The 283,275-nt window shown below is 48.5% G+C and overlaps 7 protein-coding genes across 27 annotated transcripts; 6 read left to right on the top strand and 1 right to left on the bottom strand.

Annotated features, from left to right (window-relative positions):
* Positions 1–62,208: 62,208 nt before the first annotated feature.
* Positions 62,209–66,239, top strand: PSMG3 (proteasome assembly chaperone 3). Of its 3 annotated transcripts, none has more exons than XM_030578471.1 (3): positions 62,209–62,316; positions 64,013–64,245; positions 65,698–66,239. In XM_030578471.1, the coding sequence occupies exons 2-3, from the start codon at positions 64,030–64,032 to the stop codon at positions 65,848–65,850; spliced, it is 369 nt and encodes a 122-aa protein (XP_030434331.1). In that variant the 5' UTR covers positions 62,209–62,316; positions 64,013–64,029; the 3' UTR covers positions 65,851–66,239. The 3 variants fall into 3 exon arrangements, with proteins under 3 accessions (XP_030434331.1, XP_030434332.1, XP_030434334.1); XM_030578472.1 differs by lacking the exon at positions 62,209–62,316 and adding an exon at positions 62,356–62,466; XM_030578474.1 differs by lacking the exon at positions 62,209–62,316 and adding an exon at positions 62,604–62,803.
* Positions 66,240–67,730: 1,491 nt separating this feature from the next.
* Positions 67,731–87,325, top strand: TMEM184A (transmembrane protein 184A). 4 transcript variants are annotated; one of them, XM_030578463.1, is made up of 10 exons: positions 67,731–67,749; positions 74,662–74,850; positions 77,171–77,428; positions 78,923–79,088; positions 80,836–80,926; positions 81,020–81,095; positions 82,129–82,220; positions 83,187–83,356; positions 83,522–83,719; positions 85,325–87,325. In XM_030578463.1, the coding sequence occupies exons 3-10, from the start codon at positions 77,171–77,173 to the stop codon at positions 85,573–85,575; spliced, it is 1,302 nt and encodes a 433-aa protein (XP_030434323.1). In that variant the 5' UTR covers positions 67,731–67,749; positions 74,662–74,850; the 3' UTR covers positions 85,576–87,325. The 4 variants fall into 4 exon arrangements, with proteins under 4 accessions (XP_030434323.1, XP_030434321.1, XP_030434319.1 ...); XM_030578461.1 differs by lacking the exon at positions 67,731–67,749 and adding an exon at positions 67,885–67,958; XM_030578459.1 differs by lacking the exon at positions 67,731–67,749 and adding an exon at positions 67,986–68,436.
* A 3,860-nt stretch (positions 87,326–91,185) lies between these two features.
* MAFK (MAF bZIP transcription factor K) lies at positions 91,186–108,392 on the bottom strand. Of its 7 annotated transcripts, XM_030579072.1 has the most exons (6): positions 108,238–108,392; positions 103,030–103,350; positions 102,581–102,893; positions 100,904–100,987; positions 97,067–97,146; positions 91,186–95,900 (listed from the first exon to the last, which is right to left on the bottom strand). In XM_030579072.1, exons 4-6 carry the CDS (start codon positions 100,929–100,931, stop codon positions 95,466–95,468), a joined length of 543 nt encoding a protein of 180 aa, XP_030434932.1. In that variant the 5' UTR covers positions 100,932–100,987; positions 102,581–102,893; positions 103,030–103,350; positions 108,238–108,392; the 3' UTR covers positions 91,186–95,465. The 7 variants fall into 7 exon arrangements, with proteins under 7 accessions (XP_030434932.1, XP_030434935.1, XP_030434933.1 ...); XM_030579075.1 differs by lacking the exon at positions 100,904–100,987; XM_030579073.1 differs by lacking the exons at positions 100,904–100,987; positions 102,581–102,893; positions 103,030–103,350 and having other exon boundaries at positions 108,238–108,391.
* On the top strand, positions 104,619–130,880 carry LOC115659186 (lysosomal alpha-glucosidase-like). Of its 5 annotated transcripts, none has more exons than XM_030579066.1 (20): positions 104,619–104,977; positions 115,245–115,785; positions 116,113–116,258; positions 117,586–117,751; positions 119,174–119,270; positions 120,592–120,711; positions 121,014–121,132; positions 121,221–121,352; positions 122,386–122,496; positions 123,562–123,675; positions 124,213–124,297; positions 124,866–124,983; positions 125,333–125,466; positions 125,960–126,111; positions 126,379–126,527; positions 126,974–127,115; positions 127,913–128,011; positions 128,421–128,585; positions 129,023–129,169; positions 129,894–130,880. In XM_030579066.1, exons 2-20 carry the CDS (start codon positions 115,255–115,257, stop codon positions 129,954–129,956), a joined length of 2,790 nt encoding a protein of 929 aa, XP_030434926.1. In that variant the 5' UTR covers positions 104,619–104,977; positions 115,245–115,254; the 3' UTR covers positions 129,957–130,880. The 5 variants fall into 5 exon arrangements, with proteins under 5 accessions (XP_030434926.1, XP_030434925.1, XP_030434927.1 ...); XM_030579065.1 differs by lacking the exon at positions 104,619–104,977 and adding an exon at positions 108,565–108,988; XM_030579067.1 differs by lacking the exon at positions 104,619–104,977 and adding an exon at positions 108,565–108,992.
* A 1,018-nt stretch (positions 130,881–131,898) lies between these two features.
* On the top strand, positions 131,899–167,879 carry INTS1 (integrator complex subunit 1). Of its 2 annotated transcripts, none has more exons than XM_030577227.1 (48): positions 131,899–132,035; positions 132,647–132,734; positions 133,163–133,453; positions 134,170–134,366; positions 135,881–136,018; positions 136,890–137,049; positions 137,567–137,672; positions 138,001–138,187; positions 138,335–138,480; positions 138,801–138,942; positions 139,349–139,525; positions 139,999–140,107; positions 140,771–140,891; positions 141,731–141,808; positions 142,368–142,522; positions 143,783–143,879; positions 144,651–144,742; positions 145,274–145,334; positions 145,745–145,942; positions 146,258–146,387; positions 146,705–146,884; positions 146,973–147,122; positions 148,066–148,245; positions 148,455–148,559; positions 149,664–149,831; positions 149,961–150,072; positions 151,686–151,844; positions 153,396–153,542; positions 153,944–154,042; positions 154,466–154,590; positions 155,005–155,259; positions 155,703–155,862; positions 156,612–156,752; positions 157,203–157,383; positions 157,463–157,586; positions 158,319–158,449; positions 158,572–158,659; positions 159,376–159,602; positions 160,669–160,792; positions 161,344–161,477; positions 161,906–162,098; positions 162,338–162,465; positions 163,216–163,328; positions 163,932–164,045; positions 165,172–165,242; positions 165,831–165,922; positions 166,043–166,152; positions 166,683–167,879. In XM_030577227.1, the coding sequence occupies exons 2-48, from the start codon at positions 132,677–132,679 to the stop codon at positions 166,796–166,798; spliced, it is 6,570 nt and encodes a 2,189-aa protein (XP_030433087.1). In that variant the 5' UTR covers positions 131,899–132,035; positions 132,647–132,676; the 3' UTR covers positions 166,799–167,879. The 2 variants fall into 2 exon arrangements, with proteins under 2 accessions (XP_030433087.1, XP_030433088.1); XM_030577228.1 differs by having other exon boundaries at positions 132,014–132,039.
* A 6,440-nt stretch (positions 167,880–174,319) lies between these two features.
* LOC115659064 (paired mesoderm homeobox protein 2-like) lies at positions 174,320–188,774 on the top strand. 4 transcript variants are annotated; one of them, XM_030578821.1, is made up of 5 exons: positions 174,320–177,017; positions 178,446–178,704; positions 180,004–180,161; positions 181,215–181,353; positions 188,366–188,774. In XM_030578821.1, exons 2-5 carry the CDS (start codon positions 178,479–178,481, stop codon positions 188,464–188,466), a joined length of 624 nt encoding a protein of 207 aa, XP_030434681.1. In that variant the 5' UTR covers positions 174,320–177,017; positions 178,446–178,478; the 3' UTR covers positions 188,467–188,774. The 4 variants fall into 4 exon arrangements, with proteins under 4 accessions (XP_030434681.1, XP_030434678.1, XP_030434680.1 ...); XM_030578818.1 differs by lacking the exon at positions 188,366–188,774 and having other exon boundaries at positions 181,215–182,512; XM_030578820.1 differs by lacking the exons at positions 174,320–177,017; positions 188,366–188,774 and adding an exon at positions 177,357–177,558 and having other exon boundaries at positions 181,215–182,512.
* Positions 188,775–197,620: 8,846 nt separating this feature from the next.
* On the top strand, positions 197,621–241,652 carry MICALL2 (MICAL like 2). 2 transcript variants are annotated; one of them, XM_030578537.1, is made up of 17 exons: positions 197,621–198,209; positions 215,614–215,662; positions 222,775–222,916; positions 225,284–225,471; positions 226,588–226,709; positions 227,374–228,027; positions 228,265–228,467; positions 229,517–229,592; positions 229,947–230,074; positions 232,157–232,294; positions 235,659–235,723; positions 236,140–236,263; positions 236,890–236,980; positions 237,424–237,497; positions 237,792–237,906; positions 239,610–239,656; positions 239,744–241,652. In XM_030578537.1, exons 1-17 carry the CDS (start codon positions 198,067–198,069, stop codon positions 239,839–239,841), a joined length of 2,457 nt encoding a protein of 818 aa, XP_030434397.1. In that variant the 5' UTR covers positions 197,621–198,066; the 3' UTR covers positions 239,842–241,652. The 2 variants fall into 2 exon arrangements, with proteins under 2 accessions (XP_030434397.1, XP_030434396.1); XM_030578536.1 differs by having other exon boundaries at positions 228,241–228,467.
* The last annotated feature ends 41,623 nt before the right edge of the window (positions 241,653–283,275 follow it).

Below are 283,275 nucleotides of genomic sequence, written 5' to 3'. Positions count from 1 at the left end.
CATCGGCTCCCTCTGCTGCTCTTCCTGCCCATCAGGTACCAGGTCTTCAGCAGCCTTCCCTGGGCTTAAATCCTGTCTGCAGTGACCAGTCCATGGTACTGTTGCTCTTTCTTCCAGTTGCCCAGTCTTTATTTTTCTGCTGCTTGTCTTATATAAGGCCCTTCTGGCCCCGGATTGGCTGCTCCAGCAGCCCCTCTGATTGGCTGCTCCTCTACAGCCACTCTAGGCTGTCTGGAGGACTCCTCCCTGCTCTATTCTGGGACAGGGTATTGCAGGGCCATGAGGCCTCCAGGAGAGGGCCTCTGGACCTAGCCCACCCTGCCACAGGTAACTATTCCAAAGATACTGAGTTACTAGAACTGCTACATTCTTAACTCAGGACTCCTGGGTTCTATGCTTGGTTCCCCTCATTGTATGACCATAGGCTCACTTTAGTCATATATAGTATGCTAGGGATCCTTGGAAGAAAGGGGCTATATAAACACAATGTATAATAAGAACAGAATTACTTTGCACCTATATAGTATTTTTCACCTTTCTAAACACTAACTGATGAATCCTCAGCAATCTGTAAATCAGTACTCCTGTATGCATTATTAGCCCCATTCACAGAAGGGAAAAATGGAGGCATGGAATGGTTAAATGACTTGCACAAAGCCACAGAGGGAATTGTGTAAGAGCTGGGTTTAGAATTAAGGAGCTGCTTCCCAACTCTGGGTTCAAAGCAACACCTCCCCAAGAATTATGATTATACTCAGCTCAATAAATACATGAACTGCTTGTCAACAGCTGCGGGGCGAGTGAAAGGACAAAGAAAAGCCCCTCAGCTAAAATGGTATTTCTTTGAGATAGGGGAAAAAAACAAGCCAGCTGATGCACATTGGCAATAGGAACAGTTATTCCACTAGATATGCAAACTCTTCAGACCTAGCAATCCCCTTGGGTGCACTGAGCATTTATAGATTGCTGATTATAAAAGCAGTAAATGAAAGGACACCTTTGAGTGAGTGTTTGTGAATTAAACTGTCTCTGGGTTTGTCTCCATACAAAATAAAGTAGCACAATACCAACTAAGGCCATGTAACTATACAGCTAATAAAACACGCCAGAGATGCCAACTCCCAGAAGATAAGCCCCAGTGGGATCTTTAGATTTGATTTTCAAAGCATCTGAAAGCTAAGAGCCACATGGAAAAATGCACATGCAATGACACACTCAATTTTCATGACTGATTAGCACAATTGTGCATGCAACTTGGATATTTGTGTTTGCAAATGGCTAACTGGACATCGAATGTCCATTTGTGCAAACACTGCTGGAAATCTGCACACAAATTGGGCGTTCAATTTCAAGCAGACTTTTGCCCACAGCCTTGGATTTATGATGCTCTGATGTTTGGAAAAAATCAGGCCTTTTGAGTCTGCAAAGCAGGAGACTGCAACAGCAGTAAACAACATGAGTAGAGTACAGATCATAACTGGAGATGGGCCCACGCCAGAAATTCAGACAGGAATCCAGACTTCCAGCACCCCAAACTTCACATTCGGGGATTTGGTTTAGGCCCAGCTCTTATTTTAACATTGACTAGAGAAACAGTCTAATCATTAGTACATCCAGAAGGGTTAGTAGGAAATCTGGATTGACTTTTATCCACAAGACAGGCCATTTTTTCCCCCAAGCACCTTGGAGTGGAAACCTCCAGAACATTAATCTTTTCAATTGTACTTAAACCAATCTGACTGCAGCTTTTAAATAAGGCTCCCGGGAGTAACACCGACACAAAAACAAAGCACTAGGCCTCTGAGTGCATCGCTTTGGTCATTTTCTTTTCGTTGACACCGTGGCGTTCAAAACTTTGCAGAACAATGCAGTGCAACGTGCCCCTGTCGAGAGCAAACGCATCCAGCTAATTCCAATAAAAAAAAGAGTTGCCACAGACTAATTCAGTGTTGTAGAGAAAATTGACTACATCTGCTGAGTTCATATTATATAACCAAAGCAAACCAGCAATAGCAACAAAGCAAACAAACAAAAACAGCAGTTTCTCTGCTTAGACCCGTAAATCAGTCATTAGAAGTGGAGTCACTATTAGCATTGGAGAAGCCTTCATCTACCACTGCAATCAGACCCTTGCAGAATATTGCTCAGATCATGGGGGAATTGGAGGAATTCTGTATCCTCAAGTCCAAAACTTGATTTACCTGCCCAAATGAGGACAGGCATGCAGGGAAAGCTATGGGAAGAGAAGAAAGGGAAGAGAGAAGTCACTCAGAAACCATTACTCTTGGTAACTAAGACTCAGGATTGTTGATGAAGATGGCTAAACCCATTTTACCTATGGTCTTCCACTTCCAGGGGGATAATGGGGAAAGAATCATCGGCAGGGCAATAGACCTATCATGCTATAAAATGGTTGTTTTCTATCCCAGATCTGCATGAGATATTCCTATTGACATAATTGGGAGTTCCATCAGCAGGCCAAGTGCAATATAGGCAGAAGTGACAATACCATGGGACCTTGAGAAGCACTGATTTGTATTGCCTAATCTATCTGTCCAAGGTATTTATAGGACTGTGAGCATTTGGTAAACGTTGTGAGATGTGGGTTAAGGAAGGATCCCCACACAGCCAAATTTATCTTTTAAACCTCAGTGGCCATAAACAGCTGGAGCCAGAATGATAATTGGTGGATGAGGATCCTCCAGCCAAACCAGTAAAATTGATCTTCAAGCCAAAAACAGACTCTTGTTAATTCACAGTCTGTGCTCTCTCAGTAGATCTAACCTAGACAAAGCTGGGTCTGCTGTCATAGTTTTTAGCCTCCTGGGAATACACACCCATTTCTCTGTGCCACAACTTATTTACTTCATCAAATCACCAGGAGCAACCACCTTGAAGGCACACCAGTGTCCTAACTAGGGAGCAAGACACCAGAGAAATACCTGGAACGCTTGCAGTCTGGAAGAAAAGGACAAGTGGTTCATGCCAGAGACTGCCTATGGTGGGCAGATAGGTCCCACACTGGTAACAAGATGGTTAATGAGAGGACACGGACCCAGTTGGTCCTGCCCCACTAATCTGCAACGAAGATCAGGCATGGAGAGGGGAGTTAAAAGGAGGAGAACTAGCCCACGCCTGACCAGGTAGGAGAGGAGAGCTCAGCTTCTCTTGGTGGGAGGGAAGCTTGATTGCAGCCCAGAGGCTGAGCTAGCTTGCCGGCAGGATGAACCCTTGCTAGAAGGAATGACCAGATCCTGAGGAATGCATGGACTGTTTGGAGACAAGCCCTAGCTAGAAAGGCAGGATCCCACCGAGGCTTCATCTGATGATTCTGTTACCTAGAAGGGGTAGGACCGAACTGTGCCTTGGATGGAAGGCAAAAGCACTACTGCCTCAGATCTCACAGAGACAGCGAGCTACTGGCAGAGACCCATAGCTGGGTGAGTCATGTCCTGAGGGGCCACAAAGGGGAGCCAGAAAGGCAACCAGGTCACACTGCCAGAAGGGCCTGTTCCATCTCATTATCTCACTCAGACCCAATGCCTTTAAGGGGGTATCCCCTCTGCCTGAAGGAGGAAGTGGTACACATTTCAAACACATCCAGCATACAGCATACTTCCATCTGGGGCATGGCGGTGTCAGATCTCACCAAAGAAATCCTATCAGGTTATGGATCCCAGTTTTATTATCTAGTAGAGAAGCCAATGACCGAATGCCCCATAGAGGCAGTTACTCTCACCTTTAGAGGAGGTAGTCCCTCTGGGTAAGGTTTGAGACAAGTTAGCAGGGCATTATGGGGAACGCTTGTATACCTGCTGTGGTGATAAATTGAAAACTTCAGTTTCCAGGGATGCTAGTTGAACAACCTTCAGTAGCATGGCAATTCTCCTGCAGAACTATGGGCCTGATTCTCCACTCTCAGCAATGTCAAGTCAGGAGTGATTCCACGGAAGGCAATTGAGGTACATTAATATACATAATCAGGCCCCACGAGTCACTACTGCCAAATGGAGAGTATGTAATTGGCTCATGGTGAGGAAAAGAGGAAGGGGAAAGGCAATAGAATCAATTTTAATCCATAGGCTGAGAGACCTCCAATTCTGGCGTAGCTGCCGATAAAGGATCTACTTTGCTGATCACGTAGGGAAATCTCTTTGGAATCAAATTAAATGTTCTTAATTTAATTCTCTCAGAGGAAGAAACAAAAGGTTTATGATCAGCTGTCAAATGGTCTGCAGCTACAACACCAACAAAGTATGACAGAAGCAAGATATAAAAAGCCTCTGAGGTTTCCTTTTATTGACTGGAAATTCTGTATTTCATGTCCTATTTATCTTTCAAACTAGCCAGCTACAAGCCATACAATAAGGGAATTGAATATGATCACTGGCAGAAAGTATCTACCCACTAAGTGCATGCCAGTCACAGATACCTGAAAAGACCCATTGCTCACATTAAATGGGATTTAACAAAACAAAACTCCTGATGTCAGACCTCCTAACCCACTCGACTAGAGGTGAGCGAGATTCAGATTTCCTGCATTGCTAAATGAATTATCTTTCTATAATCCAGCATTTAGTCACATGGAGTCAGACCTCTGATTTATAATCACATACTTGAGGATCACAGGCTATGAAAATTATTGCTGTGTTGGCAAGAATAAATTATGGAAAGCAATGAGTTATCTGGAAGCCCACAACACGCACACACCTCGGTGATCTATCGTTCTCAGTGCAGATGTTCTGCTGCAAAGACATTTTAATTAATACATCGAAAATACATTTCCTGGCTTGTGTGAGATGGAGATGAGCAGGGAAATGATGCTGAGGGAGAAAAAAGTGTCCCTCCAACAAAAATCAAAGGGAAATGTAATGACTCATAAGTGGTTTGAACCAAGTGGGAGACCATCATGCCCTGCTGTTGCACTTGCACTGAACTACATGCAGTAACTGGAATGTTGGGAGGTGGTGAATGAAAATGGTTCAGCTCTACCACAAACGTGGCAAAGTACTTACATTTTATTTGTTCCACGCTAGGAGGGAGTGCTCTCAAATCCTCTGTCTGGCTTCTCCACACTCTCCTGGTCTCAGCATCGGAAGTGTGCATGCATGTGCGATAGAAATGGACTCAAAGGTTAGCTCATAATCCACACGGCCTCAGAGTCAGAGACATTTGGACCCAGGGTTTGGTCCTGTTTTTGGAAAAACAAGGGGGAAGATCCCTAGCTGGCACAAACTGTCACGGTTCCATTGAAATCCAATTTGTCCCAATAAGTCCCGATGGCCTATCATTCCCCTCAAGGGATAGCTTCCTGCCCAACCAACTGTCATTTAAAGCAGAAACTAAAACATCAATCCTGAAGATTTATTTGGGCAGGTCTTCCGGAAGTTGCAATTAAATGGAAAGATGGAGTAGAAAGGCTGTCTACTTGGACGACAGCTGGATAAAACATTTTTTTCCACTTTTTCTTCTGAAAAGTTAATTTAAAGAAAACAATCTTTAGGCCTCAAAGCAGACTAGAAGGAACAGGACATTCATCTTAATTAAGAGAAGGATTTCTCCCCCACTGAATATCTGAAACTGCTGCTTGGATGAGGAGAGCCTCCCATACGGACCAAATCAAAGACTGTAGTGGCAGTAATTAATAAAAATGGGTAATGATCGACCATCTGTCCACAGTGTTTGTTCTCTAGCACAGGACCAGCTTCTAGTCTTCATTAGGTATTCATCCATGGAGCTGCTGCAGATGTTAGAGGTGGCCATTGGATCACAAAGCGAAGGAGGAAAATACCCCGTCAGAAGGTAGTTTAATGACCTACAGAGGATGGGGGATCACAGTGAGAGGGGGTCATATACCAAAATACTGATGTTAATTGAGGTTTACAGTATGAATGTTCAGGTCAATTTAATCAGTTATGTGGAAAGGGGAGGATGGAGGGAGGAGGAAGAGGAGGAAGACAGGAGACACAAAGGGAAGGCATGAGAGAAAAAAGATACAAGTCAGACAAACGAGAGACACCCACCAAGTTACAAGGAGCACCTCCAGATGATGGACTCAGGGCCAGATTTCGCAATCTATTTACATGGGAGTAACTCCTTTGAAGTCACTGCTGTGGCTTTGGTGTCAGTGTACAGAGAATGAGGCCCACAGAGCTGGAAGTTTCCCTCTCCTCACTGAGTCACTCCAGGATGGACAGGTAGGAGGCATCTGCCTCTCTTTGCCTCTTCAGAGGAGCAGAAGCAGGGTCACATTTTCCAATGTAAACATAGATCCCTTTCATTTTTCAAATCCGAAGGAAATGAACTGTGGGAAGGAAAGATTCTGGGCTCTGCATGGGCCTTTTAAACCAATGCACCTTCTTTACCTCAGAGCTAAGGGCAGAAGACTGGGCTAATGCTCTGGCACCTCAGCTACCGAGAACAGCCTTGGATATAGGTACAGCCTGTCTGTTGTAGGCATTTCTAGTGCTCCATCTCTGGACTAGGCACCAAGACACTACAGAAATGAGGCTTGTGCTACGTGTGTCCCTAAAGGCTCTAGTCTCTCATCTCTGCTAACTGCCACCATTCGTATTCAGAATGTTGCTTATCCCCTTCCTTCCATCCCCACACACAAGTGAGATGAGTTTGGCTTCATTCTTAGCAGATAATTGTTACAGCAGAAAAACCACGAAGGTAATTTGGCCCAGTTTTGCATGACTGGGGATTTCTGTTATATGCGCGCGCACGCACGCACGCACACACACACAGAGTACCGAAATAGCAAAGGCAGCTGTAAACAGGATTACAGTACCTTGATAAAGCCATGGAGGGGGCGGGGCCAGCAGCGGACTAGCACAGGGTGTTGCAGGCCAGGACTGAGATACCCTGGCAGAACTGCTTGGACTAGGGCAGGGGTAGGCAACCTATGGCACACATGCCAAAGGCGGCACGCAAGCTGATTTTCAGTGGCACTCACACTGCCCAGGTCCTGGCCACCAGTCCAGGGGGGCTCTGCATTTTAATTTAATTTTAAATAAGCTTCTTAAACATTTAAAAAACCTTATTTACTTTAATACAACAATAGTTTAGTTATATATTATAGACTTCTAGAAAGAGACCTTCTAAAAACGTTAAAATGTATTACCGGCACGAGAAACCTTAAATCAGAGTGAATAAATGAAGACTTGGCACACTACTTCTGAAAGGTTGCCGACCCCTGGACTAGAGCAACAGGTGCTGCTTCAGGTCAGGATTGAGTTACACTGTGTCATTAGAGGTAATCAGTAAAGAGTAAAAAAAGAGAGGAGTTTAATGCATTTGAGGCCCTTGTGTGCATTACAGGCACTAGCCTCTAGCACACTGACACTGGTGAGCACTGGCACTCTGCCTCTGGCCAGGAGCCCTGTCAAAGCCTCATAGGCACCTTTCCAATGTAGGTAGTAAGAAAGCAGGCTCCGTCTACTGTCACTTTCTGGAGAACATTAGGCAGGTGGAGCTAATGATAGTGGGATTTCAAAGAGAAAAGCACTTCTCTCCATTGAACTCCGACTCTCAGGACTCCTTGCTAACTGGTCCAGAGGTAGAGCTGTGCTAAGTGGGAGCCTTGATTCAAACCATGCCTCATTCTTTCAGGGGCTGAACCAGTTTCATTCATTTCTAGTTTCCAGCCCTCCAGCTGGAAGCCTTTCTCATCACCTTTCCAGCAAGGAACCTGCTCAGTCTTTCCAGCAAGGAACTTCAAAAACCCAGTTATCTGAAACCTCCTGAGATTTCCCACTCATGAGATTCCCAGCCCAATTTTGTAGAGTCATGAGGTGCCCATGAAACCCAAAGACGGAACCTTTGAAAGCTCACCCTTTAGTGACACTCCAAACCAAGTCTTCCATCGCAACCAGAACTCCCATCTCCTACCCAGTCGGGAGACCTGCTCGTCCGGCGTGGGCTTAGCGAGGCAGACATTGCCACATGAGCAGAATGATTTCATGCTGTCACCCATGACAACATCAATGCCAAAACCAGAATCCTGCCTGGAGGGCGCTGGCAAGTGCCTGGACAGTGTCCAGTTAACACAGGAACGAGACAGTAGGAAAATGTCAGCTGGTGATCCTGACCGTGGGACTGCTGTTTAAGAAACAGCACAGTCACTGGGAGAGCTGGACTGTTTCCATTCTGATTAAGGCGCTGGTGACTCAGACAACTTCTTCCACAAAGTATTTACTATCAAATGTTTGAATTATATTGTCCAGCAGAAATTACCATGACGAGTACTTCCTGCTTGGAGGTGGTAGGTGGGCTGGTCCCTGAAGTGTCCTTCAGAGCCACTTGGTATGTGGAGGAGGTAGGAGGAAGTTGTGATATGTGATTCACTGCTAGTTGATATCTGCAGGGCTGTGGTGAGTGTCAACCTCCTTTTGGCTGTAGCTGGCATTTGCTTATTAGGGAGGATGTTATGAAAACAGAGTCTGTTTGGGAGGCATTGCATAAAATACAAGATGCCACACCTGGACTCTGACCCAGGAGCTAAACTGAGCTGGTGCAGGTAGGCACCCAGGACTCAGCCGGGCGAGAAGCAATTCTGTAAGCTAATTGTTACCTACAAGATCCCTAGAATGAGAGAACGGAGCACTGAGCTACAGGTGTAGCCAGCAGTCTTGACAAGTGCTCAAAAGTTACCATGATGCAGGCTCCCTCATTATCGGAAGCAGAATCTCTGATCTAGCAGAAACAGGACAGAGGCTGAGCTATCACAAAGAAAGGCACCTTAGCAATACCTCTGGTCTGACAGATGATATCCAGGATCGCTTCATTCCACTACAGGCCTTTCATTGCTGATCTCTGGGCATGGCAGCAGCTCACCATGTCCATCCAGTAGTGTGACATTTGGCTGGGGCATGACATTCCCAGTATTTATTATGGGCCTGAATTAGGAATTGTAAATCCAGACCTCTGCCTATTTCACCCTGGGAATGATGTCATGCCCGCAGAGGAAAGTCACGCTACAAGAAGAGTGTGATAAGATGAAATGAGACAAGCTGCCACCACACCCACAAGTCTGCAGGGAAAAGTCCTTGACAAGGTGATATGTACCCAGGTATCCCTGGAGAATGCATTAAAACTCAATCCCTTTAATACAAAGAAAAACACAAAATGCTTTACAGAGGACTTAAACACAGCCCAGATGACCCTAACCAGCCACAGTGCCACCCTTAAACAGGAAACAGGGCCTGTGTTAGTACCTGGATATATCCATGATGGAAGGGGGGGTGAAATATATCTGGGATTAACCTAAATCGCCAAGGTACCACTTTTAAATTGTAACAGAAGAGCTGGAGAGATAGCTCTGCTTGCCACAGGAAATTCTCCAGTCCTTGGGAAGAGCAGGTGAGCCTTTCTGTTACCTTTAATAAGGGAGTCTAGTGATGTTATCTGTTTATACAGCATCTTTCAAACCAAAGGATTCCAAAAATGACTTACGACCACTTCCAGACAGAACCACGGAAATGCAGCCTTCTTGAGGGCAGCTGGATAGGGGTTGAGGTGGGGGGTAAGAAACCAGCAAACACCACACTTTGTTAACCGGGGGAAGGGGAAGTTTGATGAGAGAAACAGGTTTCTGCAGGAAGTACCCTAGGATCTGACATGGCCCCACAAAGTATGACATTGGGAATATTTTTATGGTTGTACCTAAAAGACTCACACACTGTAAACTGAGCTCAGTGTATCTACCTTGGAAGGAGGACAAGATACATTGACCCTGGTAGGATTTGAACTTGTAGCTCCAGGAAATGCATTACTCTGGCACCACAACTGGAGTCTTGCTCACGGAACAAAGCTCTGAGGTATTTCCATAATCTCCATTCAAAAGCCCTTCTTCCCTGCCAGTGTCCCAGTGTGTGGGGAAAGCTAAGTCAGAGATAACAGGGAGGAGACAGATGGGAAGGAAGGGAAGAGAGGGGGTAGGGGGAAAAAGGTACTTGGTGAATAAAGGGCAGGAAGGTTGCTGAGAGGTCAGAAACTCATTTCACCTTGCCTATACTCTGCCACAAGAGGAGAGTCAGTGTATTGGATAGGCCAGGGCTGGAGCTGGGCTATTGAAGAATGAATGTGATGTGTATCTCCCAGGGGATCTTTTCCCCTGCCAAAACTGTAGTGTAGATAGCAGCTGTAGCAGCATAAGATGAAACGAAAGGTCCCCTCAGCCAGCTGCAGAAATTTCTGTGATTCTTGCTGAAATTGAGTCTGTGAGGCTCAGGTGTTTGTAGCCATTCTCCTGCTCCTGGCTCAAAAAGAGAAGATTAATCAGAGTAAAGGTCTCTTTGTTTCCTGTGATGAAAAGCAGGGTCTCATTAGCGCGTTTAGACCCGAGATTGATCAGCCTTCTCATGAAGTAATTGATGGCGCAGTGGCCAGGGGATTTGGAGACTGGCGGGGAAACAGAGTGAGTGGAGGAGGGAGTTATATTCACTAGAACAGAGGTGGGCAAACTTTTTGGCCTGAGGGCCCCATCAGGGTTGCAAAACTGTATGGAGGGCCAGTTGGGGAAGGCTGTACCCTGTCCCCTATCCACCTCCTCCCACTTCCTGCCCCCCAACTGCCCCCCTTAGAATTCCTGACCCATCCAACCCCACCTGCTCTTTGTCCCCTGACCGCCCCCTCCTGGGACCCCCCACCCCGAGACACGTCTCCCTATCTAACCTCCCCTGTTCCCTGACTGAACCAACTCCTATCCATACCCCCACCCCCGACAGGCCCCCCGGGACTCCCATGCCTATCCAACCCCCCTGTTACCCGTCCCCTGACTGCCCCCCCAGAATCTCTCGCCTATCCAACCTCCCCCTGCTTCCTGACTGACCCCCAGAACCCCCTGCCCCTTATCCAACCCCCCCACTCCCTTACCATGCTGCTCAGAGCAGCATGTCTGGCAGCAGTGCCGCCCAACCGGAGCCAGCCACGCCACCACGCTCCTCAGCAGAAGCTTGCAGCCCTGCTGCCCAGAGTTCTGGTGTCGTGGCGAGCTGAGGTTGCTGGGGAGGGGGGACAGCAGGGCAGGGGCCAGGGCTAGCCTCCCTGGCCAGGAGCTCAAGAGCTGGGCAGGATGGTCCCTGGGCTGGATGTGGCCCATGGGCCGTAGTTTGCCCACCTCAGCACTAGAGAAAGGAATGAAGCCCTATGAGAAAGCACAGGGCGGCTGAAGATTGGAAGGCTTGCTTGTGTTACAATGATCCCCACACCCTACAGCACCCAGATTACACGCACCCAGGGGGACATGATAGAAATCAGCTGGAAAGAAGGATGTCTCCATTTCAATCGAGAGCCTACCCAAGGGACATGGATCCCTGTCCTGCAAACAGTTTAGGCTATGTCTTCACTGCAGAGTTAACTTGGGCTCTGACCTGGGTCTTATTCCCGTTACCCTTAGCCCCCTCCAACCGACAGACAAAACCTTCTCACCTGAGTTTACTGGTGGAATAAACCATAGGTGCCAAGTTTATCTTTACCTTGGGGGGGCAGTGCTTGACCCCCACTCTGCCCCAGGCCCCGCCCCCACTCCACCCCTTCCCTCAGACCCCACCCTGCTCCGCCTCTTACCCACCCCGTTCCAACCCCTTCCCCAAGCGCACTCTGTCCCCGCTCCTCCCCCTCCCCACAGCATCTCCTACATGCCGCAGAACAGCTGATTGCAGTGGGCAGGAGGGCTGGGAGGGAGGAAGGGCATTTTCGCTGCTGGTCGGTGCTAAGCACCCGCTATTTTTTTCAGCACCTATGGAATAAACCCAGGCTAGCTGGCCTGGCTGGGGGCAGAGGCTACAGCTCGGGTGCTCCTTTCATTCAGAATGGGAACCTGCCCGCTTTGTGCAAGGACTATGGTTAAACAACCTGAGGCTTGTAGTCCTCCATTGCCTTCCCACAATTCCCTCTGTGTGCCTAGAAGGACATATTCTCCCACAATTCACTAGGAAAAAATCATAGAGTTGCTCATCTGACAGCAGCACAAAGAATCCTAGTGACACACTCTGGGGGGAGGACAGCACCAGGGAGGACACATCAACTCAACTACTGCATTGCTAGGCTAACCTGGGTGCTCAGACTTGGGCGCCAAATACCCGAGCTAAAACTCGGCAGTGAAGCCATCCCCTTAGGCATGTGTATGACTTTCCTCACACACAGAATCTTATTGAAGTCAATGGTGACTATCTGCATGAGTAAAGTGATGCACCTTCTTATGTGCTGCGGGATGGGGGCCATGAGGGGTGGGTGTTACATGGGGAGGGGGACATGGGACACAATGGAGATTGAAGACACTGGAGAGTGAGTTTACAAAACTGATATACTGAAAAGTTTGTACAGAGCGAGTTACAGCAGCAGATCTCACCCTGCAACTGACTCAAAACAGGGTAGGCAAAGGCAGTCTGATAAACCCACCAGCGACGCATTGAAATCAGCTTGCAGGGGTAGAGTGCTTAGATAGAAGATTGTATGCAAATATGGAAACAGATTTGATGGGGAGGTCAGGGTGAGAAAACAAAAGACTGCATGAATTCCAGCTTGAACGCACCGGATGGTCAGGGCAGGGAAGATCAAGGATGTATTTCTGTGCCTGACACTGGGCAGCCATGTACTGAAATCTGATGATGTATTATGACTTGCATGGATGTGATATACGTGGATTTGGCCACGAGGAGTGATTAATTCCTCTTTCCCTGCCTCTTAACTCACCCTTTCAAATTAATTTTGACAAAGCCTAGTCCTGCATATACAGAGGGGATGAGAGAGAGCTATTATTTGAATGTTGAGAAAGAAAAGAAAAGAAAAACTTGTCGGAACTTTATAGAGCTATTTCCATCCTTAAAATAAACTTGCAATTCTTCTCTCTGTGGCTACTTTGTGATCCAATCAACTGCGAACTCACACGGACCTTAAGAAATGTTGCACAGAGGCGGGATCTTGGAGCTCCACGCTAGGAATTTCATTGGGTAGCCAAGCGATTTTATTTGCAGCTACCTCACCCCTTGATTGACACACTGTGATAAAGAGACTTGCCACATAATTACTATGCATTTGGGATGCAGTGCCACTATTTTCTAAACCCTGTGACAGCTTTAAACAGCAGTGGAGATAGGTGTTTATATTAATGCCATTAGTTATTTTTATGCATTTTGCTGAAAAGGCTTTTCCATAAAATGATGATACTACACACAGCAGCTAGGGCATCTATTAGACGTTTCTGTCTGGACTTTAAATATGAATGACGTAAGCGCATGGGCCAAGGCTGAGTGGCTGATTCTGCATCAGACAAGTAGCCCTACTGGCTTCACTGTGGCTGCTTTTGGGAGTAAGAGATGCAGGGTCAGGTATCACTATCTTAGATGTTATATACCTCTTCAAATGGCAGAGGGATGGAGCCATCAGATGAGTGGAATCTAGAAGGTGTAAGGTCCCTAAGTGGGTACCGAGTTGCTCATCTGTAGCTTTTCTGATCACCTCAGAATGTGTGTTCATGCTTGTAAAGGTGAGGGACTAACGGAGCCAGGTCAAATGTGGGCAGGTGCACTGCAAACTTCTGCCATGCAGCTCTGCCAATGCACCCCAGCCTGCATCAGCCCTGCTGTTCCTGTCCTGGGGTCCTCATGCAGCTCTGATAATGCACCCCAGACTGCATCAGCCCTGCTGTTCCTGTCCTGGGGTCCTCATGCAGCTCTGCCAATGCACCCCAGCCTGCATCAGCCCCGCTGTTCCCGTCCTGGGGTCCTCATGCAGCTCTGCCAATGCACCCCAGCCTGCATCAGCTCTGCTGTTCCCGTCCTGGGGTCCTCATGCAGCTCTGCCAATGCACCCCAGCCTGCATCAGCCCCGCTGTTCCCGTCCTGGGGTCCTCATGCAGCTCTGCCAATGCACCCCAGCCTGCATCAGCCCTGCTGTTCCTGTCCTGGAGTCCTCATGCAGCTCTGACAATGCACCCCAGCCTGCATCAGCCCTGCTGCTCCTGTCCTGGAGTCCTCATGCAGCTCTGACAATGCACCCCAGCCTGCATCAGCCCTGCTGCTCCTGTCCTGGAGTCCTCATGCAGCTCTGCCAATGCACCCCAGCCTGCATCAGCCCTGCTGTTCCTATCCTGGAGTCCTCATGCAGCTCTGCCAATGCACCCCAGCCTGCATCAGCCCTGCTGCTCCTGTCCTGGAGTCCTCATGCAGCTCTGACAATGCACCCCAGCTTGCATCAGCCCTGCTGTTCCTATCCTGGAGTCCTCATGCAGCTCTGCCAATGCACCCGAGCCTGCATCAGTACTGCTATTCCTGTCCTGGGGTCCTCATGCAACTCTGCCAAAGCATCTCAATCCTGACCTACAAGACCCTCCGCTATTGTATAATAGGAAATCCCAGAGCACAGGAAGACATCACCCGTTGGCTCACTCAGTGTCACTATCACAAAGGCGATTGCTGAGGATGGGAGAGAGGGGTGACTGGTCCAGATGTTTCGAAGCTGTCATAACTTTAGTCCCAGATTTGGACCTTAGCGTCCAAAATATGGGGGTTAGCATGAAAACCTCCAAGCTTAGTTACCAGCTTGGACCTGGTACTTGCTGCCACCACCCAAAAAATTAGAGTGTTTTGGGGCACTCTGGTCCCCCTGAAAAACCTTCCCTGGGGACCCCAAGACCCAAATCCCTTGAGTCTCACAACAAAGGGAAATAATCCTTTTTCCCTTCTCCCCTCCAGGTGCTCCTGGAGAGATACACAGGCACAAGCTCTGTGAATCCAAACAGAGTGACTCCCCCTCTCCGTTTCCAGTCCTGGAAACAAAAGCACTTTCCTCTTCACCCAGAGGGAATGCAAAATCAGGCTAGCAAATCCAACACACACAGATCTCCCCCTGATTTCTTCCTCCCACCAATTCCCTGGTGAGTACAGACTCAATTTCCCTGAAATTTCCCAGAAAAGAAAACTCCAACAGGTCTCAAAAAGAAAGCTTTATATAAAAAGAAAGAAAAAAAATACATACAAATGGTCTCTCTGTATTAAGGTGACACAACACAGGGTCAATTGCTTAAAAGAAATATGAATAAACAGCCTTATTCAAAAAGAATACAAATCAAAGCACTCCAGCACTTATATTCATGCAAATACCAAAGAAAAGAAACCATATAACTTACTATCTGATCTCTTTGTCCTTACACTTAGAAACAGAAGACTAGAAAGCAGAAACTACTTCTCCAAAGCTCAGAGAAAGCAGGCAGACAGACGAAAGACTCAGACACAAAATTCCCTCCACCCAAAGTTGAAAAAATCCGGTTTCCTGATTGGTCCTCTGGTCAGGTGCTTCAGGTGAAAGAGACATTAACCCTTAGCTATCTGTTTATGACAGAAGCCCTGGAAGCCTTATGCGTGTACAACGTAAGTGGTCACAGAGGGGCCCATTTGTGCAACAACCGTATAGCACAGGGGTAGGCAACCTATGGCATGCGTGCCAAAGATGGCATGCGAGCTGATTTTCAGTGGCACTCACACTGCCCGGGTCCTGACCACCAGTCTGGGGGGCCCCGGCCACCAGTCTGGGGGGCTCTGCATTTTAATTTAATTTTAAATGAAGCTTCTTAAACATTTTCGAAACCTTATTTACTTTACATACAACAATAGTTTAGTTATATATTATAGACATAGAAAAAGACCATCTAAAGATATTAAAATATATTACTAGCACGCGAAACCTTAAATTAGAGTGAATAAATGAAGACTCAGCACACCACTCCTGCAAGATTGCTGACCCTTGCTATAGCATGTGTGCACATGAACACACACAGAGTCCACCACTATCCGAAGCTCTATCTGTCCATCCTCAGCCCTGGTTGGCAGCAGGAGGAGATTGGATTGACTCTCTGTCTCTGCTTGGACCTCTGCACTTTGACTCCACCTCCTGGCTCCCCAGTCTACTGGGAGGAAAGAGATGTCAGAGCTTCACCAACAGGTGTCTGAGGTTAGGAGCTGGCACTGTTGCCTGAGAGGAGGGTAACAGACAAGGTAACGGCTGAGGGCGTGTGGGTGCTCTGGGTAGACACAGGAAGGAGGGATCCCCAAAGGTGCAAGGTAGCCTGAAAAGGTCTCTCAAGACCAATGGCCAGGATGGGTTAGTGAGACATAGCTGTAGAATCGAGCTATCAAGAGCATAAGTATATACAGAGTCAGGGACAATCCACTTCTGGCCAGATGCACTAGCTTTCTCAAGATATATTTTCCATCTCTAGTCTGATATTCTGTGAGCGTGATGGGAGCAAGGAGTTGGGACCTTACACACACACCCACCCACCCTTGACTTTGCGACAGTCCCCATGGCAGGGTGTCTGTAAGTCCGGGCCTCACCTCAGAAAGCACAAACGCAATTTCAGCTGGAGTTGGCACAGTCCGTCTCATATTCCACTCCCAGCTCAGAGAAGGCACTAAACTAGGTTAATAATAAATCAGACAAGGAGGATGACATTTAATAGCAAAGAAAAATAATCATAAATGATGTTTTTTATTAAAAAACATTACCAGGAAAGTTTACACTTATTTTAAAAGCTGCCCCCCTGCCCTCCCCCTCCCAAAAGAGGTAGAAATGCAATAAGGGGAAAAAGGAGACAGGGATATGGAAATTAAAATAAAGAAAATGATCAAATAACTATATATAAATATGTGCCTCACGTCAATAACATCCAGGCTTCATGCTTGGTTTTGTTTTTTTGAATATCATATCATAAACTGATACATATTATCCTGGAATCAAAATGAAAATGGGAGATGGTGAAGATGAGGTGAAAAATGATCAGTCAAGTATGGCAAAATGGGCCATTCCATCATTGTCACTGAGAACTGCCTGAGCCCTGAGACTGAGAAGAATTTGTCTCCTCAGACGTGAGGGAGCCAGCTCTTTTAGCAGGCGCAAGGAGAAACGGGCAGGACTCACTAGGCTTTGTGCCATTTTTGAGAGGCAAAGAAGTGAAGTGTGACCACTGTGATCACAAAAGGGAATTGAACGGTGGGATGAAATCTTGCCTTCAGATGCACAGCACAATGCCCCAGACTCCCTATGTGGCTGAGGGCAGAATGTGCTCCAGGGTTTGGCTGGCCAGCATAGTCTGAAAACTTTACAAACAAGAAGTTCAGACCTAGGTTAGTTGCTAGACTTGAAGGTGGTCGTAGAAACAGGGCTTCCTCCCCTGGCCACCAAAACCATGTCTGGAAGGGTTTTCACTGGACCGAGTTTCATCAGAGTGTGAAGTTCCGTGCAACACCGAAGAATGGTGCAGAGTCCAATGTACACAGAGCCAAAGGCTGAGAGGAACATGGCTGAAGAGTGACAGAGGCAAGGCTCTCCACTGGCTGTCTGCCCTAGCCACATCTAAGTTCAATGGAAAGCCTCACTGCACAGGGAGTGGAAACTGTTGTCTTCCTACGCACACTAGTCTCCCGCCCCCTCCACGAAATCCACCCTCCCTGATCTGCTGTGAGTCAGGCAAGACAAGCAGACTCACTTAGGCGAGAGAGGGAGCTCAGTCAGAGTCCTAGCAAGCTCTTTGCTGCAAGGCCAGCCTTTGATGTAGGCCTGCTTCCATTATCCCTTCCCCGTGCTCTGAATCCCCAGTGGCACTGATCCCTCCCGCACCATCTCCCTGGCTGCTCTGCAGTGTGAGCGACGTCCGTCTCCCTTGGCGGGCTAAGGAGGGAGTCAATCCGCTGGCTCTCCAAGGGGACTGACAGCTGTTAATTATAGACATTCCTGCAGAAGTTTGACGATCAGGTTTATGCAAAGAGAGAGCAATTAGAGCCAAGGAAGAGATTGTCTTCTAGGGGAACCGGGAGTTCGTTTTGTCGGACTGTCTCAGGGTGACATGCCCAGAAAGGGAAACAGCGAGCAGACGGCAGGGCTGTTTCCTTGTGCAGAGAGAGCAAAAAGAGAATTCAAATAAATAAAAAAGGGTTAAAGAGTAGGAGAAACAAAGGAATAGATGTAGCTGGATTCTGCAGGCTCAGCTCCAGGCAGGGGAAGTAGGGAAGGGGATTACTGCACACAAGTTCACAGCTTCATTCCGTCTGACAAGTATTACAAAATGCTGGAAAATGCAGAGAAGCAAATTGAGCTGTGGTTTCCTTGATGTTAGGCAGCGGCAGCCTACTTGCTGAGAGAATGGGCATGCCCAGGGTTTGAATGGCAGCCTCCCCCCAGCCCAGAACTCCCTCTGCTTCTCAGTTCCCCAGGGTCAGTTCTAAGGGCTTGGGAAATAAGGCTGCAGAAATAATCACACATGCTCCCTGCCCACAGACCAACTCCAAGCCTTTCTTTCAGGCCTGTTAGAACGTGTGCCCCTCTGGAGGCGATGGCGGGAGGCGGGGGCACAGCAGCAGCTGAGCCTCAAAAGCCCATCCTGAACTGTGACTGGATTGCAGCCTCTGGGTAGTTCTCCAGCTGTGACCCATGAGGAGATCAGTGAGAACTCTTGCAGCTACGTAGGACAAGTCAGTTCATTTCCTGCCCCAGACCACGCGCCACACAGTAGAGTGTGGGTGAGAGGGAGAGCGTGGTCACCTGATATCTATTGATGCAAAAACATGGAGATTGGTGTCAACCAATATCTCTGTTCAACTACCTTCCAGGTCTGCGCTCTTAAAAGGTGCAAGACAGCCAGACTTTCCCTTTGGAGACATTACCAGCCTCGCTATTTATTGCCCAGAGCCCCACTGTGCTCAGCCTTGCACAGACCCCTGTCCTGAATTACTTACACGGGGGCAGGAGATGAGGAGAAGGAAGATCAATCTATTGTGTTTTATGGCAACTGAGGCAAAAAGAGACCAGACCATGCATTTCATTTGGGCTCATTTATTTCCAATGAGACTGCATTTTCTCTGCCACTGCACTGCATAAAAAACACTGCAGCACAGAGAACTTAATCTTGTCTCTCTTTACACATAGCTCATCATTTGCATGGCTCCTTCATCAACAACCCCCCCGCCCCTCCACACACACAACCTCTGTGCTTCCTATTTATACCTGCCAGCTTCCCAATAAGCACTCCATTAAGCAGCTCATCTGCAGGGGCTTCATTCTCAGACAACTGCATTCACGGTTGTTTTTAACTCTTTGATGCACCAACACACTAGCACGTTGCAATATGATCAACTGCAGCTAAGCAAGGGTAAGCGGCAGCTGTCTCATGGCTCGGACAAGGCGGTCGTGCAATACATTCTATTTCTTCGACATGAAGAATTTTAAAGATGTATTGGGGAGTTATTTATTGTGCTACCTTGGAAATGCAGCCACTGGCTTTCTCTAAGGGCTTCTGCGCATCCCCAGAAACACTTACCATTCCCAACAAGCTGTTAGAAGTGAGAAATGGGCTTTCCTTTCTTCAAAAGCCGTGCTCACATCTCAGGCCCTTGTCTATATACAAAAGTTGTACTGGACTACAACCTCCCTAATATGGATGTTATGCAGTTATAGCTGTACAAAGAGGCTTATACCATGATAGTTATTTTCATAGAGGAAGAGGAATAAACTATACCAGGTCTAAAGCATCTCTATACTGGTATAATTGCAGGCACATTACTGGTCTAATTGTTTCTGTAAAATATCACCCCTCCAACTGGCATAGTTATACCTGTACAAAAACTGTGTAAACCAGGGACAAATGTTGCCTCTAAAAACGGAATCACTAAGACTCCCACCAGATACCCCAATGGTGCAGGTGTTATTGCAAGCAGAGGATGGAGCCAGCAAACATTAACTGGAGTCATCCATCCACAGGTCTTTACTCTGCTTCCCAGGTATTTAATTTACTGTTCTCTCTGCACTATCTAGCCTGACCTGCTTCAGAATTTTGAAGGAATCCTTTCTAAACAACCCACTTCAGGCATAAACTCTCAGCCAAGCTGCCCGAGAAAGCCCAAGACAGGAGGCATGTAAAACTGGGGCCAAACAAGAGCATTATTCTGTAAAATACCCACCAGTGCTATATTTCACTGAAGGACTTAAAAGACTGTAACTACCTGTAGGAAGCATGTAATTAAGCGGGTGAGGACAGGAGCCTAGATCCCCTTTTAAATACTTTGTGAGCCCTCTAGTGGTGTTTTAGAAGGTGTGAGAAACCAGTCAGAGCAGCAATACGTGTGTAGCTAGGTCTTGCATGTTTGTGTATATTTAGCAAACGCAGTTATTTGGGATACAGCTGTGCCCTTCACATTGTTTTTGCTGAATAAAAAGCAAAACAGACAACACTATCTTGTTCTTTGTAATGCAATGTTATGACAGCAGGGAAGAAGTTCAAATGCAGTGTTTCCACAGCAACCCAAACATGGCCATACCGCAAATCGAAACTAAAGCTCATCTCATCCTATGGGCTGTATGTCACGCAGCATGGGCAAGGTTGCTAGGCAGGGAGAGTGAACATGTGCAAAGTCCTTTGTGTAACACACAGGAAACCAGGAGCACTTTTGTCTCCCTCTAGTGGCTGGATCACAAAAGAAGGTTTATCAGCTCAACGGCTTGTGGAGTCAGCTGAAAACAAGCAATGTTGGGCATTGCATTTTGTTTAAGCATGTTAAGGTTTGGGGGCAGTTGTGGACCATGGGTTTTTCTGCCTATTTAAATGGGCTGCTTTGGGTTTGTCTGCACTAGATAGTGAAAAATGCCCTGCACGTGGCAGCGGAGTGCTAGGTGATACCTGCAGAACTACCAGAAGAGCTCAACAATGGATGTGGTAGAGTCTTCCTCAACGGAGGTCTTTCCGTGTGAAGTGGATGTCTTTCTAAGAGATATGCTCGAGCGCCAACAAAGCTCTTGGGCTGAATGTAGGAAGTTCTCTGGCTTGTGTTGGGCAGGGGAGGTCAAACTAGATGATGACAGTGGTCCCCTTCTGTCTTAAAAATCTATGAATCTAGTATAGCCGCATGTATGCATGGCCGATGTTAGTGACATGTCTCCATTCCTTTGGTGCTGTGTCCAACACGTCTGAGCTACTTGGTCAAGCAGAGGTTTCTTCCCATGGAATTACAGGATGGATTTTTCTGAACCCGATCCCTCAAATCTCACTCTAAGCAGCCATTTTCATCGAGGGAAGACCTGCATACAGAAGAGCGTTGTGCATCATGCACTGAATGGGCAAGTGTGGCCTCCCACCCTCCCGTGACATGAATGCCCACATCTGGTCATGTCCTACTGCTGGCACCTGGGGGATATGCCCTCAGTTCCAAGAGCTTCACCATCCCTGCTGATTGCCCCGCCCTCAAGAGGTGGGACAGAGGCAGCCCTAGATGGATCAGGACTCTCAAGATAAGGATCAGAGGCTGACCAGCCTTAAGAAATGCTGCAAAACCTTCCCCTTTCAAAAAGCCTGTCTGTCATCAGAATGGCAAACACCGTCACCCCCTTCTATCCACCAAGCCTACCAAAACCCCAAAGCCTGCCCCATGCAGAGTTTTACCCTGGAAAGGGAGAAATGTCAGAGGGCCATAAGTCATTATTACTCTTGATTTTACATGGAAGGTGCTCAGATATTAGTGAGGGGTGGCAGTAAGAAAAGAAAAGAAAGATCCAGACCACAAAGCAGATGCAGGACTGAATGGAGCAGTAATAACCAGCCCCATTGTCCATGAGTTGCTGTTGAGAGGCAAAGCAGTAAGATGGTCAATGCACTTGCCTAAGTGGCCCATAATCGAACTCTTCCCCAAGTAAAGTGACATTCAAGCCATGTGAGATGTTACTTCTGTCATTGCTTCTTCTTTTGCATTTCTTTGTGTGACTACGTGACCCCCCATCTAAAACTTTCAGCATCAGATAAACAACTCCCAAGGGTCAATTAAGATGTCTTGAGATGATTAGAGCCTGACACTGATGAAATCCAGCCGTAATTCGCAAATTAAAAAAAAACTTTTGATTAGTACTCAGCATAATTCCCTCCAATTATTCAAAGTTCATGACTACAGGGGGTGGAATATCTCCAGGAATATTTATTTATATCCCTATTTTTTCCCAATCAACTTTGTGAATCTCGTTAATCATCAGCGCTTGAACTTGTTAACATGGAGAGTTTTGCAGAGCTGTCACTCTGCCTGATTGCTAGTGGCAGCTCAGAGTATGGGGAGCAAGGAGAACCCAAATTTGAGTCTCAAACACCCCGCCCCCTGCCAAAATATCCCAGAAAGGAAAAAAAAACCTGTTGTTTTCTCCATCTTAGTTCAGCACTAAATCACAGTTTGGCTGCCTGCATGTTCTACATTAATCTGTTAGGCAGGGCTTTGCAAAGTTTGCTTTCCTGACCATCTACTGTAAAGAGGATGAAATCATTTGTTCCAGAAAAGAAACTTGTGTCTGCAAGTTCCAATGATCTGAAACGATCAGAAACAGCCCAGGCAACACAGATCAATCTGAAAACATGCCCCAAAATGATGCAAGCAATGAGTGGCCTCGAGCAAACAAGCACTCTTGCTGGCTGCTGGATTTAGTAACCCAGTCCCCCTGCCTGCCTTCATAATCTGTCCTGTTCCTGTTGTGTCTGGAATGATCCTGCCTGAGCAATTTATGGCCTCTATGGACTACAAGCAGAGGCAAGTCATAAAGCCTTGAGTAGCTCTGCAAGCCACTGTTACATGTACGTAAGCTCTGCTAAAATACTTTGTCCAAATGCACAGATAGTATGAGAACAACTCTTCTTCCCTAAATCCATGTGGGGTCATTACCCTGAAGAATAGAACCGAGAGTCACTTTCACTATCATATTATTCACTGAATCACCTAACGTACCTACCTTCAGCTGCTTAAAAAGAGAGCATGACCTGCTTCAAAAGCTGCCGAAATCAGAAACAATCTGGGCATCTGACACCAACCCCTGTAATAACCTGTCCAAATTGTTTCCCATTAGCCACTCCTGTCTAACATCCACGTCATGAGTGCAGGAAGGTTGCCTGTCTTGGACCATCTACATTTGCCTTATAGGACACAGCCACAACCGTGTCACTTCTTGCTTCCACCCTGCTGCACCTTGATTTTGAAAGGGCCTAGTCACTGATCGATGAAGGGAACGGTTCTGTAGTAGAGATCAGTGAGAGCTGAGGGTATTCAGTCCCTCAAAAGATCAAGCCCTAACTGTGGGCCTAATCCTGCAATCCTTACTCTAGCAAAATTCTTACTGAAGCCAATGCAATTTTTTCCCGAATTAAGACAAGGGTAAAAGTGGAGAAACATCTCAGGATCTGGCCCTGTGTTATTAATTACTAGCCACAAGTGATTTTAGGGAGGCACACACTGTGTTGCTCAGAGGCCTGCGCTGTTGTGTCCTCACACACTCTAAGAGCCTGCACTGGTGTCCTTTTGTCCCACATAAGCTGCATTGCTGGAGGGCCCTTCAGTTTTGGTGAAGGTGGTGGAATGGTCATCACCTCCCTGCTGATTAAGGAGGAATGCTGAGGGGTTCCCAACTTGAGAGAGCGGGTTCGCTAGGTTAGGAGCCGCAGCTCAGCAATGGACCCGCCTCCTTTTACTTCATTAAAATGTTCTTACCCACAGGGGAGCGTTCTTAGGGATGGAAGGAGTCAGTTCCAGCTCAAAAGCTGCATGCTTAAACCTTTCAAAGCCATTTTTCATTGGACTTTTCTAAATTCATCACCGCAGACTAACAAAGAATTTCCCTCTAGTTTTCTTGTGTTTTTTTTAATGTAATCCTACCCAGCTAGAGCCCTCTAGGAAGCTCCTAACCCTGCTTTAATAACATGCTCATTAGCAAGGTTATTCAGGGAGTGGTTTCTATTTGACACTCCAACTTCTTTCCAATTAATGTTGCCTTAAAACAAGCAAACTTTAAAAAAAGAGAATATCAAACAGCTCAGAGTCAGCACTGCGGAAAGCCAGCAATTTCCCCTGGATTTTCATCTGCTTTCACTCTGAAATTTGGTTCTTATTTCTCACTGAGACAGCCAAATTAGAAAACTCTGGGACTCTCAGGATGCTGGGACCTCAAAACAACATTTAATGGCTAAGGGGACACTTCAGTGATACTATTTTGTACTATTATTACAAGGACCACGGGAACAGGGCACCCTCTCTCCAGCTCCACCATTAAATCAGCTCTGCTTCTTGGCCTCTTGTCTATGCTGCAGCAGGAAGCAAGCCTTCCAACCCGGGTAGACAGACTCACGCTAGCTCTGCTCAAGCTAGCACGCTAAAAATAGCAGCATGCACATTGGCCCTCTAGTGGAAACTCAGGCTAGCCACCCAAGCTCAGACCCTAGGGGTCAGATGGGCTTGAAAGCCTGAGTGGCTGCCCAAGCCACAACGTCCACACTGCTATTTTTAGTGTGCTAGCTCAAGCCAAACTAATGTGGACCTGTCTACTCTGGCTAGGAGGAGACAAGGAGACTGGAGAGAACCACCCACAGTCACAGAGGGTGTAGGGAGACCAGACCCCTCTGTTCCTTAGAAAGTGGATCCACCTCTCCTACTTTCCATGGGACCTCCCTATGGATTTCTGGGGAAAGGAGTACTTTCCATCTGGCTGCAGAAAGGGAGGGGAAAAGACCTACAGGCTGAAGGGATGCTGGAAAGGCACAATAGAAGGCTTCACTCCTGTCATTCCATTAGGATATACTGCCTCCTGATTGGTTAAAAGCTGGGGGAATATCCTGGTTCCTCTCCATGGGCTGAATCTACTGTTTAATGTCATTTTTTTCCCCTGAAATGCATGGAACAAAGACTCTGCATCTCCCTTAGCAACAGCCTATTGCCTCAAAAGGAGGCAGGAGGCAGTTTTACCCCTTGTGCCACTTTTGGAACAAGATCTTACAGTAAAGAATTGTGTGTACACTTAATGGGCCACATTCATGACTGGTGTAACTCCACTGTCTTCCTTCAATGGACGGGCTCTGAAAAGGGATTGGTCCTAGTATTTTTAATTCAAACAGCTCATTTAACCTTTCTATCCATGGTCCCCCATCCCCTCCTCATTGTTCAGATGGAATTTTGTAATTAACGTCATTTAGGATTTATATATACCAATGTAAATGTAACCCTGCTCTCAGGTGTTGTCAGCACTGGGTTCAAACAGCTAAAGGTCCTTTTGTTGCTCTCCTTGGGACTCTCTCCAGTTTGATCACATATTTTATCAGTGTGGTGTTCAAAACTGAACACAGTACTGCAGCTAAGGCCTCACCAAGGCTGAGTAGAGCAGGACAATTACCTCCCATGTCTTACATGTGACTCTCCAGTTATTACACCCCCAAAATATTAGCCTTTTTTGAAACTGCATTACACTGTTGGCTCATCTTCACTTTGTGATCCACAATAACCCCTCCCTCCAAAGATCTTTTTCAGCAGTAGTACTACCTAGCCAGTTACTAGCCATTTTGTAGTTGCGCATTTGATTTTTCCTTCCAAGAGAAGTACTTTGCACTTGTCTTTATTGAATTTCATCTTCTTGATTTCAGGCCAATTCTCCAATTATCAAGGTCATTGTGAATTTTAATCCTATCCTCCAAAGTGCCTGCAATCAGGGCTGGTGCAAGGATATTTTGCGCTCTAGGTGAAACTTCCACCTTGTTGCACCCACACATACCCCCGCCCCCTTGCACATCGGTTCATTGCGGGGCAAATCCCAACAAGCCTTTATAGACCCCAGTGGCCAGCCGTGCCCAGGGCTGCTCCTCAGACCACGTTCTCCCCTCCTAGCCCCCTGAACTCCCCTGGAGGGTGCACAGCCCCACTGTGAGCCCTCCTCACCCCAGTCCTGTGGCCCTCGGCCCGAGTTCACTCACTGACTTTGCCTGGCTAGGGCTGCTGCAGCAGCTCAGCAGCGAGGAGCTGCCTTCCAGAGGCACCAGAGAGCCAGAGCATCGGCTTGCAGGGGCAGCAAGCCCCAGCCATGGCGGAGCCAGTGCGGCGCAGGGGGGCAGCAGCCCTGCATAGATGGTGGTGCCGCTAGCTGGGAGCAGCCGCGCCCCCTGCCCCTCCGGCCCCGTGCACCCCCCAGTTCCTCCCTCACTGGGCTCGGCCTCTGCAGCTCTTGGGAGAGTGAGCCGTCACTGCTCCTCCCGGAGCAGGCTCAGGACCCTGCACCCAGGCGGTGGCTCACATGCCCAGGAGCTGCAGAGCCTGAGTGCGGCGAAGGGGGAGTTGGGGGGCACACGGGGGCCACCACCCACATGCATCTGCTGCAGCCTGCAGGAGCCCCTCCCGGGGGGGCACCAGGCTGCAGCTTGGGCAGGAGGGGCAGGGGACACAGTTGCTCCCCGCTAGCGGTGCTGCTGCCTTTGCAGGGCTGCTGCCCTCCCTGTGCCACGCTGGCTCCTCCATGGCTGAGGCTCGCCGCTGCCGCAAGCAGGATGCTCTGGCTCTCTGGTGCCTCCAAAAAGTGGCTCCTCCCTGCCGAGCCAGGGCACCACTTTTTGGCACCCCCAACCACTTGGCGCCCTAGGTGACTGCCTAGTTCACCTAGTGGTTGCACCAGCCCTTCCTGCAATCCCTCCCAGCATGGTGTCATCTGCAAATTTTATAAGCTTATTCTCCACTTCATTATCCAAGTCATTAATGAAAATATTGACTAGTACTAGAACTAGGACAGGCCTCTGTGGGAACCCACTAGATATGTCTTCCCAGTTTGAAAGCATTGACATCTACTCTTGGAGCACTGTTTTTCAACTAGCTGTGTACTCACTTTACAGTAATTTCACTTAAACTGCTTTTCCCTAGTTTGCTTATGAGAATGTCATATGGGACTATGTCAAAAGTGTTACTAAGATAAAGATAGATCAAACCTACTGCTTCCCTCCAACCACTAGGCCAGTAATTCTCTCAAAGAAGGAATTTCGGTTGGTTTGCCATGATTTGTTCTTGATAAATCCATGTTGGCTATTATTTATCGCCCTATCTTCTTCTAGGTGATTACAAATTGATTGTTTTATCATTTGTTCTGGTATCTTTCCAGATGTCAAAGTTAGGCTGACTTGTCTATAATTCCCCCCTTTTTAAAGATAGGTATATGCTTGCCCTTCTCCAGTCCTGTAGGACTTCCCCCATCCTCTATGAGTTCTTGGAGCTAATCACTAATGTTTTCGTGCAAGCACTATGTCTGTATGAAACCAGGAAAAGGGGACACACCATTGACATGGGAAAACACAGCAACAATAGGTCTATATGAATGATAAATAAAACACATACACCCAAGTAACTTTGGCAGTAGTCCATTAACTTGATCCTCAATCTACTAGTTAGAACATCCAACAGCTGAATACCCTTTAACATGTCCCTTCCTTCTTCACTAAATTTCATTCATAACAGCACAGGCATAGGTGCCAACTTCTCCTGGTGCTAGTGAGGGCTCGCGTCCCTGGGCCCCGCCCCAACACCACTCCTGCCCTGCCCCCATTCCAACCCCTTCCCCAAAGTCCCCACTCCAACTCCACCCCCTCCCTGCCCCTATTGGACTCCTTCCCCAAATCCTTGCACTGGCCCCACCTCCTCCCCTGAGCACACCGCATTCCCGCTCCTCTCCCCTCCCTCCCACAGCTTGTTATGCCGCAAAAGTTGTTTTGCAGCAGCAAACACTGGGAGGAGAAGCGGGATGGCATGCTCAGGGGAGGAGGCAGAGGTGCGTTGGGGCAAGGAGCTGCCAGTGTGTGTAGAGCACCCACCAATTTTTCCCCATGGAGCACCCACGGAGTCCACACCTATGAGCATAGGATCCTAGGGGGACAGTCAGTGGTATGTAGCACTTTGAGCAGATTCCTTGGCACTCGAGATACATTCTTTTCATAAGATAGGAGCCCTTTTCCTCTGTTTTAGTTTAGTCCCGCTATCCAACCACTTCTGAGTTTGTGTTCAGTTACAGTGGTTCCCATAGTGATGGAGGAATTCTGGGTAGAAATCTTATGCAAATGAAGCTGTCTCTGTAACCACTCTTCTTCCTGTTCACCAATAGATGGGAGCAGAGCATTTCTTACCTTCTAGCACTTCAGGCCATAGAGCTTACATAGATCTACATACTTACTATTCCCTTCCCTTCTACACTACAGTTTATTGCTTTATGGGATGGTCTGGAGATTAGGGTTCCACTCCCATCTCCATCCAGTGCTTAATTTCTGCCAGGATTTGCCAGGACTGAGCCCTGGAACCTCTAAGCTTGGCAGTTCATAGCCCCAGCACCGCTGGGCTTGCTGCATCAGTCATCAATGTAAAAAAATTGCTTGAGCCAAAGCGCCTTTTTCATTACAAATTAAGCACTGCCTCTATCACAGTCATTTCCCTCCATGTGCCTCAGTTTCCTCATCTGTAAAACTGGGATAATGATATTGACCTCACACGGAAGTTTCAAGGTTTCATTCATTTGTGTTTGTGAAGTGCTTCAAGATGCTCAGTTTGACGGTATTTGTATAATTACACTGGGGAACTAGTTACAGAAAAGCAGTTTAGAAACACAGTCAATTTCCCAACATGGCTAGGACCAAGATGCTTCACTGCCTCCCACTTCTCCTGCTGCAGTAATGAGCCTGTTAATTTCATTTTAGCTGTAGAAAAAATCCAAGTCGGAAGCAGGAGGCACTTAAGATACTTGCTCCAAATGAAAAGAAATATTATCATTGGCAAGTGGTTAGCTGCAGAAGGAGGCCTGGTGGGCCAAATTCTGCCTTGCTGTAGGCAGGCACCAGTTAATTGGAATAAACAGAGCTGCAGCCACTTAGACCAAGTCTGAATTTGGCCCTACACATATAATAGAAAATGTTGCATTTCTACTTGGGCCATAAATAAATTGAAGCTAATAAAATTGCAGGAGAAAAAGTTAAAAAGGCAGAGAATTTCTCATGCAGGCAATAATATTGAGAGGCAAACGGTATAGGTGTTTCCTCCATGTTCCCCTAAAGTTAGTCCCCATCATTTGGGCAGAATCGGAGGAGAATTGTGTTGCCTATCCCTGCTTTCCTCGAACCTGATAGCGCTTGTGCCAGTGAGCTCCGTGTCTGCCTGGCCATTTGTGTGAATAGCGAAAGCCTGAATAACAACTTAGTTGTAGTCACCTTTTTATTATCACAGTCTCCCTTAGGCTCTTCTCTTTTATCATGCAGAAATTTTGGCTGCTTCCTCGTTAATTAAATGACAACTTTCTGCAGCCACAGAGTGAATTATCCAATATCACCTGCCTAAAGTGATTGCCGTTGAGTGGAACACGTGTATCACATGAGTGCAAAGATTGCTAGCCAGGTTGAAATGAGCAGAAGGGAAAGGCGTGTGCAAAATGTTATTACTAGCACTGGGAAATTTTGCTCTCTGACATTTACCCCATTCCTCCCCCACCCCACAGCTTCAGGCTGGAAGGGCTGGAGAACAAGGCTGGCGCTGAACAAGCTTTTCCAAAGCAGTTATGTTTTAGTGTTGCAAAATGACATGGGTTTGGAATGTGTGCAGAGGGAGACCCCTGGCCTCTAGGTGGGAGCCACAGCTCGCTCAAATCCAGGCCTGCCAGATGGTGATTATTTCTTTTTTACATTAAGAGTTCAGTCCCAGCCCTTTCCTCCCTTGCTTTCCTGCTGTGCTGGAATAATGGAAAATAATGACAGGAATAGAACAAAAATAGCGTAATTTACACCCAAGCACATAAGATGAAAGAGATGAAAGCAGTGCAGGTTTATTCATGGTCTTCTCAGCAAGGTGCCTGCTGGAATTTCCTCTGGCCTGTTCCGTTCTGTCCTATGCTACACTGTTAATGAGTTTCTGCCAATCTACCCCTTTCTCCATCTCACACAACTCAATCAGCCCTGTCCTTTCTGTTTATCGTGGAAGATCTTCCCAGATGAAGTCCCAGGCCATCATGAAAAGCATAACCTATGGAGCTAAACATGAATTCCCCCAGTGTTGAGGAGGTATTTGGCAGCCTCCTTTCTAAGAAAGCTGAACCTTCATAACCACCTGGGAAAGTCTTGGGACAGGGCCTGCAAAGTAGGATAGTGAGAAAGGGGTCTACACTGAGGAATCATCAAAGTGCAAAGAAATCTCCCCAACATTCCTTTCATTGTAGTGGACAGCAGACCAATAAGAATCTTCCCTTCCCACCTTTAGTGGCTCTTTACTCTTTCAGCAGCACTGTGTGTGTTAGAAAGGCTCCCTCTTTCTGGTGGGTCCTGTGACAATTCTATGTGTACAGTAACAGCACCCCTTTTTGTGGCCACAGAAACAGCTGAGATGCCATCCAGATAGGACTAGGATTCAGCTGCAGGTGCTGGGGTCGGGGAAGAGCAGGCAGCTCGTAAAGAGGCAAAAACGTCATTCCAAAAAACAAACTCCCTCTGCCCCCATAAGATAAATTGCAAAAAAGAAGGTGAACGGCCTGAGGGAAGACGAACCCACTGATGGCCCTGTGAGATACAGTGAAAGCTTTCCCCCACCGAACATTGAAAAGTTACATTTTTTTGGATGCTGGAAATAGACTCTCAGCTGTATTTGTTTGTAGCAACAATGTCATCCAGTTAGCTCATTCCTCCGGTGAATGCTTTATGAATATCCCAGGGGGATCTACAGCAGGGTCCTGTTTCCCGGTGCTAAAGTGGGTGAGACTAATTGCTGGTGTACAGGCATTTGTAGGGAAAGTCCTGGCCTTGTTTCATATTTAGGAAGTAATCCATCTAGGGTGACCATATGTCCTGGTTTTATAGGGACAGTCCTGATTTTGGGAGCTTTTTTTTATATAGGCACCTATTACTCCCCACCCCCGTCCTGATTTTTTAAATTTACTATCTGGTCACCTTAAATCTATCAGCTGGTTAGGGTTAGCCCAGATCATGTGCCAATAGCCAAGGACTCTCCCAGTATCTTGAATCCTTGAGGTAATCTCTTTTTAAGGCCCGCTCAGGCTCCTAGTGAAATAAACAGCCAAACTCCCATTGACTTCAATGGGAGCAGGATCAGCCCCTGAGGCTCTGCCCCCCTGAGGGCATGCACTGTTACACGCCTGCACAAGCAGGAGTCACACTCTTCACACTCACTGAAGTTAAGTTGGTGGCATAAAGTGACAGAAACCAGCAGCCTCACGGGCCAGGTAGCTGCTCCAGCCTTCGAAGGCTCACCGTTGTGCCCAGAACCTTCGGCACGCGTGGAAGCCATGTTTATCACCACAGGAGGGAACTCTCGGATACTGAGACAGAGCAGGGCAAGCTAGGCCGAGACCTGGAGGGTATCTGAACTTCCAGCCACATCCAACCTCTCAATAGAGAGCCAACAACATACCAGCAAACACATCCCACCTGCCGGGGATTTGCTGTTTGCAGGCCCGGGGAGGATGCTTTGGAGACATCAGGGCTGATTCTCCTCTCACACTGGGGTAAACAGGGGGTAACACCGCCAAAGGCAGTGAAGTACCACTGGGTAAAGCTGACGCAATAGGGACCCACCAAGGCTCAAGATGATTTTAGTTGCTCCCCTGCTCTGAGGAGCTTTTTCCTTGCCTCACAACCAGGCAATGAGGAAGGAGAAAGAACTAACCCAACCCACAGCAGAGAGGGTTAGTGGGCTGGCTCTGGAAAAATTAAGGCAGTTTTACCCCAGCAGTGTCTTCAGCTCCGCCTTTCAGATTCCCCACCAGGTTCTGCTTCTCCTCTGCCTTGAGTGCTCCCTTGCCAGCAACTACCACTGAAGGAAAGACAGTCAGGAGGAAGAGAAAGGCCACATGAAACGCTGAACATTACAGACCCTCGAGCCCGCTGTACTCCTTTTACATTAGTCAGTAAATGGAAGTCAGACACTTTCCTGCCCCTGTTCTTTAATCTCATCCTGCCATGGAGATGCTTCACCAGGTCCCTGTTCAGCCTACAGCAAACGCAACAGCTAAAGGGAAAGGAGAGAAGTCTCTCTGACGCCCTCCAGTGGGCTGCCCATTCCTATGGTCGGTAACGCCTGAAGGGACTTCCGGAGAACTCCCTATCCCCACAAGAGCCAAATGCTGCTCTTAGTGGAGTTACACCAGGGGTAAAGGAGGGCAAAATTTGGCCTACTGATTCTACCAGCTCTGATGGTATAAACAGATTCCTGAGAGTTGGCATGATTTATCCTGTAGTCACTTTGCTGGTATAAATGCTTTGTAAAGAGTTGGGGATAGGATGGACACACCTTTTCCTTTGGTGGACGGGCTGCAGAACTGTGTGTCACAGCTCTCATGCTACTAAATGCTAGTGGAGATTCTCCTTCAGTGGAGGTGGTAGGGATCTGTGCTGATAGGCTGGAGGATCTGGGATCCATCCCTGCTGCTGGGAAGTTCTAGGTGGCCCCAGCCTACAGCACCAGGACAGAGAGAAGGGTCCTGGGCAGATGGGTTTGTTCCAGTGGCTGAGAAACAGGCTGTCCCTGCTGGAATAGTGGCAGCGTATCTGTGAAACAAATTGCCTTTGTTTCTGAAGCTGGTGAGAAGCAAGCCTCGGGGGCCCGTTCCTGAGGCCACTTTGAATGCTGTGGGAGCTCTGAGCATGCATTGGGTAGAGGGCTGGGTGCACAGGGCTGAGTTCAGCATTGCACAGTGGTCACTTTACCCTGGGCTGCTGCTGTGAAGTAGATAGAGACTCCAGTGGAATTTCATTCCTTTCTGGGACGCCCATGGCAACAGCCCCCACTGGATGATAGTGTGGGATACGACCAAGGTGTTCCTACGCCACAGCCTGTAAGGCTGCAAGTCTGGGCAGGCCTCACTGGGGCTGATCTAGCCCTGGCAGCTTCAGCACAGAGGAGATGCAAAGCCACCTGCATGGATACACTGCCTGAGACTTCACACAGAACTCTGCTCCAGTGCAGAAATGATTTGGCCCTTTAACATCTCAACAGCCTACCTACCCCAGCCACAGGCTCCAGCCAGATTGTGCGGCCTTTGCGGAGCCAGGCTGCTCCCTTCTTCCATGGCATCGGGTGCATTAAAGCAGAGAAAGTTGACCCACCCCACACCCTAGCAGCGCTCCAGGGACACTTGGAATGAGTGTGGGCTGGATACTGATCTCATTTACACCACTCGGATCTGCTACACAGCTGCTGCACACATCTGTGTAAATCGCAGTGAAACTGAGACAAGGATCTGCCCTTTGCTTTGAAAACACTACCGGAATCAGGAATCAGTTATTTCCAACAGATGGCATGGCACATCTTATTACCCTGCTGCACAGTCAGTATCAGATGAAATTGAAGACATGTTATTTAGTATCTGACAAATCCAAAAAATCAGTGGATACATTATGTCCTAAGTAGAAGTGACAGTAAAAACAATTAACATAAAATGATGAATCAGCAGTTGGTCGGTTCCCTTTAAGGTATATGATCCCCCCCCCCGCCGCCACACATACACACACATACACGATGGATATTAGAGACACTCATGAGCGGATGCTCCTGCTCTCCCCTGCCACTAATTGCTGGGTCAGGCAGAGCTTTCTTTGTGGAACTGAAGGATTTACATGCTTGGATGTCCCTGCTCTCCCTCAGGGCCCCTGTTGCAAATGAGGCTCGGTTCACGTAGACTTGCTGGCAACAGGAAAAGCTGAGACCCCTAAACAAGTCACGGACATGTGACAAATGCAATGATGCAACTGGAGCAGGGGGTATTCGTGCTTGTCTCGGGAGCTTGGGACAGAAGCTGGCCCCAACCAGGGGTGAAGACTGCTTGGTTAGGAGGAAGCTTTCCAGGCGGACTATACTTCTTCACTACACTGGAAGGAGGAAAAGCAAGAGAGGTCTTTAGAAAAGCTACTCCAGTATCCTCTGTTACTATAGTATTCTACCGCAATGCTCCCAAATCCTGCCCTGACACTCTTGTAAGCTGGAGCACTTAAGACCAATCCTGTAGTTTATGGAAGAGGGGACAGGAAATCAAGTTGATTCTTGCCTTCCTTGTGCATCTCAGGCTCCCAGTGAAGGCCAAGGGAGTTCTGGCTTTGCAAGATTGACAGAAAGACCAGCGAGAGCCGAGAACACAAGGACTGAGAGGCTCCTGTTTCAATGCAAATTGTGGAATGTAGCTTTAAAAGGGAGTTTTCTATTGCTCTCCCCTTTGTGAGTTACCACCATCATCAAAGGCCCTCAAGGTCAGGTGCTAAAGAATAAAGTTAATTTGGTATCAGCTTCTTGACTGCTCAGCTATCCCCTACGGGACAGCATCTGACCAGCAGCTCTCTCTCCTCTCCGCTGGACCAGCGACTGGACTCATGCAGTTGGTACGTGAGGCTGAGACGATAATGAAATTGAGCCAGTGGTCTGAATTGTACAGGATCAAAATGCCCCTCCCCTGCCCCGGGAAGGGTGTAAAGGACTTAAACTGGGTGGGTGGCCTTGTCAGAACAGTCAATTTAGGGAACTGGCTGTTAAATCAACAACTGCCCTGTAAACACTGTCACACACTTAGTCCAAAAATAAGGTCAACTGCCATATCAGTCGATCTGTGTACTTGCTGTCAGCCTACATTCCCCATGGGGCTGATTGTAAAGGTTTCTATTTTAGTTCACAAGGCTTTGAGCAGTCACACACCTTCATATTTCACTGAGCCAATTACCCCCTGATGCCCTTGTTCACACTCATTCTTCAGAGACAGGATTGCTTCAGGTGCCAGGGATCCAATTATGATTGCGTGGAGAAAGTACATTCTGCCATTACACAGGCGGATGAAGTCCACGGGTTAGCAATTGTATCAGCTCTAGAATCTGCTTTAGTTTCTTCAGCTCACCTGGGGAAATCAGAGTTTGTCGATATGGTGACTTTTACACCATACGTTTCATGGTGTTTCTGCTGATTGATTAATAGGTTTGTTGTTGAATTTTTTTTGTTACATTAATATGAAGTGCTCAGAGATGTGTCTCCACAAAAGAAGCCCTGCAGAGTTAAATGATACTTGTTCTCGCTGTGTTTTAGCAGGTCTTCAATATTTTAGCACCTTGGAGCCTTCAAAGGCCATAGTACTTTGAAGGGAGAAGTGTGGGAAAACCCAAGCTGAAGTGAGGCAGAACATTAGAGTAACGTTCTCTACCCTCTCTCTCCAGGATTCCAGTCTATCCAAGTGCTGGAAGTCTTCCGGGATGACCTCCACCCTAGCCTATTAACTGGCCTATGAAAGGGAGAACCCTCTCCTTTCCAGTCCCTTGCCCAGACACTGAACCGGGGACTTCTTGTACCTGGCATTCTATGCATCCGATGAAGTGGGGCTTATGCTCAAATACATTTGTTAGTCTCTAAGGTGCCACAAGGACTCCTGTTCTTTTTGCGGATACAGACTAACACGGCTGCTACTCTGAAACCGTCCATTTGGACTGGCACTGGTGAGTGGAAGGTTGGAGACTCTGCCAACGTGGTGCCACGGTGCCAGATCACTTCTTTGGCAAGGAGCAGAAGACAGACTGCCGCACTGCAAAGTTTTTTGGGAAATATTCTCTACGAGGCTTGGTGGCCTATGGAGTTTTTGTGTTGGGGGTGGATGGGTGGAGGGGGTATTCCAAAACAGTGTGTTCTACTGGGCAGAGCACTGAATTAGGATTTAGGATCTTTGGTTCTAGCCCCAACTCAACCATGTAGGGCATGTCTATACTGCAGCTGGGAGGTTGCCTCCCAGCATAAGCAGACAGACATCCACTAGCTATGCTCTAGCTAGCATGCTCAGAATACCATGCCTGGCCACAGCAGCATGGGCAGTGGCTCAGGTTAGCCCCCCACACAGGAACCAAGGCAGGTTTGGGTAGCTAGCCCAAGCTCCTGCCATGGCCATGCTGTTATTTTAAATGTGCTAGCTGGAGCAGAGCTAGCACATGTCAGCCTTGCCCTGCTAGGAAGCACGGTCCCAACTGCAGTGTAGACAAAACTTAACTGGCTGTGTGACTTTAGGCAAGTCCTGCCTATGCCTCCATTTCCCACTTTTTGCAGTCTGATTTTGTGCAGAAGCCTTTCCAAGCCTCTAATCATTTTTGTTGTTCTGATCTCTAGCTCTGACAAGCAATTACAAAAACAGAAGGACCCCTTAAGAGCATGAAGTGTGCTCCAAGTTATTCTGTATATTAGTGCTCCATATTACAACTCTTCAGTGGAAGAGTATTTCCCTCCAGGATACAGTGGTGTCTTGGAGCATATTTAAGTCACTCTACCAGACATGTTATTGCATTATTGAAGATTCAGGGAGTAACAATGTCCTGCCCTTAATCGTCAATTGTCACTGTGCTGTTGGCCATGCTAGCTTTTGGGTAAGACATAAGACTAAGGTCTTGACCATTTGTGATCACTGCAGATCCTAGGGTAATTTTTTCCAAAGAATTAGGGATGTGAAGCCCAGCTTCCTAGCCAAATTCCAAATATTCTGCTTTCTGACATTCTTTTATTAAGAATGTAGCAGACAAAAAGGGCGTCATCATTGTTCTCCATGGTGATTACAGTAATGAGGCCAACCAACAACTCTGACACCACCTATTATAAAGAACTCAGAGAAGACCCCACACCACAGTTAACCCAAGAATATCATTAAATCCTACCTCAAACAACTCCAAGAAAAACTCTAACCTTATCCTCACAAACCCCAGAGACCTCTGATAGGCTTCTAGAGATACACAAACAAGGGAACCCAAGCAGACTCATCATCTGTGGCCATGGCACTCTTACTGAAAGAATATTAGGACTCCTAGAAACCATCCTCAAACTGCACACCGCACAAAGGGGCAGCTTCCTCCAGGACACAACCAACTTCTCCAGAAACTCCACAATATTAACAACCTCTCTCAGAACACAATCCTTGCCACCTCGCTGCATATGAATATCCCTCATGATGATGGCATCCCTGCCTGCCTCAGATATCTTTGAGACAATGGACAACGCTCAGAGATCCACCCCAAACCCATGGCCACACATTCACTTCATCCGCATCCACAAGAATTTTATATTCAACACTTTGTCAAAACCATGGGAGGAGCCATGGGTATTAGGATGGTGCCACAACAGGCTGATCGCTTCATGACCATCTTAAGGAAGACTTTCTAGACAAATGAGCCAAACAAGGACACTACACCACTAAAGTAGATCACATAATGGAACAGGCCACCCAAATACCCCGAGAGAACCTGCTTCAATACAGGACACCCCTAGCTGTCACCTATCACCCCACACAGGAACCCATATGGTGTATCATTAAACAATAGCAACCCATACTCAATGGGGACCACATTCTGAAAAAAATCTTTCCCAACTCCCCTCTTCTGGCTTTCAAATAACCTCCACAACCTTGCCAAGCTCATCATCAAAAGCTAGCTCCCCACAGATCAGGATCCACCTACTTAAAATGGTATCAGATTCTGCCATAACAACAAATACAAAACCTGCAGACATATCTCCACTGCTACGATGATCAATACACTCTCTCCCCTGCAACATACCTCTCAAAATCAATGGGTCCTACAATGCTTATTACGACATATGGTGTACCACATCCAGTACACTAAACACTTCAACAACAACTGTTGGACACTCAACCAGACAATCACTATGCTCTTGAATGAGCACACATACACACACACACACACACACAAAATGATAAAAGATAAAGACACCATCTCACCTGCAAGTGAACACTTTTCACTCTTGACCACTTTATATCTGATCTCTCAGGGCATGTCTATGCTGCAATAAAACACCGGCAGCTGGCACCAGTCAGCTGATTGGGGCCTGCGGGGCTTGGGCTGCGAGGCTATAATATTTCAGTGTAGACTTTCATATGGGGGTCTGGAGCCCGGGCTCTGAGACTTCTTGGGGTGTGGGGTGGGAATCCCAAAGCCCAAGCTCCAACCAAAGTGTCTACACTGCAATTTTATAGCCCCACAGCTCGAGCCCCGTGAGCCCAAGTCCACTGACCCAGGCCAGACAGGTGTTTTATCGCAGCAGAAACATACCCTCAGTCCTCTACCTCAAAGGAATCCTTCCAAAGACAAGCCCGGAAGCTTAAATTTATACCTTTACTAGACACTAAAAATCAGAGTCCTAATAAAAAGGCGCTGGATTTATGGTTTATTACAACAGTCTGTAACCCACTGACTCCCCCTTTTTCTCCTGTGACTGCAGAGGTGTTAATTGGCCATTTCACCTTGAATGGTCCTGTACAATATGTTAACTACTTATGCTAAACAATCTGTTCTACCTTGCATTTACCTGTGCTGCTCTGCATACCTGCGCAGCTCTCCCATCAGTTTAATAACTCCACCTCCGAGAGAGGCGGCAGCTATGTTGGTGGGAGAAGCTGTCCTGCTGACATAAGAGTGGTCTACATGGCGGGGGGGTGAGGGGAGGTAAGATTGGTATAACTACACCGCTCCTGCGAGTGGATTTTTCACATCCCTTAGTGAAGCAGTTCTACTGAAGTATTCAGTGTCGACCAAGCCTACGGCTGGAAAGCTTGTCTCTTTTATCAGCAGAAGTTGGTCCAATAAAAGATATCACCTCTCCTACCAAGGTTTTTTAATAATTCACTTTGATGAGATATTCACCTTCATTTTACTTCCTAAAGGCTGTATAGCACTGGGGCCACTGCTAAACAGCTGCCACTTCCACCAGAGAGAGAACTGTAGAGCAGTGCTGAAGAAGTTAAACCCTCTGCATCGCTTGTAAAGTGCTTTGGCAGCATTGTAGGAAAATGCAGAAGCACCGTCAGTCACTGATCAGTATCATCTTTTGACCATCTCCACTACATGCTGAACAAGCTGGAAGTGACGCATTTCCAGTGATTTTGATTCCACTGCTTATTTCTAAAGCTGGCTCCAAGCCCTGGTTGATCTTACCATTAAAAAAAGGGCTTTTCTGTTACTTAAATTGAATTTTTCCCTCTTCCAGTTTAGGTCCTTATCTCTAGCCTTATCAGTTACTAATTAAGGAGAACAATTTCTCCATCTCCTCTCTGTAGCATTCCTTTATATATATATATATATATATCCATATTCCCAGGCTGCATATATTTAAATTCTCTTGAATCTCTCTTCTAGTAGCTCTTTATTGTCTCCGTTTTTGCACTATTCTGTCTGTCGTACAGGGCCCCAAACTGTATGCAGTTCAGCAATGATCTATCCAATGCTGTGTAAAGGGGAAAGTTATCTCCTGGGTCTTACATGCAATATCGCTAGTAGTATATCCCATGACTGCATTTGCCATTTTACCCACATCATTGCATTGAATACTCTAAGCAATTACATCCACAGCTTTTTCAGCATTGCTATCAGCTGTGACTGGTTGTCCATTTTGTACTTGCATTCTTTCTTTCAGATCAGCTTACATAGATGAGAGGATGGATCTCTCTCTGTTTAAGGCACCATTCTCAGGAGCTATGGGTTTAATTCTTGGCACACCACATTGACAGTTTGTACATTGAGGTGCTAAGATATCATAACTGTGAATGCCAGAGAAAAGCCTTCCGGGGCTTATTTATAGAACTGTCAGATAGCATGGAGCATCTGAGGTCAGGAGCACATGACGTTTAATGTCTCCAGGTGCAGACATGATAAATCTTGTATTCTCTTAGACAGGGCCGGCTCAAGCTTTTTTGCTGCCCCAAGCGAAAAAAAAACCAAAAAAACAAACCTGCGCGGTTGGGGAACAGCAAACCGGGGAGGGACTAACCTACCTGCCGGCTGGAGCAGCAAAGGGGCCGGGGGGGGCAGGAATTCCAGGAAACCTGCCAGCCGGTCGGAGCAACGAAGGGATGGGTGTGTGAAATAAACCGCCCAGCCAGCTGGAGCGGCAAAGGAAAGAAAAAACAAAAAACCAAAAAGAAAAGAAAATACCTGCGGGGCGACGGGAGCGTGGGTGCAGGGGGACTCCCAGCCCTGCAGACCCCGGGCAGCAGAGTGCACACCCCAGCTAGCGGGGGAGAGCGGGAGAGAGAGAAGGGGGCGGCCAGGGCTTCCTTAAGCGAAGTGCTCGCCATGCGGCCCCTCCTGCGCGCCTGCTGGGAGGGCTCCACGCCGCTCCGGGGGGCAGGCAGGGAGGGACATGAGCTGCCGTGCCGGGCTTGCTGCAGACCTGGCACCACTCCCAGCAGCTCCCCTCCTCTGGGGATGGCAGGAGCAGCAAACCAAAAGAAAAAATCCTTGCAGGGGCGGTGGAAGCAGCGAAGCGCAAAAAAAAAAAAAAAGAGAGGATTGGGCGGAATACTGCCCCTTGGAATCTGTCGCCCCAAGCACCAGCGTGCTCGGCTGGTGCCTGGAGCCGGCCCTGCTCTTATATCCTGGGGCTCTGTTCTCCTGGTAGAGAACATATTCCTGCATATTCCTCAGCCCTAGCATTACCAAGTGCCGTAAATACTCAGACAATTATTACCTACCATAAATATTCATGCTAATATTATCAAATGCGTGCTACAGGATTTTTTTTTTGAAATAATGGATTTTAAGTTTCCTTAACTCTTGTGTTTATTTGATCCAAATCACCGGAGAAGGCTAACAGAGAGTCTGTCATTTTAATATGTCAGCTGGGTGATGTGGTAGTTCATATGCCAATCAGCTTAAACATGGATACAGATGAAGAAATTGGCTAGGAGGAGGAATATTTACAAGAGCCCGATCTCCAGCTTTGGCATTAGAGAAACTAATCCTGCTACATTAAACAGCAGTGGTGATAGCAGAACAGTCACAGCTGCTGTTACACAAAGGAACTTTCTCTTGCCAAAAATATAGAACATGTTTTTAAAGTGTAGAATACCTGGGTTAATACGACCAGCAGGAGGTGTGATTCCAGAACAGGATGTGGGATTCTAAGAAGAGAAATCATTCTGGAAGGGAGCAGGCTAGATAAGTAACACCATACTTAGCATGCAACTTGCACTAAATCCAGACTATCTGCAGGGCATTAGAACATCAATACCATTATCGCCATGCACCATGGACAGCTTATTGCTATTAATTATGTTAGCAAAATAAAGGCTCGTTTCTGGCTGGACAATGCTAAGCCATGCCGGAAAAGCTGGATAAACCTCTTTAGAGAGAATTTGGCAGGGGGACAGATAAGAGTTTAGCAATTGCAGAAGTCAGACAATTTTAGGAGTTAAACAAAATGGTCCACAGCATTGACTTTTCAGGCATAAGACCATGACTTTGTATCCTCCTTGTACTATGAGCCAAGTGATATTGTAGGATGAGGTGCATTGCACTAGCTTAAGGAGGAAAGGGCTCTGGAAACCCTCTTTTGCCTTTGTTAGCTATGCGCTATATTAGTCACTGTATTGCAGCTTTGATGATTCTTTAAATCAACCAATGGTTTGTATGTTTTGTTGGGTTATGATGTTTGGTCTCTGTTCTGAATAGCAAAAAGCAGTGTTTTGGGGCTTGTCTACATGTACAGTGCTGCACTGGTGCAGTTGCACTGCTGTAGTGCTTAGTGAAGATGCTACCTATGCCAATGGGAGAGCTTCTCCCACTGGCATAGGTACTCCATCTCTTCTAGAGGCAGGAGCTACGGCAATGGGAGAAGGCCTCCCATGGATGTAGTGCTGTCTACACTAGGGATTAGGTCAGTACAACTACATCACACAGAGGCGTGGAAAATCCACACCCCGAGCAACATAGCTATACTGACATAAGTTGGTAGTGTACACCAAGCCTTAGCTTCCACCACATGGTGGGCCTCACATTGCACTCATTGAAGTAGGTGGCAGATCTCTCAGTGGGAACAGGACCAGGCCTGGTTGGAGGATCCTCCTTTCTTGGCAAGACTGAGGACTGCTTACAACCTTTGTCACCTTGCTATGTGGTATCTTCAGCACTGAGGCCATCAAGCTATTCCAGGAAAGGCAGTCAAGGAAAGGTATACAGGAGAGACTGGATGTTTATCCTAGTAGAGATGGGGGCCGGTAGAGGGGCTCGGCCGAGGCTCATCCCTTTGCGGGGCTGTGGGGGATCCCACCGCCAAGCAATAGTTCGCTATGGGCCCCAGCCCTGGGTCTGGGCAGGGCAGCAAACAGACAGTCTGGGGCTCAGGCTTCTGAGCATCTGGTGCGAGGGGGAGACTGGCACTTGTGAGTGGGGTGGCAGAGGGGATGCAGGCCTGCCCACCCACTCCACTGCGTCCCAGCCTGGGGCCCTAGCAGCGGCAGGAGACTCGCTGCTGTCGGTAGGGATCCTGGCCGCAACACACGGACATGGATTCTGGCTGAGCTGCGGCCAGACCAGGGTTGACTGCCCCCAGGCTACATTCAGACTCCACCTCATAGGGTACCTGGGTTAGGGCGGTGTCCTCGGAAGTTTCCAGCACCATTGGTTCCTCTGGGTAATGGGTGAGAGGTAGGCTGGACTGCTCCTCGGGGTAGCTGGCCAGGGGTAGGCTGGGCTGGCCAGTCCTCGTGCTGGCTGCAGCCTGCCGGCATGTCCCACCCAGAGCTAGGCCAGAGGCATCTGGCCTCTCTGGCGGCTGGCCTTCAAGTGAGCTCTGCAGTTGGGCTTTTCTGCTTTCTGTACTGCGCCCTGCCCTCTGGGGGGCGGGCGCAGGACCCGCTGGCTCCGCCAATGTTGGTGCTAGGGGAGGCTCATCCCTCCGCGGGGCTGTGGGGTATCCCACCGCCTTGCTACAGGGCCAAACACACATTCTGGACCTGAACATTTCCAAACTCTGGGAAGGTCAGATCCAGATCTTCAGGCGAAGTTTGCAGTTCATACTCATTTTAGTTTTCCAGAATATTAGGTAGATCATTGCAGCATCAAATCATTGACACCCTGGCTACTGTGAAATTGGGTACAGATCTGATAGAAATGGTCCTCTCATGCAAATGGGCTGCTACCCGTATCGGCGGGTAGCAATCGATTTCTCGGAGATCGATATATCGCGTCTCATCTAGATGCGATATATTGATCCCCGAACGAGCTCCTATCGATCCCAGAACTCCACTAACCCGAACGGCGGTAGCGGAGTCGACATGGGGAGCCACGGATATCAATCCCGCGCCGTGAGGACGGTAGGTAATTCAATCTAAGATACTTCGACTTCAGCTACGTTATTCACGTAGCTGAAGTTGCATATCTTAGATCAATTTCCCCCCATAGTGTAGACCAGCCCTCAGTCATAAGGCTCTCCAAAAGGAGTAACTCTTCGCCTAATGTCTGTGTGGGCAGTGCTGGCTCCTGTTTCCAGTGTAACCAGAGCTGCTCTGAACATTGGGAAGATGTAATTGAGGTTATTTTTGAATAAAGTATTGAACAGAAAGAGAGGCAAAGTTCCAGTTTCAAAAATAACCTTTTCCAGTAGAGCAGGGGGAGGCATTCAAAGAGTCTTTTGAAAAACCCATTAAGGCCCCCATCAAAACAAGGAGCTTTTCATGATGACAGGGACCTAGCAGCCTCTTTAAGCTCATTCACAGTAGTAGGAGAGTCGAGTATTTCCCTCCTCATTTCCTTCATTCAGATTCAACCCTTCCAGAAAATCATTAAATATTCCACAGCCTCATGGGTTCAGAAGAATGCAGCGATCTTTGAAGTTTAACAGATTCCCCACTGATGAGCCTCCAATCCGCTGTACATTCTATTCAGCCATTTCCAGCTCAGAAACTACACTGCATCTCCTCCCCTGAATGCTGAGAGCAGCTCAGCCCTGTGGCCCTCATTCACACATTCCAGATCTTTAATGTCTAGAACTCCATCGAGCCTTCTCAGTTGTTAAAAGGTCTGTGCTTTTGCCTTTCTGCCTGGAGTCTATAAACACCTCTGGGCCTTTTGCAACAGCAGCTTCTGCTCCAGATCTTTAATTGCAATTTCTGCATGAGTTACAGCTTCCCTGGTATATTTCCTCTCACCATTCTGCCTTGGAGGGAAGATTTCATAGTAGCCCACAGCACAGGTTGAGAAACCTCAGGCAGCAGAGTCACATCCAGAAAATATTGAATCTTATCTGACAAAGGGGAAAAAAGAAAATGAGCTGGGCCCTGTAATAACAGAGTTATTAAGAGACCAGACTCCAGTGACTAGAGGAAGCCAGATTAAAATCCCACCGTTTTCCCTGAAGTAAACTTTCCTGATTTTAAATCTGGCCACCACTTCAAACCTGTGTATGTGAGTGAGAATCCAGAGTTAAACAACATACATATTGCACGTCAAAGTACTTTACAAACATTAGTTAAGTAATTCCCACAATGCCTTCTGCAAGGTAGATTTTTTTAAATCCTAATTTTACTGATAAACTTTGTGAATGTCAGCTTGCCTAAGAGCGGAGTTTTCAAAGGGGTGCATCTCTCAGGCGCCAAAATACATGTTTCAGCTTTCAGAACAGCTCAGCATGGAGGGTGATGCACTCTTTTGAATATCAGGCTGTCTCTGTCACAATGGAAGCAGTTGGATTCTGAGCATTTCGGAAAGTCAGCCCCTTATTTAAGCATCTGAATGAAAGCTCAGCCCTTTTCAGAACATGGCCTCAGCAGTGGGTAGCAAGAACTTGAGGTGGGGAGGGTAAACATAGCCTTAAGTGTCTTACTCAAGATCACACAGCACAGGTTGCTATCAGAGTGTCCTGCCTGGACATACTACAGCTCTGTACCCAGTGCAATTTGTGCACAGATGTTCGGGAGAAATCAGATTGATATACAATGTATTCTATACTTGCTGCAGCAATGCAATCACATCTGCCCAGGGGAAAAGGAGCTAGGTGGTTGTTGTCAGATCCTGGAGAAAGGCTGGGCCGACTCAATTAGAAGAGGTGCACAAGTATTGATTAATGTCAAATAGAAGTGGTCTGTCTCTCAATTATGGTGCAGTGTATATTTTCACCTCCTCTGGGTTATTCTTGATTTCAAAACAAGCATGATCCTTGTTGTTTCAAATGTACAATACAACCTGGTAATATAGCATAGCTTGTATTTCCTGGCAGATCCACAGCTCCTATTTGATAAGTTAGTAATTTGTACATTCAGCTTGCTCATTTTATTTTCTTAGCACTTGCAGTTTCCCTCCTTCTTGCCCCAAATATCTTTTCTTGTTCATGTTTCAAGAAAACCTCTCCCTCTGCAGCTGGCTGCCATACGGATTTTGATTGCCTTTAAGCTACACTGTTAAGATGACCGGTTCTGCTCCAAAGATCCTCTCCTCCATGCACAGCCCTCAGGTATGTGGCATTCCTTTATGTGATTTGCTAGCTGCTCTGTACTATTTAGGCATTGGCCTGTGTTGAGGGCAGTAGAGATCCACCACACCAGGAGTGCGCTGGGAAGGATAGTCCCTCAGATGACACCATTGCTCCCTGGTAGAAACAGGAACGTGTACCATATGGATGGAGCTGCCCGCTCCATCCAACATGCTCAGCTCTGCAAGCCATTGCAAAAGAGAAGGTGAGGATGTGGTCCAGCCTATGCCTTGGGCCACCATGCTCCTTTAGGGAGAGCTAGTAGTAGGAAGTACTTGGGCAGGGACTTCAGTTATGCCTTTGCCGTGCATGAGGGCTGTGTCTTACAACTTCCTGCCTCCATGTATCTTCCTGTACAAGAGCTGAGCTCAAATTGGCCTAAGTAAGCAGGAGGTGGCTTCAGAGAATCATAGGACTGGAAGGGCAGGCGGCTCTGGTTGACCTCCCGCAGGCATCCCTGCGGAGGGTCCGCTGGTCCCGTGGCTCCGGTGGAGGACAGAGGAGTGCAGACATGGATCCAAGAGTTAAACCCTCAAGCTTTTTTTGTCCTATGCAGTTCTTGTTCACTGAACTTGGTGGTCAATGATGCAGCATCAGTTTCTAGTGAGGCTGCTGAATTTTTTTAATGTAATTAAAAGCATCTATGTATTTTTCTCTGCATCAACTCATCGATGACAAATTTTGAAGCAACATCTGGGAACATCCTCTCTGACACTGAAACCACTGAGTGCCACATGATGGGAAAGTCGAGCGGAGGTGATAACGCCTATCAAACACCAAATTGGGAAGACAGATGATGCCATAGTTGCCATTATGGAGGATAATGCTATGACAGGAACCGTTCGTGGGAGAACAGTGGCAGGGGGAAATGGAATCACCAGAAACATACATAACTTCAAATTTCTGTGCAGCTTAGTGTTGTGGCATGAGTTACTGTTTGAAATAAATGTTGTAAGCAAGAGACTCGAAGGTGTTGACCTTGATATATCTGGAACAATGGGACAACTGGACAAATCGAAGTCATACCTACAGTCTTATCGGTCAGATGACGGATTTCAAAACATTCTGAAGAGTGCAGACAGAAGTTGGTAGAGGAGCTTCACACTGAAGCTATTTTCCCACCCATTCAAGAATACAAGAGTCACTGAAGAAGAAGACATTTTGATTACGAGGCACAGGATAATCCCATAAGAGACTCCAAACAACAATTCAAAGTTGAATTATTTAACCAGGTGCTAGATTGTGCAATACAGTCAGTTGAAGAACGTTTCATGAAGCTCAAGGAACACAGCAGTATATTTGGGATGTTTTATGATATTCCCAAACTCCTCACTACACCTGAAGAAAACCTACACCAACAATGCAGGGCACCAGAGACAGTGTTGACATATGATGACATGTACGATATTGATGTGAGTGATTTAGGTGATGAACTGAAAGCCCTTTCAAGATACAATTCAGCAGGATCAACACCAAAGGCTGTTCTGGAATATGTGTGCACAAATAAGAGGACCACTCTCTTTCCAAATGCTTTTGTTGCTCTGCGCATACTTCTAACACTTCCTGTAACAGTTGCTAGTGGAGAACACAGCTTCTCCAAGTTGAAGTTAATAAAAACATATCTACGCTCCACAATGACACAGAAGAGGCTGGTCAGCCTTGCAACCATCTCAACAGAGCATGAGCTGGCCCAGACTATGGACCTTCAGCAGGAAGCAGTTCAAATCTTTGCAACCAAGAAGGCACAGAAAGCACCTCTTTGATTATTCAAACAGATAAAAATGCCAGTGTTTACTATGCAGACAAGAAAAGTTACATTTGCTGTTCAGGCGTTTGAAAGTTAAGTGTTACTTAAAATTTTTGAACAAGGCATATTAATTTGTTAGTTCTCCTTTACTGGGGTAGGTAGCAGAGCAGAACCATGAGAGTAGAACAGGAAGAAGGCAGAATTGAGACTTTCAAAGTTTTGGCCCAAGCAAGGGGGCATTTGAGCTCCCCGCCTCAGCTGTCAAGCCCTGCCTCCGTCTTCTCTTCTCCAGACTAAACAAATCCAATTGTTTCAATCTTCCCTCATAGGTCATGTTTTCTAGACCTTTAATCATTTTTGTTGCTCTCCACTGGACTTTCGCCAATTTGCCCACATCTTTTCTGAAATGTGGTACCCAGAGCTGGACACAAAACTCCAGTTGAGACCATAGCAGCACAGAGTAGAGCAGAAGAATTACCTCTTGTGTCTTGCTTGCAATACTCCTGCTAATACATCCCGGAATGATGTTGGCTATTTTTGCCAAGCATAACACAGCTGACTTAATTTTAGCTTGTGATCCACTATGATCCCCAGATCCCTTTCCACAGTGCTCCGTCCTATGCAGTCATTTCCCATTTTGTACATGGGCAACTGATTGTTCCTTCCCTAGAGTGGAGTACTTTGCATTTGTCCTTATTGAATTTCATCCAATTTACTTCAGATCATTTCTCCAGTTTGTCCAGATCATTCTGAATTTTAATCCTATCCTCCAAAGCACTTGCAACCTCTCCCATCTTGGCAGTGTCTGCAAACTTCATCCTAGTGTCCCCCAGAAGAAATTCAGAGCATCCAGGGAAAGGAATCAGCTGTTGACTGAGCAGATAAGCTTTGCAAAGGAACAGATGCCTTATTGGACTTCTGGGTGCCCACCTCTCCCAGAAGGCAGCCCATGTATTTGGGTACCTAATTAGAGGCTCAGTCACTCAAGGGTGGAAGTGCTGACCTATCAGTCTAGAGATCCTACTGCTGAGCATAGAGAACCAGAACTCATCAACTCCTTAAGGACTACATTGACACACTGGCAGCTTTCCCCTCAGAGCACACCCCCTGCCCATTTCCACAATCAGGGCAGGCTGGGATTCTCCCCTACCCCATATCTGCAATCTCCCCTATGAATCTGCAAATGCTTGCCTGCTCACTGGCTGTGCAGGACAAGATTTAGGACATGGACGCCCCATTATATCACCGAAAGGATATTAAAAACCTCCATCTTCCTCTTGTCTGGTGGAAACCAGTCAAACTGATTTCATGCAACAGCTGGAAATTAAACCATTTCAAATCTAGAGTGTCTGTTGAGCTCTTGAGGTGAAACCTGGTATGAAGCAAGGTCCAAATTTTCTTCTGATACATGGTGTGTGACTCTAGTGGGATTGTACAGGAGAATTTGGTCTTATATTTATGGTGTCAAAATATCTTTTATTGGAAAGATATTTTGAGTTTAGTGGGGGGGGGGTTGTTTGTTTGTTTTTTGGGAGTGCAAGATTTTCTTTACCCAGGAGATACAAGATTCCATTTTAATGTACTTAATTCTTTATTTAATTGAATAACAGAGAAGACTGTGGCAAGACTGATGAAAAAGTGGAGGGGGGTCAGAAAGGAAAAGAGGGAAATTGACTCAGCCTGAAATATACAAATGTAGGAAAAAAAGAAATCTTCCAAGTACTTTAAGGACTGGAATCCATTTGTAAAAGTTCCTGTGAATTCTGCATTGGCTGAGCATGCTCTGTGGGACATCATCATCTCAACTGTGTCCGAATGCTAGAGCAGATTTGATTGCCTGGTACCCTGTGATGTGCCAACAGTCAGTGGAATGACAGTGGTTTAATCTTTCCTGCTCTAAATGGCTGCTCTATTTCCTAGTCAGTGTCTGCATCACCAGTTTTCAGAGCTCTGAGCTTGGTGATTGATGAGCATTTTCGTACTTTACAGATATTCCTCAGACCAGCTTAGCCCTCTATCATTAACAAGCAGGATTTAAAACTCAAAGCTCTGAGCAGAAACTCATTGTTTCTGCCTATGCATACAGGGCTACCTGCCAATGTTACCTGCTTCCATTCCTCCAAGAGCCACCTGCCTCCTTTACCTTGAAGGCTTCTTGCCAAAGGGGTTTGCTTCCATTCCTCTGAGAGTTACATGCCAGTTGTTCCTGCTTCCCTTCTTTGAAGGGCTACTATCCAGATGTGATGTCTTCCCTTCCTCTCAGGAAGGTCTTCAGAGGCCTTTCCCTTCCCAACAGCTGCCTGCTATGAGTGAACTAACAGTGAATGGAGACTGGCTCCCTAGTTAGACTAGGGAGAGCCCGAAGAGCAGAGAACAGGGCATGTAACAATCTACTCTGGTCTGCTAAAGCCACATAGGTACCCCGTACCTGGGAAGTCCCATGGAAGCCAATACCCTGGGAATGGGAATCAAGCAGTTGTGGTTATTCTGCCCTACTAATGAATCTTGCTTCCCTTCTCTAAAGGCAAATTGCACAGAGCTTGCCTTCCATAAAGGCTAACTACCAAAAATGCTCTCCCTGGAAGCTACCCACCAAACAGGGCTTCTTTGCCCCTTTAAGCTACTTGTCAAGTCCATCAGCCAGCCTTCCCTAAGGACTGATTGTACAGGGTGACAGCTTCCCCCAAGGCTAAACACCAAGATCTTCTGCTTCTTACATAGTCCCTGCCAAGGATTCCTGACTTTTTGAGGGTACAAAGGTGGCAGCATGCTTTTGCCAAGGATTCATGGGTGTGCTGGCTAGACAGCTGTGAACACACTGCAGTACAGGACACCTATATCTGTTTCTATGCAAAAGGAACAGCTTCTGAACCAGCCCCTTGGACATGGTGCTACCACTTTGCATTGCACTGCCAAGGCCATTTAACCAGCCCAGGAAAATCAGCAACAGTGTTCTTTCAGCAACACAGAGCCAACATAGGAGTATCTCTCTCAAGCACAGCCCCTGCAAATATTGGGGCATCCCACCCTTGCCCCTATGCCGTACCAATCCTGGACTACATAAATTTCATAGCAGCCTGAAGACTGCTCTAACACTGCACCAGGGGAAGGCCATGTACCCCGCAGCACATGGATCAGAGCTGTTCCAAGAAAGGTTTTAAACCAGCTTTGGCCCACCACACACTGATATGCTCTCTCAGTTTTGGCTGTAACCAAGGCTCTGGCTCTCCATGTATAAGATGGTTTACATGGGCATAGGGGGTATTTATGAGTATTGGTTTATACCTGTAGATATTGGTTTGTATTTGTCTGGCTTTGTATGTGAGATGATATTGTATGTATCTATGCATAGTGCATATGATCTTGTGTTTGATGATACTGGACATAGCAGGAAGGTGTGTGTGAAAAGATATATGCCTAAATTCAGTATGGCTGTATGATATACATATGCAAACATGGATTATGCATGAGGTGGACATTGTGTAAGCACATACCATGTGTGTAAAATAATGCTAAGTGTGCACATCACGTGCTTAATTCTGCTCCTAATTACACGGCCTAGCTTCCATCAACTCATCATGGACATAACTGACTGCAAATTTCCGCCTGCTCTGTCTCTGTGGGCACAGCACGAGGTCATATTTGTCCATAGTGTATTTCTAGTGGAGTTACACTAGGAATGAATTTGGCCCATTGTGCCTGATGCAGATTATGTCTGTGTAGTAATAGGTCTGATCCTCTACACGAGTCCATCTGTTTCTCCACAGATAAATGCAATCAGTGATCATTTCCGTGTTTGCTGCTTTTTGAAAATCCAGAATGATAATAGAGCTCCACAACAGAAGAGAAAAGGTGAAAGTGGTTTTTTTTTAAGTTTAACCAGTCAGAGGGAAGTTAGAGGAAGCTTTGAGAATTCCAGGTGCAGCTTACCCTACAAATGAAAAATTATGAAGACAGAGAAGAGGAATATTAAATGAAGTGAATTCTTAGAGGAATCAAAATTTAGCTCATACACAAGCCAGAGATGCTGCAGAAGAGGAGCGGAAGACTGGGCTGGAGGAAAAGGAGAGGATCAGTAGCTCCCACAGTCAAAGAAGAAGAATCTAGGAAGTCTTTGGCTCCAAATAGGATGGGTAATAACTTCATTTATTAGACAGCCTGGTCCAAATACATCTCTAGGGCAACTGTAATGAAATCCATGGGTTTAAAACCAGGGTGGATTTTGCCTTCTGCTTTAGAGATGAGCAGCAAATAAACTTCATCAAGGAGCTCCTTGGCGTAGCTTCATAAATAGGGGAGGGGTTTGTAGGTTCTTCGTAAGCATTCCCTCTTGCACAAACGCACCAATGCCCTCCTAGTTATCCGAGTCTCTATCTTGTTCTCCTGCTCCTTTCTCACTGCCAGGGAGTCCCTAGTCCCTAAGAGAAGAACAGAGTTCAGGGATGCAGTGGGGCTCCTACATTGGCCTTTCACCTCTGGAAACCTGGCTTCAGATCAGGCGCAGGTTTGGTGGTCTCACCCTAGACTCTAGTCATCATCTCACAGCCCAAATCACATCACATGCTGATGTGATTAGTAGGAGTGGTTCACTGCTTGGAGCCTCTTCCCATTCAAGTCAATGGCAAAACCAGACTCTTCTACAGCTAGTAGGAAGATTTAGGTCAGGATTGTGTAAGGGCCTAACAGTCAAACAGCAAAGAGATCAGAGCTGAGATACATTCACAGAGCAACATGGGAAGGCTTATCAGGGGTTTCTTCACCAAGGGGAGCGGATGACTCAGGACTGATATTGAAAATGGGGCTTTGCACCTTTAGCTCATCAAATCCAGTCCAGCCCAGAAAGTTGTTTCTATCAGGTGGTGTCATAACCTTAGTCCCAGATTTGGACCTTAGCGTCCAAAATATGGGGGTTAGCATGAAAACCTCCAAGCTTACTTACCAGCTTGGACCTGGTACTTGCTGCCACCACCCAAAAAATTAGAGTGTTTTGGGGCACTCTGGTCCCCCTGAAAAACCTTCCCTGGGGACCCCAAGACCCAAATCCCTTGAGTCTCACAACAAAGGGAAATAATCCTTTTTCCCTTCCCCCCTCCAGGTGCTCCTGGAGAGATACACAGACACAAGCTTTGTGAATCCAAACAGAGTGACTCCCCCTCTCTGTTCCCAGTCCTGGAAACAAAAAGTACTTTCCTATTCACCCAGAGGGAATGCAAAATTAGGCTAGCAAATCCAACGCACACAGATTTCCCCTGATTTCTTCCTCCCACCAATTCCCTGGTGAGTACAGACTCAATTTCCCTGAAGTAAAGAAAAACTCCAACAGGTCTTAAAAGAAAGCTTTATATAAAAAGAAAGAAAAAAATACATACAAATGGTCTCTCTGTATTAAGGTGACACAACACAGGGTCGATTGCTTAAAAGAATATTGAATAAACAGCCTTATTCAAAAAGAATACAAATCAAAGCACTCCAGCACTTATATTCATGCAAATACCAAAGAAAAGAAACCATATAACTTACTATCTGATCTCTTGGTCCTTACACTTAGAAACAAAAGATTAGAAAACAGAACTACTTCTCCAAAGCTCAGAGAAAGCAGGCAGCCAAAAAACAAAGACCCAGACACAAAATTCCCTCCACCCAAAGTTGAAAAAATCCGGTTTCCTGATTGGTCCTCTGGTCAGGTGCTTCAGGTGAAAGAGACATTAACCCTTAGCTATCTGTTTATGACAGGTGGTCTCTGTGAAATGGATTGGTGGTCTCAGTCCAGTAGTTCATAAGAGCCTCCCTAACAAAAATCCATCACCACAGTTAGCAGCTGAGTTGCAAACTCACCACAGCACTTACAGTGGTGATTGTAGCAGGAACCTACCTGGTCTGGCTGCTGCATCAGCTTCCCTCCATTCAGACTCTCAGTCCTTCTCGAGATGAGCAGATCTAGGGCTTCTATTTCAGAACTTTAAAGAGTCTTCACCTGCCCTTTTCCCAGGGGGCACTCTCTCTGAATGCCAGCCTTCCTAGTCAACTCCTGCAGGTAGCACTCCTCTGTTATTTTAACTCTAGAGCTAAGGAAAAACACCCTCTCTGGCCCTAGGCTGTCCTTTATAACTCCCAGCAGGCCTGACACTGAGTCACCTGCTCCCATCACGTGATCCCTGGATTCATTCCATTCACCTGGAAAGATGCACTAGGTCTGGCATAGGTGCAGCTGAGTCCCAACCCTTCCCCCTCACCTTCCAAAGGGCCAGCTTCTTACACTGTGACAACGATGGACACTGCACTACCCTCTTTCCTCCTGCTCAGGGAAGCTTGTATTGCAGATGCCAAAAGATATACTTGTCCTGGAAACAAAACAGAAATCTCCTTTCACAAGCACTAACTTGGCTTCCAAACCAATAACAAATAAACTTTCTAAAAAGCAGGCTGAGTTGTATTGTGGGGCCCAGCGGCTTTCTGGAGCATTGTTCTGTTTGAAACCATATTTCACGGTGTGTAGCCACGACAGTGTTTTCTGAAGGAGGCCAAACGTGAGGGAACATTTCTCACACCTTGAAAGCTAATGACGGATCCTCAGCACAGGTTTACAATTTAATTGAAAAATGGAGAGAAAAAGAAGATATGATGTTGAATAATGTCATTAATCATCAGGACTGCTCACAGCAGTACCTAGGGCCTGAGCTAACGCTTGAATGGTGTCATCCTGACCAGCCAGTAACATAGATACTGAGGACGGATAGGAAAAAGACATTGGGAAAAAAATAGACAGGAGGCCAAATTGTGTTCTCGTTTACATTGGGGTAAATCTGGAATTCATGCATTGACATCAACACAATTACTCCACCCTAGTGTAAGTGAGAGCAGAAGCTGACCCAGGGCCTTCTCTATAATGCACACTTGTCCCACCAGTCAATTCCGAAGCCCCTCTCCCAAAAGCTATATAAAAGTGAATCTGTTGGCCTTTACTTGCAGTATTTGCATTGTATGATTGGGAGACATAATCACAATATTTTCTGTAGCACTATGAGCTAATCAGGTGGCACTCTTTCCTCTAAAGATCTGATCCTGGTCCATTGAAGACAACAGCAAAATTCCCTGTCTCATCTCTGAATCAATGTCCCATCATGATAATGAGAGGGTTGTGTTGCTAGGGGAGCTTGCTTTTGGAATAAAACCTACATCCAAGGTTACCCAAACACTTGTAATTGAGTGACACATTTTGCAAGAGTTAATCTGGGTGTCCTGACCACATTCCAATGTGAGCAACGACATTCTGCCAACCTGAATTCCTCCAGCAGTTTCAGCTAGCTGCAGTACTGGCCTTCAGTTTTGTCCTAAATGTGTGCGTAGTATTGCTGTGCACTGTTAAACAGCTACTATGTTCCACCTCAGAAGTGATTACATTTCACTGGTGGATAAAGCGATCCCTAAATCACCATGGGAGACTTTGAGACAAAAGGCACTATACAAGCCTACGTTATTAATAAACTGCTTGTATAAGATATTTGCTTTTACTTTTTTCAGCTATGCTCTCAGTTTCAAATGTAGAGCTAGAAAATTACTGAGGTTTCTCAGACTATTGGTGAGACCTTCCTAGCCAATCAACGTACAGGAGTGCGTTTTTGCTATAATCAATGCACAACAGCCAACGGTGTCCATCTATGATACAAATGAAAGCAGAAAGCTGTAAGGATTCCTCCCACTGGAGAGAGCTCTGACAGACAGTCACTGGACCGAAAGGGAGAAGTGATCCAGATGGAATCTCTGTCACACTAATGAAGCTGTCTCATAACTGTAATGGAGACTTCATGTATCTAATGTGACACTTAGCAAATCCGGGCATGAATAAATAACTGAAGTCCAATTGAATTAACCTCCAGCTGATCAGCACAACTAAACAAATTATCCTAAACTCGGAAGAAGATTAGAAGGACTGGAGCAGGCCACAATCATTTGGTGGGAGGATTAATTCAATTTAACAAGTTTAAATCTAATGCCCCAGTGTTCTTCTCTGATCTCAGGGTTTAGATCAAACCTCTTCTAAAGTGCTCTTGTGGAAACTGGAAAGGAGGGTCACATCATATTAGTAACAACAGCAGCAATGCACCCCAGAGTTGCCTGGAGAAACAAAGCAAGACACGTACGCATAGAGTAGGTATGAAGGCACACTTTTTACAGACACAGAAGAGAAAATAAAAACATGCTATTGATTTTCTGGTGGGAAATTCAAATCTAATTTCCAAGAAAATGTTTAAATAGATGGCATCACATTGATCTTCCTTTCTCTAGTGAGCACAAACAGAGACATCCTCCAATTCACATGTGCGTAAAAGGTCACGGTTACACGAAGACCTGGATACCTCAATATTGCTAACCTGGAATCCTGGCCCCATGGAGATCAATAGCAGTTTTGCCATTGACTTTCCTGGAGCCAGGATTTTACCACTAGAATGTATCCTCCAGGTGGGTTCCCTGCACCCCAGCTGGATTCTGTACATGCTACCAAGTCAAATCAACGCCAGGGCCCATCATCCCACGTTAGAAGCCTGTAGAATTTCCTGTGCCATTTGGCTACTATCGTTGAGAAACGAAACACTGGGGCAGCCTTGTACCTATGCAACCTTTGTGACCACATGAGGTGCCGCATCACACACACAGAGCTCACCGGCCAGTGACAGCTTAATTCATCTTCCACAGTTCCATTTGACCCTGACCTCAGTGGGCCCTGACAGAGCTTGAATTCTACCAGCTTTCTTCTCCTGATCCTTGTAGGGGCCTAGGTCACCAGAGGCCTCAGTGACACAAAGGGCCTATTCCTCCGCACATGGACCTCCCACTGGCTCTAGGCAATTGCCATCCTCTGTGCATGGCATGTGTAGAGTGCTCCATTGCCCCAGGGAAATATGACCAGGTGGGCTGGGGGTATGGCAGGGCCCCACTCTCCACATGTCTGCTAGTCTCTGGCAGTAGATGCCATGAAGCATGCCCTCCACTACTTTCCTCAGCAGGTGAAGGGAGTGCTATGAAGTATACTCACTATGTCTGGCCCACACCAATAGCCTCCGGCCAGCTTCACTTGGTTATCACAGCTCTGCTGCCCAGCCCTCCAGCATTGCTCACAATAGAAAGGGCATTGTTGGGCCCAAAATTAGAAAAATAAAGGGATTCCCATTTGCTCAGCAATAGTGATGATCACAAGCTGTTATTTAAAAGGAAGAAGGCAGCCCTTAGGCTTTGTTTGCACTCCCAGATCAGAAAAATACCACCCCCACAACTAATTGTTGGAGAATGAATCCTCTTGGAAAAATCATTGGGCCCGCTCCTTGGCTCCTCCTCTGGCTGCTTTGCAGTGCTCAGGCTGCATGGGGTAGCCAGAAAGCTTCCTAACCGGGAAGCAGGGGATTCCCCCAGCCTAAGGGAATCTCTCAGTGATATCAAGCTGATGAACAGAGCACTGGGGCACTCCTTGGCCAGCAGATGGTATCACAGGAGTGTTCCACCCATTAATTTATATATGCCAGGGGCCCAAACCACCTCCAACAGCCTCAAGATCATGGGAGCAGAGTAATTCCTCTCCCCACTCTTCTGTTTTGCAGAGTTTTGCTGAGGTTCTGGCCCATAGTCTGCAGCATAGAAATACAAGACAGAAATTTAAACCACAGAAGTAATAACCTGTAAACTAATAAACCATAAACTAATAAACCAACCAGATTCTTTGATAGCGAGGCTCCCTCAAGAGCGGAGATTATTAATGGTTGTCCTGAAACATCAGGTGCGTAGTTTTCTAGTGAAGGGGAATAAATGTTAAGGCGCTCTGGAGCCTGGGTGTCTGCTCCAGGAAGTTGCATACCACTTCATATAAATAGAGAGACGATCATCATGGGCTCCGAGGCATTACAGTAATGCAAGCAATAAATAATAATCAAAAGCAGCCCTCTTCCAATCTAAAAGCACACAGACGCTTAATTGTTTCAAAAAGAATTCTCCTGAGAAGGAATGATTCAGATAAATAATAACAAATATGTAAAACTGCAATATAGTGGGCAGTTTTCCCTGGGGGAGTATGGGACAGCAGTCTCACCAATTCTCTACAGTCTCTGAGACAGTGGTTCATATTTCTTGAGTAATTAGAGCAGGAAACTGGGAGGAGGGAAGGACTCCTGGATTCTATCTTAGCTTCTGTAAATGACTTATGTGAATTGCTGAATGTCGCTGTGCTTTGGTTTCCCTCTCTGTACAATGGGGGTACTAATTTCCTACCTCAGAGGGGTGCTTCTGAAGGCTAATTCACTAATGTTCATGAAGTGGTTGGAAATTTTTGGATGAAAAGTGATATACAAGTGCAAAATATTATCTGTGGAGACAAGTATCCCTGTCAGCACCAAAGCTATCCAAGTACAGGAAGAATGAGAGGCAACGAGCCAGAGAAAGCTCACAATTGTCTCCCAACACTGGCTTGGTGTATGTTATGTCTCCCTGTAGTGGCTGGCTCACATCAAGTATAAGAGCCTGCTACTTACTGACAGGTACTTCTTTAGGATACATGACAAAGGATTATGGTTTTGGTGCTGAAGATGCAAGGTTCAAAGATGTTAGTGTCTGCCGGTACATCGTCACAGGTTGTTATAGTCAGACACTTTCCACAGGCCCTTGACAGGATGGCAAGAGTATTTGATTCAGGGAGTAAAAGTTTCCCTTCTTCCCAAAGTCATGCTTGTCCCTCAGGTGCAGGTAGGAGTGCTGTTTCCCTATGACCTGAGATCAAATGGATCCGCCCGTCCTCCAGTCATATACAAAGGAGACCGGAGAGGTTAGCAGGGACATAGCTAAAAAAAAAAAAAGATGCCAGGAAGGATCTGGCCCTTTATTTTCATAAGATGAAATTCTCCTCCAAGGAAGGTATAGTGGAAATAAACTTCATTCTTGAGGTGGCAGGAGAACTTATTGACAGCATCTGCCATTATCTCAGTCAGACAGGCAACCCCTTGAATGCTTGTAGAAAACAGGAGAGAAATGTTGGTTCTTCACAGGGCTGGAAAATGGGATTTGCCAGATGATAAGGTATCAAGACTCCCTCTTCTGTGTATCAAGCAAAGGCAGCAACTTTAGTCTGTTCGGAGTCTTTCCATGGAACTCTGTTGCCCTCTGGAGTTCTATTAAGGCACTCTCAACGCTATGACTGACAGTTAACTTCATTTAAAGTTTCATTTAAACTTTTCATGCAAAAAAAACACTTCAGAACACTGGGGCTTTAAAAAGATGATTGGACAGGTGATCTGAAATTCAGAATTCTTGTTGCCAAGATAGGTGTATGTGGTGGGAGGGCAGGATGTTGAGGGGGGAAATGGAAATAAAAGTTTGGGGGACATTTATAGCTTTATATAATTAATAGTATTACATGAAGTAGTGCCAGTACTGCACTGGGTGTTCTTTACGAAATCCTAATTTTTAGGGATGTGTATCTAGGCCAAAAATGTTATTCTGGGCTTAGCAAAGGTCAAGAATTTGGGGAAAACAAAAAGAAACTGAAGTTTTTAAGATATTTATTATATATATATTACATTTTTAGTATTTCTTTTTTTGAACTATCAAACATCTATTTTTTATCGTGAAATCTGTGTATGGTAGCTGTCAGTCAATAATATCCCACTCTTATATAGTGCTTTTCATCAGTAGATCTCAAAGTCCTTTACAAAGAAGGTTAAATCATATATCCCCATTTTATAGATGAGGAAACTGAGGCACAAAGTTCTGATGTAAGTTGCCCTAGGTCACCTGCTGGGCCTGGGAATAGAACCAGTCCAGGACTCTACCCATTAGACAACACTGCCACTTTAGACAAGCTACTTTAAATTAAGTTTTTGATTAAAAAATGAATTAGGGCACATGAAGAACGTGGAACTGCTGAAAAGGATGTACAGTAACTGTTTGCATTACAGGATCATACACTGAGACCCCTAGGCACTAGAATAATGCAAATAATACATAACTATAACATCAGCCATGCTACCTACCATGACAAGCCAAAAGGCAGGATTTACCCAATTTGTGGCCTGATCCCCCACTCTGCCCATCATCTTACATCTGAAAACATTCCCAAAGAGTTCAATTGCCAAAAGAGAGACCCTGCCATCTGCAATGATCTCAATGACTCATTCAAATCTACAGGAAACAGTCATTACAATGTTCAAGTCCAAGGATGCAAACACTACCGAGCATTGGACTTACAACCAAGAAGAGTCCCTTCCACTCAAATATGATAGGCCTGGTTTTGAGTTCCTTCTTGTTTGCCAATTTCAGACACACGTTTAACATTTTGGGTACCAACATGCTGAGAGAAGGGCTGGGGATGCTCAGAACCACATATGGAAACAGGGAACCAAGCCAATTCTGAACTGCTAATCTCTGCTTTGGGGCTAAGATTCACCTTATCCCAACCTCCATCTCTCCACACAGACCTTCACATTCTGGTCACAGATGGAAGCTGGGCTTCTTTGAAGAGAGCAGGTGACTTTTCTGCAGCATGAGTTTTGCTCTAGCTGGTGAATAGAAGGAAACATCCCAAGAGAGCAATTAAAGAATTTAAAACATGCAGAAGATAGTTCAAAAGGAAGTCAAGGCCATTTCAGAATGTCCTTGGAGTTTGTACAGTAGATGCCTTAGAGATGTTTAAATGACTAGGAACATCAGCATTTCAACAGTTAGGTCAAGGCGGCTACCAAAGCTGGCTTGCCAGACTGGAAAGCAGGCTCTGAGGGCCCCCAATGCACTGCCAGAGGGAACGCTTTCAATTTAAAATTTTTATTAAGACAATGCTTTAGAAAACAAAGTGAATGGGACAGAGTTTAAGCACAGAAGTTTCTGGTTATCAGGGAATAATGTACAGATTATTGAGGGGTGCAAAGTTCAGTTTAAGATCGGGTGTTGTAAGGAATACATAAGCTGCAATATCCCCGATTGGGGATAAAAGATTGATTGGTCAAAGTACAGACATTGAGATATGAGGGTATGATGTTCATATAATGGCTATGTTCGGGTATGGAGTATAATGAGTGAACATGATGATGAGGATGGATTGATCCTCATTTGGTGAGATTTAATGTTCAGGGAGTTTATGGTTCCAGTTCATATCATCCAACAGAGAAAGTCTCTTGGTCCCTTTCTTGTAGTTGAAGAACGATGTTACTAAACCTGGAGAAAGTGCTGTGCCCATATTCAGAGGGATTGAATCTGTCATATGAAAGGAGACTCAAAGAGCTTGGCTTGTTTAGCCTAACCAAAAGAAGGCTATGGGGAAATATGAGTGTTCTCTATAAATATATCAGAGGAATAAATACCAGGGAAGGAGAAGAATTATTTAAGCTCCGTATCAATGTGGACACCAGAACAAATGGATATAAATTGGCTATCAGGAAGTTTAGACTTGAAATTAGACAAAGGTTTCTAACTATCAGACGAGTGAAGTTCTGGAACAGCCTTCCAAGGGGAATAGTGGGGGCAAAAGACATATCTGGCTTCAAGACTAAGCTTGATAAATTTATGGAGCGGATGGTATAATGGGATAACCTAATTTTGGCAATTAATTGATCTTTGACTACTACCAGTAAATATGCCCAGTGGTCTGTGATGGGATGTTAGATGGGATGCGATCTGAGTTACTACAGAGAATTTTTTCCTGGGTGTCTGGCTGGTGAGTCTTGCCCACATGCTCAGGGTTTAGCTGATTGCCATATTTGGGGTCGGGAAGGAATTTTCCTCTAGGGCAGATTGGCAGAAGTCCTGTGAGCAAGGGTCACTTGCTGGAAGATTCTCTGCACCTTGAAGTCTTTAAACTATGATTCAAGGACTTCAATGGCTCAGACACAAGTTTGATACAGGAGTGGGTGGGTAAGATTCTGTGGCCTGCATTGTGCAGGAGGTCAGACTAGATGATCATAATGATCCCTTCTGACTTTAAAGTCTATCATTCTATGTTGGCTCAGAGACCTCTTCCTTCTCACCGCCCTCCCTCATAGGTACTGAGCAAGGCGAGTCAGAGATGGGGCTGTGGCTGTCACGTTAGCTGGGGTTCCTCCCCATTTGCCTTGGGGTATGATGAGTGTCTATAATGGTCTGTAGGACTGCAAGAAGTAAGGAGTGAGCTGGTTGAAAGGGGGCCTACCTAGTTCTGTAGGGCATGGGTGTGGAAGGGTCTCCCCCGCTCAGTGAGGCCATGGAGAATGGGGTGAGCGGGATTCTGGAGGGCCTTCCCTGTGTATGGGGCTGGTGGGACCCTCCCATTCTGTGGGGACAGTGGGTCTGTGGGGAACAAGGTGCGGAGGGGACTTCCCTGCTCTGCGAGGGATAAGTGAGGGAGCTAGAGTGAGCTGGGTGCATGGACATCTTCCTCACTCTTTGTAGCTGGGGAGAAATGGGATTGGGAGGTGCAGGGGCAGGATCCCCACTTGGCAGGGCCAGGAGGGGAGTGAGGGGATCTCTCTGCTCATAGGGGCCAAGATGCAGGGGAGACCGGAGGGAATGGGGGTGCTCCCTGAACGGATGGAGCCTGGATGCAGGAGGGGCTCCCTACTTGGTGGGGCTGGAGAGATGCAGGGGGTCTCCCATCTTGGTGGGGCTGGAGAGATCCCAGGGGGGCTGGAAGGGGTATGGGGAAGGCTGCCTGCTCGGAGGGGCCTGGATGGAGGGGGGCTCCCCGCTCCGTGGGGCCGCATGGGGTGCGGGGGAGGCTCCCCGCTCCGTGGGGCCCGGATGGAGGGGGCTCCCGGCTCCGTGGGGCCGCATGAGGTGCGGGGGAGGCTCCCTGCTCGGAGGGGGCCGGGTGCGGAGGGGCTCCCCGCTCCGTGGGGCTGCATGGGGTGCGGGGGAGGCTCCCCGCTCTGTGGGGCCTGGATGGAGAGGGCTCCCTGCTCCGTGGGGCCGCATGGGGTGCGGGGGAGGCTCCCCGCTCCGTGGGGCCTGGATGCAGGGGGCTCCCCGCTCCGTGGGGCCGCATGGGGTGCGGGGGAGGCTCCCCGCTCCGTGGGGCCCGGATGCAGGGGGCTCCCCGCTCCGTGGGGCCGCATGGGGTGCGGGGGAGGCTCCCCGCTCCGTGGGGCCTGGATGCAGGGGGCTCCCCGCTCCGTGGGGCCGCATGGGGTGCGGGGGAGGCTCCCCGCTCCGTGGGGCCCGGATGGAGGGGGCTCCCCGCTCCGTGGGGCCCGGATGGGGTGCGGAGGAGGCTCCCCGCTCCGTGGGGCCGCATGGGGTGCGGGGGAGGCTTCCCGCTCCGTGGGGCCTGGATGGAGGGGGCTCCCCGCTCCGTGGGGCCGCATGGGGTGCGGGGGAAGCTCCCCGCTCGGATGGGCCCGGATGCAGGGGGCTCCCCGCTCCGTGGGCCCGGGGTGACGCCCAGGCCGGGGCGGGCTCAGAGTGACTCAGCGGCGGCGCGCAGAGCGGCCTTGGCGGGAGCAGCGGCGGCCGATGACCGAGGGAGCCGCCGGGCAGAAGAGGGGAGGACGCGGCGGAACCGCCAGGGTGAGGCCGGTGCGGGCAGGCCCTGGTCTCGGTCGCCGCCTTCTTCCGGGCGGGCCCCGGGCTGGTCTCGCCTCCCAGCCGGGCCCGGCCCAGGCCCCTACTATGGCGCCTGGTTTCCTGGGCCTGGAGGCGGGGCGGCTGCAGCTGCCGGTGAGCTCCGGCCTGGGCGAGAGCTGGAGCTGGTTGGGCCCACGGCTCCCTACCGGGCTGCACGGCCCATGGCGGGCGCGACCCTTCCGCAGGCCCCACGGCCTAGCCCGGGGGTGGGATCTTGGCGGGCGCGACCCTGCCCAGGGCCCCACGGCCCAGTCTCGGGGTAGGATCGTGGTGTGGCTCAGACCCTGCCCGGAGGTGGGATCACGGTGTGAGCCAGCGCCTGGCTGCAGGGTCTAGTCGGGGGTTGGGATCCTGGTGTGATCCCGACCCAGCCTCGGTCCGTCCGTAGGGGAGCGATGGGGGTTAGGAGAAGAGCGGAGACGCTGTGGCTGTGAGTGATCAGCCCAAGTCTTCCCCCGGGATTTCGGTCAAAGTAAAACGGGTGGGAAATGGGAATCGGTGGCCTGGGAACGCCAGGCTCCAAAGAAGGGCTGCCCTTAAGCACAAGACGGGTGGTTCTGCTGGCCCCTTTTTATCTCAATCCTCAATATTTGGGAAGTTTGGCAAAATGGTTCTGGATCTGATTCATCTTGAGAGCAGGGGTGTAGACACTTAGCCCACTCACTTAGCATTCAGCCCCCCCCCCAGCTCTGCTCTGGCCCCAGTGCTTGCTCCACTCTGACCACCTGTCCTGCACTCCTGTCAGGGTTAAGGTGCTGGTCTTGCTCCACTCTGCCTGCCCGGCACACCTGCCGAGGCTGGGTAGAACGGGGAAAGCCCTGGTGTTCCCACCCATCCCTGGCAGGAGTGTCAGATGGGCAGAGTGGGTAGGGGCACAGGAGTGCCCATTTTTCTGGGGGTCTGGGTTGGCCCGGTGGCTGATCCACCAGTGGGAGGAGAGCAAGCAAGCGGGTGTCTGGCAGCGGTAGAGAAGATCTTCAAAAAAGGTAGAGTCACTGCCTGGGGGAGCAAGGCCTGGCAGTGGGACTCGGAAGGGAGCCGGGGAGCAGAGCTGGGTGTGTGTTCAGCGAACCCGTGGCCAGAGGGTCCATCCATCACCATCCATCAGCTGCAGGAAGTGAGGGAAGGTGGGCCCCCATCCCTTGTGCCCTCCCAGTCTCTCCCCCCACCCCTGTAATTGCCCTTTCCTACGCGAAATCGGGGCCCACCCAAATATCCCATGTTGGCTATGCCACTGCTTGAGAGAAACCATGCTCTAGTAGGAACCAGGAGACCTCACTTTGGGAGTCAAGACCCAAGCCTAATAGGACTATATGATCTGCTGTATGTGACACAAAAACAGTTGTAATCAGTGTCAAACTATGAATGGCATAAAAACCTATAAATAGCAACTTGTATGCGTAGCCTAGTGTAGCTCTCTAATGGTGGGCAGTTAAAATTCTTTTCTGAGTCAGATACACCCAGGTATCAGATGTTCCTGATTATTTATATACAGCTGCACCTGTTTCTTACATCACTGGGCATATTTATATCATTAAAACAACTTAACTGGTATTTTAAATTTAATGAAAATATTAATCCTTTTTATGGCCCTTAGTTACTGTTTTTATATCTGATACTAATATATTATTTTACTCAGCAATTAAGACCTCTGCCATGGCAGCAAAACCCATTGTGACTTCGAAGCAGAGAGAGGAGGTGGTGAGGGGTGTCCCAACAGAAGTGGTGTGCACGGCCTTCTCCAACTCCATTCTTGTGGTGGTGACGCAGTATGGGAAGATGGGAACTCTCGTCTCTGTGGACCCCAGCACAATAACCAGTGACATCAGCAAACCTTCACTCACCACAAAAGTGCTGCTGGGCACAGATGAGGTACAAAGCAGAGCACGTGGTCCTGAAGATTGAAGGGGAATCTCTCACTAGCTCAAAATTTGACCTGCTTAGGCTGCTAAGCAGCTGATGTGTAGTTGTGCAGTGGTAAGATTAAAGAATTCTGTGCTAGGGGAGGAGTGGTTCATCCATAAAGCTTGGGCATTCAACTGGCATTTAACATAACAAATGTCTAATTAAATCTACACTGAAGGCATATATGGGATCTGTCACTTCATACTCGGTTATTCTTATGGTGCTTTTCAGCTCCCATTGTCTTCAGTGGTGCAGGAGCAAGGGTAATGGCCTTCACTAGCCTTTCTCAGGTGTATGTCCCAGTCAGTTTTCCCATCCCACCACTTCTTTTTCTCCAAATCTTTGCCTCTCTCATAATCGACTTCAGCTTCCCACCCATCCCCCAAGTGTGCTTGCCACCAGTTGCCCTAGATAAGTCAGTTATCCAATTCATTTTGGCTTAAAATGAGTTCTCATCGACTATTCTGCAGAAACAAGAGAAGAAAATAATATATTTTGGAAGACATCAATTAGACAGGCACTAAATATAAAGTTACAGAATGCTGCAAGATTACCTGGTTTTATAGTGCAATCAGAACTATCTTGTGTTGCTTGCTAACCCCAAACCAGGAGGCGACAATAACTCAGAGATCTGACAGGTTCCTGTTCCTTTTAGCTCATCTTTATGTAGTTCTCACCCTTCTTTCCTTCATGTGGGATGTGTCTTGTCTGCCTGTAGACAGGATGGTTACAGCCTTGGTGTGATGTGCACTGGTCAAAATGGAACAGAAGAGCATATTCAGTTTCTGATATTACCTTATATTAATTAGTGACTCTTCCTGTTACTATGGGAGAATTCATTTCCCGGAGTCTTGCATATATGTCCATTATCTGCTCCTTTGTATTGTATGTTAATTAATTAATCTAAACAACCTCGAGGAAGGCTTTGATTAACATGAGAATGAAGTACTTCCTGCCTAGCCTTTTGCGGTGATGCATGCTGCCAAAACCCACAAACCAGTGTTGAAACAAAACCAAACAAAAATAAACTTCAGATAAATATATGTAGCAAGATGGATGTAAGTAAATTCTGGACAAATTGGGCATACTTGTTAGAGAAACCTCAATTAAAGGAAATTATATCCCTTTTCTCCTGCTAATGCCCGTAGCCTCACTTTTTTTTTTAAGTCTACATTAGTCTATCAAAATTACTGTATGGCTTTAACCAGGGACTATGATACCATTTCAAAGTCTGTGGTGAATGTAAAGACCTGGCTGTCTTTACATTTACATGTCAGCAAATCCAGTTTCAGTCCAGTATTGAGAAGTCCTTAATATGCTTAGTTAAAAGATATTCCAGGAGCATTCCATTAGTAGCGAATGAATAGGGTGGGAAGATTCTCTCAATTGAAGGACTGTGGGTTTTTTTTTGCTTTTCAGCCTCTCATCCATGTTTGTGCTAAAAACCTGGTGACATTTGTGTCTCAGGAAGCTGGGAACAAACCTGTTCTCCTGGCTATAGCATTGAAGGACAAGAGCATGGAAGGAATAAAAGCGCTGCAGGAGTTGATCCGAAGTTGCCAAGTGTGGTGAAGCTGTGCTGTCTGAATGCAAGGAAGGGATCCTGGGTCAGTGACCTACCACTGTTTATTTAAAAGGACAAAACATGCCTTTATGCTGGTTTTGGATCCTGTTGAGGATTTCATTAATTTTCTCTACCGTGTAGAACTTTGGGCGATTTTGCTGTTGTTGCTGGGTTTGGAGCCCATGCAGTTAAGCAGTGAAGTTAGAACTTTTTTCTCAGTGCAAAATGAAATTTCATTTCCATCATATTGGGTGGAGGTTGTATATTTGGAAAACTGCACGTGGCTTTGCAGCAGCGTCCAGAGAAGTAAATGGCTTCAAGCAATGTAATAATGAAATGCTGTGCTTCCAAGTGTAAAATGTGATGTAGAATGAATAAAAATACACATTGGCAAATGCTTAATGTTACCTGTTTATTCCCCGTGATGATCAGTTTAAATTAAATATTTGGAGTCAGAATAAAGTCCGTGGTAATTGTATGCAGTTTAAAATAGGGATAAATTTTGACACTTGACTAGGGTCCATGGGAAAGAGTTGTTAAGTACTGACAGAGTAAGATAGTTAATACCATGGTGGGGTACCCTGTCTTCTGCCGCTAAAGAGAAACCATCAACTTGAAAATTATATTTGTTTGAAATATAGTACCACTGTAGTGACGGGTAACACTTAGCATCACTGTCACTGAAATAAATTATCAAATGAAAATATTAGTCTTTTTTTTTTTAGTTTCTTTATTTTGTGATGATGAGCTTCACTGAATAGGTCAAGCCCTGATCCTGCAGGTGGATCCTCACTGGTGAATGTTTGGGTCTGTTTGAAGCCCCATTGACTTCAGTAGGGCTCCACACAGGCACAAGGGCTTACCTACCTAGATCCAGTTGCAAGAGAGGGGCTCTAATCAGTTTCTCCCTGGCTGAAAGGACCCTTATTAAATATAAACATCAGTAGTGGAGTAGAAAAACCTTACACATTTTTAATATTTTTCTCAAATATCAGGACATACTATTGAAAGGATTGTGTATCAGAAAGTGTCATTTTAAAAGTTAGGTTTAAAAACTTCAGGCTTGTAGTGTCCCCTTAAGGGAAGTGCAATTAATTGCATTTTTCAGAATTTTATTTCCCAGAGCGAAGGGGTTTGCATCTGTGTCATAATCCTAAAATCCCCCACCCCACAATTTTACATTCCCCACTCTCAATCCTTTCCTATTGTTCTGACCAAGGAGGAGTGGAAGACCTGCTAAAGTCTGTCAATATTAGTTCGGCATTGATTTAGGGATTTCCACTGAAAAATACAAATCAATTCCCAGTACTGAACATTTGAACATTGTGCCCCTACTGTACATGCAGCCCCTGCCAGCTCAGGGAATAAAGGCATCATGCAAATTGAACCTGAATTGCACCACCAACCATGACAATACACAATAGTACCACTAGCCTCTGAAGAGAATCAGTTCTAATTGCCTAGAAGCTACAAGGGCCAACCACCATAGGTATTAAGAGATGCTGTTTGTCACCACATCTGCAGGCAGACAGGGAAGCTGGAAGCCAACAGGCTGGTCCTTAAAGTGGCAGTCGGCTAGGCTGGTATTTTACTGTCTCCCTACATGTTTTAAGTTAGAGACATGTGACCGGTGTGAACAAATCCATCGGGGCTTTATGCACAGCTGTGGCTCAAAGGCAGGTATGTATCCCAATAAACAGAGCAATGGCCCTGGCGGCAAGGCAAGCTCCCTGCTGGTAATTCCATTCCCTGCGAGGGCCAAGAATCGTGCTTCTCCAAACGAAGTCCAATTTTTCCAAGCCATGTTGCCAGCCTACGGCGTGAAGATTGTGTTTATTCGCTGGCCCCTATGCAAGTGGCACTTCCGTTTGGTTTCCTAGGCAGTAGCCAGAGCCAGGCGCGATTCGGTAGGTATCATGCACTGGTCTACTACGGATCCCAACTGTTGCAAAATACGGTGGGCGAGCATGGGAACAAGGAAGGCGCAGTTTTAGGCTGGGGTTGCTGGGTGTAACCGTGCAGCTGGGCAGGGATTATGATTGCCTAGGTGGTTCAGGGGGAGGAGCTCTGAGCCAGGAGTGAAATGAAACAGCAGGAAAGCGTGGCAGAGTGAATCGTAAGTTTTGCAACTCTGTAAATAGGACTCTGGAAATCAAACCGGCCTCGTCTGCTATTGAGGGATCCGGGGGCGGCAGGAGGGGGGAACGAGTAGCGATAACAGGGGGCCCCTGTCTCAGCATGAGGCAAGGCAGGCGGGAGCCCGGCCAGGATCCGTGCACGGCTGGAGTTTCTGGGAGGCTGTAGGCACCGGGGGAGCGGGGCTGGGGGAGACACGGCCGCAAGTGCAGCGAAGGGGAGAGGCTGAGCCGGAGGGCAGAGGGCTTTCCCGGAGAGGGGGCGGTGACCGGACCATGGGGGAGGAGTCTCCGGGGGAAGGCAGGTGGAGGTGCCGAAGAGGGAGGTGCCAAGGGACCCCGCAGGGCGAGTCCGAAGAGCATCGGTTCCCGGAGCAAGGCGCTGGGCGGGCGCGGTGGAGGCGGCCAGGCTCAGGTGTAGCCCTGGGCCGGCGGGGGCCGGGAGCAGCAGCTGGACCGGTGAGTCCCCTTCCCCGTCCCGGATCTAGCGCGCACGGGGGAGGGAAACGCTGCCCCGAGATAGCGCAGGCTGGCAGGGGCTGCGAGCGCCATTGAAAGGGGGAGACAGAGATTCCGCCCACACACCCCCCGACCCTCCTCTTCCTCCTTCAGGGCCCTCCCCCAGCAGCCTGGCCCGTGAGCCCCAAAGCCCAATGAGTGGCGTTGTGAGCTGGGGCACAGCACCCTTCAGGTGTGGAGCAGCCAAAAAGTAGTTGGGCCATGGCATTGCTGGACCCCCTTGCTCTGTGGCCTAGAGGTGGGGACAGTCCGTGCCCAGTCTGGCCTGAGCTGGGTGCCTCTGGGGCCTGGAAACTAACCACCTGGGGGATGCAGGGAGCGGGTACCCTGACAGCAGAGACCTTCCATTCTGCTTTGCCGTGCTCCTCAGCTAGGGCCGCATGCAGCTCTGCCAGTGCCCTTGGGTCCAGACCTATGTCCAGTGCTGGCCCCTCCCACAGCTCCACCAATGCCCCTTGCTTCTAATCTGCAGCAACCTTCTCCACAATTCTCAAACTCATAGACTTTAAGGTCAGAAGGGACCATTATGATCATCTAGTCCAGGGGTAGGAAACCCATAGCACACGTGCTGAAGATGGCACACAAGCTGATTTTCAGTGGCACTCACACTGCCCAGGTCCTGGCCACCGGTCCAGGGGGCTCTGCATTTTAATTTAATTTTAAATGAAGCTTCTTAAACATTTTAAGAACCTTATTTGCTTTACATACAACAATAGTTTAGTTATATATTATAGACTTTTAGAAAGAGACCTTCTAAAACCATTAAAATGTATTACTGGCACTCAAAACCTTAAATTAGAGTGAATAAATGAAGACTCAGCACACCACTTCTGAAAGGTTTCCGATCCCTGATCTAGTCTGACCTCCTGCACAATGTAGGCCACAGAAACTCACCCCCCCCCCCCACTCCTGTAACAAAGCCCTAACCCATGTCTGAGTTATTGAAGTCCTCAAACTGTGGTTTGAAGACCTCAAGCTGCAGAGAATCCTCCATTGCAGGACCCCTCATACAGATCTGTCAGGGGTGCCTATGCCTGGTCTACAGTCCCCACCCAGCTCTATAATGCACTCAGTCCTGAGAGCTGGCTTCCTTTTGGATGACCACGATCTCTGAGGCTGAGTGACTTTGTCTCCGCAATCAGCACTTTGGGGAAGACAATCCCTTAAAATCTTATGCCATTCACCAGTCAGGCATGGGATCTGTTTAGGGATGAAGACGTGGCAGGTTGCCCTGAAAATGACGGCAGAGACTCTAGCATGGAAACCCAGCTGATTCGACCTGTCTGCTAAGAGGAAAGATCTGTGCTTCTGCTGGTGACTGGCTTGATAGGAGCTTTCCAATCCTATCCTATAGCAAACATAGGCTTGGGGTGAGGCATATCTAGTGCCTCACTTATAGTGGCGTTTGTCTAGTAGTGGGTTAAAGGGCACTTCCTTCTAGGTCGTGTGACTGCAGTGTAGCAAGACTGATGCAAGTGAATGGCATGTTCTTTTTCATCCGTGGAAAGTAGGACTGGTTTTTCTCCATTCAGTGGTAGGATATGTTGTAAAAGGTGCCTGCCTGAGTGAGGAACAGCTCAGTTGTTCGATACTTATTGATGGGAGTTCTGTTATCCTTCCCAACTCTGAAGGGTGCAATTAAGGTGCAAGCTGCAGGCATGAATAATATCCTGCCTTGAGATGCTGTGTTCCATGTAGACTTCAATTTAATGTACAGTATAAAAGAGATTGAAACTCAGCTGCACTGACTCATCAGAACCCGAATGTATCTATGGGGTGACTTTGTATAACATGTCATGCTTCCTTTTGGAGTTTCTCAAACTCTAACTTTGCCTCACAGCAGCCTGATGAGGTAGGTGAAACCTGTATTATAATCATTTTATAGATACATGTGAGTTAGAAGCAGAGCTGGGAACGGAACCCACAATCCCATGTTCAGGATACTAGATCACACTTCAAGGAGCCCTTCCTAGTTAGGATTAAGAGTAAGTTCTGCCCCAGTAATTGAAGTTATCTGTATTTTGGATTTGTTTATTCTGGAATGAGTTAGCTGCGATTGTGTGATCATTAGTTGTGATTGAACATTGGGGTGTGCAGTATTATCATCTCCTGCTTTCCATAAAGTGGTGGTCTTACACTGAAGGAATTTTTGATTCAGTGTGACACAGCTTGGCATGTTTAAGCTCTGGCCTCCATTAGATGTGGGCTTTAATATGGTCTGTCAAGGGTATGAGTTGCTGTATCAATTCTCCTCTTCCCAAACTCTCCTGCTGTACTGTGTTCTGTTTTGGAAGCAAATGGGTCTTTAGCTGCTTGGAAATGACCAGTTACCCAGCACAGCTGGTATCTAATTACATTCCTGAGCTGGGAATTCTAACTCAGCACTATGTGGAGGTTTTTGTTTTTAATGAGTGTTGTTATAAACTGTTAATTTAAGTCCTACAACAGCAGTAATCTCAGCAGGATTGATGGCTATGTAATCATAGCTATTCCTGATTGTTGCTCCTACTCCTTTTCAGCCTGGGCTAGGAAAGCTAATAAAACCTATTGATAACAACATTTTCCATCAGCTGGCTAAGATCAAAGCCAGAGACCTGCTGATGTGCCAGGGTGCAGCTGCTAAGAATAGGCAATTTGGCCCAACCATTTCCCATCCCCACCCCCCAAAACCATTTAATTGGGCCTCTGGTTGTGTGGTGCAAGCTGTGGGGTAGGGAGGAGTCATATTCTAACTGTTTAACCAGGGCATCCAGAGGAGTTCAGTTCCACACAGTTTAGAGAGGAGGGACCGGGAGAGAACAGGGAAAGGGCTAAGAAGTGATGTATGTTTTGTGGGGTGGTAGAGAAATGTTTCCTGTTAAAGTGGGGGAGCAGGAATCTACAATAGGCTCCAGTGAGGCAGAGTTGGCCTGATGCCTCAGAGACATGTGCTACTATCTCTACAAAGCTCAGCGCATGCTCCACAGTCTGTGGCACTGGGGCATCAGCACTAAATATCATGTTGCCATTTCAGCCTGTTGCTGGATGAAACTTCTGATGCAGGGGGCCTCCTGTGGCTTCCGTTTGGCTCCATGGCGTGGTCCAGCCTTCAGTTTGGGAAAGAAAAGTTGGAAGTGAGTGAATGGAGTTGACGCAGTAGATAGGGGCTGGCCTGTGGTGATGGAGTTGGGACTAGAGGCCTGTCTGCTTTGGAGCTTTGCCCTGATTCAAGCAGGGGAGAGCGAGGCACCAAGGAGGTTGCTTCAGGCAGGCCTCCAGGGCAGATGGAAAGCTGCCACTCACACTGGGTGTTTCAGTCCTGAGGCACAGTCTGCTAATTGTGTCAAATCAGTTGTGAGGTGTGTGTAGATGGTTAGTAGGATGAGACCAAACACATTTTACTTATAACCTAACCATCCTTGAGGGGCTGAAAAGGCCACTGCATTTATGTAGGCGTTAATTATTTTGCTGAGGCTGGAGCAAGTGCTATATCCTCTGAAAGTGTGATTCTGCTCTAAGTATCTGTTAAAATGGAATGAGGTGTGTGTGTGTCCCATTATTGTCACATGTCAATGATTCCAAATCTTTTCTTCTCATCTTACAAGTGAAAAGTGCCTCCTTCCCTTCCCTTCTCCCAATCCCTTCACTGCCAGCCCAATGAACCCAGGATCTGACAGTCTGTCCCAGATCACTTTGACATATGGCAGGCTAGGTTCTTTCCTTCTCACCCATCCTTGCCTATGATGCTGATGATACAGATCCAATTCTGCTCCGTTACTCCTCTGCAGCCATGCTTCACTTATGCACCTGTAATGAAGACTAATTGGGGCAGCAGAGGTTGCAAAGGTGTGAACGCAGGATGTGATCTGCATAATGTTTGTTAAAGGAGGTGATTCATGAGCAGGAAATAACCCAGCTGGACTGCCTAGGCCTTGGATGAGTTTGTGGTACTGGCTGTTAGAAAAATATCTCCTTCCTCTTGTAAAGTGATCAGATTTGATTGATATACAAGAAGTGTGGAGCCTCTCCATGCCATTTTGAGAGTTGTTTTTCAGAGTAGAAACGCACCTGGAGTTTAGCTCTGATTGAAGTGTGCCAATCTCCTTTTTTTTTTTGTCCACGTGTTAATTGCTCTCATACCTATAGCTTTGCCTCCCAAATGTTGTTGGGTATCTGGAGGATTGGGAGGGCATGTTGTGTTGTCTAGAGGCCTGGCAGCATCATTTTCCTCTACTATTTCTTAAGAGTCTCTTGTTGTGTTTTGTCTCTTCTTCAGGCTGCTCATGGTGCTATTCCTTCTGTGCTTGCTGGGGAGATGCATCTCTCTTGATTAATTGTGTCATCAAAGTGAGTCGTCTTGGCTTTTAATAAGACGCTTCAGAAGTTTTCCTCGCTTTCTGTAGGAGTCTGAACTGTAATGGAAGGTGCACCCATGTGCTCCGTGTTATGGCGCTCTCCAGATTGAGCGGTAGAACTCTCTTCATTTGTATGGCCCTACGTGGGTGCTCAGTCATCTATTAGAAAGGATTCTATTATCCTGAAAGGTCTCTGGGCCTGAGCCAAAAACAATGGGATGATGCCCACTGACTTCAGTTGGCTCTGGATCAATAAAGAGCAGAATCAAAGAAGCTGAGTGTTTGGAGAGCAGGCAGGAAGATGGAGGCCCAGAATCTTAAGAGTATTTAGGCTCCTACCTTCCATTGATCTCAGTGGAAGGTAGGAGCCTAAATACCTTAATGATCTGGGCCAAAGTGCCTAGGATCAGTTGGCATTAAAAGTTTAGTTTTGGAGAAAGGAGGTTTTTCCCCCTCCTCTGAGCGTGCGACTCAGTGACCAAAGTAAAAACGCAACAGAGCAGCCCTGAGACTCTCTAACGTATGCAGTTTTCAAATAAATAGTTAGAAACCCACCAGCATAATTGGGGGAGCAGGCGCTCTCTGTGCCTCAAGACTGCTTTCAGCATCCATATGTGTCTGGCAAAGCTCTCAGCACCGTGCTTGGTGGAGCTGAGGCTGTCCATACAGATTCCCAGTAGGCATTGGGTTATGAAATGGCTCTCCATCTCGGATGGCCTTCCTGCTTCAGACATGTGTTCACGTAAAGGGGTGGGGGCTGTTCCTGAGCTGCTTAGGGGAGAGAATCTGTGCAGACTGCCATTCCTGCTCTGTTTGTACAGCACTTAGCACGCTGGGGTCCTGGCCCTTGAATGGGGCTCCTGGGTACTGCAATACAGTCCATAAATCATTACGCAGAGCCGGCGCTTCCATTTAGGCAGCCTAGGCAATCACCTAGGGCGCCAGGATTATTGGTGGGCGGCATTTTGTCAGAGGGGGCGGCAGGCGCCTCCGGTGGAGCTGCCGCAGTTGTGCCTGCGGACGGTCGGCTGCTCGCGCAGCTCCGGTGGACCACCCGCAGGCACGACTGCGGCAGCTCCACCGGAGCCGCGGGACCAGCGCGCGGGGTGGCGAAATTGCCGTGTGCCTAGGGCGCTAAACCCCTAGTGCCGGTCCTGTCATTACGACTTTGTCCTTTCCCTGATACAGCCTTAATGGGCAAGTCGTCTGGGTCTACAGTGCATCTCCTCCTTTGACTCACTGCAGATAAAAGAAACAGGACTAGATAGGAACATGGCTCTCTTGCTTCCCTGTGTCATTACAACCTGCCAGATATACCAGTGCCTCATAGATTAGGCATTAAGGCTTTCCCTCCCTGTGGTGGAATATTGTCTGCATTTGGATCACGTCATAAAACTGCTTCTCCCCTTGCCAGAGGAAGCAGGAGGGGTTGGACCCGGCCTGGCCGCCACCAGCTGTCCAAGCACTAACACACAGCTACTGTACCAGGCTGTTCCAGGGCCGATCGCAAAGCAAATAAGGAAGGGTATAGCTGTTAAAAACCAAACACAATCTTTACTCTGTCCTCCCTGTTTCCATGAACCCCGTGCTATCTGTGCCGTCCTGTTAATGTTTAAATGGCAGGGTCTCTGGTGTATCAGTTTGTCCAAAGGACAGCTCCCTGCTCTCCCGTTAATCCTACTTCCTGGACCCTGGGGGCTGTGAAATGAGCTGTGAATCCAACAATGTATTTGTTACACAGAGAAAGCTGGCAGTCAGGTGACTGCGTGGTAACTTGATCTTCTCCTTCACTCCACCTGTGTCTTTCTCTTCTTTCCCTTTCCTGGTACAGATGTTCTGGGCGTGAACTCTGAGCTCTTGCCAACGTGAGTGGCAACACCGCCTGCAGTTGGGACCTCTCGATTTATGTGTGAATTCTTCTCACGCAGCCCTTCCTCTATCAATGGGGAGAAGAGATATTTTTAGTCACTGGTGCATGTGGCTGCTGGCTTGACACCATCTGAATTTCCTCTCCTGCAAGGTAGGAATTGTTCAGGGAGTGGAAAAGGAGGCTGCGTGGAGAATTCTTGCTTTTATCATTATTTAAATAGTTATTAATAGCGGAGATCAACCTCTAACACGGAATCTTCCTCCCACTAGCCTGTGGAACTTTGGGCAAACAAAACTTCTGGGTTAGCCTCAGGGAGATGCAGTTAGTTAATGGGGAAAATGGAGAAATCTATTAATTTACCCATTTACAGGAGAAACTTATTAAATACTTTTTAAAAAGCTATGTATTGTTAAACTATTTGGATTCCTGGAATACAGGATGCTACACAAGCAGTTTAGCTGAAGAAATGAAAGACCAAAGATGGCAGCTGGGGTGTCTGGAGACCTTTATGTCTGAGGCCCCATTATAAATAGAAGTGTATTGTGAGATTGGTTCTCTCTGTGTCCAGACATGAGATGTGGTGCCAAGAACATGCTGACCATTGTTTGCTCTGGAAATACGTTGTTCTTTGCCTTTGAGATCTGGCTTGAGAGGGGGAACCCTACCAGACACTGCACTGACTCTCTGATGGTGACTGGTGGTGGTGGTGGTTTCCTGAAGGGCTGATAGACCCCCCCCAACTGGACTGCAGGACTTTAGTCTTGAGAGAGTTCTGCTATGCTTCAGGGTTGGCAAAATAGAATTTTTAAATGCATCCCAAAGTGCTTGGCAAGCTGCGAGATGCAGCACCACTGAAATGCAGCTGCCTTTGGATTGGAGGACATTGGCTGGTGCATGGTACGCTGACCATGCAGCTAGGTAGAACAGCTATTTTAAGTGTTAAAAATGAGACATGGATTCCAGTTTGATCTTGGATACATAGACACTGTGGAAATTGCAGCCAAGGGCAGAATCAAGGTGCCCTTTGTGTCTTAGAACTGTAGTGGAATGAGGCCACTTAGCTTTCCATGAGGTTTTTCTATGCATCACCTGGCCCTAAGGCTGCTGTCTCAAAACCATCTGAGATGGGCAGAGATTGAGTAGAGACCTCATGTCAGCTCCCTGATCTTTGGTGCCCTCTGAATTTTGCGGGAAATGGTTGGTAGTTTGCCAGAGATTCCTGTTCTCATATCCTACCATGAAATGATTGCAGCTTTTATTCTTGCTTGGCTTGTGGCTCTGGGAGCTGTGGGCAGTGCTAGTCCTCTGGCTTCTAGGGTAGCACCAGTGTTCGATGCTGGCGCTAGACCACCAAGGAGAATGGAAGCCAAAATTTTAGGCAGCCACAAGTCTATGCATTCCCAAGGCAATGGTGATATGTGCACAGCATGTCAGCGGGAATTTCTGCCTGGGCAATCGGTGCCTTTATGATTTATTGGCAAAGTTCTACCTCTGTCTCTGAGTGGGAAAGGGTTTGAGGTTCTATTGATTGAGACGAGTCATTACTCCTGCCCTTAAATCACTGATCCTGACTGGCAAGGGAAATGGATCATAGGGGACCCTGAGCAGCAGGTCAGAGACTAATTCCCACGGGCGCAGGTGCAAGGAGATCTTTTTCCTTCCCTAACGTGTGACACACCCCTGCCAGGGAAGAGTAGGAGGAAAGGCCAGGAAGTGTGTTCATGAAGCAGGGATGGACAAACAGGGAACCAAGCTGACTCTTGTGTACAGGAGACTCCATTCTTGAAGGTGGTTCTGCTGAGCTCACGGGGTTTTGTGGGCATCCTTCCAGTAGGAGTGAAGAAGCAAATGATGTAGTGATTGGTTGGTTTTTAAGAGACTCTCAAGTGACCCTCCATGTTGGATAAGAACCCAAAAGCCGCTGCTTCTCTGGGCCACATGGGCCTGTACAATGGGCCTGGCAGTCTGATGGGAACCAGTTTTCTTGTAAGAGCCCCAGAATGCCCATGAGAGTCTGGCTGGAAGTACCCAGGGAACTGCCTTGTGGGCAATATTTACCCCTTCCTGTGGGCAGAGCCTAGGAAAGAGGCTCCTAGAGCTTCCTGTGCATTTCAGTAAATCTCTGCTTCGAGAGGAAGGGTACTGGGAAAAGGTTCTCATGTTAGCTGAACCTGTCTGCCCATCGCAGCTTCTAGGGCTAACGCCTGAGACCTTGTCGGGGACCAAAACATCTATTCACCTGCTGAGCATTTCCCTTCATGCTTCCCCTGCTGTTTTCCTCTCTCCTCTCCTTGTGCTTCCCTGCCTCTTGCTCCCCCAGCCCCTCAGTGCTCCCTTCATGCTGACTCCTGGTATTCCTCCTCCTCCTGCTCACTGCTCTATCTCTGCTCATTGCCTCCTCTCTGTATGCTGCTTTGTTCTCTAACCGCGTTCCTGGCTGTATTTACCTTTGCTCTCTTCTCTCTGCCAGATGAGCAATATCACACACACCAACGTGTCCTCTTCCACTGAAGGTGGTGTTGGTGTGACCAGCATGGTTGGCAGCACGTTGCAGACCAAGATCTTCCCTCTGGCAGATTCCAGCCATCTCTCCCCTGAAGATGACTCCCCGCTGAGGGCCCTCCAGAACTACTCCCAAGATGGCCAGCAAATTTTCCTGACCACTTCGGCAGCACAGGTGATCTCTGGAATATTTGTGTGGTCGGCATTGATTCTCACCATCCACCAGGTAAGGGTAGGGCTCTGCAGGGAGAGGGGTGTTCCCCTGGATCTGTGTGCATGCTGTCACCTGGGTGCATGCACACATGGAGGGGGAGCTAGGGAAGGGGAGCTGCTGTGTATTGCTCAGGGCCTCAACTGGATCTCAGGATTCTTGAATGCTTCCATGCCTAAGCTAGTTACAGACTATTTCCTTGTCTCTAACTGCTTCCCTTACTTGTAGCCAAGCATCTCCATCTCCTGGCTGTGGCCTCCCACCTATTATAGTGTCTACTGCAGGTGCCTCTCCTAATTTCAGACCAGCACGTTACAGGGAGGGATGAGTCTAGCCTTTTCAAACCTGATGCTAACAGCTTGATAGAGCAGACTTTGTCCTTCAGCTCCCCGGAGTGGCTGCCTGCACGCCCTTCCTCGCTGTGTTTATCTGAAGTGCTTACACCAGAGGGGAGCTGTAACTGTTCCTAGAGCATCAGCAGTTCTGAGGTTAAGGGAGTGTCCTCCATTCTCCTTTCCGGGGAGTCCAAATTTCCTAATGTTCTCATTCCCTGCTTAACAACGCGTGAAACCTGCTAGCTGAGGCCGGGTCTCCTCTGTGGGTTTAACTGAAATATTTGTCCGCAGAGCCCAGTTCTCGGTATGCAGGTGTAAATCTGGAATAACTCCACTGAAACCAGTAGAATTATGCCAGATTTACACTGGTGTGGCTGAAAGCAGAATGTATTAGCCTAGCATTAGTATTCGAATGGCAGTTAATTCCTGGGCCAGGTGGTGCTGTGAGGTAGACACACAGACTCTTCACCCTGCAGATCCAAGTTTAAAATTGGTTGGGGTCACAAATGAAAGGAGTTATTTGATCTCAGCCCACTTGTTTTGTGGTGTGGAATTCCCTGCCCCCTCCCATGTAACAGCAAAGTTCTTTGTACTCTTGGTAATTGTTGCTTAGGAGTCCCAAGGTGAACGAGTAGGAGATGGGCTCCAACCCTAATCTTCTATATTGTGTGTGATAGGTTGGGCCTAACATGCATTGGCTGTAGGGGACCTGGGATGAGAATAGCAGGGTGCTTGGTGGTAGGATTGAAGTGTGGGCAGTACTTTGTGTGGAGATTTTATACCTCTAGCCAATGGGATTAATCCTCCCACACTTGCACTTGCTCCCTGCAGGAATGCTAGTCTCTGATTTCCTCAGCAGGATGTCTTGGCAGCATGTGTTTATGTGCTTCCTGCAGGCTGCAAGGACCATGTGGTGGTGGGTGGAGTCTGGCAGGGTATCTGGATGGATTCTGATTCAGGTGTCAAGAGATCTTGCTCCCTGAAACAGATCTACAGTCAGAAGTGGGCAGGAGGGAGATGAAGACTGGAAAACTGCCTAGGGATACTCCTTTCTGCCCCTGCAAAGCAGATGACTGCTGGCCTATTGCCAGATCTGCTTCTAGGCTTCTCTTCGGGAGGTATCTCTTATGGTCTTAATGTCACTACATTGCCTGGAGACTCTCCCTTTCCCCAGATCTACATGCACTTGAGGAACTACACCATTCCTAACGAGCAGCGCTACATCATCCGCATCCTCTTCATCGTGCCTATCTATGCCTTCGACTCCTGGCTCAGCCTCCTCCTCATTGGAAGTCACCAATATTATGTGTACTTCAACTCTGTGCGTGACTGCTATGAAGGTGAGCATGGCAGGGAGGCGTCTATGGTAGAGGTGGGGAGGAGAATGGTGCAGGAGGAACGTGTGGTGGAGGGCGCAAGGATTTTCTGTGTCTCGCTTCCAGTGAAAGCTAGGCAAGATGCCACATCAGCATCAGATCACAGCGTTTCAGGGTCCAAGAGGGAACCCAGGGAGAGTTTTCAGGCTGCAGATTGCCTGATAGTAACTCTTGGGTTTGTTGTTGTTTCCATTGGTCTCTGCAATCAACATCCACTCCTCTCCCTGTCTCCAAAACTGACGCTGAATGGAGATAGGCCCCTAAGCTGCAGTGTACTGGAGAAGGCTCTTGAGAGTGGGGGTGGGAAAATGAATGTTCCTGATAACCCCTGGTAAAATTCCATCACCAAACTGAAGGGGAAGGTTGAGATGACTACTTGCCTCTGGAGTCCCACCTGGGGCAGCCAGCAGTACCTTACCAGAGATGGCTAAGAGCAAAATGGAATAAAACGGCCATAGCCCTTATTATCTCTGTGGCTCAAATACTTCCGAAGAACAGAATTTTTGTCTCTGGATTGCGCCAAGTTTCATCAAACAGCAAATATTTCCAATCCTTTCCAAGGGTGGATATCGCCAGCTGCCCCTCTTCATGTCAAATCCCAGAGGTCAGACTCCCTGCAGTGCAATCAATACGCTTAGAATATGTCAAGAGCAAAGTCTGTATTTCTAGCAGTTTAATAGATGTTTGCCTAGGGGTGGGGGGACGCTGCCTCCCTCTTCAGTGATCAGTTTCAACAGGACTATACTGTACAGTCCCTCCCAGGCTAGCTGACTGACCTGATTAGATGAGCTACTAGAGTCTTTCTCATCTGCAACGTCTGAGATACCCAGTCATGCTGCATGTGCTTGTTGGCTGCCTGGCTCTGCCAGGGAAGGGGGTTTGAGGTTTTTAAGTTGCCTGTCTTAACATATTTAACATAACCCACTGGGAGTGGGTTATGTTAAATGGTACTGCTGCACTTACAGGCACTGGAGATTTTGTGTATGATCATTTAAACACAACGTCACCTGGTGTGTATGAACAGGCACTGTCTTTTAGCATTTGCATGAATCTAAATAAAATAAAATCCCAGGCAGAGAGAGCCCAATGGAAGTCCAGCCAAGGAGAAAAAAGGGCCTACAAACAGGGACCGATCACAGCTTGCAGAGGCTTAGTTTGTCTGCAGGCTCAGGAACACAGTGCTGTCTATCCACATTGTATTGGGAAGGAATTTTTTTTTTAATCCAACCATTTGTGGCAGAAATGCAATATTTTGAAAATGAAGGTTTGAGTCAATCAGAAACGGATGGAGTCGCCCAAGAAGTAGGTGACACTGGGTTGTTTTGAGCCCTAAGCCCACTGGAGTTCAAGTTGGTGGTTGGTTGACACCATTGCATTTTATACTGTTTGGAGTAAGAGTCTGAAGGTGAATGGGGAAAAATAACGAATTAGGTTTGTTAATGAAACTTACTTCAACTAGATGATCAAGCTGCCAAGGAAATGAGCTGATTACAGGTCAGACCAGTTCAGGAAGCTCCACCCACAGAGCTCTCCCACTGCGATTATTACATCACCAGAACAAACTCTCCCTGACTGCTCCCCAGAAGGCAGGACATGGTTAACTATCAGAAAGCAACTAATAATACTTATGTGTAGCGTGTACATAGCCCTTCCATGGGTACCTCCCTGCCTCATCAATCCACTGTTCACGTGCCCATCTTTGTCTTGTCAGCATTTGTAATCTACAGCTTCCTGAGCCTCTGCTTTGAGTACCTTGGAGGGGAGAGCACCATCATGTCTGAGATCCGGGGGAAGCCCATTGCGTAAGTCAGAATCTCTATCACGTTCTTTGGCCCCCTTCACTGGCTTTCTCTCTAGAACCGACATCACCAATTCTCATTGTGTTCTGATTCTAGGTCCAGTTGCCTTTATGGGACCTGCTGCCTGCAAGGCATGTCCTATTCCATTGGGTTCCTCAGATTCTGCAAGCAGGTTGGTCTCTGGCTTCGACTGTTTAGCTCATAGATTAAGGCTAAATGAGAGCCCTGCTCCACCAACTTGGAGGGGTCTTTCTGGGCAGGCTGTTCTTCCCTGCTGCCTTTGGAGGCATTCATGCTTCCCTCCTGCTCTGGAGTTCTTGATATTTTCCTCCAAAGTGAGGCAGCGTGTCCAGTCCACTAGGCACCTAGGCAGCCGCAATCAGCTCTGCCTCTTGTGTCATGTGCTCTGCCTCTTGACTCATTGCTGAGTCAGGGTCCCCTCCCGCTGGGGTGCCTAGATCCTGTTTTTAATCCTCCCAATCTCCTTTAGCCATTGGTACTGATTACTCAAGGCGCCTGCCACCAGGCAAGTTCTGGCATGTATCTGTACGGCTGCTGTCCTGGGCTGGAGGGAGGGTAGCTTCAGTTACGTTTCCTAAATGGGTTTGCTGCTATTCATGACAATCCCATGGGGCTACAGCCCTACTTCCTTACTAGTCTGCTCATGAATGAGCCCAGAGGGAAGCTTCTTAAGAACAGTTAACCTCTGGGCTGGGGACCCTGTGCAAAGTCTGGCACGTACAACACAGACAGACTTGCCAAAGCTGCAGAGCATCTGGAGGGTGGTATTGGGTGGGGAGGGGTTGATGAGGGGCAGGCTGTAGCTGACAGGACTGGATTTCTTGACACAGGAAGGCCACAGAGAGACCTGACAGGTGGGGGGAGGATTAGTTGGGTTGGAGCACTTCACTGGGATGCCAGGGAAGGGATCCTGCCAGTAAGGTGCACTGTGGCTGCAGAAATGCCACTTGCCCAGGGCTGGTCTATTTCACTCCCTATCTCTGGCCACCCTTGCTAGTGGTGTAAGTGCTTGCTCCATAGGGAGGAATCTCTCCCTTTCTTTCTTTTTTTCTTTCCCCCGAATGCCAGAGCTCCTTGCTCTCCATCCTGGGGAGGCCAGCGAGTGCCTCCGGTGGGAGGGTGGCGGGATCTCTCTCGAAAACAGAGCTGGAAATAGCATGGAGTCTTTTCCTCTCTTGCTGCAGGCGACGCTGCAGTTCTGCATTGTGAAGCCCCTCATGGCGATCGTCACCATTGTCCTGCAGGCATTCGGGAAATACCATGATGGCGACTTCAAGTGAGACTGCGAGGACTGTGGGACAGCCCATTCCCCCTGGGCTGAGATGGCTGCGTCAGTCCTCTCCTCTAAGAAAAGGCAGCGGCATTTCTCCTCCCTCTCCCAAATCCCCAGGGCTCTCTTCCTCAATGGGAGCTGCTCTGAGAGTGGTGGGGACAAGAAAACCAGATATGGGGCTTCCTTGGGGCTGCTGGATCAGCACCATACTCTGCTGGGGACCCAGCTCTTCCTAGCACAGCGAATGCTCAAGGGGGTTGCAGTCTATGGTAATCTTAATTTAGCAACAGGGCCCAGACAAGCCTTGGAATGGGGAGAGATGGTCTGTTGCCCTTTCCTGTGCGGGAACTTGAAATGGTATGACTGAGAGCTCTAAGCCCTGTGATTGTAAGCACAGCCATAGGTGGGCGGGTGCGGGGTGTACTGGGGTGAGGAGGGCTTTGCATGCCTTTCACAGATCCACAATGCGGGCAGGCCTCAGAATCAAGGGAAGACTTTTATGCTGTTAATCCAGATACACAAACTTGGGCCTCTCCCCTCCTTTAACTCCAGGGTTAGACTGTGGCTGGTTTCCACCCACTGTATTTGTGCACTTTAATTTTTGGACCAAGATCTTTCTGGGCCTCTAACCTCCCATCCTGCTACCAAGGAGCTCTTAGCCTAGTGAGCCACCATGGTGGCAATTTCCTGTGTTTCTGTATGCTACTTGTCAGCCAGCCAAATGGAGCCCCTTGCAATAGGGCTGCAGGTGCCGTTATCCTACGTAGGGAGGAGGTGTTGCAGCTGGAGAGAATAAGTTCCAGTATGTAACACTCCCTCTTGATCTGGGTCTCTGTAGCTCCATATAGCCTTGTGTTGCAGATGAGGAGTGGCTGCAGCCTGTACCATTTAGGTTCCTGGCAACTTGCCACTGTGATCTCTGGTTGGGTGTAGTTCCAGTGGCCCAGCTTAGTAACTCCCTCTCTTCAGCATTCACAGCGGATACCTCTACATCACCATCATCTACAACTTCTCTGTCAGCATGGCCCTCTACGCGCTGTTCCTCTTCTACTTTGCCACCCTGGAGCTCCTGCGCCCCTTTGAGCCAGTCCTCAAGTTCCTCACCATCAAGGCGGTCATCTTCCTCTCCTTCTGGCAAGGTGGGTCCTGGGGCTTGGGGTTTCCAGGAGAATGGCCCTTCTTCTCTCCCAGCACCTGATCCCTCCACCCAACAAGTTGGGAGGCAGCAGAAGAACCTGTGGTAGTTGTGCAACCTACTGGATGCCCTGAACCAGAACTGACCCCCTTTCTGCGTCTCTTTACAGGGATGCTGTTGGCCATCCTGGAGAAGTGTGGGGTGATCCCTGAGGTTCAGATCATTGATGGGAAGGAGGTGGGAGCTGGAACGGTAGCTGCCGGCTACCAGAACTTCATAATCTGCATTGAGATGCTATTTGCCGCCATTGCTCTGCGCTATGCCTTTACCTGCCAGGTATATAGAGAGAAGAAGGAAAACTCAACAGGTAACTACCCTCTGAAGCCATCCTTTCTACATTCCAGGGTACCCAGGCATGTAAGCAATGAAAGGAATCCTGTTCTCAGCTGAACAGTAAAGAGCCGTAAAAGCTACTTGGCTCTCTGCTGTTAAATCCTCCCTTTAGGCTCTCTCTTCCTCATGGTGCCATCAGGCAGCTGCCAATGGCTGGGAAGAGCCCCCTCAGGAGGGATTGCTGGGACAGAGGATTCCTGAGAACATTAGCTGTAATATTGGCAAAGTGTCCAAAAGGATTCAGAATTGTCAAGTTGTGCATGTAGCTGACCTCTTGAAATGTGTCATGGAGTCCCTCTCCCATTCCCTCCCACTGCTCATTGTCCTGGCTTCTTGCCTTGAAGTGGGCTGCCCACTCTTGTGTTATGAAGACATGGTTGCTGCTCATAACAGAGCCCGATATAGAGTGTGTCCCCCGGGTGCTGCTGTAATCATGCTGACAGTTGTTCTCCATAATAGCATCCCCTTTATAAAGGATATTTCATCCAAGCTGGTGAGTTATCTCCTGCCAAGCACCAAATCTCACTTCAAATCCCTTGACTGGCCTCTGTCTCCAGAGATGGGAATGTTGCAGTTACTACACCGGGTTCCCATGGGAACAGGGAAGCCTTGTGTCATTCCAGTAAGGACCGGCATTACTGATGGAGGAGCAGCATGGCCTTAGACTTCCCATCCAGCCCTTGCTGTTTGAGCAGGGTCTTTGTGCCCTGGGGTCCTGTGGTGTAGGTGGCAGTGTTTTCAAGGAGTTGGACTCTTTATAATGGAGAGGTATCTGGCTGATCCTTCGTGTGCTCTGTGGCCTTGGGTCCTTTGCAAACTCCAAAGGCTGAATGTGCAAGAGAATGAAAAGGAGGGGAGTTGGGGAAGGGACTAGTTTGGCCTTTTGTTCCTCTCCCCCAGGAATGGCAAACAAAACCCTTCACCTAAATGGTGCCATGGGATGTGCATCCTGCAGGGATGGCCTCCCTAGGAAACTTAGAGAGAGCTTTACTCTGCTCAGAGCATCCTTTTCTCTCACTGGCTATTGACCTGCCTGTGATCTCTGGGCTCCTGAGAGTTAGAGCAGGTTGGCTTGGTGTGGGCCTCATGCAAGGAGATGGATTTTATCTCTCTTTGTTGGAAAAGGTGTTTGACCCTTCGTATCTGGACCATGCTGTATTTCTGCATGCTGCCCACCTGCTAGCTTCCGTGTAGGCTGTACTTGCTCATGGCTTGAAGAAGAGCACTAAGCTTTAATTCTTAGTCCACATTTCTAGTTGTCCATTTAACAATGACACAGAACTTTTCATCTGTGGATGGATTTAGATAGCAATGGATTTAATCCTTTCTGCTGCATGTTACCCACTCCCTCATCTCAAATTCTACAAGAGCATATCAAAATGTAACCACTCAAAAATCAAACGTGTCCAGTGTGCTTTGATTGCTGCACATTGGGACCCCTTCCTGTTGGCCAGAGGTTTTATACATCGCTAGGCTCAGGACCTCTATGTCTGGTCCCTCCTGCCCTCCCATCACCCTTGTCTAGCAAGGCACTGCCTTTTAAAAGTGGATCACTCATAACAATTCTCTCTGCTTTCAGCAAACGTGGCCCCAATGCAGAGCATCTCTAGTGGGCTGAAGGAGACAATGAGCCCTCAGGACATTGTCCAGGATGCCATCCACAACTTCTCCCCCACATACCAGCAGTACACCCAGCAGTCCATGCAGGAGGCAGAGAGACAAGCTCCTGGGCAGATTGGGCACCCGGCACCCAAAGCTGATGGGCAAAATAGAAAAAGAAGCAAAAACATTGAGAAAAGAGTGCTGATGCTCTCAGACGATGAACCGTAGGTGAGAGCTAAGAGGACAGCGTCACGGGAGATGATTTAAAAAACTCATTGTCTCTGCAATCTGGAGCCAAGAGAGAGCAACAGACCTGGAACAGAGAAGCTAAGACCAGCTGTTGCGTTGGAAGGAAAAAGCAAGAACCAGAGAGGGGTGGGATGCGGAACTGTGCTTGACTTCTGCTGTCCTGTCCCTGCTGATGTTGGATATTGGTTCTTCTCTATTCCCATTAGGTCCCTATACTTTTGTCATTCAGTGGTTCCTGTCCACCAAGCTGCCCCACTGCCAGTGTTCTGATGCATGACTAGCATCTGTATTGGTGCTGTGGGAATGATGTGACAGGAAGCAACCAGGACTCCTGAGAGTTCCTACCAGTGCTGCAAGATGGAGGCTGGAGTCCAGCTCGTCCTCTCACCTATGAACGAGGGCAAGGAGGGGAAGAGAACGGCTCTGTGTATCATGACTCTGCTCTAGTGACTCTTGGCCTAAGTAAAAAGATGAACTGCTCTCAAGCCTCCGGGGAGAAGAGCAGACTGGGAAGTCAGCTGGACATCTCCTCCTGCTCTGACATTTTGAAAGTTACCGAAGTTTATTTTGGTTAAAACTTAGGGGGGGTGGGGGGAATCTCAGGAATTTTGTAGGAAAGGGAAGGAGGGAGAATTAATGAGCTATTTTCTGGTACCTACCTGCCTAAAATTTAATAATTCCCAAGGAAGGGGCTAAAATGAAATTAAAGTGCTGCTACTTGTACTGCTTCTGGGAGGGTGAACCTCTTTATTTGTGTCTTAAAAGGACTGTGATTCACCTTGGAGTGGATCAAAAATTGAAATGGATTCCAATTGGCTGCTTAAATTGCTTTTCAGGGAATTGAACTGTCATGACTGTGACTGGCAGGGTTAGGAATTCACTTACTGAAACTATTCTTCTTGATAACATTTGCTATTAAGAACTCCTCTTTAAATTTAAGAAGCAACTTTATTTTAATACCTAGCACTTGGCTTCATCTAGATGGGAGAGAACCAGGACTATTTAAAAAAATAAAATAAACCCAAGTTCATATGTGGGAAGTGTGTTTGCAAACCCCTGCCCAGATCTGCCCTGCTGGAGTTACACTGATCACATACCAATCTATTGCTAGGGTCACATGCATCTTTTTGAAAGAGGCCATGTCCTCTACGTGAACAGAGGTGGGAACCTAAAATGACAGAGTGGCTCTGTTCTAGGATAGCTGGTGAGTGAAATATAAATAGGCCCATTCCCTTTTGATGTTGAACTGCACATTGCCATTTCTGGGAGACAAATGTCCTAATCTGGGATCAGATGGATTAATTCCCCTTTTGTTGAACACCAGTGGATAGTGCACCTCATTCTGTGAACCTTCCTATAACCAGACCTGTATTTTAGATCTTTGAAGAGAACAGTACTAATTTCTATCCATACCCGGTCTCTCCTACCAGAATGCCTACTGGAAACTCATTTGGGTGTTGGCATCGCTTTGTCTTAGTTCATGGGGGGCAGTTTGTGTGTCTTCAAAGGACCTATAGTGCCTCAAAGTTGCTGCCATGTAATAAATGTACTGTTAATGCTTATGGTTCTGTTTAGAAGTGGACCCTTTTTTATTTATTTTTTTAAATCCATCCATTTTTCCCAGCTCTGAAATCCCTTGAGCCTGAGAAGTGGAAATTGTAATTTAACAATCCCACATTTTACTATTTATAAGGTTGTTTTTCCTAATAAATGGATATTTCTATTACCACTCCAATGAGCGCTTCATTTGGCAAAGCCTTGTTACTAATCCAGCAGCTCTCTGGCATCCAACAGCGACACTCGTAAATTCAGAAGCATCACATTGGCCTCTTGACACTGTGGCAACTGGGGCACCAGGAATGCCTGCATGGACAAAATGTACCATGATGCCCTGGCTCTGGTGAGGAGTCCTCCCATCTCACTGGTTTTCACACCACCTCTTCTAGGCTGGAAGAACACAGTGCTCTCCTCTGCATCCCTTCTATCTCCTTTCTTGTGCTGTGGAGTTTTCAGAGAGGTTACACCCATCTAGAGGCCAGCCTCAGACTGGGTTGACTAGTGTTTTGCAGCAGTGACAGGACAGTGGTAAGCAGACTTGATCAGAGAAGCTTCCCCGTCTCACTGAAAGCCTGTAATAGCAATACTCTTAACAGCAGTGTGTAGCTGAGACAGGCTGGTGGTTCCCTCTGATTCTCTCCAGCACTGCTTCTGCCTGCTCAACTGGAGAAGTAGCATCCTGCAGGCTGCCTGGTTGGAGGTATAACTAGAGCCCGATGCAGGACTCATGCATGCAGCAAATCTAGTCTTGGGAGGGGCAGGAGCATTCTGCTGCGTATTTAGGTCTATCGCCATGACAAGAGAGCAGCTGCCAAGCATGACAAGGTGTCCTGTGCAGATACGGACAAAGCTGTACAGCACAGGCATCAAAGAAGCAACATGAGCAATGAAGTCACTTGAGCTGAACACATTGGTCTTCCCTACCCCAGCTGCCTGGGGAGTAATCATGTCAGAGCTGGGACAGAGGTTGCTTCAACCATTGGGGTGAGGACAGATAGCAAAGGTGACTAAAGCACTTGCCTAATGTGCTAGGATAAAGACTTGCACAAGAATATAAACTTAATGTAACTTACATTCCTGCATGGAGTCTGAACTCCAGGGCATTCATCTCTATTGACGGCAGACACTGACAACTGTCTACTGTGGCCAGCTCTTGTTCTCAAAGAAGTCACTCTGATGTGTCACCAAAGGCAAGAATGTGCCATCGGCCTCCAGCAGTCCTGTGTGTAAGACTGAATGCTAGTGGCTGCTGTGCCCTTAAACAGCAGGCATGACCCACTGCTTACAATGCTTGGGGTCTGTCTGGCCTCTTTGCTGCTCTTTCATTAGGGTGACCTAATTTCAGTGCTGAAATAGTGGTGAACGTGCATGGAGAACAAAGACCTAGGAAATATCTTAGACAGAATGCTGCCTCTGCTCGCAGAGGAGTCTTAGGCTCTTATGCTAATAAACAACCCTTCGCCCAGGGTGGCCAACCTGAGCCTGAGAAGGAGCCAGAATTTACCAATGTACCTTGCCAAAGAGCCACAGTAATACATCAGCAGCTCCCAGCACCTCCTGCCCACTGATCAGTGCCTCCCCCTCCATCCCCACACCTGATCAGCTATTTCATGGCATGCAGGAGGCTTGGAGGGGGAGTGGGAGGAGTGAGGGCACAGCAGGCTCAGGGGAGGGGGCAGGAAGGGGTGGAGTGGGAGCAGGGCCTCTGGCAGAGCCAGGGGTTGAGCAGTGAGCACTTCCTCCCCGCCGGCACACTGGAAAGTTGCTACCTGTAGCTCCAGCCTGAGTCGGTGCATATACAAGGAGCTGCACGCGGCTCCAGGCTACAGGTTGGCCATCCCTGCCTTAAATGAATCTAGAGCTGAATCACAGGCTTGGCCAATGTGTCAGTTTGTCTCGGGGACTGGAAGAAGGCCAGAGGCAGGTTCCTGGGAGGGCACCTTGTTGCTGACAATGACTCCCAGAACTGCAAGACTTGTTTCCTCCTAGCTTTTGGGGTACCTTTACTGCCTCTTCCAAAAGCAGAGGGGGACAACAGCTCAGTCCACTGGTGTTTTACCCACCAGGGCTAGGAATCAACCAAATCAGAGCCCTGTGTGGCTATTCTCTACAGCAGACCTCATTAAGAGCTGCCCCCTTTTTCAAGTCCTGGCTCCGTCTATTGTCTCACCTTTTTTAGATTATGTCCCTGCCCTGAAGAATGTACAGTTTTGCTCTATTTGTACAGGGCCTAGCACATAAGTGCTAGTCATGGACCAGGAGCCTAGAGTGTTACCACAGTCATAAGAGAATTAAGGAAGTTTTTAAGCTTAATGTTGGGTGTGGCTTTGTATGATTGGACTACCACAGTGGAGCAGAGAGAGCTACACCACTAAAAGCCAGAGTGGTCCCTACAGAGCAGGGCGGCCACCTTTCATTGCTGTTCTACTGAAGCTTCTCTCCTGCAGGTTGTAGCAGTTTCCCTGTAATTCTCAGGGGAATGGGCTAGTCTCTCTTTTGCAGGAGCTGGACTTCAGACTGGTCCTCTAGCAGCAAGTTAGGTCCTCTGAAGTCTAACTCCTTGAATGCTGCAGCCATCCTCTCAGGCTTGCATCCTCCTCCTACACTGAACTGTCACTGAATCTAGTCCCTATCTTTGCAATGTAACAGTTGGGTCAGAAGAAGAGTGGTGTAAGGGGTGGGGAATCTACTTTTACATCAACCACCACAGCCACTCTGGCTTCTCAGTGCTCCTATTGGTCTTACTAAAAACTAAGCCTTGCTCACTCAGGCCACATCACATGTCTCTCAGCCACACGCTTGAAGTACCTTTACCCACGAGCATGTTTAACCTGCTTATCCTGGCCTAAAGCCCCTATGCAGCTTTACCCTCCTTGATTCCTCTAATGAAGTCAGAAGGAAACCAAAGCAGTTGAGGCAATCTCCCCTCTTTAATTAATGCCCTGTGTCTATTAAACACATGCCTAAGCCCCATGCAATGAGTGCCTAACCTTCATTCAACTCTCTCCTAAGGCTACCTACAAATGATTAAGGAAGGGATTAAATCTACTACCTCAGTCACCACATTTTCCGTAACTGCAGTTCCTAAAATGTGATCTGTGACCCATGGCAGCTAGCGCTTAGGATACCAGCTCTGTTTCAAGCTGAGAAACAGACAAGGGGAAAAGCAAGCACACACAATCATATTGAAGTTCAAAACATTCATCAATATTTTCCCCATGTGCATGTGCTGCCATTACATGATCATGAACAGACAGGGAAGGTGGGACATATGCATGTTTGAGGAAAAACCATTCTCCGATGTAAGCTCTCCAGGATAGGAGCAGTCTTGTAGAGTAGCTAACATACTGTCAGCACTTTACCTGGGTCCCTGTTGACTGAGACAGAAGAATATAACCTACTGCAGTGCTAGCACATGCTGGTTCCTGGGAGGCATTCCATCAAAGTACAAACAATGCCTATTGACTATAGGTGGAGACTGCATGGCTAGAGACCACTGTGAATATGCAAAAAGATCAGCTTGGTGTAGAGGAATACACACACACACACACACACACACACACACACACACACACACACTCCCCCCACCCCCAAAAGATGAATCATGAAAGTAGAAACAAGTGGGCCAGGGAAGATATTAAACAAGCAGATGCCACTTCAAAATGACCAAGGCACCAAAAATTGTCGGGAAGGGGAAGCCTGTTATGAAGAGAGTGGAGTTCACACTAGGTTCCTGAAGCACCTAAATCAAGGCTTTGAGATGGGGTGAGGTGACTACCCCTGTGCTAAGCTGCTCTTTTAACAGTTTGCTGCTACATGGCCAAGAAATCCAGCTCTCCTGCAGCTCCTCCCCAGGCCTTAGCAGAGTAACACCTGCACATGCCTGGCCTGCCTTTTAAAGACACAGGGCTTTTTTTAATAGCAGGCCCCAACGAGCTATATAATGTACAGGCTGAAATAAAAGATTAGGTTAAGGAAAGTACTCTAGTGAAGATTAATTCAGGCTCCAAAATGCTGACCCATACAACAGCACAACTCTGAAACCAGAAAATGCTTTATTGGAAAGGTACAAAAAAACCAGTCACTGCAGCTAAATTTACAGCAATAAATTACGTTGTGGCTGTCAAGAGAAAGTGATGGACACATACACAGGGCTATACGCCTTACAAACAGGAATCCACATTACTCGGTATATCAATAATTTATTTTATAATAAAAAAGCAGCACAAAAATAAATATTGAAATGAAATTACTGAATAACCAAAGAGGATAGCATGAGTTGGTGATAAAAACTTAACAGAAGATCTACCATTAAAAAAAAAGATAGCAAAAGATCCACCATCTACGGAAACACCCCAGCAGACTGAAATACAGATGACAAAGGAAAACAAACCCACATTACGAAAGTTTTTTTTCTTTAAATGAAAACAATCATGACAAAGATTAAATGATCTGAGAAAGAAAAAATGCCGCCTCCTCCTTGGGGTTTGAGTTGCACAGTAGCTTGAATGCCCCACTATCCCAGCAATACATAAAAACTTGCCACTCACTCTCCCCTCCCACCCATTATTAATTTTGCTTGCTGCCTTCCCTCGCTTGTCCCAGAGAGATGTGGCATTACAAAACACGCAAACCTTTTGCTCGTTATATGTTGTTTCCTCAGACAGAAGATATAGCTGGGCAAGGTCAGAGACGCTAACTTGCTTCAAAGGGCTCTGGAGCCTCCCTAGTGGGAAACTATTCCCAGTCAGGAGCACAGCAAATGCACATACAAGAGCACAGAGAAGCCCGTTATTGCCCCATGTAAACATCCCACAACGCCTCAATTGTGGGTCAGGGGACATGCCGCTGGTTGCTTCTCATGTCCCCACCTTCATACTGTGGTTCCTATGCACAGGGTGGGTATCAGAGGAAAATGCTGGGCCTGGGGTTCAGAAGTGGAGCCTAATCCTCATGAAATTAAGACTCATTGCTTCCCTCTCAGGGTGGTGTGACAAGATAAGGGGAGAGAAAGGAACCCTAGTTACTGTATAAGGAGAGACAAGAGGGAGTGGAAGGAGGGTTGGAAGAGAGAGAAGCACTCCTTTTCAACAGGGCTCCCCCAGTGATTCTGCAAGCAGTGGCCCAATTCCCCTCATGTGGCTTTTGCCCTGGGCATCAGATTTGCAAGTGCAGGATGGAACAGAAACAAACCCCAGAGGAAGAAGGGAGAGGGAGTTGTCTCTCCAATGTGGTGAGCAGCTTTCAGATTGTTCCTCCCTCTGTTTTACCTTGCAATTCTGACTCACCGGTTGAAGTTAGCCAGCACACCTCCTTTCCCCCCAAATCACCACTCAAGGAGCCCTGGACTGGCAATTTCTTTTAGTAAAGATTTACAGTATCAAACTAGGAAAAAAAAATTACGAAAAATCTGTATGATAAAATGTATATAATATATTTATATATATATATATATATATATTTCTCTTTTTAAATATTTCCACGTGGTCCTTATGGATATCCAATATGGATTACCTACCATGGTTATGGTATCAACAGCTTTAATAACACCCAGGCCTCATTCTTGATTGAGTGATCAGACTACGTGCCTACTAGAACTAAGCCAGCAATCACTTGGACAAGCCTTTGGCACACTTCTGAGAACTGGAAAACGCTCAGCCACAATGGAAGTACTAGTGAAGAACTCAGATCGTGTCTTCATCTCATTCCAACAGCAACTGAACCCCACAGAATTACATTTAAATTCCCCAATACATTCCTGTCTAGTTGATCCAATTTCCTTGGTGCAGTGAACGATTCCCCGGGTGGAGGGGGTGGTCTTATCTGTTCAGGAATGTCAAGACTTTCATGGAGCTATTTTAGAAATGGGGAACATGCGGTCATTTCCAAGTCCACTGGATATTTTTCTGTTTCTCTTTTAAAGTCCCAACAGTGCTAGGAATCTAGACATTGCCTGTGTTAATGGTGGCACCTTACAGATCTGGGAAGATTTCCAAATACTTTTGAGTTACAGAACATGAAAAGGGATTAGGGTCTTCTCTTCTCTTCCTCAGCTTCCACTGGGGGAGCCAATAACTGGTACTGATACGCAGGACATCAATCTGCCTGTTAGGAGATGGTAAGGAAGTGGTGGTGAAGTGGAGCTAAATACCATCCGAACTATATTTGTTGGTAACTTTCTGTTTGCCTCCTCCAGGAGGAGATGAATTTGGTGGGGTAAAAGCCATCAAGGAAGCATTACTCTCACACATCCTATGGCTCAGTAAAGTCATCAGTGTAGAGGTTTAGGACTGAATGAGAACCAGGTTCTGCCTTTCCACCTACTTGACTTAAGTACCTTCTTGGGAAACCCAGAGACTCCAGTGACTGGGTAAAAGTGCCCCAACAACTTGTGTTTGTCTTTAGAAGAAAGACAGGGCTTCACTCAACTTGTGCATTCTTCTTGCAATTCAAGACACAAGATAATTTCCAAACAATATCCTACGCTGGCCTAGGAGCTAATTTTCTGTCCTCTTCAATGATAGGAGCATCTTCCTTTATCCTTTTCAGTTAAACTAGACCACTAGTCAGTCATTCTTCTCCATTTCCTCCTTTGTACCTTACTCTGGAACACTAGTCTACCAAACTCTTCTGAATATGACCATTAGCCATCTCCTCCAGTCATCTTAAACTTCCGGAGTCTCAACCTCTTCTCACCTGCTTTACAACAAGCATCTGACAGCCCACAAATCTTTGACCTACTCTGGAACACCAGGCAATCCCTTTTCTTTCCTACTTCAAACACACAAACATGAACTCAGACCTGGAACCTTAGAATGTCTTTTTCAGTCCTGTTAAAGAATAGACTCTTCTCCCTTTGGCTTCCCTTTTCCTGCCCATTGCTGAGCCACGATTACCTCTTCCCAACTATCCTTCACAACCGTAAGCCCTACTTATCGACCCCAATTTTACCGTCCCCCAAAAGCCATCGATTCCAGTCCGGCCCTCCATGCATCTCTTGGGATAATTCACACCCTCCAAGAAATGTTGAATTTCAGAGTTGTTGTCAGACAGGCTCTCTCAAACCCCTCAACACAAAACACTATAGGTTTTTCTACTCTTTGGAACCCAGCTTTAATGACTGAGATTGGGTTAAGAATCTTTCTTCCCCTTTTCAGCTTCCACCCAGCATCCCATACTCTATCTCTTGTTGGCAAAAACCAGAGTACATGGCCCCTGAGGTTGGGATGGCCACTGTTCTAACAGGCAAAGGCTTTAACCACCACTACCTCTGTCATCCAGGAGCTTCTGCTGGCTTTGATCTTCTTGCACATACACTATCGGCCCTCTTGTTAGTTCAGTGCTTTTAACACATCTTTCTAGCATGCTCTACAGAAACACCTTTTCACAGTGCTGATTTCCAGAAGAACAACTTCCCACCATGGCAACCAATTCTGCCTCAGTCCAGTAATACTTCTAGTATTTCTCTCTATGCCCTGCAACATACCTCCCTTCTTAAATTGTACTGTGCCTTCCTCCCTTGAGCTTCAAGGAACCCTGAATAAGCCACTATTACAAACCTGTGGATCATCTGGAAGAAATAAACTGCATAAATATACCCAATTTACAGGCACATCTTGGGGAAGGAGCTCTTGGTAGACTTGGCTTTGTATAAGGGAGGCTGCAATTTAGCTTTATAGGCCACACAGGTATGGGGTGTATTAAAACATGTAAACTGGTAACCAGTATGGGCTGAAGACAGGAAGGTTTTTCCTAACTGGTGTGGTCTGACCCAAACAAATTCCCTCACCCTCTCCTCCCCCCAGTGCATGGCGGAATGGACTCTGCTTCAGAGTTTATTTCTCTGCCATTGCTATGACAGATGAACGTGGTGGTGGGGTGAGGTAACTTCTTAATGGGAGTTGGATGCCGCTGAAGGAAACTCTTCTCTATACATTCATCTCAAATGATTTTGACAGTCCATCTGTTACCTGGCTCTTGAACTTTATTCACGAAGGCTCCGAAGGCTCCTCCGGTATCTTCTCCCAATTGGGAAGCTGCCCACAGCCTAAAGGGGGTTGGGAAGGAAGGGGGAGGAGGAAGAGAAAGCTCATACTAGGTACAGAGCTCAAATCCCAGCCACAAGAGCTTCATGGAACCACTAAGTTCACAGAGGAGCAGCCAGTTACGTTCCCTTTGTAGATTTTTTTTTCCACTTTTGAAAGAGAAGGAATTGTTAAAATGCCAATTCTTGAAGTGACCAAGGACTCTGGAACGGTGCATAAGAGCCCTTTCCCCATCCCGAAAGGCTGCTAGTTCCCCCATCTAGGGCACTAGGATGCTGCTGAAAATGGCACAGAACTGGATGAGATTTCAGCTGATTTCACAATGGTGATGACACTAGTGGTGGCAACTTTGGTCGGGGTAATAGGCCCCCGTGCAACGGTACGAGCAAAGGTCTGCAATGCCTCGTACTTGGAGCGCAGGGCATCCAGCTCTAGCTTCATGCTGCTGTTCTCTCGGGCCAGCTTCTCCACCTCTTGCTGTAGCTCAACCCGCTGCCTCTCCAGCTCCTCCTTCTGTGTCACACGTTTGATGCGGCAGCTGGCAGCATAGCCCCGGTTCTTGAGCGTGCGCCTCCGCTGCTTCAGACGGATGACCTCTTCTTTCGTGAGGCCTCTCAGGTGCTGGTTCAGCTCCCGGACGGACATTGACACGAGTTCATCGTCACTCAGCACTGGGGCGTTCTCTCCCGACTCCTCCTTTACCTGCAAGTATCAATTTCACAGAGATAACCATCAACAGTCACATGAACAGGTACTGAGCAGCCATCCTGCCTAAAGCAAGAAAGCAACTACACTACCCTGCAGTAATGTAACTATATTCATATAGCACCTCTCAGACAGAATGATTCCAAAGCACTTTACAGGCTACACATACCACAGAAACGCAGCCACCTCTGGGTAGTGCATGGCAGATATTTCAGCACAGTATCTTCAGGACACTACAAGGAGAATTTTAGGAAGACTGGAGTAAAATTGTTTGAACTGAAACACGGGATCTGTATCCCAAGGGGTCAGGACCATAGCTTTTCATCTCATCCACAGCAGCACAGTGCCTTGTGGAATTCTGCTGAGGCACTGGTTCAGTACTGACCCAAAAGAAACACCGCCACTTCCTGCATCTTGTGCATTTCTTTTCTGAAGGTCTCATCCACGTATTGTCCAAACCCAACACTACTTAGCTCATAAGACCACATCCTGCAGGCCCATTTACTGGGCCACAGTACAGGGAGGTCAGATGGGGCAGACAGAGGAACTCTCTCTCTCTCTCAACCTTTAAGAGGTTATTTGTTTCGTCTCTAGCCACAGTTATGTGCAGAACTTTGAAGGGATAAAAAGAACATCTACAGAGAATGCAGGACACCTGGAGGAGAGACCCAAGACACTAGAAGAGATTTCTAACAGGCTCAACAGTAAAATGTGCCATCAAAGCCATGAGGCAAGGGTGTCTATGAAGAGTTCACTGCCTACACAGATCTATAAGTAAGACATCTGCAAATCTGTGTCTTCCTTATCCAAGTGCATATGCCCTTAGGAGCAGCAATCTCTCACACCCGCACAACATACATTTTGTGATGCTGTCAATACACCTCAACCCCCGCCTGTTTAGAAGTGTCTCCTTAATACCAAAAGGGATACTCTAGTCTATGCACAATCCCAGAGACTCTCGTCTTCGCCCCATTATGTCATCAGTGCCCCTCTATCCTTTCTTCACAAGTGCTTCCCAGCTGATACCAGAGAAGCATTCTGACATACTAATTTGCAAACAGAACCCCTCAGAGAATAAATGGCTTTTGGCACTATTGGCGCGGCTCCTCCACCCATCCCATTTACCCAGAATCAGATCAGTCAGGCTCCCACCACAGCCTTACCTTTAATGCCTTGTTCGGTTTGGGATTAGTCGTCATAACCTGGGCACAGTCTCCTGGACAGAACTGGTCAGAAATTGCAACTGGAAAAAACAAAACAACAAGATTTTCAAAGGGAATGGGGAAGGAAACAGACCCAACATTCAAGACATAGTGACCCATTCTCTACAGCACCACGCGACGTTTTGGGGCTATGTAATCACTCACTAACAAAAAACATCAACCTTTAGGAACACCAAGAGGATTCAGAGAGGAGTGTCTTCCTCCAGCCACACATGGGAGAGTCTTTGTATTGCCAGCAAGTGCCACATATAAATACAGCTTGTTTGGGTTTTTTGAAGTTAAATGAGGTTATTTCAAATGCTTGGTAATATTTTTGCTGAGAAAAAGTGCAAGGAAGTGGCTCAATACTAGATTCCATCCTCAATTAGCAATTCTGCTGGCTACCATATATTACTGTGGCAATGTGCTATTTCACCTCTAAGGGCTAGAGGGGAGTTCTGTCTCCATGAGCCAGTCAGTTCTTCATCTGCCCTGTGGAGGACTTTGAGATATACAGATCCAGCCGATAGGGACTGGATTAAGCCTATCAACTCAATTTCACAAAAGCCACGGAAAATCCACCAGACAGTAATGCTGCCGCCGCTCCCCTCTCATTTTGGTCATTACTGACCTGGACTGGCTTTGAACCCGCAGCCTGGGGAAGAAAGGTATTCCATTACTAACCCTTAGCCACAGACACCACAAATATATCACTTTTGAAAAAGCAGGCAAAACCAATTATTATTAAGACACGGGGTGAGTTTCTGTGCCTCCTGACAGATCAGGACTGTTGCTTCACGTCTCACCCTAAGGCTGTGAGAAGTCACCTGTCTGATATTCCTAGTGGAGTATCCATTGACATAAAGAATGTCCTCTGCTGAGAAGCTGCCCTTCATTCTCACCTTCGCTGCTAACTTCTCCCCTTCAATCAGCACTTTAGAGAATCCGTCCAGGGGGACCGTGTTCCAGAACCTTCACACCCACCAAGTTGGAGAGATGACATTGCCAGAGTGATTGTTCGTGATGTACCTACCACAGAAGAGGGCACTGCAGCTGTGACATCACAGCATCTGCCTATACTTTCCCCAGCATCTTGGCTACACAAGCTGGGGAGGGTGCGAGGGCTCCAGCTCTGACAGAGAGTCTGTTGCTCCCAAGGAGTGGCTGTAGTATATTTCAAAGGCTGCAGTGGTGCTGGGTGACAGAACACACAGACTGTCTGGCGGGAGTTCTGTCCCCCTCCCCATCCCATTTCCACGTCTGCATCGTGTCACACATTCTAATCATTCATGAAAAATACAGCCAAAGCATCCCAAGCATAATTCCCTTCTGATAGTTGCCATGGTGACCTTGGGAAAGTAGCCAACCCTGAGCCAGTAACCATGGAAACAGAGAAGCCCAAAAGCAATAATGACTTCAGGTCATGTCTGTGCAAAGACATCATGAGGTCGTCAGAGAGTAAACAAACTCATTCATATCTGCATACAACCCTGGAGGTGGGAGGTCCAAAGGCATATGAAAGTGGGATGCAGGGGGTGACAAGTAGTTGTGTGGGTAAAGGAGGCTGGCTCAGTTCAGGCTGTTTTTGCTTGAATTGTACCAGTCAAGATACTTCATCATGTGACATGCACATAACTGAGGTACAGGAAAGACAAAGAGAACAGAATCACAAAGAAAAGGCATTTCCCTGGATTGCAGAACGTCCTCAATAAAGCACCTCATCTCTTTGTCAGCCTGAGACAGAGATAGTAGCTTTCCATCTCTCCATCTGCATGTCTCGCCCCCACCCGACTGCCTCCTATCACGCAGTACACGAGCCAGACCAGAGAGAGATGCTTCATGATGAATGGGCCACTTAAAGCGACTGGTACGCAGTGTCTTTTGTGCAGCACCACACAGGGTGGTGCATTGTGTCGTATTACACCTCATCCTCACAGCAGTGCCAGCTACCCTCACCTCCTCCCCAGCAGAAGGAGCAGACTCAGCTAAGCCCACTAAAAATGCCATGGACAAATGGTCATTATTCATCACAGTCTGAGTAGCACAAACCCACCTGGGAGGGCACTTCACCACTTACTGAGGGGAAAAAGGGATGGGTGTGGAGCTGGAGTCTGACCTCTCTTCTATGTGAAATACAAAACAAATACAAATACAAAACTTGCAGCACAACTAAGAAGCCTGAGACACACACAGACACATCTGTCCAGACTCACTTCTCCCCCTTTGCAGTTCTCCTCTCCCTCACTTCCCAGTCACACTTGGTATTCACTAACTACGCCTAGCACAAGCATGCTCCTGCTCAAGTCAGAGGCACAAACACACATCATAAGCACAGACTGGAAGAAGAAAGGGCTCCTAGCCCTGTCCAAACGGTCCCACTGAGGAAAAGGAGCAGCGAGTTGCCCGTGTATAAAGGAAACACACTGCACCCCTCTCCCTTCGCGTGCACACACGCGCGCACACACACACAGAGCCTCAGGCCTAGCTGTCAGTTGGTGCCATAGCTATGTAGTGAGTCACCAGCTGTTTACAGAGTTGGAAAGCTAGAGCTCAGATTCCCATAGACCCAGAAACCCTTTCTTCCTTCCCTGCTGCATCCCCCCTCATCCCTGCAGGGAAAGGGGCACACCACAGTCCTGCTGTCGGCACCTGGCCCAGTGAAAACGGAAAAGGGAAGTTAAGAAAGGAAGGGAGGGGGGAGAGAGAGAGAACATGACTCAGTCACACCCACCGATTACACAAAAAGGCTTTTGATCCTCACCCAGTGAGTCTTCAAAGCACTTTCTACACCAGTCGATGGAAAAGCTGAACACTCCGCTGGCTGCTCAGAGAGGGGAAGAAATGTGGAATATTGTGGAAAGCAAGTGCTGAGGGTGGAGACTCCCTCGGGGGTCACTGTCGGGGGTAATCTGCCCCCAAAGTAACTCTGCTTATTTTTAAAAGCCTCCTGCGACTCTGTGTGATGAACCCCCCTTCTGGTCACCTGTTGCTTTGTGCTCTGATGTCTGCTGAAGGGATGTCTATTTACATTCCACATTGCTCAGAGGAAGGTCCTAGACTCCTCCATGTTTGGTACCAGACCAGGCACATTACTGCACACAACAATTTAACAAGGGCCCAGGTTGTTACAAGTGTTATAGAAATTAGAGATGTAGGAGCTCTAACATGCCATCCTTCATAGTTGTCAGTATCAACACAGGATGCCTCCCTAATGCCTCTTGTTCATTAAATAAATGGCAGCTTGGCTTGTAAATCAGTATATTCTAGAAGAAACCAGCATGTCCTCTGAAGTTCTTTAAGGATCAGCTTCCATTATACGGCTTCAGGCACAAAGACTGGCAGAACACCAGAGTCACTAGTGGGATTAAGATGAAGGGCTGGGGGTGGGGAGAACTCACTGGTCACTAGATTAGCTGTAAATAATTAGCAATATCAGCATCTGGAAGAAGACTCCACGCAGGAATTTGGTTCTTGCATAAGCATCAATTCTCAAATACTGGTTCACGCACACACATTGGAGTCAAAGTCCATTGCCATTTGAGAACAGACTCCTACTCGAAAGTTTAATATAGTACTGCTAAAACCACCAAGATCAGATCACTCAAGTGACTGAATATCCCATGATAAATTTATTTTAAACCATGGATCATCATGTAGTGTCGTCTGAGCAAGACTTAGTACAGTACCATGAATTTGGTTGTAATCCTGACAGACAATTATGCACTCTTAGGCCTTGAGCAAGTTACTTAACCTCTGACTCAATTTCTCCATCTGTAAAGTAGGGATAAAAATACTTACAGAGTTGGTGCTGTTTATGACTATCCATTTACCACCTACAAGTGGTTAAATATACTACAGTATGTGGCATTTCTTGTACACAGACTGCAAAAAAACCAGAAAACCTCTTAGTAAAAAGGTATACAGTGCTGCAAACATTCAATTTTTAATGGTGCCCAGTGCACACACCTTATAGGGGTGTCTGCAAGGCTCTATATAAATGTATGATCTTATTACTACAAACATTTTCTTTCCTTATTCCTTGTTAACTGCATTTGCAGCCTCATATCTAAAGTTAGACAGCAAGCTTTTTGGAGCAGGGACTATATTACTTTTATTCTATAAGCCACATGGCACATTTCTGAGTGATATATAAATATGTACTAAGTATTATTATGCCCCAATAAAGGGACAAGTGTTTCTATAAGGTTGTGTTTCCCATTTATATTTAAAACAAGTGTTTTTATTGGAAGTATACAAAGAACCTTAGTGCTAGTGTTTTTATAAGGTTATCCAATACCACTTGTGTCCTGGGCCGGATTTACACCTTACGTGCTCCTAGGCACAGAATCTTCAGCGCCCCCGCCTACAGTTGACCTTCGTCTTGCACAGTTTTAGAGAGGTAAGTTGCCCCTAGAATGCCTGTGCCCTTAGGCACGTGCCTACTGGAAATCCGGCCCTGCTTCTGTCAACACTCTTGCAGCTGACTCCCAGATGGCTCCTATCTGACTTCCAGAATCCTCATGAGAACTTGAAGCGCTCTGCTTATTCAGCCCAGGACCACAAGTTTGATGGTTTCAGTTTGGCACATACAGCAATACCCACTATTTTTCTTTGGGGCTCTCCTCTTCCCCACCCACTCAATCAAGACAACCCTTACTAGTGGGATGAAGGCAGCACTGCTGTGTGAGAAGAAAAGAGCACAGCAGATGAGATCAGAATTTGGTTTTAATAGCACTTTTCACACTCCAGTGCTCCCAAAGCACTTTACAGAGGACGGTGTTAAATACCAGCAGCCACTGTGTAGCTAATAGCAGCCATGGATGCATTTGTTTGTAGTTCATACACAATCTTGGATGTTAAAACTCATTTTACTACAAAAGGGAACATTGGCAAGGACATAAATTATCCAGTAGGAAGCACCACAGTTCTTTAGCTTCCATTCACACATGAAGCAGCATGTACAGTAACCTGAGACTATATGACCATCTCCCCAAGCAAGCCTGTAACAACTTTTCCCCTCCTAAGGAGCAGACAGAGGAGTGCAGTTTAAGCAGGAAGGAATTCTCCATTTTATCTCACTATTAATCATCAATAGTCTCAATTAAGCACAGATTATGCTAGGAATACACCCTGTCCAGCCGTATTAAAATCCAGCTAGATCATTTCCAATGAAATTGTTCTGTGACTTACCCACACTTTCTGTTTATCCACAAGCTATTTTCAACTCCTGGTACCCTTCTTCCTGCTTCTGCATGTAAGTCTCCTTTAAGATTCAAAAGGCTGGCTACCTGGAGCTGGACTGTGGCTGGTCACCATGAATGAATAATCCATAGCCAACAGCCTACCCTTATGTCAGAGGCCAGAGAGACTGCCCTGGCTGCTGCTGTGAGAAACTGAATAGCCACGCTATTCCTGACCCCCGCAGAGCATTTCAGTTTGACAACTGTTCTCATCCAGTGAGAAGCGCACACTTACCCAATCCCTACCGTCATACCTCCACATGCCATACATGAGACACCTGCAAGACGGTTAAGTCAGTTAACCATGCCTACAAAGCTGGCCACATGACATGTCTAACAAAAGAGGACATCAGGTCTGACAGATGAGGGAACGGCAGATGCTTAAACTCTAAGTTCTGTGCCTCTGTCCCTTGGAGACACAGCATGGATTCCCAAGACACTGCAGTGTGGAATGCAGAGAGTATCTTCCCCTCCATCATTCACAAGTCCTCCTCCTGCTCTAACAATCCTCACACAGACTGAGAGGCAGACTGACACTTTTCATTCATCTGTAACAGAGAAGGGGGGGAAGATACCCTGGTGATGTGAATCACACAGACAGCAAGCATATGTGAGGCAATAACAGAGGAGGGGTGAGTCACTGTGTTTACTGTTCTAGAGAGAAGTCTCACACAGAACACTCACCCAGCTAGCCAGCTTTCCATTTCTCTTATGGATCAGAACCAGCAACCAGCAGCAAAGAACAGATTCAGAAACCTTCGGACTGAATCAGAATGCTGCCAGGACAGGACTCTGAGGCTCTCTCTGGGGAAGCCTGGACAGGGATCAGACAGTCTTCAGTGGTTTAGTAAACAACTGAGTCAGATGCTGCAGAGCCCTTGTGGTTACAGAGCAGAGGATTCAGGGGATCATGAGTGCATGCCTGTGTGTCACATTACAGAGACCTTGGAGTTTCAGGAACGGGAGACTGGGAGATACTGAGGTCAGAAATACTGCAGACAGCTTCTGAAATAAAGAGGGTACAGAGCTCTGATCTCATGTGCATTTATAAAACATAGTGATAAACAATGTTATACTAATATCAGTTAAATCTCACACCAGCTCCTGTGGCAAATATATATTCCATTTTACAGACACTGAAACTGAGGCCAAGCACAGTGATTTGCTCACAGCGACAGTGGGATTTAATAGAAGAACCGAGATTAGGATTTATGAATGTATAGCTCTTAGTTATCCTATGCTCCAACTATTATATCACATCTTTCTCAGCCTATATAGTTATAATTATTAAGGAGGAAAGATAACAGTACTGTTATGCAGTGTCCCATATGTCGCAAGCCAGTGGAATTTGCTACAGACCTACCCCTTGCTTCAAAACCGAGCAGCAGGATCACAGCTTTCATTAAGGAGAGTTTCTAGGCTTTACAGGCACAAGAATGTCTTCCAGACATGAACCAATGGAGTATTACCGGCCTGAATCTTTAGACAGCCTGAAATAATAGCTCAGCCAAGAAGTGTGAGAGGCTTGTTCATCTCAATAGGGTGTTGAGCTTGAGATTTCTTGATAACATAGAGAGTTAGCATTGTTTCAGTATTTCACAGCTAGATGCCTGCTAAAAGTACAGGTGTGTTTGTGGGATAAAAAACTGCACACCATGCCACCTCAGCAGCCAAAGCCCCGGCTGTCCCACCTTCAGTTCTCAAACCTCCAATATAGTTGCATGTTTTCAACAGAGCACCTGAACACTGACAGACAATGTATACTGAACTGTCATTTACAGTTAATTCAATAAAGACAAGACATTACAAATGTCTAAGACTTCCAATCAATTGCAGAAATAATGGAGGCTAAGGCACAGAATTTAGGGAAACTTGCAAAATGCATGGCCTTCAGATACTAGAAACTGAGTTTGCAGATTTCTACTTCCATATTTTTAGACATTGTACTTTTGCAGTGGGGTCTGAGTTAACTAGGAGCGGTGCCAGGGTTTTTGGTGCCCTAGGCGGGGATCCTTCCGCGCTCCCGGTCGTTGGTGGCAATTCTGTGGCGGGGGGGGGGTCCTTCCGTGGCTCCCGGTCTTCGGGGCACTTTGGCGGCGAGTCCCAGAGTGAGTGAAGGACCTGCCGCAGAACTGCCGCCAAAGACCCAGAGCGTGGAAGGACCCCCCGCCGCCGAATTGCCGCTAAGGGTGCCAAAATGCTGCCCTCCCCAAATCCTAGCGCCCTAGGCGACGGCCTAGGTCACCTAAATGTAAGCGCCGGCCCTGGAGTTAACCCTAATGTTTCAAAGAACATTTAACATAATTAAGCCAAAGTGTGAGTGCAAAGCCCTGACAAATTTTGCCAAGTGTCCTGTTAATGGGATCCAGCACAGCCTTTGCACTCTGTATCCATATTCTCCTTAATAATTATCCTCCACATTCTCTCTGAGAGTCTCTTAGGTACAAACAGGGTTAATTCTCCCTCCCACTTGGTCCTGCCTAGTCTACGCACTGTCATTGGATAATAAACGTGTCCATCATGTTTAGGCACAGACAAGAGGAGGCAGGCTTCTCTGTATTACTTTACACACGGAAGGGGAGAGAAAGAGAGCAGGCGACAAGCACGGCTCCATCAGTGCGAAAGCAGCAAGGTAAATAAATTAAATACTAAACCATGGCAGCAGCATAATAGAACATACTGGCTGGGCTGGTGATGGGAGCAGGACTGCACCCTTTCCAAAGACACAGGGCCCCAAATCCCACAAAATGGGATGCAGTTTTTCCACTATGTGGGACAGGAGCATTTGCTCACTACCTCTCTGCTCTTCTTCGCAGACCCAGCTTTGCTCTAGTGAGGAGCTACCTAGGGGGCAGACAGGTCAAGACAAGTAATGGAGCCCTTTCCATTTTCAGCAAAACCCCTTTGCTCAAAGGGGTTTGTTCACAATTGGAGATTTCTGTTTTCTGCTGGGCTCCACGGAACAGGGCCCTTCCTCCACTGAGCAACACACAGAGGAATGAGAGGGTGGAAATAGAGAAATGGCCCTTTGCAGAAGCAACAGATCTCTCTAAAGTAGATTATGGAATGTTTTTAAGGGTTAGAGACACCTCCATTCCCCCTTCTTTGTCCCCTCAGCAGGGATGTTTCTCTAGTTTTTGCCATCTCCTTCCTTGCCTGAAGAAGATAGAGGAATAAGGTTTCCCCACCCTTATCTCGGTCTAAAAATCCAATGTGATCAGTATCCTGCACAGTCACCAGGCAAATCTACCCGCAAAACAGATGCTCTGAATGTTAAAGCCCCCTCCCCCCTCATTCTTCATCAAGGGTGTGGTCTCTGAACTGCTGGAGACCTATCTGATCATTTTCAGACTATGCATATCTCTATGTATCTAAAGAAGGATTGTGGGGTTTGTTAATAAGCATCTCCTTTCCCTCAGAAGGAAAACATTGTGTCTCCTCAGAATTCCCACTCTCAGCCAGTCTAGGAGAAGAATGGACCAGGAAACCAAACCTCCATTTCTCACATCAGCACAGAACGTTACTGTTAGTCCAGAAAAACGCTTTTCTAAGCAAACGAGTATATTTTTGTAGGGAGGTAAAGACCACTGAGATGCAACTGACAGTAGTATGGATGCCTGCTTATCAGTGTTTCCAGAACCTCAGTGCTCCACTCAGAATTGTGGACCCATACTGATTTTATTCAGAATTCTCAGGGCTCTGTTTACACTTCACAGTCAGTCATATTAAGAACTGAGAGTCACGGGGCACAGCTTTGCTAGAACTGTTTTCAAGAACCATTCAAAACTAGACACAATCTGTATTCTTGTCCTGTGGCACAAGCTAATGAGAACCACCCCTATGACATGGGTTCAGGGTCCTGTCCCCCACTAGCTTAAGCTTTTGGCCTTCCCAGTGATAGAAAACATGCCAGTGTCTGTAGCAAGGACTGCTGGCCATTCTGAGTCAAAATGCAAGGCATATTATGTTACCAAGACCATGTTTAAACCAGGAGGCGCTTTAAGTCTCATGGGTGGCCATGTGGAGCAGGTGATTAAGCAACATGTGCCTTATACAGGGTTTCAACACCCCAGGATGTCATATGAAGGTGTGTCCATTTGTTGTGGCTAACACAATGCAAAGAATTACCAAAAAAAAAAATCTAGGGATATGCAATTTTCTTTAATATTGTAGTAGAAGGGTTTGCAAGAGCGTCTAAATTCTAGCAGTTCCCCTTCCTCAGGTACTTGCTGTGTGCCACCAACATGCATGCATACAGATTCCTCTGCATGTCATTCGAATGTTTGATGATGGGGATGGATTCTTTAAGGGGATAGAATAAAATCATTCAGAGAGGAGCTATGCATAAATGCTAAATTCAGAAAAAGCATCACAACTTGGAGACGTTACACCAGCAGCGCTATCTAAATTCAGAAGGATTTAACTGGAAACTTGCTTTGCTGAATCATACAGCTTGTTAACACTACTGCCTGTTCTAGGAGATGCAATCCTGTCAGCTCAAACATTAACTCCCTTCAGGCTATGTCTACACTGCGCACCCTATAATGGCGCGCTGTTGTAAGGTACTCAGTGTAGCCGCTCTTTGTCGCGAGGAGAGAGTTCTCCTGAGAACAGGATAAAACCACCACCATTGAGGGGTGGTAGTGTGGTTGGCAGATGTTCTCCCACCGACAAAGCATCTTCTCCACACTGGTGCTTCTCACACCCCTGAGTGACAAAAGTTTTAATGCAGAAAGTGCAGAGTAGACATAGCCTCACTCCCAACCACCATCCCTCTCTACTCTCCTTCATGCCTGCCCAGGCTCTCTCTCCCCACCCCCCCCATTCCATATTGGAGAGGATAGGTGGAGGATTGGGGTCTCTGGCCTAGTGAATGCCCATACCTCCTCTCAACTCTAGCCTCCTGTTCCAATGTCCCTTTGGCTAGGCACCTTCTCCTCAGTTAAAAGACCATTCCAGACTCTGCTATTCATCTTACTTGAAACTGTGGTCCTAAGATCCTCCCAACCTTTTTGATCCACTGAATTTGCCTCTCCTCAGATTTTCTGCTCCAACATGCCATTGACAGTCCCACCAGGAGAGTGCTAATCACATATACTTCTGCACTCTTCTCCCCAAGACCCTTATGGCCATCTGCAGTATATGAGCCATTCCTGCCCCTCAGATCCCCAGTGCTCCTTGCACCTCTCCACAGTCACCCAGCTTAATCGCTGGCCTTCTCGTCTGATCTCCTATCCCCCAAGAGATGAGGGCAGCATCCCAGACTCCTCACCAAGCCTCCTTATTAATGGCCCAGCTGCCCTTCTCTCCCTCATGCCACACTCCAGGCACCCAGCCCCTCTCGTTCCTGCTTTTCACCCCAATGCCAAGCCTGCCGGCCCCGCTTCTCACACCCCGCCCGAGCCCCACTGCCCTCTGATCAGAACCACCCCGGCTCCCGCCCCTCACCGCGCAGCCTGCGCGCCCCATGGCAGTGCCCCACACGGCTCCCTGCCCCCGCACGCGGGCCGGCCCCAGTGCCCCCCTCCGTCCCGGGATTTGCCATTCTCCGAGCCGCAGCGCCCCCCACCTGCCCCTCAGCCCGCCCAGCCGCCCGCCGGCGCCGAGCGCGTGGTGGGGCCCCCGTCCGGGGCAGCCACGTGTGTGAACACCGCCCCCCCTCCGGGCGCGGAGCCTGCCGCGGCATCGCCCCCCGGTCCGGTCCGATCCCGGAGTGTGTTGGGGGGGAGGACACACCACGTGTCCCACGCGATGGTGACTCAGCAGATTTCCAGCCCCTGCTACAAACTGCCCGGCCCCTCCTTGCCCAGCTCGGGGGCTCCGCGCGGGCCGGCCCCTGCCCCACCCCGCCGAGCCGGACCCGACTGCCGCACCCCGGGGGCTGCGTCTTACCTGGGCCTGTCAGGAGCGCGCGGGGGGGAGGTGGCGGTGGAGGCGGGGACGCGCGCGGCGCGGGGGAATGGTGGCGGGGACGCGCTTCTCAGCCTCCCTCCCTGTGTGTGCGAGTCCCGGGAACAACAACAAGCGCGGGGCCCCCCCTGCCCCGGAGCCGACCAACCAGGGGCCGGGCCGCTTCCGGGATCGCGCATCACGCCTCGCGTCATCTGGCCACGCCCTCTCGTCTTTACGCGTCATCTGGGCACGCCCACCGTGTTCATTCATGGAGCGCGGACACGGTAGAGGGAGGAGGAGAACGGGGGAGGGGCAGCGCGATGCGGAAGTGCAGTTGGTACAGGAGGGGCAGTGGAGGGCGAGGTATCCTTCCCGTGGGGGAGGGGGGCATAATGAGTGTCCTGTTTGCGTTGCTCACCCCTCGAGCGACACCTCTGACTGCTGAGATGCAGCCACCTCTGGGTGGGGGGTAGCAGCTTTACAGGGTGGTCAGAGACAAGCAATTTGCTTCAAACTTGTCTTCTGCAAACAATGCCCTGGGCACCCTAACGTCCTGGCAGAACTCGGGTATACAAGGTCTTGCCTGAAAAGCCCCCCCACAGTAAACTGCAAGGTGCCTGCTCTGCCTAACTTCTTTCAGACTTGAGGGAGCTTGGGACATTTCAGATGCAACCTTTGGCGTGCTGATCATCCATCCCCCTTTGGCAGCCTAGAGGGTCTGTGTTCACGATAGTTTTACGGGCACGACAAGGTAGGTAAGTGGTGCCAAAGGGAGGCTGCAGTTTCAAGAATCTAGGATACAGCTGCACAGCAGTGTTGGGCTTCTGTAAATAATTTGGGAGCTGTGTTCGTTCTAAAGTAGTGACTGTCATATGTTGTGAAGCTGTTTTCACCATCTTTTCTTCCACAATACCAGTAAGTGAGTTTCCCTTCAATATGGAGAAGGGGGTTCCCTTTAAATTATTCCCTCTGGGTTTTCCAGTGCCTCTTGTCATCTGTCTTTTAAACTAAGGTCCAGAGGGAACAGACTGTCTTTATTTTGTGTCTTGTACATCACCAAGCATGTAATCAAATAATTAATAATTAATCTCTTTCAAAACAATTTGTGTTTTAATAGTTATAAAGCTTTAACTTTTTGAATGTCAGTGCTTACTATCATTAGATAATTGTCCTACCTGCCTGAATTCCACAACTGGGAAAAGTTAAATGATAACATTTGAAATAAAAAGCGTGAAACCCACAATTTTGTGCTACTGTGAAAATTAAGCCAATAAAATGATTTTAAAAGAAATATTGATACTATCAGTTGAAATTATTTTTAAAAACAATTAATTCTCTCAAGCCTAACTATATATCAGTAAGAGAAAATGAGATCTGACTCTACATAGTGCTTAGAAAACTGAGCAACTCCTGCAGCAGAGAGAGACAAGATACAATCTAGGACAGCAATAATAGAAAGGGGTGAAATTTCACAATAGATTGTTTGTTTGTTTTCTTTATTTGCTGGAGTCAAGAGACTCTGAAATGCCAGTGGTGGCCAGCAGAGTTAATCCAATTATCCTGTAGCAATGTCATCAATATTGCCAATCCCTAGTTTTCAAAAAATTGTATATCAAGTCTCAAAAATCATGAGATTTTTAATATATAAGAATGTTGGGTTCTTTTGATTTGCCTTCTGCATTTTGAACCGTTAGGATTCATGTTAAGTTTTTCTTTGTAACCATGAGGGCTAGAAACAGCTTTCATTTTAAAGTAGCGAGAGTCTCATGTAGTCAGTGACTTAAAGAACAAGGAGTTTGTGGCACCTTAGAGACTATTAGGCTTAAATAAAGACTGGGAGTGGATGTGTCATTACACAAACTAAAAACTATTTCCCCATGCTAATTTCCCCCCCTACTGTTACTCACACCTTCTTGTCAACTGTTTGAAATGGGTGATCTTGATTATCACTACAACAGTTTTTTTTCCCCCTTCTGCTGATAATAGCCCACCTTTAATTGAGTAGTCTTGTTAGAGTTGGTATGGCAACCCCCATTTTTTCATGTTCTCTGTATTTATTTATTTATCTATCTATCTTCCTACTGTATTTTTCACTGCATGCATCTGATGAAGTGGGTTTTAGCCAATGAAAGCTTATGTTCAAATAAATTTGTTAGTCTCTAAGGTGCCACAAGTACTCCTGTTCTTTTTGCTGAGACAGACTAACATGGCTACCACTGTGAAACCTGTCACCATGCAAGACTGATGACTTAGGAAGCTAGAGCTTTAAGGCTACAGCTCAATAAAATCCTGAGATTTGGCAACACTGTGCTCTAGCTGAACCTAATATCAACAATGTGCTCAACTTTTGAGACCCCAATAGCAATACATCTACTTAGTTTTAGACCTTGATGATGGAATGCTATGGACTGTTAACTAGAACAGTGGTTCTCAATCAGGGATCTGGAGCCCCCTAGGGGACCGTGAGCAGGTTTCAGGAGGTGCAACCTAGCAGAACCAGAATTAGACTCACTGTGGCCCAGGGCAGAAAGCAGAAGCCCCACCACTTGGGGCTGAAGCCCGGGGCCCTCAGCCCCATCACTCAGGGCTGAAGCTTGAACAATGTAGTTTTGTGGGGGGCCCTGTGGCAAGGGACCCCAGGCAACTGCCTTGCTTGCTATCCTTTAACACTGGCCCTGGCTTTTATATGCAGAAAAGCAGTTGTTGTGGCACGGGTGAGCCATAGAGTTTTTATTGCATGTTGGGAGGGGCCTTAGAACAAAAAAGATTGAGAACTCCTGAACTAGAACATAGGAAAGCCTGAGTGTTTTAAAACCAGACTTTCAGTCTGTCTGTTCACTTGTTCTTGTAACTATGTTTGAAAATGTCTATCCAAGCCAGCGATATTAATCCTTTTCCACCTGCAGGCCAAACATGTTGTTTCAAAAAAAGATCAAGGGGCTGCAATCAATATTTTAAGCCAGACTCTTGACTTGTGCCACTCCCTTTGCGCTACCCAGGCGGTGCAAAGGAGTCCCTGCAAGTTTCCTTTTGGGATTCCTCTGAAATAAAGGGAGTCTCCAGCAGGTGCAGAGCCAGCATATCCAGCTCCTAACTCTCCCTCCTCACAGCTGTATTTTAGGGGACTATTTAGAGTAGAGGGGGGAAATGGCTGGACCACACAGTGCTCTGGCTATCCCCCTGCTGATATGTGGTCCCTACGGAACCATAGTCAGGTAGTACAAGTTACAGCATCCCTAGGCTACTCTAACCTTTGCTGAGGCAGAAAATCAGAGAGCTGGTTGTCAGCTTCTCCTCTTTCCCTCTCCTGGGTATCCCATGACTTAAGAATCACATCCTTTTTTAACTGACTTAGCTAGGCTGGCTAAAGCTGCAGTACTGCTAAAATAAAGCTACTGGGTCGGTGCTGCTTGCTGTCAAACCTCACAAGTTTACAAAGTGAGTTCAAAAACTGCAATAGACTAACTACCATATTATGGACCATAGTCCAAGGGCACACATGCAGCTAAAGATCCCACATACAGCTCGAGATGAGGGGTCAAAGGCAGCTTTTTAGTCTTCTTTGTGCTCTACGTCATGGGGCCGTCGAACATTGGGTCATTCCCAACCACAACACGACCAATCTAAATTATGCTGACTTCCAAAGGCCTGTGGGGGCATTCTGGCAGATAGAGAACGTTGGCCCACATGGATGCCCTAGGCATACCCCAGTTTCCCCAATCACCCTCCACCCCCATGTCAGGAGGCAGCAGGCAGGATGACATAGGAACCCCTATGGTAGTGCTACATCACCTAAGGATCCTCTTACTTGAGTGGTATCCTCAAGGGGTTGGATCTGCTGAGTGTTAGGCACTTTGGCATTCATAGGCCAGGTTTTGTCCCTATGAGCCTGACTCTCCACTGCCTTGCACCTTGTATAGCCATTTACTCCTTGTGCAGCCATTTATCAGATGAGACGCATTTTCCACTCACGTCACACAGGTGTAAGTGGCTGCATGAGATGCATGGCAGTGGAGAATTAGCCTCTCTGTAGAGAAAAGTAGCCTGTAGCATGGGTTTGGCTATTTACAGCCATGTCAGAAAATGGTTGTCCAGCATTGTTTTGAGATTCATCTCTGAATGCAGTAATAAGTAGCACAGTTCAAGACATAGGGCTAAATGGAGTTTCCCAGACACTTCAGTTTAAACACTGGATTAAATAAAACATGTTTATTAATGACAAAGAGAGCTTTTAAGTGAGTACAAGCAATGAGGCATAAAAGCCAGAAATGGTTACAAGATAAAGACAAAAATTCTTCTAGTATTTAACTTAACAAACTATGAACTTAAATTCAAAGCAAAGTTTTCTCATCAAATATTTCAACAGTCTTACTGAGCAAACTCCTTAGGTCAGAACCCCTTTTCCAATCCAACAAATGCATCCTTCGTTGCTTCTGGTGCCATGAATACAATAAGCAGGGATGGGGGGTGTCTTAGGGTGTTTGTCCCTCCTTTTTATAGTGTCAGTTCCTCTCTTGAAAACCATTTCCAGCTGAGATTAAGGAGATAAAGAGTCTACAGAGAAGGATGTTCCCTGCTGCTTTTTCCTCACCTGTTTGATGACTCTGTTTACTGCTTAAATGCAATTAAGCAACACACACATTCCTTTGTTTGAGTCAGATCTTTTTGCCAACCTCAGTTTGGAACGTGTAATAACAACATACAGTGGTATCTCATAACTTCACATACAGTGTTGCCACACACATTTTTCAAGACAATAATGACCAGCAAATTATGCGTTTTTAAATGAAACCTCACAAGGATGATTAGAGTAGTGTGTGGGGTGTGGACACGGGTATATTCTGTCACAGTGTATATCTGTCTGTCATATTTATATAGGGGAGGCAGCAGGGACCTCTGGATAAGATGTTGGACTAGGAGTCAGGAAACCTAGATTCTATTCCTGGTATTGTCACTCACTATGTGGTCTTGGGCAAGCCACAACTTCTCTGTGAAATGTGGATAATAGTGCCTATCCATTTTTGTAATGGGCTTTGAAATCCTTTCTAGAAACTCCCACTGAACTCAGACAAGAGAAAAGCTCCTAATAAACTTTAGTATGACATAATTGATAAGAATATGGCTTTATTTCTACCTGAATGCATTTTGTTTATATTCAGAGTTCTAATAATCCAACTTTCTTAGGTACCAACGAAATGTACAGGAAGTTAGGACTCTTGCGCTGCTAATAGACTGAAATGGTAGAGACCATGTGCAGGGCTTATTTTAGGAGGTTTTTGGTACAGCAGGCATGAAGTGCTGCAAGCTGGGAGACCTCACTGTCTTCCTGAAGCCACAATGTCAAGAGGAGACGGGTGTATGTAAGCTTCTTAGCTCTCACCGGATCACAGGCAGGGGAGAGCAAAATAGCTAAGTATGTTCAGCAGGGATTTCCAGAGAGAGAAACGGTGGCCCAGTGCAGTGGCAGGGGGGGATTTTTAATACCAAATGTTCATAGTGATCTGTTCAAATAACAATTTGGGGTCCTGTGTTCCACTAGCCTCCACTGAGGTGGCAGGCAAAGTCTGTTTGCACCTGTGAGCCCCTGCACTTATATATGTCCAGGGGCATTTGGTGCATGGATCAGGTTACAGCATTTTAGCAACCTGTTTGTTCATGCAAATATCTGCATGCACAGCTGCAGAGTTTTGCATTGGCATATGACTGTATTAACGGAGTCAATAGACAAGGTGGTCCTGAGTGTCCTGGGGAATATGCATTAAATAAAGCTGCTTAGCCTTATGGGGCAGGGACAGTCTTTTATTTTACGGTTGTACAGCACCTAGCAAACTGGGGCCTGACTTGACTGAGACATCTTGGTGCTACTGCAGTGTATATATTAAATAAAATATTTGATTGTACATCAAGAAAAGTAATTTCTCCATGCTTTTGTTTTGCCTGCAGAATGCAGATTTGGTGTGAAAAGCATTTGAATAAGTAAATATGCATATCTACAGTTTAGAGAAATAATGTCTGTAGTTTAAGGTGTTGGGACATCTCTCCCTTTCCTGCAGTGGCAGTAGCAGCTCAGAAAAGCCCTTTTTTTGCAGGGAGGCCCCAGAGAAGATGTTTGTATGCGAGATTTCCAAAATCTTTAGTCATTTATAATGGGATGGAGGCTAAGGGACATTCCCTGCCCCAGAGATTTTACATTGTAAAGGTCCAGTACTCCTGGTGGCCGAAGATCCTCAACGCCAATTGTTTTCAATAAGAGCTGAGCATGTTCAGCACCTCACAAGGATCTTATGTGGCTCAGAAACCGTGGCTGTGGTAGGGTGGGTGGAGCTGGGCTCAGCCCATATAACAGATCCTGGAAACATTATGGGTTCCTAAACTCAGAAATAGCCGGAATATCTCTGGAGAGCAGACGTTGGAGTAGCTGCTGCAACATCCTTAGAAAGGTGTGTGTGTGTGTGTGTGTGTATTTGTGTCTGTGTCCCCTGCCACTTCTCTGGCTTTGGTCTGTCAGCTTGTGCAGGAAGCTACCTACCTCTGCTGGTAGTGGTCTAGGTGCTCAGTGAGAATGCAGATTTAAACAGCAGCTGTTCCTTGTACAATGTGTACAGGAGAGCTCTTGGTAGATTCTCCCAATCCTGTGAATCTGTGCAGGGCCTGGCCCTACATTAGGCGGAGCACTGAGCAGCAGATCAAGTAGGGCAGGGTCCTGTTTTCCACCTTCAAACCTGTCTCCAGAGTCAAGAGTTATTCTGTATGTTCCACACAATGAAAGTATTACAAGGGATCAATGACCAGAGCTGCTGTGATTGTGTTGCACTAACATTATTGTGAAAAACAGTGAGCAGGCAGCAAGACAAGGCAGGGAAATTCACTCTCAGGGCTATGGCATGGTCCTATATCGCTTGTTCTTCATGATGATTATTCTCCTGTGGAAGAATCTCCTCATCAGTAGAATAGGATTTTCTCTGCCAGTTCCTTCATTTGGTGCTTTATTCCCTCCCTCATTTTAGCACATGGAAGATGAAGTCCTACCAAAAGCTGGCAACAGACATCCCACAGCCTACAGAATCCTATGCTGAAGAAGAGAGCATTGATGGGAAGCCGCCCTGCCTTCGGAAGTTGTCCACTTGGTGGCTGGGTGTTGGCCTGCTGATGATGGTAGCTGTCCTGCTGAGTGGAGTCACCATGTGGATGTTCAGACACATGTCTGGGAGCCAGCATGAACAGACGCCCCTGGAGAAATGCAGCGCCGTCCCTGAGCCTCTCCGCTTTGACTGCTACCCTGAGAGGAACATGGTGGTGACAAAAGAGCTCTGTGAGAGCAGGGGTTGCTGCTTTATTGAACGTGACCAGCCTTTGAGGAGCAGGAGTGGAGTGCCCTGGTGCTTTTACCCCCCTGACTTCCCCAGCTACACCCTGGAGAGCCTGAACCAGACTGAGCTGGGAATGGTGGGTTTGCTGAGGAGGAAGGTGAAGGCCTATTATCCCAGAGACATTGAGAGGCTGCAGCTGAGTGTGGAGTTTGAAACAGACACTCGGTTACACATCAAGGTGAGCTGCTTTCTCTGGTCTATGTCCCTCCCCGTCAAGGCCTCCATGCCTAGAAGGGTTCCAAGTAGGGCCTCTCAGTCTGGCTAACTAAATCCCCTGGTCTCTGCTGGCTGACAGTAGCCCCTGACCAGCAATAGAACCCATCTCATGTCTCAGTCTAGGGTCCCATCGTGTCCAGCCAGACACGGCAGCCATATCCCCCTGGCACTAGCTGTTGCTGTCATGTTGCTGAGTTTAGCTTGTTGTCAGGTCGCCCCTCTGAGCCAATTAAACACTCCTTTGCCTCCTGCTTTGCTGTTTTTAAGACATGTTTTCTCCCGTTTGTAGATCACGGATTCTACAAGCCCTCGATTTGAAGTCCCCCTGGAGGTTCCTCAGGCAGTGAAGAGAGCAGAGAATCCCATATACAGCCTGGAGTTCTCCAAGGAGCCTTTTGGCCTGCTGCTGAGGCGCAGAGCCTCTGGCGCTGTGCTGTAAGAGTTCACCCTCCTCTTCTCTCTCTCCAACTTCAGTGGCTGACCCCACCCGTTAGCTCCACCTGTGGGGGCACCACAGAGCTGAAGCTAGGAGGGAACTGTCTCTCTCCTCTCCTAAGCCCAAGTCTCCTACCTGCTTGGTTTATTCACCTGGGTTTGGGTGGGAAGAGCATGAGCTTTGCTGTGTCAGCATGCCCTGTAGGCTGGGGGAGACAGCTGTTCTCCCTCTTCCTCCTTCCTCAAGAACTGAGGTTTCAGATACTGTGGGGATGGGCACTGCATAAGAACCTAGAGAGGAGCACATCACTTCCTGGGCCTGGGTAGAAAGAATGCAGAGTTGACTCTGGGAACTTTGGTCAATGTGGTCTTGATGTGGCTTGGCACGGAGAGGAGAAGAATCTGTCCTGCATTTACAATGTGCTTATTTGCGTAATGTGTTAATGACTTAGTGATTGTCTGGTGCCTTCCAAATGCAAAGTATTGTGTAAGTGCGAAGTGGTATTGTTTTTACGCTGCATACCAGATGGCGTGTGGGGTGCAAGTTTGGACTGGGGCAAGATACTCCGGGGAAGAAATCAGTGGGAGGGCTGTAAATTTGGCTCTTTTTTTCTCTCTCTCTCTCTCACACACATGCACACACACACAGGATTTGCTGGGGGAAGGGCCAAATGCTGTCCTGGTGTAAGTATGTACAGATCCATTCAATGGCATTGTGCCCACACCCTTAAGCATGTAACCAGTTCTAGTAGGATGGGGAATGCAGAGAAGAGCTCTTTGCTTTGCTCTTCACCTCAGATGCACCAGCCTTTCCTTATTTTACTGTTGTTTAAAACTTTGTGTGTTTGCTAACCCGGTCCTCTTGGGAGTAGTTTGCTGTTGGTTAGACAATCAGGAACCTCACTCCTGTGTTGCTTCTGTTGCTTAGAGGGTTAAATATAATCTCTGAGGAGACTTTCGTTGGCACCTTGACTTGAACTCTAACCTCTGGATCAGACTGTCTTGCTGACCTTTGGGCCAGGTTGTGCCCTGGCTCTGCATTTGGCTGGGATAGGAGAGTTCACTCAAATTGCTGAGCCATGGGATTTGTAACACAGACTAGGAGTCTGTGCGCCGGGGTGGATGATCTCTAGTTTGTGCAGAAGTTTGATATCCTGGAAGGAAGGTGCCATGATTGCTATTAGCAGCAGCAGAGGAGCAGACTGACATTGTTTTAATGATATTCGTCCTCTCTTGCTCTGTCCTTCCCTTGCTCCTGCTCTCTCCCTCACCCTACTTCTTGCCCACTTTTGTATCTTCTCTCACTCCCCTCCCGCCACCCGTCCAGGTTAAACACGACCGTGGCTCCCTTGATCTTCGCTGACCAGTTTCTCCAGATTTCGACCATCCTCCCTTCCAAATTCCTCTATGGCCTTGGGGAGCATCGGAGCAGCTTCCTGCACAGCCTGGACTGGAACACCCTGACGCTGTGGGCCCGGGATGTCCCTCCCATGGTACCATTGTCCCCTCGGTGATGTGTGCAGGGCCAGTCTTGCTATTTCAGCTCCGCTGTTGCCCGTTAAAGGTTCCCCTTAGTGTAACAGGCCCAACTTGCACAGCTGCCTTACGTACAAGAACTGCGTTTGCTTCCTTCATAGCCCTGCTTAGAACCAGGCATCAGGTTACTCCTGAGCAGACACACGACCTCTCTGTGCTCTGGTGTAGTGAGTCCCCTCCGGTGCTGGTTTGGCAGCACATCCTTTCCCCTCTAGAACAGATAACGCCCCTCTTCTGGGGATGGCTCTGTGCCACTCTGATGCACAGAGACTTACTGCTTCCCAGTTCCCTCATTAGTGGGATGAGTGGAGTCTGACTACTGACAACTTCTTCAGCAGAGCTGGGTGAGTCTCTGAGGAAAACAGAGCTCTGGTAAGTGTTTTAGACTCCGAGTAACAGTGAGATGTGGGTAGGCGAAGAATGTTATGATGTCTGCTAGGTCTTTAACATCCAGAGGAAGCCGTCGGTACATGAGCTTCCCCCTGCCCCTCTCTGTGGTTAACGTGAAGGGTCAGAGGAAGGCCATGCTGGGATATGAAATCTTCCTTACCTTTGATTAGGTTCAAATGTGACCTCTCCACTCAGCAGCAGAGGGCTCTTGAATCCCCACAGGCTATTGAAACACCTCACCAGCTTAGTCTGGGGTCTGTGTTAATAGACACTCCCCATCTGAGCAGAGTTCCTTTTGGTGTGGGACACAGGCCGTTGGGGATGGAGCTGAGATCCAGCAAACTTGGTTCACCTAGGAAGGAAACATCTCTTCCCTTTGGGTTTCTCTCGCCCCGTTTTACGTTTGTGTCCTTCACTCCCCTCTAGCTCTGTTTAAAGATGACTGTGTCCCATACATGGATTTATTTAATCTGTTGACATGGGCTCACATGGCAGCCAATTGTATCTTTGCCACTTTGAGAGAAGTATGGTACTTGTGCCTGGCTGCCCTACTTATGCATAATTCCCTTGCTTTAAGATGCCTTCGAGAAGGTCCTTTGTAGCTCATCCTCTCCCACTCCATCACTGGGCCCTTCTGTTACAGTAGCTTCTGGGTTGTTGTTTTTTTTTTTTTTGCTCTTCTCTGCTGAGAATACGCCAAGTCCCTTTGGCCTTCAAATGCAAACTGCAATGATCCTGGCTGCCCATTGCCCCTCTCTCTCCAGGCTGATCGTGACCGTCCTACATATTGGTGACCAGAACTGACATGCCTAGCCAAGATAGATCTAAATTACACTGAGCCAAGAGGGTCCAGAAGGCATCTGTCAACTGCTCCCCATGGCTCATAACTCTCCTTTCTTAGACACCTCCCTCGTTATCCATTCCGCCTTCCTTTGGGTGTCCCTGATGTATTAAAAACAAGTCTCTTATCAGACAACATCTGTTTACAGGAGTCCTACAACCTCTATGGAGCTCACCCATTTTACCTGCTGATGGAGGAAGGGGGATCTGCTCATGGTGTCTTCCTCCTGAATAGCAATGCAATGGGTGTGTGCTTTCTTATGCTACATTGGGGTGGAGCGGGTGTTCAGGGCCTGACGAGGGAAGCCCTCTGCTTCACTAGCCTGCATGCCCTGATGGTGGCATCTCATAGATTTTGGTGCTATTCCTAATCACTAGAAAAGGGGCCTGCTGGCTTTGGGAGCTGGAGCTGGCCGGGTGGGGGGACTGACCTGAGGTGGCAGTTCAGGAACTCGGGGCAAAGAGAAGCAGTAAAAGAGGAAGATGTGGTTTTGTGGCCCCTTTATTGAGCCAGACATCTGTTTCCTGGCTAAACTTAGGCTCTTTGGCAACTGTCAAGCAGTTTAACCACAAAGGCAGCTGCTGAATTGTAGTCTGAAAAGCCAACATCTCATACCCCTGGTCCAGCCCGGTTCTCCTCTGATATATCTGCCCTTTAACTATGGAGAGTGTGACTTCTGGTGCAGCAGGGATATAAATCTGCTGGCTGCTTTTCTCACAGCTGTACCCTGCTGATTCCAGCTGTGGCTTCCACAGGGAGCTGCTATAAAGCAGCAGCCTGTCCAGGCCAGCTGGGACTCCAGAATTGTGAGCATCCTCTCACTGATGGCATATTGGTACCAGCCTGGACTTCAGCAGGGTGAGCTTCCTGATGGTAGTGCCAGGCCAATGTCAGCAAGGACACAGACACAGGGAAGTTCTTTACACCAGTGCCCTGTTAGTGCCATCTGGGACCCTGATGTCATGAGGCTCCTCATGCCAGCGCCATGTTCGTTCCAGCTGTGAACGTTTTATCGCAATAGAACTCCCAAGAGTAATGGTGCAGGGAAGTGCTGTGAAAACACGTCCGCTGTATCAGAGGGTGTGAGAACTCACACATACAATGCACCCTTTCCAGCAAAGCCCTCAATCCAGCAGAAACTCGCTCTCGCGTTCGGCTCTTCATTTGTCATTCAGTTCTGTGGGCTCTGGAACGGGTTCTATGCTGCAGAGGCAGAAAGCACTATTGGGCTTAGTTCTGGAATGGAAATGGTGAAAACGCCATACTTGTCAGGTCTAGAAAACAGATTTTGTAATAATCCTTTGCACGTCTGCTGCACCTGAAATCCAGTGATACCAAATCATGCTGCAGTCTTTAAACCTTCAGAACCCCTGTGCAATACAGAGGTGCTATTACTCCCACTTTACGGATGGGGAATTGAGATACAGGGCTATAGACATATCTTTTTACCTATGGTCACATTTGTCTGTGGGAGAGCCATGATTTGAAGTCAGGACTTCTGACCCCATTTCATGCTTTAGCCATTGGACTACAATTTCATTGTCTCTATTCTGTCACTTTCCAAAGAGGTGGCTCTGCAGCCAGCTCCTGCCTTGACCTGGAGAGCCATTGGAGGAGTTCTGGATTTTTACATCTTCTTGGGTCCTGATCCCAACATGGTCATCCAACAGTATCAGCAGGTGATAGGTAAATATCAATACCCCAGCCATTCTCTGTGCATCTCATCCCCAAGACGGCCTCTTGAATAACCAACCGTTCTTTTGTATGCTTAGACATGCCCAGCATCTCCATCCCCTGCCATCACCCTCACATTTATACATTAGCAACTGTCTCACCAGATTAATCATGATGTCCTCCGCCACGAGGGGTGTTGCCTCTTCCTCATCTCCACCAGATCCTCTCTCTCATTCAGAATTGCCCTAGTCATTACTGCCTCCACCAGGGTTGCCAAGTTCATCATTGTCTCCATTCCAATTGTGTTGTTCCAGGTTTCCCTGCCATGCCACCTTTCTGGGGGCTGGGGTTCCATCTGTGCCGCTGGGGCTATGGGACAAGCAATGAAACCTGGCAGATTGTGAAAGCCATGAGGAATTATCAGATACCACAGGTAAAATAAATACCTTCCCTCCAGAGGAGGCTAGGCAGCTCTGCAGAAGCATTTCCACACCATGCAATTCTGCATTTCTTCTTTGCAGGATGCTCAGTGGAATGATATTGATTACATGGAAGGGTACCGGGACTTCACCTTTGATCCCGAGAAGTTTGACACCCTCCCCCAGTTGGTGGAAGACCTTCACAAGCATGGCCAGTACTACGTCATGATCCTGGTATACTGACTTCTCTGACCTTCTTCCTGAATTATATGCTAGGCCTGTTTTTGTTTCTAAAACTTCGGCATGTGAGATGTGTTCAGCTGCTCCATGAGGTGTCAGGCTCCCCACCATATGAGTTGCTTCTATCTATTTCAGTGATAAACATTTTGACACAGAGCCTCAGCAGGTGCTGATGCCAACAAAGCTGTGCTGATTTATGCCAGCTGAGGATACAGCCCTTTGTTTTTTAGCATATGCCTTACCCTCTGAGCAGGTATGATGCTTGGCTTTGAGCAATAGCCTGAAAGAGCATCAGGTACTTTTGTGACCTTCTCTTTACCCCACCCCCTTATCCCTCTCTGCTTTGGCCTCACACAGGCCTCTGCTTGGGAGGAGTGGCTAGGATCCCTGCTGGAATCCATGAGCATGGCCTTTGGAATTTCCCCCTTTTCTGCAGGGGAGCTCTAGTGACAGGTCCAGCGTTATCCCGCTGCCTTTCTGTCTGCTCTGCGTGTAAACCTCCCAATGTCTCAATCACACAAGGAGAAACTGCTGCAGGTATCTGTCAATCAGTCTGATTCATGGGTTCTCAACCTTGGGGTGGTTTTCTGCCCCTCCTATACTGGTAAATGGGAGGCAGGTTCCATCCAGACCCCAGCTTGATGGAAGAGGAGGTCCTGGAATGGAAAAGGTTGAGAACCCCTGGTCTAATGGAGTGATTCCACTTGTTGCTATTCCATTGGCCATATACTCAGTATTACTCCCTCCCCCCTCCAAAAAAAATAAAAAAGAAATCTATGTATAACCCAACCCTTGATCCTTGGAGAAGTGACACTTTATACGACATCCTTTCTCACAAGTGGAAATGCTGCAGCAAGTTTCTGTTCCTCTTGGTCAATTTGGCAGTAACATGTGAGCTTTAGTCAACCCTAGTTTGGTGGGCCAGGGCTCCCAGGACCAGTAAGCTGTTTTCTGAGTTACTGTGGGTATATTGGTGAGGCTTCATGGACACTGGGGGGAGAATGTAACCTGTTCCATATGTTTCCAGGATCCTGGAATCAGCAGCACTAATCCTCCTGGTTCTTACTGGCCTTACGATGAAGGCTTGAGACGTGGCATATTCATAAATACTACTCAGGGGCAAACACTGATTGGACAGGTAAGAGGGGGAGCAACTCGGATGAAATCCTGACTCCACAGAAATCTATCGGAGTTTTGCCATTGGCTTCAGTGAGACCAAGATTTCACCCCTTGAGTTGTTAAGGGAAAAATAATGGTCAAGTGACCTTTCTGTCCTGTGTGCTTTGAGCCTGAGTCTCTCCTTGTTCTCTGAAGTGCATTGACATCATTGGGAATTTCATTTCGGTAAAGAAGGCTGAATAGGCTGTGTGAGGAAAATACTGAGCCTAATTCTGATCTCACCCCCGTGTGACTCCAGAGTGACCACTTGGGAATCAGTGGAGTCGCATGAACACAAGTGAAGTCAGAATCTGTTGTGTCTCCCTAGACTGTCAGTCTGCTTTTCTGAATTTCTCCCTATTTCCGGAATGATGGAAAAATTGCCCCTGGTGAGCAAATCTGTGGAATTGCTCCATTTATTTCCCACAATCCACTGTGATTTCTCATCCAACTCTCCCCAGGCTTATAAATTATGGGCTCCTACGGCATACCTCTCAGTCTCTCTTAAATACTTTAAGAAAGTTTGAAAAGCACCGGAAAAAACATGATCGTTATGCTAAAAATTCCCCGGGGATGTAAAGTGCTGTGAAATCCAGACCCTTCACTCACTCTGAGCATGGTGGTACTTTATACCTGGTTTGTGCTTGCTCTGCATATGTGTAAACAGTTACACAGGGTGCAAGGCAGAGAAGAATTGGGCCCCATATTTAAAAAAGCACCAGTCCCATTGTTACTGCTGGCACCTTAGAATATTCAAGCTGAAGTGGAAAAATCAAATGGTGCTGCCCGTTCACCATTGCATTTTAAATTCCACCTTCTCTACAGGGGAGAAGCTGGAATTTCAAAGGTGGACCTGGCTAAGTCTCCAGCTCCAGCCACCAGTGGCAGATAGGAAGGTCAGTGGTGTGTTAACAGGTGGAGGGCGGCTGGACTGCCATCTTTGCAGGTGTACAGTAGGCGCTGATTCCCTGAACTCGCTCTGTTCCTTGGTGCAGCTGGCCAATGAGAGGTTCACAGAATGTGTTATTTTCTGGCCTTTCCATAGGTGTGGCCTGGCCTCACTGCTTTTCCTGACTTCTCCAACCCAGACACTTACCAGTGGTGGCTGGAAAATCTGAACCAGTTCCATACTCGCATCCCCTTTGATGGGCTTTGGATCGTAAGTTCCTCCTTACCTCTGCTGGGTCTGAGCTACAAAGGCAGGGGCTCGCCAAGTTACTCCCTCATGTTCCCCTCAGCACAGAATATATCTCACTCATCCCTGAAGCTTTTGTACCTCACTGAGCTCCTGTTTTTCCAGTTTCCTTGTACTTGACAAGCTCTGTGTCCCTGAAGACACACATACACTGGGAGACACGTGTCATGTGCATCCAGTGTAAACTTTTACTACGCTTGATAAAAGGGCACTAGGCTGCATGTTGTTCCAGGTATTGAACATGCTGGAGTTTAACAGGTCAGAACTAATGATGCAGTTAGCTTCACAAGTCCAGGGGTGGATTAGGACTCCATCTCTAAATGGCTCAAGAAGCAAGGACAGCCATGGAGCGGTCCCACTGGGTCATTGTGGCTTTGGCCACATGGTTGGTCCCACAAGTTGTAGGTGAGCAGCGTCTGGTCTCTGAGAAGAGATCAGCTCCCAGCTTGATAATCACCAAAACCCTATGAATGAAATTTCAACTTGACTTTCTCTGTCTAGGACATGAATGAACCATCCGACTTCAAGGACGGGTCGGTGGATGGCTGTTCCCCTGGGGAACTCGATAACCCTCCCTATGTGCCTGGTAAGAAGGGAAATAAAATATAGGTTGTGCTGGTTAAGCAGGTGTAACTTCCTTTGGTGCCACTGGGAGCTGGGCCTACCTACACCATGGCTTCATCTGACCCATAGGTTTTAGCCTCTGTATATGTGTACAGGTGTGTAGATGTACGTATGTGTGTGTGCTGTCTGTTCTCAGACATGCCTTTAGCGCGGCATTCCCAACACTCAGGGTTGTGCACATAGGCTCAGGTTTCAAACACAGGAACCTAACTGTGTATTCAGACACCTGCATGACCAGTTTTAGCCCTTACGTGTTGACCAATGGCTGGGTTCCTTAATATGCCCGCAGAGGGGGACAGCTGGCACCGGAACCATTACCAGCTCTGCTGGCTTTATGCCAGTGCGGGGTTCCTCACTGGCTACTGATAGCCAGAATCTAGCCCTTTTGTACCGTATGAACAGTCTGGAGATCTGGCCCAGAGGCTGCTGAATAGTGTGTGAGGCGCAGGTAACTATATCTGGGTGCAGGTGTTAGCTGGCTTCCGTGCTGCACAACACTTCTTCTCACAGCCTCTCTCCCTCCCCATCAGCCGTGCTGGGCGGGTCCCTCTCTGCAAAGACCGTGTGTGCCTCGGCGAAGCAGAGCACCTCCGTGCACTACAACCTCCACAACCTCTATGGGCTGATGGAAGCCAAAGCCACAGCTAGGTAATGGCCAGCGCTGGCTGGGCGTGTGTTGGCCTGCCGACTCCAGTGAACAGGTTCACACCCGGTGTCAATGAATGGCTCCACAGAACGGTGTCTGAGACACCAGTGTGAGGCATCCCGCCCGTGGGGGGCTGGTCTCTCCTCAGTGCACTGGCTCCAGGCTGGAATTTGAGCTCCTGATCTGGGTTCCCTCGCCTTGCCAAGCTGTGCTTGGGTCTCAGAGCTGCATTGGGTGTGGAGCAGGGGCTGGCTGCTGCCCCGATTCACTGCACTGGCTATGCCCTTGGTTTTGAGTCTCACAGCTGCCCCGGCCTGGTCCCAGTACCCAAGTCTCCTCCTTGTCTTCCAGCGCCTTGATCCAGATCCGAGGGAAACGCCCGCTTGTGATTTCTCGCTCCACCTTCCCCAGCCAGGGCAGGTACTCGGGACACTGGCTCGGTGACAACATGAGCAAGTGGAAGGACATGTACTGGTCAGTCCCAGGTGAGTGGCTCTCCCAACAACAGGCAGGCCTCTCACAGATACCAGCCTTCACCCGCTGGGGACAGGATCACCACTCAGAGACTGGCCTGTGTCCTCCCTGGTCATGATGCCTCCTCCCTTCCCATGTGCTGGGCAGTGGCTCCTCCATTAAAGAGCCACGGGAAATTGCACCTTATTGCTGGCCTGTAATTGAGATGGGGCCTTTCCCTGTCACCGTCTGGGAGGGCAGCCGAGGGTTTGGAGCCTGCTCCCAGCTCCAGGACTGGCTGCGATGCGAGTCAGCTGCCAGCTCGCAGACATCGGGGCAGCTGTTTGGTCCTGTGGTGGGTGAGATGTAACCCTCCCCAGGCATGTCCCCAGGCGTGTACGTGTCGCAGTCTATACAAGGGAACAGCATGGGGCGTCCGTCTGAGTGTTGTCCCGAGGAGGATCAGGGCAGATGCTCTTCAGGTGTCCCTGGCTGCTTCTGGACTCCATGCCTCTGTGTTTGCAGGGGTGCTGAGCTTCAATCTCTTTGGGATCCCGCTGGTTGGGGCTGACATCTGTGGATTCTCAGGCACCACCTCAGAGGAGCTATGCACCCGCTGGATGCAGCTCGGAGCCTTCTACCCCTTCGCCCGAAACCACAACACCCAGAAGGAAAAGGTAACAGGGAGGCCCACCCCAAGGGACAGCAGCACCCATGGGGGCCCAGGGCTGATGCAGTCCCCAGAGGGCTGCATTTAAATGGGGGAAGGGCCCAGAGCAGTACGGAGAGGTCACTGCTAGGAGGGGACGGGGGATGGTTGCTGCTGGGAGTGGGCAAGGGGTGTTGGTCGTCCATTCTCCGCAGCTGCCTGGGACAGACCCTGGGTAGAACTCGTTTGTCCATCTGTCTTGCCTGTTGACACTCTGGTTGTCTGGCCTGCCCAGGCCCAGGATCCGGTGGCGTTCAGCTCGGTGGCGCGGACAGCCATGAAGGAGGTGCTGCTGACGCGCTACGCCCTGCTGCCCTTCCTCTACACGCTCTTTCACCGGGCACACCTGCAGGGCCACACAGTCGCTCGAGCCTTGTTCTTTGAGTAAGAAACTCCTCTTACAGCTATGGATGGTTTCCTGCCCCAGGGGCGATCCACAGCGGGGCATGGCCCCCCGACCCCTGGTAGGCATGCCTGCCTCCGTCCCCTCCCCTAAGGGAGCACAGCCCGCCTCTCTTCCCCTGGCGGGCACCCTCTGACCCATGGGCCCCTCCACTCCTTTCTGTGGGTGAGCTTGGCCCTGCCCTTCGACCCAGAGGCAGGATCCATAAAAGTTGATGCCATGGATCTACAAGCAGGCATGAAGTCGCAGACCGTGGTGCCACTAATCTACAGGCAGGTGCCACCCCAGTTGGTGCTGACAGCGAGTGGAAAGTGACTGTGCTGTGGCTTGAATGCCAGTTTGGGGGTACTGGCCCAGTTCAGACTGCAGGGCCCAGAGGTCTGTGTCATCAGCAGCTCAGCTCTGAGGCACCCTCTTCCCACTGTAGGTTTCCACAGGACGTGATCACGTACTCAATTGACAAGCAGTTTCTGTGGGGGCAGAGCCTGTTGGTGACACCCGTGCTGGAGCCTGGAATGGACTCTGTAATTGGCTACTTCCCCAGAGGGGTGTGGTACGATTACTACACGGTAAGGAGCAGTGCATGCTGAGAGGCGGGACAAGGTGGATTTGTGTGCCTTCCCCTATTCAAGGGGTCTGGAGACCCCAGCTGCAAAGGGCCCCTCACCTGACAGAGCCCTACAGCCTGTGAAAGCAACCGGGGTGCCATCTGTGTCAGAAATAAGAGCAGGCGTGGGTCGCTGTGCCAGATGGGATGGGGAGGGAGCGGGGCAGGAGTGGCCGGTGCACCTCCAACCTGCCCTGCCTGTCAATCTGCTCTTCTCTGGGATGAGAACTCACAATAGCCTCCTGTCCTGTCCTCTGGGCTTGGCCATTGAGGAGAGCAGGAATCAGAGGGTCGGAGAAGGTCCTTCCCAGTCACCCACAGACCAGCAGGTGGGCACCACTGCCACCATCGGAGACTGCAGGAAAGGGTTATGGCCACAGCCTTGTTTCTGAGCATGCCCTCCTGCCCTGTGTGTGTCTGTGCTCCTGCCTCTGTGCTCCCCCAGCCGTGTGTGTGTGTCTGAGCCCCGGGCTGGTGCCTGTGATACGTGCTCTCCCCGCTCCGCATGCCTGTGTCTGTGCTCCCCTGGATTGGTGCCCATGCCCTGTGTGTGTGGGGTGTGCCAGTGCGCATGGCCCATGCTGTGTACAAGTCCCAGGGCCTGTGACCTGCTCTCCCCCTTGCCGCCTGTGTGTGGTGGATATGGGCCTGGCTGGTGCCCATAGCCTCGGGGTGGTTCTCCAGACCCATAGACAGATGGCCTCTCCCTCTTGCCCACTCTGCTGCCCACACCCCGTGTATCTGTTGCTGTCTCCGCAGGGCTCCTCTGTGAACAGCAGTGGGGAGAGCCTGAAGATGGCTGCTCCGCTGGACCACATCAACCTGCACCTCCGGGAGGGCGCCATTCTCCCCACCCAGGTGAGACTGCTCCCCCTGCTGCATCTGGAGCACAGGAATAACTTTGTCCCACACTCCAGATCCCTACATCTGGCTGCCTGCTGCCTGGCTCCAGGACATGTCAGTCACTCGCCCTGCCCAGGAGGCACAGGACTGTCTGCAGCAGCGGGAGACTGCCCTGACTGGGCTGGTCTCCATGCTGCAGCCAAGGAGGAGGTGACGCTCCTCAGGGGTCTGGGTCAGGAGCTTTCCTGAGATGCCTCTCTTGGCACAAATGGGTGTGTGGGGGGGGGGAAGGATCCGTGCTCTCTTTGTCATTGTCTTCACTCCGTGGTGAATTCACTGCCATGGCCTGCCCCATGCCCAGTCCTCTATACCTGGAGCCCTCAGTGGAGTTCCTGGTCTCAGCAGTTGCTCTCTTGAACCCCAGAAACCTGGGAGCACCAGCTGGGTGAGCAGCGGGAACCCCCTGCGCCTGATCGCAGCCCTGTCCCAGAATGCCAGTGCCTGGGGGGACCTCTTCTGGGATGACGGCGAGAGCCTGGATACCTTTGAGAGGGGTGACTACTCCTACCTGGTGTTCAACGTCACGCAGGTAGGGGGCTCCCGCCTCTGGAGTGGGATGTGCTGCCCTCCCACCCCCCAGAGCCACAGGCCTGCTCTGGCCCCAGACAGCTGGAGCTGCCTGGCCCATTGTGGGAGTGCAGATGGTACAGCATCCTCCTGCCTGAATGGGGCTATGGTGTGGACTCGGATCTCTGGACCTGGCCAGCTGGGGGAACTGGGATCAGGGCCTGTGGCTGGTGCCCTCTCCTGGAGAGTGCTGGGCTCAGTGTGCTTGTCTCGTTGCCGGGGGGGCTGGGGGCTAGAGGAGCCGCAATTGCACATATGGGGGCAGGGACTGTGATAGCCAGGCCGTGGCCAACAGGAGCAGTGGAGGGCTTGGGCGTGGGGGCGGGTGCTGTAGCCGTGCCTACCGGTGCCCACGTAGTCTGGGCACCAGCAGGCCCCACCTCTCGGCATCTCGCCTAGAATGTCTTCACCTCCACTGTCCTTCATGCCAACGTGGAAGCCACCTACATCACTGTGGATGTGCTGAGTGTCTATGGGGTCCGGGAGAAGCCCAGCAGAGTCACTGTCAATGGCAAAGAGAATCCCTTCTCCTACCTGGACAACCAGGTAACCCAGCCCCTGCCAGCGCCTGGTATGCCCATCCCCCATCCAGCGATGACCGGCTCCTTCCCCTGTCAGTGCCCCAGGTGCCCTCCCCTGCCCAGCGATGACTGGCTCCTTTCCCAAGCCACACACTCTGCTCTGGCTCTGGCAAGGTCACGTCACTGTCCTGCGGTCGTGAGTTTGTTGCTCTCAGGGTCTCTGCCTCTGGCTGTGCCATGCAGAAGGGCAGGCACTCCAGCCTCCTCCTCTGCGGCCCATTGGCAGCTGGCCTCGCCCCGCTCTCTGAGCCCCTGGTCCGGAAGTAACCCAGAGCACCTGGTGCTGCTCCCTGCGCTGCACTGGGCCTGTGTGCCGAGCAGAGGGAACTGGGAAATGGGAAGGGCTGTTAGTGGTTAGAGCAGGGCGGTGGGAGTCAGGATGCCTGGGTTCCATTCCCATGCCCCAGGGGGATAGTGAGCTCAGCTTGTTGTTTGCACAGGACTTGGAGGTGCTCACTGAGTGGGAAGGTGCAGATGCTGACGGTTGTTCTAGCCCATTGCCCTGCCCTGCCCTGCTCTGCCCCTTAGTGCCAGTTTACTCTCCCACCCGACCATCGGTTGTCATGTCATGGAGCAGCACGGAGCGTGCTCCAGCTGTGATGAGGGTGTGCGCCCAGCCCAGCCCAGCGCTGTGTGTTGCATGGGGCCCCCGTGTCCACTTTAAGCTTGAGTTTCTTCCTCTACTGCAGGTTCTCACGGTGAGCGACCTCAACCTCAACCTCAGCCAGGGATTCTCCATCCGCTGGCTGTGATGGCCGCACGCGCCTGGGATGGCTGAGCTGGAGCTGGGCTCTGGAGGCTTTTCCGTCCATCCATGTGTGTCTGTGGGGGAGTGGGGACAGAAGTGTGCTTCTGTGCATCCATGTGCGTGCACGCACACACCAAGGCCCTGGCTGTGGGGTGCTGCTCTGGCTAGCTCTGTGTCCCAGCTCAGGGCTGTCTCCCTCCCACAGCGGTTTGGACATAGACTCTGGGTTCCACAGCTGCATCGTGCCTGAGCCCAGCAGGGCCGCACAGCCTGCCTTTCCTGGCTCTCCCTGTCCTGCCTTTGCCTTTCCCCACGGGACTACTTCTGCCGGCCAGCGAGACCCAAAAACTGCCCTGCCAGTGCCCCCGAGCTCTGCCAAAGACGCTCTCTGCCTTGGCCCTGGACGCAGGTTTATGTTTAAAGACTCGGCTGTCCCATGCCCAAGACTGTGGCTCTGGGGGGCTGGTGAGAGGCTCTGGTCAGCAATTCTGTCCGCCTGTCTCCCGACACCAGCACACCCAGGTCTCCTGTGCCCCAGCTTTCACACTCTGCTGGCACGGTGCATCCCTGAGGGCGTCAGTGTGCTATGCTGCACAACTGGCAGGCTGGGTCAGCGCTGACCTTTCTCCAGCCACTTGTCCTGGTGTCAGACAGTACTGCAGCACATGGGGGGTGGGGAGGGAAGCACTGCTGGCAGTGCCAGCGTACACAGACCCACATGGCACCACGAGAGCAGCCTCAGAGCTAGCGCCAGCAGTGGGATTTTCAGAAGGAAGCTGAGAGCCGTCCAGAGCCGGATCTGGCTGTGACGTCCAGAGCTGGATCTGGCCGTGACGTGGGTGTCAGTGCTGGGAGAGGTTAGGGAAAGGCCCCTGACTGCACCTCTTGGTGCTGCTCTGTCTGAGATGAATAAAGGCACATGGAGGTGGTTGCTGTCTGGCTGTTGTTTCTGGGGCAGGGTGAGTCTGTCCTGGCCTTCACTGCACACACTACCTGCTTGCAGTGTCCCCTCCAGGCCAGGCTGTGTCTGTGCCATGATGGAGACCTGTTCACATCCCTGTTCCCATGGCCTCCCCTCCTGCCCCCTTTAGTGTGTCCCTTCCGCCTCTTGTGTGCAGGGAGGGCCCAAGCCCTCTCCCCATCACACTGCTATTTTTAGCCCGCTCACTGGAACAGAGCTAGCAGCTTAGGTCTGCCAGAGCTGGGAACGACACCCGAGCCCACCCCATAGCTCAGCTCCTCTGTAAACTGGGGATAACAGCACTGTCCTGCCTCCCAGCAGGGAGGGGGACTGAGGATTGAGCATCTCACAGTGGCTAATGCATCTACTATTATGGGGAGGGGGGTCAGGGGCGACTCCAGGCACCAGCATGCCAAGCACGTGCCTGGGGTGGCAAGCCATGGGGGGCGCTCTGCCGGTCGCCGCGAGGGCGGCAGGCAGGCTGCCTTTGGTGGCGCGCCTGCGGAGGGTCTGCTGGTCCCGTGGCGGGAGGTCCGCCGAATCCGTGGGACTGGGGACCTCCTGCAGGCAAGTCGCCGAAGGCAGCCTGCCAGCCGTGCTTGGGGTGGCAAAATGCCTAGAGCCGCCCCCGGGGGCGGGGTGGTTCTGCTGCAGTGCAGGTGGCGCGGGCCATGCAGGGGCTCCCTGGCCCCGGCTGCTGTCCTGCCCAGTCTCAGGTGGGCGCCCAGGGAGGACCCCCCCCCCCCCCTTCCAGGTCCTGTGGGTTGGAGCTGCCCAGCACCAGGTGGCGCTGCAGAGCTGGCGGGTGGGCGCTGTCCCGGGCTCGCGGCCAGGCGAGGTGTAGGTCACTGCTCTGGCCACCAGGTGGCACCACCTACGGGCCGCCCTTGTGTGTGTGACGGGTGGGGGAGGGGGCGGTTAGTGGCTGCGGATGCAGCTCCCTCTGCTGGACGCTTGATGGCGACGCGCGGGACCGGTCTCCCGTCACGCCGCCAGGTGGCGCCAGACCTCCCCGGAGCCTTTGAGTCGTCGGACGGGGCAGGCTCCGTTTTGGTTCCGGGTCACTCACAGGGCGACAGGAGCAGTTTCTGGTTCCGGTGTCAGCGGGCCTGGCTTGGAGCGGTAGGTGGGTGCAGCCCGGGTCTCCCTCCTCCGGGGTCAGCGCGGGGCTGGGATGGGGGCGATGAATGCCGGGATTGGCAGGGGGGTTGGATGAGTGCCCTGTGTCTGTGCTCCCCTGGATTGGTGCCCATGCCCTGTGTGTGTGGGGGGAGGGGTGGTTTAGCTGGGGGGGTTGGACGAGTGGCGGGGGAGGGGTGGTTTAGCTGGGGGGGTTGGACGAGTGGCGGGGGAGGGGTGGTTTAGCTGGGGGGTTGGACGAGTGGCGGGGGAGGGGTGGTTTAGCTGGGGGGGTTGGACGAGTGGCGGGGGAAGGGTGGTTTAGCTGGGGGGGTTGGACGAGTGGCGGGGGGAGGGGTGGTTTAGCTGGGGGGGTTGGACGAGTGGCGGGGGGAGGGGTGGTTTAGCTGGGGGGGTTGGACGAGTGGCGGGGGAAAGGGGGCAGTGAATGAGGGGTTAGTTGGGGCGGCGGTAAATGCCGGGGTTTATGGGCGGGAGTTGGATGAGTGGTGGGGAGGCACGAGGGGATGGTGAATGGCGGGGGGGAGGTGAGGCTGTATCAGGCACGACCTCGCCCCCTGCCCATCCCATGTCTCCTCTCCTGGGTCCTGCAGGTGACGCTGTGGCTCGGAGGCTCCGGTGGCATGAATCGCCCGAAGCCGGCCGCGGTTCGCCGGCCCAGCGCGGTGCCAAAGCTCTCGGGTGAGTCCCAGCCCCTGGTAGTATAGGGCTGCTAGAGGGGTCGGGCAAGCCGTGCTCCCGGGGCAGCCTGGGAAGAGCCTCAGGCTCCCAGCATGGTGGGTCCCATCAGGGCAGCCTGCGTTGAGTGGGACCACTGGCCACTAGCTTGGGAGGGAGAAGGGGAGGCTCTTATAGTGCCCCAAGCTTGGCCAGGTGGCTGGTGGTCAGTGGGGTTGTTGATGCCCATCCTCCAGGCCACCCAGTAAGGCTGGCAGCTGTTTGTGAGCCCTGCCCCCTGGTGCCAGCCTCCAAGCGAAATCTGCCTTGGCTTTGTCTCTGCATTGCTTTGTCCTAAGGCCTGGGGCCCAGGGCACCGGGTAGGTTTGTGGCTCAAGGGAGGTAATGGAGACTTCTGATTTTGTGGTCTCATTTCTATTTTCCTTTCGTAGCTCATCCTCCACCAGGAGATTTTATCGCCTTGGGGTCGAAAGGGCAAGCCAATGATTCTAAAGCTGCCGTCACGCTGCTCAAGCCAGCTCCAGCTGGATTGCCCTCTGAACGTAAACGGGAGGGATCCGCTGCTTTATCTAGTGCATCCAGCCTGACGGGATTGACCAAACGCCCCAAACTCTGCTCCACGCCTCCCCTGAGTGCCCTGGGACGTCTGGCAGAGGCTGCAGTGGCTGAGAAACGGGCCATTTCACCCTCCATAAAGGAACCATCTGTGATTCCAATTGAAGGTAAAGCAGTGTTGTGCTTTCTGATCGAAGTTGTGTGCTTGTGTGAGAGGGGGTATAGTAGCATCCAACTCTTCTACGCAGCATTTCTCGGGTCTGTATGCTGATGCTTGGGGAATTCTGTGTTCTTCCCCAGTAATGCCACTGTTGACATAAGGCTCATAGGGAGTGTAACACTAGCATCCTCCTGTGTTCAGTGCAGGTTTCCCACTCTGACGTAGTGCCGGGCGGGATTCCCTCTCCTGAACGCACTCATATCCTTTCCACATCTGGGCACTGTGTTTTGCTTTTGGCTCGGCTTCTTTTCCCTCTCTCTGCTGCTCCATCTAGTCTTTCACTTCAGGTGAATATCCAATACCAGCGCTTGAAAGGTCTCTTCCTTGGAAAGTCATTTTCCCCATGTTATAGCTCTTTACCTCTTTCTTGTGTAACTAATGTGTGGGGGAGGGGGCAGCTGTGCATTTTAATGAAAGCTCTGGGAGCCTGCATGTTGTTTTGTAGAATGTCTTTCCGCTTCTTGGTGTTCGATACAATAATGGGGTTAAATTCTAGCAGAAAGAAAGAGACACAAAGTGAGAGAGATCAAGGAATACAAGCAAAAGGGACAGGAGTCTTCAGCAGAGCTTTCATAAGTGGGGAAAAGACTCTGTTCAAGTCTCCCGGGGCATGGCTTTGCTGCAGGGGGATCAGTATTGACAGCTGTTTTCCTGTGATTGCAGTTGTCCCCACGGTGCTGGTGGATGAGATTGAAGCAGCTGAGGCAGAGGGCAATGATGACCGCATTGAGGGGGTGTTGTGTGGAGCTGCCAAGCAGCTGAAAATGAACAGAGCCAAGCCTGACCCCACGTTGTACTTGAGTCTGATGTATCTGGCAAAAATCAAACCCAATATATTTGCTACTGAGGGGGTTATTGAGGTGAGACTGTGTTTGTTTTGATTAACAAGTGTGATGACAGCACAGTGAGGTGACATCTCAACATCTGAGCACCATGGGCTCCCGACACTGACATACTGGTGCTGGGATTGGCTCTGGGAGCCTCTGAGCACAGTGGCATTTCCCTGGTGCCAGGAATTGGGCTGAATGAATGTAACTGAACTGTATGGTGGGTTTCTCTGTGCCTTCCTTCTCTCAACTCTTTACTGTGACTGGATTCTGGGGGGATGCCACCTGGAACTGAGGTACAGCTGAGCCCTCTGTCTCTCCAATCTAGGTTCCTCTTGCACTGTGATGTGACAAGCTGCAAAGCCCTCCAAGCTTGCACTCTCACCAACCTCCACAGGCAGAAACCACACCCAGCTGTGTTCATGAATGCTCTGGCCTACCACTCATGAACCCGCAATAGAGAGGCTACAGCCAAAATACTCCCAGCTCCCCAACCTAAGACCCAGAGCTCTACCATCCTGCCCTGGTCAAAATCCAGCCAGTATGAATTTATAACTCAGTCTGCCACTTCTGCAAAGGAAAGTGGACATGCACCGACTCTTGTTCCTGAGCTGAGATTTATCCTCTTTGCACTTCAAGCAACACACAGTGTTTTGGATAAAATATAAAACAGATTTAGTAACTAGAGAAGGATAGCTTTTCAGTCGTTATAAATGATAGCAAACAGATCAAAGTAGATTACCAGAAGAAATAACATAAAATGCAAACTGAGTCTGTAGTATTAGTTAGGGTCTGAATCAGTAATCTCTCACCCTGATGGATGATATAAGCCGTCCACCAGAAGTTTCCATACACACGCTAGAAATCCCTTTAGTCTGGGACTAGCCCTTCCCCCTGCAGTTCAGTCCTTTTCCTCCGGTACTTTCAGGTGTGTTGTTGTAGGGAGAGTGAGGTGCAGTCATGAGGTCATTTTCCCCTTTATATCTTCTTCCAATTTGGTGGAAAGCTCTTTTTCTATTACCTGGGTCAAACAGTTCCCCCCTTTGTGTAGTGCTATCGCTGAGAGGTTTCTGTTGTACACAGTTCCTGGGGTAATCCTTGTGCTTTGGTGTATTTTCTCAATAAGCCATTAACATTGTTTGGACTTTCTGTTGTTCTACCTGAAAGGCTCCTTGTGGGTTTTCTCTACCTCACAACATGTTTCAGTAGAACATACGGAGCCAAACTTCATAACTTCACATACAATCCAACGAGACATTGTCTAGCAGATCAAGACTTTTAGAATGATACCTAGCAAGGCATACTTTGTACTAAACGTAGCCTAATTGTAGGTCAGTGGTGAATAAGGCGGTGCCAGGGTGTCACACCTGCCGCCTTAGTTTACTGCAGGAGTGTTAGTCACTGTCTAATAGAGAGGCAGTGGCCTAAGGTTCTCTTTAGATTTTGACTATGCAACTCCCAAGTGTTACTGAACATTGTAGTGTCACCCACAGGTGTTCCCTTGTGTTAATCTTTTGAGGGATTGATTCTTGTCTGATATCTTCCAGGCACTGTGCAGCCTCCTCCGGAGGGATGCCTCCATCAACTTCAAAGCCAAAGGGAACAGCCTGGTGTCCGTCTTGGCCTGTAACCTTCTTATGGCAGCTTACGAGGAGGATGAGAACTGGCCAGAGATCTTTGTCAAGGTACATCGTAGCTATGGGGAGAGCGGTCCCACTGGGTGATGCCATGGTGGGCGGGGCAAGAGGAGCTGGCCAACCATTGTGCTTGTCACCATGTAGGGGAGGGCAGGGTGACATTGGAGAGGAGCAGAGGCCTTGTTGCTGCTACCCTGTGATGCTGTAGAGGGGAGAGTGGGGTATTGCTGTGGGGAGATTGGAAAAAAGGAGGTCGCTCTCTGAGATGGGGCAGATATGCAACAGGACCAATGGCTGTGTTGGAAGATTGTGGGAGGTGAAATCCTTGTTTCTCAAACAGAGGTCTGCAGCTCAGTTTTCATTCAACACTGAGATGCTGCTGCCTCCCCTGCCTCTCTCTAGCGTTCCTATTCTCCCTTCTGAGATACGCTGCCACCCCTGATTGTGCATCCTTGTGCAGTGGTGTTCCTGGATGGTTCATCCGTGGGGCTTGATCTCTGAGTCTAAAAGCACGAGATTCTGCAGCTAGAGCTACAGAGCCAGGTCTGTTAGTTCGGCAGCAGGAGCTGACTTAAATATTTTGAAGTGATCTAGCTATGAAATGGGGGAGACTCACAGTTTTGGGGAAGAAAGATTTCCCAGTGGTTAGGATACTAGCCTGGGGTTTGGATACCTGGATTCAGTTCCCTGTTCCCTCACAAGTCCCATGTGTGATCTTGGCCGAGTCTCTCTGGGCCTCAGTTCCCCATCATGCAACAGGGATAATAGCCCTGCCCTACTTTACAGGGTGGTGGGGAGGATAAATACGTGGAAGGTTGTGAGGTGCGCACCTATCTCGGTGACCAGGCCACGGAAGGACCGAAGATGGATAGATGTCAATATTGCTCCCATTTATACTCTGCTTCTTGCCCTCCGGCAGGTTTACATTGAGGACTCGCTTGGAGAGCGCATCTGGGTGGACAGCCCTCACTGCAAGACATTTGTGGATAACATCCAGACAGCCTTCAGTACAAAGATGCCCCCGAAGAGCATGCTGTTACATGGGGAAGTTGGCCGCAGTGGAGGTGATCTTAGTGCAGGTAAGGAGGTGCCTGGGCAACGGAGCCGAGGTGGTTGAGAAGAAGATCGGAGCCTAGAGATATTTTTAGCTTGATAGTCTAGTAACAGCTCATCAGAGGGGATCCCAGTTAGGGCTTACAAAGTTTGGGCAGCACGCTCCTATTTGGTAGGATGGGGCACCTCTCATTACTCTCTTGTGTCTACTCCTCCCCTTGAGAGATGCAAGGACCACCGGGGAAGAAGGTCACTTTTGGGGAGAAACGGATGAGATTTGAGTGCTCCTCTAAGTACTGCAGTGCCCTGAAAGATCTACCTAGAAGATTGTGGGGGAAGCAGTGACAAGGTGTGGCTGAATACCAATGCACTGGTGCACCAGTGCACTTTTACCAGGCGCTGGTAAGAGAACTTCTGGGGAGGAGGCTTTTGTGGGGAGCTATGTGAAGCGGAATCCCTCAGTGCTAGTGAAAGGTCTCTTGGAAGGGGTGTTGCTGAGGAGTTATTACAACCATTCATGATTGTGTGTTGGTGTGTCTGTAGGGAGCAGCCCCCACCCTGCCATGGCAGAGGAGGAAGATAGCCAGAGTGAGCTGCTGATTGCAGAGGAGAAGATGAGTCCAGAGCAGGAAGGACAGCTTATGCCCAGGTACAGTGCCCTTTCCCTCCCCAATCACAGAGCCTTTTGGTATTGCAACTCTCTGTGCAGACTCCTAATCCAGAAACCATTCTTGCAAAGTTTATAGCGTCCCCAACCAGCTCTCCTATGGCACACCTAGAGAGAGAGTCTCCCCCAGATACAGCCCAGTGACACTGAAATGGTTTGTGCCAGCTCCTGGAGACCGGAGTGTTTTGTTGTCCGTGCTGTTGAGTGGCCTGTGCTCTCCAGGGCTTGGTTATGTGTGGGAGGTGTTTCAGCAGATACTAGGTAAAGGAAGAGTTTGGACGTGAGCAAACATGGGATTATTGTGCCTCAGATATGAAGACCTCGCAGAGAGTGTGGAAGAGTATGTCTTGGACATGCTACGGGACCAGCTCAACCGGCGCCAGCCAATGGATAACGTCTCCAGGAACCTCCTTCGACTGCTGACGGCTACTTGTGGCTATAAAGAGGTCCGGCTGATGGCTGTTCAGAGGCTTGAGATGTGGTTGCAGAACCCAAAGGTAAGAGTGTTGGAGGCATTTTCTCCTGACCATAGAGGTTGTAATTACACTGTAACTAGTCTGGAGGTCAGGCCAGTAGGACCAGGAATTTCTGACCTTGTCTGTGATAGCAGTTGGTTGTTGACTCTTTCTGGTCTTATTGTGTAGCTGACCAGACCAGCCCAGGACTTGCTAATGTCAGTCTGTATGAACTGCAACACACATGGCTCTGAGGACATGGAGGTCATTTCCAACCTGATCAAAATCCGTCTCAAACCCAAAGTCCTTCTCAACCACTACATGCTGTGTGTCAGGTAAGCAATTAATGGGAGCGTGTGACAGTCTGAATGCAGTATAGGTGTTTGCAAAGGGGCCCAGCTTCTGTTTAAAGAACTGGAAGGGAGGGCTGGTTCAGTGCAGTCTCTTAGAATTCCCTCTTGAGGGCATGTGGAGTTCTGAGCGTCACCAAGTGATTGACTGGCAGACAATCCTTTCTGTCTGCTGGAGGACGTGGTGTCTTCTCTTCTTGTCACGCTGTCTTTCTTATGTGAGCTGAGAGACTAGAACTGAATGCCCAATAGTAAGAAATCCCTGGTCTGTGGGATGCTCTGCTAACTCTGAATTCCTCTTGCAGGGAGCTGCTGAATGCTCACAGGGACAACCTGGGCACCATGGTCAAGTTTGTGATTTTCAATGAACTTTCAAATGCAAGAAACCCCAACAACATGCAGATTCTCTACACAGTGCTACAGCACAGCTCTGAGCTAGCACCCAAGGTAGGGACTGTAGCCTTGCAGGTGGTGTGTGTGTGTGATCAGTACATACCTGCGGAGGAGAGTGGCTGAACTCGATCTTTATTTTAATGGAGTCTCCCCAACTGCACAGGTATTTCCTTTGGTTTGGAAATCTGTGTACAGTGTTTCTCTGAAACAAATGTGCACGGACAGTGTCTGACTCCTGAACCCTTTGGGTATGTGCCTTTGTAATCGGTGGTACTGTCGTCTTCAGGAGACCCGACGCCCCACCCTCCTAATTGTGGCTCTCCTGTTAGAGCTCCCCAATGAATTCATTCAGGCCTTGGTGTAGCGATAACGCCAGCAGGGACTCGGTGTGTCTAGTCTCTGTCCATGGATGTTGATGCTGAATATTGGGCACTAAAGGGCATCTCTTTTGTGGCCTCAGTTCCTGGCGATGGTGTTCCAGGATCTGCTGACTAATAAGGATGATTACCTGCGGGCCTCGCGGGCGCTGCTGCGAGAGATCATCAAACAGACGAAACATGAGATCAACTTCCAGGCTTTCTGCTTGGGGCTCATGCAGGAGCGGAAGGAGGCTCAATATACAGACATGGAATTCAAGGTACCACCTCATCTTGCCGTACCACCTCTTCTTCTCATCCCAGCACTCCAACTGGTGTCCTGAGGGACTCTGTGGCGTTCTCCCTTCTCCGATGGCTTGACCCCTCCATGCAGTGCTCCCTTGCTCTCCCTTCTATTCTACATGACTTACCTGCTCTCTTCTCTTGCTTATTTCCCCCATGACATTGCTCAGGGGGACATGCTTTGTCCCCTTTCCTCCTTGTCTGTATAGCTTGGCTATTGCTTCTTGCAGTTTAGTGGCCACGTTCCAGTCCTTCTTCTCTGTCCACACTGTTTGGACTTACGAGCCCTTCTTCCTGTCTCCTGTCCCAATACCCCCTCACCGGCACCCCTGCATTGCCTCTGCATCCTTCGTGATTTTACAGGCATCTCTGGCAGCAGGTGCACCTTTGGATGATGGGCACTCCTCCTCCAGATGCAGCTGGGATATCAATTGTAGTGATCTTTTTTTAGGAGCGGTTTGTCATCCACATAACTGACCTGCTGGCTGTCTCCATGATGCTCGGCATAACAGCTCAGGTGAAGGAGGCTGGGATTGCATGGGACAAAGGAGAGAAAAAGAGTAAGCCTCCTCACCTGGATTCCTTTGAATGTCGGACATGTGGGGTAGAGAACATCCAGAAGTGCTGGCGGGGAGTAGTGAGGCTGGATGTCGAAGAGAATCCCTAGAATCCTGGCTGGTGGAGTTGGGGTGTGATGGGCCACATCTTAATAAATCTACCAGCTGGATGCACAGTCAACATTGGGAATCACTCAGAGCAGAGGTGCTTGTAATAGCCAGAGAAAACAGTGGCTGAGAGATCTGTACTAGAAGGGGGAAAGGGAGACTGAGCTGAGGTGGGAGGGACAGTTCAGAAACCTGGCTTTTGTACGATGGAGCAGCTGTGAAAATTATAAAATACCTGAGAGCCAACTATTTGGACTAATAGGAAAGCTGCTGCCTGTGCGTGTCCTTGTCTCAGCCCTGCATTTCTGCTCAAATGTCCCAGGGTTTATTCTAGTTCCCAAGGATGGTTCCAGAAAGCCCCCTCTGCTACCAAATGTGTAGTGGTGGGTGCTGATGGTTAGCTGGACTAGTGTGCTGGGCCTCTCGCCAGGTTAGTCACTGCTGACTCCCTGAAGTCATCTGCTTGTGAGATGGCTGTTCATAACAGCCACCCCCCAGCTTCCCAGGGGGCTGTGAAGTACGTGCAAAGTTCCTGGCCTGAGTGTATGCCTGTTTCAGACCTGGAGGTGCTGCGTTCCTTCCAGAACCAGATTGCTGCCATCCAGCGTGATGCTGTCTGGTGGCTCCACACAGTGGTTCCCTCTATCAGCAAACTGGCTCCGAAGGACTACGTGCACTGGTATGAGGTTCCGGAAACCCCCCTCTTCCTCCTCCCCAACCCGCCCCCCCCCAGTCACATCACTGACTCTGCTAAACATGCTACGTAGAGACAGTGCATGTGCTCCTGAGAGCAACTGGAGTGTCTTCCCCCATCCCAACAGCCAAGCAGCAGGAACACTCTGCCCTAGTGGTAGGGAGATGGATTTGCTTTCCCTTTGGGATTTCACATGCACTTCTGTACAGACTTTAATGCCAAAGGCTTTAGATAGTATTTCCATGGTTTTCACATTCCAATTATGCTGTCAAGGAAACAGCCCCTTTGGCCCTGTGTTTTGATCAGATCTGATAATGGAGGGAAAGGTTCCTAGACAGGGAAGTTCTTGTAGAGAGTGGAGACCAGATAGAGCTCTGTCTCCGAGACTTTCTGCCCTTGGAGGCAAGAGTATACTACAGGGGATTAGATGGTTTGAGGCGTTGGTAATGGGACCAAAAGATCAGTCATATCAGCCAAGGTCGGTAATAACTGAAATCTGTTCCCACCTGATGGCTATTGGGGTCTCTTTGGAAGTACTGAAGACGATGTGCATATTGCACCACCCATCGCCATTGCAATTGGTACTAACTGTTCCCCTGGTTAGTCTTGGCAGAACTTTCCTCTTGCCTGAGGAGGGAGTCCTTCTGGGTCGGGGTTGGGGCACGTTAGCAGTGTGGGGAAGCTCACCTGGCTGCTGCCTGTATCATATATTCTTCTGTGGATTGTATTGTGCTCCAGCCCCCAGGGCTCTCAGTTCACACACCGGGGAAAGATCCACTGGGTTTCAGCAAGAGTTGAGAGTTTAGTATTGTTTCTCTCTGCAGTCTCCACAAGGTGCTGTTCACAGAGCAGCCAGAGACCTACTACAAATGGGACAACTGGCCCCCTGAGAGCGACCGCAAGTAAGTGCATGCACCTCGCTTGCAATTGGGTTTCCATGGGCAGAGCTGTGGCAGCAAGGAGAGGAGAAATCAGACATTTCTGGTGTTTAACTAAGCTCCCCATACCTCTGTCTTGGAGATATCTGCTCTTGGAGACATCTGCTCTGCTGAGGTTTTCATTGTCCCCGTCAGTTTTCACAGAAGATGGGGTTTCTCCAGTCTTCACCTGCCCCTCTTCCCCCGCCCCCCCCATCCCCACACCAGTTAGTGCTGTGGCTACAGGGAGAATGGCCCTGCATTGTGTGTTGCTGGGGAGCTGAAGCCTGCCTGTCTGAATCTGTAAAATTCAATTGCAGGGGGCAAACTAAACCATGTTCTGGAAGGGAGCTTGTTCTCATATGTGACTAAACTGGGGGATGCGAGCATTTTCCTTGGCATTAACATGGGCTATCGTGGCTCTCCTCTGCTCTCACTGGTTCCATGTCCAAGCAATACGAGCCCAGCCGCAGGCTGCAATCAGGAAAGGTTCCCCTCTCTTTGGGCAGTGGGTCACTGCCTTCTCTCTGTTTCTCATTCCCAGCTTCTTCCTGCGCCTCTGCTCTGAGGTGCCTATCCTTGAAGACACACTCATGCGGATCCTTGTCATTGGTTTGTCACGGTCACCCCTCGGGCCTGCCGATGCCATGGAGCTTGCTGACCACTTGGTGAAGCGGGCAGCGGCTGTACAAGCAGATGGTAGGAGTGCTGTGCAGGGCTTTGTGAAATTGATTTGGTGATGTAGCAATTCCTGCCCTGTTGAGAGCGGGTAGCCTGTCACACTCCTGTCCCTCCTTCACGCGGCTCTGAGAGAGTCTCCAGTGCACGTGTACCACTGTTCCCCCGATATACCTCAGAATGGTTGGAGCAGGTAGTAAGTCCAGCTGCATTAGACTGGGAAAGAACGTTTTGATCTAGTTGTTGAAGCAAATGACTAGGAGCCAGAAACTTTCTGCCATTGGCTCTCTCTCTGTCTTTGGGCGAGTCAGTCATCTCCCTGCCACCGTGAAAATGAGCTAAACACACCTCCACAGTGGGTTATTATTTGCTAATTACTGGCTGTATAAGGGCTAAGTAGTGCAATTGTTATTACCCAGAGGAAACTAACGTTTTTACAGGCAGTAATTTAACACTTATGTGAGCATAGAAGTCAATTAAAAATATTCTAAACCCTAAAAAAAGAGTTAAGGTGATTGACTAAAGTATTCTTTTGGACTTGCAGCTTATATTCAGTATTGACCTGTGATAGATTACCTTCACAAATCACCTGGCCAAGCAGGTGTAGTTATGAACTCTGTCAGTGTGGCTATCACTCAGACTAATATAACCATGTGATTTGAGCTGTACGTGTTGATTGCAGGTGTGTCTGGGGCAGAGTTAAGGGTGGTGTCAAAGCATGTCTCTAAAGCACATAGCATACTCTGGGCATTGAGCAGTAAAAACACAAGTCTAAAAAGTGAAGAAACTAGACTCTGTTGTTAGACACACCAATGGAAACGTGATCAATCACAAGATATTAATGGTCTAAATGCTACATCATTTCAAGTCTTGAAACAGTTTTTTGTAAGTTAGAGGGGCCCAGAATGGTTAGACAGCAGACCTGGATTGAAAAAGGGCATTTTTCACTTCTCTGAACTCCTAAACTACTGAATGGATTTACTGTTAATTTTCTTCTAAATCTGTTCCCTAGAAGTAAATAGTGCAGTGCTTGTTAGGTTTGAAAAATGTTTTTCCTAATCAGAGAACTTAAAATTCGTCTTTAGCTGAAAAACTCAATATATATTTAATTATAGAGCTGTTTCTGATCCTGATTTCTCCATAAACTTTGATTGTTCCCAAAGCCTGTGATGATAGAATCATTTGAGGTTAGCCTTTCAGTACAGCTTATTAACGTGTTTCCTTAAGCACTATCAGCCAAGCACCCATGTCTATAACCTGTTTGTTCTCTTCCCACTTTAGATGTAGAGGTCCTGAGGGTGGAGAGAATCCAACTGATCGATGCAGTCTTAAATCTGTGTACTTATCATCATCCAGAGAACATCCAGCTTCCCCCAGGGTAAGGCTTGTAGATGCACAACTCTTAGTTGCAACGTTCTTGCTTCTGCTCACCTTGTTTCCAAGAGTACTGGAACCCTTCCCTAGGATAAGCTGGTAATAATGTCTTGATCTGGTGGGAATTTCTGGGGAGCAGAGGGTGGGATCTGTACCTTGGAGCTGATTCCCAGTGACTGGGCATGGTAGGGACTTCCCTCTGGAGAAGCTCTGACATTTGTCTGTGGGAGTATTTGCAGCTGATCCTTCCAGGTCTCTGTGCACACTCACTTGAGAAAGGTATTCACTTGAAATATCTTCAGGACTCTGACAATGCTGAATGCAAACAATGAAAAACTAAGCAGAGAATCAATGTGTCTAGCGCAGTGGTTCTCAACCCGTGGGCCGCATGCCGCCTAATTAGCACATAACTGTGGTCCAGCTCAGCTGTGTGCTAAAGGCCTGCCCGCATGCAGGGGTCCACCAGGTTCCTGGTTGCCCCGCTTCCCGGCCGGGTCGGTGTCAGGGCAGCTGGCCCACCACGCTGGTTCTGGGGTCAGGGCTGCTGGCTGGCCCCATGGGGTCTGGGTCATGTAGCTGACTGGCCAGCGCACTGGGGTCCAGGGTCGGGATCCGGGCTGCCGCTGCCCTGCCACCTGGCCCCTGCAGTGCAGGTAACACATTATGAGCCACATATGCGGCCCACAGTGTGTAATAAGTTGAGAACCACTGGTCTAGTGGTTAGAACAGACAACTCTGAATACAAATAACTTTGTTCTGCCAATGGCTTTTTCAGGTATCAGCCTCCAAATCTAGCCATCTCTACCCTCTACTGGAAGGCTTGGCCTCTCCTCCTGGTGGTGGCTGCATTCAACCCTGAAAACATTGGTGAGTTATGAGCACTTCTCAGAGTACCAGGGCAGCTGAAGTGTGTCACAGGAGGGGCTCTGCTGACTCCTGCTGTCTCAGCTGAAGATGCACATGAGGATTTTGTTGTTGCATGACTACGCGCTGATGCATATGTGCTGCGCAAGCAGAGCTCTGCAGGTTGGGGGCGTGTCTAGAAGGAATTTGGATCAGGTGGTAAGTGGCAAGGCAGGATTTGAGCAGCCATTGCAGAGTGGTTTGTCAGGTGGAATGGTAATGTCTGGGGACGGTGACAGCAAGAGGGAGAGGAGGTGAGTGTGAAGTGCACTGGCTGAGTTCTGGGGCATCTTGTACCCTGCTCCTGAACCCCCCTGCAGAAAGAGCATAGTGTGAGCTGCGGGACTAGTTGTGAGTGCCCCTGTTCTGTGTGTGTGAGGGAACGAGTCTAAGGGGGGTGGGGAGGGAGTATGGTATGCTCTGTGCGCACACATCTCGGCAAATATTCTGACTGAATGTCTAATCCCCTGACTGCCCTTTTCTCCTGGATTGCAGGGTTGGCTGCCTGGGAGGAGTATCCCACGCTAAAGATGCTCATGGAAATGGTCATGACTAAGTGAGTGTTGTTCCATTTCATCCCACTCCTGAAGAGAACGGATTTCTGAACCAAGTTTGCACCTGATGGTTTCTTCCTTTCTCTGTTTGAGGGGTAGGGGGAGATGAGGTTTGGCACAAAGCTTACGGAAGTGAAACTAGCTGGACAGCAGCTGTGGCTGAGCCTAGAAAGAGCGAGGGCACCTCCCTCAGCTGTCACTGACGGGCAGTGAAGCCAGGCTCTGAGATATCAAGGGATGCATGGGACATGGCTTGTTGGAAAGGGCTTGGCTTTTCATCCACATTCAAAAGGTCCATTAGTATTTTCATGCTGTCTGATTGAACCAAGAACACTGTGGCATTTTGACTCTTTACTCAGTGCAGAATTTATAGCACAGAGGGTCAAATAATTTTTGTGCCTCTTCTTCACAGTAATTACTCCTATCCTCCCTGCACTCTGACGGATGAGGAGACCCGCACAGAGATGATTAATCGTGAGCTCCAAATATCCCAGCGGGAAAAGCAGGAGATTCTTGCATTTGAGGGTCATCTGGCTGCTGCGTCTACAAAGCAGACTATTACGGAGAGCAGCAGCCTCTTGCTGTCCCAGCTCACCAGTCTGGACCCCCAGTGAGTAGTCGTCTTCACTCTGGTACAATCAGGGAGTTCCCACCCTTGGGAAGAAACAAGGCTGACGATCTCACTTGGAGGACGGGAGCCCCAGGCAGAGGCTTTCAGGTGGGCGAAGGCAGGGTAGTGGTGACTGGCTGAGGTGAGAAGATTCGGTACCTGTGTAGCGCAAATGAGATGAGCCTTCTCCATTTGGACGGCTTCCTACCCCTTCTGTCACACGTGTGGGTTTTATGCACTGATGAGTCAGTGCATGTCTGTATCTTCGTGAGAGTGGGATTAGCTGTGTGTAAGGCTCCCTTGTTTCTCTGGTAGGGGCCCTCCACGTAGACCTCCACCGCATGTCTTGGAGCAGGTGAAAAGCCTAAATCAGTCCCTCCGTTTAGGACACCTCTTGTGCCGCAGCCGCCACCCAGACTTTCTACTCAACATCATTCAGAGGCAGGTGGGTTTCCTGAGGATGTGAGAGACTGGAATTGGCCTCTCTGTAGCTTGGAGGAAGCATGGGAGCTGCTGCAGGGAGGTATCCCAGTAATGCAGGGCCCTGAAGCCTGGGTTTATGGGACCTGTGGGGGCAGAAAGCAGGAGATGAATCAGATGCAAGGAAAAGTGGCTTATTTCTCTCCCTAGGAGGGGGCGGGGGGAGGGGTTGCCTTCTGCTGCTTGAGAACTAATGGGAGACCCTCACCGGTCAGTGCAATGGTTAATGTGCAGGAGATCCTGGATTTTCCAGCCCTTCATTATATCTGTCCTGTTCCCTAGGCCTCATCCCAATCAATGCCATGGCTGGCAGACCTGGTTCAGTCCAGCGAGGGCTCCTTGGATGTTCTTCCGGTGCAATGTCTTTGTGAGTTCCTGCTGCATGATGCTGCTGATGAATCTGCCTCAGGCGAGGAAGAGGAGGAGGGAGAAAGTAAAGAGCAGCGTGCCAAGAAACGCCAGGTAAGTGGCCTCCTGGGTTGGTTGCTTCAGGTATTTGAGTGGCCTGGTTCTGATCTGATCCCATTAGACGGATACCATCTCTTTCCAGAGACAGCAGAAGCAGAGGCAGCTGCTTGGGCGTCTGCAGGACTTGCTCTTGGGCCCCAGAGCTGATGAGCAGACCACATGTGAGGTGCTGGACTACTTCCTGCGGCGCCTCAGTTCCTCTCAGGTGGCCTCCCGAGTGCTGGCCATGAAGGTAAGAAGAACAGACAGTAACTGGTTTGGGTTTTCCAGGAATGATGGGCAGAGTCTCTCACTTAATGGCTTCAGACAGCACTTGGGCATGGAGGGGCTTTTGAATGGGTCGGCTGTTCCTCGTTTTCTGCATGCTGCCCTTTAGCTAAAGGCAAGAACCTTGCTCCATCCTCATTTGTCCATTTGAACTCTTCCCTCCTGTTTCCTGGACCTCACAAATGACACTGGTGCTTTGCTATCACCTTTGCTCAGGCAGGGCTGCAGAGTCCTGTCCTTCCAGGTGAGCAGATTGTCCAGCTACAATACAGTAAAATGTGTATTGGAGGCCACCCTTACTGAGTAGCCTACCTCAAGGTCTCCCTAAATGTACCAAGTTGATTGTTGCTCTTTGCTGTTAAAACACCACCTCTGTTCGGAAGCTGGTTTTTCTTTTGATGTCCTTTTGAGTATGTTCACTTAAGCTGGGATTAAGGTACAGCTCCTAAGTGTGCAGAATCTAGACTGCAGATCCTGAGGCTCTTGGGGAAATCATCCTCTGTTGTTGTCCTTGGGGTACTCCCAGTGGAGTGTAAATTGGGAAACTGCTACTGACTGCAGACTTCTCTGAACATACATGGTACCACGAGGACAATAGAGAGGTGTTCTCCTCGCCTGTGTTCCATGTTGAGTGTTATCACTCTGTACGGTAGTCTGAAACCTCCCCCGGGGTAACTGTTAAGTAGAGAGTTCTTTTGGTTGCTGCTAAAACACAAATGGCCAGTCCCAGTGACCCGGAGTCCATATTTCTTTCTGTGATGCATACACATCACCTTCAGGTTGTCAGTAGATGGAATTTGAAGCTCTGTTTCCATTTTGGGGTTCTTAGTTTATGGTTCAGTATGAAAATGCTGACCCAGCTGTTGCTTTATATACATGGGCTTTGTCCATTGTACATCTCCCTCTAGGGTCTGTCCTTGGTGCTGTCGGAAGGGGGCTTGCGTGATAGAGAGGAAAAAGAGCACCCTATGGAGGAAAATTCTGGTGACTCTGAACTCCTGCAGGGATACCAGTGGCTGCTAAGAGACCTGCCGAGGCTGCCGTTGTTTGACAGTGTTAGGGCAACTACATCTATTGCCTTGCAACAGGTAAAGTTGACTAGGAGCAACTGAAGGTATTGGGGAGGTGGGGCAGGGATAGGAATGGCCTGCTCTGAAGGCAGAGTGTTCTCTCCCCTATTGATGCAAAACTGAACCAAATGGATGTGTGTATATATTGGGATAAGGGATGTTCCCTAACTTGTTACTGCTTGTTGCTATTGTCTAATGATCACTAACTGGAAAACCTCTTGTTCCAGGCCATCCACATGGAGACCGATCCTCAGACCATCAGTGCATATTTGGTGTACCTATCCCAGCACGCCCCCATAGAGGATCAGGGACAGCACAATGACCTCTCTCTGGTAAGGGAAGGAATTGAGGGGTCACATGGAAACGCTGTAGCTCACACCTCTCTGCACGTTAACGACCACAGGCTCATAACTTAAAGATTTGTTAAAAGTGAGCCAGAGACTTGCTGTACAAACTAGCCACCTGTTAACGAGTTTACAAGCCACACGCGGGGGTGTCTTGTTTCTTTCATGTGTCTCACATTGGAAGTCAGACTGCACTTGACTTTCTGATTTGGGAGATGGGTAGCCATCCGCAATAGGATGGTGAATTTGAGAATATAGGTTGGTTTAAAAATAATGATAATAATAATAATCCCCACCTGAATAGAGCATGCAGTCTCTGGACACAGCTGGAGAGTGTTTGCCATTAATACCTAGGTGTATGATAAATGTTGGGAAATTGGGAGTGAGGCATAACATGACAAGTCGGGCACATTTTGTAGTAATCAAAGAGGAGTTCTGAATTTTTTAATATCCTTTGGCCCACCTTGGTACTTGGCATCTTCCTTTGTTCACAGATTTTAAAGGGTGCCTTGCCAGCACTTTCTTGCGTTTCGTGGGGGTTCTGTTCTGCCTTGGTGATTTCCCTGTGGTGGGGCGTGGGTCTCCTGGAGAATCTATTGAATCGTTCTTTGCCTCCTGGGAGTCATGTGGTCTGGTCTCCAGGCTCTGTGTGCACGTGTGCTCAGGTGTTTTAAGTTACGATTGTTGTTATATTTTAACAAAAATCATGGGATCGCTGAGTCCTCTAACAACCATGACAAATCTTCCACCTGACTACACCTGGTAACACCCCTGTGCTATAGGTGTATGGAAATTGGGATATGCCATAGCAGAGGGGGCATTGTCGGTTATAAGGAAGGAAGATGATTTGTGCTACACCTGCTCCAGTGTTGCATACCTTTCCAAAGATTGCAGTTCCATCCATAACATCCCCGTGGCCATCCATCCATAACATCCCCTTGTGTGGCAAGGTGGACCAGTGGATTGATCCAGGGCAGGGCCAGGTGGGCAAATAGTTGTTCCAGCAATCAAAGCTGGAGAGGACTAGGGAGTGAGGCAGGAGTGCCAGGGTGAGCCCGTGTGAAGATTTTCACAGGTTTTTTCTCCCTGCAGGATGTGGCCAGGCTCATAGTGGAACGCTCCACCATCATGTCTCATCTCTTCTCGAAACTCTCATACTGTGCTGAGTCAGAGGCTGTGCTGGTTGCTCTGCTCTCCATCTTCTCTTGCTACGTTAAGCGCATGCGCCAGAGCAAGGAAGGGGAGGAGGTGTACAGTTGGGTAAGCATCTCCCTCTATTTCTTTGGGTCCTTCTCTTCCCTCTGGCTGTCTGCATCTCTCTAGCTCTCTTAACATTCATATTTCTGTGCTTTCTTTCATGGTTACTTATTTTGCCTTCCCCTCCTGTAGTCTGAGTCCCAGGATCAGGTGTTCCTTCGCTGGACTAGTGGAGAAACAGCCACCATGCATATTCTTGTGGTCCATGCGATGGTCATTCTGCTGACGCTGGGACCACCTCAAGGTTAGTAATGTGCGTTGAAACCGATTCACATGAATCACTGCTCTGAGTCATGGATGTAACTTCCTCCAGCCTTCACGATCCTGGAGAAGGAGTCAGTTGGGTCCTCACCCTGCACTGCTCAGGAAGCCAGGACACTTAGACTCGTAGACTTTAAAGTCAGAACCATCGTGATCATCTAGTGTGACTTCCTGCACTTTGCAGGCCACAGAACCTCACTCACTCCTGAAATAGACCCCTCACCTCTGGCTGAGTTACTGAAATCCTCAAATCATGGTTTAAAGTCTTCAAGTTACAGAGAATCCACCATTTACTCTAGTTTAAACATGCGAGTGACCTGTGCCCCATGCTTGAGGAATTGCCTTCTTGTGAGGCATCTCTGATATTGATTGGTACTCCCTGCAGTGTCCTCAGCTGTCTATATCAAAGCCGATAACAAAACCTACCTCTCTTCAAAATGCTGCATACTGCTTTTACAGCTTCACTAGACGCTCCAAATACCTGGCTATGTGGCATATGTGCAGAAGTAACTTGCATCCCATCCTGGTTATTGCTTCTTGGTCATGTCTAGCTCAGTGCTTGCTGTGAAACCAAGGAGCATGGACTAAGAAGTGTGACATAGAGTTTAACATAAGAACATAAGAACGGCCATACTGCGTCAGACCAAAGGTCCATCAAGCCCAGAATCCTGTCTCTGACAGTGGCCAATGGCAGGTGCCCAAAAGGGAATGAACAGACAGGTTATCATCAAGTGTTCCATGTCCTGTCACCCAATCCCAGCTTCCGGCAAACAGAGGCTAGGGACACCATTCCTGCCCATCCTGGCTAATAGCCATTGATGGACCTATCTTCCATGAATCTATGTAGCGCCCTATTGAACTCTGTTATAGTACTGGCCTTCACAACACCCTCTGGCAATGAGTTCCAGAGGTTGACAGTGCATTGCATGAAAAAACTTTCTTGTTTTTGTTTTAAACCTGCTACCTATAAATTTCATTTGGTGTCTGTATTCTTCTGTGTTGCTGTTTGTTATAACTAGAGTGCCGAGCAGTGTACAAGGTACCTCACAAACAAGGCATGTTTCTGCCCCGGAGAGCTTGCATTTTAAATACTAGACTAGACAACAATTCAGAGCAGCAACCAGAGGAGATTTATGGGGCAGGGAGTGCAGGGCTTACAAATTCACATTTTTCTGGGCGTATTGCGAGCCTGTTAAGATTACAAAGAAACGTATGTGTTACTTTTTTCTCTATTTGATTTAAGCACCTTGTCTCTGCTCAGCAAGTAACACAAAATATCGTAGGAGCTGTTGGGCACATTTCAAATCCATTGTTCAGTTCAGCGGGTTATGTTTGAACATTGTTTTTACTGGCAGCATCCAATTTTAAAGATACTGATGGGAACTTTCTTCCCCAGTGTAGCGTGGGAGCCAGGCCATTTGGCATTTGGCTCACATTCTTCTTACCAAATTTAAGATTGTCTTTCGTTGCTGAAACAGAATGGTTGTTCGTGGCCTCTCAGCAAGGAAGTGACCTGGTTCATGCTGAGAAGGATGGGGTATATCAGCATGTATAATATGCATGTGGAATAACTTTTGTAACTGTTCTTGTATGCAGGGGAAGGTGACTTTTGCGCCTTGCTGGACATTTGGTTCCCAGAGAAGAAGCCCCTCCCCACTGCCTTTCTTGTTGACACGTCGGAGGAGGCCCTGCTGCTTCCTGACTGGCTGAAGCTGCGCATGATCCGCTCGGAGGTCCCTCGCCTAGTGGATGCAGGTGAGTGGGGCCCAAGGGACACATGCTGGGTGTTGGGTTGCCAAAGCCAGTGAAAGATTTGGAAATGCTGCATTGAAAAATTAGTCCGTCTCCTTTTATTAGCAGTCTTCATCCCATAGGTGCTGTAGATTCCTCTGGTGGGGTCCCAAGAGATGAGTGCAGGGATAGAGGGGAGTGTGTCTTGTTAGCAGATTTGAATTTCTTTCTTTTCAGCGGAGAGGCTCCAAGCACAGGCCTCTTGCCTTTCTTCACTAGGCTGTTTGCTAAAGGGCTTCCACTGCCCTCCAACAGAGACTTAGGGACTTTGGGCTAGTCCAAGCGGGGACGTGTGTAGACCAGTGGTTCTCAGCTCATGGGCCATGTGCGGCCCAATCCTCACACAGCTGCGGCTCATGTGACATCCTCAGGGCTATACAGGTAGTATATATATTGTGTGGCTGCAGCCCACATAACACAGAGAGAACTGCGTATGTGGCCCACAATGGTAAATAGGTTGAGAACCACTGGTGAAAACTCTTCACTTCCCCCTTATATGCTAGTCTGTGTTATCTACCTACAATCCCTTTCTCTTCCGGGGGGAGGGGTGCACTTGTACATGGAGATTAGTATAAAGCATTTAAGGACTGGGGCCAACTGACGTCAGGCTCCCGCAGTTCAATCCAAGTGGAAGGTGAATAAACAGCAGCATTCAATCAAGGGGAGAGGGGAAAGTCTTCTCTAGGCAGCTCTCCACTCCATCCTCTAGCCCCCTGTCACAATGCAGGCTGTTCTTTCTTCTTACCTCTGAGCTCTGTCCATGCCTGTCTTGTACTGACTGTGGCTTTGGCATTTGCACCAGGCCGGGGAACTGTTCGGCCTCTAAAGTCTTCTTAGAATTGTACTGCCAGCTTGACTATTGAGCCCTGCCACTTATTTTAAAGGGGGCAAGGGATGTGGAATTAGAGGACTTTCCTTTTACTTAAACCAAATGCATTTCTATTCCTTTGACTGAATTAAGCTGCAGAAAACATACAACTGACCACTAGGGCGAGCGCATAGCACATGATAATGCTTACAATGTCAGTAGCAGTGCCTGAATAATATAAGGATAGCTGCATCTTTTAGCATCAGGTGGCTCTTCATTGCTGTCTATGCTTTGCATTCAGAGGTTTTGTCCCTTCCTTACTAATTAAATGACAGCTCTCTCACCAGTGATTGAATTATTTAATAATTCCTGCCTGCGGCCATCAACAGAGAGGGTGGCAGTTATTTTTAATACAAATGATTTGGTTCCTGAGGTTTTGATCAAATTAAATGGAAGATCAAATTAACCCTGGGGTGAATTAACTGGAGAATGCAATAAGAGGGAAAATTTGTGCAGAGTCTGTATAGGGCAAAGAGAAACCCATAAGCAGCTGTCAGTGTTGGCTTAAGGTCCTATGCAACCCTGTTAGTAAAGGTGTCACGGATGGCATGTCCAAAACCACATGGACCTGCTAATGAACATGTCGTTCTATGTGTGAGTGAGTCAGAAACCTGAGGATTCTGACTGGCCATGTGTGTGTTTTTCAGCATTGCAGGATCTGGAACCGCAGCAACTGCTTCTCTTTGTTCAGTCCTTTGGGATCCCAGTCTCCAGTATGAGTAAACTCCTGCAGTACCTGGATCAGGCAGTGTCCCACGATCCACAGACACTGGAGCAGAACATCATGGACAAGAGTAAGATCTTAAGATTAGGCTGTCTAGGAATCTCTCTCTTTATAGACCTGCTGTTTAAAACCTCCTTTGTTAGTTTGAATCATTTTGCAGCTTCCTTGTAGGATCCAAGATAGCTCAGCCTGACCTCTGTCAAGGCCGCCTTCGCGCCATTGCTGTCCATGGGGACCTGTCTGAGTAGGCTTGGAATGTGTTATCTCAAGGGTGTAGCATTTTCTAGCTTGGCTCGTGAGAGATTGGGGATTGTTTGAGGGTGATTTCTGGTTGTCTCAGAAACAGGGTTTGTTCTTGCTGGGGTTTCTCTGCTTACTCGGAATGCAGAGGGGTGTGTAAATTCCCTGCAGAATGGGAGCTGTTTAAATGGCAGCATCTTGTATCTGGTTTCATGTTTTGGCCTTTTTCAGATTACATGGCTCATCTTGTAGAGGTTCAGCATGAGAGAGGAGCTACCGGGGGGCAGACCTTCCACTCCCTGCTCACCACCTCCCTGCCAACACGCCGAGGTATTGCACAACATACACTAATCACTCTCACAACAAAGAACTGACCAATCCTCCACCTCAGCCTTTGTCAGGCCCAGACCCAGTCTGTCTTTCCAAAGTGTGGGTCGCTTTGTTGTCCTTCAGGCTGCTCCCAGGCTGAAAGAGATCAGTCCCCTTCCTACAAACTGCTCCACCAATGGACACCAGCCCCAGCTTGAACTTCCTTATCTCTGCTCCTGGGCTAGGAGAGGAATTCTGGTTTCTCTGGAGGATTTTATTACAACAAATTCTACCCTTGTTTTTTTGCCCATGTTGTTTAGCTCCTCGTGTTTGCTCTAAGGAGAAAAGGCTGCTGTTTACCTTTTCTACTGGTTTGGGGTCTGTAAAACTGGGGCAAATCTCTTCATTTGGGCCTAGAACAGTGTTCCTTTAATCTCTCTGCAGACAGTGCTGACACTCCAAAGCCCAAAACTAGTCCTGAGACCCCACAAGGACAGAGCAGGATCCGGGCCTTGACTCAGATCCGGGTCCTGGGTCCTGAAGATGACCTGGCGGGCATGTTTCTTCAGGTATTGCTACTGCATCTGTTACGTAGAGAATAGGTTTGTCTGCAACTCCTCTCTTCTGTATCCCTGAGCCCAATAGCTGCAGTGCCTTTTCCAGACTCAACACCTACATTCTAAGCCTGGTTAGATGAACCCTGACCACTTGCTTTCACAGTGCTTGGGGGGAGGGAGTATCAGGAGTCTTATCTGATCTATGTAGACACTGCTTGGCCTGTTCCTCCCTAGGTCCCTAAAATATTTGGAAAGCAGGTACTGTTAGGTCCCCTCTAGTGTAAACCGTCAGAGCCAAGTGTGATTTCTCCATGTCAGGGAACAACCCTATGTAACCAGTCCCCTGAGGCAGTGGCTGTTAATTGTGCAGATGGCCATTTTGTGTTTGTTCTTATACAAGCCTGCCATCTTTCAATATTCTGTCAGCTGTTCCCACTGAACCCGGATCCCCGGTGGCAGAATTCGAACCCGCGCCCCATCTCCCTGGCATTACAGCAGGCACTGGGTCAGGAATTGGCTCGCATCCGCCAAGGGAACACACAGGTGACAGGGATTTCAGTGCGTCTTCTCCAGGCAGTGGCAGCCTTGATGAACTCTCCACATAGCGGAGCTCTGGTGATGGCCATGCACCGAAACCACTTCATCTCCTGCCCACTGATGCGTCAGTTGTGCCAGTACCAGGTGAGCCATGTGGGAGTGGGCACTTGTCTAGCATGGTGTTGGGGGCAGAGAGGTAGGGAGCAGTTAAGCTCAGATCTTTTAGAAACCAGCAGCCTGTAGCACTGGCAGCCTTGCTCTTCGGGACTGGTAACTGCAGTACAGGAACACCCTAGAGTAGCCTTCAGAGCAGGGAGAGATTTACCTTATGAGATATACTGTATTAGTGAAGGAAGGCATTGAATTAGATCTGCATAGTTCTGCATCCTTGCAAGTGAGTCCTTCCAGATGTGCTTTGGGGATATGCAGGTCACAGTTAACATTCAGTGAGCTGGGGTTCCAGGTAGCCTGTCTGCTGTATGTGTCCATGCATGCTGCAGGTGTTATCTCCTTGTCATCTTCGTACAAACACTTCCCACCACCAGGACTCCCAGCTACACCTGTAACTTTTGGTGTTCTCTTCCCAGCGCTGCGTACCCCAGGACACCACCTTCTCCTCACTCTTCTTTAAAGTCCTCATGCAGATGTTGCAGTGGCTGGAGAATCCTGCTGTGGAAGATGGGCCTCTGCGTGCTCAGCTCAAGTCCTTTGCTGTGCAGTACTCTTCAAGGCATAGGATCAGTGATGGTAAGAGGCATTAAACAGAGTGGGCATCCCAGAGTGGACAAGTGGGACAGAGAACGGTCAAAATCAGAACCTGATCCTGAGTCCAACGCGGCTGTTTTTCCATCCCCTTTCTGATTGTCATTGTTTCAGCATGTGATGAGCAATATAGAAATGCCCAAGACTGAAAAAGAAAGGGGGAGATTAGGTTGTGCTTGTGTCCACGTGTTGTTCAAGTGGCATTAATAGGGACAGGACACAGCCAAAACAATTCATCATTAGGATGATTTGCAATGGAGGCCTATCAGCTGTTGGCTTCTTAGAGAGCAGGCCAGTGGGATTTGGGGGGAATCTCAGGACTGTGGAAATCAGAGTAGTTGATGATGTGTAAGTAGTTGTCCTTGACTGAACACTGGCAAGAGACTGCAAGGTGAAACAGTTCCACCCCATTGTTTGTTTTGCTGGCCATCATCTGGCCAGGTGATCTGGAGAGCACAGCCAAAAGTACAAGCTTGAGGTTTGGACTTAGCTGCCTTTGAGCTGACCATAGGGTCTTCTAGCCATATATGCTTCTGATGCTGGCACCCAGCACTCTCAGTTGGGGTTTTTTGATAGTAATGAAAGTGCTCGTGTGTGCAGGTTTCAGATGTTAAGCTCTTAGAAGAGGAGTCACATGAATTGTTTTCATGAAAGAAGCCACAGCATGGCTGACTGAATGATTAAAGGAGGACCCTAGTGTGGCTTAGTGGTACTGATGCTGTGATTCCCGGCAGTTCGAGGTGGGTTCCTGCACCTGGCAGAGGCACTGACGTTCCGTCGTGATCCTGATGTGATCAACTCCACTGTACGAGCCATCATTGCAACCCTGAAATCTGGAGAGAAGTGTAATGTGGAGCCAGAACTCATCAGCAAAGGTATAGCTGTCCTTCCGCCCTGCCTTCTGGAACTGCCATTGGTACTGGGGACAGAACAGAGATGTGCGTGCTTGCTCCAGTGTTTGGTGGGAGAGCAGAGCTGGGGAGACTGCCTTTGCTCTCCTGGATCAAGGGTTCTGACCCACTGGAAGGTTGCTCCTGTCTCATTTTACCTCCTTTTGTTGCATTCTATCATGTTGGTTTATAAGCTGCTTGGGACAGGGATAGGAACTGAGGAACACCGCATACTGCTGGGTGCTGCTTCCATAGTGAATAGTAGAGTATCCATAACTTCTGTAGAAAGAGGGCAGTTCCAAGACTGCCCTGTCTCCCACTGAGATTCACTCTAAGGGAGTGCAATACTAACTGGCTTCATGAAAGATACAATCATCTGGCTCCCCAACTCCCTGCTGCCTCCCAAAGCCCAGTCTCTCTTTCTCCCTCTGTTAGTTCTTCAAGGTCTGATTGAAACACGCTCTTCTTACCTGGAGGAGCTTCTGACTGTCCTCTTCTCGGTTACCATTGAGACCACAGCCAGGTTCCCTGCCATGAGACCAATTGCTGTGGTGAGTTCTCTGCTACTCCAGGAGAAAGAGGAGACACTTGTGAAGAAGGAGCTGGATAGCAGCAGGTGAGTCTTGGGATGATTGGTATTGGTCACTCGGTCTGGTTTTGGGGCACCTTTCCTGATACTTGTACTGTGCTCTTAGTGCTGAAGCTGCTCGTCTAGGGCCCTCCTCTGGCCTTCTCAATGACTGGCTGGAGATGCTGGACCCTGAAGTAATCAGCAGCTGCCCAGACCTCCAGCAAAAGTTGCTGTTCTCCTGGAACAAGGTAAGAATCTCTCAGCCAGGAATTAATCTTAAACAGACGCCCCTTTCTTTAGTCACAGCCTTCAAGTCTGAATCCCTCAGTCTGTTCTAGTGAGAGAAAGGGTCTGTTCTGCTCCACTGATAAGAGCACACTGTACGCCAGTGATCGCCAACCGGTTAATCACAATCGACTGGTCGATCCTAGAGGATCTTCCTAGTGAGCGGGGCCTCAGGGAAGGGGCGGGGTAGATCCTGGGTTGCCCTTAAATTCAAAAAGTGATCTTGGGCATAAAAAGGTTGGAGACCCCTGCTATACACAGTGATGCCAATTCCAGAGCGGGCCTGTAGTGAATTCTTCTCTGGGTGGGATTTTGCACTCCATATCACTGCCATCCTGGAATCTTGGCATTTCTGTAGCCCCCTTCTCCCAAGCTCTCACAGCACTGTACAGATATCAGTTACTTAGTCCACAACAGACCTGTGGCTAGGTTTTCTCACCTTTTTACAGATGGGCAAACAGAGGTTTGAAGAGGATTACTTGCCCAGGAACATGCAGGCCCAAAGTCAAGACTGGAACCCATCAGTCTTGGCTTCTGATCACTTGCTCTAACTGTTAAACTTCACTGCTGCTCTAGTCCTCATTTTTCATGTTCCATGCATAATCTGTATGTGAGCCCTCCTGTGCTACTCCTACTCCCTCTACCTAAGTGTCCTAAAATGGATTCATATTTCCATCTCTCCCTGTTCTCTCCAGACTAAAGGTTATTCCGGGTCTCAGGTGCCCTCTTTTCGCCCATATCTGTTGGCTCTCCTAACTCACCAGTCCAGCTGGACAACACTGCACCAGTGCATCAGGATTCTGCTTTGCAAAAACCAGGAGCAAAGGTGAGTCTTTTTCAGGTACCAATATTATATTCTTCCAAAGCACTAGTGATTTGGAGAATCTGTCGACTTGGCTATGGTATCTCTAATCTCAAACCCATTGACATTTTTCTGTCTTCTGGCAGGTTTGACCCGACTGCATCCTTAGATTTCTTGTGGGCCTGTATTCACATCCCTCGGATCTGGCAGGGAAGGGACCAGAGAACTCCTCAGGTAGTGGTTTAAATCCTGCACAGTCCCTCTCAGGATGGGAGAAGGGAAGGTGCTTTTTGTACTGCCTGATTTTCCATGGTGTTTTGGGGGACCAAGGGGTATAATAGCAGATTTGCTGCCTGCTCCCCAGCGCGTTTGTAATGTGCTGTGCTGCAGTTACACATGGGGATGGTGATTCACAATGTTGGTTCAGAATTGATGCAAATAAATGTAAATTTGCTCAGACATAAAACTTTCACTGCAGCAAAACAAATTTCTGGTTGTAGCTCTTGCAGAAGCTGTTAGGAGTTGTAGTGAAAATGTAGCCACATAGCTACACCTTTGCAGAACTAACTGCCCAGTAGGCAAGTACAGATGGAGTGAAAGAATAATTCCTCCTTTGGGTTGGCAAGTGCAAGCCAACCCCAGTGGGGAGCTCTTTGACCTAGTTTGTGTAGTAGATGAATTGTCAGTTCCTTCCTAGCCAGATGCCAAGGGATGGAAGTAGATGCATTGTGAAAAATTGGGGTACAGGAGGGAGGTGCAAAGCCCGTCATTTTTTGGGGCAGGTGAGGGATTATATTTTGCCTGGTTTCCCAGCCCTGGGCATGGTGCAATTTTTAAGCAAGGTACAAAGGGAGTTTTTGTGATGTAAAAGATTATCTTCCTGTTTGAGAGCGTGTGACTAAGGTTATTGCCCCAGGACTCCCCTTGAGACTGGCTGTGCTGTGTTACAGAAACGTCGAGAGGAGTTCGTACTCCAGTTAAAGGCGTCAGAGTTGATCAGTTTGGTTGAGCTGATCTTGGCTGAGTCGGAAACCAGAAGCCAGAATACAGAGGAAGCCTCCTGCACGCTCATCCAATCACGGCTACCCCTGTTGCTCAGCTGTTGTCATGGAGACCTGGAGAGTATTAAAAAAGTAACAGAGTATCTGACAGGCTGTATCCAGCAGTGGGGCAGCAGGTGAGGATGCAAAAACAAATGGCAGCTTGGCTTGCACTCAGCAGTAATATAGGTGGCTATTTGGGCAGCCAGGTGACCCAAATGAGGCTTGCCAAGGTTGCTTTGCTAGGATTGCTGCCTTTCGGGATGCATCTAGAAACTGCCCGGTATGTTACCTTCGTGTCAGCTTGGAAACATTTTTACTCTGAATGTAACACTATGGGCATCTGTATTTCTCTCTTCTATAATTCAAGATCAGATTGCTCCATTTTACAAATCAAAAAGTGTTTCTCTAGCTGCCAGCCCTGCAGCCATCCTCCCACCCCCCTGGAACTGGAAGTCAAGTGATGTTCTCTCTACCTGGTACCATTGTCGCTGGTAATCCGTTCTGCAGCTGGAACTGAGCTGACTGTTTTTTGATGATTGTGCTGAAGGCAGAATGGAGCCCAGCCTGCTCTCTGAAGCTATACAGGCTCTGCAGTGCTAACAGGAAGAGAGCATATATATGTCAGTAAATCTAGCCGATCTAAATCCTGGACTTGTCTATGGTAGAGCTGGAAAAGACTTTCTAGGTTATTTGATCTGTCCCCCTGCTGATGCAGGATGTGACTCAGCCACGTGGAGAGCAGGTGTGCTGAGTCAGAATGGGCCATTTTGTATAATGACTTTTGACTACAATTACTTTTTAAATGAGGGATTCACTCTTTGATGGTAGGATTTGCATTTTTAACACTGATGTTGTGTGGAAACTCTGCTTTCTGGGATTTTAAGAGGGACTTCCTGGTTGCCATATGCCCAGTGGCAGCTTTACAATTGCAGTGCTTTCTGCTAGAGAATCGGAGGCAGTCTCACTGAAAAGCTCCATGGAACTGCTCTGAAAAGCAGGCAGCTCTAAGAAGGCTATCAAAGAGTGAAGTGCTATTAAGACAGCAGCACGGTGGTGGGTTGTAGTTATTTGCCTCTAGCTGTTCAGTATGTGCAGCTGGGGAGGAGCTGAGTGTGGATATTAAGGGCTCTGATATGCATCAGACACTCTCTCCTGGGCCTAGGGATGTAACCATGTATTGTCATCTCTTTTCTCTTTCAGCTCAGTGGGAAAACGCTGCCAGGACCTTCTCCTGCAGATCTACCTGCAGCTGCCAGAGCTCCTTGTGCCTGTGCCTGAGACACTGCTGACCAGGGAAGGGACCGCAGACAGCAGTACCTGCAAAGTAAGGAGTAAAGGGACATAGAAGCAACAGAGTTTGCTTCGCCGTTCTTTAAGTCTATGTGACTAGCATTGGAGCTGAGTTGATAGACAGGTGGCAAAAAGAATGAACACACTGCCTTGGACTGTAATTTTCTTCATCTTGATCCCATGTGGAGCTCCCACCTTCCGCTTGCCTTAACTCCAGAACACACTGGACTTTTAACATTTTGTCCTTGTCTAAACCCCGGCAATCTAAAGACTGCAGGTTTTTTCCTGTATGAAAAAGGCTTAATTAACACGCCTGCATTCTCCCAGATTGTGTTAGGCACCTTGTTGTTATCTGAGAAGGAGAAATGTGCAGCCTTCAATTCCTGCTTTCATGCCATTCGGGACTTGGTACTGTAGATCCCTTGCTAGTTAGAAGGTTGATGGCTTATCCCAAGTCTCACCTGAAAATCAAATTTAATTTTTTTTAACCCACTCCCTACTTAAAAGGAGACTTGGAACCCCACCAATAGGCTGAAGACTTGCTCCTCCACTGAAATTTTTTTTCTTACCTGTGATTCTTTCTAGCTTGATGCCCTGGTTCACAGATTCATCACCCTCCTCGCAGAAGCGAGCGATTCCAAGTCAGCTGAGAGCCGTGTGTGGGATGCCAACATGGCATGCCGGAAGCTAGCTGTGGCTCACCCCATCCTTCTGCTTAGGTACTGCCCTTCTGGCCCTTCTGTTCACCAGGCCTGTGGCTGGAGCCTTTTCAGCTGGACCTCTGTGTCAGTACTAGCATTCACTCCAGAACAAGAACGACATTCCCACTGCAGACCTGATTATAGCCTTGGAGCATGCTCCTGTGTATAGAAGAAATTATATGGATAGCAGACCCACTCAAGCCATTTGCTGGCTGTCTCTCCTGATGAGGTGATGCCTCTGCTAGTAAAGGAGTCCCTTGGAGGTGGGCAGCAGAGAAGAGAAATCTGGTGGGAAGGGGGATTTGTCTGGTTGTGGACATAGGGATCAGAGCATGAAATTTTCCAGAGGTTGAGGAGAAGGATGAGTTGAATATCTTACGGTTGATTCTGTTACTCAGTTGCTCTGGGAGGGCTTTGGAATTTAATGCTTTACTTTTACATTTCAGACACTTGCCAATGATTGCAGCTCTGCTTCATGGGCGGGTACATCTCAATTTTCAGGAGTTTCGACAACAGAACCACCTGACATTTTTCATCCATGTCCTGGGGATCCTGGAGCTGCTTCAGCCACAGGTGTTCCAGAGTGAGCACCAGGGGGCACTATGGGATTGTCTTCTCTCCTTCATTCGCCTGCTGCTGGTAGGAGAACATTGCCTTTTACAGACTACATACAGCCAGCCAAGTACTAGGGAGAGAAGTTAGTGTCTGACCATCTCAGGGTGCTGTGTGTCACACTTTACATGTGTGTATACTGTGTGTGCCTGTACAAATACATGGCAGTGTGCATCAATGGGGAGGGGAAGGACAGCATGTGGATTTCAAGCTCCCCGTGGGTGTTAGTGCTTTCAGTTAAGTGTGGTCTCCCTCCATCCCTCCAGAATTACAGGAAGTCTTCACGTCACCTGGCTGCCTTCATCACCAAGTTCGTCCAGTTCATTCACAAGTACATCACGTGCAATGCCCAGGCAGCTGTGTCTTTCCTGCAGAAACATTCTGACCCGCTCCAGTAAGTGTTCTGTTCTGACCTTACTCCCATTGCTCTGGTGCCTCCCAGCTGTGACTGCCCACCTACCTGGCATTAACTGTCTGCCAGCAAATTCAGTCATTTTTGGTGATGCACAGGCAAAGGGCCATCTTTTGGGATTGCTGTCCACCTTATAAATAAATTAATTGCTGGAGACACAGTCTCCTAACCAGATAGGAAACAACAAGAGCAAAGTTACTATTTAGCTTTTATTACAGTGCTTTTCCCCTGGAGATTTCCATGTGCTTTTAAAAGGTACATGAACAATAGTGTCCCTTTTACAGGTGGGAAAAATGAGGGACAGGACAGTTCAGAGACTGGCTGCAGCTCACACAGACTCCAGGAATAGAACCTAGGTTTCCTAATTCTCACACATAGGGCACTGCACTGTTTTCAGGCAGGCAGCAGCAGAGTTCTCCCCTAGACTAATGGATATAGGGTCCCACCTTCAAGTATACGGGACACCCCCTTGGAGTGAGGGAACTGGAGTTGCCATAGCTGCTTCAGCAGTTCTGGCTGCTGTCTGTTTTTTGTCTTGTCTGCTGATGCCTCTTTGTCCACTGCTTGATTCCGTCTTCTCTACTCTTTATTCTCCTTCCCCTACAGTTACTTTGCTCCTTTTCCTCACATGTTCACTTTCATACACGTACTCTCAGCTTGTTCCTTCTCACACCCAGATGTTGAGCTGATGGTTGCTGTTTTATGCCAGAGATGCCTTTTCTTTCACCTTAGTGACCTGTCATCAGATAACAGTGACCTCGTGATGCTGAAATCGCTCCTGGCTGGGCTGAGCTTGCCCAGTAAGAGTGGTGTCTTGGACAGAGGCTCTGAAGAAGAAAAGGATGGTGAGTATATGTAACTCTTTGGGCTAGATCAGTGATCCCTACCCCTGTGCTATGCTTTGGAGCTCTGTTGCTTCTATGTGAACTTAATCCTGAGCTCTGCAATCCCAGCCCTAATAGGAGAGTGAAGGGGGGACAAAAAGGAACTGAGAGTGAAGATTGTGGCCTCATAGACATTCTTGTGAGGAACTGGTCAGCAGTAGTAAAACCAGTGCCTGGGAAGGGGTAAATGAAGACTTCTCACTTGCCATAACTCTTGGAGCTTCCCAATGCAGTGGAATAGCAGCACCAAAGGTATATATTGCTAGGGGGTCTGATCTCCTTTGCTTGTCTTCAGGCTATTCCTTCAGGAAGATCTCCTAAGGATACGTCTGCTCCTTCCCTGCTCATAGACATTATCCTGACTACTGATAGAATTGTCCCTTAGAAAATTCTGTGGGTGTTACAGGTGCTAAGGATAGTTACCTCTCCCTTTCCTCTATGAGCAGATGCCATGGAAAGGGGACAGTAGACAGTGATGTAATCCATTAGCTGGGAATGCCAGATTTGCCTTCATTTTAAATGTGCAGAGAATGACTAGGAGTTAACTATTTCTCTCTATCCCAGATGAAGCAGCCACCGGCTCTCTGCCCCTGGTTAGTGTGTCCCTCTTCACTCCCCTCACTCCAGCGGAAATGGCACCATACATGAAGAGACTCTCCAGGGGCCAGGCTGTGGAAGGTAAGTGGGGACAGCTTTCCCAGAGCACCTCATAGACATTACAGACAGGAATCACTCTACTCAGCTCCCCTGGGCTGGAACATGGTAGCTGCTCCCTGCCACGCTTCCCGAGAATGATAGACCAGAACTACAGGGAGCATATAGACAAAAAATCACCTGAAGCGGTATTTGGCTGGGACAGGAGAAGCTGGCTTGCAGCCATGAGCCCTGTGCAGGGAAGCCGCCCACAGCCAGACAAGTTCATCTAGAATTGAAACCATAGCTTATGGGCTTCGAAACCATGCGGTCCCTGTAAGAGAAGCTGTGAGTCTCCTAAAACCACTATGATGAAACATGATCTTGTTGCATCTCATGAGCTAAACAAGGTTGTTTGGATGGGAGACCTCCCAGGACAGCTGAGGTGCTCTGGGAAGTGGTGTGGTTGATTCACTAGGTAGTACTTTGCTCAGGGTCAGTACTGAACCAGTGTGCCACCACTGCATTTGGGGTGCGGTGTTGCTGGAAGTGCCGTCTTTTGGATGAGATGTAAAACCTTTAAGTTCCAGCACCCCATTTTTGGTTATCAAAAATCCCTTTGTGCTCTCCACAGAAGTTCAGGCTGTTAGCATAGCATCCTAGGGAGCTACAGTTTGCTTCTCTAAGGTTCTTTTAATATCATTTACATCCAGTATTCTTCACTATCCTGATCTGTGACATTACTGTGTGGGGTTAACCCACTGCTGGCCAACTCGGAAATAGGGGAAGTGAACCTTGCGTGTGCATGGTTTGCAGATTCGCTTATCAAGATGTTGGGGTATGAGGCCTTATATAAAGATCACTCACTGTTGCAATAGAAATTGATCCAGAACTGAAACTTGCCACAGATAGCAATGATAATAGCTAACGTGGCCTCTGCTGGGGCAGTTCTGGAGGTGTTGATCTATAGTACAGAGCATCCTTCTAAGCTCCTCTTTGAAGCATCATCTCTGTCTTTTAGCTTTGTATGCCAGGTTGAAAGACTTTTTAGCTCAGCAGAGGACTCTTGTGTTTGAGACAGATGTTCCTTTTGGGGCTTTGCTGACTCCACTGTGTTGGTTGGATCAGTGAAGGAAGGTTACCCTTTTCCATCTATGGCTTCCCCCCCCAGATATCCTGGAGGTGCTGAGTGACATTGATGAGATGTCCAGACGGAGACCAGAAATTCTCTCCTTTTTTGCTGTGAGTATATGTAGCCCAGAAGTTGCCACTGGAAGTTCACTTGCTGTGAGAGGGGATTCCTTGCAGCAGAGTCTACCTTGCACAGTTTATTCAGGTGTTCCCTTCCCTCTGCGTTTTCAGGTCATTATCATGGTGTCTCTGGGTAGGCCAGTTCTGAGGAATTACCTTCTCAGTTAGTTTAGACCTTCAGCTGCCACATGAGTGTGTGCACTAAGCGTTTTACAGGTTTGTGCTCTCACACATACACGCACGCTTTCCCTTGCCTTCTCTTCATTACGCTGGGTCCCTGTCACCCCATAATATCCGTCTAGAGAGAAAGGGGAACAGTTCTGCAGGAAAAACTTAGTGATGTAGATCCAATTGCCCTGTGTAGAGCAAGAGAAAAAACACTCTGGATCCTTAAAGCATTCACAACTGACTGATCTGACAGATAGAAATCCACTGCATGTGACCCTCGCTCAGCATTAACCTGCCAGATAGATGGGTAGCAGGCTGGAGCAATGCTACACGGGTGGTAACGTGAGTCTGAAGGGCTTGTTCTCAGTGTCGCCATGGGATCTCTTGTTGATCAGCCTTTTCTCTCCTCAGACTAACCTGCAAAAGTTGATGAGCTCTTCAGAAGAGTCCTGCCGGAATCTAGCCTTCAGCCTGGCACTGCGCTCAATTCAGAACAACCCCAGGTGAGAAATGAAGGTATCCATGAATGCCAGGCTTCTTCTGAGTCACTTCCTTCTCTGTCAGCCATGTGCCCTGCATTGTTCTGTGGGGATTGTAGTGACGGTGCTATGTTTTGTTCCCAGCATTGCTGCTGACTTCCTCCCCACTTTCATGTACTGTCTTGGCAGCCGAGACTTTGAGGTGGTACAGACAGCGCTGAGAAACCTGCCTGAATACACCCTTCTCTGCCAAGGTAGGTCTAGGCTTCTGCGTTTACTGCTGCACACTCAGCTGTGAGAGGCTGGAAACTGATTTCCCCGAGGATCTCCTTCAACTGCTTTCAATGTCGGATGTATTTTTGTCTGTGTTGGAAACTGGAATTTCCTCAGAAGTTCTTGATAGACATTGGTGCATGGTTCGGTGCTATTTGCTGGCCTGCCCAGTGCCAGTGGCAGCTTCGCTCTGAACGCCATGGAAGGGATTTATTTCAAGGAGTCCCCGCGTTGCCAGCATTAGCTTCTCTCTCAAATAGTTCTGATCATGTAGCAATTTTCCTCTTTGAGTTAAGGTGCTTTGTATCCATCAGATGCTTGTCTGGAGTGTTAATTATATGTCTGGGGGTGATAGTGTGTAGTTCCTGCCTTTCCCCATTTGGAAAGTTTAAAACTTAGTTTCACTGCACTGATGTTTCTCTTGCTGGGACTAGTCCTAGCGTTTCGTGTGTGCCATATGATTGTTACTGGTTAGACCAGTTCTCTTACCCTTCTCTTTTCCCCTTCGCAGAGCATGCAGCAGTATTATTGCACAGGGCCTTTCTGGTTGGGATGTATGGACAGATAGACACCAGCTCGCAGATTTCAGAGGCCTTGAAGGTTCTGCATATGGAAGCCATGATGTGAACATCGATGCCCTGGGAACTGATTTGTCCGGTTGAATTGAATTGTTGTGAGGAAGCACTTGTATTCCAGCCCGCGGGCTGCGGGGGGACAAGAGAGAGTGACCATGGATTGCCGGCCTAAGCAGAAGAAGGAGAGCTCATGCCCGGGGTCTGATTGAAGGAATACAGGGATAGATCCTACTTCGGACATCGCTTTGGTGGGAGCAAAAGGGCTTCTGTGCATGGCGTATTACAGGGGACCACGTCCTTGGGATCTCGGATGGCATTTACCACTTCCTGTTTGGCTCTGGCTATGACTTCAATCACCACCTTGCATCCAGGAGACCATAGCATTTGGCATAGGGGAAGGGAGAGTGCCATGGGGCTCTCTAAGCTTGGACCTCTGGATTGTCCTTTGCATGCTGGAAGGAACACAGAAATCTGTACAGAGCAAGAGACTCATTGTTACTGATTGTGATTCCTTTTTAAATTAAAACTCTTCTAATTCCCATTAGGCTCCCTTTCTCTGCTCCCTGCTGGCATTACTGCTTCTCGGCGTTAGGCTCGGTCCTTCTCTGAGTACCTCTCTAGGCTCTCTCTCCATCTTTTCTTTGGACGGCTGTTCCGCAAGACAGGACATTTACAGAAAACCTGCTTGCAGCCCTTTACAGCCAAAGCTCTTCTTTGCCAGAAGGGTTTGTTTGCTCCTTGTTCCTTCTGCACAAGCAGAAAACCATTCTGGAGGATGTGGAGGTGGGCCCAGCATCAGTTGGATTGAACCTTCCGTGCTTGGGCTGTGGCAGCCAGCCACATTAAGGATTCCTGTTCATTATTATTTTTGTATGTCAACAAAGGGTGCCTTGCTGCACCCACAGAAACACCTCCATGGCAGCAGAGTATACACAGAAAGCATCTTTGATGACCCAACAACCATTTTCCCTTGGACTGAGTGCACCAGTATCCCTGCAGACAGACTCCTTCTCTCCAGGTGGGAGGGCAGACCATGTGGCTTGATCCTTCAGTGTGGATTCCTGTGACAGCAGGAGCAGAGACTAGTAGGTTCCCCCTTCCCCTTTCAATTAAACACATCTCCTAAGTCTCTGCTTAATAGGCCGACTGTCCTATTTCCTTCCCCTTGGTCTCTTGCTGTACCCCAGGAATGGTGTTAGTGCAGTTTTGGCTTAATGCAGTGTAATCAGTAATGACTAAGGTACGGCTCCTTTCGCCTCTAGGTCTGCAGGTGGTAGAGATGGTCATTGTGCTCTGGTTGCTGTTGGGCAGTGAAATGCACTGGTGGGACAAGGATGCACATCACAATTGACTCATTTGTTAGCATTCTCAGCAGAGAAGCCAAGACCTGAGGGTCTGCACTGCAGAAAAAAGTGTTTTCTTAACCCAAGTGAACTAACCAGTGTTAAGAATGCTTTTTACAGTGTAGACATCGTCTAAATTACTCTCCCTCTGTCAGGGCTGAGGCAGCAGAGGGGAAGCCTGTACTGCCACTGCCTTTTCTCTGCCTGCTCTGAGGATAAGTAGAAGACTTTGCTCTCCACTGCTGTTAGTCTGGCCTCTTTTCACGTGCCCTGGGAAAAAATGTGAGGCACCTTTTGGTGTCTTTCCCCCAACTTTCTTCACTAGTTTGAGTTCAAAGGGAAGGGGAACCCACTAAGAGAAGGATAAAGTGGGAGTATCTAAAACCCCAAACAACACTAAGGGCAGCCAATCATTCTCTTACCTGGCCTTTTAAGTAAAGAGATCAGAGCCATCAATTAATGATGCAGTGTACTCCTGTGTTCCAGAGCATCTGCTTTACAACCATTGAAGGGGCTGTAACAGTTAACTAGAAATAAATTAAGTGAAGAAACAGCTGAAGAAGATCAGGTCAATAAAATAGTTTGGTTTTTTCCTGAAGATCTCAGTGACAGTGGGATTAATGCCCTGAGTTTGCGTCTGAAGGGTTACTGAAATCTGTTGGCTATTGTGAACTTAGTCCCTTTATTGAGCATCGTTGAAACCTCTACACAGTTCATCACACTAAGCAAGTGTCTCCCCCAGTGGTATAGGTCAGGAATAGTCAGGGGCCTGCAGGGCAGGATTTGAGCAGCCGTTGCAGAGTGGTTTGTCAGGTGGAATGGTAATGTCTGGGGACGGTGACAGCAAGAGGGAGAGGAGGTGAGTGTGAAGGGCACTGGCTGAGCTCTGGGGCAGCTTATACCCTGCTCCTGAACCCCCCTGCAGAAAGGAAATTTCACTGGAAATCCCAGATGCGTGGTTGGATCTCAAAGTCTTTAATGCATTTGAACAAACATTGAAATGGGCGAAACCAAACACCATGTTGTTGGTCGCATTTGCTAGTTTGCCTCTATTCAAGAAACAAGGTGTCTCCTAGGTGTGTTTGGCAAACAGCCATGTTGCAGGCGTCCCAGTCTGGAGTAGCAGAAAGGGTTTCCTGGCCACACTCTGGGTTCATTGACAGAGATGGGTGCATAGACTTTGTGCTGTGGACAAGCAAGATTGCTGGTAGACTGCAGTGGGGGCAGCTGCGCTGCATGTGCCTGGCTTTGAACCATTCCCTTTCGAGACCGGCAAGTTAGTTCAGAGGTGGAGGGAGTGTGAGAGGAAACGTGGGTGGCCAGGATGTGAATGATGCAGTCACTTGATCTGGCAGGACAGTGGCAGCCCCTCTAGCCTCGCTGGAGTTCGTGTTTATCTCACTGAATAAGAGGCATCACTTACGACTTGCTGCCTTCTGTGCATTCCATTGAATCAACCCCTCCTGTGCCTAGATCCTACGGTGATGGACACATTATAAATATTTGGAGCCTACTAGAATTACCTAGTTAAATGTTCCAGCTGTGCTCCGTCATCGAGGCTGTGAATGCAGCGCGGCTGCTGCGGCAGGAGACTAATAGGATCACTAATGCATGCCAGTATTAATTTTCAGGTTGAGTTCCCGGTGCTTTTAATTTGGGGGCTTTTGTGTGAGAGGTTTGAAGGCGAGGCACCTTGAAGTGCCGAGACAGCTCAAGGCGGGGAGTGTGTTGCCGCTGGAGTGGAATGCAGGGATGATGGGCCTGGAGCCCAACCCCTCTTATCTGGGACAGGAGAAGTGACAGTTCTAAAACGGTTAGCGGCAACATTACTGATGGAATGACACTGGCCCGCCTTGTTTATTACTGTTTCATCTCTGTCCGCCTGAGCTGGTTCTCTCCTCCCCTCCTCCAAGAGGGAGTAGCACAGCTGAGCTAAACTGACAGCACTATACACTGCAGGCCTTGTAAACCCCTCCTCTGCTTTGGAGGAGAGTGAGCTAAAAGCTCCCTTGACAGAGAAGTGAGGGGAGAGGTTTATAAATGGTTTCGTTCGTTGGAAATGGGATAGATGGATGGTTACTGGAGGAGCCCAGGGTGGCCACAGTGGAATCATGACCATGGTTCATCTGCCTTGGGCTGCAGGTCTCTTCTGAGCAAAAATGCTAGAGAGGCATAGGTGCCAAACCAGCATCCTTGAACCTTTGCTCTATGGCATAGACAATCTTGCCTCAGGAGCTGAGTTTGCTGCCTTGTGAGTGCTGCCAGCCTGGAGAGAAGTGTCTGAGCTACAGAAGAACTCCCCTCCCATGTGGGGCAGCCACTAGACACGTGGGGCTAGGGAGAGATGCTCAGTGACTTACAGACCACTAGCATTTTATCCGGTATATCCCAGCTCTGTACACATGAACGCTTCACTAGAAACTGCGTCTGCACCATACGTTTGTTCAGTAGATAAATCCTTCTGAGCCCGTCCCGTGAGAGGCAATCCAAGCTGGATTGCTTTCCCCGGGAAAGCAGGGGTGTTTGGTGTCTGGCCATATCTGTTGTGTCCAGCCCATCGCTGGGTGCTGTGGTACCAGTGACGTGTAAACTGCTGGTTAACAGGTGACTAGGAGGCTTTTAACTGGCCCAGTTGCTTAATGGGTGATTCTGAGCAAACCAGCTGCCTCCTGACAGGGGAGAAGTTTCTGGGTATTGTGTGTGTGTCCTTCTGCACGCCTGCCTGCTTTGCCTCAGGCTGCCTTAGCTCTTCTTCATCAGGGGTGAGCTGCTCAGGCCAAGCGCTGCTGGAGGTGAGCTCCCCTTGCTGGTTGTGTTTACTGCTTTGAAGTCATGCCTGAGTGATTTGGGCTCCCTCCTTCCTCTCAGCCCAGTCGGCTTTACTCTGCAAATGATCTGGGACTGAATGCAGACAGCCCGATGGAGAGGGATCCAGTTACAGACAGTCTTGAGAACACACAACTGGGAGTGCTTCCCTGTCTCCAAGAGCTATGACTCTCTGTTATCCAGGGACCTGTCGAGAAGAGCCCCACGCTGGATGTGATATGGAAGTGGATAAGGATCTTTCCTAGGGCTCCCTGCCACAGTGAATTAATGCATTAAACGTCCATCCAATCTGGGGTCTGGGTTTAACTGTGGAACCGTTGTAAAAGCCTAAGGAGGGTGGTGGTCTTGTTTTAGTCTCTGCCACTGCAAATGCTTTGCAGAACTGGCAGTGTCCTAAGGAGAGACCCCGGCCTGGAATAGCAGGGACCAAAGCGGATCAGGCGTGAGGAGCAGCAGTAGAACTGGGGGTCTGAATTGGCAGAGGTGGGGTGCTCCTGGTCAGGACTGAGGTGCATTGGTGGCAGGGAGGGGGATACCTGTCTCGGGGGCCAACAGGATTAGGGGCCAAGGGGGGGGCAAGAAACACCTCAGCCTCCCCCTGACTGCTTCCTCGGGGATCACAGCAGGGACTGGAACCAAGGTGCAGGTCTCCAGTCTCCTCCCACACCACAAAAAAGTAGATGAAGAGGAAAGAACTTCGCTCTCCTGCCTCCAAGCACTGGGGAGAGCTGCTGCTGCTCAGTTCCTGCTCTGCCTTGGGGCTGGAGCTCAGTTCTTGCATTAGTCCCAGGGCACCCTGGAGAAACACTCAGTTCCCACTCCCTCACTGATACACAAGCACGACCCTCCTGGATTCAGGGCTCCTGAGGACAGGATTCGTTCACTCACCAGCCTGAGTAGCTAGGATTGCATGTGCCCATAGGATTTCCAGGTGGATTGGGAGGACGTGGTCAGTCGGGACTAACGGGCAATGGTGGGAAAAGAAGATGCAGGTCCAGACATTCCATGTGCCTTTCCTGTTTGAGGAGCGAGACTCTGTGTTGAGAGAGCCCTCTCCCGTCTTCCCTGCAGCTCTCCAACTGCACATCCTCCCCTAGCCCCCTTTCCAGCCTGTGGCTTCTGGTCCTTGCACCCATGCCTGTGATTTCAGGACCTTCATGCTGTCACTCTGGGCTGACCAGCCTGCACCTCTCCTTGGCAGTGTTCCAGTTTGCTCCTGTACCTAGGCTTGGTTGTGTGTCTGCTCCAGGACAAGGGTCTCGGTGTGTGGTCCCGTAACCTCCTTGTTTGCAGTTGGCAGAAATCCCATAAAAGCCGGCAGGCCTTTTTGCTTTCATAGGTTAGTGGGAAGAGACAGTCTAGTGTAGCCATTAAGCAGGGAGGGTGAGCGCTTTCTCATTGTCCTCTAGGACACATACCAGCCTGGCTTCTGTGCAAGCTGCTTTCCCTTGGGGGACAGGTAAGGTTACAGAAATCTGCCCCATCGTTGTTCTGCCTATACCCCTTTGACAGTGGCAAGGACAACCCGTAGCTGTCATTACATCTCGTTGTACCTGAGCAGGCACAGATGCTCTTGCATTTAGTGGGCTGGTTTCAGATGCAGGCTGGGGCCTAGGTGGGGTGTCTGAAGCTCACTGTGTGGTTTCAGAGTGGAAAAGCTCATGTAGGAAGCCTCCCTGTTCTGTGGCATGTGGAGGGCAAAGGGGGTTGAAAGAGTGGCAGGTTTGAGGTGCATCCCCTCACACATTCTCACAGGGCGATTGAAGCCTGGTGCTTGGCCCTGAGAGGCCAGAGCCCCTGCCAAAGGAGAAGAGACAGGATCACTGCTGGCAGGCTTCCTCCTGTACCTTCTGCGGTAGCCACGCTAACAACAAACCAGACCTATGCCATGGCGCTCGGCTCTGCCGTAGCAGAGATTTCATGCGGAGGCTGGCAGTGGTTGGGAGCAGGCTGAGAGAGACTGCTGGGAATCCTGCTCCCTCCTCTGTTGGAGAGAGACTCTCCACAGGGACTCGCTTCCCTCCCATGGCCTCCCAGTCAATAGGACACAGGCTGCTAAGAGAAGTGCGAGCCCCACAGGCCAGTGCCAGTCCATGCATCGTCCCCTCAGTCTCCCTCTCTTACACAGTCAGTCTCTCTCTCTTGCACACACACACCCCCTTCCTCTGCTCCTTTTCTCTCCTCTTCCCCACCCATTTCTCCTAGCTCTGTTCATTCCAATCTGCCATGGCCTCCTTCCTGCTGTATCTCCCCCACACCCCCAACTGTCTTGCCCTCTGTTCCCTTCCCCTCCATTCCTGCTCCCTCTGTCCAGTGTTTCTAAAGTCTCACTGATTAGCAGGACTCCCTGTTGCCCAGCTCAGCTTTCAGCCTGTGTCCTTTCAAAGAAAGGCAAATTCCTTCTCCAGAAGACCATGTATCGCTCCTTCACTGTTGCAGCAATGGTGGGGTTACAGATCTCTAGAGAGAAAGCTAACAGTAGTTTTTATTAGATGGTTCACTCCCACTGCAGCTTCAGAGTGTGGTGTTAGTGCCCACAATAGGATCCAAACAAAATCAAAGGCTAATCATTTAGACTGTGCTGGTGGCTGAGCATTTGTACAAGCCTGTGCCCCAGTTACTGCCCTCCAGCCGGTTCCAAAGCCCAGTGAGTGAGTGTCATCCCTCAAGCTATAAAGATTTACTGGCTTCAAAGCAGAGCCTTCTCTGCAGCTTCCCTGCGCTTTCAGCTGACTGAAAACACCCATGTGGAGTTAGGGTGTCGCAATATGGTGCATGCTCAACACTTACATCCGTGGTGTGGTTGTAGCCATGGTGGTCCCAGGACAGGAGAGGAGACCAGCTGGGTGAAGTTATATCTTCTGTTGACTCAACTTTTGGTGGTAGAAGAGACCAAAGCTCAAAAACTTGTCTCTTCCACCCACTTGTGTCCATGGCGTTCAAGGCCACCGCTTTGGGAGGCGGTTACTTTCTGCTGTTTGGTGTTCTCTCACACTTATATGGGCTTTGCTTTGTCTTCTGCATTCAGGGTTTGTTTCTGCTACAACTGGGATCCCTTCCTGCCTGAAGAAGGCACCTGTCCTAGTAGAGAGGAGGCTTGTGGGGGGGAACAAGGAGTTAAATTGTGATCAGTCCAGTGGCCTGACCTAGCGGCTGCAGAGAATATACTATGTATTCCCCGCATTGGAGCAGTGTTACAGCTCAGGAGGATACTCTTTCCTCCCCTTTCCAGGCTGCACTGGCTTCTGAGGGAGACTGAAGGGACGATGCATGGACTGGCACTGGCCTGTGGGGCTCGCACTTCTCTTAGCAGCCTGTGTCCTATTGACTGGGAGGCCATGGGAGGGAAGTGAGTCCCTGTGGAGAGTCTCTCTCCAACAGAGGAGGGAGCAGGTTTCCCAGCAGTCCCTTTCAGCCTGCTCCCAGCCACTGCCAGCCTCCACATGAAGGGAAGAAGAAATCATCCATTGGTCTGATTTTATCAGTGAAGTCTCAAAGTTCTCCACCTCGAAGCCATGGGAAATGGCAACAATCCACTAGGTCACCTGGTCCTTCCTCCTCCTGCTGCTGCAAGATCCTTTGCTACAGAACATGCCCAAGTTCATTCTCTAACTGCTTGGAAATGTCCCAGATGAGGAAGCTCCCAGTGCTTCCCTTGGGAGACTATTCTATGGGCTAATTAGTCCAGGAATGGTATCCAGCCTTCACTCCACTCCCCAATCCTGTATGTGGTACAGCATTAATCACCCCATGGCCAGATGTGGATTGTTTAGACCTGCGGGGAGGCTGATAGCACAACCATGATCTTGTGGTGTCCGGGAAACAGATGTTTCTCTGAATACAGTGGGAGATGTGGGGGAGCCAAGTGGGGTGAACAACCGGGGGAATGGGCCAAGAGATGGGGAGGGGAGATCTCTGTAATTGAGAGCTCTCACATTAGCAACCTGGCTTGTGCCACCACACACATTTTCTCTAGTCAGATGCGGTGGATCAATTGTTCCCTGGCTATTTAGCACCTGGCACATTTGAAGCCCTGCAGCTATGCTCAGAGTGGGCAAGTGATCAGCTTCCTTTGGTCAGCTGAGGGCTGTCATTTGTTCCTTGGCAACTGGACTGGAATAGCCGGAGGAGGAAGGTGCTCTAAACAGGTACTGTCTTGTACTGCTCTGAGGTGGCCTGGAGTTAACGGGACAGAGAAAGACCATCCGTCTGTCAGCAGTGGGGTGTCCATGCCAGGGACAAGGAGGGGAGGCACCAATTTGGTAAATGGAAATAATTGAATTAGTGGCTCTCAGCTGCATGCTGCTTGGGATGCGGTTGCAGACCAAACTCCACCCGAGCGCAAGGGCACTCTCCAAGCTCCAGGGAAGTGACCCAAGCACATTCAAAGGCTTTCAGGAAGGGACCCTGAAGGCAGATGGCGTGGTGTGGCAGTTCAGAAAGAGACAACTACAAGAGACAGACAGATCCTTGTGGCTCCCTGTGACTAGGGGACTCTCTGGGGAAAGGCCCTCAAGCGGCTTGCTGGCTCTGAGGCCTGTGTTCAGTTCTGGAGAAACTCTCTAGCCCAGCGGAGCCAGCTGAGAGAAGTAAGCCTGAGTCACTGCAAAGCCTCATTTTTCACTGAGAATAGCCCTCGCCATGGAAAGGAAGGGCAATTCTTTGTATGATGATCAAGCAAACCTGAATGATTGGCCCCTGGACCCAGCCCTCTCTAGAATGCTGGGAGCCCCAGAAGTCCAGGTAGCTATGGCACGTCGTTATAACAGCACAAAGATTGATACCAAACAGTCCGCAAGGCTCTCGTGTGCTCCCTAAGGTGCTGGCACATTTCATCTTGGGGACATTAAGAATTTAAGCTGCACTAACCAAATGGTGCAAAGACCTAGTTCCTCAGGCTCCAGACACTGTAGTCCTTAGCTGTAGCCATCCCAGCGCTTTGAGGCATGTTTCCACAGGCATTGTTTTCCTGGTCACATTCCCATTCCTTTGTCCCCAGATGTGTCTGCCCCATAGACTTGGGCTGCATCTGGGTCTTGCCCTAGCCAGCCTAAACCACATTCTCTACTGCTTGCTGCTTTTTGGTCTCCCATCTCTAGTCACAAACACCTCGGGGGCTGTAGCTGCACCCACGCCCTGGCCTCTGACTGCTCCCAGGCCTTTGCCTCTGTAATCCAGTGACCTCTGTTCTCAGCTTCTGGTTCCTCTAGCCAACCATGCTCTTGGTCCTCTATTCATACTCCTGAGTTTCTTCTCCCTCTGCTCCAATGAGCTCTGGTCTCCACTGTCTCTTGTCTTCCTTTCTAGTCACCAATAGTTCTTTCTGTCGAACACACTGTTATTAGTTGCTTTTTTAACTCTTCCTGCAAATCCACAAGAGCAAAATTAATACCGTAACTGTTGGAGAAGCTGAGCAAAATCCAACTGTTCTTGACTGGAAAGCTTGGGGCTCTCCCTCCATAGTGAACATGATACCATGTAAAGTGGAGGTAGCTTCAGATGTCTCATTTGGCTCAGCTGGAATCTTGTTGGCAGTTCTTCCTGTCTCCTATTTAGAGAGAGCTCTGTGAACGCCTCTTGTAGGTGAGACAGCTTTTCCGGGTCACTGCTAGGGAGCCATTAGTGGGAATATTTACTTGGAAATTCAATCCTGGCTCATGCTCCCCTCTAATTGAGTGAAGAGTTTCTTTGAAGTGAAGAAGTTAATTTAGTGTCTGAATGGGGGAGGGGAAAGGAGGGCCTTGGAAAAGAGGCTTCAGGTAAGAAGTTTCTTTATTTCACACCTGCTGGAGACAAGTGGATGATCAGAGACTCTGTCTGCAGTTCTCCTCCTATATGGACACACCTGGGAAAGTCCAGACCAGCTCTAGGTTTCACTGGATTTGTCTGGGTCAGCAGAGACCCCTCCCTGACCACCACAGTAATTTAATTGGAACCTCTCATTAGTTTTTGGTGCAGGAAAGAGAGCAAGGCGAGGACCAGTCTCCACTTTGTTCCTGGACATACCTGGATTAACAGAGATAGTTCAAATCCACCAGTACACCTGAACTCACCTGTCCAAGACTCAGCCATTTCTGCAGATCTCTGAATCACTCCGTGCAGGTAAAACGGGGAGGATTTCAGTGGGGAAAGGGTGCTGGAGGGTGGAATTCCCAGTGTTCTCAATGTCCTGCCCATTGAAATTCGTTTTCCTCTACAGCTTCTGTGACTTCAGACCCATCTGGAGCAGAGTCTGGTGCAAATTGTGTCAAGATTGCCATGTTCCTAATGGTTGTTCCCTTCTTTGGGGCTGACGTAGCCTCTCAAAAAGGGGGTGTTCCTTGCAGTGCTAGGGGCAGAGGGAAACCTGTTGGTTCTGGAGTGGGACTTTACTCTCCTCAGCATAGTAAATGTTCAGGAGTTGCAATGTACTCTTAATGCTGAGGAGTGAAGGGGTGAAATTAGCTTTGGGGAGGGGCATTTCCTTTCCCTGCCTGTGCAGAGGAACTCATTTGTCTTTCTCTTCCTCCCTCCATCTTCTCAGCTGGTAACTTATCCTCCCTGAATTCCATGTCGCTGGAGAGTGGAGTTTGGGCTCTTTTGTGGTCACAGTGTAAACTATTGAGTGACTATCTGTAGTCGCCTAGCCTGCTGTAGGTGCTATGTAAGTAACAAACAAAAATTGGCATGGTTTTCTTTAGGGATGGGCAAGGCAGCCTGTCTGTCTCTCCCTGCTAGAAACCTTGAATTGACCCCAGAAGTGCTCTGAGGTTGAAGAGATCTCTCTTCAGCGTTAATATTCCAGGTGTACTGGCTTTGGCTGGGCCCTGAATACTGCCGTATCATGAGTCTATTCTGATGTCGCCTCTGAGCTGACAAGCAAGCAGGGTCTAGTGTGCAGTCAGGATTCTCTAACAGCCATGAGCTCCACAGAACTTTCAGGTGAGCAAGGTCTGGTTCATTGTGGCTGCGTCTGACCATCAGCCTTTGAAGTCTGGTTGTCCCAACTATGAAGAGCCAGCCAGCTCACCAGGACGTCAGTATGAGCCATATACTGCAATCTCAATCCTTCATTCAAATCTTGGGTGCAGTAATCCTGCTCAGCCCTCCGGCCTTGCTGAAGATAGCTGGTGCTCTCATTTGGGGGAGACCAGACAGCAGGCTCTGAAGTCTCCGTCAGGATCAAGAAAGTCTGTGGTCTTCAGGCTTCTAAGCCAGCTCTCCCCAATATTCAGCCACCCCCCCGCACAGAAGAGAAGTCCCCTCCTGCTTCAGAGCATGACCCACCTTTAGCTGATGGAGATAAGGGAGATACATTCCCCATAGGCAAGTCATTCCAGAGTGTCTTTGTTTGGGGCTTCTCATTCCTTTCTCTGCAGCATCTGGCTACTGGAACAGTGTCTCCCTGGTTAATCTGGACTGCAGCCTAACTGGAGTCCAGTCTCCCCAACGGGCAAGGCTCGTTCACGTTTCCCTTCCCTGCTGGTGGATGAGTGGGATTCTCATGGGCCAGAAAGTCAGGAATCCTCCACCTGTCTCCTTTCCATCCAGGTGCAGCAGTTCTGCTCGTGTCCCTAGTGGAGGATGTTCAGCTCAGAATATGTGGTGTCCTCACTCCCAGCTGCATCTCACTTCTACAGCCCTGCTTTCTCAGCCCAGCTCACATCCACTCCTGTCTGCAGTCTCTTCCTCCCAGCTCCCCTTTTCAGCTACCAGCTCTTCCAGCCCTGCAGCCCTCCAGAGCCCTGCAAACAAGCACTACTGCTGGCGAGCCAAGGCGCAGGTTTGGGGGAGCAGGGAGACTTCTCAGGTAAGCTAGACAAAGGGACCCCAGGGGACGGGGTAAATTCCCCAGTGTCCAGCAGGTGCACAGTCCTTGCTTTGAGCCCCTGGAAGATCCAGAGATACTGGAATTTAAAATCGTTGTGATGCGATTGTGTAGGAGAGGAGTTCAGTTTAGAGACTTCTCAAATGTATTGCTTTGTTGTTATCCCCTCCCCCTAGGCCTTACCCAGCTGGCCCCCAAGTACTGTAGCAAGTGATAGGGTACAAAAAATAGTCCTAATAAACCCCATCCTGCCTTGAAAGATTTCTTCACTACGTATTGTATGCAAAGCACATGATGGAGCGGAGTGGGATGAAGATGTGACTGGCCCCAGGAACCTGCTGTGCTCACTGGTGGTGTTAGGCGCCCATCTGTCCCCAGGCCAGCCCTTCTGCCCAGCCCCAGACATCCGCTGCCATGCCCAGGCTTTTCAAGGGGAGGGGGGTTATTTCCTTAAGGGAGGTTAGCGAACAGCCAGAAAACAGCCTTTTAGCTCATTCCTTAGCCTTAGGCTTCACGCTGTCTTGCTCCTGGCAGTTTCCCTGTGTCAGCCAGTTTTGCTGGAGCAACAGCCCCAAGGCTGCTTCCTGGCCCCTCGTTCTGGGGACCCACCACAGGAGTTAGCTCCACTCTAGTGTGGCTTTCCTTCCCCAAGGCGCAGCCTGTCTCAGTCCCTCTGCCCCAGCTACCACTAGCAGCCCTTGATAGGCGCATCTGTTCTGGTCCAGGGGCACTGGGCTCAGTGTATCCAGGTCTATGGGAACCAGCTGCCCTGTGACACTCGCCCAAGTGCAAGCAGGACATCTTTTTGTTCTGTGTTTCTGCAGCCCCTAGCACGGTGGGGTCTTGATCCCTAGCTGGGGTTCCAGGGCACTACCGCTAAACCGAAGATAACCTCAATGCCACCCATCCCATCCTAAATATGTTTGAGATCATGAAGCATTCAGACACTACCATGAAATGGCCCAGACAAAATCAGCTGAATGAAATCTAGAAACTGAGGAGTGAAGGCTTTTCAGACTTAAAATAAAATGAACAGCAAGTCTCTCGAGGGGTCTCCTCTCCTCATGTGATTGACTGAAAGGTCTCGGTCTCAATGTTGAGAGACGAAGGCCCTGGTAAGGGGACAGGCTGTGCATGGGAGGGCATGGGGCTGGTTGTGAAGAGAGGGGTGGAGGGGGCAGGGCTAGCGTGGTGCCAGTGGAGTGCTGCCCACTCTTTGTCCCCTAAGCTGGTCTGGTGAGTGGTACTAGTTCATTGGGGATCACTGTGGCTTTTCTCCAGAGGAAGCTCGCCCGCAGAAGCAGAGACGCACCCGAGCCAATTACAGCAGCTGGCAGCTGGAGGAGCTGGAATCAGCCTTTGAGACCACACACTACCCTGACGTCTTCATGAGGGAGGCCCTAGCCCTCCGGCTAGACCTGATACAGGCCAGGGTTCAGGTACCAGATGCTCATGGGGTACTGCGCTCCAGGGTAGTGTTTGGCAGTAGCACCTTCCCCTTGTCTGCGGAGCTTACAATGAATTCCAATCCCTGAACCTCTGGCCGGGAGGGCAGCTCATTGTATCCAGCCTCTGAGGCTGCTGAGCAGGGGGCTAGGACTCTTCTGCAGGAGGCTCTGTCACCTCCTGTTTGCTCTGAACTTCACTGTGCTTATTCCCAGCCCCATCAATGGTCCAGCCCCATTGGCATTGGTGCCTGAGGAACCTGCTTCGGGCAGGGGAAGGTAAGAGGTGGGAGGGAACCTTTAGATGGTGGGTTCAGCTCTGCCTGCCTGTTGACTCTGGAGACAGTAACACTGCAGCCACAGGTCGTGGGGGAAAGCTGGAGTAAAGATCAGGCTCCTCTCAGGGGTAGGAAATAGTTGAAGTGGGGATGCCGCCCAGCATGGCCCCCACTCTCTATCCTGTGTTTCCCCTCTCATCACCTCTGACACCTTTGACAGCTGCCCTGCTGTTTGCCATGTCTCTGGAGAACAAGGGTGGTGGATCCCTCCCATTTCTGGAGGGTCTGGGGTGAGGAAATAAGGCTTGAGACCCATTGTCAGGCTCAGAGTAAGAGAGCTGCTCATGTCCCCTGGTTTCTGTGCAACTCCCGCTCATGAGGGAGGGAGGGGTGCACAGGGAGCCCAGGTGAAAGTGTCTGGTTCCCTGGTGGAGGGTGAAAGGGGATTAGGATTCTCCCTCTAGAACTTGCTGAGGGAGGAGGAGTGTCTGTGTGTGCTGAGTCTGACTTCCTTCCTTCCTCTGCAATGAGATTTTCCCTCATTATGTGCCATGACCTGAAATGTCTGTTGTGGTTTAAAACCTTCACTTGTGTAACCATCTCTCTCTGGATTCCTGGAGCTACAGCTCTCCGAGAAGAGCCTGGGGAGACTGATGCAGGACGGATGCTTTATAAACCCCCATGCTTTCCAGTTTGCCAGCAGCACGTAAGAGTGCAGGCAGGCAAAAAGATGGTTTGTTAATGCCTGTTTTCCTTTGGGTTTCCCTAGGTTTGGTTCCAGAACCGCAGAGCGAAGCTGAGGAGACAACTGAAACTTCAGGGACGAGCTCTGGACCGAGCCCTCGCTAGGGACTCGTCTGCCTCAGAACACAAGAAGCCCCAAGCCCCCCAGAAAATGGAAGGTTCAAGTAAGAGCTCTAGAGTTGGAACACTGGAAGGAGACCCAGATCAGTGGCCAAGCACTGGCTCTGAAGGGGAGCCTCCTCCTGGACCTCCCCTGTACAGCGGAGCTGAGGCCACCGCGGGGGACAAGGCCAGAGGAAATTTGCTCCTGCAGCACCCCCAACTTGTGGGTCAAGGCACAAGAGCATGAGGCTGAAAGTGACTCCGCCCCCACCCTGCAGCTCAGGAGCAGCCTGACTCAGAACCAGACCCAGCAGGGCTCTGGGAACACACAAATAGTGCCTGAAACTGATCCTGACATGAGTCCCCCTTCCCGTACCTCTCCAGCCTCAGCCTTGGACCTTCGCTCCCAAACAAACACTGCAACCATTTCTTCAGGGAATGGAGCAGGGAACATCAGGAGCATTATAGGGGCTTCCCAAGCCCACCGAGAGCCATTGCCCAGCCTTATCCATCTCTGAGCACCGTTGGTGCCTCCCTATTTGGTAGCTGTTGCCTGAACTTCTTTTCTCCGATTGGCGTCTGCATTACACTTCTCAGCACCTGCACTCAACTGGGACAACAACCTGTGCAGAGACTCTGGGTCTAAAATACCCTAGTTAGAATCCTTCCATATTTAAGCAGGGACAGACCCATCCCCTGCTCCAGGCTTATTTCTCAGGATCCCTTCACTAGAACACATGCATTCGCGCATCATTAGCAGGAGGATGTTGCCTCTCTACTCTGGGTTGTCTTCTTCAGATTAGGCTATTTTTGTCAGAGACTCTGATCCAGTGAGCCTGTGTTTGGTAGGGTTGCCAGTTTTGATTGGATGTATTCTTGGAGGTTTCATCACATGACATAATCTTTAATTAAAGATTAATCTTTAATTCCTGGAGACTCCAGGGCAATCCTGGGTGTTTTAGCTGGGTCCTTGAGGCCCTTCTGCAATAGAATGGGGGCCCTGAGCGGTGTGACAGTGCAGAAGTGTGAAGCATGCAGACTCCTGATCTTCACACTATAGCAAGGCTTTTGGGACCATGTGGAGTACTCACCCTCTATCCAGAGCCAGGTAGGGTAACCAGATATCCTGATATTATCAGGCCCGTCCCATTACTAGGGGCTTTGTTTTATATACGCAACCATACCTCCCTGTGGGGAAAAAAAGTATCCTGATTTTTCACACTTGCTATCTGGTCACCCTAGAGCAGGGGTAGGCAACCTATGGCACACGTGCCAAAGGCGGTACACGAGCTGATTTTCATTGGCACTCTCACTGCCCAGGTCCTGGCCACTGGTCCAGGGGGCTCTGCATTTTAATGAAGCTTCTTAAACATTTTTAAAACCTTATTTACTTTACGTACAACAATAGTTTAGTTATATATTATAGACTTGTAGAAAGAGACCTTCTAAAAACGTTAAAATGTATGACTGGCACGTGAAACCTTAAATTAGAGTGAATGAATGAAGACTCACTCGGCACACCGCTGCTGAAACGTTGCTGACCTCTGGTCTAGAGCTAGGGATCCCTCTCCATTCTTCAACTCTGGTGCTTTGTGGCTTTCTGGCTATTTCCTCCACTCTATACCTCCCGTGACCGCTAGAGGGCCTTGAGGTTCTGCAGGTGTTACAGCTCCTTAGCAGGTGCCTGGGCTGTGTGCACTGCAGGAGGCCATGATTCCTCAGTTCACCAGTGGCTGGACATTTGTTTCTAGTCAAACCCCGTGAGGTGCTGGGTCAAACCCAGTCAGCCCACTGTCTGCAAAGGGTTGGGGGAGTATCTGAAGCATCTTCTGAGGGTGAGGGAAGGGAAACAAAAGTCTAACTTCTCTGCGAGCTGGCTGAGATGATGTCGTTGGTCCTAGCATAAGGCTAGTGGGTGGGGGGAAGGTGACCCTCTTTGTTCCCATCAATTCTTTCCCATCAGTCTGGACAAAATGCTCCAGTGTAGCGACAGACAGAGGAGACGGACTGTACTGTGAGGGTCAGTTCTGCGTTGGCTGTGAGGACCAGGTGACCGTTTCACCCCGTAGAAGCCTTTGCATCTCTAATACTCATGATCCTGTGATGAATGGAAAGGGGCAGGGGAAGTAAAGTAAGACGAAAGAGGGAAGCACAATGCACGCTCACCCAGACTCAATGAGCCGGCACTCATCCCTCTACCACCAGCTTTCTGGTGTCAGATGTGGAGCAGAAGTATTGGATTGTTAGAGATGCTGCTCCCTTTAAAGCAATTTGCTTTTTCTTCCTGTTGGATTATGATCAAATAAGTCCTAAAAAAAGAAACCAGTTCATAGAATTGTTGTAGAGTCACATGGTGTATTGTGGAAATTCCCTCTTTGTCCCCCACTGATCAGAGAGCAAAGACACTAAGCCAGGAATGTGAGTCAGACGTGGGCTCAGAATCATGTGTTCCCGTCTCAAGTTGCCCAGTGCACAGAAGTGAAGAAATGCATTTCCAAAGGCAGAGTCTGTGGGAGAAAGGAAAGTTTTGAGCTGAGCAATGACAACAGAGCAGCCAGTGATACTAGTTGCAGGATATACGTGCTGATTTTACACATGCTGTATGAATGGCATTCAATGCCCAAGAGCCAGGTGGCCAAATGATAACAGCTCATTATCTGTGCACATGTAAATGCCTGTGTGTGCATGTATAGGGGAGTGTCTGTCAGCATGCATGTACTCGTATGTTTGCAGGCAGGCACACACATGTAAGCATATCAGCAAGCTTCTCCTTTCAGGGCTTGAAAGTATGGGGGAAATCTGTGTTCTGGGGAAAAGATCCACACCGGGTTTTACTGCTATTGTGGCCTGGCCTGTATGAATCTCTTCCCAATGCTTAGATTCCCAGTCCATAGGCTGTTGGACAATCGGCCGGGCAGGGACTGTCTCTTGGTTGTGTGTTTGTACAGTGGCCAGCACAGTGGGGTCCTGGGGGGGAGGGGCACTATCTCCATACAGCTAATAAATAATAGGAACCACTGCTTCAGCTTCAGTCCTTTTCTTGACATCTCCTGTCTCTCTTTCCCCACGTCTTCCTGCCCTTGGATTGTCAGTGCTGGCTGCTATGTGGCTGTTCTGGTGTATTTGCTTCTTCGCGCCAGGCCAGCTACGTTTGCTGCTGTATAACTGCAGGGGAGATCCCTTCGGCTCCACTGTCTCAGGACCAACCCTGACCGTTTGAAGGGTGTTTCCGTCTGATTAGTTGTCCATTGGCCAAATATTCAAATTCTGACCTCTCTTTGTGCCCAGGCAGTCACTTGCATATGTGAGGGCAGGGACAGGCAAATCCCACTTGTGCATATTCATCCGGCGCAGATGGGTTTTACAAATGGAAATTCTGCTGCTTGTGTGTGTGAGAACGAATACATAACCAAAATGTTCACCTTGGTGATGACGTGCAAAAGTAGAGACCGGACTGAGGCTCCTTTGAAAGCTGCACTTGGAGTCATTCTCTTTCCCATACAAGCTTGTTCCATAGACAGCTCTATAGGCACAAGAGAAGAGTATATACTACCTGGGGTGTGCGTTACATTTTGTGGTGTTGCCAACTTTCATGATTTTATTGCAAATCTCATGATATTTGCTGTTTTTCCTAAAGCTTTAGCTCCTAGGCTCATGGGATTACATGAGAAGTGTTGCCAGTTCCTGCAATTTGATTGCAAGTCATGTGATACTTGATGCTTTTCTTAAAGCCCCATCTCCTGGAGTCATGTTATTACATGGGTTTCTCAGCTTTTCTTTTTCTTAAAATTAAGTCTCTAGCCTGTGGAGAAAAGCTTGAAAACAAGACCCTGAAAGGCTCAAACACCAAGAGATAAGCACAACAAACCTCAAACTTATTTATTTATTTATTTATTTATTTTAAAATTCTCTCTTTTTTGGGAGGGGGGGACTTGACTCTTAGTTTTTTAACCCTTGGGGTTGCCAATACTGATATTGTGTATTTTGTACTATATATGTGTTGTGTGCTGTGTCATTCTCAGCATTGTGTATGTTGGGGTGACTCTTACATGTGATGTTTGTGCATCTCTCTTAGCATGTGTATCTGGCAAGGGGAGTCTCTTGTGCTCACTCTCTGAGGTGTGTATTTGGGGTTTGTCTTTAGCCTAGGAGTGGCAGCTTAGGGGGCTAATTTCCAGAGGTACCAAAACTTCTTGTTGCACACTGGAGGGGCTGCAGAGAATGAGCTGTGGGGAATGACTAACTCATGAGCTGTGTCTGTGTCTTTGTGATTCAGAGCGCGGCTGGCTCTGAACACACGTTCTGACAGGGGAACTAGAACATAGCGCGATCAGTAATACAGGCTACAGATGTGATGTGATGTGATGTGATGCAGTGGAAAGTAAAGGCTGCTCTTGGAACCTGGTACTGGTAACAGCCAGCAACGTGGGATTTCGTGTTTAAAGGCACCGACATTTTCATTCTAACCCTAAGGAAGAAAAAAAGAGACTTTTGTGTGCGCAGAAAGGGGATGAGAGACCCCTCTCTTTCACTTCCTATCTGCCCCATATATACAGAGAGAGAACTATTCCCATGGGTCTGTCCACCGCCTGCCATAGCCTAGTGTGATGAAATCAAAGCGCAAGGCCGCTTGGCTGGCACAGTGAATCACATCTCTTCACTGTGGGCTACCATTGTAAATACTTTTGCCAGTATAGGGCACGTGAACCAGCCCAAGTCCCCTCCTCAACATGTTTTCAACCTGCATCACCTGACAGCAAAGTTTTCCTAGGATGAGTGACTCCCTTTGAAAGGGAAAACAGGAAGATGGATTTTGGGGGATGGGAAAGGGTGAAGTTGATCCTAAAGCAGCTAAGTCCAAAGGTTTCATTTTCTCCCTTTTAAGTAAAAATGACCTTTTCATAAGAACTCCCTTCTGTCTCTGCACAGTAACCCCTCTCGTCTCCCCTTTATCCTCGTCTTGGTCATGTGAACAGCATCTCTAATGGGAAAAGAGATTGGACAGAAGAACCTCGGGACCCCCAGCAACAATTAAGAATTTCATTAAAATACAATAGGCCAGTTATTGCTGGCTCATTATTAAGCTATAATAATTGCTAATTGTCTTATTAGCATTTAACAATTATGCAAATAATTTCATAAAAGTAATAAAATTGCCCTTTTTTACATCAATAGTTTTAAAATCTAAAGTGATGATGATTTTGCTCTCCGGGGTTTATTGGAAATTCCTTTAAAGGGGAGATAAACCTTTAATGATGCCATCCGCAGAGCAGTGTTGAGATTGGATAGGGCACACAGAGGTCTGGTCTATACTACAGACCTATATCGGTATAACAACATTGCTCAGGGGTGTGAAAAATCCCTCCCCCAATTGACATCGTTATACTGACCTAACCCCCTGCATAGGCGGAGAAGCTCTCAGGGCAGTGGAATAATTATGCTGATGGGGAAAGCGCTCTCCCGTCGGCTTAGAGCGTCTTCATTAGGTGCTACAGAGGCACAGCTGTACAGTGGTGCCGATGCAGTGTTTACAGTTTAGACGTGTCCTGAGCTATGTGAATTTCTGCTCTCAGTGCAAGGACTGAGACTGTTTCCCTTCCACTTTCAAAGGAGCCGTGTGCACTTGTTGGTAAAACGTCGTTTTTCCTTTTTGGAGCTCAAGAGAGAGGTTATGGGTACTAGCCTAGGACTTGGGGCAATGGCATTCAGGCTACTGCTCCACCATAGGCTTCCTCCTGTGTGACACTGGGCCTTCTCTTTCCCCCTCCCCTCATTGCTTACTGTTCTTCCCCTCTCTCCCCAACCTCTGTTTCGGGTCGGGAGGGACTTGCTTGTGAAGCCGGAGCTGGAAGCTGCATCTACCCAATGCAGGTAGGTGGCAGCCCTGGCTGAGTAGGGGTTGGCGAGGGTGATGGCTTGGTGCCTCCCTGCCCACAGTAACCAGACTTCAGGTATCTGGTCAGTAGATCTGACCGGACACCATCAGGTCCCTTTTTGACCAGACTCCTGACTACCCTAGGCCTGAGGCTCAGATCCTTAAGTGTATAGTTCCCATTGAGGTGCCCTAGATACCCTGAGGATCTGATCTCCATCTGTACAATGGAGATAATAGCATTTCCCCACCTCACCAGGGGGTCCTGAGGATAAATACCTTACAGGGTGCTCAGAAATAACAGGGCCAGATAAGTTAATAGATGTCCCTTGGGTTTTTCCCTTCCAGGAAAGACAGGACTTCCCTAGAAAGTTCTGGAAATGTAGTTTAGAGCTAGGGCTGATACAAGGTACTGGCTCTGATCTCTTGCTAATTCTATGTGGTGGGGACTTATCCATCTATTAAATGCAATAGACTGAAAGAGGTCAATAGAAAGTCTTATTGAGCAGACCTCAACTCCAGGGCTTTCTGTTATACTTGTCTCTCTAAATAATAGACTCTAGCTTGACAGAGTTATGGGCTGTATGCAGGAACCACTTGGTGACATCTTATGATTTGGTAGGAGGTCAGGCTGGAGGATTGTAACGGGCCCTTCTGGTCTTAAACATTCATGAGTCTATGATTAGTCATCATTGCATTGTGATTCTGTGGTCTGGCTATTTTTGGCTTGGATTTGCTAATGTTTTGATGTGATATATTTTTTCCATTAATCATCTAGATGATACCTGGGTATTTAAATCCGAATGAAAATGTCAAAATCATGCTTGTTTGCAGAGTTGTTGTAGCCGGGTTGGTCCCAGGATAGGGAGAGACAAGGTGAGGGAGGTGAAATCTTTTATTGAACCAGACTTCTGTTGGTGGAAGAGACCAGCTTTCGAGCTCCAGGGAGCTGAAGAAAGCCAGGAAAAGAGCTCTATGGATCTCAAAAGCTTCTCTCTTTCACCAACAGGAGCTGGCCCAATAAAAGATAGCACCTCCCCCACCTGGTCTTTTTAAAATCATGCTTTGCATTGGGCAGGACCCAAGGTGACAGCAGTTCCTGCTTTGAAGAGTTGACAATCGAATATCCAGTAAATGAAATTTAACTTGACTCTCTCTGCGCTTGGCTCATTTTCCTTCCCTGGTCTATTTCCACAATGCAGAGTTCCCAGCTGGAAGAGCAAAATGGATAATTCATTGCAAAGCTGGTGCCGATGCTGCTAGATTAATGCATCGGGGGCACGTGGTGTTTGTAAAGAGGTGAGTTTTGCTAGTTCTAGAGGTTGCCAGTCTGCTCTTCCCAGCACCTGTGCTACTGGCACAGTGCTAGGTTTAGAAATAATTTGTTTCATACTTTGGCTTCCAACTTGGAGGTTTGTAGAGAAAAGAATGTGGAAAAAATAGCTAAAGTTGGTATTGTACCGATTACATGATGGTCTCCTAAGCAGCCACAGACGGGAGACCAAGACATCTTGATTTCTAACTATAGCTCTGCTGCTGATGTGCTGGGAGAGAGACAAGGTGGGGGAGGTGATATCTTTTATTGGACCAACTTCTGTTGGTGAGAGAGAGAAGCTTTTGAACCACACAGAGCTTTTCTGGGAAAGGTACTGCTAGCTTCACAGCTAAATGCAGGGTGAAACAGATTGTTTAGCATAAGTAGTTAGCACATATCTAAGGGACCATTCAAGATCGAGTGGCCTGTTAATAATAGGACAAAAAGAGGGGGTTGGCAGATTATAGATTGTTGTAATAAACCATAACCTGAAATGCTGTGTCAGTTAACTTGTGCCTCAGGCTATGTCTACACTACCTTTTATGCCGGTATAACTTATGTCGCTCAGGGATGTGAATAAGCCACCCTCCTGAGCGACATACCGTAAGTTACACTGACCTAAGCGCTGATGTGAACAGCACTATGTCTGCAGGAGGGCTTGTCTTGCTGAGATAGCTGCTGCTGCTCGTGGGGACAGATTGATTAATTGTCTTAGAGCGGCTACACTAGAGATCTTACAGTGGCACAGCTGTAAGCTCTCTAGTGTAGCCATAATTAGTTTTCCAGTATGTAAAGCAAGGATAACACCCATTTACCCACATGGCCTGGGCTTGTGAGGGTTAATTTGTTAATGTCTGTAGCATGGCTTGAAGAGGGAAGGTGCTATCTAATTACTGACAAACATGATCAGTTCAGTTCACCAGACCTTAATCTCTGCACCACTGATAACAGGCGAAAAAATCAAAGGATGGCAATGGCAAACCAGTTTGAAGGAAAGAGTAAAACTGGGAGGGGTGTGTTCCCATGGTGATCCATGATAAGGAGAGGGTACCGCACCCAACCTAGCATGTTCTGGTTTGAAAACCCAAGCTTAATTTTCGGTTTCAGCCATACGCAGTAGTAAGATCTCTGAATTCTCATGTAACTGGAGTGTTGTTTCTGTTTATGATGGTGCAAAGGTCACTGTTTATTTCAGTCTGATCTGTCGGAGAGGGCCCCTAGTGCCTTTTGGTCTGGGCTTGTCACCTTTTAAAATAGATTGTCCTGTGTGTCAAACTTGTTGCATTGAGTCATGACCCAGCATAATCCTGTCACAGCCCCACCATATATTTCTGGACCCTTTTAATGTCCTGCTTACCTCATTTGCAGGACACCTGATACTTTAGGACTCTCCTATCCTAGAGAATTGGAATAGGTGACTGTCTCATCTGCAACAGCTGAAGTCTCTTGACTCCATGTGTGAAAAAAGAGGCAATGGTATTAGAAGAGTGGAGACAGACCCATTCACCATGAGGGGCAGAGGGAGCCCTGGGTGGGGGTGAGGGTCAGAGACCCACCCCCCACATATGAGATCCTTTTATTTATTTATTTTGACGAGAAATCACTTTATGCATCAGGATAACTGGATGTCACTTGCTCCTCATGCTCCAGATTCCTTACTCCAAGGTTGTGGGGTGTATTTCCTCTTGAGAAGCACCCCCAATGCACCCAGCAGAGGGATTTGCAGACTGACTGTATCCTGTGGCTGTATCTTATTTCCACTTTCAGCTTCCTTAAATGTAAAGTCATGTTTGAACTTGAATTTTCTCCAGGCACTTCACAGGTAAAACCGCAAACTGGCCTCAATTATGGGTGATTGGTTTGGTGTAGTTTGAAAGCATTTTCGAGTGGCATGTAGAGCTATGAAATTGTTCTCTGTTTTCTCTGACCTGGGCCTTTTAACTATCTGAGGAATCAGCCTGGCCGACTTCTGGTACGGCACAGATGATTCAGCATGTTACAAAGGAGACACACACACACACTGTTCTCTCATGGATACTTCCTTCCTGTTTTGAGTCCTTAATCCAAACTAAGTCATTAATTTTGAAAGCCTAAGAAAAACATGCCCTTGCTAGTGTTGGGAGAAATAACAGCCATAAAAATAAGCCAATGGAGAGAAGACAAAGTTTTGTTAAATGCCAAGTAATTTTACAACATGAGTAGGATAAGATTTTCCTGTCCATGAGATAGCTTCCTCTTAGCCATGCCAGCAAATTGTAATCTTCACCCTGGCTCCAAAGGTCTTGAAATATATTGAGATATCAGTATTGCTAACCCTGAGTGTTCAAAAATAAAGAATCAAGACCCTCCCGGAATCATGAGATGGGCATAAACATCATGATTTTTTTTAAAGGGGTTTTTTTTTAGTAGCCTTGGGTTTTAGTGCCTTTAGGATGCACTCGGGTCACATTTCCAAGGTTTTGTCCACAACAAAGAGGACTAGAAACGTATGTTTTATAATGAAAGCTGAGGTTCTCAGGTAATCACAGGATTCCAGAGCTAGGGCTTTAAAAAAAGCACCAACTATTGCAAGACTAATGATAAAATCAGGACAGTAGGCAATCCTGGGATAAAGTGTATGGAAACTGGGATGACTTTAAGAAGTGACAGCAGACAGTAGTGCCTGGAGCTGATGTCAGTAGCTGTGGGGTACAGTCAGGGTATGCTTGGCACGTGCTCGCCAGATCATGCTGTTATTTAGAACTAAGTAGGTGATGAATTAAAAGTGCAGCATTTTTGGTCAATAGTGACAGCAGATATATAGCTTTGTGCTTGTGGCTGGCTGCTGCTGCTGCTGATCAGCCAGTCAGCAATGTTTCCAAGTCCTCCAAACAGTTCGTGGGCATGTGTTAGGAAAGAATCTCGGCAGGTGTTTATTGTGCTTGTGGAATGAACTCCATTTGCATTTGAGAAGTCAGGCACCACTGGACTTTCATAGCAGGGGCAAACGAAATTTACAGAGGCCTGGCATCAAATCCAGGAAAATGGAACTTAGACCGAAAAAGCACACAGAGAAAACTAAGACCCAGAGCAAAGTAGTTGTTGCTTGTATTTTGAAATGTTACGCAATATTATCGAGTCGTTAGTAATAATATGGTATGAGTTTACTATCTCTCATATGTCATTACCATCATCTTTACCATGTAATGGGAACCAAATGCCTGCAGTGTACCAATGAGCATCTCCAACCTAAATTTTGCTCAGTGTACACAGCCTAGAACCAACTACCAAGGGAAGTGGATTTTCCATCTCTTGAAATCTTCAGCTCAGGACTGAAAGACTTTGCAGAAGATTATATGCTTTAGTCAAACACAAATTATTGCGTTCAGCACTGGAGTAACTGAGTGAGATTTAAGGGCCTGTGTGATAGAGGAGATTAGACCAGGTGATGAAGGGCATGTCTACACTGCAGTTAAACACCTGCAGCTGACCTGTGCCAGTTGACTTGGGCTGTGGAACTATATAATTGCAGGGAAGATGTTTTGGCTTGACTGGCCCTGGGGTCGCAGGGCTAAATTCAGAGCCGCTATCATTTTCACATTGCCAATGCTGAAGTAGTTGTACAGCAAACATTGTGGGGAATGCTTATCTCCACAAAACCCTGTTTTCACTGAATTAAAAAAAAGAAATCCCACAAGTGATTTTTTTTAAATCTGTCGTCTCCCTCCTCCTCATTTTGGCAGAAACTACACTTCCCAAACTCCCTGAAGAGAACTGAGTATGATGCCCTAATGTCCATGGTAATGAGACCATTGCCTTTTGCAGATTTGCAAGAAAATGGAGGTTAAGAATTGGTTTGGCTAATCTAGATTTGATTGGGCCAGAATTCTCTGCCATGGAAGTTTCTGTTAACATTTGCCCAGAAACTGCACCTTCGTTTGCCACACACCTGTCCAAGGGGGTGAAACAATTCTGGTTTTATGCCACATTTCTTCTGACTGACCTCATCCAGGGCTGATTCATTTCTAGCGTAACCTGAGAAAAAACAGATGTTTGCCTTCTGCTCCTTTGCTGAAGCCACACAGCACTAGAAAGCTGGCTCAGAGGGTGCAATATTTCCTATCAGCACCAACTTTCTATTGATTGTTTTAGTTGTAGAGCAACATATGCTAAGGCCTTATTACAAGGGATTCCTGTAAATGGCACACAGGATTAATAATGTATTTATAACACAACTTTGTTTTAGTATAAAATGATCTATAAACGTGTAATAAATGTTTTATAATGGTTTTGTAGCCTGTTATAAATGATAAATGGGAGACTATAGATGCCACATCAAATATTGATACTGCATTGTGTGCATCTTTGTGCTGTTACTGTTCAGGAAGCCATTAATAATAAAGTGAATGGAGATATAAAAGTTGCTGACATGCCCAGCAAGCCATTTATAATGAAATGTATAATCCTTCCCATAAAGTAAATACATTGGCTGGTGATTGTTGATGAAATGGAAACACCCTGTGAATTATTTGTAAGGTATTTATATATTAATGTATATTATCCATATCATGTCATAGGAATGCCATTAATATATTATATTGGATGTATTAATTCTTTATATCTAATTTCTAGGCAGCTCTTAGAAGAAAGCATTATTTTGTGTCCTTCACTGCTTCGTCAACTATACAAATACATTTCTTGTGAGTTCCTTGCTTTTCCAGGTGTTTCTTTTAAGCTGATAATGTTAATTGATGCTAACGGTCACGATCCCTTCCTCCTGCCTACCCCTGGTGTAACACACTGAGGCAGAGGCTCACCTGAAGATGTGCCCTTCTGCGTCTGACCAAGGCCCAGATTCACAAAGGGACTTAGATATTGCAAGGTCGAGCAGTGTGGTGCCTAACTTTTACACATGTAGAAAATCACAGGACCACTATGGTGCTCATAAAAACCTGAATTAGGTGCCTAGGCATCTCTACAATGAAGTAGGAGAGGTAGGTGCCTAAGAATATGCTCCACCAAAGCCAGCATGCCAACAAGAGAGGCCAAGGCAGTGGAATGTACTAAGCCTTGTCCTCTCACCTAGGCGCCTATGTCTGGACTGCGGGGTAGTACCTTTCTCTGACTGAAGATCTACAAACAGGAACTGGTCTGTTGGAGTCAAGCTCCTAAGGCATTTCGTGTGGGAATGATTTAGGCACCTGCTTCATGTCACACAAAATGGACAAGTAGGAAGTGGTAGTTATAACTTTTAGCCCATTGGTTATAGAGCATGTTCCTGGGATTTGAGAGACCTGGATTCAATTCCCCCCTTAGCCAGAGGAGGAGAGAGGATTGGAACACTGATCTCCCCTGTCTCAGGATGGTGCTCTAACCACAGAGCCAGGGGATATTCTAATGAAGGAGGGTCCCTCAGTCTCATATATCCATGGGGAACAACTTCAACAGAAGAAAGAGTGAGTGGAGCAGGGGGACCAGACCAGACCCAGGATTGCCCACCTTCCAGGTGTGTGTCCCAACCATTGGGCTGTAGAACCATTCTCTCTCTCTCTGGCCCACTATTTATCTTCAAGGGAAGAGGCATTGAGAGAGTGGCTCTGTAGTCCAGTGGTTGGGGCTAACAGTTATAGGGGGGCACCACCACTACTTCCTCCTCTGACCAGCATTTGAATGGGACCCAATCCAGTACGTGGCCCCTGAGCACATCCAGCCAATTGGGTCCTACATGTGACATAGGCAGCCAAATGCTGGTTTTCCCTCAGTTTGTGAATCACTCTGAGGCTGAAGCAGGAGTTAGGCGTCTGGATGCCTAGAGCGAAGCAGTAGTGTGCGTGCCCAAAGGCAGAAACATAGGCAGCTAGGGAGCTTTTACCCTGAAAACTTAGGTGCCAAGAGCATTTAGACACTGATGGGGATGAAGGGAGTTTTGTGGATAACAGTGGAGCCAAAACAGGGACTTTGGGATCTCAGTACCTTTGCGGAAGGAGGCTCAAGTCACTAACTGCTGAAAAAATGGCCTAAATTCAGATGCAACAATCCCTTGTCAAATTCTCTTTCAGGCACTAGCCTTTGTCTTCTGGATCCAAGATTCCTGGGAGTTGCTTCCTCCAGGAGCTCCTTCCCTTCTGTGCTCTGATTTGCTGTCAGCTGCACTTGTGTGAAGCTGTGTCTGGGAAGCAGCAAACCCACTCTGTCCCCACACCCTCCTTTCATTTGAGCTCCCTATGCCTGATCTAGGCTCCGTGTTAGCAGAGAAGGCTCTGCTCATTCAGTTGTGGGGAAGCATAAGAGAGACATACAATGTTCCTCAATATGGGGTTGCAGGTCCTGTCTTGCATATACCTCACTCTCCATTCGGATGGCTGGTTTGAGACCTCCAGGCCCAATTTGCTGAGCCTTGTCTACTCATTTATGTACACCAGTGCAAAGGAGATACAAGTCACTTTACATCTACTCTGCACTGGGGGAAAGGACAACACAAAGGGCAGGGTAACAATGAATGGACTGTAGAGCTGTTTATCATGGCATGTTTTTATAGCATTCTATCTGCTCCCCCACACCTATTCTAGACCCTACCCCCTAAATCCAATTGTATTATGCAGTAGAAGTAGCTTCCCAGCTCTAATGTATATTGCTTCTGTTTGCTACATCCTCTCTCCTAAATTTCCTGCCCTGATCCTTCATCACCCAGTGCCACCAGCAGCTTCCATTTTACTAGAGTTTTGCAGGATGAATACAAACAGAGAGCAAGAATGTGCAGGTAGTGTTTGGAAGAGAATGTTTGTTCTTCAACTAGAAATGCAGGCTGCCTCTGCCTGCTGAACTAGCAACACCACCCTGGTAACTCAGAATTTCAGAGTGCTAAGGCAATGATACACTTAAACCCTAGAGATGGGCTGGAGAGAAATTAAGTTTGAGCTAAACATTTCCAAAGGGAGGAAGTGTTCAAGTTTACAGCTTTGGTTGAGGCTCCTTTCTGAGGCACACCAGTCAGGTTTCTGCAGTGGGCCTGCTCAGGGTGTGCATGCTTACATAGAACTGTGACAGGCCTTTTCATTAGAAACATGCATGGGCTGAACAGGTCTCAGTCTGCTAAAAAATCAGGGGGATATATAAATGTATGGGCAGATGGGTTATTGTATCAACGGGGCAGATGAGGAAAATGGCTTCAAGATATTTCTTCACTTAGCCAACTTGTCTTGACACCTAACATTGTCATCCAAACAGACAAGGATTCAATTATGGCAAACGAGTAGATAATGACCCTGTAGCCCAAGTGCTCCAGCGATCTGTCACCTACTACTTGGTGCTGCACCCTATACGGCACTGCTTTCATCAACTCTGCCCCAGAGTTGGAGACATGATAATCAAGTGGGGCTACCTCACTGTCCCAAATGCCTGTGGCAGAAAGCTTCAGAATATGGTGCAACTCCTAAGATGCCAGCTGCTTGAGCACCAATTTTCTGGCAATCACATGTGCAGGGAGGTGGTGGGAAGCAGCATGAGGACAGGACAAGGAGAAGACTCAGCTAATGATTCTGAACCATCATCTGAATGGTTCCCCACAATTGCCCCTAGCAGCTTTGCAGCAGAGATGTCCTCTGCACTCACATATGATGGGAGAGCGGAGGGATACATGGGTGGAAATCTGCTGAGTCCTTTTAACTCTGCCCCAGAGAATGGTTCTACACTTGACCCAAACCAGGATAGAAAAAGCCTAGCTCAGGGGGTGTGCTAGCTCCAGGATTGGCTAGGGAGACCAGACAGCAAGTGTGAAAAATCAGGATGGGGTGGGTGGTAATAGGAACCTATATAAGAAAAAGACCCAAAAATCAGGACTGTCCCTATAAATCAGGACATCTGGGATCTCCCTAGGATCTGCTGAGCTATCTCCCTGATCTTTCCACACCCAGGGTTATGAGCCAGAGGAAAGCACCTTCCCCAGGCTAGGTCGATTCATTCACTGGCTCTCCAGGGGCTGGTTCTGCAGCTCCATAGTCTCCACCTGGCTTGGGCCAGTGCCCGCACCCAGCGCTCTCTGGGTGTCCCCCAAGGCAGCGACGGAGCAGAGCCCGAGCCCCTGGGCAGCACCCCCGCCCCCAGCGGGGCTTGGCCTGCACAGACGGAAGAAGGTTTCTTGGGGCCCTGGGCCAGAGCAAGTGAGGACCGTGGGGGACCCTTCCCCACCCTTCCCACTTGCGGTCCTGCCCCCGTTCAGCTCCTTTCAGACTCTTACTGGTGCCGTACCCTGTTTGCACCCCCCCGCCGCAGCTACTTCTGCCGGGGGCCAGGGCGCCGCGGCTCCTCCCGCCCCGCCCGCAAGGCGCTTCTGCCGCAGAGCGGGGTCGGGGAGGTGGCCGCTTCTGCCGGGCACAGGGTCTGGGGCGCTGGGCTGCAGCTTCCCCCCGCCCGGCTACGTGCCCCGGACCCTGCTCACCCGCGCCGGGGCGGAGCATGGCCGCGGCTGCTCCCTGCCCCAGGGAAGGGGCGTCTCTCCCGGTGGGGGGCGCCCGGCTCCCTGATCCCTCCCCCGCGCTCTGCCCGCCTCCTCCCCCCCAGATCCGGCCGCGGCGCGGCTCCTGCCCGCACACCCAGCAGGCTGCAGCCGGGTCCCGCTGGCGGGGGAGGGCAGCGAGCCGCGGGCACCGGAGCTGGGCTGCAGGACAAGCTGCGCCTTGGGCGGCGAGCGGGAGTCGGCGGCGGCGGCTCCCCGCGTCTGGGGCTGGGAGTCGGGACGCTCCTGACACCCGCTGGGGCTGCGGCGGGTTCCCTCTGTTAGGCACAGCCGGGCTGGGGCCAGCTTCGTCGGCACCCACCAGCAGTGACCGGCGTATGTGTGTGTGGTTTGCACCAGCATCGCCTGCACCCCTCTCCAGCAGGGAGCGGGGGGTCTTGCACCAGCATCGCCTGCACCCCTCTCCAGCAGGGAGCGGGGAGTCTTGCACCAGCATCGCCTGCACCCCTCTCCAGCAGGGAGCGGGGGGTCTTGCACCAGCATCGCCTGCACCCCTCTCCAGCAGTGACCGGTGTGTGTGTGTGTGTGTGAGTGTCTTGCACCAGCATCGCCTGCAGCCCCCAGCAGTGACCGGGGAGGACTTGCACCAGCATCGCCTGCACCTCCCTCCAGCAGTGACCGAGGGGGTCTTGCACCAGCATCGCCTGCACCTCCCTCCAACAGTGACCAGGGAGGTCTTGCACCAGCATCGTCTGCACCCCCCTCCGGCAGTGACCCGGGGAGGTCTTGCACCAGCATCGCTTGCAGCCCCCACCCAGCAGTGACGGGGGAGGGGCAGGAACTGGCCTTGTCTACACACACCCCCAGCAGTGACAGTGGAGGGCTTATGCCAGCATCGCCAGCAGTGGCTGCAGCATTCCTTTTCTTGCCTGCAGAAGCAGCCAGGCAGGTTGGTAGCAAAAGCACTTTGCAGCGGGTGGAGGATCTGGGTCTATAACAGAACCAAGCTGGTGGAGTTTGGGGCTCTTCAGTTCCTGGCATTGCCAAGTGCCGCTCTGGATGTCAGATTTTCCACTGGGAGCATCGCTGCAGGGATCTGCCTCGCCTCTCCTGTACCTGCCTAACCCCTGTTTCTGACTGCCCCCCTACCCAGAATGGCAGCCATCAAAAACTTGCAGCTGTGGTGCAAGCAGCAGTGTGAAGGCTACCGGGATGTGAGCATCACCAACATGACCACCTCTTTCCGGGACGGCCTGGCATTCTGTGCCATCCTTCATCGGCACAAACCAGACCTCATGTGAGTAACAGGGAGCTTCAGGTGCTCCTGCTCCTGGGTGTTGGTTCCTTCTAGTATCTTGCATTGTGAGTTCTCCTGCATTAGATCCAAACTCTGTCTCCCATGTAAATCTGGTGGCCTCTCACTTGTAAATTATTTAGGCCAGAAACACTGAGGAGTCATGAAACTGAGGTTATAGAAATTGTTGCTCATCTTAAAGCAACTAAGAGTCATTTAAAACTTGACTGGAAAAAAAGCCCCACAGAAAATCCTGGCAGGAGCATGCACTGAATGACTTAATAGCGGCTTCAGGCTTCCCAAGCACAATTATGTTTCTCAACACTCAGTACTGGATCTCTTTTCTGTAACACAGGGGGTTTGGTTGGCTGGATGTTGGACAGGGAGCTGCAGGGATGTATTTCTGTGCTAGGTATCATGGCCTTTCACGCAGAACTTCAGTGCATAGTACCCCCCTGAGTGCCACCTGGGCTGTTGGAAGAAATCAGGCTGTGAGTTAATTCTCTGTCCTGCTCTATTGCACGGGGGCAAGGGAGACTGGGTTGGCATGTGAGTCTGGGTCCCGAGGACCATGGCAATGGGGGAAGAGTCAGAGTGTAGTGTCCCAAACCATTAACTGTGTCTCAGGGCTTGTCTACATCAGAAAGTTGCAGCGCTGGTGAGGGAGTTACAGCGCTGCAACTTAGGAGGTGTACACATCTGCAGGGCACCACCAGCGCTGCAACTCCCTGTTTGCAGCGCTGGCCGTACTCCCGTTTTGTCTCGGGTGTAGAGGATCCAGCGCTGGTGATCCAGCGCTGGTAATCAAGTATAGACACTTACCAGCGCTTTTCTTGACCTCCGTGGAATAAGCAGGTATCCCAGCATACCTGAGGAAGCCTCTGGTAATCAAACTGGTCTCCTTCCCCAGCTTGCTCTCGCGTTCCCCGAACCCCGAGCAAGCAGGTCTCCTTCCCTGAGGTTTGCTGGGTGGTTCCGGGAACGGGAGAGCAAACCGCGGCGAAGCTGGTCTCCTTTCCCGGTTTGCTCTCGCGTTCCCCGAACAAGCAGGTCTCCTTCCCTGCGGTTTGCAGAGTGGTTCGGGGAACGCGAGAGCAAACCGCGGCGAAGCTGGTCTCCTTTCCCGGTTTGCTCTCTCGTTCCCCGAACTCCCGAGCAAGCAGGTCTCCTTCCCTGCGGTTTGCAGGGTGGTTCGGGGAACGCGAGAGCAAACCGCGGCGAAGCTGGTCTCCTTTCCCGGTTTGCTCTCGCGTTCCCCGAACCCCCCTTGAAGCCGCCCAACAGCGCTGCAGTGTGGTCACATCTAACACCACTTGCAGCGCTGGTTGCTGTAAGTGTGGCCACTCTGCAGCGCTGGCCCTATACAGCTGTACTAATACAGCTGTAACAACCAGCGCTGCAAAATTTTAGATGTAGACATGGCCTCAGGCTGCCCTTTGAGCATTGTGGCCTTTACAGGGTGGGAGCGCTGTCCTGCGTGCCATCTCTTTCAGCTCCTTGAGGTGCTCTCTGGTGCAAGATATTATTTTAGCTCAGTCCAGGTGTGTGATTAAACTAAATGCCAAGTTTTGCCTAGCGTGGGAGTTGCAGTGTCCAGTTAATGGCAGCGCCTGGTCTTGTCCAGTTGGGCCTGCCGCCTGTGTGGCTGAGGCCTTGCTGCACTGGAGTGATAGAATGCTTAAGCGGTGCGCCCTGTTGGTCCCAGGCTAAGAGGGAGACAAGGTGGGGGAGACCGGCTTTCGAGCTTACACGGCTTGTCTTCAGATGTGAAGCTGGTCTCTCGCCCCAACAGAAGTTGGTCCAATAAAAGATACCACCTCCGCCACCTTGTCTGTCTACAATGCTCAAGTGTAATGGATGGCACTGGGGCTCCCCTCCCAGATGGTGTCCTGCTTTGGCAGTCCTTTCACTGAATTAGTGGTGCTGTCCTGCAAGCAGAAAACTTCCAAGCCAATGGCTTGTTTCTCCCCATTCACACTCCTTTCTTCTCCTCTGCCAGTGGTGAAAGGTTGGGGCTGAGCTGTAAACAGTTGAAACAGATCCCTTCTGTTGCTAAACAAGTTAAAACACCAGTTGGGAAATGCTTCTTTCTTTGCAATGAATGTTTGTTTAGGCTCCACTTTCCATGCTGTGCCAAATGGCAATTTCATCAATTATTAGCTGGCCAATAAATGCTCATTAAATAAAACAACAACAACAACAAAAAACCCAGGAATTTCCAGGCAGGATTCCATGCTCGGGAGCTTAAAGTAGCCAGCTGGACGAAAACTACTCCTTCCATTGACGGCCTCTTCATCCTCCCCCGTCCCACTGCCTCTTCCACGCAAACAGACAGAGTGGCTGCTTTCAGAAGAGCTCTTTATCAACCCCCAGACAGCACTCAGGAGCTGCCTGCTTGTCACCAGTTGCTTGTCACCGATTTTAGAGCCCAGTCCTGTGAGGAAATGGGAGCCCTCAACTCTTAGTAACCTCATTATGCACAAAGGGCATCTCCAGGAGGCCAGGCCCTGCGGCTGGTGGGGTCTGACTCACCAGCTGCATTCTGCAAGGACATGCTGAATGCTGCCCCTGAAGTTGCGTTCCGGGTTCTTTTCCCTGTGTAACTTTAGCTTGACGGCTAGTAGCACAAGAAGTGTGAGAACAGAGCAAGGGGGCGGGGAGAGAATTTCTCTGTCCCGTTGATTGGAGTACTTGGATCCCCCCGGTAGCATGTGTCAGTCTGGCAAGGAATTAGGTTGTCTCTTCTATTTTGGGGCTCTTCTCCAATTCCTTGGACTGTGCCCTCCTGCCTAGGCTGTCCTGTGTGGTGTGTTCAGTGTTTTGTGGGGCAGCCTCTCTTACAGGTGTCTCTCTTCTTGCTCAAACCTAAGGCAGTGGCTGTCCGTCCCCTCTCGCCTCTCTCCTGTGGCCTGTGGGTTTCCTTGAACTTTGCTTCTGGGATTTAAAGAGGCTGCTACCCACGAAAGAATGGCTCGTTTGATCGGCAGGAGCAGCCACCCAGTCCAGGGCGGTCTTTCTGAAACTAGTTTCTCCTCCCTTATTTGATCAGGTGCCATTGCTTTCCTTTGCTCTGTTTGCTTCTTGCCACGTCACCGTGTTTACTGCCTTGGAGGTTCTCTGCAGGACTCAAAATGTTCCCCTGCCTGCCTTTAACCCAGAGTCAGTAACACGGTAAATGCCTGGGGCAGCGTGCTATGTGACTTCCGGACACTCAGAAAGGACCTGGCCTTGTATAAAATGTGTGTCACACCGTATCAGACATGGACACGTGGGCAGGGGCTTGGCTACCTGAGCTCCAGGGAAATGTCCCTGCTGGCCAGTAGAGTGGGTGGGTATAATGCTTTGGCCGCATGTCTAGAGCAGGGAATAGACACACTTTAAATAAATCTTTCTCTTCACTAGAGCTGCAAACACCTGTGATTTCTCCCTGTTTTTTGTTGTTGAATTCTGCCCCAGATCATTTCAGGTGCAGCCATGCTCAGACAAGCACAGGTGAAATTATGACAAGCCTTTGGGTCTGGTCGCCCTGTTCATGTTAACAATAGCAGAGTCGCACAACAAAGCAGCTAGTGTACAATTGGCAGGTTGAGGTGCTGCTGGGTGGAGATGATACCTTTACGTGCTTGCTGTTGGAAGTTGCAGGAGGCCATGGGAAGCTGCAGTAGCTTGGATCTTCTTTTAAATTCCTGCGAATCAGTGAGCTTGGGGCTCTTGAAACAGAGCTGATTCGTGTCTATAAATCATGGATTGAGTGTTGATCTGTAAATCTGCAGGGATTATTTTGCAACACGTTTTCTTCTCTTGGCTTATGCAGATGACATCTTAGCCCTGGAGATATGCTATGGAGATGGGGGTTCTTGCTCTGGGAGGCATGGGGAGTGGCAGGAGACTTCAGGCAGTCAGCAAACCACAATGTTGTTAAAGGTTTTCTATTCTGGGGTTTGCAGTCCATAGGTCAGGGGGGAGGCTGGTATAATGTCTTTTCCCCTCTTCCTTTTTTCTGGCCAGAAAACACGCGAAGGGAAGGATAACTTCCAAATTTAGCTGAGGTCAGACGGCAGTGGCAAGAGGTTCTGTGCTTTCTGTGCACAGAGCAGCCTGCATACAACTAGAACTGCATTCCCCACGTGCTCTAGGAGGCTAGGGCACATTGGACTCTGTTAGAGAAGAAGCCTAGGACTGAAAGAATTTGGAATTAAATTCCCCTTTCACTCCAATAGATTACAATTTCTTAACGTCCCGCATACATAGTGCATACCCCGCTCCAGGCAGGTTTGTGTCCATGGTGAGTGGGGAACGAATACAGAGCATTAATTTATTCTCCTCAGAAGAAGGTGAAGCTTCCCAGCTGGGGGATTTGAGATGTGAACTCTGCGGTGTTCTCACCTTGGTATCAGCTTGAGGGGTATGATGTTGCTAGCCCTGTTAGTGGGTTTGAGTCTGTACCGATAAGTGAGTCTGGAAAAGCAGAGAAACTCTGCTCTGTCGTTCACACTCTCTGGTATTAATTCCAGATGTTTTAGGGACATTTTCATGGAAAGGTTTTGATTAAGCTCTGTCTTCTTTCTTTCCCTCTTCCCCACTGCCCATGGGTGATATTCTTTCCTAGGTTGCTGTCTGGTAATAGGTCAGCATATAGGAATTTAGAGGGGGTATGAAATCCCCTGGCAGGCTGGATAGAGTTGGATAGCTGGTGAGCTGTGAACAGTAGCTGTCTGCTCTTGTTCTCTGGGAGACCTTAGTATGGTCGTTACCAGCTAGCTGGAATGAGAGCAGCCAGGCAAGATTGCTCTGTAGGGGACAGCAAGTCTTAGGCAGACGGGAATGGAGTGGGTAGGGCAAGGGGAGCCCAGTCAGACTGCAGCAGCAAATTTGCATATAAATGCAGAGTCATAAAATTTGCTTGTGTCTTCCTTGTTACCTGGAAAATCAACAAACCACAGCATTCCTGGAGCCACTAGACCAGAGAGACTAACTGCCTGTGTCCTGGCAGAAGCAGTTTCTCTGGGCTGCTCCAACAGAAGATATTACATCACCCATACTTGTCCCTTCATACCAGGGGCCAGCAACCTTTCAGCAGTGGTATGCCGAGTCTTCATTCATTCACTCTAATTTAAGGTTTCATGTGCCAGTCATACATTGTAACATTTTTAGAAGGTCTCTTTCTATAAGTCTATAATATATAACTAAACTACTGTTGTATGTAAAGTAAATAAGGTTTTAAAAATGTTTTAAGAAGCTTCATTTAAAATTAAGTTAAAATGCAGAGCCTCCCGGACTGGTGCCCAGAACCCAGGCAGTGTGAGTGGCATGGCAAACTAGAGGATGGGCATGGATTGCACTTCAGCACCCTCCAGGTGCGCTTTGTTTGTTTGTTGCATTTTAGGTGCTACTGCTTAGGGCTGACCCAAGGCCGCACAGAGCTCTAGGCAAAGTAAGACTTGTTGGGTGCACCTGTGTCTTTTTATCTGTAACCGATTCTCCATCACCATATCTGTGGCCTTTGAGCTGGTCTGCCAGTAACTTGGTGGTTGATCGGTCCAGTGTATGTGTGCACGTGCATGGGCCCTGTCATGGTGGAGGGAAGCTTGCCTGGTTTGGCTGGTGGTAACCATTCCCATTCTCTTGGCCTGCTTCACCCGGTTGGCCAAGTCTTCCCCCAGTAGCATGGGGATAGAATAATTGTCATAGACTGCAAAAGTCCACATTCTTCACCAACCTTTGTACTGGACAGGCAGTTCAGCTGTAGGCAAGTCTACAGCTTGTGACATGAAGGGGTAAATTGTCACTTGGGCCTTTGGGTTGATGAATTTGGGGTCGACGAAGGATTGGTGGATAGCTGACACTTGTGCCCCCGTGTCTCTCCATGTGGTAACCTTCTTTCCGCCCACTCTCAAATTTTCCCTTCGCTCCAAGGGTATTTGAGAGGCATCTGGGCCTGGGGATCTTTGGTGTGATGGTGGTGTAATGACTTGCATTCGGTTGGGGGTTTTTGGGCAGTTGGCCTTTATGTGTCCCAGTTCATTACACTTAAAGCATCTTCCAGCTGACTGGTCACTGGGTCGAGGTGGGTTACTGGAGACTGGTGAGGTGGAAGAATAGGGTGTCTGTGGCTTTCCTTGGGTTGTAGGTGGGGTCTTTGGCTGCCCTCGGTTGTAGGGTTTATTGTCGGTGTGCCCTCTGGGGTATTCGTTCCCCTTGACAGTAGCTTTTTTCTTTTCTGCCACTTCCATCCATTTGGCTCCAATCTCCCCCTCCTCGATTACCGTTTTGGGTTTCCCATCTAGGATGTACCTCTCTATTTCCTCAGGAACACCATCTAAGAACTGCTCCATTTGTATGAGGTGGTGCAGCTCGTCCATATTGTTAACCTTTGTTCCTGATATCCAGGCTTCATAATTCTTTGCAATGTGGTAGGCATGTCGGGGGAATGGCACATCTGGTTTCCATTTTTGGTTTCTGAACTGCCGACGGGCATGTTCAGGTGTTATCCCCATTCTGTATCTGGCCTTGGTTTGAAAAAGTTTATAAACGTTCATTTTCTCCTTAGGCATTTCAGCCGCCACCTCTGCTAAGGGTCCACTGTGCAGTGGCCTCAATTCTACCATGTACTGGTCTTCAGAGATGCTGTACCCAAGGCAGGCTCTTTCAAAATTTTTGAAGAAGGCCTCAGTGTCATCACCTGTCTTGTAGGTGGGAAATTTCTTGTGCTGTGGAACAATTATTGGCAAAAGGTTGTTAGGATTGGCTGGGTTCTATTGCTTAGCCTTTTCTAATTCCAGGGCCTGCTGGTAGGTTTCCCTCTGGAGTTCCAGCTGTCTTTGGTGGTCTACATCTTTGGCTGCTTGCTCTCTTTTGTAGGCTGCCTCTCTTTCTCTTTCTCTCAGCTCCATCTCTTGTAGTTGTTTGCCCATGTCTCGCCTGTGGTCTGCCTCTTTGATTTGTTCCTCTGCGACCACTTTTGCCCTGGAAGTCATGTTTCCTGCTTTCTTGTGCTGAGGCGCCCTCTGGTGTTTACTGCCTGAAATGCTGGTTCTCTGGGGTTGCTTAGCAACAGAGTCCTTTTTAACTTACTAGCCTCTCCCGAAAGAGTTAAAAAGCAAAAGAAAACTCTTTCATTTACAAATGTGTCCTGGCTGGAGTGCGTTGCTGACCACTTAAGGCTGCTTTGCTTAACAAACGGCCCTCGTTAAACCTTAATAGCCCTCCCTATGCACAGGTAGAACGGAGCAAGGAAAAAAAAATTCCTCTGGCTGCAGTTTAAAAAAAATAAACCCCTTCCCTCTGCTTATAACCAGCTAGCAGAGAAGCAAATTAATAATCTTACTGGCTTTTGGATTCTTATCTATCCCACTGCTACCACCATGTCATAGCATTCCCTCTCAGATCTGAACCTTAGAGTTCAGAAAATGAGATACTAGCACCTGAATCCTCTAAGCTTAATTACCAGCTTAGATTTGATAGCACTGCCACCACCCAAAAATATAGTATTTTGGGGCACTCTGACCTCCCCAACCTTCCCTGGGGACCCCAAGAACCCAGATCCTTTGGGTTCTTAAACAAGGAGAAATAAACCATTCCCCCACCTTTCCCCCTCCCAGAATTTCCCTCCCTGGGCTATCCTGAGAGATACTGATCCAACCTCTTAATTCACCATACAGAGAAGCATCTCCCTTCCCTTCCACAAAGAGGCAAACAGATTCAAGGAAAACAGAGAGAGATTCTATCTCTCTCCCCTCCCGTCTCCCCCACCCGTCCTGGTGAGTTATCCCAATCCCCTGGAATAAAACAAGGGAAACAAGAAAAAAAAATCAATCAGGTTCTCTAAAAAGAAATCCTTTTAATAAAAGAAAGGAAAAAGTAAAGAATTATCTCTGTAACTTCAAGATGTAAATATTACAGGGTCCTATAGCTTACAGACACCAGAAAGAGACTTCCCCCCAGTACCAATACAAATCAAAATATTCCCAGCAACTACACGTTATAAAAGTTAACCAGCCAGAGCCACAATTGCAAATAGAGTAAAACAATCAAAAAGCCTAAACCACCTGTTTTTACTTACTATTTGGAAAGAAACTTAGGCCATGTCTACATCTAAAATTTTGCAGCGCTGGTTGTTACAGCTGTATTAGTACAGCTGTATAGGGCCAGCGCTGCAGAGTGGCCACACTTACAGCAACCAGTGCTGCAAGTGGTGTTAGATGTGGCCACACTGCAGCGCTGTTGGGCGGCTTCAAGGGGGGTTCGGGGAACGCGAGAGCAAACCAGGAAAGGAGACCAGCTTCGCCGCGGTTTGCTCTCGCTTTCCCCGAACCACCCTGCAAACCGCAGGGAAGGAGACCTGCTTGCTCGGGGGTTCGGGGAACGAGAGAGCAAACCGGGAAAGGAGACCAGCTTCGCTGCGGTTTGCTCTCGCGTTCCCCGAACCACCCTGCAAACCGCAGGGAAGGAGACCTGCTTGCTCGGGGGTTCGGGGAACGAGAGAGCAAACCGGGAAAGGAGACCAGCTTCGCTGCGGTTTGCTCTCGCGTTCCCCGAACCACCCTGCAAACCGCAGGGAAGGAGACCTGCTTGCTCGGGGTTCGGGGAACGCGAGAGCAAACCGGGGAAGGAGACCAGCTTGATTACCAGAGGCTTCCTCAGGTATGCTGGGATACCTGCTTATTCCACGGAGGTCAAGAAAAGCGCTGGTAAGTGTCTATACTTGATTACCAGCGCTGGATCACCAGCGCTGGATCCTCTACACCCGAGACAAAACGGGAGTACGGCCAGCGCTGCAAACAGTGAGTTGCAGCGCTGGTGGTGCCCTGCAGATGTGTACACCTCCTAAGTTGCAGCGCTGTAACTCCCTCACCAGCGCTGCAACTTTCTGATGTAGACAAGCCCTTAGAGAGCCTGTAGTAATGTCTGGTCTCTCTCAGACCCTCCGAGAGAAGAACACACAACGGATAAAGAACACACACAAAAGCTTCCCTCCACCCAAATGTAAAAGTATCTTGTCTTCTGATTTGTCTTCTGGTCAGGTGTCCAGTTCCCTGCTTGTAACCCTTTGCAGGTAGAAGAGACATTAACCCTTAACAATCTGTTTATGACAGGCCCCTGTGCATGGGCATAAACCTAGGGCTCCACTGCCCTCCCTGTAGCCAGCACAAGCATGTCATATGTGGAAGAGCTGGCTGCAAAGAGACTGTCCTGTCTGTGCAGGAACAGGTCAGGTTTCTCCTAGGTCTGTGCTGCCATAGGGCCTTTACTACTTGCAAGGGATCCTTTGCACTGAGAAGGTTTCACTGTTCCCAAGGAACCCCATGTAGAGACTTGGGGGTGTTGTCTGGACCTTTCTCCACAGGCAGCCTTTGGGTTGCTTCCTGATCTCAGTCACAGGGTGAGCAGCTGCGGAATCCCATTGTGTTGTTGCATCCTATGGCTGGCTTGCAGGAGCAGACAGGATCTTCCCCGTGGAAACACCTGTTACAAATGCTGTAAGCTGCAGCTGTGTGCAGATGGTAGGGCTGGAGTGGGGGTGTGCTGTCGAGCTCCTTGGGAACGGGCCATCTCAGCCAGCTGAATGAAAACTTTGTTCAGGGGCTCAAAACAGTGCTTTCCTGAGCAAACTAAATCCATTCTTCCCCACTGCCCCAAGCCTTCCACCAGGGTCTGGTAAACGCATCTCTTCACTTCCCAATAAACGGAGTTCCCCTTTGCTTTCTCAGTGGAGAAATCATGGGCTCTGGTTTAGTTCTCCCTTTGTGTTAATGTTGTTCCTGTAGGATTATAGATAAATTGATCCAGAGAGCAACTGATACTACAGACTAGAAAAAGCATTAGCAAGATCAACTCCCTAGGGAAAATTTCAGTGTAATCTTGTTAATAAGAGTAGCCATTAAGATGACTAACCAATGAGGGAAACGGTGTTTGGGGTACATGGCACGAAGAGGAGAGACGCCTTTTAGTGAGGATCTCTAGGTGGAACAGTCGCCAAGCAGCCTGGCTGTGTACATTCTCTTCAGAGAGAACGGCAAGCAGGTTTCTCAATTCTCCTTCAGCAGAGAGAAACCCAAATTCTTCCCTCCAGGCACCATCCCACAAAGCCTTGATGTTGTCTCCACTTTCACGGGTGTAAATGGAATTCAGAAACGCAGCCTGGTGAGATGGAGGTGATGGGGAATGTGACCGATGCCAAATCAGCGAGTCCGGCGTTATTTTAAACCTCTGGCACGGTTTTTTCTTTTGCATTGCCCACATCTGTGCTTTGGCAGGTTGAAAGATACAGGGCAAAGCCTGGGTTTGCCCTGGCTCTGTAGTGCCTTTCTGTTGCTCAGTGCAGTCTTCTTGAACTTCTTGTGAGAGGACACGTTCCTTGAGCTGCTGCTCTCTCTCTCCTCAGCTTCCTTAAAATCAGAGAAGCTGGGGATGTAAAACAATTGCTAGGTCATCTTGTCCAGCTTCTGCCTGTGCTGGGGGGTTTCTCTATGGTATATTCTTAAGTGCTTTGTCCAGCCTGGCTTTAAATGACTCGGGCGATGCGTCCCTTTAGCAGATCACTCCACGATCTAACAGATTTTGATGTTAATCTTACATTTATCTTTGTAGTTCCTGGGGGTGTGAGCAGCGAACAGCCTGCGGTGAGGGGAGAGTTGGCTGTGCATGGCACAGAGCTGCCTGTTGTTTTCATAGGCATTTTGTGTGTTAGTTGTGCCGACTGGCATGATCCAAGCTCTTGCTTGGGATGTGAATGACAGAAGGGCTTGAACTGACTGGCTCACTAGGCGGGATTAGGAGGGACCCACATGGTTTGTCTGAGGTGAAGCAGGATGATTTTGATTGTTGTCTCAGTGATGCAGTCAGCTTCCTTAATGCAGAATAATAAATAAAATACTCTTTTTAAGCCACTATTGTAAGGCAGGAAAATCCCCACCCAGGAGCCCACTGGGAAAAAGACTTGCCAAACCATCCCATTCATTCTTTCTCCATTCTCCAGCCTGGTGGGTGGAGGATTCTGGGTTGCTCCTTGTCTTTATGCACTTCTTGGGGGCATTGAGAAGTGGGATTTCGCCATCAAGTCCCAGCTCATTCTCCATCTGCCCAGCTCACCAGTTCCCATGGGCAGGGCCGGATTTAGGCCTATTCCACAAATTCCCCCGAATCGGATCCCGTGCATAAGAGGGGGTGCTGCACCCAGTGAGAATCCCTACCCTGGCTAGAGGCGCCTTTTTAATTTTTACTCACCTGGCGGCTCTTTGGATCTTCAGCGGCACTTCAGCGGTGGGTCCTTCACTCTCTCCGGGTCTTCGACGGTAATTCAGCGGCGGGTCCTTTGCTTACTCTGGGTCTTCGGCGACACTTCGGCAGCGGGTCCTTCAGTGCCGCTGAAGACCTGGAGCAAGTGAAGGACCCACCGCCGAAGTGCCGCAAAGACTCAGAGCACTGCCTGGTGAGTACAAGCCCTATGTGTTTTTTTACATGTGTTTCTTTTTTTTTTTTTTTTAAGTCATCCCTGCCAGGGCCCCGTCGAAACTGTCTGAATTGGTCTCACACTTCCTAAAGCCGGCCTTGCTTAGGAACCCTAACCGTAGCTCCAGGTGCCCTACCATTAGCAACCTTAACACTAGCTCCAAGTGACCTACCCTTAGCAACCCTAACTCTAGGGCAGGAAGCCCTACCTATAGGAACCCTAACCCTAGCTCCAAGTGCCCTACCCTTAGGAACCCTAAACCTAAGGCGGGAAGCTCTACACATCAGAATGCTATTCCAAGCTCCAAGTGACCTACCCATAGGAACCCTAACCCTAGCACCAAGTTCGCTACACATAGGAACACTAAAACCAGGACGGGAAGCCCTACCCATAGGAACCCTAACCCTAGCTCCATGTGCCCTACCCTTAGGAACCCTAACCCTAGCTCCATATTCCTTATCTGTAGGAACCCTAATCCTAGGTTGGGAAGCCCTACCAATAGGAACCCTAACCCTATCTCCATGTGCCCTCCCTTTAGGAACCCTAAGCCTAGAGTGGGAAGTCCTCCCCTTAGAAACCCTATCCCTTAATCGGGGATAATCCCCATATGAACCCTAACTCTAGGTCCAAGTGCCCTACCCATAGGAACCATAACCCTAGCTCCAAGTGCCTACCCTTAGGATCCCTAACCGTAGGGTGAGAAGCGCTACCTTTAGGAACCCTATCCTAGCTCCAAGTGCCCTACCCTTAGCAACCTTAGCCCTAGGGCAGGGCGCCCTGCTCTTATGGGTGAACTCTCAGTTGTGCATTGAAGGTGGGACTCTGCATCCAGAGGGGAGAAAGAGAGAAGAGAGAGTGGTTTGTTCCTTGGATGAAAGGCAATTATTTAAAAAACAACACACTCTGATCTGTTTCAAATCTGCAGTCAGGAACTGGGTTTTTAAACCCCCTCTGTTGTTGAAGGACAAATCTCACTGTAAGTTTGGAGCAGGTTGATTGTCCTTCACGTATTTTAAGGGACATCCCTTATTTGGTGCCTAATGTTCGTGTCTTGTATTAAGTATATAAGGGACACACTGTGATGGTAGCTACCATAAGGCTTCTTGGAAATATTCTTAGAGTATGTTTTATGCTGTAACATATCTCAAAGGTTATGATCTACTGAATGTATTAATCCTATTTGTATGCACGTATCATTTTTGTATTCAAAGTTATGAATGTTGGCTGTGTACTGGCTTAATTTCTAAATAAGCTTAGTAGAGCATTTGGTCAGTTCCTGGAGAAAGGAATGTTGAAAATAAGCACCTAATCAAGAAACACTTAAAGAACAGTGGAGCTTGGAATGGTCCAATCCACATAAGTCGTCTACTTGAGGACATTCAAGGTAGCATGTAAACAATGGATGCTACCTGTAAAAACCGTGAGTCATGCATGGACATGTGACTTGCCTAGGTGACTCCTAAACGCCATCTTGGAGTTGGACTTTGCATAGGAGTGAGGAAGGGGTCTCCACCCACAAGAAAGTCTATGTAAACTCCTGGGAGACCCCTCCATTTTGTCTTCAGCTGGCTAAAGAGAGAGCCTCTCCACCCCTCAGGATACTTGAAAAAAACTGGAACAGAGGACAGTGTGCAAGGGGTGTGAGTGATTGCTGGGCCCAGGCTAAAAGGAGATTAGTCTGTAAAAGGGAGCATTCTGGAACTGGTGAGGATCTTACTTGTATTCAGTTTGATTAGACATAGATTTGCGCATTTTATTTTATTTTGCTTGGTGACTTATTTTGTTCTGTCTGTTACTACTTGAAACCACTTAAATCCTACTTTGTGTATTTAATAAAATCACCTTTTACTTATTAATTAACTCAGAGTATGTATTAATACCTGGGGGAACAAACAGTCACGCATATCTCTCTATCAGTGTTATAGAGGGTGAACAATTTGAGTTTACCCTGTATAAGCTTTTTTAAAGTGGATTTATTTGGGTTTAGACCCCATTGGGAGTTCAGCATCTGAGTGTTAAAGACAGGAACACTTCTGTGAGCTGTAAAAGCAGCAAAGAATCCTGTGGCACTTTATAGACTAACAGACGTTTTGGAGCATGAGCTTTCGTGGGTGAATATCCACTTCCTCAGATGCATGTCGTGGAAATTTCCAGGGACAGGTATATATATGCTAGCAAGCAAGCTAGAGATAACAAGATCAGTTCAATCAGGGAGGAAGAGGCCCTGTTCTAGCAGTTGAGGTGTGAAAACCAAGAGAGGAGAAACTGGTTCTGTAGTTGGCAAGCCATTCACAGTCTTTGTTCAATCCTGAGCTGATGGTGTCAAATTTGCAGATGAACTGAAGCTCAACAGTTTGTCTTTGAAGTCTGGTCCTGAAGTTTTTTTGCTGCAGGATGGCCACTGCTATAGTGTGGCCAGGGAGGTTGAAGTGCTCTCCTACAGGTTTTTGTATATTGCCATTCCTAATGTCTGATTTATGTCCATTTATCCTTTTCCGTAGAGACTGTCCAGTTTGGCCAATGTACATAGCAGAGGGGCATTGCTGGCATATGATGGCGTATATTACATTGGTGGATGTGCAGGTGAATGAACCAGTGACGGTGTGGCTGATCTGGTTAGGTCCTGTGATGGTGTCGCTGGTGTAGATATGTGGACAGAGTTGGCATCGAGGTTTGTTGCATGGATTGGTTCCTGAGCTAAAGTTATTATGGTGCGGTGTGCAGTTACTGGTGAGAATATGTTTCAGGTTGGCAGGTTGTCTGTGGGCAAGGACTGGCCTGCCACCCAAGGCCTGTGAAAATATGGGATCATTGTCCAGGATGGGTTGTAGATCCTTGATGATGCGTTGGAGGGGTTTTAGCTGGGGGCTGTATGTGATGGCCAGTGGAGTCCTGTTGGTTTCTTTCTTGGGTTTGTCTTGCAGTAGGAGGCTTCTGGGTACACGTCTGGCTCTGTTGATCTGTTTCCTTATTTCCTTGTGCGGGTATTATAGTTTTGAGAATGCTTGGTGGAGATTTTGTAGGTGTTGGTCTCTGTCTGAGAGGTTAGAGCAGATGCGGTTGTACCTCAGTGCTTGGCTGTAGACAATGGATCGTGTGATGTGTCCGGGATGGAAGCTGGAGGCATGAAGGTAGGCATAGCGGTCGGTAGGTTTTCGATATAGGATGGTGTTAATGTGACCATCACTTATTTGCACCGTGGTGTCAAGAAAGTGGACCTCCCGTGTAGATTGGTCCAGGCTGAGGTTGATGGTGGGGTGGAAGTTGTTGAAATCGTGGTGGAATTTTTCCAGAGTGTCCTTCCCATGGGTCCAGATGATGAAGATGTCATCAATGTAGCATAGGTAGAGAAGGGGCGTGAGTGGATGAGTGCTGAGGAAGCGTTGTTCCAGGTCGGCCATAAAGATATTGGCATATTGTGGGGCCATGCGGGTGCCCATAGCAGTGCCACTGATCTGGAGATATATATTGTCATCAAATTTGAAATAGTTGTGTGTAAGTATAAAGGCACAGAGCTCAGCAGCCAGTTGTGCTGTGGCATCATCAGGGATAGTGTTCCTGACAGCTTGTATTCCATCTGTGTGTGGGATGTTTGTGTAGAGAGCCTCTACATCCATGGTGGCTAGGATGGTGTTTTCTGGGAGGTGACCAATGCATTGTAGTTTCCTCAGGAAATCAGTGATGTCACGGAGATAGCTGGGAGTGCTGGTGACATAGGGTCTGAGTAGAGAGTCCATATATCCAGACAGTCCTTCAGTGAGAGTGCCAATGCCCGAGATGATGGGGCATCCAGGATTTCCAGGTTTGTGGATCTTGGGTAGTAGATAGAATAACCCTGGCTGGGACTCTAGGGGTATGTTGATTTGTTCCGGTGTTAGTGTAGGGAGTGTCCTGAGTAGCTGCTGTAGTTTCTTAGTGTATTCTTCAGTGGGATCTGAGGGAAGCGGCCTGTAGAATTTGGTATTGGAGAGTGGTCTGGCGGCCTCCTTTTGGTAGTCAGACCTGTTCATGATGACAACGGCACCTCCTTTATCAGCCTCTTTGATGATAATGTCAGGGTGGTTTCTGAGGCTGTGGATGGCATTGCGTTCTGCACGACTTAGGTTGTGAGGCAAGCGATGTTGTTGTTCCACGATTTCTGCCTGTGCATGCCGGCGGAAGCATTCAATGTATAGGTCCAGACTGTCATTTCGACCCTTAGGAGGAGTCCATGTGGAGTTCTTCTTCTTGTGCTGTTGGTGGGAGGGCACCTGTGTATCAGTGCACTGTTCAGTGTTGTCCTGGAAGTATTCTTTGAGTCGGAGACAGCGAAAGTAGGCTTCCAGATCGCCACAGAACTGTATCATGTTGATGGGGGTGGCAGGGCAGCCACTGTGAGCTGCTTTCAGTGAAGCCTGCAGCTTTGGGGCAAGTAATTCAAACCCTGGGTCTTTGCTGGAGCAGATGGGCATGTCTGGCTCAGCAAGACAGGGTGCTTGGCCCCAAGCTGTCGGGGAAAGAAGGGAGCAGAAGTAGTCTTGGCACATCGGATGGCAGCTCCCAAGAGGGTTTCTGTGATCCAACCTGTCACACACATTGTCCCATGTTTTCAGTAGCAGTCATGCAAATGATCCTATGTGTGATATAAACTCATGCATTTTTGCTATGAATAGAACTGTATGTGGCAGCTTTATCCTGGATTTTTCATATAATTGTCCTTTATTCCCTTTAAATAGAAATGGTTGCCTGAGTTTGGGAGGTGAATTGATGTGTGTTAAGGGGAGGCTGTTTAAGAATATAAGAAAACCCAAGTTTTTGGCCAACATTTTTGCAAAAGCCATGTGAATAATTCTTTATCTTGTAATTAATGAGAAGTTCCACTTCATGCTATAAACATTCTACTGCAGTGTTTCCAACCCCAAAACTATTGCATGGTGTTAACTGGAGAGAAAGTGACTAGCAATAAAAATGGCACTGGCTAGTCTGGTGCCACTGTCCAGGTTGAGAAGAGCAACAGCATCACTGGTAGAAAGCGAACTTGATTTCTGCTTTCTTAATCTGCATGTTGTGCAACAGGTGAAAATATTTCGTGCTCAGGCCCAAGTCTGGTACAGCATGTAACAGCAGAGAAGGGATGATGGTGGGGGGCAGGATTTGAATCCAGAGCTTGGACCTGCTGCTTCCTGAGCTCACAGGAGGTGGATGTATCCTAGAATTGCTTGATATTCACAGCTTTCCTGGAGGAGGGGATGACTCTTGCTTCCAAGGCTGCTGGAGGAAGAGCACACTGGAGCCAAGGCTCTTCTGCAGTTAGAAGTGTGCTGTCTGACAACAGCAATCCTTGGGGGATGAGGGGAAGGAGCAAGGATTAAATGAAGACAGGAGATAAAAGCCTTCACCTCTCTCACACTGCAGAAGCCATGAATCTGTGCAGTATGTTTGGCAGATGTAGCATAGCCCACTCTGAGGGTGAGGAGGCCAGCACTGGAAGATGGGGAGCTGAAATGGTGCTCCAGTCACAGATAGCAGGGAAGTCCCAGCTGTGCTGGTGGAGTCTCCCATGCTGAGCTCATACCTTTGTTCCCAGGAGGTATGGCAGTGCCTTTACCGTCAGGAGTCTCAGGGCTTGTCGTAGTTAGCTACAACCTCACGGGAGGTGGATTATGTCAATGGGAGAAGCGCTCCTGTCACCATCGCGCTGTCTACACTGGGAGTTAGTTATACCAACCTAAGTTGCTCGAGGTGTGGATTCTTCACACCCATGAGCAATGTGGCGACACCAATATAAGTCTGTAGTGTAGACCTGGCCTCCGAAGGAATTTCTGGTGTATGTTGGGTGGCAGTCAAAGTGGAAAGGAAGCTGCCACTCTCCTCCCAAAGAGCCAGGCTGCGAGGGTCTCGGGGAGCTGGAACGGAAGCAGTGTGCTCTGGATTACCAACGCCAAGCTAAACTCTTTCTCATCTTCTGTGTTTCAGAGACTTCAACATCCTGAGTAAGGAAAACATTTATGAGAACAATGCTTTGGTAAGTGGGATTTGCAGTTCTGCTTTCTGCTGTTAATCATGATGTGCTGTGCCCAGGGCAGCCCCAGTTCCCCTGTGGTGTCGTGTGCTCTGCATGGTGTGCTACTCACCATGACTGGAGCAGATCACAGTTAAGCAGTGGTACCTCAGTGCCTGGAGCATGTTTATATGACACGTTCAAACCCACTGGCATATTCTACATGCATCTGCTCCGGTGACTCAAGCAGTAGTTTTCCATCTTCCCCTGCTATTATAAAGTACCAAAAGGCCATTCAGCTTTCTTAACTGGCTGTGCACTGTCACTTCTGTTTAGACAGGGGTCCCCAGACAGGGGCTTTGTCATCTTCTGTGTCTTGTACAGCACGGAGCGGTCTGCCAGCTCGCAATGAAAAGCGGGGCAGCTTGCACAATGGAACAGCCTATCAATTGCTCCATCCTCACTGGCTTCTCAGTGAAGGCGATTTCTTTTATGGAGCAAGCAGAGACGAAAGGCACTTTGGAAAGGCCGTGTGGTGTTCAGCTCTCCGCATTTGAAGTGCTCGTAGATACTATTGCAAGGAGTAGAGGAGGCTAGAGAGAGAGAGACACACACACACACACATGCATGCGCATGCGCCTCGCCGGTGGTAGAATGGCAGCATGTATTGCTGCTCCTCGAGTCGAGTCAGCACGTTTTAAGGATGTGCTCTGTGCCTGGGGCATGTAGGACTTCTCTCTTGTAACTCAGCCAGTGCTCAGGCTTCAGTTGGAGACTAGCCATGCTACTGTGGGGCCTTTGAAGGAGGCAGTGCAGGAGGTGCTCTGCCATGGGGAGTGGGTTGGGGTATGGGAGACGAGAACTACGGGGATGACTGAGCTCCCCTCTGCCACAGGCTCTTCAATAAAGGTACTGGTAGGAGGGCTCCTGTTCCTGGCCTCTCTGGGAGCTCTCCCCACATCCATCTCGGACAGGCTTTGTGGGTGGTGTGCTCTGTGTAACGAAGGAGTGGGCCCACGTTTCCCCGTTGCCCCTTGTGTGTCTATGGGGCAGGTGTGGATGTGGACTCCCTTGCTGGGGGCAGAAGGTCCCCCTTGCCCTCTGCCTGCCTGAGCGGGGAGACCACAGAGCCTGGGGGGGGTCAAAGGAGGAGATGCATTAATGTATTGGCCGTGTGCTGCTTTTAAGAGATCAGAGGGGGACTGGTAGGTAGCTTGAGGCAAGAGAGGGTAAGGGGGTCCCTCCGCCCGTCCCCCTGCAGAGTTAAGTGCTGAGGGAAGATGGGGCAGCTCTAGAGCCTTTGTCCCAGCTGGATTTGGTGCTCCAGCTTGGGAACAGGTCAGGCTGGGGCTGCGGTTTCCCTCCTTCCTCCAGGAAGAGATAGAGCTCGGCTCACCCACTCACTCCCTGCGCTAGCGCCACAAGCCAAGCGTGGGATGAGCCCTTGAAGAAAGGAATTTTTTCCTGCATTCCTCCACAAAAGATGGGCTGCGGATACAGCTGCTGTTCACTTCAGGGCTGGCACGGACCCATGCTCGCTTCACTGCTGCTTGGAGTGAGTCTGAGATGTGAACAAACACATCTCTTGTTCTCTTCTGAGTCCAAACAGCTGCCTCCTTTTCGAGTGGCGCCTGGCCCTGCAGCCAGGACAGCAGAGGTGGTAGTCAGTGGCCCACCACAGTGTATAGCTGATCCTACTCCTCTGGAAATTGTCCCCGGATGTCCTTTCCCACTTTTACTCCAGGTTTCTCCCACATCCAGGTGTGATATGAGCTGCTGGGCAGGGGACAAGTACTCTGTGTGTGTGTGTGTGTGTGTGTGTGTGTGTGTGTGTGTGAGAGACACACTCAGGATCATGAGGGAGCGTGGCGGCATGGGGCGGAGGAATTAGTAAGGGTGTTTAAATTATGGTTTACCAGAAGCATTGTGCCTTGATGGGGTGGCCTCTCCTTAAAGCTCTGGGCTCACGTGAGGTTGGAAGTCATGTCTTAAGTCTTTCGATTCCACCATCTCAACCCTTCACGCCCTTTATCTCCCTCCATCAAACCATCACCCTCTGTTCCTCTCTGTCTCCACTCCTGTACGTTCGGCTGTGTCCCACAGGGCAGGTAATTCTCTTGTTTCTGTGAGGGTGCTGTGCAGTATCTTAGCAGGGTTTCCTGGGAACCAGCCGCTGACTTATAGCGGTGTCAGGCTGGCGAAGTCGCTCCTCCCCATTTAGTATTCGCGCCAAGCTGCGTTTACAGATGGGACTGGGGCTGAGCAAGGATGTTCTGAAGTTCTGGAAGGCTGTTAGCTTCCTGTGCGTGGCTGATGGCTTCCCTTCCACAGAGCAACGTGGCTGTTTTCTGTCTGTCTTTCTGTGAAATGAACTGCTCAGGCTGCCTCAGCTGGTTTTATTAATGAAAATGTCTGTATGCTCACTGGGTCCATATTGTCTCTTCTCTCCCATGTCCGTCTCCCCCTCTGTGTCTTTCTCCATGTCTTGGTCTCTGCCGTCTTCATGTCCTTTATTTTTCAGTCTCTCCTCGCTCCTTCCCCTGCTGCTATAAGATACCCTGTCCCCGTGCTAATAGGACACTGAGCGGGTGGGCAGTCCATGCCCCTCTCCACCACCAGACTGGCTCTCTTTGAGCTTGTAACTGTCTTGGGACACATGTGGGACTAACTTCTCCCACAGCTGTTTCCTCTGCTATTGTTCAGATATTGCTGCTGCTTCGCTGCTCACAGGGTTCATTACAAAACTGGAAAAATCTGTTCCAGGCTGGAACTCTCCATACAAGGTCTTGAGGCAAGGAAGAATGTGGCTTTCACTGGATGCCAAAAATTATTTGTTGGGCTGTTTTTGTTACTAGACGTGAAATATATAAATAAGAGGAAGATGTTTGTTCATTTTCCTTCACTATTACTGGGAGGCAGTGTGATCTAGTGGAGAGAGCGTGCACTAGACTGGGACTCAGGAGACCTATTCCTGGCTCTGCCACTGGCCTCCTGGGTGACCTTGGGCAAGTCACTTCACCTCTCTGGGCCTCAGTTTCCCCATCTCTGAAATGATGCTTCTCTCCTCTGTAAAGCACTTTGAGATCTACTGAGATCTATTAAACCCTCTTTTCCCAGGAAGTTAGTTGGAATAGTGGCAACTCACCTTGGGTTGTGATCTTGTTCCATCTCAGTATTAGGAAGGGAGAGGGTCAAGGACCCTCCTCCCGCCCCCCCGTGCTGCAGGCAGGGACGACACTAATTCCCTCTTATGCCCCATCTCCAGGAAGTACAGCTGTCTTTGTGTCTCTCTTTGTAATGCTCAGAGCTGATCTAGTTCCAACAAACACTGGTGTGTCCTCACAGCATCTTTTTGTTTCCCAGCATGAGCATGCACCAGCAGCGTTGATACACCTATCGCACGGCCTGTCTGTAACAGTGTGTCATGGGACAAGCTAGGCAGTTACCCCAAACAGCCCCAGGAGCGGGACTGTGTGTCTAGAGGACCTGCGCACGCAGGTGGGGGCGGGATGGGGGAATACTCTCAGGCATGTCCTGCTGCACCAAGACCTGGAGTATAAATAAGAATAAAACAAAGAAAGAAAAAGTGGGACCGCTAAACACTGAGGATGGAATGGAAGTTAAGGATAACCTAGGCATGGCCCAATATCTAAATAAATACTTTGCCTCAGTCTTTAATAAGGCTAATGAGGAGCTTAGGGATAATGGAAGATGACAAATGGGAATGAAGATATGGAGGTGGATATTACCACATCTGAGGTAGAAGCCAAACTTGAACAGCTTAATGGGACAAAATCGAGGGGCCCAGACCATCTTCATCCAAGAATATTAAAGGAACAGGCACATGAAATTGCAAGCCCATTAGCAAGAATTTTTAATGAATTGGTAAACTCAGGGGTTGTACCATACGACTGGAGAATTGCTAACATAGTTCCTATCTTTAAGAAAGGGAAAAAAGTGATCCGAGTAACTATAGGCCTGTTAGTTTGACATCTGTAGTATGTAAGGTCTTGGAAAAAATTTTGAAGGAGAAAGTAGTTAAGGACATTGAGGTCAATGGTAATTGGGACAAATTACAACATGGTTTTACAAAAGGTAGATCGTGCCAAACCAACCTGATCTCCTTCTTTGAGAAGGTGACAGATTATTTAGACAAAGGAAATGCAGTAGATCTAATTTACCTCAATTTCAGTAAGGCATTTGACACGGTTCCACATGGGGAATTGTTAGTTAAATTGGAAAAGATGGGGATCAATATGAAAATTGAAAGGTGGATAAGGAACTAGTTAAAGGGGAGACTCCAACAGGTCATACTGAAAGGTGAACTGTCAGGCTGGAAGGAGGTTACTAGTGGAGTTCCTCAAGGATCAGTTTTGGGACCAATCTTATTTTACCTTTTTATTACTGACCTTGGCACAAAAAGCGGGAATGTGCTAATAAAGTTTGCGGATGACTCAAAGCTGGGGGGTATTGCTAACACAGAGAAGGACCGGGATATTATACAGGAAGATCTGGATGACCTGTAAACTGGAGTAATAGTAATAGGATGAAATTTAATAGTGCAAAGTGCAAGGTCATGCATTTAGGGATTAATAATAAGAATTTCAGTTATAAACTGGGGACACATCAGTTGGAAGCAACAGAGGAGGAGAAGGACCTTGGAGTATTGGTTGATCACAGGATGACTATGAGCCTCCAATGCGATATGGCCGTTAAAAAAGCTAATGCAGTTTTAGGATGCATCAGGCGAGGTATTTCCAGCAAAGATAAGGAGGTGTTAGTACCGTTATATAACGCACTGGTGAGACCTCATCTGGAATACTGTGTGCAGTTCTGGTCTCCCATGTTTAAGAAGAATGAATTCAAACTGGAACAGGTTCAGAGACGGGCTACTAGGATGATCCGAGGAATGGAAAACCTGTCTTATGAAAGGAGACTCAAAGAGCTTGGCTTGTTTATCCTAACCAAAAGAAGGTTGAGGGGGGATATGCTTGCTCTTTATATCAGAGGGATTAATATTAGGGAGGGAGAGGAATTATTTAAGCTTAGTACCAATGTAGACACAAGAACAAATGAGTATAAACTGGACACTAGGAAGTTTAGACTTGAAATTAGACAAACGTTTCTAACCATTAGAGGAGTGAAGTTCTGGAACAGCCTTCCAAGGGGAGTAGTGGGGGCAAAAGACATATCTGGCTTTAAGACTAAGCTTGATAAGTTTATGGAAGGGGATGGTACGATGGGATAGCTTAATTTTGGCAATTGATCTTTGATTATCAGCAGGTAAGTATGCCCAGTGGTCTGTTATGGGATGTTAGATGGGATGGAATCTGGGTTACTGCAGAGAATTCTTTCCTGAGTGCTGGCTGGTGAGTCTTGCCCACATGCTCAGGGTTTAGCTGATTGCCACATTTGGGGTCGGGAAGGAATTTTCCTCCGGGGCAGATTGGCAGAGGCCCTGGAGGTTTTTCGCCTTCCTCTGCAGCGTGGGGCATGGGTCACTTGCTGGTGGATTCTCTGCAGCTTGAGATCTTCAAACCACAGTTTGAAGACTTCAATAACTCAGACATAGGTTAGGGGTTTGTTATAGAAGTGGATGGATATGATTCTGTGGCCTGCTTTGTGCAGGAGGTCAGACTAGATGATCATATTGGTCCCTTCTGACCCTAAAATCTATGAGTCTATGGAGTAACAGGACTGGCCAGACCAGTTACACAGGCAGGACTAGGAGGTCCAGGCGAAACAGCATATTAACTGTATTACTGCCTGGTTACAGGAAGACGACCATGTACCAGGCTGGGCTGCTAGCCAGGGTGACGCTGCCACAGCTACTTGGCTGTAAGTATGTCCACCCAGTTAGAGTTTTGGAAAGACCCAATGAAAAAAGGGCAATTGGCTCACTAAAAAGTCATTTCTCTCTCCTTAACGGGGACAGTTGGCTTGTAGGTCAGATCCATTACATTCTTGTGCCAGACAGGAAGGGCTCTTGTAGAGTTAGACTCTGTGTTTAAGGCTTTCATCCTTCGTTTCTGCTGTAGCCCTGTGTCTGGTACTTTGAAGTGCTGCTATCTCATTGGGTTGTTGGCATTGTGATGGGGATGTTCCAACAGAGAGGGTACATGGGCTCTCTCTCTAGGCCAGGAAGAAGGAGTGATGGAGAAGGTCCTTGGCAAAAGCTCTGTGGGGAAGCCGAGACAGACCGAGTAGCTGCAGGGATAGCGCTCTTTTCCTTGGGCCAATTAAGTCTCTTGTTCAGCGTTGGAAGAAGGTCGTTCGGTATTTCTTTACCTTGTTTCTGTCCCCCTAGCACCAGTACACCGGGCAGCACTGGAGAGCAATTTTTGCCCCGAGTACCTGGTATGCTAGGCAGCCCCGAAGTAGTTAATCCGAATTAGAAATACATGATTTGAGCAGAGGCTTGGGAGCCAGGAAGTCTTTGATTATAATTTTTGACTCTGATCCCTCTGTGCCCTTGGCAAAGTGGCTTCATTTTTACTGCCGTAGCTGTTGGTCAGATAGGGAACGATGTTCACCACATGGGGGGATTGTGAAGCTTAATGTTTGTAATGGTTTTGGAGTGAGAAGCGGTGTATAAACACCAAGGTCTTGTTGATGTGGCGAGTTAGTGCGTGGCAAGCCAGGGTGTGAATCGACAACACGCTGGCTCGCACTAACTTGCAATCTAGGCAAGACCCAAGTATCACTACCTACCAAAACTCCACTAACGGGAGCATTAAGAGTGGGACTGAAACCTGCAAGCTGGGCCTGTAGGTCTGGACCATAACATCCAGCTCAGCAGGGCCGCAACCCTTTTATCTACAGAGAGTGAAACAGTCCCAAGGAAGAGCAGGGGAAACCCGGCTGAGTTCCAATGGAATGAGCTGGGACCAGCCTGTCTGGCTGGATTTTGGGCTGTCAGCCTGAATTTCTCAATCTCGTGGCTGGAAGTCGTGACTGTCAGTGTTCCCGTAACAGCTGTATGATGTAGGAGCTGAACTAGCCCAGCTGTTCCCCTGGGGAGCAAGAGGGGCCTGTGTGCTGCGTTGCTTTCTTATCTTAAGTCTTTCTCCTAATGGATGGCAACGGCTTCGGTCACTGGGCTAGCACAGATCCTTTCCCTTCTGTTCCCGCTGCAGGCATTTCGAGTGGCTGAAGAACAGCTAGGCATTCCTGCCTTGCTGGATGCTGAGGATATGGTGGCGCTGAGGGTGCCAGACAGGCTGAGCATCCTCACCTATGTCTCCCAGTATTATAACTATTTCCACGGACGGTCACCAAGTAAGTAGCCCATCCCCTGGCGTGCCAGGTACCCTGCTCAGGGTGGAATTCCACCTGGTCCTCCCACCCAGGCCCACCAGGCTGAAGTGGGGAAGCCGTCAACCTTTAAGCAAATCAGATAGCTGTTACAATCTCCTGTGTGCATGCACCCCACCGTTCCCAGGCATGCAGGAAACGGGCTTATATTAAACTTGGAGACTGAAATTTAGTGTTGACACTGCTAGGCAGAAAGCTCCTATGGGAGCTGAGTGTATAGGCTATACCCATGTAAGCACAGTTATACCGGCATAATTGCATCTACTCTAGGGTGTTTGCCAATTTAGCTATGTCAGTAAAAAATCACACCCCTAGCTGACATAGTTCCACAGTAAAACTTTTAAGTGTAGACTTGGCCCAAGGGCTTCAGAGAATATTATACTCATGTAACTGAATGTATATGAAATGTCATCCATCAGGATTTACATGTACATTATGATAGTTCTGGTTTGTATCTGGCTTTAAACTATTAGAATACAACAAGCCAAACTCATGGGTTCTCCAAAGGACGTTTTGGAGAGGTGACATTTGGGGCTTGAATGCCTAGGCAGGTGGAGCTCTGGCTGGAGAATGTGGAGCCGGATTATAAAACCAGGTATTTTTTATTTTTTCAAATAGCTGAAAGTTCTCTCGCCCCTTTTCCTCTTCACCCTCCACTTCGTTCTTTGTCTCGGATTTTTAAATCCATGTCAAAAAGTGAACAACAACCAGACTCCGGCTGGCTTTGTGCCAGGTTGGGGGGTCTCTTCCGAGCCCCAGAGGAACTCGCCTACCACGTCATTAAACACACCACATTTTTGTACCCTCCAGCGTCCTACAAAATGTTTCAGTTGCACTGAGAACACTGGGGTAAGTGTGTGTGTCCAAACCCACAGGCCTGCGAGGAATGTGCCCTCTGACACGCAGCAGACTCTGAAGTCCAGCGGCAGTGACCTCTTGACTTCTACATTTTGTTTATTGCATGTTCCTCACTGACGCCAGTCATTCTTTGCAGTCCCGAGACCAGGGAATGGCTGCTAAGTACTGAGGTTGCACATTGACATTAGAGCAGGACTGAAGTTCCCTTTGCTTGCACTGGGTTCTGGGAATGGGAAGTTTGAATCTAGACCTTTTGCTGTGGCCCTGCTGGGCTCTGCGGTGAAATAGCACTTGGTATTTGTTTGGATAGCTTGCCAGAGCCTCCACTGCTGGAGGCTGCTTTCATACTGCTCCATGAATCGCTCTCCCTCTCTTGCCCTGTTCTCTCTCATGGCGTATTTATTTACAGCTCACTCAGTAATAGTTTTTGCAGATGGCTATTCCTTCCCGTGGCTGTTAAAATCAAAATTGCAGCTAGAATAATTCTTTGCTGAGTTCTACGTGAAGAACTATATAGTTCGAAAAGGGGTGGGGGTGTGGAGGGAAAGGAACACACTTGCAGGATGGACTAAATGGCTGAGCAGCCCTACCACTTGGAGTCAGGCTCTGTCATAACCATGCTGGAAAGCTAACTTGGGGAGATTCTTTCCCTGCCCTTCCTAGGGGCTGTCATGCAGTTGTTCCTGATTGGAGTTCTGGGGGCGTTTGGTCGTTCTCTTTCCCCTCCCTGCTTATTGCAACCTTAGGGAGTCCTTCCCACCCCAAAACAAGGAAGAGAGGAAATTGCGCTCATATCTGTCAAAGGCATCCCAAGTCTTTGAGTATTAAATCCTGTTTGTTTCTGCTTAGAGGCTCCGAGGGTGCCTCCCAGTTCTGTTCACACTCTCATGGAAAAGCCTGTTGACTTTACATGGAAAGCTGGGCTAGTGGTTATGGGCCTACCCTAAGATTTGAGACCCTGGTTCAAGTCTCTGCTCTGCCACAGGCTTCCTGTGTGACCGTGGGCAGGTCACTCTGCCTCTTGAGGCCTCAGTTCCCCATCTGTACAATGGGGATAACAGCACTGCTCTATCTCACAGAGGAAATGCATTAAAGATCGTGAGGCACCCAGATATTTTGGTAACAGAGTTTCTATAAGTACCCAAGATAGATATGCTGAAGGCCACTAACTTCCCCAGCCTGGAGGAGAGGTGTTTTTTTTTCATTCCCTCCATCAAATTTCCCAAGAGAAATAGCCCTTTAAGAAGGAGAGGATCAGCAGCTACCACTGCCAGACGCACCTCTTTGTCCCCTGTTTACTCACTTGTGACATCTTGCCCTGCATTCAGGTGCAAGCTTGTGGAGAAGCCCAGGTTTCCCTGTGTATTTGTGTAGTACCTAGTGTGGCCTGCTGGGGACCTTCAGACATTACTGTAATACAGATCACTTTCAAGCCTGTGTTTCTGGCTTATGCTCCCTTGTCCTTTCTGCCAGTTGGAGGCCTGTCTGGAATCAAGCGTCCCACTTCGGAATCGAGCGAGGAGCCACTTGGAAAAAAGACCATTTTGGAACCCATCAAGCCCACCCCTGTAAGTTTACCAGCATATCCACCAGCTGCAGCCAAGATAAACCCAGCACGTCCAGGGCAAGATCTGCCAAAGGAAAATCCTCCAGTGACATCGGTAAGGAAACAGGATTCTCTTACTGTGAACCAGCTGGTAGGTGTTGGAGACACTCATGACAGTCTGGGAGGCCTCAGCCAGCTGGAGATTGAATCCTGACCCACTGTTTATGATCCACCAACTCTCCCATTATGGGATTAAACCCAGATGCCCTACTTACCTTTTATGTGCTCCCTAAATTGGTGAGAGGGCGTCTGCATGCTCATGTTCAATCAGATGGCAATTGGACTTGGGCCCCTCCTTGCTTGTCTAGGGGCTGTGCCACCCAGCTGATAGAGCCAGGCTCTGTACCCTGAGTTAAATGCTCTTTGTACTGATGACTCTCTCCCCATTCAGGATCAGTGTCAGACTTAACTGACCTGGATTAGCCCAGGGACCTGTATGTGCTGCCTGGTGGAAAGAAGGGGGAACATAAAATATCTTAACACTGATGTATTTCTGCCCTTAGGGTAATGCTATATGTCCTAATACATTAATTTGTGCTGAGAATCCGTGGTAGTGACAAATGCTACAGTCTGTACAAGAGCAAACTTGGTGGGATCCTAGAGGCTTGCCAAGATGATGCCAAGCACTAGACTGTGGTGGTATAGACCCCAGTCATGCTAACACTGCATGCAACAACTGTGTGCTAGAGACACAGCGATTTATTACACTGAAGAGAGAGAGAATCCGCCTCCTCTTCTCTTTTAACAGAAGAAGCAAAACATGCAATAACCAAGTTCCCCAGGGTGCACCCGGTCCTTGGTGTTGCTGGTGAGATATTCAGCAAGGATCCTGATTAGTCCTGGTTGTGGTGGTGGGTTTGTTAAATGGTCTTAGCACCTCCTAGGAACGTAACTGAGACCACTTACATCATTCATATTTGCCACCAAACAGTGTTCGGATCGCAATGGCTTCTGGCTGCTGTCAATCTGGGCTGGATTTGTTCCAGGGACCTTGTGCTAAAAAGCTCCTTGTCCCATTGTCTGAGCCATCCAGTGCCCCCTGTAGATCATTTTTTTCCAATTTAGTTGCTGCTGTTGAATGTTCCGGTTTAGACAAGACTGTCTGGTATGTTTTCGGCTTCGTACTGGGCTGATGGCTGTCGCTGCTGCTGTTGTTTTCTCTCCCCCCCAGAAAAGGGTCCTGACAGACAGTGGTAATCTTCGTAGCAGCAGCTGTGCCATCTGTGGGAGTCACGTGCACCTGGTTCAGCGACACTTGGTCGATGGAAAGCTCTACCATAGGAACTGCTTCAGGTAGAGTTCCAGGGGAGGGGAGACGGGTGCGTGCCCCGTAGAGGGTCAGCCTGGCCTCTTTCTGGACAGACGAGCCTCGAATAGCTGCTGTGTAGTTCTTCCCTTTGCCCAGCTGCCTGTTAACCTCGGTGACTTGCTGTGTTTCACCTACAGTGAACTTCTGGAGACTAGGATGTCTGCTGCTTGGACAATAAAAAGGCTCTTCAGAGCCGGCTTGGTGGGGTATGCCTGACTTGCAGCATCAGGGACCGTACACTGCTCCTTGTTCAGATGTTCCTGGCAGCCTCCTCTTGGGGCCTAGGTTATGACACTGACGTGGTAAAACCATCCATGTCTAGGGGAAGCCCTTTGCACTGGCTCACTGTCATCAGCACCTCTCAGACAGGCAGAGATCTGAGTGGGTCACTCTTATTGGTGTTTATGGGTGTGTATTTCAGCGTGGCACCTGGGGGCAGCGTGGCATGCACACTGCTCCCTTCGGCAGCAGTCTGGTTTTTACCTGGAGTTCCTTGCACTGATGGCCCTTCCCAGGACTGTGTGTCCATGTCTCCCCTGTGTTGGCTGTAATGTTGTCCCTGCAGTTGGCTGCTGAGTTCATCTCGGTGGCACCCAACTGTCTGGAGAACGTTTCCTAATAGTTTGGGTTTTTTGCGACTGTCCATAGGTGCAAACAGTGTTCCAACACTCTACTGTCTGGGGCCTACAAACCTGGAACCGAACCTGGTACTTACATCTGTACCAGCCACCAGCAGCCAACCAGTCTCTGGAATTCTGGACCATGTAGCATAGAGAAGAAACCTACTAGTACCTCCACAACCTCAGGAGATCCCCAGAAGGCGTTTGTGAAATCAAGTCAGTTAAACAAAGGAACCAATTCCACCTCCGATCCCCCCAGTTCCACCATGCCATCCAGGTCACCTGCTGGCAGCAATTCCAGCTCTGGTCCCAAAAGCCCAAATACTCTGTGGTCGTCGTCAGTTGGGAGTAAATCAGTTTGCCGTGAAGGTACCACTTCACCTTCTTGGACAGCATCGGGAGCAAAACTGCAGCAAGCCCGAAAGAAGTTCTTCGAGTCTAGTGCGGGTACTTCAGAGTCTTTGACTGACAAATCACCGGCTACTAAAGATCAAGTCCTTCCTTCTCGTCCCTCTCAGGCAGCTAGTAATACCACCTCTGGCATACGCTTTTATGGGGCAAACTCAGGCAACACTGAGAAGGATAAAGCACGTCAACATCTCACGCAGGTTCTTCCTGGACCAAATGCCACTACAAACAGAGCAGGAGGAATCAGTTCCAGTAGCTCCCCGCTGCCCAGCAGGTAAGAACCTCTGTCTTTCAAGCATCTATTCTTGTGAAGGAGGGGAGGCTGGGAGAAGCAATGGGAGTAGCTAGAGTAGGTCTCTTTCCATTGACTGTGTGGGGCACATAGACAGCCTGTTGTTAGGACCTCCAGAAGATCTTTGGAATGGAGGCCACTAAAGATGACTTTCTCTGTAAAGGCTCACGAGACTCTTCCTGTTTGCTTTGACAGTATTTCTCCCATCGTCTTCCCCAGGGAGAGTCCTGATTACAAAATACAGGCCAACAAACCAGGCCATGTGAAAAAAACAGAGCATGCTGCATGGAGACCGGTATCTTCGCCCAAAAGTCCAGAAAAAAAGTTAGGAGTTTGGGCTGCCATGCAGAATGGAGAGAAGGACCCGGCCACCCTCAGACCTGCTGACACAGGGCGTAAGCCTAACTGGAAGGACACCAGAGGTGAGAGTGACTTGTTACGTGGTTCTGGGGGCTAGGTTATGATGTTACACATGGTGTGAATTTCATCCCATACCAGAAATGTGGCTCCAGGGCTCTGGTCTCTGAGATCTAGACAATAAATGGACCACCAAGCCTGGCGCTTTCATCTGTACCAGTCACCAACACACACTCAATTGTCTGAGCTCTGGGACAGCTAGCACAACATGGATCCATCTGCCCTGGGAGAACAGTAGCTGTGATGTCTCTCCAAGGCAGGCCTGTGGAGAAGCCTCTCTCATTGAGGATTCGAGTCTTGGGGTTTGAAGTGTCTCAGCTGTCCTTCTACACAGGCTTTGATTTTGTCAGATCTCACAAGTTAGTTGGGCACAGGAGACCTCCCAGGAACCCCTATGATGATTTTGGGATCTAGAAGGTCTTCTGAGTTAGTACTGAACCAGCAACTCAGCATGGTGTCTTAAGCCCAGTTCTGCTGCATGTGTCGTCCTCTGGATGAAACATAAAATTGATATACTGACCCCTTATGATTGTATGTCTCTCTTTGGAAGAGTTTTGACCCTCATCCTGAGTAATTATATGCCACCTACCTATAGTTTCCCCTGACGTTTCAAGTGGGATACCATGCTTTTCACATCCTGCTTTAAGTGGTTGGTGTTGCATTACTGTAGATTGTTAAACTGCTGCTCAATTAATCTCCTGTATGGCTGCATTTCTGCATGGATGAAGAGGTTTCTGTATAGGTTTTGAAGTGCTTTGGGATCCTTTGGGATCAAAGGTGCTATATGCTGTACAGGTTATTTCTCATCTGTGGGGCCTGGGCAGCTGGTGTAAAACGGAGTAGGAACAAGAGCACCAAGTTAATCTCCAACTATGTGGTCTTGTCCTGGGCTCATCTCATCACAGCAGCCAGCTCAAGGTTATAATGTCCTAAGATCCACAAGGAGCTTGGAATTCCCTTATTCTGAGTCTGCAAAGGGAGGGATCTGGATTGTAGCAGATCAGCTGGTTGGGTCAATTGTATGTTTCTTTACTTGCTGTTTCTCTTCCAATAGGAGGAGTGAGCACCACTGGAGATAAGTCTGAGAACCCAGCAGGCTGGCCATCCATATTGAAGCCAGTGGCCAACAAGTGAGTGTCCCAGAGCCATCAGTTTTCAGTGGTGAGTGTATGAGGGTGGGTGAACGTCTTAGCTCCGCTGAACTCTGACGTTAAACTCTTGCGTATTTAAATCCTTACTGTGACAAAGTGAGAGAATCAGTGGGAAGAGCTGCTTAGCTTTTGTTTCTACGGGCAAGGCTGAGGGGAAGGAGATCTCATTCCAACTCACTGCACCTAGAATGGGTGAATTTTTCATCTTACTGCTTTGAGGGATCCGAGCCTTGATTCTGTTGGAAGGTGACAGACAATGGAGTGAGGAGCTTTGCTGAGGACCGAATCTCAGCAGATATACGACTTTCTAAGTTATATCTTTCTCCCTTGCAGAGACTCCAACCAGGGTGGTCCTAAGAAATTGATGGACACCTCCAAGGTGACGAGCAACATAGCCCTGAGCCCAGCACGGGGGGAGAAGTCTGCTTCATCCATTGCCACACCAGCAAATAAGGACCCTGGTAAGATGGGTTATTAACCTAGTACGGAGGGAACTTTGCCCACCATTTCTCCAGCCATCCAGGGCAGTGGCATGATGGGTTGGAGACACAGTCAGTGTGGGATACCAGAAATACGAGGGAAGAATTCATTCCTGGGTTTTCCCTCCTCCACTCCAGGCTAGGTGGGTCTCAATTTTCATTTGGCAGGACCAGCATCAACTGAGGAAGAGGAGCCAGTCTTCATGTATTCTCTCTTGCTCCTGGCTGGGTGGGAGGCAAGATTTTGGCTACTGTCTAGTTGTATAATTGTATGTGTGGGATGATGAGGCCACTTGGCCACTGTCGTCTTCTCTTCATGGTCCCATGGCTTCTCTGGTGCGTCTTTGCTGTGGGCGGTGGGTTTTAATCTGTTTTCGTGGAGGTTATGCCTTTACTTTGGAATCATGTTCATGTTGGCCCTAGCAGCCGGGGTTGTAATGCCCTGACTATCTGCAGCCATGGCACTAGTGAGAGACGACAGTGCGTGGAGCTGGGGCATGGCAGGATTTTACAGTGAATCCTCTCGTGCTCTGAAGAAGACTCTCTGGGACTCTGCTGGGATGTACCCTTCATTCCTCAAGAGCCAGGATCCATCCCTTTCTTTTCCCCTGCTGCACTGTTACTTGTTTCTTCCGATCCCCATCTTGCTGTCCCTGGGATTGAAAAAATGGAGGGATGCATGAAAAGCATGAGACCAAGAGTCATGGACTCCTTAGAAACGCGTGTGCTGCTAAAACACCACCCGTGAAGAGAAGACAGCTACCGAAAACACCCGCCCGTCTGTAGCTGAATTGAATGGCAGGCACTGTTCTGTGGCTGGTGGGTGAGACTAGGACTCCTAGCTATCGTCATAGTCAGCACAATGGAGTAGGAAAAGGTGTCCCGTACTGCTGGGAGCTCACGCCGTACGCCGATAGCTCGCTAGCCTAGTTTTGACTTGCCATGTCTTCCCCTGCATGTTCCAGGAACGGGTGTTAGTCATCTGAATTGGTGTGTGATTATTAGTTGCCATCTCTGTCCCCACCCTTTGCACATGCCAAGAGATCTGGCTTCTTAGTTGGGGGCGGGTGTTCAGATGTTATTGACGAATGTGTCATGCTGTTTTGAAGTGTGCGCTGGGGTGGGCTAGAAAAAGGAACGCTTGCTGCCAGTGACCTTGTGGGTTTGTCTTGATTGCAATTGAAGACGTGATTGTACTCGCACTAGCTTTTGTCTAGCTAGCATGGCTTCAACATATCAGCGCAAACAAGGTGGTACAGGCTTCAGCGTAGGCTGTACAAGCCTGTCCGGAACTTTTTTGTGAAAAAAATAAATACATAAAGTGCAAATCACTGTAAGTAATTGGCAGGTCCTGGGGCCTAGAAAACATCAGATTTTGAATTTTTGGAACATTACTCTAACTCCCAGACTGGGTTCTTTCCCTGGCCTTGCCAGGATCAGAGTTCAGTATTGGGGTTGAAGTGAATGAAGGCTGAGGTTTCCAATGGGTTTTTATGGCTCAGCATTATGGGGGATGGGAACTGATGGTGAGATTAGGAGTTGGGGTTTAAATATAATCTCTCACTGTTTTCAAGCAAGAACCCTACAGTACCAGGTTCAAATACCTGAGTGTGTGTGGCATTTCTGACCTTGCAGTGAGCTACATTTGTCTGGTGATTTTGTCGACATGCCCGTCAGTGTGGCATCTGGGTCTGGGACATTATTACATCAACCATTATTCCGAAGCAAACACTGGGTGTGCATCGCAGAGGAGCCCAGCGCTGACACTGCTTTGTGGGGATCCAGCTATCGGGGAGAAAAGTTCAATTGCAGAACTGTATGCATCATGGAAACTAGATGGAGGGTCGTTCAGGGGTCTGTAGCTCTTCAGATTGTGAGGCGTGTATCCAGTATTGCTGTTGATCTGGGATGGCATTAGAGCTAAGAGCAGAGGAGGGGGTTACCAGGAAGGATTTAGTTGGAGGTTAGAGGTGGGGATTGACGGTGACTGGCTCATTTTGCTGGGTGAGGGTTGAAGCCTGGTGCATTTCACACCCAGAACTGGGTCTGTGCTTTTTAATGTAGCTCCATCTGCTGCGCTGCCTCAAAAGAAGAAACTGATCCCTGACAAGGATCTTTGCAGTGACTGGCTGAAATGGGGAGAGCCCTTCGTCCCTGCGAAGGAGAAGGAGTCAGACCAGTCAAAGCGGGTGTCTTCTCCAGGTAAGATGCCTTCTTAAGAATGTTGTTTTCTCCTCTAACCATGCTCTAGGCAGCCTGTCGGTAGCACTTGCAGGTGAGATATTGATTCCCTGCTGTATCCAGAGATCTCTGCTGTCAAGCCTGCCTCCCTAGCCTTGTCTTCGCTAGGAAAAATGCCATGTCTCTAATGTGTTAGGGAACACAAGCCAGCTGAAGTGTTTGAATCCTTTAGCATGTGGTAGCTGGTTGAGAGAAGCCCTGGCTCAAGGGTTGACCTCGCTAGCTATCATGCATTATAACTACAACTGCCTAGTCTTCGTTAGGATTTTAACATATGTTTGCTAGCACCTGTTTAACATACTGTTCTTGTTCAGTGTAGACGGGCTCACCTGGTTCAGCTTTCATGTCCAGACACACCGTTGTGGCTGCTACTCCCACTTTTCAAACCCATTCCTCACTTACCTATACGGTGCATTTCCGACGCAGAGGTTAAAGCCAGAAGGGACGATCAGATCATCTAGTCTGACCTTCTGCGCATCACAGGCCACTAAAGCCCTCCCATTCAGCCCAATAACCTGAACTGGCCGTGCTGCTTCTCCTGAGCTTACGGAGACTCCGATGATGAATTGCTGCCTTTCAATAGCTTACTGACCCATCTGAGATGGCATGGCATAGGCCAAACTACAGGCCTCTGCTCCGGCCAGTTTCTGTATTGTCCTTTCAAAAAGGCAGGTGGCATTTTCCTGTATCACCACCTGCCACGCTCCTTTTCCATTGTTCTGAGCTATGAATTAGGGAAGAAGTTTAAACCTCCTTTCTAGAGGCTAGATTAAGAGTCCCTTTAGAGCTTCCAAATCGCTCAATGCAGAGAGAGCGGACTGGTCTCAGATGCTAACTTTATTACCCCTTCATTAACCTTGTCTGTCTATCCCAGTATTATAGGTATCCATTCTGTGGTTGATACTAGATAATACTAGCTCCTTTGTTGTACGTAATGTTGTCTCTAATGATTAGAACACGGGGCTACGAGTCAGAATTCCTGCGTTCTGTTTCCAGCGTTGCTACTAACTCTCTATGGGCAGTCATTTAACTTTGCTGTGCCTCAGTCTCCCTGTCTGTAACACGGACATAAACCTTGCATCACAGTCAGATTGTGACCCTGAATGAATGTGCTTTGGGATTCTGGGATGCAAGTTTTGCCTCAAGTGTGTACAGTACTATTAGCTAGCTGAGCTAACCGGATGCTGTGTCTTCCTGCAACCTGCTGCAATGCACTGGCTCCTCTGGCTCCAAGCGCCTTGTGCCGCCTGTAGGCAGAGGTGATTTTGTGGTGCTCTCCACCCTAATGTGAGGCACTGCAGAGGCTGCACAAAGGGGGTGGTTGGGAGATGTTTTTCTCGCTAAGCTAGGTCACCTCATTTGTGGCACACCGCTGTGAGGCTGCCCAGGGCAGGACATTCCCCACAGGAGGAACCTTCATTAAGGGTTGAGGGCCAGGCAGTGCATGGGGCCAGGCCGGCTAGGCCCAGAAGGGAAGACCGCCTGATGCGAGGCCGTGTCCGAATGCTGCTCCAGGGTGAGCAGTGGTGCAAAGACAGTAGAGGGTCAGTTACCGCCTCCTTCCACCCTGACTCCGAAGAAGCAGTAGAACCAGGAAACCCACGACGCTGAGGGTCGGCTTGGCTGAGAGCTGCCCTCAAGCTCCTCCCTAGCTTGTGGTCTCAGGCCTGTGTGTTTGAGGCTCCAGTAACGGGGTCTGTGGCTGCTCTTGGGGGCTCCCCTCGGCTATTTTATTGTGTCGCTTCCGTCGGTCTCCTTGTGCATTTGCCAATCTCGCACTCCTCCCCCGCTCGTGGCCATGATGGTTTTTCCACCCGCTTGTGCATGCGCTGTCTGGTTAGGTATTTAGATGTCTCCCAGCACCATGGTGTGTGTGGGTGGAGACGGTAACTAATCAATCACAAACAAGTTAGGATGACTAATGCCCTTTCCTGGAACAAGCAGGGGGAGACATGGCAAGTCAAAACTGGGCTAGCGAGCTATCAGCATACAACGTGAGCTCCCAGCAGTACAGGGCATCCTTTCCTACTCTGTTGTGCTGACTGTGACGATAGCTCGGAGAGCCAGTCTCACCCACCCGCCACAGAACGGTGCCTGCCATTCAATTCCCTACAGACAGGCGGGTGTTTTGGTTAGCTGTCTTCTCTCCACGGTTGGATTTTTAGCAGCACACGCATTTCTAAGGAGCAGGGGGTTGGACTAGATGACCTCGTGAGGTCCCTTCCAATCCTGATATTCTATGCTTCCTGGTCTCATGTGTTCCTGCAAACCCCCTCCCCTCCATCCCCATTGTGGAGGAGTGTCAGAGCCAGGTCTATAGACTTGGGCTTGTGCTACAAATAGCTGTGTAGATGTTCAGGCTCTGGCTGGTGCCTAGGCCCTGAAGCCCAGGGAGGGGAGTGGTTTGGGGGTGGAGGGAGGGAGAGGGCCCGAGTCTGTAGATCCAGGCTTTGAGACTTGCTGCTGTGAGTGTCTTGCTGTGTAAACGCAGCCAGATGACTTGTCCGAGGTCATGCAATGAATGGAACCTAGGTCTCCTGACGACCAGCTTAATGCCCTAACCACGGGGCCCTCTCTCCCGTCCTGGTCTCTGTTGCACCCTCCTTGTGCGTGCGCTGGTCTGAGCTTGGCTTTCTTTGTTAAACACCAGTAAGATGTTTACAGTGGCACTTGAGCGGCAGAGATCCCCCGTGGCAAGAGTCCAATATTTCTGACCAGCCCTTTGTTAATTCTTTGTCACTATAAATATTCTGGGGGCTCCAAGTCTGAGGGAAAATCTGTTTTGGTTTTGCTTAGAACTGAACTTCGCAGTCATTCCAGGACAGCGCTTTTATAAAGTCCTGGGCCAGGGCTGTCCTGGGCCCCTTCAGAACCACGTCAGGTTTAGCTCCAGATGACTGGGTGTCTACTGGCTACCAAGGGAGCGTGCTGCAGTGTAGGATGATCTGACGGACTGAGAGCAGGGAATTAGTAGGGGGCTCGTGGATTCCAGTGTAGAGAAACGGATGACCCCAGTAGGGACAACAGCCAGGACAGTACAACAAGTGGCTTCTTGCTAAAGTGTGTGTGTCGTCACTGCCCTCTGTTGGATGGAATTGGATCTGCTCCCGTCTCTGATCGTCTATAGCTGTTTGCAGCATTGCTGTAGCTGTGTTGGTCCCAGGATAAGAGACAAAAGATAGCAGAGTTAATATCTTTTATTGGACGGACACAAGTGAGTCCAATAAAAGGTATTCTCTCACCTACCTGGTGTCTGTCGCTCTCTAATCGCCTAGTGACTCCTCTACAGAGATGATATCATGGGTGTGTGTTTTTTAATTTCTAGTTAAACCGCCAGCTCCAAAAATCTTCCAGAACCTTGTGAGCGATGAAGTGGCATCCCTGACCAAGGTACGGCTTGAGTGGCAAAACAAGACTATCATAATGATCCTTTCCCAGAGACCGCACTTACGGTTCTGTTCAGTCTGGGGCACCTTCCTTCTCACTGCTGATCTTATGGCTGAGATCTTCTCTCACCGGCCGGGTTACAGATGACAGGGAGGGGTTGCACCACGGCTGGTAGATGTTGTCTCTGGTGATGGCTGTGCCATGCCGATCTATGTGACTTCCTAGCAGGGCCCATTGTGTTGTGAATTACCAGCTCCACATCTTCTCTGACTTTGGTGCCTCCAGGATGTGGTCCCATGGAGAGATGGTCCATTCCAGCCCATCTCCTTTTGTTGTTTCCCAGCTCCACCCAGGCTAATGGGTGGCATGTTGGAAGCAGGTAGTATTCATTTCTAGCCTTCTGTGACTTTGTCCTTCAGCTCCAAGAAGACTACATCCCTGAGGAAGAAATCCAGGAGAAGGTGCGAGAGATCGAAAAGCAGCTGGATGAGCTGGAGCTCAAGGGAGTTGATATGGAGAAGCATCTGCGTGACTGTGAGGAAGGTAAGGGAGGCCACAGGGACCATCTCAACTAGAGTCAGAAGGGATGAGTGTAGAGTCCCATGGTCAGTGTCCCGTCTACAAACTCATTTGGGCTGGTGACTTTGATCCTAGGAGCTCACACAGTGTGTTGGACCCTTGAGATGGCTTAGATATGAGGCCAGATAAAATCCTGGGCTGAAGAACTTCCCAGATGGCTCTATCCATTTCCTGACACACTGTTCCAGGAACTCGCTGCTCTATTGCCAAGTGATTGAGGGTCAGTGAATTCAGGAACTGAAAGGCTGCTCCTGACCTGTTTTAGGGAATCCAGACTGGACTGTCTGTCATGGACTTTGCCCAGGGCCATCCCTGTTGTCCGAATACTTGATAAGCTTGTTCAGGTTGGCACAGAAGAGCAGATTGCATGGGCAGCCTATGAGGAGAGTCCTTGGCCAGGTTACGTGCATCTGCCCGTGATGCTCGCTGTCCATAGCCTGAGTACAGGAGCAATCTGTGATGGGAACAATACATAGCCAACTATCTGCAGCTACTTTTGATGAGTGTAGGAGCTGTCCTGTTTGGACAGTCACTGACAGCTCTTGTAGTCAGTGCATTGTGAGTGGACGTATTGTTCGTCTTGTCTGCAGATGATTCAGAGGATGCTCTCATGGCGGATTGGTTCAAACTGATCCACGAGAAACAGCTGCTGTTGAGACTGGAGTCAGAGCTGATGTACAAGTGAGTACAACCAGAAAGCCGGGCAGTCTGCCCTGTCCGTAAACAGTGAGCTGACCCCTGACGGGCTGGAGAATGGGAGTCAGATTTACTGGGTGAGGGGGAGGGACAAGTAAAGCTTGAAGGAATCTTTGGTATATCTGCCAGCAGCTGGGGGTACTAGCTAATGGGGCATTGCTACAGTAGAAGCAATCAGTACCATAGCTTGCTCACAGGTGGGGAAGGTTGATGGCTCCCTCTAGCCCCATGTCTGGGTGTCAGGAGAGAAAGCGCTTATCTGAGTGACATGGGGCAGCCCAGGAGCCCTCTCGCCCTGGCTGGGTTCCTCTCCTGAGTTCTGCTGGGTAGCTTAGAGCAGCCTCCCAGTCCCAGCTCCAAAGCAACGTGAGTGTCCTGCTTCGGGGTGAGGCGGGAGAATCACCTATTGCCTCTCTGGGATCTCACAGATCGAAACAGCAGAAGCTGGAGGAGAAGCAGTGGAATATCGAGAGTGAGCTGCGGCGCCTAATGAACAAACCAGGTAAGCAAGGTTGCCATCCCCCATGTGAGCAGCCCTGTCTCTGCATCTTGCTGGGATTCCACTCTGCAGAAGGCTGTCATGTCCCCCGTCCACTCCTCCACCTACCAAGCCCGAGGGGGAGAGCAGTGCCTCTGGGGGGGAGTGATCAGGGGAGTTGTGAGGAACCTATTGCTTTTGTAGGTAGGCCTGTGTCTTGCTTGCAGCACAGAGGCAGGGTGTCTGGTAACGTAGCGCTCGCTGAGTGGGCAGAGCCAGAGTAGCGTTGCTGTGACTCATTCCCCTTGTGTTGCCCAGAGGAGCAGAAGACCTACATGGAGAAGAAGCGGGAGAAGGAGCTGCTGGACTCGTACGTGAACACCGTCAATGACCGAAATGATATCGTGGAATGCTTGGACGAGGACAGACTCAGGTACGGGACCCCGGGGCGGTGCGGGGAGGAGAAGGCGAGATGGAGGCTGCTTGTATCCCAGCGCTCCTTGTTCCCTGGCAAATAGATTCGGAAGGTGAGAAAGTGTCGGGTTTGAGGGTGCGTGGTTCCCTCTCTGCCGTGTCCCTTTCCGGTGTGGCACAGGAGGGGGAAGGCATGGGGCAGGGAACAGAACGGATGCCAGAAGCCGTTGATAGCGAGGGATGGGAGCAGCAGAGCCGAGGATGGGATAGGGAGCTGAGCTGTTGGGAAGCCTGTCCGGGGCATGAGCCTGGGAATCCCCCATTTACTATAGTGAGTGAAGAACATGGCCCATGCTATAAAGTTTAGCTTGAGAGCTGGGGAGGGACATGGCGGGGTGGGTTTGAGGTTTTGATTTGTGCCCCATCTCTACTGAGAGAAGCCCCCACATCTCACTTGGCAACTCTCCCCAGGAGCCCTGGGTGGAGCCAGACCCTGTAACTCTCACACAGTTGTCTTGCGTTGATCTGTAATTTACATCGCTGGATGACGGGCCACGAGTCTCTTCTACAGAGACTTCCACCCCAGAATGAGACGAGCCAGGATGATCTAACCCCCACCCTTGCTTGCATCCCCCTCCCAGGCTGGGCAGCACCTGAGTGGGAGCTGCAGGATCCTGACCCCTTTGTGTGGGTGCAGGTTCAAAGGGCTGCTGGTGGGGTGTGTTAATAACTGGGGCACCTCCATCTCTGGGCTACAGAGAGGGCAGGGTTTTGGTCAGGGAGAAGATTTCTCGGGGGGAGGGGGTAAAGAGGGTTCAAACACCCTGGCCTCAGCCCCCAACCATCTGGCTGGGGCAGAGGGGGCTTTCTTTGGAACTCTAGAGTGACAGGTTAAAATACTGTTGCTGGATGTTTTTGCTTTGGCAAGTCCAGAGTGGTTTTGGGCAGTGCTGTGGTGGAGTTGGAAAGAAACTGAATATTCTGGGGAAGGGGCTGTTCTGGGGGAGGAAGAGCGTCTCCCTTGAGCTTTCTGAGCAACCCTCTAGTGGGTGCCTGATGGAGGCTGGATTGTGGGCAGACGCTGGAGCTGACGGGAGCCCTGCTCTGCGTGGAGGAGCTCCTTTATGCAGGCCCTACCACCTCCCCATTCCCCTGTGGCTGGTGGTTGGCTGCGAAGCATTGGCGTTCTGCATGGCCCTCTGCCTGGAGCGCACCCCTCTCCTGCACAGGGGAAGGGCTGAGAGGTTAATCTGGTGCTTGTCTTGCTGGCTTTAATATTTCTGTGTACGCTCCTGTGCGGCCACATCTCCTACTGCCCTAGTGCTGAGCTCCACATGCAGACTGGAGGCCCTGTCTGCTCTCCACCCTTCCCTGGCTTGGCCAAGGGGCCCTCCGGCACGTGTTACCAGCTTCCTCTGCCACCCAGAGCTCATGGACATGCTGGGACCCGGACAATTACAGGACTGCCCTTTTCTGTCTGCTCACTGCTGCCTACTAGGGTGTCGCCCCCTGTCAGGCTGGGTGGCAGTGCGGCACATACCCTTGGGGGCATGCGAGGGCACTCATCTGGGGGTGTCACCCCTGGCCTACAGTGGCAGGGCAGAGCAGCAGAGCAGCCCTCGGTGGCTTGCTGTGGAGTTTTCCCTGTCCTGCTGGGAGCGCAAGGTGCTGGCTCAGCGCGTTCCTGGTGCCCGTCTCTAACACAGTCCTCTTCCTTCCCAGGGAGCTAGAGGAGGATCAGATGCTGGCAGAGATGCTCCGGAAGCTGGGTAAGGGCTCTCTCTCTTGTAACCGACCAGCTCTCTGCTGCGGTAAGGACCGGGAACTCATGCTCTGTGCTCTCTCTTCTCCCACAGATGCGTCTCCTGAGAGCCAGGAACCCAACAAGAGGAAAAGCAAGTTCCGCTGGTCCAAAATATGGAAGCAGAAAAGCAAGAAGAAAGTGCAGCAGTGAAGTTCCCTGCATGGCAGCATGGAGGGCCATGGAATCCAGGAGATGGTCCCTCCCCCACGCTGCGTCTCTGGAGTCAGACAGTGCTCCTCTGCCCTGAGAAAGGGGGATTCAGGGCATGAGGACTGCTGGGGCAGTGGGATTCCCCTCTCCTCCCAGAAGGAGCTCGACGTGTTACCCACCCAGCTGAATGAGAGCTGCCACCTCTGCCAGGAGACTGCTGTGCCTTGCACTGCGCCAGCACTGGCCTGGCTGCCACTCCGCTGAGCAGAACTGATTTGCTCCCTGGCTGCTAGCTCGCTGGCTCTCTGGTCACACCAGTTCTGATGCCCCCTGATCACCCTCTGCCACCGGACGGGCTGCACTCCTGCCCAGGATGGGTGCGTGAAGGGGGAACTGTTCCTTAGCCTCCTTTCCCGCACACGTTTGCTCCATGAACATTGGGAAGCTCGGCGGGTATGTCTACATTGCAATAAAACACCTGCCGTTGGTCCATGTCAGCTGACGCGGGCTCATGGTCTATATTCAGGCTCGTGCTGGAGCCCAGGCTCTGAGACCCCATGACGGGGGAGGGTCCCAGAGCCCAGGCTCCAGCCTGAGCCTAAACGTCAACACTGCAATTTTATAACCCCCACAATCCTGAGTTAGCTGCCATGGGCCAGTTGGGGGTGTCCTATTGCAGGGCAGACCTGCCCTGCAGAGCCAGGAGTCGCCGTGGGCCACCAGGGACAGAGGACCTCTCAGCATCGGGAGCTGCAGGCCCCAGCATGAACAGACTAGGAAGGGAGGATGGGCACAGAGCTGGGCACCTGGCTCACATGGGGAGACAGTTAGGGATGGGAAGGACCTCGCTGGGCTTTGAGGAGAGAGGCTACTGCAGGGACATTCAGCAGCACTCGGCTTTCCAAACCGCAGGGTGCTTTTCTGTCTGGGCCAGGCATCTCTACGACATGACACTCCCTGCCCCTCACTGCAGGAGGAGGCAGGACTGTGCTTGCCGTCCTTGAGACGGGGCTGGAAAGTGGAGCTCTCGCTGCCTGTGGCCCGTCACTCTGAAGGTGGCAGCAGAACCTCTTACAATGAGCTGATTACTCGGGAGCCTAAGTGGACGATGGGGGTGAACTGCCCACCCTTCCCCCAACCACATTCTCTTAGTGGGGTAAACAGTCATCTGCTGAGGCTCCTTTAATGGTGAGCCAGCTGCCCCCGGGGTCCCAATCTGGTGCATTCAGGCTGGCATGGGGAAGATCTTTGCTGGGCTGAAGGAGTCGCAAGTCAAGGCCTGTCTCCTCACCCCTCCTCCCTGCACATACAGAAAAGGACTGTAGCCGTGTGTCTGAGCCGACGTGCATACGCACGGCCTGCAGCTCTGTCCCTCAGCGCTGGGCACCGTGGGTGAAGACTGGGAGGAGGGGTTACAAGTCTTACTTTGATCCCCTATAGCACTTGCAAGCTGTGGAATATCCCTGCAATTATTCCCTTACTCCAACACAGTGGATCTTGCTGGATGCTCTGCTCCTGCATGAGAGAGACTTTCTCACTGGAAGGTGGTCACCGACTGGAAGTCTGCAGCCTGATACCTGTGCCTAGAAGTATGTTGGTGTAATGTTCTCCTTCTCCGCCAGGTGGCAGTATGGTCCTCTGCCCAGGTTGCTTTGCCCAGGGCAGCGAACAGCTGATTTGCTCAGAAAGTACTAATGCTTTTTCTGTACAGTATGTACAGTGTGTATTGGGTCTGTATAGTCAGCGTCGGCATATGGGGATTCACTTTATATTTGCATACATTTCTATTCAATAAATACAAAAATTTTAGAGGAAAACCTGGAGCCCTGTGATGTGAATGTGGTGGAGCTGCTGGACATGGGACTGCATCCTTCTCAGCAAGGACTGGACAGCCTGTGACGATTGAACTTGGCCCTCCTGCCAGGATGGGGGTACGGTGTGTTAGCAGGGGTTTGAGAAAGGAAAGCTAGCCCTTGCCTCTGTCTGTTATGTGCGGAGAGGGTTCCCTCCCCCTACCAAGTTTCACAGGCACCAGGGTAACTTTAAACAGGAGGGAGGGGTTGGAGACGAGCTGTTTTGATGTGTGGGCTGCATTGTCTGAAGCGATTATCTGAAATTCACACTGATCTTAGAAACAAGTGAGCGTGAAGGCATTGCCTGAGACACTTGCTCTTCAGGAATCAGCCAGTCCACTTAGTGAATCTGTACATCACCCAACACAGCCTTTATAACTCACTCCTCTCGTCAGGGCTGGAGTGTGTTTTGCTGCTCTTTAATAAATGGGGTGAGCACATCTCTGTAGCCTTCATTCCTCACCATCTCCCTCTTCTTCACCCCCAGACTGAAAGCTACACCTGCTCTCTTGCTGCTTCTCCCATTAATCCCAAACCCAAGCTCTGGGAAATCAGAATGTAGCTGGCACTTTGGCTGGTGGAGCATGAGGCACAATTGCATCCAACTTGTTTGACTGGAGATGTATTATATCTTTTGTAACCACAGTACCCAAATTGTGGTTACATCAATTAGGAGATCTGGTAAGTGCAACCCTGTAGGTCCATTTCTAGCCATGTTTCTTGCCCTGTACCTGTGCTCCCATAGAAGCTGAGCTAAAATGAACCTGCTGGGTCAGCTGACCACAGGGGCTTGAAGGGTTAATCTAGAAAAGTGCTGTAATTCTCTTTCCTGGAGAATGAAAGTTGCTTGTGTGAATACTCACTAAAGACTAGGCTGGAAGGCTGGTCCTTGGGGTAGGAGACTGCTTTAGGAGCACAGTAAGGCACAAGAATTCCAACAGCCTGCCCACAGCTGTGACTTTTGTCCCACTATCCAGATCCTACAATCCACATTTCAGACACTGGCTCTGACCCTGAAAAGAACTAGGCAGGTACTTTACAGGGTTGAGTAGTGCCTGTGTTTAATAGTTCCCAATAGGCTCACAGCACATACAATTAAGCGTCTGCCTCAGTCTTTGTAGGGTTGAGGCCTGTGCAAGCCACAGAAAGGGGAGTTAGAGAGAGAAGGTGGGAGAGGTAATATTTTTTATTGGACTGGTTTCATTCACACCTGGCTATACTGGAGGATAGAAATACCTCAGCTCCTGACATGGGCTCACCTGCTCAACTCCTACTGACCTATAGCTCGTGGTCAGCTTTTGCCTTCTGCAAATCATCAAAAACAAAAATCCTCAGTCCCGCTACAGCCCTGGAAAAGTTTAACCCCATAAGAGGACTTGCCTGTGGCACTTATAAGAACCCCAAGCCCTTGCCTTTCCTGGGAAGGGGAGTGGGCACACATGCAGAATCCTTCAAAGTCTGTCCTGCTCCTTTCTGGCCTTGACTAACCTACAGGATATTGGGGCCTCTGCAAGCGTTGCCATTTTACAGCTCACACTGCCTTCTCCAGAAAATTCATCAATAGGTCAGGCTGGGATTTTCAGAGGAGTTCCAGTGGGACTTGGGCAACTGCCTCCTTCAGCCCCCCTTGGAACATCCCTGCCTTCACCACCGCTTGCTACAGCACAGACCTTAATCGCTGTTAATCTTCTATCATGCTGAAAACGGACAGTAGTTGAGGTGGGGAGCCCTGCCCAGGGAGGAGAATGGAGACAAGGCAGCTGAAGTAGGACTTCCACTTCCCCCGGGTGATGCTGCTGCTTCAATGCTTAGCCGAACAGTCGGCCGTAGTGATCGTTCGCCATATGGTCTGTTCCTGCGCAGCCGCAAGGAATTGACGGCTCAAGAGTCCAACATCGGAACAGACTTCATGAACCCATGTAATAGGGCGGCTGCCTCTGGGCCGCCGCCACCCCTCGCTTGGTGGCATTTTATCTTGGATATTACAAGCTGCCCGAGAATGACATTCGCTGGAACGTCTGGTGCCATTCCCGCAATTTGTCCAAAAAGCATAAGGTGCCATCTGCGGACGATGGCCCCAGTAATCTGTAGACCAGAGCAACTATAAACATCTGTATTACAGATGAAGTCATTCCACTTTATGCCCAATATACGACTGGCATTTTGTGTGGCAAGTCTCCAGCTTTGCCCAGTCTGAGCAGGGCTGGGTCCATGTTTCGCAGCCATACGACAGTACAGGGAGGATACAGCTGCTGATCTTAGAGTGATTTATCATATGTTCTGTCACACTCAGCCCAGGTGGGGCTCCCCCTGGGTGGACTCTCTCTAGGCGCCTGTGTTTGGGGCCCACCTTGAGCGCTTTAAATCTGCAGACTCTCTACAGGGTTCAGGCACAGGCCCTGGCTTGGAGCCTCTCAACAGTGCAGATACTTTGGAGTGCAGATACTTTGTCTAGCACCCCCCTCCCCGAGTGCTGATACCCTGTGGTTCAACTCCCTAACCCCTGGGATGAGTGCTGATCGCTCAGGTTCCCCTATAGTCCTGCGCTTACAGGTCACCTCTTCAGGGGACTATATCTGTACATGTTTCCCTGCCTCAATTTCCTCACTACTCTGGAGAGCTTTGTGTTTAGGTCAGAGTATTCTGATGTGTCCAGGATCCCCCCACCCTCCCTGTGCTCATGGCTTCTCTCCAGCATCATGGAGCCTCTCTCACTCTGGCCTCTGCAGGCAGTACCCTTTCACTTCCCTGCCCGAAGCTGCCTGGATTGGATACTGTACCAGAGCAGAGGCCGGATTCCAAACTTGATGTGCCATTGCTCCAGCAAATGCTGGATTCAGACTCTAGCAATGATCCTACTCTGTCTACACCACATGCCTGGCTGGATGGTCTGGGGCTAGGCTGAATAGGGCAGGAGGCAATGGACCATCCTGCCTGTGTTTCTCCAAAGCATGGGATGGCAGGAGGGACACACAGACCTCCATCTTTACCCAGTGGCAGTTACAGAAGCAAGTGAAAAGGCTGGCTGTACGGAATTCCAGATCATCGAACAGCTGGTCCCAAAGCTAGTTCCTGTAGGACTGCTGGGACGTGTCCATTCTACTCTGGGACTAGTGGTGGGGCAACAGCTGGAGAGTTTGGCTGCCTGAGCTGTAACTCTCTGCTAATGTTATCCCAGGCCATTCATCCCCTTACAAATCCCACGTGATGAACATGACTAATTCCCAGCCACAGGGATTTAGTTTCAGCTCCTAAATCTAGTGCCAGCGCAGGCTGCGCTATCACCTCTGGAGAACCTGGATCTCATTCCAGCTTCTGCTCTAGTGAGTGGTGCCAGTGCTCATAGTGATGTGGCCTCTGCAGTGGTGGTACAGCACCATAGAGCAATCTAGATTGTGCTCAGTGGGACCCAGGCGACTGGCTAAAGGACGGGATGGTGAAATGGTACATAAGTCCTATGACCACCATAGAAATCCTGGAGCGAGAACTCCGCTGAGTGTGAGCAGCTCTTCCACGGGGCACAGATGTGGGGTGGGGGAGTAGGCTGCCCGCCCATGGCACTGCCTGAGCTATCTGCGTTTTGTCAGAGCTACAATGCGTGGTTTCAAAGAACGGGTGGAGACCCAGTCACCAGCCCTTGTGCTGATCCTGCAGACTCTCATACATTTTTACCTTCAAGCCCCTCCACTGCCTCCTGGAGTTCCACAATATAAGTGTTAGCAGGTGCAGGGCGCTAGTTTGTGTGCAGTACAGAGCCAGGGCCCTGTCAGGTCTGGTCAGTATCAGGCACGCCTCTGCTGCGCTAGAACTAACTTTACATCCCCCAATGGTGAGTGCGGAAACTTGGCCTGTGTTTGTAGAAGTGATTCAGCTAGGTCAGGCCGCATTAAAACAGACTCCTGCATTTCAGCTGTGTATCATCCCCAGCGGTGACTGGCCAGGCCCTGCTAATGCACACACCTGCAGTTTTACATTTTGAAAACAGGAGAGCTGCAGACTGATTTCTCTTCCTACCTTGCCTGAGTTCAAGGCTTTGCAGGTCCCCTGCTCTGATTAACCAAGCGCTGAGCTCCAGCCCAAGGAAAACCAAACAACAGGTGAAGGTGAAAAAAGGACACCGCTTTATTCCAGTTAGAAGCTTACGCTGAGAAAATCCCAGGGTTGAACCCTGCGGGCCTGTCTGATGGGAGCGGTTCTACTGTCTGCAATAGAACTGTGCATGGGAGTAAAGTGAGCGGGATACAGCCTCAGCACTGCTGGTGCAAGGTAGGAAATTCCTACCTCTCCTGCGACTCCCTGCCCATAGCTCTCGCCCCCTAAATAATTATATAACCCAACATCCCCTCCTGTCATCTGCTGCAAAGCAAGTTACCCTTTAGTTCTCCCTTGGGAATCATTAGAACACTGAGGAGAAATTTCCTACAAACTCTGCTCCACACCTACCATCAAGCACAGAGCTCTGAGCTCAGGCATTGGCTTGTAAGGGAGAGGAATCCTGAAATGAGAGAGAGAGAATGTGTGTGTGCATGTACACGTACAGTTCCTCCCAGAGCCATGACGGGGTGTGTGTGGGGAAAGGTTAATTATTTTTTAAGTTTTGCTGCTCTTTCAGGAGCTGATATGAACTCGTTTCCTGTGGGCTCCTGCTGAGGTATGTGGCCATGTTGGTTCACATGTAACCAGCGTGCAACAGCTCATTTTCCCATAGCTAGATGTAACGGGGAGCGCCGGTCTTGCTGTTCTGCACCCCTTATTTGCTGTGTCCCTGGGCCCCTGCACTGGTGTGTGACTCCAGTAGGCTCAGGACAGGAATTCTGGAGGGGAGGTGTGGGGCTGACAGCCCATTCTAGCCAATCATGACTTAGAGGTGGAGCTCTCACTCTACTGTCTGTCTCCTCTCCCCCACCCCTCCCCGCAGGTTTCTTTAATTACAATCTCAGAGGTAATTTTTGACGGATTGTTAACGGTTCAGAGTAAACAAGGGGAATTCTCTGAATTATCGCCATGAGCACAAAAGGAAATTGCCTTTCATCTTCCCCCTGTTCTTCCAGTGAAGATCTGGGATCAAAGCCACATGGAAGGAGGGAGCCCGCTAGCTGCTGTCTTGCACCCTGAATCAGCTTGAGATGGAGAAGCAGAGCACTCCAGTTTATCTGGCTGTTACCCAGCAGAGGCAGGACCTCAACAGGGAGGTCCCCTCTCCTCCTTATCTTGGTGGCAGGGGCCTGTTGCACAGCTGGCATCAACATGGTGAAAGAATGTCACATACATGGGGCCTGAACAATACTCCAGCCCCTCTCCCCTTCCCCTTGGGCCTGGGCTGCAATCTCTCTCCGAAAGCCGGGTGAAGGATGAGGGATTCCTCTCCATTCACACACATACACATGCTTTCTCTTAACCATCAGCAAGGAGGGACACCAAATCCCTGGATAAATCAGCTTAGCTTTTGAGGGTGTTGCTGTCCAGGAGCACTTTAGTCCTGAAGGCTAAACCCTGAGTCCAGCACTATGGACTTTCCTGTGATGGGGGATTGGGACCTGAGAGCTGGGTCCATTCTAAATGCCAGGCCATTGCTCTTCAGGACTATTCTGGTGTCAGGGAGACTGACTCTACTATGGGCTCTTTGCCTGGGGAATCACCCCAACCATCCTTTCAAGGGGAAGGTGGAATTTTCTCAGGGGTCTGGCACAGGCCTCAGGAGAATGGGGCTGAATTAAAGAGGTAGCTCTGGGACTAATGCCAGGTACCCCCCCAGTTTGGTGAAACACACCCATGACCCCCCCCACACCTACTCTCTGTCCGTGTCACATCCTATTTGGCAAGCTTCCCTGACCCACACATACCCCCAGGCTGGGCTCATGCACAGGGTCACAGCATACCTGGTAGTAAACAACCCAGGGAAGGTTATTGACAGCCATGTTGCGGCTTCTTCTAGCCGGGACTTTATCATCTGCCAGGCATGAATATTATTTGAATACCAAGTTTGTCGTGGCTATTCTTCCAAGTGAGAGGAGGGATTTTGGGAGCCCTACCTCCAGCTGTCGGTCACCAAGCGTTTCCTTTTTCTGGCTCTTTGGAGACAGCAGCCCCAGCAAGGTGAGACAGTGGACACTTTTCCTCTTGTTAATAGCCATGTGTAATCTCCCCACAGAGGGACCCTTTGTCCTAGATGCTAGCCACCAGGAGTCATTCAGGGACAGATGAGAAGCTATAATTGGCCTGTGACAAATTAAACCATTTTTCCTAAGGAGCTGAGAGCAGGAGTGCGGTGTGGGCCTAGCACCCATCACGGGAGGGGAGTAGTGGTCGGAATAAATGCCTCACAAATTATCGCCAGATACTCATTAAAGGCTGAAATTAAACTCCAGCTTGGCTCGTATCACCTTGGCTGGGGCGCTGCTGGCAGGGGAGGGGAGGAGGAGGTGCTGGTCTATGCAGAGCCAAGCGGTATGGTTTTGCATTTTTCACTGTAGCTGCCCTTTGGGGTTGGATGTGGGCAGCTGGGATGCGAGGGGGGTGAGCTGGGACAGGCTGAGTCAGTGAGCTGAGAAGCTGAAGGAGGGCTGAGGGAAGGGGCCTGCTGAAAAGCTGGGGCTGTGTGTTTCTAAGCCCCATGGCTCAGATTCTCCGAGGTAATGAGGCTCCCACAGGAGTTAGGCACCTAAATACATTTTGAAGAGCTGAGCCCAAATGCCTATTTCTTCTCCTCCTGCTCTGTATTGACACCACCAGTGCTTTATAACACACTAAAGGAAAGGTCTCCTGCTCCATGGAACCTGCAACCTGGTGCAGATCAAACCTTTGCTTTGGAGATGTTCTTAACTGAAACAGCTCCAGGGTCAAGAGGCAAAGGGAAGGAGCTCAGGAGAGGTGACTGGTTGAATTGCCTTTCATGGATCCCTGACCCAGGAGCTAACAAACTAATTTTGGACCTGATGGATGATAAGATGGCAGGGAAGGGAAGAGGAGGGAGGACAGAGATCCCAGCCTTACGCTGTTGTGGCTGACCAGTGAGACTTGTGCACAGTGTGGCGGAGCACAGGGCCGGAGAGAAATGGAGCTCAGATCTCATTTGGGAGATGAATAGAGAATGAATGAGAAGACCAATAATAGTCAGGTTTGTGAAAAAAGAGGGCCTTCAGGAGGGGTTTGAAAGAGGTGAGGGGAGCGGCTTTGGGGACCAGACCAAGCAGGGTGATCCACACATAGGGTCTGATGGTGAAGAAGGCACAGAGCTGGCAGTGGGTGAAGCAGATGAATGGGGTGGTGGGAGAGGGTCAAGGCTAGCAGTGCGTAGCTGAGACCAGGGGCTGACGTGATGAGGAATTAGATCAGCTGCATGGGTCTGGGGCAGAGTTATACAAGGCCTTGAAGTTTGAACTTGAAAATAAGAAGGTCCAGTAGAGAAAGAAGTGCTGGAGAGAGGGTGTCGTGGTTGCATCAATGGGCTAGGACCTTGGCCAGCTGCATTTTGTACGGACAGTAGGCAGATGTTGCAGACATCAAGAGGGGAGATGATGAGGGACTGGGAGAGAGATGGACACACAAAATCAGACCTTAGTGATGTTGTGTGGGAAGAAACATAAGAGTCTGGATATGAGGGGGCAGGAAGAGACAAAGTTGACCCTCCAGGTTACAAGGCCTGGATGACAGTAGGGTGATGATAGGAGTGGGGTGAGCTTGGGAGAAAGATTAGGAGCTCAGGTTTGGCCATTTCAATTTGATAGTGAGAAACTCAGGAGGAGACATCAGAGGGGCAGGTTGGGATGTGGATTTGGTTGGAGGTTTGCGCATCACCAGCATAAAGAGGGCTGCCGAAGTAATGTGTGTGGATGACATCCTCGAGAGAAAGGGCGTAGAGTCCTGAAACAGAGCTTGTGCGATCCCCATGGAAATGGGGAGGAAGAGGACCTGCCGAAAAAGGACACTGGTGTGCTGGCCAGAGAAGTAGGAGAACAAGGAGCGAGCAGTATTACAAAGGCCAAGAGAAGACAAGTTGTCAAGCTGCAGAGAGAAAGCGATGGTGCCAAAGGCAGTGTTGAGGCAGAGGAGGATGAGGTGAGGCAGAGGAGGATGAGGTGAGGCATTGGAGTACAGGCCCTGAGATTTGGTAAAAAGAGGCCACTGGAGAACCTTAGTCAGAGAGGTCTGAGTGGCAGAAGCCAGGCTGGAGAGGATCTAGGATGAGGCTGGAGGTGGGGAACTGTTGTAAAATGTGTAGTCAGTGCATCTGAAGGTAAAGGGAGATGGAATGATAGTTACAGATGCCTCTGGTCTCCCATACCCCAAAGTGCCAAAATATTACAAAAAAGCTTCTCTTGTTCTCATGAGATTTCCAGCCCAGGTTTTTATGCCCAGGAGAACAGCATAGTTCAGAGCAGCATCTGTATTTCGGGGTGGTTAGCTGAACCTAACTGTCGAGCTCTTTGATGTTCCCACGTGGTTGTTTAAAATGTCCTGTGTGAAGAAGCAATTCCAATGTAAGCATCCCAACAATCATCTACTAGGAATTTATATTTCCATACTCATAGAGGCTGGATCTCAAAGGTATCCTTCTGCGAGACAAGGCATGGTTACTGCTTCATGCTTATTCTCATTATGTCCATGGGGTTGGTTTTTTGTTTGGTGAATGACAAATTAAACCAGGGTTAAGCACAGACTGAATATCTAAATGCCCCAAACTCACAAGGCTGGGATGTAGGATGGGGAACAATGAGCACAAAGAGTCTAACTAACTTTTTGAAACATTCTTTCACAGCCATTTGCTGAAATCCTCATGGTGCCTTCCCGTTTGCTGCCAATAATCCTGACTGCATCATTCTGGGACAACTCAGATACCAACGACCTCGCAGAACAAGGGCTTTTGGTATCTGGGCTGTCCCAGAATGATGCAGCAAGAATATTTGTAAAGAACCAGGCAGTGCCAGGAGAATTTCACAAGGGGAGAGCAAAATAGTTAAACAAATGTGCTGAATACCCCTAATAGACTAAACTAAAATTCATAGAACTAAAATTCATTTGCAAATTTAACACCATTAATTTGGGCTTCAGTAGGGACTGGGAGTGGCTGGCTCATTACAAAAGCAACTTTCCTTTTCCTGGAATTGACACCTTCTCATCAATTATTTGGGAGTGGACTACATCCACCCTGACTGAATTGGCGCTGTCAACACTGGTTCTCCACTCATGAGGTAACGGCCTTTTCTTCATATATTTATGCCTGCATCTGTAATTTTCAATCCATGCATCTGAAGAAGTGGGTCTTTTACACACGAAAGCTTATGCCCAAATAAATCTGTTAATCTTTAAGGTGCCCCCGGACTCCTTGTGGTCCTCATAGACTGGGTAGTGGAGCCTACAGCGCATAGGTTTGTTTTTGACTCAACTTTCATTTTGCAGTTCAGCTTTAGCTTTGCCCTCTTTTCCTATAACAGTTATACTGCACTTCCAATATTAGGAAAGCACTAGTCGGTCTTGGCACAATGAAGTTTTGACATTCAGGCATGAAAGTGATGGGGAGATATAAATATTTAGCTTCTTTCCATGCTCTTTATAAAATGATTCAATATAGCAGGTGATATTTAAAAAACAGGACGGGTTTTTTAACCACAAGGGTTACTAAAGATAAACTCTGATGGAAGAAGCCAATGGGCCAATTTCACCCCAGCTGTAATTCTGTTTACTTCAGTGATGTTACAGAAGGCATACATTTGGTTCTCAGAATGGTTCTTTAACATGTAAGTACCTACAAGTAATAGCCCTTGACATGTGATAGGTGAAACTGGGTAGGCTAGTTGTTAATCTATAGAAACTCAATGATTATGATCTGGGAAGCTTATGGGATGCATATCAAAGCCAATATGTGAATTGCGTAAGTGTGATGCAGGTCTGGAACTAAAATGATAAGAGTCATATCAAGGGAATAACTTAATTAACTGGTGTTGATCAAAGAACTATGTGAATTCAATAGCCCAGTTTCAAGAGCTAAATGATGAAGTTTAAAGAAACTCTACTTGAATTATCAATTTTCAAGTCTAAGGAGCTTTGAATTTGCATTTAGAAGGGACAGTCTATTGTTCCAGTTAGGACAATTTCCTCCCTCCCCCAAACGCTCAAAGAGGTGAGGCAAGAGTTTTTCTTTCAAACACTCCTCCTAGGCAGGCAGGGGCATGAGTCAGACAATAGTGGTAAACAAAGGGTACCAAGGAAAACTGTCTCTCTGCCCTCCCAAGTTAATGGTCTCTAGTGGTGTAACAAGGAGTGATGAGCTGCCAACTGCTGACTTTGTCGGCTACTGGAGTCAGGGTTTGCATCCATTTTAACCCAGTGGTTATGAGCTAGTGAAGTGCTTTCCAGTATGATATGAGCCAAGGTGTTCCCCTCAACAGCTCATTCAAGACATAAAAAACAGGTGGAATTCTACCTTCTACATAACTGGATGGATTCTTGATCACAAAGTAATGGTTACTGAATGCAATTAGTACAATAAGACAGGAAGAGGGTATTGTGCTTCATTTTACCCAACACACCATCCTGTCACCACTTCCATAATTCAAAACTCTGGCTGATCATTGCTGGGTCCAACAGTGGAGAGAAATGTTGATGCCATATGTTCCAAGCCAATCTTCCCCTCAAGTCAAGGGGAAAAACACACATCCAAAGGACACCAACCTGGAAATGTTGTCTAATATATTGTTTGTTGTACCATTGTTCGTAAAGAAAATGTATTATAAAAAGAAGAAGCCCAATGGTCCCAAAGTGGAACCCTGTCTATTAACCTAAACTGTCTCTGGGCTCCCTCAGAACCTCATCTCTGAATACAAATTACATATTGTCCAAGGGGCTGAGCCTTTTAATATGCATCTATCAATGACTGTGATAGATGAAAAGGCGTGACATTTCCTCCCTTCTACAGACTACTATAGGGCTGATTTCTCTCCTCTGTCTGATTCCTCCACCCCATTCACTGGCTATATCACTTTCTTTCCACCAGCCAGCACTCAGCAGCAAACTTCCCTTCCCTTTTCCCACCATAAGGGTGATGCAATGAGCATATTATGTCCAGCAAGCCCTAGAAGCCCAGCCCAGGGCAAAAGATCCTTGGGAAGGTTAGAATAAGTTCCATTTCTCACTTGCCCCAGGATTTCCTGCTGGCAGTGACTGTGGGTCAACCTCAAGTTTGCTTTGTGAAATTAGGTAGTTCCTTCTCCTGTGCAGAGCCAGGAAATGGACTCTGTTGAGGAGACCAACCCCAGGTCCACCAGTTGGTGAGTCCTGTGTGTTTTATGACTTCCCTTGGTGTGTGTGTTTAGATTTGGGTGTATTTACTCTCTGAGCAGCCCCAGTGGTTTTCCTTTCGAGGAGGAGGGTACTACCAGCTAGTAGCCAAGGCTGTGGTTGGCCACGTGGCATCTGAACAGCCAGGGCCATCTGGGATCAGAAGGGCTGGGGTGGCTTCCTACGGTCACTTTCCCCAGTGCCATTCTGGAGGTGATAATATAATTCATATCAGAAGAGTTAGTGGGCTGAAAATGAATTGGAGAAATCAGTCCAGAGGGTATAAATGAATTAGCATGTAAATGAGGACACTTGCTCTACATAGTTTAATATAGCCTGCAGCTGTAAATAATTCCAGAGACGGAATCAAAAGCCGCAAACAACTTCATTTTTGCGCTCCTCCCCCATGCAGGAGCACCTGCAGCAACGACCAACTGATGCTTCCCTCACAGAAATGTAGCATTGCAGGGGGATTTAAGGAGGATATTTTTTCCCCCTGACTGAACATTATTTACAAGGCTGCTGGCTTGTGGCTTCTTACGTCGACACATTGTGCGCATGCATGCCACTGCTGCAGAAGTATCTGGGAAGGCTGTGAAAGGGAGGGAGGGGGGAAGTTCAAAACTTCTAGACATGATATATCGATCCCCGAACGCACTCCCATCGACTCTGGAACTCCACCAGGGCGAGCGACGGTAGCGGAGTTGATGGGGGAGCTGTGGCCGTCAGTCTCATGCCGTGAGGATGGGAGGTCCCTGTTCTTTTCATTGTGGCTCAGCAGTGGTACCAAAGTCCTGCTGGAGATAGCCCCCCATTATCATTATGGCTGTAGCACCTGCAGGCCCAAGGGTGACAGGCACTGTACAATCACAGGCAGTCCCCGCTCTGAAGAGTTTGTAATTCAAATAGCAAAGACAGAGAAAAGATGGGGAGGACATTGGTCTAATGTCCTGATACAAGTTGGGAGGTACTTATCACAGGTCACTGGTTTGGAATGTAATATCCAAACCAGAGATCCGGAAAGGTACACCCTGGTACCAGAAAACCAAGGTAAAAGACTGATAAATTTTAGTCTTGGGTGATGTACAGAGTGCTTTTCGCTTGTAGACAGCTCTGATATAAATATAGGCAGTTTGGGGGTATATTTCAAAGCACGCCCTCTCTGGAAGGTGACCTGGCACTGCAAAAGAGAGAGAACCACTTCCCATTGGTATGATATTAACTCTTTCCTTTCTGTATTGTACAGTTTTGCTTTAAGACAATAAACTGGGCTAAGCTTGGTTATCTGGTGTCTTGAATGTTTTTAAAGTTGAACCACAAGACTAGTTGTCAAGTATCAGAGGGGTAGCCATGTTAGTCTGGATCTGTAAAAAGTGACAGAGTCCTGTGGCACCTTATAGACTAACAGAAGTATTGGAGCATAAGCTTTCCTGGGTGAATACCCACTTCGTCAGACTAATTGTGCAATTGGCTGTACTTTTAGCAATCAAACACATATCTTCTGATTCCCCTTCTTCCCTGAAATGTTAGAAGCCTTGAGGGAGCCCAGCTGCAGAGTCCCTGCAGACAAAAAACTCTAGAGAGTATCCAGATTTGAAGTCCACTTACTACCCACTAGTCTCTGCAATGCTAGAAATTCCTGGTGAGAAAGTTGGACAATGGGATTCCTGTTGCTGTCATGGGGCCCTGTTATATTCTAGCCCTGGAAAAGGCTTGGCTGGGGAGTCCCTTGTAGTTCACAAAGGCCTTGGCCTTCAGGCATTTCATAACGTCATGGAGTGGCACTGTGGCAGCCTGGGTTTGGATCTCCTTGGGTGGCTCTGAGAAGTTCTATTGAGAAGTTTTTGAACTGGCAGTGCTGACAAGAGCAGAAAGATTGACCTCCACACTCTTTTATCAGTGGTTCCCTCTTGTTTTTGACACTGACGGATCATTTGAGTTCCTCTTTCATCAGGTTGGAGTTTCAGGTTCTGCACTAACTAGATCTCCCAGGTGGAGTGGAAACACTGATTAAGACAGATAGAGTGAAAGCAAGTCCATTAAATTGTTAATAAAGAATATTACACATATACCTTAATCTGCAGCTAGCCTGACACTTTATAAAAGTACATTAGGATGTAATCCAATTGAAGCCACAATATCGAGAACATCTTATCTCATCACAAATTGAAATTATATCATATTCCTCATTTCTTAAATTAAAAAGCTAAAACCTTTTAGTTTGCTCTCATATGCTTGTGTAAAACTTAATCAGTGGTTTTAACAACATTATTTTTCAATATGGTCCATTTCTGCTCTCATTTATTTACAAGAGAGAACTTCCTGGCAGGAGAAGTGATTCAATTTGCAGGAGGATACATCAAGCACTTAAGGATTTTGCACGGATTGATTGATTATTTATCGTGTTATCTTGCCTGGAGTTGTCTGATATAGCTGTGCTCTCACTATCTCTCATTCCACCTAATGCTCTTCCTTTTCGTCTCCTTCCCTTTCAGCGCTTGGGGCCTTCTCTTATGTGTCTGTGTGCATGTTGGAGGAGGAAGGGTTCAGGGGAGGCACGGCTTTTGCAGCCTCTGCTGGGATGAAGATGTTGGAAGGAATGAAGTGAGATATTAGTATAACTGGGAGAGATTGGGGGCTGAGGGGACGGTGAGGGATGGCTGGAGACTCTACCAATGTTCCTTCTGTGTTAATCATGCTGCTGCTATGTACTGTTTCTCTATAGTATGCTTTCATCCTTAGCTCACCAAGCACTTTACAGAGGCCCCTCGCTTACAGAAGAGGAAACTGAGGCACAGAGAGATCATATGATGTATAGAAAGTCATATGGTGGGTTCAGGGGAACAGAAAGCAGGTCTCTGGAGTGGCAGCTCTGTGCTTTGTGCAATAGAGTGCATAACGGCCCCTGAGCCCAGCCCTCCAGGCCTGGCCTTCTTAGAGCAGCACTACTATCCCTGTGCTGTGCTCCTACCGGGGGCGGGGGGGCGGATTCTCTAGGTGCAAGAGGGCAGATCTGTCCTAGTGATGGCAGTATTTGAACAAGGGGCTCCACAAAACTGCCCCTGCCCCCCATGTCCCAGTGAGCATTGTGCTTGCAGAGAAGGGAGAGGGACCGTGAAATCTATTCTCATTTCAAGGGAAACCCTTTCTCCTAATCATTGCCTTACAGGGCAGCAGGGCACTTACAAAAGAATGGCCCTGCTGGTCAGACCAAAGGTCTATCTAGTCCAGTATCCTGTCTCTGACAGTGGCCAGTGCCAGGTGCCCCAGAGGGGAATGAACAGAACAAGTAATCAAGTGATCCATCCCCTATCATTCATTCCCAGCTTCTGGCAAACAGAGGCTAGGGACACCATCCCTGCCCATCTTGGCTAATAGCCACTGATGGACCTGTCCTCCATGAATTTATCTCGTTCTTTTTTGAAACTTGTTATGGTTTTGGCCTTCACAACATCCTCTGGCAAGGAGTTCCACAGGTTGACTGTGCGCTGTGTGAAGAAATATTTCCTTTTGTTTGTTTTAAACCTGCTGCCTGTTCATTTCATCTGGTGACACCTAGTTCTTGTGTTATGAGAAGTAATAAACAACCCGTCCTTATCTACTTTCTCTACACCAGTCATGATTTTATAAACTTCAGTCATATCTCCACTTAGCCGCCTCTTTTCCAAGCTGAAAAGTCCTAGTCTTACTAATCTCTCCTCATACGGAAGCTATTCCATACCCACTGCTGCTGACCGCCTGGTTGGTGGGTGCTGGAATCTTCCTGGGAAGGGTTGGCTAATTGGCTCCTGGTGGCAGGTGTGGCTCGTTAACTCCACCCTGAAGGAAGGTCTTAATGACAGCTAGAAGGGAGGTATATGAGGCAACCAGGATATGGGACTGAGCCGTGCTGAGGGAGAAGAACCTTGAGGATGGTCAGTCCTTGGGCTCATGTTAACCCAGCCAATCCCCAGGAAGGGATGCTGAGTTTCGACACTACTCAATGTGTGCTGGCTGGCTTTTGGAACAGGGTGGAAATGCCAATATCTTTCATTTAGCCAAGGGAGCACCACTGGGCATGCTCAGATCTTGTGGAGGTTGTGCTGGTCTGGGAGTTTGAAACACACCTTTCCTCAATAAGGAGATTGACTGGGATATGCAGTCACTGAGTAACATTAGCTATGCATGAAGCCCCTGGCCCCGCCTCCCACGCCAATCTGGTGGAACCACTTTCTGAAGCAGAACGGCTAGTTCTCAAATGTTACCATTAAAAAATGCCACTGTGGGTAAGGCACTGGATGGGGAATTTGCGGAGCTGAGGTCTACCTGTGTGACTCTTGGCAAATCATTTAATCTCTCTGTGGCTCAGGCCCCTACATATACAGTGGGGATGATGATCCTTCCTTTCTCTGTATTGTCTATTTAGACTGTGGGTGTTTGGGCATGAGAGCTCCCTCTTAAGTATTTCTACAATACTTAAGATTATGGGGCCCTGATCTTGGTGGGGCCTTTAGAAGCTACCATAATTCAAATAATAATAATGATAATACCCCATTTACTTTTCCTGCTTGTGAATTGTGCACCGAGGAGATTGCCAATATATGTGATTGCACCATGAGAACCCCCCTCATTCAAAAGATGCCACATATCTTTGATCCCTGGTGTCATCCTTGAAGAACTCTTCCCACACACTTTGCTAGACACTGTTGTTTAGGAGGCAGAGCAAAGGAGTGGGAATTGCGACACATGGGATTAATTCTTTGCACTTCTACCAATTTATGGTGTGACCTCAGTTGACACATCTCTAAAATGGAGATAACACTTGCTAACCTCAGAGCATTATCCTTACGTGCATATTTGATAGACAATATTACCAACCTCAGGTGTTAAAAAAATCATGAGCCAGGGCCCCCACATCATAAAATTGGCTTCAAAATCACAATAATTTAAAAAATAATAAATTAGGGGTTCTTTTTCTTTTCCTTTTGGTTCCTGAGACTTTAGGGTTCACGTCTTCAGGCATTTCCCTGCAACCATGAAGTTTAGAAACACTTTTTTAAATGAAAGCTGCGCTTTCCATGTAAATCCCATGACTCCAGGGACTTTAAGAAAAACATCAACCATTGTGCAATTCATGATAAAATCACGAGCATTGGGAACATTAGATGACTCTCTGAGGTGCTCTGTTATTCTGGAGCTAAACACCTTCAACCAATGGCTGCACTCCTGCAGATAGTTACACATAGTCCCATTGATTTCAATTAAACATAACTCGTGTCAGACGAAGTGCGTGTCTGAAGTATTGTGACCGATGTTTGCGAAGTACTTCGAGATGCTTGGATGAAAGGGGCCATAGAAGTACAAAGCACGACTTTATGATCCTTACTGTCGTCAGGAAGGTTGCAATGGCTTTGTTCAAAGTAAAAATATAAACCCACTTTGGCACACTTTGGTTTTTTCAGTTGTGATAAATAGAAATGCAGGAAAAGAAAAAATCCTCTCCTAACAGCTAGAGAAGGAAAACAGCCCCTGTGCAATTTGTTACATGTCTAGGATGTTTTGGCTGCTAGCTTTACAGGAATTTATAAAGATTATTGAGCCTCCCCAGTAAACAGCCTCTAGATTCCAGGGTTCTGGTCCATGCTTGGCTGAGCCTTTATAGCAACTTCTTGGTTTTTCAGCATTTATAGCAGAAGCTTTGATTTTTTGAGGCTGCCAATTGCCCAGAGTGAGGATGAGATGATTAATCAAATTATTTGAATGGAATTCAACAGAGTTGGGAAGTGACCAGTGTTCCTCCTAATCTTCCAATTGAGATGTCAAGCGGGGCTCCAGCATTGAGGGCCAAGCACACAGTTCTGGCATTCAGCGGGGGCAGAGTGTGGAACCACGGCTCAGGCAGTGCCCAAAGCGGCCAGGTTGTAATAGCAAGAAGGGCTGCTGATGGTCAAAGGACTTGAATTATTAATGTTAAAAGTGCTGGGCCAGATCCTCGGTCCCCTTCTGGGCCTTCTGCACCATCAGATGGTAAAGTCCTAGGTGGGCAACTAAGCATTCCCCCAACATGGGGGATTCCCCACTGACACAGAGTGGGCACAGCTGGTTCTAAATCTGCACCCCGATCCCTGCCCCCCCACCAACTCCGACACAATGGAAGGAGAGGGAGGGATGTGACTGGAATGTGCTGTGCTCCAGCAATCCCCAGGCAGCGTCAGTTAGAGCAGACTTTGTGCTGCTGCATACAGCCCCACTGCTCCCAGGTCCTGTGCTGAGCAGAGCTCAGCCAGCCCCCAGAATCAGGCTCTCTTGCTCTGGTTTGTGCTGACACTCTTAGAACCTGCCATTCACTAATGTGTATCTTAAATAGTTGAATGATGATCTTGTAAATGCCCCCAAGCGTAATCCTCCTTATTATCAATAAAGCACCTGAGAGGGCCTGGTCAAGGATCAAAATGAGGGGCTTGATTCTGAACTATCTTGTACCAGGGTAGCTCTATTGTCTTCAGTACAGTCGCTCCTGATTTCTACCAGTCTGAGATCAGAATTGGGCCCGTGTTCCCTGCCTCAATGATCTTACCATCTAAATAGGCAGCATCCAGTCTAGTGGGTAGCAATGGAAACCAAGAGCCCTCGCAGAGGAGTTTAACACTTGCCTAGAAGATGCCGCAGTTCATATTGTGAATTTTTATAAATATTGTAACTATTTTGCTCACACTACTTTGAAGTAAGCTTTAGGGTTAAAGGCAGCCCCAAAGACGAGTAGTTTGAGAAGTGACTTGGAGGAGGAGAGGAAGGGATCTGGGACAACCAGGTGGCTGCTTCGATTGGAAGGAGGAGCAGAGACCAGGAAGGAAGGGGGTGGCTAGTTTTTCTTGCTGTATTTTGACTCTTCCTCTTCCAGATCTGGGCAGCTTCAGGGAGAAACAGAGAGAGAGAGAGAGAGAGAGAGAGAGAGAGAGAGAGAGAGAGAGTGTGTGTGTGTGTGTGTGTGTGTGTGTGAGAGATTTATACAACTAAACAAACCCAGAAAAAGTGAATGAAGTGTCTTTGCACCAAAAAGCTCAACAGCTGCGTATGCAGTAAAGAGTCTGGGTGCTTTGCCAATCTCTAGTGCTAATGTGACTTGAGTCCTATACACTGTGTATTATTAGAGCCAGGTCAGACTTGCTGGGACTGGGATAAAGTGAGCCCAAACTCCATCACAGGCCAGGGTGTTGCTATATGTGCCTTGCTGGCCATTGGTCGGCAGGCTGTGCCCCAGCAGGCTGTGAAGGAGAGCACCTTGGTGGCCTTACCTGTTCTCTGGGCCTTGGGAGCCTGTGTGTGTGTGTGTGTGTAGGAAGGCAAATGGCTGGTGGCATCCCACTAGCAGAGCTCTCTGGGGGTGGCGGTGGTAGCCCATTTCTTCCCTTCCCTTAGCAGCAATGCCACTTAGATGCCGTCAGCTCTAGCCACAGAGCTCTTTAGCGAGGCTGCCATTAACCCATTCCCCTGCCGATAGAGAACGTATTCACCAGGAGATGGCTGCTGGCCCACATTTCCTCCTGCAGCAAAAGGGATCCGAGAGAGGGCATGGTGGGTGGCATGCTCCCTCCCTCAGAGGGGGTTGTTTGGTGGCCTTCCCAGGTGTTTCCAAGGCCCTCACGCCCTTCCTGATTGGCTTATCATTCCACTGCCAGCAGCAGATCTTATTTCACCATCCAGGAGCCATGGGACAAGTTCAGAAGTGATGTAAATGAGTTGGTAAGTCACACACCAGGTGTGAGTGTGTCTCTGTCACTTCCCCCCACACGGGCACATAGTGAGGGCCCAATTCACCCACAAAGCAAGCCTTCTGTAGTAAAGAGGTCACCCAGGGGTTAACTACTGAGTCACTCAAAGCACTATGTGTTGGATCAACACTGCACCCCTCCCTTACTTCCTGTATAGTTAGTGGGAGTTCTCCCCTTCCCCCAACAGCTCAGTTCTGAGGCAGTTAAAGCAGCCAGTTCCCAGCCTGCAGTCCTGTGAGTAGATGGGGTTTTTTTTTGATTCAGTGAGTGATCCCTTTGCAAGCCCTCCTCTTTGTAAAGCCCTGGGCATTTAGCACTATGTTTTTTTAGCAGTCTGTGCATTGACTGAGGTTAGTTTCTACTCCTTTCATGGGTAGCTAGGTATTTGGGGACGGGGCGGGGAGGGGGAGGGAGAGTTCCTTTTCGCTGAAGCCTTTGTTACAAAGTTCTTGGGATTTGGTGGTAGGGAAAAGGAATCCAAGTGCTGAGGATGCAAGAATCCGCTGACTGTTGAAGGTCTCCATTATCTCAAGCAGAGCCAAATGTTTTGTGGTCTTGCTGCAGAGCAGCACCTTCCCTTGTATATCAATCTCTTTGGTGATCACCCGGGCTTGCTTCCACTTCATGGGCTTGTTTTCACCTGCTGCAACCTGGGTAATTCTGTTCTGATCTATGCTAAACATGAAGCTGGTTCAATTAAAAACGTCAAGCTGCCCAATTTAAGGGAGGAGAAGGGAGAGGAAATCCCTGGTCAGGCTCATTTTCAGATTGAAGGGTGCACACGGGTTAAATCAAATTTCAACCCTTAATAAATTGACTGTTGTGTCCCTTTAAGGCTGCCAGGCAGCAGCTACCTAAGAGCCCTGGCACTGCTGGTAAGGGGCAGCCAGGCCATGTGGGGACTGTTGTGGAGTGTGAAGTTTCTCTGAGCTCTCTGCCGGGTAGATAGGGCTGGCCCAATGTGTGAGCTGCATTCACATCCCACGAGAGCAGACAGATTGTGGATGAATGAGCTGTACTTTTATGCATGGAGATCAAGGTGCTTCCAAGATATTGGTCTTTTAGGAATGACATATCACAGCAGCCACAGGAAAATGCCAGCTCCATGCTTCGGCCCTCTGGCTTAATGGAGAACCCAGAGACCAGTAAAGAGCTGACCTGCTCCTGCATCTCGCTGCAGTCTTTGCGTCTCCTCTGCCTTGGCTCCCTAGCACAATGATGGCTCCAGAGATCACTGGGTTTACTGCTTACTATAGAGAATATGCAGAAGAGACTACAGTGCCTGTGTCTCTCTGCTTTGTGCAGAATGTCAGTAGGCTCAGATGAACCCAGAGCGGCTGCCCTCCGGGAAGGGACAGTCTTTTCCTGATGTTTGTACAGAGCTTTACACAATGGGGCTGGGGCTTTTAGGCGCCACTGCAACACAAATAATACTCCCTGGCCTCTCTGCTTTGCTGGGCCCCTGTTGCTGAGCTTCCTGGCCTTGCCCACTGAAGCAGTGGGTCTCTGGTTAAAAGAAAATGCGTGCTGCGCTTGTCCAGCAGCGTTTCAGCTGAGAACCAAGGAACTCGTTCTATGCATGTTACCTGGCTAGGGAGAAACCCTGGGTCCGGTTCGGATAGTATTTACCCATCATCTGTGCACAAAGCACTGAGTGGATGGCTTAGCTGCTTATGCATGTATGAGGCGTCGTGCTGGAGGCTGGCTCAGCTCCAGATGAAGGCAGGTATATCCGTCGATTCCGTTAACAACCTCGAGATGCTCGCCTATGGCCCCGAGCCCTCTGCTCGAAGACGCCACAGTCACCTGACCCGTCAGCTGACAAAAGAGGATGACTCAGCCAGCAGCTGTCAGGCCCCTAAAATAATGACAAAAACAATTAGCAGTCCAAGCAGTAGCCTCTCCTTAATTATCTCCTCCGAGTTTAATTAACTAGCTAAATTATCAGCAGTAATGTAGGCATTAATTATGTCAAATTACAGTGTAAAAATCACAAAGTGTGGAAAATGTCAATTCAGCTGTGCTCACCTGCCGGGCTGAGATGAACGCGTGTGACAGAGGCACAGCCAAGCGCCGGGGAAAGGGGCCGCTTCCTCTTTGCAGGTGAAGAGCGCACCCTTCTGACAGCACTGGAAGAGGGGGAGGGAAGGGGCAGTTACATGGCAAACAGTCGAGGGTAGCTGGCGGGGGGGAGCCAGTGCCATATTTTTGATTCAGAGCCACTGGGGTTGCTCTTGACTCGGCGAGGATGGACTGTTTTGGCTCTGGCAGAGAGAGGGGAAGGAGTTTGGATCCCCAAACCAGATGGCTTGGATGCTGAATTATTAAATTATGAATATTAATACAAATCAGACACGGAAGAGGTAATAATTTTGCTGCCCTACAGAAATAATTAACATAATTTTGATAAATTACATGATAAGAGAATCTCAAAATTGAGGTAGATTTATCTTAATTAATATCTTGGACCTGCTCCGTAAGGTAAATTGTTCCACTGGGAGTGGGGAAGGGTGAGGAAAGGCCTCTCTGTCTCTGAGGTTCAGACCCATTCCAAGGTTTATCTCACAGTCGTGTGTGTGTGGCAGGGAGGGGGAGACGCAGCCCAGCTCTGTCCTAGGCCCTCAGCTCAGCTGTGCCTTGTGTGACAGCACAACAGGGTTCTCTTCCATCCCTTCCAGGGGCATGTGGCTCCCATGGGAAGTGCTTCTGGCAAACAGGGCAAAACCCTCAAATACGGGCAAGGTTTCAGGCATACAAGCATAGCACTCACCTGGGGACTCAGCCGCTGGGGTGGATTCTTGCAGAAACTCACGTCCATCCAGATAGCTGCTTTTTGGGGAACTGGTGTGTACTCAAACCCAAACACACCTGCTTGCAAACACCTACCTGTATCCATAATCAAACACCCATGCATACTTGCATAGCAAACACCTGCACCCACACATATTCATATGCATCCATGGGAGTACTTATTTAACCATAAACAAACACATGTACCCAGATGCAAACTTGTGAGCATACCTGTGCATACTCATGACCTCATAGACTCATAGACTCTAGGTCAGAAGGGACCATAAACATCTGTCTGGCTATCTATCTGGGCTCCATTATTATAGCATCCAATCATCTCACAATCTTGTCATGTATTCATTCTCCTGGCACCCCTATGAGATAGGGAAGTGGTGTTATCCTCTTTTTACAGATGGGGAAAGCAGGCAGAGATTAAATGACTTGCCCAAGGTCACACATGAAATCTGTGGCAGAGCTCCTGAGTTCCACATAGATTCATAGAACTGTAGGGAAGGAAGGGACCTTGAGAGGTCACCTAGTCCATCCTCCTCCACTGAGGCAGAACCAAGTACACCTAGACCATCCCTGACAGGTGTTTGTTCAACTTGTTCTTATAAAGCTCCAGTGATAATAAGTCCAGAACCTCCCTTGGAAGCCCATTCCAGAGCTTAAATACCTTAAATATCTAACCCAGATCTCCCTTGCTGCAGTTTAAATCCATTACTTCTTGTCCCTCCTTCCGTGGGCATAGAGAACAACTGATCAACCTCCTCTTTCTAACTCCCTTAACATATTTGAAGACTGTTATAGGTCCCCCTTTAGTCGTCTTTTCTCCAGATTAAACATGTCCAGTTTTTGTAACCTGTCATCACAGGCCAGGTTTTCTAAAGCTTTTATCAGTTTTGTGGCTCTCTTGCGGACTCGCTCCAGTTTAACCACAGCTTTCCTAAAGCGTGGTGCCCAGAATTGGACACAGTACTCCAGCTGAGGTCTCACCAGAGCAGAGTGGGATGATCCCCTCCCATGTCTTACGTATGACACTCCTGTTAAAACACCCCAGAGTGATGTTAGCCTTTCTCACAGCTGCATCACATTGTTGACTCCTATTCAATTTGTGATCCACTATAACCCCCAGATCCTTTTCAGCAGTGCTACTGTCTAGCCAGTTATTCCCCATTTTGTAGCTGTGCATTTCACTTTTCCTTCCTCAGTGAAGTACTTTGCACTTGTCTTCATTGTATTTCTTCTTGTTGATTTCAGATCAATTTGCCAGTTATCAAGGTCATTTTCAATTTTAATCCTATCCTCTAACCCCTTCCATCTTGGTGTCCGCAGATTTTATAAGCATACGCTCCACTCCCTTATCCAAGTCATTAATGACAATATTGAATAGTACCGGACCAGGAATGACCCCACAGATACATCCTTCCATTTTGACAGAGAACCATTGATAATGACTCTTTGAGAATGATCTTTCAACCAGTTGTGCACCCACCTTATAGTCATTTCATTTAGACTGCATTTCCCTAGTTTGCTTATGAGAATGTCATGCAGAACTGTCAAAAGCCTTATTAAAATCAAGATATATCACATCTACTGCTTCCCTCTACCCACCAACCCAGTAACCTGGTCAAAGAAGGAAATTGGGTTGTTTTGGCGTGATTTGTTCTTGGCAAATCCATACTTACTATTCCGTATAACATACAAAGCCCCAGACAGCTTCTGAACTTAAAGAGAGTTTTGCCATTTGTTTCACTGGGAGCAGGATTGGGCCCCTAAACTTGGACATACTCAGTGAAATCCTGGCCCTGTTGAAGTCTATGGTAAAACTCCCATTTGACTTATATAGGGTCAGGATTTCACACAGTGTATATATTCATGTGCATACGCACATGGCAGTATTCACACACAAGCTTTTGTGCATAGTTGTATTTGTTCACCTGCAAATACACACTTGTGTATTTGTTTGCATGCTCACTTTCACCTCTTGTGTGCATTCACTCCTGTCCATGTTCTCCCACACACATTGTGTGTTTCTGAGTGTATTCACGTCCCACCAAAACATTATTTTTGTGAGTATTTTTGTGTATGCTTCTTTGCGTACACACACAGAGTTTTGTATCTACAGTACTTGTGAATTCTCTCCTGTGCCTGGATAATCACACACACGGAGCTGACTGTACGCTGTTCTGCATCTAATCAAATAAAAACTTGGGGCTACACATGCATTAAAAGACACACAGCATTAAAAATCAAACAAAGATGGGTAGGGTCAAATGTATTCCTGCAGTCAATGGAGTTCCATCATGTGTGTGATTATACCTGTACAGGAGGACTCTGTGTGTATATATGTATCTATGTATATACCTGAAATGCATATTTTCATGATGCAGGTGAATATACAGAGAAATACACACACATGAATGAGCATATGGAATCAATGGAGTTTATGCCAGGGATGAAGCTAGTTTGTAGCAAGAGGCAATGTACAGGTGTAATCTGGTTTTATTCAATGTCCGTCATCCTGTTCTTTTGGCATTATCTATTCTTGCACTTGTGCTGTTGCCCTGTATTGCACGGCTGGCTTTCTTCAAACCCGTAACATCCCCAGCATGGCTCAGTGGATTCCCAAGAGTGTCCCACTCTGAGCGTATCTGCTTTGAGAGAGGCAGCTTCTTTCCCTTTTCCTGAAGCGTGGTTACCGCCACATTTGTTGGGTCAACGCTACGTTGGTGTTTCAGTTCAGCTTGCATAGATCAGCCATGAGCACGTGTAGCTCTCTTTCTGAGAGATATATGTCTGTATGTACAGTGTATGTATGTACAGTGTAAAAGAGTTTAAATTTAAGAAAACAATGTGTTGTGCTATTAGGTCAGATGCTGCTCTCAGTACCTGGAGTACAGCTGGTGTAACTTTGCTGAAGCCAACTTCAGTGCAGGTGTATCCCAGAGCACAGTTTGGACCATTGACTTCATCCACTTAAATAGCTCGCAGGCCTGGGCGCATGGGATTTCAGTAACGAGCGAGTGTTGAGAGAATGCGGAATTGGTCAGTGCTACGCTCGGCTGATGTGGCAACTCCTGGTGTGGGACACCATCAGTAGGCCGAGGGACATCTACATAAAACACATCACTGGACCTTAGCAATACTAGGAGGGATGAGCTGGAGTGCCAATGAGACGTGCAGTCGGGAAAGTAATTGAAATACTTTCCTCGTGGATTGTATTTTTTAAATGGACAACCTGCCCTAAATTCTTAATTACTGAGGGACAGTCTTCACTCACTGATATATTTGCTTTCCACAACCAATCTTCTGTATAAATTTTCATGAGTGATGTAAACAAATACTTGGATGCTAATATCTAAACTGTATTCTTAAATTTATTCACCTACATTTGGGTTATTGCTGATTATGCACTGTATATATTGTATGACTTTAAAAACATTGTATTTGTGGATATCTAAGCACTATACCCAGATATACAGAGACTCTTTTCTCAACCTATATCTTATATAATTTTTTAACATTAGATTTAATAAAAGTTTTAAATTTACCCCCCTGCCAAAAAAAGTCTTACGTTTCCCAGCATATACCCATATGGGGACCTTTAATAGCTTGTGCTGTCAAAGTAACAGGTCAAATAAAAAAGCTTACTGCAAACAAGAAAAATACTTTGGCAATGACATATGGCAGGACCTGCCACTCCTAACAGTCTAGCTCTAGGAGGGGATTGTATTTGCATATTAATACTGTCCGTTTGGAACATCCAGAAGAGATCCATTACCAATATATTCTGCAAGAACATTTGTAAACTGTATGTGGTATATATGTGCAGTGGCTCAGCTGCTTGACAGATTTGGAACTTGGAAGAACAAGAAATCTTGTGAGAGAGGCTATTCATGTGAGATTTCCATCTTGGTCTCTAGTTCATAGAGGCATTAGGTAGGTTAATTGGGAAGTATTTAAAAACATTCAGAATCTAGTTGATATGTTTCGAATAATAATATTTAGTACATAAAACACTTTATATGTTCAAAGTGCTGTACAAACATTAACTAAGAAGTTCTCAGTTAAGCATGATCCCCATTTTACAGATGGGGAAACTGAGTCAGAGAGGCTAAGTGCCAAAAGGGTTAAAGCTAGGATTGAAATCCAGGAATTCCTGGCTCCCAGTCCTGTGCTTAATTACAAAAGGTAGAAGACAGCATGATCGAGTCTGGTTGCTTACATAACTAGCTGAACCTCCTGGTCTTTGGTCTGCAAAACTGTGCTGGAGTTCCATGAGGTTTTTCTCATGGTATTTCTGGTTTTTCTTGTGTCTGGCTAAGCTAGAAATACCACTGGGGAAAGCCTGACTCCACTGAAATCAGTGGCAAAATGATAACAATAGATCCCAGGGGAACAGCCTCATCATGGTGTTTCAGTTGGAGGCTGGAGGCAGAGAAATGCATGAGAGAGAAAATTAATGGGAAAATAGTTCTCGAGACTCCTGGAAATTCAGCAAGGCTCTCCTTGCTTCTTGGTTTAGTCATATCGCTTTACCCTGTATCCCTTATGCTTTCTCTGAGCATATGGCTCTTTTAATGTTTACCAATTGTTAACTACAGTAAGGACAGACTTCCAAGTAGATTTTTCTATAGTGTGCAAGTGCCAGACCCAGCATATACCCAGGGCAGGGCAATAGTCTTGGCTTGGTTAAATTTCCATTAAAATTAAAACAGGGCTAAACACCCTAAAAATGGAGAGCCCTTCCATTTCTTACGGAGGAAGATCCAAGAGGATGAACATTCTCAGAGGCATAGAGTAACCCAGGAGCCGTGAGGCTAGTGAGGAGCAGCAGGGACCTCTGTAAGGTGCACATTTTGCATTTTGGGAAAGTTTTACCGGCATACTCACTGCCTCGCAGAGATACCGGAGGGGCTGCACTTTTGGTATAGTGGATGCAACATGGCTCTTTAAGGAGTTGGCACAATGGCCAGTGTGTTATTGCAGAGTGAAGACCCAGCCAGTGCCTGCTCTGAGATGTTCATACTCCATCCTACTGGTGAGCTAGGTTTATTACCGGTCCTGCTAGCAGTTTGGAACAGGGGAGGAGAATAGAGGCAGGTGAAAGGAGGAGTTGGTTCTTTACTGGCTGCGTCTCTCTCCTTTGGATCTAGACACAATAAACACGTGACCCATGCCAAGATCTGCTTAGCAGTCTGCAAACAGTCTCTGTTGTGTGGAGAAGATCAGGTGGCAATGTAGAAGGATGTGAAACTACATGTCTTGGCGGTGCTGAAAATAATGTTAAAACAAGGGGAACCCCACTGAGGAATAATTAATGTGGCTCCGTTCCACCAGCTTCCCCCAGCTGGGCCCTGCCAGGACTTGCCCAGGTTCATGTGCCTCACAGTGACCTGCAACAACCAGCTGTGCAGCCCAGCCTCACATGCATACTGATAGGTGCCATGTTCTGGAAGAGACCAGGGGAAGAGCAGTGGTGTCCAGCTCCCACATTCGCTGAGCAGCGCAGGGAAGGAAGGAGGGGATTTTCTTTGCAATTAAGTGTGACAAAAAGTTAGTGTGTTGGTTCAGTCCTTTTAGAAAATCTCCCATTTGGATTCCACCAAATGGTCCTGAGTGCCCAGTACCGTGCAGCAGATTCTGCTGCGTCTGAGGATTCCATTTGAATTCAGCCTTAACCACTTCATTGCTGCAGTAAGCCCGTTAGCCTCCAGGGTCCCAGAGCTCCTGGCTTGCCATGTTGCAGCCAAGTGGGTAACAGCGGTCAATAAAAGTGGCTTCTGAGTGCTGATCCCCCCGAGCACCAGTGGGCTGGGCATGGGGATAAAGAGCTGGGTTATTGCACAGTGTTCATTCCCTGAGTTTATCCATGTTACTACTAGTATTGAAACAGAGCTACAACTGAATGACTAGAGTCCAGTGCCTGGTTTGGGTGGAAACCCAGACTTGTGACCTGGCCATGTTGGCTTCTGCCGGAGCAGATCAGCGTGAATTTGCTCTGGCAGAGAGGAACCTGCCCTGCGGGAACCATCCCCAGAGCACAGGGAGAAGATGCTCCCCTGCTGTTTCCCCTGCTCCAGGAGCCCATCCCTAGCAGTCAGGACACGAACTACAGTCAGCCACAGCTACAGTCAGTACACACAAAACACGGCAACTGCACAAATAGGGATGAAAGCACCACGCACACAAACAGCGGTAAAAGATATTGGAGCAGACTCCTCCTGTCTGCAGAGGTTGGCAGTTGTTTTGTTCTCTGAGCTTCTGCAGCCTGTGACAGAGGAGATGCACATACTGGGCTCTCTTGTGGAGTCTTGATGTTTGTTCTGAAAGTCACTTTAGACTGAAGAGACACATTTTGTTCTTTGTGTTTGGGACGATATATAAGAACTACCCAGCCATGCAGAGCATCCTTGAGAATGTGTATATTCATAGGCAGCATGGATAGGCCACAGGACCGGGGAACCAACACACCTAGAGGCTATTCCCAGCTCTGCTACAGACCTGCTGGATGACCTTGGTCAAGTCATTTCCCCTCTCTGTGCCTGTCTTTTCCTCTCCCACCATTTATCTGTCTTGTCTATTTAGATCAGTGGTTCTTAACCTGCGGTGCACGCACCCCTGGGGGGTGCGAGATGCCCTTTCTGGGAGTGGGAGACATTCCAGATTTGTTTAGAAAGTAAATCATCGAAAACACAAATTAAGCACAGGCAAGTAAGTACAATTACTTTGTTTCATCAAACCTATGTATTTATTAACACGATACAGGTTTTAACGTTTACTGTAATATGCAAACAAAAATATATCTAGTTTTAAAGAACTGATCTACTTCAAGGATTTTCCATAAGGGATGCGAGAACATTTTGAGCACCAAAGGGGTGCAGGCTGCAGTAAAGGTTAGGAACCACTGATTTAGATTGTAAACTCTTTAGGGAAGGGACTGCTTTTCACCATGTGAATGGACAGAGTTGAGCATGGCGGGGCCCTGGTCTTGAGTGGGGCTACGGTAATAAAACATAATAATACACAGGACAATTGCAGTCAGTACAGCGCTTAGCAACACACCGGGACCCTGCATGTGCACAGATACCCTACGGAAATGCGCACACCCCCTGGACTGTACCCCGAGCCCTACAGAAATGCAAAGCACACCTCACACTACACAAACACCAACAGATGCACTAGGGAAGAGTATCCAAACAACACCTCTGCACCCAGGGGAACAGTACCTGCACACACACATGAACACATCTCACATAGCTGGGGGAACCTATATTCTTCTCAACCCTTTGAAAATAGGGTCTGGTAGGCGAGGGCCCGGTCCCTATCCCCATTTTCTTTGGCGAAGGAGGTGCTTTTTCTCTAGCCCGGTGATCTGATCTGCTTCTGCCTTTTGCAGTGTGTTATTTCCACTTTGTTTCAGTTTCTCCTCTGTTGGGACTCTGGGCCTTTCCTTTCCCCAGTAATTATATAATTGCTTCACGACATGCTGCAGGAATATTGAGGGAGATGGCTAAGGCTAGCACAACAATAGTGACAAGGAAAACATTAATTTCTGGAGTTCTTTTAATTAATTCATCAGGAATCGTGCTGTGTGGGATGATTACGTTAAAGTGTTTAATTACAAATTTATATGTAATGATGCACTTTAATTACTTTGGACTGGTACAATATTGTTGGGCCCTTTTCCCAAGATTCCTGGCACTGGATCTGGGCTGCACACAAGCATGTCATGGATGCTTGTGCTTCTAAATTATTTACATGGCATGGGAGAAATCCGGTTCTGAAATTCCCTCCAAAACTAATGGAAACATATTCCCCAGGGGATATGGAGAAGGAGGGCTGGAAGGGGCTGTGTGGATGTCAATTGGAGCATCGGTCAGGATATGTTTGTTGGAAGAACGAAGGTTAATCTGAAGTATTAGAGAGCCAGGCATCATAAATATTTATCAGAGAGACTGGCTTCAGGATTCTAGTTCTCAGAGAAAACTGGGTCTAGTTCAAAAACGGTAGTGTGAACAGTGTGTGAGGTTTTCTTTCTTTCTTTCTTTCTTTCTTTCTTTCTTTCTTTCTTTCTTTCTTTCTTTCTTTCTTTCTTTCTTTGCGTGTGGAGCATCTGTGATTCTTTTTTCTCTTTCTGATAGTTTTATCTCAGGTGAGATGTATTGCTTAGGCTTTTTGAGATATATTTTTATAAAGGCCTTGTGTGTTAAAGAGCTTGGACTTAGTTTAGGGCTAAGTACGTCACTTGGGAAGGAAAAAATCACATGCACATCTACAAACTGGGGAATAATTGGCTAGGTGGTAATACTACTGCAAATGGATCTGGGAGTTATAGCGAATCACAAATTGAATGTGAGTCAACAATGTGATGCAGCTGCAAAAAAGGCTAATATCATTCTGGGGTGTATTAACAGGAGTGTTGCATGTCAGACATGGGAGGTAATTGTCCTGCTCTACTCTGCACCGGTGAGGCTTCTGCTGGAGTACTGTGTACAATTCTGGGTGGGTGCCACATTTTAGGAAAAATGCGGAGAAATTGGAGAGAGTCCAGAGGACAGCAACAAAAATGATAAAGGATTTAGAAAACCTGACCTATGCTGAAAGGTTTAAAAAATCTGAGCATGTGTAGTCTTGAGAAAAGAAGACTGAGAGGAGATCTGATAAGGGCTATTAGGACTGGGATCAGTTGTTCTCTACGTCCACTGAAGGTAGGACAAGAAGTGATGGGCTTAATCTGCAGAAAGGGAGATTTTGGTTAGATGTTAAGAAAAACTTTCTGTCTATGAGGGTAGTAAGCTCTGGAATAGGTTTCTAAGGGAGCTTGTGGAATCCCCATCATAGTTGGTTTGTAAGAATAGGTTGGACAAACACCTGTCAGGGGTGGTCTAAGTCTACTTGGTCCTACCTTAGTGCAGGGGGCTGGATTTGATGACCTCTTGAGTCCCTTCCAGCCCTACATTTCTATGATTCTATGTGTCTGTGCATGTGTGCATGTGAAATAACTGAAGGCACCTGGTTATATAGTACACAGTACTATGTATGCTTTGGAATATTGTATAGATACATTAGATACAGCTAACAACTCAGTACCAGCCATATAGCTCTAGTGCAATATTCACATCATCAAGTGTTAACCACAATTGTACTTAGATTGTTACTTAGATTTTAAGATCTTCAGCTCAAGGACTATCTTTTGTTCTGTGTTTGTCCAGTGCCTTGCATAATAGGGCTTGGGTTTCCTAGATGCTACTGCAATATAAGTAGGTTTAAAGGATGAGATTTTTATTGGTAAATGTCAATAAACATCAATTTCACTGCACACTCCCAAATTAATGAAAAAATATTTCCAGTGATGATCATCTGAATTTACAAAAGGGCAAAGTAAGACCAATGTGGCTTGATAACTTACTAAAATTCGATTTAAGGATATTAACTTTGTATATTTTGACATGCGATGTTGACAATTTGTGTTTTAACAGTTACAAAGCCTTAACTTTTTGAATCTCAGCATCTCTTGTCATTAAATAATTATTGTCTAATCCCCTCCCATGATTTCCCACGACTGTGAACATATAAATTGGTAAAAATTTAAAAAATGCTTAAAAATAAACATCACTATTATCAGTTGGAATTATAAAAATTGAATTCTGCCAAGTCTAAATATTAGTAATAAGGGTTTTATTTTGCCTAAGTATGAATGGCAGGATTTGGCAAAGAACAAATTGAATACTTTAGTTAGACAAAAACATCCCCTAAGAAATAAACCAGATTCTGATCTCAGTTACACTTGTGTAAATCTAGAGTAAATCCATTGGGTTTACACTTTCTCTGGGTGGATACTGGTGTAACTGAGACCAGGATTTAGACCCTATACAATGGCATTTAAAATGCTCTACAATTTCATGAGAAGTGAATGTGACTAGTATGTAAGACATCAGGCTTCAGGCTCCTGAGGGATCAAGTGCTTTGGGTGCTTTTTGCTCTCCTGCCAGGCACAAGAGTCACCCGCAGTGGCTGTTTCTAGCGCTGTCCTGCCACGTGGCTGTGAGTTACCCTGTGGCTGGAGCCCATTTGGGTTGGATGTGGCACTGGAGGAAATCTAAGGGCTGGTATATACTGAGGGCTTATCTGCTATTGAAATGCTACAGTGGCACAGTTGCACTGCTGTAGAGCATTGGCGTAGACACTACCTAGGTCAACAGGAGGGGTTTCCCCCATTGATGTAGGTACCCACCTCCCCAAGAGGCGGTAGCTCTTCCATCGACCTAGCGCTATCCATACTAGAAGTGTAATCCACCTCTTTGAGAGGAGGTAGCGAAGTTGACAGAAGAATTCTTCCATCAACCTACTGCTGTCTACACTGAGTGTTAGGTCGGCTTAACTACATCACTCAGAGGTGTGGATTTTTCAACCTTACTTTTTAGTAGAGACCAGGCCTGAGAACTTACCTCAGCATAGCCATGTCTCTCAGGGGGTGTGAAAAATCCACACCCAAGAGATGTAGCTAGACCAACTTAACTCCCAATGTAGACAACACTGGGTTGATGGAAGAATTCTTCTGTCAACTTTGCTACCTCCTTTCAAAGAGGTGGATTACCCACAGCAATGGGAGAACCACTCCTGTCTCTGGAGTGGATGTCTACCCTGAAGCACTACAGCAGTGCAGCTGGGTCGCTGTAGCGTTTTAAGTGTAGATATAACCTAACTCTTCATAAAAAAGACTGAGGCTGGAGTTGTGACAGTTGCTATGTTGGCCATCACCAATGATTGCTCAAGATACCTGCAGAGCTCAAAAGCACAAGTCTCTACAGCTTGAACTAATGAGCCAGGCTTGCAAAGTAGATCATCTGTGGGGCGTGTACCACACGCTCTGACCAGCAGCTTACATAACCTTTTCAAGCTCACTCGGGGCTGCCTGGTAGAGAAGCAAATTGGAGCAACTTCCTGAGCTGTAACGTCTCTCTTTGTTGCTGCTATTACAGAGGCCAAATGAATGGAAGGGTAATAACTCTGAGATGGAGAGTGATGCATTACAGACCTCACCAGCGTGTGTTTTCTTGGAGCTTTATGAATTCGCCGCCAGCTGCCACTGCTGTCCATTTCCAAACTCCGGTGGTGTTTCAGAGCTGCTTGCGCCATCTCCGCTTCCCCCCGTTGTTCTTCTCTTCTAGTTTACCCTCTTCCCTGCCTCTTCTTCACTGTCCCTTCTGCCCTACTTCATTTCACCGCTCCCTCATTTTTAACTGGAGTGTCTTTACAAACTTTTCTGTTGCTTCTGTCGACCACCACAGGCCCAACCCCAGTGTCCCTGTTCCACAGAGCCAGCCACAAGACTTGGATGGGTAACTCTCAGGCGAAGGGAATGCTCTAGACATGAGAGAGGGAAGGTCAGTGTGCAGGGGCCGGGGGGAATCCAAGAGCTAAAAGAGGAATGAAATTTTTGCAGAGTAGTGTGGGATTGTGTGTCCGTCTGGGCTCTGGCACTAGCCAGCATCCAGGAACTGAGCGCAATAGACAAGTGCTCAATTAAATTATTCTCTCGACTGCAGGTGAGTTTGAGGCAAGTGGACAAATTGCAACCCAATAACCCAGTGAACATGAACTGAAACTCAGGATATGGCCAGGGAAGCCTCTGGGAAAGAACAAAAAAGCCATATAAAGATGGGCAGAGCTGGTCTTTGGCTTTTGCTAGGTTAGCACAGTTTAGACTGGGAGGAAAACTCAGTGTGGAGATGAGTGCAACGTGAAACGAAAGGTGCAGTCTGGGCGTCCCGTTCCAGGCTATTGATATTAATCGGTGGGATTATCAGATTGTCAGCCCCCTGTGAACTGATATGGGAAACCCTAAAAACTCATTTCCTACTAAGTTTCCAATGTGAGATATATCATTCTGCACTGCAAGTGCTTTTATTGTCAGCTGGATGTAACTACCAAGGATATTACATTATCTTCTGAAAGGTGTTAGAGATATCGCAGCAGAGGTTTAGCTCCTTTGTCAGTAGCTGGGATCATGGGAGGTTTTAAATGTCCTCCTGACACAGCAGGTTGTCTGGTACAGGTCTCGTGTGGCATGAATCTTTGACAAAGGTCTGCAGCTCTATTGGGAGAGCAGGAGGAGGAAGAACAAGGGGTGGACCCAAACATGAGATCTGAACATTCTCTAATGTTAGAAAATGTGGATCCAGATCCATATCTGAACTTCACAACCCTGGCCTTTCTGTCGCCTGAGCTGAACCCAAACGCTGGATCCAAACACCCTTGACTTGAGTAGAGGGGCTGTTCAGACTTGGATCCAATTCCAGCTCCCAACTTTGGCTGTGTTCGCACTAGGAAAGAGGGTGTGTTCTTCCCTTGTGTTTGCTAATACATGGGAACTAACAGAATATCAAATCCTAGTGAAGACAAGGCAGTTTGTAGTTTTCAGATGAGCTAGCTCAGTGGTTTTCAACCTTTTTTCATTTGTGGAGCCCCTAAAAAATTTCAAACGGAGGTGCACACTCCTTTGGAAATCTTAGACATAGCCTGTGGACCCCCAGGTTGAAAATCACTGAGCTAGCAGGTCCCTGTGTGTGTGTGTGTGTGTGTGTGTGTGTGTGTGTGTGTGTGTGTGTGTGTGTAGCCCAGGGTTTTCCTGGACCTGCTAACTCATGTTAATGCTACAAACTACTGTGTCTTCACTGGGGTTTGACCTCCTGTTAGTGACCACATCTTAGCTGACACAAGGTAAGAACACACTGTTCTACTGAAGGCAACGTGTTTGTGAGTCAGGCCCATTTCTGGAGAGGGCTATTGGGCTCTCTCACGTTGGACGGTCTCCACTGATGTGTGTGACAAATGATGTCATACTTCAGCAAGGCAATTTTCACAAGCAGCTTTCAGATACATGTGGGAGGGGAGACACATTCACAAGAGGAACTCCCCGGGTAAGCTGTCCGAGTGCTGCCAGCAACACAATCAATACATTTCTCCTTTACGTTTCTAAAATTCAATTAAAACAGGTTATTTTTTAAAGAAATTGGGTGGTGGGCGGGGTACCTCCTGCCTTTCTGTGTTATCCGACAATGGCCCCTTACAAAAATCTAGTTCAAGTTGTACGGGCCAAACCCATATCTAAAAGGGTCTGAAAGACACATTATATGGAACAATGGGTCTTTCAACTTCTTCCTGATGGTCTGCAGTCTGGCGTATTTTGAGAACAAATCAAAGGGGGTGTTGGGAGGGGAACACCTCATAAAGGAGAGAAAGGAGATGAAGGAATATCTGAGCTTTTTTAGAAGCACAAACTGCAAATGCAAAGCTCAGGAAGAGCAATCCCAAATGTACTGGCGCTAGTTGCAAGACCCAAACACTCAGGTAGGGGGAACATCGTGCTAGTGCTGGTACTGTCCCTAGAATCTGAACGATCAAGTTTGAGGCACACACTTGTAATAAGTCTGTAGGCTGAATCCACCCAGTTTTTGCCCCCCAGGTTAATCCAGACAAGGGGCACATTGCATTTGATGTGGCACTAGCCCCAAGAGGGGCAGGGTTAAGGCCAATAAAACTGCAGCAGTGATGCATAGAGAGGAGCCATATATCTGAGTTGAATAAAAGGCCTAATAAAATGCAAAGCAAAAGCCAGGCCTTGTCTCAGGCAAACTTAGCTTCAAAGTGGGTAAAGTACTGTACCATGCCCCATGGCACTGCACGGGCTCAGATTTCCACTAACAGGGCAGAGAAGGCAAGGCACAGGTCAACAAGTGGTCAGAATGGCAGTGAAAAATGGAAAATGAAAAAAACGAAGCCTATTTATTTTTCATTTATCTATAATACAGTGAAATGGGGGCGGTGGCTGTTAGGGAAGGGAAGGCTAAGGGTGACGAATGAAGGGGTGCGGGTTTTGGGGGGGAGCAATCCCAGCAGCCTTTGCACACTTCCAGAGCAGGGGCATGTCTTGGCCATTTGCGTAAGGAACGGCTTGTTGAAGGATCCATTGGCCCAGATAAACAGGGCTCTGATGGGAAGGCAAAGTGTCCTCTTTCGGATGAGGAATTCTCTCAGGCATGTGCTTCGGAGAGCACTGCGGGGAGCTGAGCCCAGGAGAGCATGGCCCTGCGGGGCAGGAGGATGGCTGGGTGTTTCCCAAGGCAGATCTCACCGAGTGTGTGATTATTACTTTGCTCCCAATAAATCAGGGTTTGAATTTGGTCCCTTCCTATTGCCTGAAATCCATTGGCTTAGAAATCAGGCTCAGGGGCCCAGCTCCTCTTTTATTTTAACCTGTTGTGCTAGAGTCCAGGATCAATCATCTGAAACCTCCTCCTGCTAATGAAGGTTGTCAATAGTTGTAACCTAGGAGTCTCTCCCTCTAAAGCAGGGCTTCTCAAACTGTGGGCTGGGACCCCAAAGTGGGTCACAACCCCATTTTAATTGGGTCACCAGGGCTGGCCTTAGACTTGCTGGCGCCCGAAGCTGACACCCGAGCCCCGCTGCCTGGGATGAGAAGCTGAAACGCAAGCGCCCCTGGGGAGGCTGGGCTTGAGCTTTGGGTCACCCAACCCGGGGCAGCAGGGTCAGGCTTAGGTCCCCTCTCCTAGGGTTGTGTAGTAATTTTTGTTGTCACAAGGGGGTTGCGTTGCGATGAAGTTTGAGCATGTCACACCAGGGAATATGGAAAGGTTGTGGAGGAATCTAGGGAGATGTGCTGTTCTATAAATGAGCAGCAGGCACTGGAATGAAGCACTGCTGAAAGGAGGCCAACCTGTCTTCCTTAACCCCAGTGGGCTGACATGTGTCAGGGCTGTAAAAGGTCAATACCCTGGTCAGATAACTGGGGTCAACCTCCACTCACTCCAGTTGCAGCTGCCATCAAAGCCCTGAGTTCCTGGAGCCCTGGCAAGGAACCTCTCCTTTGGCGCTCAGCCCAAGTAACCTGTCAGCATTGCAGTATCTTCAGACTATAGGGAAAACCCATGTTATACTGCTAAGAGGGGCCCTGTGGGGGCTGCTGCATGCAGTTACAGCGCTGAGCTGCGAGGCGCTCCTGTCTGCCTAGCCGTCTATTTGGGTAATGGTTCCACTGGTGCAGGCCTGCCAGTGCCAGATGGTGTTTGTTAGCGGTGCCAGGTCCCAGCTGAGTGCTGCCCTGGGAGACACTAACAGAAGCTGGCTCTGTAGCAAGCCCTGCCAAACCAATGGCATATGCTCCACTCTGCCCTGCACCTGCCGACGGGTAGAATTCACACACGGCTCTTGTGGCACGGATTTGAAGGAAGGAGGAAAATCTCAGCCCCATCTGGAGTTAATTTAATGGATAAACAACAGTGAAGCGAAGAAAGAGAAGGAGGGGCCGGTGACCACTGCTGATAGGATAGATGCTGGTGAGCAAAGGGACCTAGCAGAGGGAGAGTGGGTAGAGAGGGAGGTGCAGGAGAGATGGGAGCTATGGAAAGCCAGAAGAAAAGGTGGGGAAAGGAAGGACCATAGGAAAGTGTGTGTGTGTGTGTGTGTGTGTGTGAGAGAGAGAGAGAGAGAGAGAGAGAGAGAAAGAGAGCAATTGCACAGCTCCTGGGTGTGAAGGGATTCCTGTATTTTACCCTCCACAAGAAAATGCTTAGCACACATTTGCATTAGCTGTAATGGAGAATAGAACCATTCCTCTGTGATCAGATGTCAAGCTGCAAGGACAGGCTATGGTGATACCGTAGGAATTGTCCCATATGGGTTCCTAGTTTTTGCCATGGGGACCCAAACAAACTGGAGAGCAGCAACCAATTTCCATATTTGTTTATTATTTATTTTTTAAATATACAAATCTGCTCAGCAGTGCAATGATGCTGTGTCAGTGCCGAGCAATGGAGCCATACAAAACTGATCAAGAGAAGCACCGATTCGGTTCCCCAGGAATGCCTGACATAAAATAACTTAAATGTTTAGGGCCAGATCCTCAGCTGGCATGTCGGAGTGTAGCTCCACCAGCCTTAGTGGAGTGATGCTGATTTACACCAGCTGAGTCATACGTTAAAAGATGAGATGTACACAACTAACACATTTTGCAGGTCCAAAGGGAACTTGCGCAGCAAAATACAAAGTCTAACGACCTTATTTGTGCACATAAATCCAACTTGTGCATGCAAATTATAGACTTGATCTGGTGAAATGCTGATCATCTTGCAAGACAGTTGCTCTTCACTTCAAAGCATATGGCTCAGTTTTGATGGGGCAAGCAAATGATTGTGCATGCAGAATTCAAGGGCATTATTGAGACAGCCTGTTGCACACTGAAATTGTGCACATACACCAATTTGGGCCTGCAAATAGAGTGACAGTGTGTCTAACTACTCAGTTTGCACACAGAAAGTGGACTTACGTTTAATTTCGGAGACAAGCTGGAAATGCGTAAGGGCTTAAAGTAATAACCAAGTATGGCTACAAAAGAACCAAAAAATGCAAGCCCAGTTTATGGGAGAATATACTTGTGGGCTCCTTTTTGGTAAAAATATAAGTGAAAGCATTCAGTGCTATAATTTATTGAAATGAAATAGACTGGAAAACAGATTCATATTTGAATAATTTTTTCCATCCCTATAATCTGTCATTGAGAGACAGGGCACTTTGTTTCTCTGAAAAATTATTTTTATTGCTGGATAAGAATAAGAATAATAATCATTATTACTAATAATGGCTTCTAGAGATCCTATCATCTGAGGACCTCAAAACACTTACAAAGGTAAGTAAGTGTTAGCTGTGTCTTACAGAAGAGAAAACGAAGGCACAAAAAGGTCAAGTAACTTGCTCAGGGTCACTCAGGGAGTCACTTTCAGAGTGAGGATAAAAAGGAAGGCTTCCTGACTCCCAGATCCCAGATTTAACTACTAGATACCACTGTCATCTCTGTAGTTATAATAACCTGAAATTCTGGGCAGCGACAGAGATTCAGGAAAGATAAGCAGTTCCGTTTGAAGGATGGCTGACAACTAAAACCACTCTATTTTTTTTCCCAAAAGGATTCATCCACCCCCCAGTATCTGGCCTATATTGCATTATATATCCCTGATCCTTCAGTCTATCACTGGTTTCAATGAAACCTTTGGAAAGCAGGATGAGGCCTTAGATAAGATTGTGTGATGGATACAATCCAGATGAAGCCTGCTGATATGGTTTGGAATATCCATGTGAAGTCAAACCAGAGCCATCCTTAGCCACAGAATATGAGCGATACTAAGCTTTCTAGGTCAAAACTCACATCTTCTCATATTAAACAGCCCATTGCTGTTTCTTTGTGAGTGGAAAAGAATTCCAGCTATCCAAAGAGAACAGCACAGAACATCTGTATGCAGGTGACACACATGGGGAAACATAATATAACCCAATTTTGGAACACTGAGGTTTTTGGTTAAGAGGGGTTTAGATGAGTAGGGTCTGCTCTATAAATGTCATTCTGGATCTCTCCAGCACTCTCAACTCCAGGCCACAGAAAACAAAATGTAGCTGGTTTTCTATTTTTGTATAAATTTCAATTAATTGTAATGCAGCAAGTGCTACTGCTCTAGGTGGTAATTGCTTCTATCCCTGAAAACTGTGTAAACTTCTTAAGAATCCTCTGCCTTCCTGCTCAAGATGCTCTCTTTTATCAGTAAAGCGAGGGCTTCATTTGAACTGTATCCCTGCCTCCTCTCTTTCTTTGCTTTGGTGTAATAACAATAATATGTAGCATTTATAGAGATTAACTATGTGAAAGTGAGTCAGCACCTGCCCAAAGTGAGGGTAATGGAGCGATAGAAAGAAATAGGGAAGCTGGACTCCCATATTCAACCCCTTATGGAAAGCCCACTGAATGGGAGATGCCAGAGTAAGGAAAAGATGTTCTTATCATCTGTCGTCTGGAAAAGGGAGAGGAGCACTTCTCCTTGGCCTTTATTGGCTTCCCAGAGCTTTCTCCTGAGGAAAGTTTCACTACGTTGGATAAAGAGAGACAGCCAACAGATAGCGCTCTGCTGTTTCCAAAATCAGTGGCTCTCAACCTTCCCAGACGACTGTATCTCTTTCAGGACGCTGATTTGTCTTGTGTACCCCCAATTTTCACTTCACTTAAAAACTACTTTCTTACAAAATCATACGTAAAAATACAGAACTCTCACAGCCACACTATTACTGAAATGTTGTGCACTTTCTCCTTTATACCATATTAACCCTGAAATAAATCAATTGGAATATAAATATTGTACTTACCTTTCAGCATCTAGTACATAGAGCAGTACAAGTCATTGTCTGTATCTTTTAGCTTGTACTGACTTCGCCAGAGCTTTTTATGTAGCCTGTTGTAATTTTAGGCAAATATCTAGATGAGTTGATGTGCCCTCTAGAAGACATCTGCACACCCCCAGGGGTACACATACCCCTGGCTGAGAACCACTGAGGAGCCAGTACTGCTATGGGCCAGGGCACATGCTAAACTACAAACATACCTTTGTGGGATGTTAAAAACACTTTATTATGGGATATTTCAATGTTGTGTGGAATCTTCTTGTCTGCCACTTGCACAAGTTCCTCCATGCAACTGAGGCAACTCAGCCAGACTAATTGACGGCCCATGAGAACAGCTGTTTAGTAAGGAGTGTTCAGGCTGTGTTGGTGATGGTAGCGTAGGGTGTAGAACCGTCAGGCACGTAGTTGTACTCACAAGGGGTATGACATGCATTACTTAGGCAATCCCTCTAATGATAGTTTATTTTGGGTAGTGGGAGGTGTCTGCTCCCAAAATTGCAGGACAGTGTTCGCTAACACAGCCTGGACAGAAACTAGTCTGGTGTCAGGGACCTGTGCAGGTGGGGGATGGAATATTCCTCCCCAGTTTGGAGCTAGGGCTTAGAGAAACAACTTTGCTATTCACCTTTGAAATGAAGTAAGACCACACGGTGCTACGACACACAGAATTTGGCTAGTAGATCAACATAGTTTGCTGCTTTCTAGCTTTTCTGCAAACCCGCCCCCAATAGCAGTTGGAAGTCAGCTGTCTGGAAAAGTGCAGAGTACCCTGGGCCATGCAGCTTCCCATGACCTGTCCCCCTTCCTCCGCTATGCAGAACTGCATAGGTTGTGCTTTGGGGGCCTCAGGCACTCTTTTAAGGAAAGGCAGGATGCAATCATCAGTGTGTTGTTTCACTCGAAATGTTAATTGTTAATGCAAAGGGCCACAGTAAAACCACGTGGGGATACAAAAATCTTCCTTCCGTCTGCTCAGGCCTGTCCATTGACAGCAGGCGTCAAACCCAGACGAGAAAAGTTTGCTCCTAATCTGTCTTCCCTAAAATTAAATGCTAACCCAGCAACACCCCGGTGCTGCATCTGTGTCTGCCCCAAGAAATCGATTGCAATCAATCACTCAGAATTGATCAGTTTGGCAGGAAGCACTGTAGATTCCTATGGGAAGGCAATCCAACCAGCTGATGGTCACCATCTTCAGCTTATCTTCAGCCCCAAGGATCTGTGCTGTGCTGCTTTGAGCAGTGGGTTTCCTGTTCTTTGAGAACCGGGAGAGTTCAGGCAAGGGGTGCGGTAAGGCTACAGATGGTTGTAGATGTTAGAGATAGGTAAGTCCTCCTAGCTCATCAAGTCCTTCCCTATCAGTGCAGGATTGTTCCTTATTTCACAGCTACTAGTGCTTCGTCTGGCGTAGCATTGGATATTCCAAGAGATGGTAGATTGACTAGCACAGCCTGCAGTAATAAGCAACAGTGGCTTCAGGCACCAGTGCTCCAAGCATGTGCCTGGGGCAG

Source organism: Gopherus evgoodei, chromosome 10, assembly GCF_007399415.2.
Source record: "Gopherus evgoodei ecotype Sinaloan lineage chromosome 10, rGopEvg1_v1.p, whole genome shotgun sequence".
NCBI classification, from domain to species: Eukaryota; Metazoa; Chordata; order Testudines; family Testudinidae; genus Gopherus; species Gopherus evgoodei.
The sequence above is the reverse complement of the archived record's forward strand: the minus strand, read 5'-3'. Positions and strand labels throughout refer to the sequence as shown.

Coding starts and splice junctions, on each gene's coding strand:
- PSMG3 (XM_030578471.1), top strand. CDS start 64,030: ATGGCAGCAAAACCCATTGTGACTTCGAAGCAGAGAGAGGAGGTGGTG. Junction 64,246..65,697: donor TGCTGCTGGGCACAGATGAG/GTACAAAGCAGA, acceptor TTTGCTTTTCAG/CCTCTCATCCATGTTTGTGC.
- TMEM184A (XM_030578463.1), top strand. CDS start 77,171: ATGAGCAATATCACACACACCAACGTGTCCTCTTCCACTGAAGGTGGT. Junction 80,927..81,019: donor ATCCGGGGGAAGCCCATTGC/GTAAGTCAGAAT, acceptor TTCTGATTCTAG/GTCCAGTTGCCTTTATGGGA. Junction 83,357..83,521: donor CTTCCTCTCCTTCTGGCAAG/GTGGGTCCTGGG, acceptor GTCTCTTTACAG/GGATGCTGTTGGCCATCCTG.
- MAFK (XM_030579070.1), bottom strand. CDS start 97,225: ATGGGTCACTATGTCTTGAATGTTGGGTCTGTTTCCTTCCCCATTCCC. Junction 95,901..97,066: donor AACCGAACAAGGCATTAAAG/GTAAGGCTGTGG, acceptor TGATACTTGCAG/GTAAAGGAGGAGTCGGGAGA.
- LOC115659186 (XM_030579066.1), top strand. CDS start 115,255: ATGAAGTCCTACCAAAAGCTGGCAACAGACATCCCACAGCCTACAGAA. Junction 122,497..123,561: donor GGCAAACACTGATTGGACAG/GTAAGAGGGGGA, acceptor GCCTTTCCATAG/GTGTGGCCTGGCCTCACTGC. Junction 128,586..129,022: donor TGGTGTTCAACGTCACGCAG/GTAGGGGGCTCC, acceptor CATCTCGCCTAG/AATGTCTTCACCTCCACTGT.
- INTS1 (XM_030577227.1), top strand. CDS start 132,677: ATGAATCGCCCGAAGCCGGCCGCGGTTCGCCGGCCCAGCGCGGTGCCA. Junction 137,673..138,000: donor GAAGGACAGCTTATGCCCAG/GTACAGTGCCCT, acceptor ATTGTGCCTCAG/ATATGAAGACCTCGCAGAGA. Junction 163,329..163,931: donor CTCTGAAGAAGAAAAGGATG/GTGAGTATATGT, acceptor TCTCTATCCCAG/ATGAAGCAGCCACCGGCTCT.
- LOC115659064 (XM_030578818.1), top strand. CDS start 178,479: ATGTTCAGCTCAGAATATGTGGTGTCCTCACTCCCAGCTGCATCTCAC. Junction 178,705..180,003: donor GGAGCAGGGAGACTTCTCAG/GTAAGCTAGACA, acceptor GCTTTTCTCCAG/AGGAAGCTCGCCCGCAGAAG. Junction 180,162..181,214: donor TGATACAGGCCAGGGTTCAG/GTACCAGATGCT, acceptor GGGTTTCCCTAG/GTTTGGTTCCAGAACCGCAG.
- MICALL2 (XM_030578536.1), top strand. CDS start 198,067: ATGGCAGCCATCAAAAACTTGCAGCTGTGGTGCAAGCAGCAGTGTGAA. Junction 198,210..215,613: donor CGGCACAAACCAGACCTCAT/GTGAGTAACAGG, acceptor TCTGTGTTTCAG/AGACTTCAACATCCTGAGTA. Junction 228,028..228,240: donor AGCTCCCCGCTGCCCAGCAG/GTAAGAACCTCT, acceptor TTGCTTTGACAG/TATTTCTCCCATCGTCTTCC.